The sequence below is a fragment of the Eumetopias jubatus genome, unplaced genomic scaffold (assembly GCF_037043125.1).
Source record: "Eumetopias jubatus isolate StellerSeaLion01/CBP00866 unplaced genomic scaffold, mEumJub1_p1.0 scaffold_6, whole genome shotgun sequence".
Classification (NCBI taxonomy): Eukaryota; Metazoa; Chordata; class Mammalia; order Carnivora; family Otariidae; genus Eumetopias; species Eumetopias jubatus.
The window spans coordinates 60646545-60934902 of NW_028274812.1; the positions used below are offsets into that span (position 1 = coordinate 60646545).

General features: G+C 39.4%; 6 protein-coding genes and 1 non-coding gene across 14 annotated transcripts in view; 5 read left to right on the forward strand and 2 right to left on the reverse strand.

The window, feature by feature from the left end:
* Positions 1-13992, forward strand: part of CCNC (cyclin C) — a 24521-nt gene extending 10529 nt beyond the window's left edge. The window contains exons 6-12 of one of the 2 annotated variants that reach the window (XM_028104209.2): positions 4883-4938; positions 6071-6106; positions 6785-6876; positions 7484-7551; positions 9849-9928; positions 11210-11328; positions 12149-12610. In XM_028104209.2, the coding sequence (XP_027960010.1) occupies positions 4883-4938; positions 6071-6106; positions 6785-6876; positions 7484-7551; positions 9849-9928; positions 11210-11328; positions 12149-12200 (503 nt within the window). In that variant the 3' untranslated portion in view covers positions 12201-12610. Of the gene's footprint in view, positions 1-4882; positions 4939-6070; positions 6107-6784; positions 6877-7483; positions 7552-9848; positions 9929-11209; positions 11329-12148; positions 12611-12782 lie in introns of those variants that run through there. The other variant, XM_028104208.2, reaches the window with a different exon arrangement.
* A 6164-nt stretch (positions 13993-20156) lies between these two features.
* LOC114209958 (thiosulfate sulfurtransferase/rhodanese-like domain-containing protein 3) lies at positions 20157-31758 on the reverse strand. Its single transcript, XM_028104189.2, has 4 exons — positions 31619-31758; positions 21448-21621; positions 21192-21351; positions 20157-20906 (listed from the first exon to the last, which is right to left on the reverse strand). The coding sequence occupies exons 1-4, from the start codon at positions 31689-31691 to the stop codon at positions 20834-20836; spliced, it is 480 nt and encodes a 159-aa protein (XP_027959990.1). The 5' UTR covers positions 31692-31758; the 3' UTR covers positions 20157-20833.
* A 4558-nt stretch (positions 31759-36316) lies between these two features.
* USP45 (ubiquitin specific peptidase 45) lies at positions 36317-107979 on the forward strand. 2 transcript variants are annotated; one of them, XM_028104246.2, is made up of 18 exons: positions 36317-36395; positions 41320-41429; positions 45378-45550; positions 46716-46819; positions 51467-51567; positions 65675-65817; positions 66210-66305; positions 69728-69858; positions 75191-75278; positions 91199-91280; positions 93256-93347; positions 94545-94601; positions 94943-95086; positions 95862-96534; positions 97933-98030; positions 100031-100117; positions 103642-103795; positions 104427-107979. In XM_028104246.2, exons 2-18 carry the CDS (start codon positions 41330-41332, stop codon positions 104555-104557), a joined length of 2454 nt encoding a protein of 817 aa, XP_027960047.1. In that variant the 5' UTR covers positions 36317-36395; positions 41320-41329; the 3' UTR covers positions 104558-107979. The 2 variants fall into 2 exon arrangements, with proteins under 2 accessions (XP_027960047.1, XP_027960049.1); XM_028104248.2 differs by lacking the exons at positions 36317-36395; positions 41320-41429; positions 45378-45550; ... (4 more) ...; positions 69728-69858; positions 93256-93347.
* Positions 107980-112453: 4474 nt separating this feature from the next.
* On the forward strand, positions 112454-137283 carry PNISR (PNN interacting serine and arginine rich protein). 5 transcript variants are annotated; one of them, XM_028104132.2, is made up of 13 exons: positions 112454-112544; positions 121127-121206; positions 122862-122980; positions 124423-124611; positions 125971-126194; positions 127678-127849; positions 129045-129235; positions 130796-130933; positions 131360-131459; positions 132195-132248; positions 133319-133489; positions 134591-135677; positions 135919-137283. In XM_028104132.2, the coding sequence occupies exons 3-13, from the start codon at positions 122893-122895 to the stop codon at positions 135947-135949; spliced, it is 2445 nt and encodes an 814-aa protein (XP_027959933.1). In that variant the 5' UTR covers positions 112454-112544; positions 121127-121206; positions 122862-122892; the 3' UTR covers positions 135950-137283. The 5 variants fall into 5 exon arrangements, with proteins under 5 accessions (XP_027959933.1, XP_027959934.1, XP_027959937.1 ...); XM_028104133.2 differs by having other exon boundaries at positions 122866-122980; XM_028104135.2 differs by lacking the exon at positions 112454-112544 and adding an exon at positions 112554-112707.
* A 3027-nt stretch (positions 137284-140310) lies between these two features.
* COQ3 (coenzyme Q3, methyltransferase) lies at positions 140311-167260 on the forward strand. 2 transcript variants are annotated; one of them, XR_015768328.1, is made up of 8 exons: positions 140311-140429; positions 146184-146301; positions 148686-148838; positions 150530-150629; positions 151457-151699; positions 160794-160953; positions 162340-162758; positions 166849-167260. XR_015768328.1 is itself a non-coding variant. In XM_028104261.2 (7 exons), exons 1-7 carry the CDS (start codon positions 140321-140323, stop codon positions 162555-162557), a joined length of 1101 nt encoding a protein of 366 aa, XP_027960062.1. In that variant the 5' UTR covers positions 140311-140320; the 3' UTR covers positions 162558-164930. The 2 variants fall into 2 exon arrangements, 1 of the variants encoding a protein (XP_027960062.1); XM_028104261.2 differs by lacking the exon at positions 166849-167260 and having other exon boundaries at positions 162340-164930.
* A 15031-nt stretch (positions 167261-182291) lies between these two features.
* Positions 182292-248869, forward strand: FAXC (failed axon connections homolog, metaxin like GST domain containing). The gene is made up of 6 exons (XM_028104277.2): positions 182292-182557; positions 187895-188030; positions 200894-201090; positions 210333-210556; positions 240105-240221; positions 248580-248869. The coding sequence occupies exons 1-6, from the start codon at positions 182292-182294 to the stop codon at positions 248867-248869; spliced, it is 1230 nt and encodes a 409-aa protein (XP_027960078.1).
* An 11908-nt stretch (positions 248870-260777) lies between these two features.
* LOC114210045 (U6 spliceosomal RNA) lies at positions 260778-260884 on the reverse strand. Its single transcript, XR_003609468.1, has one exon. It is a non-coding gene; the product is annotated as a U6 spliceosomal RNA (small nuclear RNA).
* Between the last annotated feature and the right edge of the window lie 27474 nt (positions 260885-288358).

Sequence of the window (288358 nt, forward strand, 5' to 3'; positions counted from 1 at the left end):
AATGTTAGCAGTGCTCATCTGTTAGTAGTGGATTCTAGATGCCTTATTTTCTTCTTATGTCATTTTTTTATTTTCCAAATTTTTTAGAAGGTGTATATTTTTAAAAATGTAAAATACTGGGGCACCTGGGTGGCTGAGTCGGTTAAACATCCATCTCTTGATTTCAGCCCAGGGTCCTGAGATGAAGGGTCTCAGGGTCCTGAGATCAAGCCCTGCATTGTAGCCTGCTTGAGATTCTCTCTTTCTCTCCTCCTGCCCCTCCCCCTGCTCACATGTGTGTGTTCTCTCTCTCTCTCTCAAAAAAAAAAAGTAAAATACCTATTACTAAGGTTTATTTTTCATGCAAAGCCATAAAGATATATTCATAATAGTATTTGGTTACCAATGAAGAGGAAATTGTTATAGTAGAATATTTTTGTTTATTTCATAGATGTTAATAGTGTATTATATAGGCTCATGCAGCTTAGGTTTCAAATTTCAGCTCCCTTGCTTTCTGTGTGGCAGATCAGGCAAAATATAATCTGTGTCTCAGTTTCTCATCTTGCAGATGAGGATTAATAATATTTATGTCAAAGGGTTTTTGTGAGGATCAAATGAGTTAACATCAGTAAAGCTCTTAGAACAGTGTCTTGGTCAGTGTCTTAGTTCGCTAGGCCTGCCATAAAAAGTGATAGAGACTAAGTGGTTTAAACAAAATTATTTTCTTACAGTCTGGAAGCTGAAGTCCAAGATTAAGGTGTCAACAAATTAGTTTCTCCTGAGGCTTCTCTTCCTGGTTTTCAGAGGACCACCTTTTTGCTGTGTCCTCACATGGTCCTTTCTCTGTGGGTGTGTACCCTTAGTGTTTCTTCCTCTTTTAGGGACACCAGTCCTATAGAATTTGTGCCCCACCCTATGGCCACATTTAACCATAAGTACCTCTTAATTACCTGTCTCCAAATCAGTCACATTGGGGTTTAGGTCTTCAACATTGGAATTTGGCAGGGTCGGGGCAGAGAGCGTGGTTCAGTCCGTAATACTCAGTAAACCTCAGTGCCTGCTCATCATCATCAATAACAGCATTGTTCTCACTGGAAACACCATATTGGATGCAGTCGTGGATACAAAGATAAATACAAGGAATTTAAGGACAAGAACATAAGACATATATATACAAATAATACAAAAGAAGAAATAAGTGGCATAAGAGAATTAGAGAATGCAGTAAATGTTTTGAGTGGTAAAAGGTTATTTGTTAGATGAATCCAGAAAGGCTTAAATTGAATTTGGTAAAGAAAGATAGACTTTGAGCCTGGGAAATGTAGGGGAAAGATAGTCTAGGAGCATCAAACAGTTTGGTCAAAAATAGAGAAACTAATGAATTACATTCAGTGAATGGTCAGTAAGGAAATAGCTGGAAAAAGTCCTAGAGGGCCTTCAGTGAAGAATCTGTAGTTTGTTCTGTTGATGATGGTGGTACATTTGAAGGCTTTATTTCTCAACATGAGGATGATGCTAGAATTGTGTGTTAGGAAGGTGAATCTGGCAGAATAACGTAAGGTGAATTGGAGGAGAATGTGAGTTGAGGTAGACAGAGTTTAAAGTTTTTCATATGCTACAACATGGATGAACCTTGGGGTGCCTGGCTGGCTCAGTCAGAGAGCATATGACTCTTGATCTCAAGGTTGTAAGTTCGATCCCCACATTGGATGTAGAGATTACTTAAAAATGAGGGTCTACAAACAATGACATCGCAGTAGCAGTGAGTTTTCCTAGTGCCCAGATCTTTGTTTCTAATACCATTCTCCAATAATAAGGAACTAGGTCTCTTTGGAGAAGTGACTGGGACAGGAAATATGCGAGATAGACCTGGAGCATAGTGCCAATAAGTAACGAAATGCTGCAAAAAAAAAAAAAAAACACCTACCTTAATGGGGATATGTCAAAGGGACATGTAACCCAACTGAAAGAGCTCTCAATGGCCAAAGCTAGAAGAATTTGTATAACAGCAACAACAACAAAAAAGTAGTATTGGATTATAACCCAAAGTATAAAAAAATATCCCTGAGTCCATACTGATATATATATAAATTACTGAATAAATGGGAGAGAAGAAACAAATCTCTAATACAGAAGAATTTCATATAATTTATGTAGCTAACTACACTCTCAAATAGGGAAAGCATAAATTTCCCCTTCTTAAGTATTCATTGTGCATAGTGATTTCCTTCTAATGTGTATATTATGAAAAGGGAAGGGGGACATAATTTTACAGTAGAGAAACCCAACAAACACTACCTCAGCCAGGTGATTATCAACAGTGATAAATAACTAGTAGTGTGTACCTTTCATGTGATATGATGAAATGGTGCTTTACTTCTCTCATCCTTCCTTCCAAAATCCCACAACCCCAGTCTAAACATTAAATAAACATCAGACAAATTCCAGTAGAGGGTCAAGCCACAGACTAATACTTGAAAAAAAATTTAGTACTCTTAAAAACTGTCAAAGTCATCAAAACATGGAAAGTCTGGAAAACTGTCACAGCCAAGTGGAATCTAAAGGAGACATGACAAGTAAATGTGAAGTGGTCTCCTGGATGAGAGCCTCGAACAGAAAAAGGACATTAGGAAAAAACTAAGGAGATCTGAATAAACTATGGACTTTAGTTAATAATAATGTATTTATATTGGTTCCTTAATTATAACAATGTACCATACTAATACCAGATGTTAATAACAAGGGAAAATGGGTGGGGGGTTGTTTTAGTCTGTTCCAGCTGCTCTAACAAAATACCATAGACTGGGTGGCTTAAACAATAGGCATTTATTTCTCACAGTTCTGGAAGCTGGAAAGTCCAAGATCAAACAAAGTGTCTGCCTTGATCAGTTCCATGATTGGCCATCTGTTTCCTGGCAAGCAGACAGCCGCCTTCTCATTGTGCTCTCATGTGGCAGAGGTTGCTCTTCCTCTTATAAGAACACTGGTCTGTCCTGGGGACCCCACTCTCATGACCCCCCTCAAACCTAACTAACTCCCTAAATTTGGAGGTGGCTCCAAATACCATCACACAGGGGTTGCGGCTTCAACATATGAATTTGGGGGGACACAAACATTCAGCCCATAGCAGGGAGTATATGGGAACTCTATTATCTTTTCCGTTCTACAAATTTAAAAATGTTCTAAAAAATAGTCTACTTTTAAAAGCAGAGGAATATAATTTGGTAGAGGTGTTATGTGTTTTTGTTTTTAAGAGAAATTTGAGCATTTTAGTAAGTGATGGGACAGATTTATTGGAGGAGGAATGGTTAAGGGTGCAAAAAGAAGTATGAACTGTCAGTTGAGCAGATGAAAAATACACAAGTGATAGAGGTATCAGTAGAGAGGAGGGAAGTACTTTCCTCCCAAGTTAGAAAAGGATTAAAAGATAGAAAATCAAAATGCAGAGCAATTTTACCATGGAGTAGGAGAGAGGTTAACAGTATCAGGTAAATCTCAGAGAAAGTTAGGTGTCAAGGTCTTAGAGTTAGGGGTGCATATTTGTTTTATGTACAGAGATAATGTTACCTTGTTGATTAGTTACCATTACGTAAGTACCTATTTTATTTGTACACTTTACATCTTGTTCACATCACAAGTATTTGTAAAACTCAGAAACCTTAATATTAGTATGTTTTCAAATAAAGGAGAAAGAAAAGGAAAGCTTAAGTATAAATTTCCTAATGTCAACTTTAAATGGTTTAGGTTTCAAATCTTGGCAGATATTATCTATCTAAATTAGTTGTTAGGTTCCTCTGCTTACAAAATAAAACTTTTTGAAAATAAAGTACATAGAGTAAATGAAAAAAAAAATTAAATCTCCGTGTGGTCTTAGGCTTTATGCAAATGGAAGGGATCACAGAACAGATCCTCTAGAACATCACTTGATTTAATGAAACACTGCATCATAATGACGTGAATACAATTTTCTCAAGTAGTAGTACTTAAAGGTGTACACTCATCATTTTGAAGAGAGAGAAGATTGATAGTTAACAGTTTTTTCATTTGTACTTACTGACAAAGAAGAATAGTAACTGTATGTATGTGTTTGTGTGTGGTATGAAAAAGTCTTAGAGAACTTTGCACATATATTTATGCTTTTATTAAAATACATCTTTTGATAAAGAGGTACCTATTATAGAAAGTACAGATAAGTAAAAATCCTTAAATCTCAGATGACCACTATTAACATTCTTTGGTTGTATTATCTTTTCAATTTTCATATATATATTTAGAAATATATACATATATATTTGAATACATACACAACTTGTGTTCCTTCTAAGCTAAATTACTGAGAAATAAAACCAATATCATTCTAGAGCTGGAAAGATTTTAGAGATGAAAAAAATCCAGGTGATTTTTTTTTTCCCCAACCCCTTGATTTTTTAAGCAGCAGAACTCTTTTTTAATACATTAAGTATATAATTAAAGCTCTCTAATTGTGATATAGATGGGGGCCTAGGAATTCCTGCCACTTAGTTCTTTCCCATGCCTGAAAACAAAAAAATCTGGGTCCCTAAGCATCTCTAAGAGCTCTTACTAAAAGTGATTTAACCCTGGGGCGCCTGGGTGGCTCAGTCCTTAAGCATCTGCCTTCGGCTCAGGTCATGGTCCCAGGGTCCTGGGATCGAGCCCCGCATCGGGCTCCCTGCTAGGCGGGAAGCCTGCTTCTCCCTCTCCCACTTTCCCTGCTTGTGTTCCTTCTCTCGCTGTGTCTCTCTCTGTCAAATAAATAAATAAAATCTTTAAAAAAAAAAAGTGATTTAGCCCTTCCTCTAATATTCTACACTGTGTTAAAGAAATTTTGCTTTAATTTACTTTTCCATTTTCTTAGTTTAAGTCATTTTTTTGTTTTCTGCAGTAAAAACTAGATTTTCATATGCCTTTCCAAAGGAATTTCCTTATAGGATGAACCATGTAAGTATGTTGTATAAAATAAGACTACTTGTCAAAGCTGTATATAAACTAGCTCCATTTTATGTTAGAATAAACTGAATAGTTTCCTAGAAATGGTACTTTCAAATACTGAATACAAGAATATAAATTTTAATTCTAAATTAAAGCTAAACTGCTTCTACCTTTTTTTTAAATTTTTTATTGTTATGTTAATCACCATATATTACATCATTAGTTTTTGGTGCAGTGTTCCATGATTCATTGTTTGTTCATAACACCCAGTGCTCCATGCAGAATGTGCCCTCCTCAATACCCATCACCAGGCTAACCCATCCCCCTACCCTCCTCCCCTCTAGAACCCTCAGTTTGTTTTTCAGAGTCCATCATCTCTCATGGTTCGTCTAAATTGCTTCTACCTTTAAAAAAAAAAAAAAGTACTTAATAGCAATGGTTATCAACCCTGGGTGCCCATTAAATCACTTTGGGAACTTTTTAATAATGGTGATCTCGGGGCCTCTCCAGACCAACTAAAACAGAATTTTTAGGCTTGAGGCCTAGGGACTGGTATTTTCTAAAAGCTCCCAGGTGATACTAGTGTGTAGCTAGGGCTGGGAACTACTGTAATGGAACAGTATGAAAACCATATTTGAAACTTTACATTAATTTAGAATGTGAGTTTCTGTTAACATTTTTAATAGGCATGTCCTTTTTCTACCTTGTGAGGGATTTCATCATCCTGTATAAATTGTATATTTTTGTTTCATTTTCAGTATTCTTTCCTTTTATTGATTTGTAATATAAAAGTAACACAATAAGTGGAGATAATTGCATTTTTGCATTTGTTGAGTGAAAGTGTATTAGAAAATCTGAAGTTTACACAGGATATTTTAAATTAAAAAAGTAAGAATTATTATATGAGGCTGACTTTTCTATAAGGATTAAAATCCTTTATAGTCATAATTACATGTTTTGTATAATAGTAAAAATTAATTTTTATTGCACATGTTTATTCTGATAAACTACTGTATATTTTTATTCAAAAAATTTTAGTAAAAATTTGTGATACCTTACTATAATGTATAAATTGTTATGTTAGACTAAGACTCATCTAATTTGTTTCACATTGACATTTATAATCTTTTTTTTAAAACAGATATTAGAATGTGAATTCTATCTTTTAGAACTAATGGTAAGTATATTACTTCCTTGTGATTAATAGAGTAAAACTTTCAAATTTAGTGAAGTCAGAAATTCTTTAAAGAGATGATTTATAGGGAGGTGCATTTTAAAACCATCCAAATGATACATGATGGTGAAATCAGAGTACCTAGTAGCATCGTCATCACCTATATCCTCTGAGAAGCCTGTAAAATAATTTGTATGTCCCACTTAGGATGGGAAAATTTTTCTGTTCTATAGTAACTATAATAAAAGGATTACAAGCAAACCAGTCAGGACATGAAGCCACTGTAAATTATTTGCACAATTTGTGTATGTGTGTGGTGTTATTTAAAGATAGATTATGTCTTTGGCAGAATTCTGCTCCTCCAGTTGGGAATTACGGATTTATAGGCTAATAAGAGGTTTCAGTGTGTTGCAGATGTGACACTTTGAGTCTCTAAGGGAATGGATGCTGACTGACTGCCTACCGATTTACCAAGGTATATTCCAGAGAGAGCACTGCCTTCACTATTATAGTAGAGTTTAGGGCTGCCATACTGCTTGCTTAAGAGAATAAAAGGGAAGCAAGCATGAGTTAGAGAAATACATTTTGAAATACACAATTACAAATCAGTTGGGTAGTGATAAGTTTTTGTGTTGTAATAAATCTGTTTTTATACATACACATTTTTTAAACTGTTTCTAGGATTGTTGCTTGATAGTGTATCATCCTTATAGACCTTTGCTCCAGTATGTGCAGGACATGGGCCAAGAAGACATGTTGCTTCCCCTTGCATGGTAATTAGAACAGAAGTTATTCATAGTGTAACATGTTATTAGCTAGGAAGGTTGACAACTGAATATGAAGTTTAATATTTTTTAAAGTAATTAAACTAGTGCCCCAAGACATTGTATGTCGAGTGAAATATCTGCTTGTTGAATTTTAATTAACTATATTTATAAATGCTAAATTGATAAGGATCTTTATTTGATTAATATTTCCATTAAATTTTGATTCTTAAAAAAACAGTTTACATAAAAATCAAAACATTATCTTTCAAATAGAGTACTTTTTATTGGTATTCAACATACATATTAATTGTATAATTTCTGGTTTCTTCTGATTTTCTAATTTGAAAAATTGGAAAAATCCTTATTGTAATTTACTGTAAGGTTTTAAGTTTAAAATCTATTTAGCTGTAATTTTATCCATTAAAATATGCTTATTCATTGTCATTTTCATGTATCCATCTTTTTCCCTTGATGTTTTCACCTTTATATCTGTGCTTCAGTAATACAAAAGAAATGTTTACAAAGATGGGAAATCTGACCCTCTCTGGGGGGAAATGTACAATCATACAAGGTAGTTCTGATTTCAGTAATAATATGACTTATATTTCTGTAGGAGGATAGTGAATGATACCTACAGAACGGATCTTTGCCTACTGTATCCTCCTTTCATGATAGCTTTAGGTATGTAAGCATGGTATGCCTTTACTAGTTGAATTGTTATAAGCTTATTTAGGTCATCCCAAAAGAAATTTCACCCTATTATGCTTTACATTCTTATGGTTCATGAAGTAATAGACTAATCCTTGCATGTGAATTTGTAATAATATGAAATTCAACTTTCAGAAGTCAGAGTTATTGTCCCTCTCACCCCCTTCTTTTGTTAAGTTTTCGTTTTTTGTTTTTTCTAAGTCATTTAAAATAATTTTGACCAGTGTTTGAATAGAACGTTTTTGTTTAGGAGGAAAAGTTCAGAATTAAGCCTGCTAATATTACTTGTAAACTATATAGAATAACTGGGCCTGTTTTTTATTCCCTGAGCCCAGTTAAGTGCTCAGAGGTTCGGTAAAGGAGCCTCTGTAGTCAGTGCCTTGCTGGAGGGAGAAGTTAGCTACCATTTTATTTACCTGTGGAAGGTAGCGTAATGGGTTAGAACACAGGCTTTGGAATCAGATAGTCCTAGGTTTAAACTTTGCTTTCTTTATAATTGTGGGAAAAGTATTTAACCTTTCTGAGTTTGTTTCCTTAATTGTAAAATGTTGGGGATACTAACTCCATACAGAATTGTTGCAGATATTAAATGAGGTGTCTTACAGAACAGCAGTAATGCCTGCCATATATTAAGCACTTATTAGTTTCTTTTCCCTTTCTTTTTCCTATTGAGTTTCATGATTCTGTCCTCTTGATTTTCCCCCTACTCTTTTACCACCCAATTTCTGGATAAAATACACAACTTCTTTTAACCTGTGCATATCATTCTCTGCTCCCATTCTCACCTTTTTTTTTTAAGACTTGTCTTAGATATCACCTCTTTAGTGACACCCTTCCCATCCCCAAACTTCCTACATCACCTCAGTCCAGGTTTAGGATGTCTCCTCTAATTTACTCTGCGTATGCCTTGTTTTTTTCTTTTTAATTTTTTATTGTTATGTTAATCACCATACATTACATCATTAGTTCTTGATGTAGTGTTCCATGATTCATTGTTTGTCCATAACACCCAGTGCTCCACGCAGAATGTGTGTATGCCTTGTTAATGACATTTTCCACTGTACTTTAATTACCTGTTACTATAATTTCAGTTCTTTCGCCTCTCGTCCCTTCAGGGCCTACACCCTACTTTACAGCTTCAGTTGACTTGGGTCAACCAGTATGTCAGTTCACATTTGAGTCACTGTTTGCCTAGAATGTCATCCTTCACAAAATCACTTGGGTAACTAAAACAGGGAAAATAACTCTTAAGAAGCTGGTGTGGGCTCAAGGTAGCCAAGCTGCTGGTAGAAATTATATTAGGCAAAATTATGATGGAGATTGTTGTCTTTGGGTTCTTTTACTGTCTTTGTTAGTTTATATTGTGTGTAATGTGTATATAGTTGACCCTTGAGCAACATGGATTTGAATTGTGCAGGTCTACCTATATACAGGTTTTTTATAATACTGTAAATGTATCTTCTCTTCCTTATGCTTGTCTTAATATTTTTTCTCTAGCTTATTTTAAGAATACAGTATATAGTACATACACAAAATTTGTGTTAATCAATTATTTATCAGTCAGGCTTCCAGTCAAGAGTAGGTTATTAATAGTTAAGTTTTGGGGGAGTCAGAAGTTACCCACAGATTTTTTTAACTGCAGAGGGGTTTGGCGCCCCTGAGACTAATGTTGTTGAGAGAGCAACTGTAATTATACTGTATATAGTGCATTATTTTTTTTTTCTAAGCTCCATTTGATTATAACACTGAATTTGGTACTGGGGTGCCCAGTGTTCACCTGACTTCATCTTGGGCTAAAAACTTAAAGGCAACAGACTGCTTTTAATTGAAATATCAAAATATAATTAATTGTTGAAATTTATTAGCATATTATTGGCCTGTGTGTGTGTGTGTGTGTGTCAAACTGACTTCTGGGTGAATTTTGACCACTCCTTTGTGCCACTGTTGAGGATCATTTCCCTGATGTAGTTTCCTCATTGGATTTTTTCCTAACATGCCCTGACTCTCAGAGCAACTGTACCATCCTTAGTATACAGTGAGGAGCAGGAGATGTCCAGAACCTTAAGATAGTCTAGTAATTTTTGTGTCTGTATTATATTAAGTTGATGGGATGGTTATTGGTAACTGTTAGATGAATCTGTATAATTTTTAAAAAGAATATTGGAAAATGCACATGAAAATTTTAAGTGAAAATCTTATCTTTAGTTCTAAGTCCCTACATTTCACACTTGAGGTTAAACATGGCCCTTTTTCTCTCATTTTCTTTCCAGCTTGTCTACATGTAGCCTGTGTTGTACAGCAGAAAGATGCCAGACAGTGGTTTGCTGAGCTTTCTGTGGATATGGAGAAGGTATTCTTTTTTTTTTTTTTAAGATTTTATTTATTTGAGAGAGAGGATGAGAGAGGGCACATGAGAGGGGAGGGTCAGAGGAAGAAGCAGACTCCCCTCTGAGCAGGGAGCCTGATGTGGGGCTCGATCTGGGGACTCCAGGATCACTACCTGAGCCGAAGGCAGTCGATTAAGCGTCTGACTCTTGATTTTGGCTCTCGTCATGATCTCAGGGTTGTGAGATCGAGCCCCATGTTGGGCTCTGCACTGGGTGTGGAACTTGCTTAAGATTCTCTCTCTCCCTCTTGCCCTTACTCCACTTGCACTCTGTTTCTCTCTCAAACAAAAATTTTAAAATTTAAAAAATATATTAAAAAATAAAATTCCCTTAGTAGAATATAAATTTGAACATTTTAAAGTTAATATGATGTTTACTTAACATGAGTCTAAAATCCTATGATGTCCACAAAGCTAAGAAGATTTTTGGTAAAAAAAAATATTAAGAAACATGTTTGGCGAGAAGAGTTGATGTTGACTATTTGGGTTATATTTCTCTTTTGGGTTTAGGCTTAAACAGAATGGTAAACTTTTGGTTTGCTGAGTTGCAAAGCTGCATCTAATTTCCAGGATTATTTTAAAAGCCACCTAGAGACCACTAAATACTACTATAAACTTTCATAACACAGCCTGTCTCCTGACAAAAGGCTTTTGCCCTTTTTTTTTTTTTTTTTTTTTTTACCTTTTCTGCTGAAGTGTTGATAGTATTAGATCCAATGTGAGGTCTACTCAGATGAGAAAGAGGGCTGATTTGAAAACTGGATATGACAGATTTATAGCTGCCAGGTTTTGAACACCTTAACTCATGTGTAGAGTAGTTAACAGAGAAACAAAACAATGTCTTTCATGCACCACCTCCCATTAAATTGTTTGAAACGGTTGGTATTAGAGGAGTGTACTCTGTAGTGGCCTACTCCTTCATGATTTAGACCTCTCTTCCCAGTACCTCACTGTTCTGTTTTGATTTAGGATATTAGCAGATAGAAGGAAACCAACTGCAGAGATGGATAAGGATAGACAAAGTATACATGTTAAAAGATGAGAGGGTAGAAGGAGAAGCCTACAGAGCAGTGTGGTAAAAATATTGCTTTCAAGTTTATCAAGATTGTCTAATATAACCTGAATACTTAAGGACAGAGACTTTATCTTTACACTGTTTTCTGAGGATGTGTGTGATGTGTGTTCTTTATATACTAAATGTTGCTTGGTATTGCCACTGAGAACTTTTCAAATACTTACTTCTAGATTTTGGAAATAATCAGGGTTATTTTAAAACTATATGAGCAGTGGAAGAATTTTGATGAGAGAAAAGAGATGGCAACTATTCTTAGTAAGATGCCAAAACCAAAACCTCCTCCGAACAGGTACTTTGTAGACTTTAATTATTGATTTCATTTAATTATATATTTCATATACATTATCATATTTTTTCATAGATTGTGTTGTATTGTTTTCATGAAATTTCTTCCAAAACTTCATGATTTACGTAATTTTAAAATCTGACTTGGTAGATTGACAGTGTCTCATTTTAAAAAATAACATTAATCTGATTATCTGTTAACTTTTCCTAATGCGATGGCAGGTCTCTTACAGGTATCCCTCAACATATGGCTATATACTGTACATAAATTTAAACAGAACAGAATTAGGCTAGTTCATCTGAAATTCAGGGATAAAGAATTCTATAGTATCCCATGTCAGTTTGACTCTGTGTGACCTCCCCCCAACACACACACTACTGGCTTTTATCCTCTTTTATAAATTTCAGTAGCAGTTTTCAAAAACTTAGGTGATTGATCTGATATTGTAAAGATAAATAATTTTGGCTTTTGAGCGACCTGAAGATCCATGGCACATAGTAACATAATTTTGCTAACTGTGAATCACTTGTGCTAAGAGGGTTTTCTTTGGTTGTTTTTTACAGAATCTTTTCATTTAGTTCAGTGGTTCCCAGCTCTCACTGTATATCAGATCATTTAGAGTAGGAAAAAAGGTCAGAAGGAAAATAAAAAAATGCTACCCATCTTAATGATCAAGAAAAATAATTAAATTATATAATATTAAGATAGATTTGTAGGTCTGGTAAGTTAATGTTACCGTTTGGAAAAAATTAATACTTGACTTATACAAGGAGCTGTTTAAGGCAGTCATTCAAACAGCTACCTTTGGATGCATTTTTTGCAGAAATTCCCTGAGTGATTCTCCACTAGTGGCAGGGCCTGAAGCTGCAAGATGATGATGGACAAGATAAGGCAATAATCCTATTGCCACAGTTACTGGTATTTTCAGTTTTAGTTATTTTTATTTTAAGTATTCAGCATTTTCCAGGAAATTGCCATTTTTCTTTCTGACTTATAAAAGTTTGCTGTATTTACATGTGATTTTATTATGCATTTGGACAGTAATTTTTTGGGAAGAACACTTCTTGATTTTCATATTTAGCAGGAATAAAATTTTATATGTAAGATTTAATTTTACAGGAAATTTGTGCAGAAGCTCTAATCTCTATGTTGAGTGATACCTGTAATGACAATGAAATCCCATACCCTTATTTAAATTTTTTGAGTGTATATGAACACTAACTTCCAGAATGCTTGTTATGTGTGAGAGCACCAAGTTACGTAAGAATAAAAATATAAAACCAAATGTTAGTCTTCAGTATTTTAATTTTCCACATCTGTGTCTTACAATCAGGAATGCCTTTGTTTTGTAGAGTTGTACCACAGAGTAACTAACTTTAAAAATTAGTTGGCTTATTGGAGTATTGAAAATGAGTCTTTTAATTGGTATAAAATCTCTTTCTTCCCCACTTGAACAGTGAAGGAGAGCAGGGTCCAAATGGAAGTCAGAACTCTAGCTACAGCCAATCTTAAAACATTCCGAAGAATTCCATAGTGGACCAGTTGGGAAATAAACCATTGGACAGATTTCAGTTATGTCTTCAATGGAACACAAATGAAAATGAATAGCTTGTTTCTGTCAAGCATATTGGGAAGTGATTTTATTTTTGCAAAATAAGTTTTCCTTACCTAATTTGATTCTAGTACATAATTGATTAAAATCTCTTGATTATAAAAGCATGGAAAGGTTCTAAGGGAACCTACAGACAGACTTACATAGACATTTCAAAATTAATAGCTTTTGATTAGTATAATTTTTAATTTGGATAATAGAAATTGTAGCTTTTTATTAAGCCAGGAAACATGAAGCATAATTTGTTTAAAATTCTCTTTGGTCATTGAAGGACCAAAAAGGGACATAAAAAGTCAAATATATGAGGGGTTTTTTCCCTCCTTAAGTTAAACTTTAAAACTGTATTTAAGGAATCAAATCTTACAAAATCCTGGAAGATTTTGGTAATGATGTTGATAATTTCAGGGAAATTAATCAAGTACCTATTGATTTAAAAGTGTATTTTATTCAATAGTTTTAGTATCTTGCCATGGAAGATACTAGCCCAGCCTAGCAGAAAAGTGCAATATGTATAGCGTACTTTGACATTTTAAAAGTTATATTAATTCCATAACCATTTTGAAATGCTGGGCAAACTTTAAAAAAATCCTACATGATGTTATTTGTATTTGATTCACAGTTAATCAGGCATTTTGAAAGCTAATTGGATAAAATTTGGTGAGATTTTAATGTTAATTTTTACTGTGAGAAGTTTTTTATATGACATACACACCCTAGTTTATTTTTGTGTCTTAGTGTGGATTTACAAATTTACTACAGGTATCCTGAGCCAGGAACACAATCAGGTTTCAGGCCAGTTTGATACTGGCTATTCTTAATTCTCACGAGTGTAGGACTTTGGACTAAATGTTATGTCAGTGGGACTGTGCTGTCTGTGGAACTTAAAGTAATCATTTTCTTCAGATTTGAAGGAGAGTGATAAAATTTGGAGTCATAGGATATTGATGTACAATTTAAGGATTCAGTTTTTTAATAAATTGTGAACAATGGATTATTAAATTAAATGTTGACGTCCTAGTATAAAACTGCAAGAATAAAAAGTAAAGTTCTCCAGCTATATTGACTAGTGTCTTGAATTTATCTCTTTGAATCTGTCTTCTGTTTTCTGAGAGTCCTTCTTCTTTTAGATCAGTATTAAAGTCTTCTATAGTTTGTCAAGTGGGTAATTTCAAATGGCTTATAAACACAGTCCCGAGTTCTGCTTCCTAATGGAGAGGATTAGACAAGTTGGAAAGGAAGAATATGTGTAAAGTCAGTACCAATGAAAAATATAGGTCTTGTAGGCTTATAGGGCAAGATAAGAAATGAGGAACAAAGCTCTCCTCAGGTCTGAAAGAATTAAGATTGGGTTTGGGTTGGAAGAGCAGACTGTTTATATATCACAGTCATTGACTTGACCCTAATTTTTCGTTTATTTTAAAATTTTTATTTTGGAAAATTATGTTTCCAACCTTTTGTTACAGAAAATTTAAAACAAAAGATACAAGAGTAAATAAACTAGTGTAACGAATCCCTGTGTGTCATTACCCAGTTTCAACAGTGATCAGTTTATGGCCAATTTCATTTCATCTAAACTCACATCCACTTCCCATATAATATGCATATTATTTTGAAGCAAATCCAAGGTACCATATTTCATCTATAATTATTTCAGTATGTATTCCTAAAGATGATGGCTCTTAAAAAACTAAAAGTTTTATACCTAAAGAATTAGTCAAAATAAGGTACTATCAAATATTCATTGCCCAAATTTTCAGTTATAAATATCATGACAAGTTGTTAAATCTAGTGAGATCTAAATAAGGATAAGTTATTGCAATTAATTGACAAATCTTTATATCTTTTTAAATTCATGGATTCCTCCTCCATCTTATTTTTTAAATTTCCCCTTTTGACTTGATTATCTACTAAGAGTATCCCACCATATGGATCTTGCTAATTGTATCCTTGAAGTGCCATTTAACATGTTCCTTTTTCTATATTTTCTATAAATTGGTCATTGAATCTAAAGCCTTGATCAGGTTCAGATTCAAAAAAAATTTTTTTTGGAGCAGGTAGACTACTATATAAGGTGTCTTCCATCAGGGCATATCATAACTGGTTGTCTCTTTCTGTGATTTATCAGCCATTGATGACGTGTATTGTTTTTAAAAAATCAAACAGGGCTGTAGGCTTGCACTGTCCAGTGTGATAGCCACTAGCTACATGTGGCTATTGAACACTGAAAATGTGGCTAGTCAGAACTGAGATGTGCTGTAAATGTAAAAATACGTGTTAGATTTCAATACTTAGTACAAAATGTAAAATATCTAATGTTTATAATGATTACACATTTATTTTTTTATTTTTTTAAGATTTTATTTGACAGAGCCACCCAGGTGCCCCATGATTACACATTTTAAATGATGATAGGACCACATAAAACACTATTAAAGTTAATTTCACCTCTTTTTAAAATGTAAGACAATTAACGATCACCTAAATGGCTTGCATTATAATTGTTGGACTGTGCTGCTGTAAGACAAGGAAATGTTAAGACCCCTGACCCATTCTTCCTACTGCTCATTCCTCCTCCCCAGAGCAACTTTTAGTTATTTCTTGGCTGTTGTGTTACTTGCACATTTCCCAGTAACAACCGTATAATAACAGCATTTATTGAGCACTTAGGTGACAAGAATTTTCTCAGCTTTCTACATTATGAAGTCATTGAATTCTCAGAGCAATTATTGTAGAGAGAAGGAAACTCAGGAACAGAAAGTTAACTTACCCAGTCACAGGTCAAGTAAGTGACAAGAGCTTGGATTAGGTCCTAATTCTTAAAATCTGGGCAGCTGGGCTTTAAAGCCCATGCTCTTAATGACTTTACCTTACTGCCTCCTCTGTTTACCCTCCAGTTTTATATTTTGATTCTTTTTTCAATAGTAAAATTATCTAGTAACTTCTTACTCTGGAAGATGAAGATTTCACTTTCTCACACACCTCCCTCTATTCTGCTTCCGCACCAACCCGATTCTATACTAAGATTTCTATTCCATCGCCTTCCCAATTTAATTGTATAATTTTTGTTAAATTCATGCTCAATATATATTAAGTATATATAGATAATGTTGTGTTCTGTAGTGTACTGTGGTTACATTCCCTTTGAGAATATTTCTGTCTTTCTGAAAGGGGTAATTGCCTTGGTTGTAATTTGCTCAGTTTACTTTGTATCTTTTATTAATTTATCACCAGAATCATTTATTATTCATTTACTCCCTTAGTCACTCACAAGGAGACATTCTTCCCCGAGTCCTTCATCTTTTTGTTTAGGTAACTAAGATGGAGAATCCACTTACTTTTCTTTGTCTTTGTTTTAATGGGATACATCCTCTAATTGCTTCAGAAAAGGTGCTTTTTAAGTAGCACCTTGTTCTTGTTTGAGAATGCATTGTGTTATTCACAGATAGTAATTAGGTTTTTTTGGTCGTTTTAAAATTTTGCTTCCTGCATTAACACTTTTTCCTTGAAGTTCCTTTCTTCTGTTTGGTCATAATTTTTCAACTTAGAATCTTTAATTGACTCAAGATCCTTCATATTTGAGAGGCACAGGGAGATAATTGGGAGGTCTGTGTGCATGGGTAGGACTTTACAGTGGTGGGCCTCATTACACAACAAAACGTTTTCATTATTATTCCTCCCACTCCCAACATCATATTCTATTCTAAAGCTTTTTCTTTGCCAATGGGTCAGTTTTTCTAGAAAGGAAGCTTCTGGCTTTATCTGTGGTGGTATGAGCTGGACTGTTCAGAGTTCTTAGAGACAAGATCAGGGGCCTAGGTATTTCATTGTTCCTTATTCAGAGTTTCATTTTATCTTCCCACCTGCAATAAGTATCTCACTTGCCATTCTTGCCCCCGGATGTTTAGCTGGAAGTTTCATGAAACTCCCTTCTTTATTAATGTTAATTGAATGCAAACAGCAACCCAAAATATCAGCTGCTTATAAACAAGTACCATATTGTATGGATCACAGAGTAACAATAACAGCATAGTATTAAATATTTGGCATACATTATCTGATGTAATCTTCAAAACGGTACTATTATCCCCATGTGAATACACTTTAACCAGATTCTATTACAATACTTTTATTAAAATTTCTCTCCTTTTTGGGGGGCGCCTGGGTGGCTCAGTCAGTTAAGCATCTGCCTTCGGCCCAGGTCATGATTTCAGGGCTCTGAGGTCGAGCCCCCCCCCATCGGGCTCCCTGATCAGCGGAGAGTCTGCTTTGCTCACTCTAATAAATAAAATCTTTTTTTTAAAAAAAAGTTTCTCTTCTTTCTATCCTTGCTCCTGCAGACACCTGTGGCACTGAAAAGGTGACTTTTCTTTTAATAAATCGCTGCCCTTAGACACTGAAAAATAACTTATCACTGAATGGTGGGAGAAGCATTCAGTTTTCCGTTTGTCAATAATACCAATTTCTCACAGGTTAGCTACTGATCCTGCCTCTATCCAGGATTTCCACGGCAGATACATACTAGATAGCAAAAGGATGCATTATCGCAGAGTGCAAGAGACCTCGCTGGGATCATAAGGCAACTAAGAAAGAGGGAATGTAAATGAAGGAACCTGAGACACTTTAATTCAGGACTCTGAGCTGATATGTCCACTGTTGCCACTTTTTCTAGGACAGCTTCCTTCTATCCCATTAGGAGAACTATGAACAGTACATACAGTATTTTAAAATGTAATCTGGCTATTCTACATTTCTAAAACTTTTGATCTGCCGTGGCATTAGCAGAGTAAAACTGGTATTCTCCCATGACTGAAATAAAACAGCCACTTTTTAAATGATGTATTAAATCATATGCTATATATATTTTGAGGCATCCGATACCATAGAAGTTAGTAATGATTTTACTCTTAAGACTTTTAGTGTACAGTTTGGTGCAACTTCAGATATATTTGTTAAATTTTTATTTCAGAATAACTGACGAAGCTTGTCTTTATAAATTTGAATATAGAAAACAAATTATTCTAACATATGAACCCTTTGCTTCTTTAAAAATATACAAGTGCAGTTATATTTGGGTAAACAGGATACATTGTTATAAGTTTTCTTTAAAAAAGTACCAGGAATCCAAGGTATTATAATTGTAAAACCTGGTTTAATTTCCTCCAAGTTGGAGATACTAAGTTCCTATCCCATAATGAATACCTTGGGTTTTTCATTTTTATTAAAACTCATCAGCTCTGTCTGTTTAGCCCATCCACCATCTACTGGGTTTTTAATTTCAGTTATTGTATCTCTATTTGATACTTTTTTGTAGTTTTCATTAGTTTAATAATTTTTGTCATTTAAGTTATTGAATATATAAATCAGTTAAAGTCTGTCTGAAAATTCCAATGTGTAGATTATCTGTAGATTTGTTTCTATTGTCTTTTTTTTCTTCTTTTTCTAGTTTTTTTTCTTTTTCAATCATGAGGTTGAATCATTTACTGCTATTTCTAATAAATTTTATAGAATTCTGAACATTGAATATGATGAACTGTAGGGAATGTTTGTGGCTCTGGCTCAGGGGTCTAAACTGTGCCCCATGGGCCAAATCTTAACTTGCCATCTAGTTTTGCCTGGCCTTTGAGCTAAGAAGGTTTGCCATATTTTTAAATGGTTGAAAAATAATTAAAAGAATATGTAGCAACACATGAAATATAAAATTCAAACCTAAGTCGCTGTAGTTGTTCGGCTGGGATCCAGCCACACTCTTTCATTTATGTACTGTCTATGGTTGCTTTGTGCTACAGTAGCAGAGTGGAGCAGTTGCAACAGAGACCTTATGGCCCACAAACCTAAAATATTGTTGCCAACCCCTTGCTCTAGATAATGACATCTTTCTCTAAGAGAGGATTTACTGCTGGTAGGCCATTACGTTTTCAGGAAGATCACCTTAATTCATTCAGGGATTTAGTTGATTCAAAGCCGGTCTTAACATTTTATGAGGGTTGGTCAATTTCTGGTTCACCTTTACTCCTAGGGTATAGTTTCCCAGGGGTTCCAACTAAATGTCTGGTGTATTTACCCAGGTTCTCATTCCTTGATGGGCCCCCAGTACTTCAACCACAACTTCCCTTCTGAGATTGTGGCTCTTCAAATCCCACCTTAGTATGTTTGTACTAGTAACATTTGTTTATATAGATACATAAAGAAGATCACTTTAAAGGCATGAAGGAATTACTAAAGAAGCAAGGACATGAAGAGCTACGATCCAGAGAGCAGGAAAGCGGTAGAGGATGACCCAACATTGAGGAGCTTGCATGCATGCATGAGTGCATGTGTGTTTACTTTCCAGCTTTTCTAGTTCTTATAGGGAGTTTGCTCTGCTAGAAACTAGATGGACATTATCAGAAATAGAAGTTCAAGGTGGTCACATCACTTCCCTACTCCAGATTCTCCAGTGGCTTTATAATACAATTTAGGACAAACCAAGTTACTTCCTAGGCCTTACAGGATCTGAATGACTACTGAAATGAGATGAAACACTTAGGTCTGAAGAGGCACAAAGGGAAGAAAGCACAGAGATGTACCAGTAGTGCACTAAGGCATATACTCATGCTAATGAGAGTCGTTTACATTTAAACTTTTTTCCCCGATTTTCTTTATTTTTAATTGAGATAAAATTACAGAAAATATGTTTTCAAGTGTTGTTTTGATAAATGTATTACCTATATACCAACATCTCAATCACGATCTAAAGCATTTCCATCACCCTAGGAATTTCCCTCCTTGCTTATTCCAGTTAATCTTTCCTCTACAGAGCAATCACTTTGTACTTTGTTATTTATATCTTTATAGATCATATTAATTTTTTAGGTTGCAAATCCCATCACTACCATGCTGGTTACAAGACGGCCGTAAGTCTTTGGATGGTGTTAATGTATTTTCATTGTTCATATTTCACCTACTTTTCTGGATCTCAGATTCTTGGTGTTTTAAGACAAAGTCTGCTTTTTTTTTAAAAAAAGATTTTATTTATTTGACAGAGAGATAGACAGCACAAGTAGGCAGAGTGGCAGGCAGAGGGGGAGGGAGAAGCAGGCTCTCCGCTGAGCAGGGAGCCCGATGCGGGGCTCGACCCCAGGACCCCGGGATCATGACCCAAGCCGAAGGCAGCCGCTTAACCGACTGAGCCACCCAGGCGCCCCCAAAGTCTGTTTTTTTTAAAAATTTAAAAAATTTATATACCGCTGCTAGAAATCAAACCTCTTCAGGGAAGAATCGCATCTTTTTTTAGTCTCTTTTTAGCATTTGGAATATGTAGCGTAGGATCTAAGCCAAATAAAAGTGTTCAAGAAATGCTTACTAGCTGTTTTTATTTTATTCAATATTCACTAAATATTCATTATGGGTGAAAGGTATATCCATCAGAAATATCTGTACTGCATATCATTACAAGAAAATATATTTTATGAATTTTCTAAAATGGGAAAATTTACAAACTGAAATTATTTTAATCATTAAAAAAATAATTTGTCTAGCTCATAGACTCTTCAATGAATAGAAGCTAGGCTAACACAAATGGTCATATGTTATGATCAGGTAACTACAAGTAACCTGGGCTTGGGAATACTATTGTACTATACTAAACTATTTAAAAATTAATTTCTAGAATCCCAACCCTTATATTTCCATGGCAAGTCACATACATTATTTCAATCCTCCATAGCCTTTGGAAATAGGCAAGGGTGAGTAGTATTCTCAACTTGCAGTTAAGGAAAAGATCCAACAAATAATTGAATTACACAAAATCCCCTTTCCATTAACCAGTGATGCCAGGGCTAGATTGTTATTCTTTTGTTCATTTCACTATCCTAGGCTGCATGTACACAAGGGACGGGCCAACTTGTATTCCAGAATTCAATTTCCGTGTTTCTTCTCTGAAAATTCATAGGTTACCCATTCCTTCCATCCTCCAGCATAGTGTTGAGCACTGAAAACATATAGCAAAGTTAGTGCTGTAAACATTTCCTCCTGCTTTATAACACAAGGTTGATAGGAACTTTAGAGATTAGAGGTGCAATGACTACTCTAGACTTTAAACCTACTTAAAAGACTGTTACTTTTGAGTAGGATGAAAATATAGTGTCTTAGTCTCTAACCTGCTATTACTAACACAGTAATTACAAAAAAAAATTTTAATCGACCAGTAAACATAATACATATGAAACATTGCTATACACATTCTTGAATACATTTTTATAATTCATCTATGCACCTGTTAAAGCCCAGAGATATGGCCATGTCCAAAGCCTTCTTGCTTCTCACTCCGGCTAAACAAGAAAACACTAGACTGTCAGATTTGGATGGTTTTACTTCATTGTACTTCTCTTTGAAGTCTTTTGGGTTCATCTGTAGAGCTTCACCTACCTCATCCACTGAAAGAAAATGTTAAGAATTTTAATTAAATTGTAGATACAGTAAAATACTGAATATATACTTTCATGAAGCAATTCAAGTCACATGTCACTTACATGGTATATTGACAGACCCAGGAATTTTTCCATACTCGACAATTTCCCATGTCTCTCTAACATCAATTAACATAATTTTTTTGGAATTCAAGAGGTTCTTAAGTTCCTTATAAGTGACATCTTTAAAAATAGCAGTACAAAAATTGTGGCAGCTTCCTTTTATTGACTTCAAACCTGGAAAGAATAAAATAATTTAGGCACCTTCAAAGTAACATTGTTATTAACATCTGGAAAGCAGGTCAAAGGAATTTCCCCCCTGGTTCCAGCCAGCTAGCTGTAGTTGATTTTTTGACTTCACTGACCTGTGTATGTATTTTGTACACAGCCTGATAGAGCCACGGGGTGTACCCCTCCCCTCTTGCCCTACATGCTTAAGGGCTGGCCTTGTGCCAGCTCCATATTCTACTCTCTCCAAGCCCTTAATTGGGTGGAACTTGTAAATACACATTCAGCATTTGGTAACTGAATTCTGCAAATAATTTGTACGTCTAACCATAATCCAAGTTACATGTTAAGAAAATTTTAATTTCCCCTCGCAAGCGAAGATAATGAGCCATATGTTAGATGTGGGAAACTTACATGTGAAACTACACTTGTAAGTACTTAAAGGCACTGTTTCTATCTGTTAAATAATTGGTGAGGCACCTGGCTGGCTCCGTCAGAAGAGCATGGGGCTCTTGATCTCAGGGTTGTGAGTTCAAGCCCTATGTTGGGTGTAGAGATTACTTAAAAACTTAAATAATTGGTAACATAATATGGTACTGGGTAATAACCTGTAAAATAGATCCATGGGTCCACACTGATATAAGGATATAATTGAATAAGTGGGGAGAAGGGATTATTTCAATTGATAAATGTAGAATGAATGATGAAAAGTGAAAATCACCATTAGGTTAACATCCGAGTAGTAATTATTTTGGCAAGAGCCATTGACAGATGCTAAAGTTAGTGGGTGAAATTTTGATGAGAAATAGGGTAGCATCTCCCCGTGAGATACTCCTCAGGAGATGCTTACTAAATAAGAAAAGGAAACACCTGAAAGATACCACTTTAGCCAATTATTCAAAGATCACTTCACTAAAAAAAAAAAGATCACCTAGTAATGAGAAATGTTGACGAAATGTACTCTCTGATATGATGCTCAAAGAAGAGCACATCACTTCCTTAGTATTTTTGCCAAAATGCATACCCTAAATCAAATCAGAGGAAAATCTCAAACTCAATCTACAAAATAATCAGTACTCTTAAAAAAGTGTCAACGTTATGAAAGACAGAGACTGTGGAACTGTCACAGATTAAAGCAGACTGAGGAGCCATGACAATGTAATAACAACATAGAATCCTGGATTGGCTCTGGGACTATAAAGACCGCAGTAGGAAAACTGGTGAAATTCAAATAAGGCCTGTGGATTAGCTAACAGTATTATGTCGGTATTACTTTCCTCATTTCAGTAATTGTACCATGTGAGATGCTTACATTAGGGGAAGTTGAGTAAGAATAAAGGGAACTCCATTTTACTTCTGCAACTTTTCTACAGGTCCAAATTGTTTTTTAAGCATGAAAGAAAACCCAAAAGATTTTTTAAATAAAATAAAAATTCTAAAAATTTAATAATCATATTTCACAACAAAATGACCACTGTAAGGTAAATAATGCTTCAAATGTTTAAAATATTAAATATCTTATAAAGTGAAATTGGTTTAAACAGTATAAACTAGCATAGGAAAAGGTTTAAAGATCTAAGTCCAGAAACAGACACACAATATACCATCTATGAGAATTCAGTATTTGGTAACAGTTATATTTCAGAATAATGGGGAAATTTTGTTCAATGAATATGTAGGGCAACTAGCTAGCCATCAGGAAGAAACTTCAAGCAGGCTACTGTCTCGTTCCTTACATGTAAATAAATTTAAATTTCAGTCTAAAAACTAGTATCTTAGAAGTACCAATAGAAAACATGAGCAGATAATTTAAATCTTGGGATAAGAAGACCATCCTAAACATGGCAAAATCAGAAGTCATAAAGTTTTGACCTCATAAGAATGCTAAATTTATATATGGGAAAAGAACAATGAATAATTAGAAGATAAGTGGCAGGCAGGAACAAAATATTTGTAACATAGAAATGACAAAACATTAGTATTAATAGAGCTCATACAAATAGGAAAAGGACAAAATTACCAAAGAAAAATGGTCAAAACACGAACAGGGAATTGCTCTGAGAAAAATACCAATGGTCCATAAAATGTAAAAAGATGCCCTATCTCACTACTTATTAAGGAAATGCAAGATATAAACAAAATTTTTCAAATTTTGTCAGATTTGTAAAAATTGAAAGGATTGATAAATATTGGTGAGGGTATGAGGAAATGGGTACTCTTACATTGTTGGGAGTGTGTAACAAAATCTTTTGAAAGGAAAATTTAGCAGGAATAACATTTTATGTAGGTGTATCTTTTTTACCTCACAATTTTACTTTTAGGAACCTATCTTAGTACAGCAGTATTAGCATGAATACATACAAATGTATATAAGTATATATATATATATATATGCATTGGCAGCATTCTCTGTAATACTGAAAAGTGGCAAGAAGCTGGAAGTCTATCCACAAGGGAATGGTTATAAGTGGTACATTCATACAATGGCATATTATTTAGTGTAAGTTCTCCAAAATATAGTACTAAATTTAAAAAACTAGTTGGAGAGCACAAGGTATAAACCAGGGGTTCCCAGACTTTCTTGGTTCATCCTTTCATGTCTTAGTAAATTTTCTGCAGTGAGCATAGGCCAAAAGAAATGCTTCGCGGTCCTATTTATTAAGTAGTTAAGAAAAGCCAAAAGTGAGCTGTGAAAAACCACCTTTTCTTATAAAAACCAAATACTGTTCTATTTTCATTTGTCTTTCTCACTGATAGCAAAAGATGGAAAAATGGATAAATACAATAGTTAAAAAAATACAGATTTCCCCGCAATTCTACTCCAAGGTATGTACCTAAAAAATTTGAAAACAGGGACTCAAATTCAGACACCAATGCTCATAGCAGCATTATTCACAATTACTCACAATAGCCAAAAGGTGGAAACAACCCAAGTGTTCATTCAACAGATGAGTGGTAAACAAAATGTGGCTTATACATATAATGGAATATTATTCTGCCATAAAAAGGAATGAAGTTCTAATACATACTACAGCATGAAACTACAACGTTGAAAAAACGCTCAGTGAAGTAAGCCAGACACAAAATGACAAGTATTTTATGATTCCACTCATATGAAATATATAGAATAGGTAAATTCATAGAAAGTAGGTTAGAGGTTACCAGAAGTTGGAGGGAGGGCTGTTATTACTCAATGGATTTGAGTTTCTGTTTGGAGTGATGAAAATTTTTGGAAATACAGTGGTAATGACCCCACAATGTTGTGAATATAATTAATGCCACCGGACTGTACATTCAAAGATAGCTAAAATGGCAAATGTTATGTTACATATATTTTATCACAGTAAATACATTAAAAAAAATAAAAATACAGATTTTCCCATCCTCTTCAGATTTTGAAAAATTGGCCCATGTTATCTACAAGATTCGATCTTAAAATGCCTGGGATAAAACTATTTCTCGCTCAACTTGCTGTTTTGTGAATTCCCAGAATACAAAGTCAGCAGGCTGAGTTCACACTTGGTACTATCCCTCATTGTTAGGAACTGGAAAACTATGGTAATTTAAAAAATTGTTAAACTCAAGACTGTGGTGGTACTTCATCACTGGGAAACAAACATCATCTTGACATGTAACCTGTGTAATTGAATCAAAGATAGTTATGTTTTTCTTATATATTAGAGTCAAACTGACATTTAACTTTCTCTATACTCCTGTTGGGAGTGTGGCGGGGCGGGGGGGGGGAGATAGAGAATAGGTGTATAACCAGTGAGGACTAGATTTCCTAGCTTTCCACTCTGAGCCAAAGCACAAATACTCCCTTAATGAGTCTCAGCTCCCCCAAGCCTCTCATGGTATGAGGTCCAGTCCACACTAATTCTTTAGTTAAAGCTATAATGTATTTTTTTGTACAGCAAGGCCTCTACTGGTAAATCAACCACTTCATCTATTGCTTGATCACAGAAACAACACTCAGTTCCTACACTGAAGGAAAACTGGCTGTTTGGGATTTATTGAGATGATGTGGGGTTCTCTTGAGGGATTCTCAAGAGTAACACAGGCTATACATGATTTTCACATTTTTGAGCCTCATTTTTGAATAAACTCCAATTTTGCTGTTTCCACACTGGTAAATCTAGCCTCACCTGCATATTACCTACAGCCTACATAATAAGATACAGTCCGAACTTCTTAGTATGCTCTATCATGTCCTTCAATCTACTTTACCAGACCTCCTCTTCCCCACTTCTCCTCTCCCTCAATAGCCCTACCCTCCAACTATATTAAAAGTATACAAGTGCTCTGACTACATTTTTACAGTGGAACGAGCAGGGATTTTAGAGTCAGATAAACCAGGTTCAAATCCTGGCTTGTTTGTCCACTTAGCTCTGTAATCCTGGGCAGATTACTTAAACTCTCTGGGACTTAGTTTCTTATTTATAAAACAGGAATAATATTACTTAACCTTTCTGAGTTGCTGTGAGGTTTAAGTAATCTATTTGGTGCAATCTTTAAATACATATTTTTGTCTTCCTTCATGATTTATGCACACTGAAGGGAAACCTTCCTTCCTCATCTCTATCTGGCACACTCTTACTCTCCTTGAAGACTCTGTTAAATGCCACTTGTCACTAACCCAACAGTTCTACTTCTAAGTATCTATTCTAGTAAACTACCTGTACATATAAGCAAAGAGGTATGTACAATGGTAATTATTGAAGAAATTTTTATAACAGCAAAAAAAGGAAACCAAAATGTCCATCTATAGGGGACTGGTTAAATAAACTGTGGTAATCCATACTATGGAATATATGCAGTGGTTAAAAGAGTTCTATGTACTGCCATGGAGAGCTTTTGAACACCTAAGTGAGGAAAAAATGCAGAAAAGTATTAATAATAGATCACATTATATATATGATCCACATATGATATGCAAAAACATAATTAGTGGAAGATCTAAATAGACATTTTTCCAAAGAAGACATCAAGATGGCCAACAGACACATGAAGAGATGTTCAACATCATTAATCGTCAGGGAAATGCAGATTGAAACCAGAATGAGATATCACCTCACTCCTGTTAGAATGGCCATTATCAAAAAGACAAGAAATAACAAGTGTTGGTGAGGATGTGAGAAAAGGGAACCCTCACGCACTGTTGGCGTGAGGTAAATTGTGGCGTGGGTAAACTGATGCAGCCACTGTGGGAAACTATAAGAGGTTCCTTAAAAAAATTAAAAATAGAACTACCATATGATCCAGCAATTCCATTTCTGGTATTTATCTGAAGAAAATGAAGATGCTACTTTGAAAAGATACATGTACCCTCCTGTTCACTGCAGCATTATTTATAACAGGCAAGATATGGAAACAACCTAAGTGTCCATTGATGGGTAAATGGATAAAGAAATTGTGGTACACACACACACACACACACACACACACGAATTTTCAGCCATAAAAAAGAATGAACTCTTGTCATTTGAGACATGGACCTCAAGGGCATTACACTAAGACAGAGAAAGACAAATACCGTGTGATCTCATATGTGGAACCAAAAACAAACAAACCCTCAAACCCTAGTTCACAGATACAGAGAACAGATTGGTGGTTGCTACAGGCAGAGAGTGGCGGGGCAGGAGAAATGGATAAAGGTAAAAAAGGTAAAAATTAAAAATATATTTTTTTAAATTAAAAAAATAAGAATTCTCATCTTCATAGGGAAAGGGGAGAGGGAATGTAGGCCTTTTAGGGGGGAGTAAATGACTTTTAGGAAAGATGAATGGGCTCTTAGAAGATTGGATGGGAGGTATGACAGTTTGTGATAAAGTTGGGGTGTGGTGTTGAGTTCCAGTCTCCTTTCCTGTGATGAGTCAATCGTCCCTGGTTGATGAAACTCCTGGGAGGGGACTTATGAAACTGAGTTCCTTTTGGAGGATCTGTCTTTAGGTAGGTAAGAGGAGTTCAGAGAAAGCCTCTCTCTGCATTTGCTGTTTTTCAAATGCCTACAGCTCAAAAATCAACCTACCAACCCAAATTTCAGTGTGAGATAAATATGATGACCTAAAAATATTTAAAATCACATATTAGACAATGCAGATTGAAGATCTAGTATAATTCAGAATGGTCTGATTCATACTGTATATATGTTTAGAAGTTTGTTTTTCTATTACAATTGTCAGGTCTTTTTAGTAAGGAGAAACCTATAGGAATAAGCATTTTTTTTTAACAGAAAGCTTAAGAAATTTAGGATTACTTTTAGGGGCACCTGGGTGGCTCAGATGGTTAGGCATCTGCCTTCAGCCCAGGTCTTGATCCCCAGGGTCCTGGGATTGAGTCCCATGTTGGGCTCCTAGCTCAGCAGGGAGTCTGCTTCTCCCTCTGCCTCTCTCCCCTGTTCATGCTCTCTCTCTCAAATGAATAAATAAAATCTTTAAAAAAAAAGTAATTTAGGATTACTTTTATATATCTCTAAGTTCTAGATTCAATTATTGTTTGAAAATTTTTTTCAAAGTTTGTTTATTTATTTATGTAATATCTACACCCAACATGGGGCTTGAACCCATGACCCCAAGATCAAGAGTTGCATGCATGTTCTTCCAAGTGAGCCAGCCTGGCACTCCTATCTTTGAATTATTTAATTTTGATTAGCCTAATGTGATCTAATTAATTGTATGTTTGAAGAAAGTATATATAGAAATCATATACATGATTTGGGTTCTAAATTTATTTTTTCATAAATTTAGCTTCTTTTCTATATTATAATATAGCATAGTTTTGTACTATATGTTGTACTTTGAAAAACTAAGCTAAATTTCACTTAGAGGGGCGCCTTGGTGGCTCAGTCAATTAAGCGTCTGCCTTCAGCTCAGGTCATGATCCCGGGGTCCTGGGATCGAGCCCCGCATCAGGCTCCCTGTTCAACAGGGAGCCTGCTTCTCCCTCTCCATCTGTCACACCCTCTGTTTGTGCTCTCTCTCTTTCTCAAATAAATAAAAATCTTTAAAAAAATTTTTCACTTAGAAATAGTCTACCATTACTTCCTACCAATTCAGTTTGGTATTCTTTTTATAATTTCAAATAAATAAAGTTTTGATGTGAAAAATGTAACTATTTGAAACATAAAAGTTTTTGCTTAATAATAACAATCACCATAATAAATCACTCTTGCCACAGCTATAAAATAAATTCTCTGGTTTATCTATACTCTTCTTTTGGATGTTGACACCTTAGAAACCCCACATCAATATCTGTTGAATATTGAAAATTATTTCTAGAGACCATGTAATGGTCAATATAAACAACACACAACCAAGAAAAAATATATTAGAAATAATGATTGTCACTCCAGAGAGAAAATATTAGGAAGAACATTTGGTGTGCTTCCTTCTCAAGTGGGTACTTGGTTTTAGTGTGAACATTTTATGACTTCTAATGTAATCACTTTAATAAATATTTTGACTTTTTGAGAACCACTCACAGCAAAATTTGAAAAGCAAGTGAACCACCATCCCAGTGAATAAAAGGTTAAAATGGAAATTTTAGATAAGGCAATGCATTTATTGCATGAAGTGGTAAGTTTAATATGAAAGGGGAATACCCTATACTAGCTTTCAGCTTCTCAAAGCTACTTGTCTTCTCAACCTCCATTACTACTCGATCACAGTACATTCCCTTAAGTAGCCCAGCGACTCCCCGGGTCCTCTGAGCTGTCACCTTCCCCAACCGCCCTCCTATTTAAAGCATCTTCTGTTGCTGGCAGCTGATTCATATTGACAAAGCACCTCCGTGTTTTCTGTTGTTCTTTGTAGGACCAGGATCAAGTAAAGGCCTTTACACACCCTGGCTATTACCCAGAAAGCTACTTAGATTCTTAGAGAGGTCAGAACTCCGGAAAGATAGAGGACAGAAAGCGGTAGATGAAAGTTCACGCACTTTGTGCCTCCACAAAGGTGTGCGAGTACAGCACTCAGCTGCAGTGTACGTGACTTAGTCGGTCGGCTTTGGGACCCTGCTTCAAGCCTGCCTAAGTCTAAGCAGAGGCGAAAAGGAAGACGCGGACAACAATGAAGCTCCCGGAGTGAGACTTGAGGGGTACCTTGAGAGAATGAAGGTAGACAGCAAGTTTTTGTCCTCGTGGAAATGTAGGAGACAAAGGACATTTTCAGTGTTACGGGGGGGGGGGGTTCACCGATTAAGTAACAAGCACTCACGTTAGCAGCCTCAAGTCATTAAGAAGACAAGGATTGACAGGATTCTCTTTGGAAAGTCTTGGTTGAAAGATTAGAAACCCATCCTGGCAACTGGAAGCAACCTAAATGTTCATACAGGAAATGGTTAAATGAATTATGAAGCATACCATGCAGCATTTACAAGGAAAGAGGCAGACCTACATTTAGTGACTTGGAGAGAGGTCCATATTGCTAAATGAAAAAGTCCCCTTTGAGATCTATACACACATAAGATACAATACTTACGTTGTATAAATGTCCAGGAAAACATCTGGAAGGAAATAGAAAACTATTCCTGGGGAGTGGGATTGCATGAACAAGAATTCTGGGGCATAGGGCGCCGGGGTGGCTCAGTCGTTGAGCGTCTGCCTTCCTCTCAGGTCGTGATCCCAGGGTCCCGGGATCGAGCCCCACATCCGGCTCCCCGCTCAGCGGGGAGCCTGCTTCTCTCTCTCTCCCTCCGCTGCTCCCCCTGCTTGAGCTCTCATTTTCTCTCCCATTCCGTCAAGTAAATAAAATCTCAAAAAAAAAAAGGAATTCTGGGGCATAAATTAAAAAACAGCAACACCTATATATTATATATGTAGTATTTTTATGTCTACATTTATGCATACTCATAGAAAAGTGTTTAGAAGGATGTGTACCAAACCACGTTCAGAGAAGAGGGTGGACTATGGGCGGGTGTATAGAGGGGATCATAAGCTGTTCTTTATTGTCAGTTTGAATATAATGGGAATACAATAATGTATCACTAGAATTTTTTTTAAGATTTTAAGTAATCTCTACACCCAACCTGGGGCTCCAGCTTACAACTCTGAGATCAAGGGTTGCATGCTCAACCAACTGAGCCAGCCAGGCACCCCACTAGTAAAAATTTTTTTAAATGAAAAGCACCTTTTCTCTAACACTTTCTCCAACTCGCATAGAATAATTGCTTTTTCCATTGCAGTCTCACGGGGCTGTGTGTGGTGACTGTTTACTTGTGTCCGTCTCTCCCCAAAATGATGACGGGAACTGCAGAGGCTGTATCCCCAGCAGGAGGTCTGCATTTCTAGGTGCTCAATAAACAACACATTTGCATAGAAAAAGCGCATTTTAAACGACAGAGGATGTACCAAGAGTTCAAGTGGAATAACTGGGAGGGAGCGCGGGGGACACAGTGTTAGGCCACAGTCTCTGCAGCTGCATCCACAAATGAAAATTGTGCTAAAGGAGAGGCAGCATGTAAAGCAAAAAGAAGGGACTGGAAGCCTGCTCTTGAGTAATACACCCAACGCCTCCACTAACCTTCGTTTCTCTGGCTTGTTTTGCCGTCCGTAAAATTAGCAGTGGTACTTTAATAGCTCTAACGTGTTATAATTCTAGGTGACTGTTGCCATCAAGCTCTGAGCGCGGCTCCCTAGTGGGTCACAGGTGTAACTCGCAAAGCTGGGCTCATCCGTAGTCTCTCGGGCAGACACTGGCCGTTTTGCTCGCTCCTCTGAGTTGCCAACTGACTTCACTGGCCCAGTCAGGCACCGGTATCTCCATAAAAGCCTCCCCACGCGAGCTCCCTGCAGCAACGCTGGGCTCTCTCCCTGCGTCCCCCAAGAGCACCCCCAGACCCAAGTAGCCCAGAATCTGAAGGAAAGTAGGTGCTATCTTCCCAAGTGCCAAGAGTAATGAGTCTGATTTTTAACCGGAAGCCTCAAGAAGCGAGCACCCCCACCAATGCCATTCCTTCCCCGGGCCGGAGGTTAGGCACTCTCCCTTTCCCCAGGGACCGCCGAGCTCACCCCAGAGCGCAGCCTCCGCGGACCCCAGGATCGCCCGGCGCGCACATCCGAACAGCCGCAGCGGCAGCACCATCGCCCACTCGCGCCCACCGGGCCGCTGACTTCCTCCTCCGGCTCCTCCTTCTTGTTCTCCGCCGCCCCGCCACCCGCGCCGGGCTCTTGAGCGCCCCCCGGCCCGCCGCCGGCCGAAGCGGGGAGTGCTACAAGGAGTGATAGCTGAGGGAACCGTGCTCAGGTCAGGATCCCGGGCTCCCGGCTCAGCGGGAAGCCTGCTTCTCCTTCTTCCTCTCCCTGCCTACCCCCCTGCTTGTGAGCGCTCGCTCTCTCTGTCAAACAAAAACAAACAAACAAACAAACAAACAAACAAACAAATAAATAAATAAATAAAATCTTGAACAAAGACACTGCGAGTTGAGCTTGCTTTTTGTTTTGGATTATTATTTTTTAAGGAGAGACAAAGCTTAAAAGTGGAAAGTAGAAAATATACCAAAGATGAAATTTAAAGATTTTTCTAAAAAAGATTTTGTTGGTTTATTTTTGAGAGGGGAAAAATTGAGCGGGGTGGGGGGCGGCGGTAGGGGCAGTGGAAGAAGCAGGCTCCCCATGGAGCAGGGAGCCCCAGGCGCTGCTCCATCCCAGGACACTGGGATCACGACCTGAGCGGAAGGCAGACGCTTAACCGGACTGAGCCACCCCGGTGCCGAAATTTAAATATTTAAAGTAAATAAATTTTTCCAACTTACTTTATAACAGGATTCTTGTAGGTTAATTTAAAGCAAACTACACAGACGCTTTTCTAAGAACTGCTCTTAACTCCAGTAGCTGGTACAACTAATGTCAGTATTAAAATAATCTCATGCTGTCATCTTTCCCCCACAACTTTGATATTTGACTATAACTGACCATAGCTTGTCAGAGTTAGGCCCAACTATTTTATAAAATGTGTTAGTTTGCAACTGCTACTGTAACAAATTACCACAAATTTACTGGCTTGGAGCAATATAAATTTATTATGTACAGTTCTGTAGGCGTCAGCAAGCCTGTACTCCTTCTGAAGGCTCTAGGGCAGAATTTCTTTTTTTGCCTTTTTCATCTACAGAAGCTGCTGGCATTCCTTGGCTAGTGGTCCCCTTGCCCATCTTCAAAGCCAGCAGTTTAGCATCTTCAAATCTCTAACTCTGACTTCTGCTTCTGTTGTCGCATCCCTTGCTCTTCCTCTGACCCTCTGCCTCCCTTTTAGAAAGACCTTAGTGAGGGGTACCTGGGTGGCTCAGTCGTTAAGCGTCTGCCTTCGGCTCAGGTCATGATCCCAGGGTCCTGGGATCAAATCCCACATCGGGCTCCCTGCTCCGTGGGAAGCCTGCTTCTCCCACTCCCCCTGCCTGTGTTCCCTCTCTCACTGTGTCTCTCTGTCAAATAAAAATCTTAAAAAAAAAAGTGCTTTAGACTAGACATCACAATTGTTGATTTAAAAAAGTTATTTATCTATCCTTTTGTTTAAATGAATTACTGTTTTCAGTAGTTCTGTGGGGATTAAAAAAAAAAAAAAGACCTTAGTGATAACTTGGGCTACTTGGATGATCCAGGAAAATTTCCCTCGCTCAAGATCCGTAATTTAATCATATTTGCAAAGTTCTTTTGCCATGTAATTAATGTAACATGATTACAGTTCCAGGAATTAGAACACCTTTGCGGGCGGGTCGTGTTATTCAGCTTACCACATAAAGTTTATTATTACTGTGGTTCATTTCCTTATTTTAAATGTATTCTCAATTTGGTCCCCAATATAATGAAAGCTATATTTAACTGCAAATTAATTTATAATGGAAAATTTAAAAATTAATTTTTTAAAAGATTTTATTTATTTATTCATGAAAGGCAGAGAGAGAGAGAGAGAGAGAAGCAGATGGAGAAGCAGGCTCCCAAGGAGCAGGGAGCCCGACGTGGGACTTGATCCCAGGACCCTGGGATCATGACCTGAGCCGAAGGCAGACGCTTAACCATCTGAGCCACCCAGGCGCCCTAAAAATTAATTTCTAAATGGTATTATTAAAGTGTGTGTCCAAGGAATAATTTAATTAAGCAGTTTAAAATTATTCAGTTTTCAAGAATTTATTCTATTTTTTTAAAAGATTTTATTTATTTGACAGAGAGCACAAGCAGGGGGAGCTGCAGGCAGAGGGAGAGGGGGAAGCAGGGTCCCTGCTGAGCAGGGAGCCTGATGTGGGGCTTGATCCCAGGACCCTGGGATCATGACCTGAGCTGAAGGCAAATGCTTAACCGACTGAGCCACCCAGGCGCCATTAGTTTTCAGTAATTTAATAATTAATAGCACCACTTCAAATTTCTATGCCAGTGCCATCACTTACAATTCTGTTTTTCCAAAATATTTGGAATTTTAGCTATAGTTTCTATATGATCTATTTTGTGGATTAACTTTGAATTAAAATGTCATTATATGTTGTAAATTCACGTACTCCCCATAGCATCCCCAAGCTGTCCTGAATACATCAAAACCATAGATAGCATGAACACAGGTATGGAAACAATGAAACAATGTGCTTGGCCTCAATAAATCACATTCAATTTGATTTATGCTTTTGCAAGAGCACAAATTATGAAACAATTCTTTTTCCAATGTTCGTGACTAAGTATTTGAGAAATATTTTTCTGCAGGATTTTTTATCTCAAAAGATGAATAGCTCCTCCCATAACTAGCACAGTGCCGGACTTGGTTTATTAGCAAAAAGTCTTGTCAAAAGAGAGTCTTGATTATTGTTCCTTGGACCACCGTCCAAGTTCTTCTTTCAGAGAGACTCAGGAAGTCTTAAAGTGGGATGAAAGGGAGAAAATAGTTAACTCTTCTGGGAAAGGTCTACTAATGCTGAGTTGATATGAATCATTAATTCTCAAACAACTCATTTTATTTCTTGGCATAATGCAAATGAAAGGCAACTGGAAAGGAGGAGACTTTCCCCATTTCTTTCTAAGTCCACATCAAGCCTCCATGTATTTGACAAATCAAATGAAAAATTAGGAAATGTATTGTTTTCCATGCAGCTTTTTTTTTTTGAAAGAGTTTCTATCAAAACTTAAAATGAGTATCTGTTGACTCAGGATTTCCATTGCTATCTACTAATGATATTTGCACAAGTAGGCAAAGATAAAGGGTACATCAACAGAAAACTGGGGGAAAAATGATACATCCATTCACTGCAGTTTTAAGCAACTAGTCAAAAGAATGAGGCTAAGCTAGAGTTATGTCCAAGATAATCTGTCAAGCGAAAAAAAAAAGTTGTAAAATAGGATGTAGACTGCTAGAAATCAAGATAGTTTCGGAATTTTATCATTTCCAAGAAAAATTTTATGGTGTTTGCATAATTCCTAAATTTCTTTTTTTTTAAGATTTTATTTATTTGAGAGAGAGCGAGCACAAATGGGGAGAGGGGTAGAGGGAGAGGGAGAAGCAGACTCCCCACTGAGCAAAGAGCCTGAGGCAGGGCTTGATCCCAGGACTCTGGGATCCTGACCTGAGGGGAAGGTAGAGGCTTAACCTACTGAGCCACCCAGGTGTCCCTAATTCTTAAATTTCTGTGTTCTAATTCAGTCTGTCTTTTTAGTCCAGTATATGATACATTTTTAAAAATCCCATTTACAGCAATGCTATTTAGTATGGAAATTAGATTTGTTCAGGTTTGCATATCTTTTTTTCCTCCATGTTCTGTTTCAAATCTGATGTTAAAATAAATGAAAACTTTTGATTTGTGATGTAAACAGTTTTGACTTAACAATTACACCACAGTATGACCTATTCTTATTTGGGGAATTTTTTTTCCCCTAAAGAAAGAAATAGGGAAAAAAAATTTTTCCGTAAAGAAAAAAATTCGCCTACTCCAAAACATTACTTATCCCTATATCTAGCACAGTAACTGGCATATTTGTACTTAGTTATATTTGGTGAATGAATGGTTTCCATAAATACAATGTAAACACTTAATGACCTCCTTTGCCAAGTTCTGCACATAGAAATAATGCTAACTATTTCACAAGAAATGAATTAGAGATTTTACTGGAAAATCCAAGTTTTTGGTTTATCTCTGGTATCTTGGACTCTTAATCCAAGGTTCTATCATAAGGCCACTGCCTCCTGGCTGAAGAGTTGTGAAAGATTACAAAGCTTATAGGACTTACCCATAATGAGAGTTGATGTTTGCAATATCATTAAAATATTTTCAAACCATTTTTACTAAACATATGAGTGTGCAGACCACTTTAACGGATAATCGAGCTTCGAAGAGGTATAGGTCAAGAAATTTCCTGTCTAGTAAGTAAGCGAGGACAGGTAAGCCCATAATGAAAAATATGCAAGATTACATGACAAATGTCAGATGTGACTTTACTGCACAGAAGAATGGGACAGAGGGAAGTCGGAGCTATCCCTTCAGGCCCTCACCGACAAGTGGGACTTAAGCCCGACTCCGGGTAGACCTGAGTTGCGTACCCCAGGACACTATTCCGACAAGAGCCTTGAGTCTTCTCCCATTATTCTGAGATTAGTCTGGCCTACCGGGCTCTGCAGACCTACAGAACGCAGGCGCGACGCGAGCTGGCCCCGCCCTGTCCATGCCCCACTCCGGTGCGCCATCGCCATAGGGACGGCCTCAAACCCCACCCCGGCTGTGGGCGGGCACAGGAGGTCCTGCCTCTGCCGACCGGGAGGTCGGCCGCACAGGCGCAGTCTCTTCTAGTTGTAGACGCGGCTTCTTGGCGCGGCGTGGTGAGTCCGGACTGCGGTGCCGGGTATCCGCAGTGTCTCGGTCTTCGCTTCCTCTACCCCAGCCCCTTGTGGCAGGACGGGGCTGGAGAGAGACCTGTTACGCGCCCCCGTCTTTCCGATCCCGGGGGGCTCCAGGGGGTCACCGGGGGCCGCGTGAGTGCGGCCAGACTGGGCGCCGGCGGCGGAACTGGGGTTGTTTCGGCGGGAGGGGTCCGCAGGGAGGGACCCGAGTCTCCGCTTTATCTGGAAGCAGGCGCTCTCCCCCCAACCCCCCCTCCGACACCCTTCCCGCCTCCCTCCCGCGCTCTCTTCTCACTACCCATTTTTTCTTGAGAAACTTGGGTTGCTATTGTTAGTGACTGGAGGGTAGTATTAGGAGCCTTGGAGAAGGGCTGCCGGGGTCCAAGTCTCCATCCACCACTTACTGGCTCCGGGACCTCTGCAGGTCACTTAACCTTTGTATGTCTCAGTTTCAAGTGTAAAATGGGGGAAGTAGTAGTAACCTGTCTCATAAGGTGGTTGTGAGAATTATGTGAGGTAATATCTTTTAAGCGCTGAGAGCCGAGCGTGATGCACACACAGCAAAAGTATGTCAGTGCTGTTCATCTTTTTGAGTCTGGTACTAAAAGGAGAGTGTGTCCTTCTCCCTACGCCGAAAATAATTGCCCAAGAGTCCAAGGGTAGGGAAAAAATTTTTTTTTTCTTTTTTGAGACTATGGGCTTTTGTTTGTATGGCATGTTTTTAAAAAATCAAACATTAATAAACAACTTAGTTGTACATCCTACAGCAGAGAAAAGACAGATGTTAGAGTCATACTGAAGTTGAAAACTGGAAAGTTTTGTTTGGGAAACCACATGAAAAAAAGGGCCAGAACTTATTTGTCCTGAAAAGAGTTAACATATCAAGTCTGAGACTGCTATCCTTAGAAAGTTCTGCTTGCAAGGGTACACCTTGTTTGGCATCTGGAAACAGTATAGTTTATGCTGTACACTGTGGTTTATGCTGAAGTTACCAGCCTCCAGGAAAAACCCGGTCCTGTGAGTCTGCAGTGAGCTTCCCTGGGCAGAAACATTGCACAGACATTGCTGGATTTTCCTTATTGGGGGAAAGAGTGTGCTCTCTTTGACCCTGTCTGGCCGGAAGAGAACATAAGGAAGCCTGCTCATGGATTCCTGCAAACTTCACGTTTGTCTTTTTCCATTATGCTCATGTTGTATGTCCATACTACATTGCTGTAATACAAGTTAGCCGTGAGTACAGCTACATGCTGAATCCTGTGAGACCTTCCAGTGAATCTCCAAGTATGTGGGTGGTCTTGGAACTCCCCAGACAAAATACTGGTGATAGAAACTACTTGAAGCTCCAGTAATTAGATTTTGTCTCTTTTTGCTTAAAAAGGGAAAGAAAAAGAAAGCTATATAGATAAGTAATTGCTAAATAGTGGGTCACTGTCCAAAATTATTTCTATGTTTAGATATAGTGCATGTGTCAGAAAAATCACTGGAAATTGACTACATTGCCAAGTTAAGTTTGAGTCTCTGTCTTTTACAGACCTTTTATAGATTGTAGGTCAAATACCTGGGGTTTTTTGTTTTTGTTTTTGTTTTGTTTTTAATTCTGCAAGCACTGTCTATGTGTTGATGTCTATTTTTATTAAGAGGTTATCTGTGAAGCTGGGAAAAGGTATGGCCAGTTTCTCTTGGGCCATTTTTCCTGGATTCTTTTAGTTATGCCTGTATTTTCAGGACATCACATTGAAAGAGTTGGAGGTAAGTCTAACTTTGGGGGTGGAAAGATCAGATTTGCCTTCTGATTATATCTTTTTTCCCTCAGCAAAGTAGAAGACTAGATATTATTTTGGGAAGTAGGGAGATGGAGGAGTTAGAGGTTTAGAAGAGTGAGAAAGGTTTCACATGGCTGTGTGTGTGAGTAGTAGGTAAGTACGTTTTCCAGGAAGTGTAGTAGGTAATGGCAAGTCTTGATCCATTTGAGGTTGAGATTGTGATTATGAATTTAGTGGACCCAGTCTGCTTTCTTACAAGATTTTCTCCAGCCTCTTTGGATACAGACATGCAGAAAGTGGTTAATTGGGTTCATTTAGGTTTGGGGTTTTGTTAGGGAGGTGATGTGGTGGTCGTTAAGGCTCTGCACACATATTTTGTTCTTTCAGGGTACATGGGAAGGTTGCACTCTTTTGTACACACCCCACATCCCACTCCCTTACCCCCATGTCTACTTGAGGTTAAATGTGTCATATGACTTGCTTGGGCTGGTAAAATATGAGCAGACGTGACAGACATCATTTCCAAGTGAAGCTTTAAGAACCAGCACTCCATTTGCTACTTTCCCATCTCCCTGCCTTGCTATAAGTGATCATGGAAGCACTTGGTGAGGTGGCAGCCTCTTGCCAGCCTGGGCACTAAAGGTGAATAGGAGTGGCTGTAGAGGCAAAGCTGGAAGAACTCGAATTTGTGATTAGGGAACAGAATACTTGAATTAGTGATTTTGCAAGGTAGAACTGTAGGGTAAGTGGGTGAGGAAGTTTGGAGGGAAAAGGCAGTCAAATGAAGTGGTCAAGGAACTCAGAGGCCTCGTGCATCTCTAACCCTGAAGGCCATAATTTGTTGACGCTCTGTTCAAGAGTGATGACCCCTGGAGTTAAAAGAAATGGCTCATAAAATGGTAAATTAAAAAGCTTCCATATGTGGAATATAGTATAACTGAATCAAGATTCAGAATTTATTTATTTATTCATTTTTAAAGATTTATTTATTTTAGAGAGAGAAAGCATGTACATGAGCACGGGGAGGGGCAGAGGAAGAGGGAGAGAATCTCAAACAGACTTCCTGCTGAGCGTAGAGCCTAATATGGGGCTGGGTCCCATGACCCTGAGATCATGACCTCAGCCAAAATCAAGAATCGGCCACTTAATCAACTGAGCCACCTAGGTGCCCCAAGATTCAGAATTTATTATTGAGTTGAAAGATTTCCACTTTGATCAATAAAAGCAAATAAACAAATAGCCATGAAAATTTCAGTGTAAGCTTAATTTTTTATCTAAAATCTTAACAATTAACTTTGGGTTTTTAAAAAATATAAAGGACAGAGGTAAGTAACACCTTGAAGAAAGAGACAAATTAAGTGTAGGACATTATACAATGTGGTCTTGAAAGTGTGGTCTGTGGGAGCACCTGGGTGGCTCAGTTGGTTGAGTGTCCAACTCTTGGTTTTGTCTTGGGTCATGATCTCAGAGTCCTGAGATCGAGCCACCTGTTGGGACTCCACACTCTGCGGGATTCTGCTTGAGATTCTCTCCCTCTCCCTCTACTTCTCCCCCTGCTTGTGTGTACTCTCTCTCTAAAATAAATAAATCTAAATCTTAAAAAACAAAACAAAACAAAACAAAAAAAAACACGTGGTCTATGGACTCACAGCAGTGGCTTTCCAGTGGGAGCTTGGTAGACAGGCAGAACCTCAGGTCCTGTGCCAGACTTGCTGAATCAAAATCCACATTTTAACAAGATCTTTAAGGTGACTCAAATGTACTGTCCTGATCTTTTTTAAAAAGCCAGTGTCTTGGGGCGCCTGGGTGGCTCAGTCATTAAGCATCTGCCTTCGGCTCAGGTCATGATCCCAGGGTTCTGGGATCGAGCCCCACATCGGGCTCCCTGCTCAGCGGGAGGCCTGCTTCACCCTCTCCCTCTCCTCCTGCTTGTGTTCCTTCTCTCGCTATCTCTCTCTCTGTCAAATAAATAAATAAAATCTTTAAAAAAAAAAAAAAGCCAGTGTCTTAGGAAAGTATAAGATGGGAAGAACAGTTTCTGGATTAAAAGATGCTAACAATTAGCATGACGTAACCAATACAAAGTGCAAACCTTGATTGAGTCTTGATTTTTAAAAAAACAGTATGGAAGATAATTTTGGGTCAGCTGAAGAGGCTAGAATATGATGGAATATCAGAATAGGGAATTATTGTTAATTTTCTTAGATGTGATAATGATGTGATTATTCTTAAAAAAGATACATGCTTTTTGCAACTTTGAAATAGTTCAGCAAAAACAAATATACTCACATACATGTATATATGTCTGTACACACTGATATTTAGATAAAACAAATAGGGCAAAATGTTCTAGATGTGGAATCTAGGTAGTAAGTATATGGGTGTTTATTATATTATTCTTTTAACTTTTGTGGAAGTTTACATTTTTTCGTAATAAAAAAGTGGAGAAAAACCCCAGAAAAAATGCAGTAGCTTAAAACAATTTCTTTCTTTATTAGTTGTTCAGTGCTAGGTCATACCGTGCAGGTAGGCTGGCTCTGCTGTGCTGGGCACATGGCTTCCATCCCTGGTCCATTGTGGCTTTTCCAGCTTCTACTGTTTCCTAGCTAGTGGGTCGGGAGAAAGGGCAAGGGGAGCACATGACCCGGAAGCAGCACTTATTCCCTTGATCAAACCTTTCGTTTTTTCATCCACCTGGACATCATGTATCTAGGGAGTAGTTGGTAAAAGTCAAATGTAATGTACATTTGTATATTGGTTTAACCAAGATTTCTTTGGTTTCACCTGATGTTTTCTTCTTCTTTTGATGTACTAGGGCCCAACTAAAATGGAAGTCATTTCTTTTTTTTTTTAAAGATTTTATTTATTTATTTGACAGAGAGAGACACAGCGAGAGAGGGAACACAAGCAGGGGGAGTGGGAGAGGGAGAAGCAGGTCTCCCACTGAGCAGGGAGCCCGATGCGGGACTCAATCCCAGGACACTGGGATCATGACCTGAGCTGAAGGCAGACACTTAACGACTGAGGCACTCAGGCGCCCCAAAGTCATTTCTGTTTTAATATACATTAAGTAGAATACCTAAAATTTTAATTTTGAGGATTAAAGTGTATTCATTTCCCCCTACCCCCAACCTTTTCAGTAAATAACAGATGCGGGTGAAAGAACCTTCCCAAGCTTTGCCTGAGAAAGCCAAAAGGAGTAAAAGACCTGCTATACCTCGTGATGAAGACTCTTCAGACGACATTGCTGGTAAATTGTGGTATCTGGCGTCCTGAGTGGTGTTGTGGAAAATAACCATATATGTTTTTAATCAATAAATCCTTTGCTCTTTATTTTTACTATTTTCTGCCTGAACTTTAAAATTAGCTTGTCTAGTTCCAAAACATCCTGTTGATGTTTTATTGAGATTTTGTTTAGTTTATAAAGTAACTTAGAATTGGCATCTTTTTGTTGTTTTCCATTTCTCATGACCTGTTAAAGCCAGGCCTTTAAGCCTGGAAGATGACTGGGGAGCTGCTGGCCCCGGGCTGGCTTTTCTCTTGAACTTCATGCCTTCTGTTTCAGCTTTTCTGAGGATTTTCCTCCTTTCTCACCAGTTCAGTTCTCCATTTAAAAAGTTTTTAATTTTTATTTCCATTTTCGAGTGTTTTTAACTTGGATAGTGTTTCAGGATAGTTAGATTGTTATATTGAAGGAAGTCTGAATTATATCTTTAAACATTTGTTTTATTCTGTGAAATTATTTTTTTCAGGGATTCTGATGATTCTTTTGTTAGCTCTTCCTTGCCTGTCTTCTAGTTATTTTTTCTCAAATTGTCTACAACTCCTACTTCCTTTTCATTTTGCTTGCTCTTTTCCTTTTTATCTTTTACAGTGTTTTCTGCAGTGTCTTTTTCACCATATGCCCTTTTTAGTTTTGTCATCCTTTTTGTGGTTTTTATTTTTTTCCTCCATTTCTTTCCTGAGCTCTGCCAGTCACTTTCTACTGTTTTGCCACCTCATGCTGGAGCATTTGCTTCCGTTTTGTATTTGTATTTCATGGCAGTGATTTCTGTGCCTTTTGTTTTTCCTTTTTCTTATATTGGATAGAATTTATGGCTTTGATTTCTCTTTGATTTCTCATTCTTTAATGTAGGGTTACCTTTCTTGGATCAGTTAGTTTTAGAATATTTGTGTAAGAAGGAGGGCCAGAGCACTGTCAAGACCAGCTGGAGTTTTGAGTGTGAGCTCAGTTAGCCTTTACTTCTTTCCACTCAACAAGATTAGGCAGCCCTGGTGTTTTTTCAGAACCCGAAGGATCTTTTCTCGCTGCCTTAGAGACAAGACTGTTTCTGGCAAATTTGGCTTGTTTGTTTCTCACTTAGTGAATTAGAAATTGCCTTCTTTTGCTTCTTTTTTTTTCAATATATTTTTTTCTATTTATTTATTTATTTGATGTAGTGTTCCATGATTCATTGTTTGTGTATAACACCCAGTGCTCTATTCAATACGTGCCCTCTTTAATACCCATCCCCAGGCTAACCCATCCCCCCACCCCCCTCCCCTCCAGAACCCTCAGTTTGTTTCTCAGAGTCCATAGTCTCTCATGGTTCGTCTCCCCCTCCGATTTCCCCCCCTTCATTTTTCCCTTCCTACTATCTTTTTTTTTTTTTTTTTAACATATAATGTATTATTTGTTTCAGAGGCACAGGTCTGTGATTCATCAGTCTTACACAATTCACAGCGCTCACCATAGCACATACCCTCCCCAGTGTCTATCACCCAGCCACCCCCTCCCTCCCACCCCCCACCACTCAGCAACCCTCAGTTTGTTTCCTGAGTAAGAATTCCTCATATCAGTGAGATCATATGATACATGTCTTTCTCTGATTGACTTATTTCGCTTAGCATAATACTCTCTAATTCCATTTTAGTCTTCCACCTTCTTTTGCTTCTTAAAACAAAACTGGATATAGGGTAGCTCCTGCCAGGGTTGTTGCAGCACAGAGATTTAGGTTTCATTCTGTGTCTGCAAAGTAAGCGGGGTTCTCTATGGGATCTACAGCTGCAGTATGCTCTCTGCTTCCTTCTGTATGCACCCCTATTTGATCCCTGCTGCGTTGAGGTGGGACTCTTCCACTGAATTTATGACTTGGGGCTTCAGTTGTCTCTTGGTTTTCCTGAAAATGAACTTGATGTTTTTGTTTTCTATTCTTGTTGACATTGGACAGTTTCTGAGAGGAGAATGGGGAAGTGTTGATTTTAGACCATCATTTGCAAACTGGAAGACCTCCTTGTAAAGTTTTTTAATATTTAAAGTGAAAAATGTGGAGACTTTAATTATTGTTTTGATTTGTTAATGTGAAACAACTATAGACTTTAATACATTTATATATTTTATTCAGGAATCCCTAGAGGACTTATTTGGCAGATGAAATTTAGACAATTGTATGATCAAACAAATTACAGAAAACTGAGGAAATCTTATTAGCACAGCCCACCACCAAGGATTGTGAATACTATTTAAACACTGGTTAACTCTTGTAAGAAAACATCAAACTTTCAAATTTGCTTATAAAAAGTATATATTGTCGAGGCATTTAAAAGCTAGTAGAGTTAATTTAGACTCCTGGGACCTTTTTATCATGAATTCACTTATCTCTGAATTCATTAACAATTTCAGTTTTATATGTCTGAATTGTAGAATCAGAGAAGAGCTAAGTTATACCCTGGCCAAATCCTACCCCAGAGATGATATAGAAGGTGTATGGAATGATTTTTCCCCTTAGAATTTTAAAATATAAAAACTCAAAGCATTGATATCTAGTAACCCACTTCTAGGTCCTGTATCTATGTGGTCATCTATCAGTCTTCCCCAGAACACCCCTTTCTTTAATGGCATGTGTCCTTGCTTTTCAAATATAGGGCTTTGGAATTACTCCTTTTGTGTCTATTTTTATACCTTGCTCTTGGTGTAAGATTAGAAGTCCTAATCTTTCCCCAGATTTACACATTATTTTTATTGAAATTATATTTTACAATAAGTCACTTGTCAAGACTCACATACTTAGGCTTCAGGATGAAAAGGAACTAATGCTTAGCCTCTCTCTAGTTAACTAATAGGTGAAAAGGAGTGCTGTGCATTTGGGAAGGGAAGTGGAGAAAGTCAAAATGTCCATACTCCTGTTTCCCTCTTCAAGTTACTCAGTCTTTCCTTTGCTGTTTAATTTTGGTGGATAGTTGTAGTTTTGGTGTTTGAGATAGATGAGGTGCAGAAGTGGAAGTGTTAGGTATTTGGCAGAAGTGGAAGTGTCATTGTGTCCTTGGGAGAAGAACACAGTTATCTGAATAAAAACATACTAGCCAATTTTGGCCAGTTGTCTCCACACAGTATACCCAGTGGGACTCTGTTATAAAGGATAATTAAGGACTACGCAGCGTCATTTGTTATTTGGAAATATTCGTTAAGGAGAATTCTTGTTCCTGTAAATTATGCCATATTGTTTGTTCCTCTTTCTCCTTTCTCTCAATAATGATGAAAATAGCATCAGAGCAGAGGTAGGCTCTCTGGAAAGATTTGGTGTGTGTATCTTAATGAGAAGAAAATATATTCAAAATGCTTGACACAGTAGCTGCTCAGTAAATAATCTATTTATTAAACTTTTTATTTTTGAACTAATTTTGAATAGGAAGGTTCAAAGAGATACACAAGGGGGTCCCATTCACTCTTCACCCAACCTCTCCTGATTTCACATCTTGTATTTCTATAGTACAATATCAAAACCAGGAAAATGACATCAGTACAATCCTAGAGCTTATTCTGATTTCACCAGATATGCAAGGCCTCATGTGTGGGTGTCTGTGTGAGTGGGTATAACTCTGTGCACTTTTATTACATGTGTAGTTTTGTATATCCACCACAACTGAGATACCCGTCTGTCCCATCACCACCCCAATGGTTACCTGTTTATAGCCACACTCTCTGTTCTCCATCCATAGTCCCTGGCAGCCACAAATCTGTCCTCCAACTCTCTAATTATGTTATTTCACGAATGCTTTATAAATGGAACCATGCAGTATGTATCCTTTTGAGTTGTTTTGTTTTCCAAATCTCTTTGCTTTTTAGTTACAGTATTTTAATGCTATTGACTTTGGCTTACTGATGGTAGCACTTTGGATTAGCAAAGAAAATGTTCACATTTTGTTTTGTCTTATTCAGTAGGTTTCACTTGCCAGCATGTAAGTCATGCTATCAGTGTGAATCATGTGAAGAAAGCAATAGCTGAGAATGTGTGGTCAGTTTGCTCAGACTGTTTAAAAGAAAGAAGATTCTGTGATGGGCAGCCAGTACTTCCCTCTGACATATGGTTGTGCCTCAAGTGTGGTTTTCAGGTGAGAAGCGTGATTTTTATATGTGAGTTTCTCTTAAATATTTTTCTTAAATGCGTATTGTGAGTTGGACTGTTGGTAATGTTTAGAATTTAAAATAAATTTATTCATGTTTAGATAGAAGTCTCCAAGGCTCAACTTAGAAACATTAGTTAAGGTAAAATAAAAGGTATATTATATTCAGAAAGTAACCACATGTGGTTTAGAAATACTTTGAAAGGGAATCCAACCTACTTGCAGTAGTTCTCACGTCTGGACCTGCCTTTACCTATTTGTATTTCCTTAAGAAATGGATCCAAGTTTTTTTACATCTTACTAGATTAATTTTTTTTCTCTCTATGAAAGGATTCTTTTTTTTTAAACAATTTTTAACAGCTTAGAAGCTATTAATATCTGTAATATTTTTTGAAAAACATTTAAGATGTCTACACTTTTTCTAAAATAAGAGGAATCCTTATTATCTCACATAGCTCGTAAGTAGGACCACATCAGGATTAGTTAATTCAATGAAAAGAACATTGAAAACTGAGCTTTCTTCCATTTTTCTTTTGTCCACCCTCAATTTCATGGCTTTTTATGGCTGAAGATATTTCATGCATTATATATCATACAGCCATCCCCAGAGGCCAGAAAGAGGGCAAAAAGGACATCCCTTTCCTGTTTTTGTTTTAATTTTTAAATATATGAAACTTTTCCCAGAAACATCTAGGAGACTGCCCCTCATGTCGCATTGACCAGAACTGGATCTTATTTCTTTACTTACCTGGTGAGGGAAATTACTGTGATTGGTCTGAGTCTCATTAGTTGCCAGTGGGTTTGGGTGGAGGTATGGACAATTTTAGAAAATGTGTGCATAGGAGGAGGGCACTGGTCTGCGAAGATGCTCGGTGCTCCACAGTGTGCAAGGCAGAGAGTGTATACATTTTTAAATAATAGGGAAATGAACTCAGCTCATGATTGTTTTAGGCAAATACTATATAACAAAAAGCAAGTTAGCCTCTTTGCAAGAAATTAAATTTAATGAGAATCTATACTATTTTCTGAAACTTTTCCCTCCTGTTTGAAATTAAAAACCAAAACTTTTTTAATATGAGTATGATTTAAGTTTTGATTAATTTGAAACAAACTTACATGTAAATTGTACAAATAGCATTCTGTTCATCTTTAGGGATGTGGTAGAAACTCAGAAAGCCATCATTCACTGAAGCACTACAAGAGTTTGAGAACAGAATCTCATTGTGTTACAATTAGTCTGAGCACATGGATTATATGGTAAGTTAGATTTTATTACCACTTGTGTCCACTACAAAAATATCATTTTCTTTGAGCTGTACAAGGTAAGATATTTAAAGATGTTGTACCCCCTTATGCATTTTAGCCTGAACACAACCTGTGGAATACTTTAAGAAAAGTGACATTACCGGGGCGCCTGGGTGGCTCAGTTGGTTAAGCAACTGCCTTCGGCTCAGGTCATGATCCCGGAGTCCCGGGATCGAGTCCCGCATCGGGCTCCCTGCTCGGCGGGGAGCCTGCTTCTCCCTGTCACCCTCCCCCCTCTCATGTACTCTCTCTCTCTCATTCTCACTCTCTCAAATAAATAAATCTTTAAAAAAAAAAAAAGTGACATTACCCATGAATATAAAATTTAAATAAGGAAAAATTTAGTCATCCCTCTACTTTTTTTTTTTAAACATTTTCTAAATAGGATAAAGAAACATTCTTCCTAGTTGATTTTTCATAATGAACTTGCTAATACAGAATTCCAGAGTTCTAGAGAAGGAAGGTACTTCAAGCAGTCAGATGGTTTGGTGATTCCCTGGAGGGGAAAGGGTAAGCCTGGGCATATGCAGTTTGTCAAAACTGCTGGGGTGATTCTACTACTTAATCCTGGCTGGGAACCAAGTCCAGTTCCCTCATTTTACATATAAAGACACTGGTTACAAAGTAAACATCCAGGCACTAAAACAAGTCTTTTGATTCCCTAGTTTCTTAGGAGCATAGCACACCGGCTTCAGTGGCATAAATGGAAACTGTATCAAAAAGCTTTCCATATGTTTTACAACAAAAAAATTTTTTTAATATATATGTATTTTTTTTCAACAATTTTCTAAAATTTTCAAAAGCTTTCACGTTTTCCTTGAATGAATTTTCAGAGGTTTTCAAGTTTTCTTTAAGACAAAAATATTTTAACTTTGTGTTTTCACTTCCGGGATCTAAAATTAATATAACAATATTTTGACTTATAGAAGAGATCATCATCTTATAATTTAAATTTGTGGCACGGGTCAGGTCTTGCTGCATTTGTGTTTTTGTTGTTCCCAAGTAATAATATTGGGGAGAATGAGGAAAGCATAGAGACAGCTTACTATGTAAATGATACATTGGAGCTAAGGGAGAGGGAGTTGATGCCATAGTGTGGCAGCCCAATAAATATTTCTCTGTAGCCTGAATAGAGCAGTGGTCTCAAACAATGGGGCCCGTCACAATCACCAGGAAGGCTTGTTAAAATAGACCGCTGGGCCTCGGCCTAGAGATTCTGATTTAGTAGTTCTTGGGTAGGGCCTAAGAATTTGCATTTCTAACAAGTTCCTAGGTATTGCCAATGCTGTTGGTCTAGGGACCACAGTTTGAGGACCACAGTAATAGAGGAAGGTGGAGGGAGAGTTGAGTGGCACCTGGTAGAATAGACCCGTTTCAAGTGAGTCTGTGTCAGAACTTCTGTTGTAGCTTTTAGGACCATAATTATGGTGTGAATCATGATGTAATTTCAGCAAAGAAAAAAAAACACAAAAACCAAAAAAAGTTACCTAGCATAATAGTGTTGTTAGTTTTAACTTTATTGATTTTATAATTTTATGTTTATGCTTAATTGTATAATTGTGCTTTCATAGATATATAGAGCTATAAGGATGATCAATTTATTGATTATTTTGTCTGTAGAATGTTAAATTTATATTATAATGAAAATAATTTAAGTCATATTTGGGGGTCTGTAAAATTTTTTCCTTTCTAAGGAAGAAATTTCAAGCTGGTCACATGCATTTACAGAAACTTAAAAGGTTGGGACTATTTTCTTTTTCACATCTAATTCCTAAACCTTAAAAAGTTTAACAATTTCTGGGGCACCTGAGTGGCTCAGTTACTTAAGCATCTGCCTTCAGCTCAGGTCATGACCTCAGGGTCCTGGGTCCTGGGTTCAGGGATTGAGTCCTGCATCAGGCTCCCCGCTGCCTGAGGACTCTGCTTTTCTCTCTCCCTCTGCCCCCCTCCCCACACTTGAGTGTGCACTCATTCTTTCTCCCTCAAAAAAATAAAATCTTTAAAAAACGAGTTTAACAACTTCAGTAGAAAACTTTACTAATTTGGGTTAAAGAAAGGCCAACTTGAACTGGAAAAAAAACTTGGAAACCCTAAAAAAGAAAGGAATATGGTAGATTTGATAAAATTATGGCTAACAAAGTGTTGCTTGATAGTGGATTTAATGCTGCTTCAACAGATAATATTTATTAGCTCCGTGGTTTCTTATCTCTGACTTTCTTCAGAATCACAGAGGTGGAATTTGAAAAATCCATAGGTACCATTCATTGGTCCTCTGTTAGATCAGGGCTTTTGTATTGTTAAGTTCCACACTGATCCTTATGCTTGACCAGAGGCACTGATTTAGCACTTACAGTTAACATATAGATGAGTGCTTTTGTTTATCTTTTTACTTTTTCAGGTGAGTGCTTTTAAAGTACTCAAAAGTTTGTTGAAAGATGTGGTATTTACCCTGTATTTTTAATACCTTACTGATTTGTGAGCCCTCCTATGTCCCAGTTTCTCATCTGTAAAAAGGAAGTATTATACTTCTAGAGAGCTATTTATTTTTAAAAATTATAATACTGTTTTGGTTGTTGTGAGGAATTAAACTAGAAAATGCATGTAAAGTATTTATAATGGTGCCTGCCACAAGTAGATGCTCAATTAAATTTTTTTTGGTTATTTTTTTAAGTGTATGTATTTATTTATTTATTCATTTGAGACAGAGAGATACAGAGAGAGCATGAGCAGGGGGAGGTTCAGAGGGAGAGGGAGAAGCAGACTCTCGGCTGAGCAAGGAGCCAGATGTGGGACTCGATCCCAGGACCCTGGGATCATGACCTGAGCCGAAGGCAGAGGCTTAACCATCTGAGCTACCCAGACGCCCCTTTTTTGGTTATTTCTAATGGAAACAAGTAGAATTAATTTATGTTGAGCTGTCCTCTCTTCTCCAAATTCACTGCCATTGTGTGGTTTTTATTCACATTTTCTTTTTGTACTCTTAAAGTTACAATACATTTTATAGCAAGTAAAAATTTTTTTTTTAAAGATTTTATTTATTTATTTGAGAGAGAGAATGAGATAGAGAGAGAGCATGAGAGGGGAGAGGGTCAGAGGGAGAAGCAGACTCCCTGCTGAGCAGGGAGCCCGATGTGGGACTCAATCCCGGGACTCCAGGATCATGACCTGAGCCAAAGGCAGTCGCTTAACCAACTGAGCCACCCAGGCGCCCTATAGCAAGTAAAAATTAAATTGCAGCATCAGTAAAAATTTCTTGACATTTCAATATTTTGCAAATGAGCAATTTTTATTATTTTTGGCAATAGTTACATCAGTAAATTTTGAGGGTTTATAATGGTGTAAACCTGGTAATTCTACATTGTTTGAATTCCATCATGGTCTATTAGAAAAGATGTTTTGGGAATGTTTTCTGTGACTTGTTTCCTTCACAGATTTATCTATGTATCTATGTATTTCTGTATGCAAGTGATAGAGTAATATTTGTATTTTGAGTATGAGTAAATATTTGACTGAATTTTCAGTGCCATTTAGAAAAAGAACCCAAACACAGTTTATAGCCATTAATCTTAGGACCCCTATTGATTATAAGAAGATTGTGAATATGTAAGGTGGTATTGGTATAACACATTATACTTTTCAATATGTTCAAATATATGTTTTTATTTGACCATTGGATCTTATGAAGTTAAAGGAAGCAGGTAATGATAATACATAGAAGAAATCTTTATTAATACTATATGCACTAATGAGTAAACTTAGTGGAAGCTAATTTTCTAAAACGTAATGTGCTTTGAAAATCTCTTTGGGAGCTCTCTCTCTTCCCAACTAAGTCCCAAATAAAACAAAACACTTACCCAGTCTTCCCCATCTCTATAAGTGGCACCTCCATCACTTAAGTATTCAGGCCAGAAACCTAACACTTTCTTTCCTTTCTTATCTTAATTTTTAATCCTTTAACAAAAGTGGATAAAATGGTATAATGAAATCCTCCGTACCCATCACCCAACTTTAAACATTCCCAACTTGCAGCAAGTCTTTCCTCTAGACCAGAATTTCTCAGTCTCAGTACTGTTGTCATTTGAGTTGATAATTCTTTGTTGCAAAATTGCTCCTGTTTGAGAATCACTGACTTACCCTCATCCACTTCCCTCTTTCCATGGCAGTTATTTTTATACTTCTCTGTTTCTACCTGAATTTTCTGTAAAATAAATCTGTTCATTTTTCTCCAGATCTCCTGCTTCTACCCTGACCTTCTATTCCTGATTCCCTCTATCTGACATTAGTCCGAGTAATGTTTTTAAATATAGATTGGATCACATCACTCCCCTCCTTAAAAAACTCCTCATGGCTTTCCATTACACTTAGGGTAAAGTACCAGGACTTTAATTTGAATGATAAGGCTCTGTATGAACTGTCTCCTGCTTATTTCTCTAGACTTATCTAATGCCTCACTCTACATGTATACTTTTTGCCCCACCCCACCCCACCCCAATTTAAAGACAAGACTGGATAAATATCAACTTTATTACTTTATTACCTGGTGTGCAATATTATTGAAGGTGTTTTCATAATATCTGTTTACATATTTGTATTTTTCAGGTGTTATGAATGTGATGAAAAATTATCAACACAGTGTAATAAGAGGGTTTTGGCCCAAACAGTTGATTTTCTCCAGAAGCATGTTTCTAAAACACAAACAAGTAAGTTAAGCAGTTGCCAAAGAAATTTGTATTAACGTATGATATTTTATATTTCATATAGAGAGCTTGTAAATTCATAAATAATACCTTAGATTTTACTGAGACCTTTCTGCACAAGTGCCATGCATTCTTAGGTAGTAATCTTGTGATGTTATCTTGCGTTGTATTTACATAACTAATATGAGAAGCTAGAGAGGATAGTGACTAGATCATGGGCTTCTGAGTCAAACAGTGCTGAGTTTGAATTCAGGCCCCACTCAAATTACTTATTGTCTGTGTGTCTTTTACTTCTTAGTTTACTTACTTTAAAAAGTAAGATGATCATTCCAATGTGTGGGGTTATTGTGAGGCTTAGAGATAATGTGTTCTAAAAATTTAGAAATAATGTATGTAAAAATGCTTGCATGGTGCCTGACACGTATTTATGAAGTGGCATCTATTCTTTGTTACGTAATCATAGTGCAGTTCTGACACTAACCACCCAGAGTTAGGCTAACCTTACAGATTAAGGGCGTGCTTAGTCTTACACAAGATTGCCCTCACTTCAGACATCATCCTCAGGGTCCCACATTTTCAGCCCATCCACATTTCTGACAAACTGGCTATAAATTTAGGAGTTCCCACTACCCTTCTTAGGTTCAGTAATTTGCTAGAATGACTCAGAGAACTCAGGAAAGTCCTATAGTTAAAATTATAGTTTTACTATAACAGAAAAAAGATACAAATCAGGACCAGCCAAAAGAATAGACACATTGGGCAAGGACTAGAAAAGTCCCAAACATGAAACTCCTGTATCTTCTTCTTGTGGGGTCAGGATACATCACCTTCCTGGCACGTTGATGTTTATCATACACACAGAGTATTGTTAACCAGGAAAGCTATCTGGAGCTGTGGTGTCCAGAGTTTTTAATTGGCATTTTATTGAATAGGCACCAGTGCTTGACTCATTGGCCACGTGATTGAACTCAGTCTCCGGTACCTCAGCCCTCTAATCACACACTGGTCTTTCTGGCGTGGCTAGCTGCCATCCTGAGTAATCTTATTAGCATAAACTGTCTAGGGGCCCATCAAGAATAAGAAAGACACTCCTGACCCTCTGGAAATCCCAGGATTTAGGGGTTACTTCTCAGGAACCTGGTACAACAGGCGGCCAAATCCTTTATGATTCAATAGTAATGTATTATATATTATTTACTTCATTAACTATGTATGTTGTTGTCTAACATACAAACAATATATATAATACATGTTGATCTAAATGAAGAGTATATAGGGAAGCAGAAATATTAAGTGCCTACCACATGCTGGGTTTTATACTTTATTCAATATTAGTGATAAAACAAAAGAACAGTTTTATATTGCCCTCTTGGGCTATACAGTAGAGTTGGAGAGACAGACAAAAAAAAATTTATATGTAAACTTCTGATAAGTGCAAAGGAAAAGAAGAGATTGCAGGTATAGGTAATAATCTAGTGGTCACAGTGATCAAAAAAGGCCAGTATAGCTGGAGTGTGGTTTGCTGGGAGAGAGAATGAAATGAGGAAGTGAGTGGGGGAAAAAAAAATGAGTTTGGGAGTTCATGAAGGATACTGTAAGGAATTCCATGGTAAAGAATTTTTATTTTGTTGGAAGTGTAATGGAAGCTATTAAAGTGTTTTAAGCAGGGGAGTAACGTCATTTCATCTTTTTAAAATAACATTCTAATTGCTGTATGGACGGTTGGAGTTAAGAGTTGAGGTGAGGAGATCATTAAGAAGGTCAGAGGACGTTGTTGTGGTAGGGCAGGTGAGAGACTAGTAGACGCACTGGTGGAAAGTAGGTGGATTAGATGTAGTGAGTGAGGGAGAGTGGGAAGAATCCATACTCACCTTGGGGTTTGGTACTAGGTGAAAGGGTGAATGGACATGATAATTTTGAAATGCCTTTGGTGCAGAATTGAACTGCAGGTGGCATTCAGAAACTGAAAAATTACATTAAAATATACTAGTCATCAGCTATATTTTCTATAACCCAATATACAAGTGTTTCTGTTAGCTATTGCTCGAGACAATGATAGTGAACAAATTGGCAAAGGTACTGGAGGAGGTTAACACAGATTCCAGACAGAAGAAATGATTAATTTTTTTCACTCATTTATTTATTCAACAAACGTATTGAAATCTTACTGTCCCAAGCATACTAGTCATAGCTCCAGTTCTGCTCAAATAACCAGAAAAATACGGTGATGATAGACATTGAACACTTCAGGAACAGCTGTTGGTCTTAATGTTGCCTCCTGAAAACTGCACTTTTTTTTAAAGATTTATTTATTTATTAGTTTGTTTATTTGAGAGAGAGAGAAAGAGAGAGTGAGAAACAGCGTGAGAGGGGAGAGGGGAGAGGGTCCGAGGGAGAAGCAGGCTCCCCGCTGAGCAGATAGCCCGATTCGGGGCTCGATCCCAGGACCCTGGGATCATGACCTGAGCTGAAGGCAGTCGCTTAACCAACTGAGTCCTAGGCGCCCCTGAAAACTGCACATTTAATGTGCTTTTTTGGCCACGATAACATATGTAGGGGTATGATGCCAGGGGTGGCCAAAGTACAATTATAGGAAATATTTTATCTGGATTTTTTTTTTCCATCTTAGAGGTTCCTTGAGGTTAAGGATAAAGCCAGTCTGGTTTCATTCCATTTTTACAGATTTCTTCAACTTACTATCATAAAGGATATAAGGTAGGGAGCATGGAATGATATGGTAGAAAGACCATGGACTTTGTCACGGTGTGGGGTCGGGCATTCAAATTTGACTCTTTCAATCACTGGCTATTTGACCTGGGGCAGGTTACAGTTCATCTGACCCTCATTTTCCTCAGCAGTTCCTCCTTCTTTTCTGTGGTATTTCAGGGAGTAGAGATTGGTAAGACAGTTCCTATCCTAAAGAATAATGATAAGCAGAATAGAGTTGTATTCTGAGTGATGTTCAAAGTCCTTTAGATACTCAAAAAGGGGGGGCGCCTGGGTGGCTCAGTCGTTAAGCTTCTGCCTTCGGCTCAGGTCATGGTCCCGGGGTCCTGGGATCTAGCCCCACATCGGGCTCCCTGCTCAGCGGGAGGCCTGCTTCTCCCTCCCCCCTCCCTCTGCTTGTGTTCCCGCTCTCACTGTGTCTCTTTCTGTCAAATAAATAAATAAAATTTTCAAAAAAAAAAATAGATACTCAAAAAGGTTATAATGGTCGATTGAAAAGAACCTGAGAAAGAATCGTGAATGAGTTGGCTTTCAAGCTGACCCTTAAAGGGAGGATTTTGGATAGGTAGAGATGGGAAAAGCAATGATTTCAGGTCGTGGGAAGCACCGGTGTAAGCCTTAGGTGTGTTTCTGGAACCATGGGTAGCACCTGGGTAAGTGGGAAACAGCTTCTTGAGGGAGTCTGAGTGTGTGTCGCGCCATCAGAGGCGGGGAGAGACATAGCTCTGGGTTCAAGGGTTGCAGAAGTTCCAGGCCCAAATGTCGTTATCCTTGTGTTCCAAGCTACAGCATCTCTCAGGCAAGTTTGACTTAAAATAAGATCCATTGGCATTCTAGAAGTAAGTTTTTTTGGGATGGTAATCTGCAGTATTCTTCCTTGCATGAGGCTTTATTTTTATAAAATACGTTAAAAATCAGGTATGAAAGTAGCTATTGAGGTTTGTAGGAATGCTGGATTATGATTATGCAGCTATCAAATGATAATTGTGAAGGCTGTAGAAATATAAAAATGTCTGAATATGGCAATTCAAAAAGAATATGGAACTATATTGTGTTTTAGGTGGGAGGATAAGAATGGTTTTAAAGGATTCTTTTTATATTTTGCTCTAAGAAAACTGCTGAGAAAAGCCTGTACCTGTACCTTACACATGTTGTTAAGTTATGCAGAGCCTGAGCGCTTTCATGTCCAATACATCTAATTTAGCTACTCTGCACACAGAATCTTGGCCAGTGCCCCATCCATTTGTAAATACCACCAGCTCAGTGAATCTCAGCTTTTGGTCTCAGTAGCCCTTTAGATTCTTAAAAAAATTAGTGAGGATGTGTAAAGAATTTTGCTTAGGTAGGTTATATCTATCAATATTTATCATGTTAGAAATTAAAATAAAGGGCACCTGGGTGGCTCAGTTGCTTGGGCGACTGCCCTCGGCTCAGGTCATGATCCCGGAGTTCCGGGATCGAGTCCCGCATTGGGCTCCCTGCTCGGCAGGGAGTCTGCTTCTCCCTCTGACCCTCCCCCCGCTCGTGTGCTCTCTCTCTCTCTCTCTCTCTCTCATTCTCACTCTCTCAAATAAATAAAATCTTTAAAAAAATTAAAATAAAAAATTACAATATTAAATCACTGAAAAATAGCAATAATTTCCATGACATGTTAACACACATAATGTTTTTAGGAAAGATAACAATTTTGTAAAACAACACAAACTTAATAAGTGGCATTGTTTTACATTTTTATAAATCTCTTTAGTGTCTAACTTAATAAAAACAATAATTGTATTCTATCTACTTCTGTATTCATCTGTGATATGGTATATAGTCTCTGGAAAATGCATTATATAACTGAGAATGAAAGTAAAAAAAAAAGCAAATAATATCCTAGGCTTACTATGAAAATACGTTTGACCCTAAGGACCTGGGAAAAGGAGGAGGGTGTCTTCAGATCCACTTTTAGAACTGCTGAACTAGCACATTTCTGTATTTTCTGTCTTCAACCTTATTTGCCCTAAGCACATCCTATTTCAAGGACACTTTCCCAGTCTTTTACCTTATCTTTTCTACTTGTGTGCAGCATACCTTAGACTCTAAGAACACATGGTTTTGTGGTGTTTGGTTTTCCTGAATATATGTGTCTTTTTAAAAATATTTTTTAAATTTAAATTCAATTAATTAACATATAATGTATTATTGGTTTCAGAGGTAGAAGTCAGTGATTCATCAGTCTTAGATAACACCCAGTACTCCTTACATCAGGTGCCCTCCTTAATGTTCATCACCCAGTATATGTCTTTTTATGAAACTGCACGTTCCTTGAGGATTATACCCTGGCTCATAGTCTCTTTGATTCTCAATGTGGCTAAGCAGTAAATACTTGCTGAATTGAACTGAGCTAGCATGTGATGAGGAAAAGCGTTGCATTTTCACCAAAAAAGCCTTGAATGTTAATCTGAAAATTATTTATTCATTCAGCTTTTAACGTACTTGAGCTTCTACCTTGTGCCAGATGCTGTGTTAGATATTGGAGATACAGTAGTGAATGAAACAGATCTATTTCTATTTCTGCCATTATCGATCTTCTGGTCAAGCGAGGGATAATTGACAAATCACAATTAATTGCTTAATAATTGCTTAGGTAGTGCTGTGATGGTGCAAGTGCAGGGGACTATGAGGATACTTGAGTAGTATCGAATGTAGACTGGCTATTTTTATTTAGAGCCAGAGCTTGCTTTTTTTTTTTTTTTTTTTTTGAGAGAGCGTATTCGCGGGTGCATGAGCAGGGGGAAGGGCAGAGGGAGAGGGAGAAGAAGACTCCCCATTGAGCGGGGGCTTGATCCCAGGACCTGAGCTGAAGTCAGACACTTAACAGACTGAGCCACACAGGTGCCCCTAGAGCAAGAGCCTTCTAAGCCAAGAGCTGAAGGATATGTAGAAATTAGGTAGGCAAAGAGGAAAGGGGAGTATGTTCAGGTGGAGGAAATAGCTCATTGATGAAGGAGCTTGATCAGGGAATTTTATAGAGCTGTAGGTTAAGTTTTGTGATGTTGGGGGGTGGTGAGAGGGTGAGACTAGAGGTAAGTAGGAATAGATATTGAAGGGCCTTGTAAGTTTAGAGTTTATCCTGTAGGCAGTTAGGAACCACTAATGGATTTTAAGTGGAGAAGTAGACAATCAGTTTTGTATTTTAGGAAGATCACTTAACTGTAACATGGCGATAGATAGAAATGCCTTTGTATATATACCTACTCATTCATGTGGCAGTATCAATTTATTATATGACTGAAGATTTTTTAAGGCTAATGGTTAACTAAGAGTTAGTGGAATTTGGAGAATAGTCAGGTAAGGTAATATTTGGTTCTAATGTACAGGAGTTGCAGGGCAGGCAAGTTTTTTTCTTTTTACTCTTTAAAGACTAAACTTTTCAGCTGTAGAAATGGGCAAATTACATTAATGCTACATGACTGACTTAAGTAATTGCATTAGGCAGTTGAGGAAACCCCAGTGCAGGTTCCCAGAAGAATGCTTACAGCTGTGTAGATTTCACATCTGATGCTAGGATTTGCTTACAAAAAAACAAAAAAAACAAAACAAAAAAAACACAAAAAATCCACACCTTCCCCTCAAACACATACCAGAAAACTAAAAACAAGTAAAATCCCCGTATAATAAGGTCACATATAACACAAGATTTAAAAAAAGTAAGAAAACTTTATTGTGAAAACCGAGAAATATTTATTATTAGAAAGTGGGCCACTGTTTTCTGAACGCTTATGAGATATGTCATAGTCTTGTAAATGTCATGTAAATATTCTACAAATACTTACTGAATATAGGTATTCCTGGTGAAATAATCATTGAATATTGGTTTACTTTTTGTGAACTAGATGGATGATTGACAGTCCTACATTGTTTTCTGAATAATTTTGGCCCATAATTTTTAATACTGGTGGAATGCCACTTTCAAAGAGCTTAAAGAGGGCATAAAATATATTCTGTTAAATTCATTAGGCTTATGCTTTTGGTGTAAAAAGACACTAGGTATGTTGGTTCTTTGGTTTTATTAGGAATAAGTTTGCTGTATCTTTTTTTTGAAATAAGAAAGTAAATGGCGGGGCACCTGGGTGGCTCCGTCGTTAAGCATCCGCCTTCGGCTCAGGTCATGCTCCCAGGGTCCTGGGATCAAGCCCCGCATCGGGCTCCCTGCTCTGTGGGAAACCTGCTTCTCCCTCTCTCACTCCCCCTGCTTGTGTTCCCTCTGTTGCTATGTCTCTCTCTGTCAAATAAATAAATAAAATCATAAAAAAAAAAGTAAATGGCATGTTTGGGATCTGAAATAATGTATCTGAGGACAAATAATATTGTGCCCTCTTATAGCAACAATTTGAATATAAAGTAATACTTTATAACTTTTTAAAAAAGGAATACATTTTGTTTTGCTATAAAGTGACAGTCACACACCTAATAAATTTATTTGCATTTTCAAAAATAAGCACTAAAAATAGTTACTTCCATGTGTAAAAGGGGTTAGAGACAAAAAGATGTTGGGCATTTAAAAAACAATTTATTGTTACCCATAGGGATATAAATCCAGAGTTCTCCATTGAAACTACAGAACACAGGAAATTATCTGAGTGACTATTTTCTCAGTTCTCTCAAAAATGGCACTAACTAGTACCTTTGCAAATATATAGGGAGAAGTTAAGTGCATACAGTGAGTGCCTAGGGCATTAGGTCTTTAATTCTTTTCAGGAACCCTTTGAGAAGAGCTGCTATAAACTTTAATAAAGGTATAAATTCACACCGAAGACATCCAGCAATTGATTACATCCAGCTTTTGCTAAAGAGTAGTGTGGCCTTTTCTTTCATATCACCACTAACATTTCATTAGTGTCTTAAGTTATCACACTTACTAACCTTATAATCCATTGTTATCCAGACAGATAGTAGATCAAAATGGTTAAGTTTGTGGAGTATGAAGCCAGACGGCCTCGGTTTGAATCTCCTGTCACTAAAAACTGTGTGCCTTAATTTCATCGTCATCTCTACAGTGGGGACAATTATCAGAGAAAATAATTCTTTCAAACTCTTTCTTTAAATAAGCAAACTGCAAAATAAGTTTACTTTCCCTGTGCCCATGGGAAACTCAAGAATCACCAGTGTTCCCCTTTTGGTTTAACCAAGGTAATTTACAAATATTTATAACTTTAAGAAAAGGTAGACATTTAATATTGCTTGGCAACAAATTTACTAGTCACTGCTTTCTCCCATGAAAGCTGCATCTCTTTGGACTTGCTCTTTATTTCTGTAGGTTATTATTTTTTTTTTGAATTTTTGGACAGTTTAGAAACACACCTTAAATTTTTATTACTGTTAAGCTGCCTTCCAGAAAGATTATACACAGGGTATAATTGACAAGAATACCTATTTTTCCATATTTAGCTTTGTTTATAGTTTTTAGGGGTTTTATTTTTTGGCAATAATGAGGTTTTTAATGTCATCATTACCAGATCCATCAATCTTTTCTGTAAAGATTTTTTAGTCTTTTGGGCCATGCTTTGAAAACTTTTGTACTCTGCTATTATAAAGATAGTCACCTACAATTTCTTTCTTTCCTTTCTTTTTTTTTTTTAAGATTTTATTTATTTGACAGAGAGAAACACAGCGAGAGAAGGAACACAAGCAGGGGGAATGGGAGAGGGAGAAGCAGGCTTCCCACTGAGCGGGGGGCCTGACGCGGGGCTCGATCCCAGAACCCTGGGATCATGACCTGAGCCAAAGGCAGACGCCTAATGACTGAGCCACCCAGGCGCCCCTCACCTACAATTTCTTGTATATACTTTTTAATATATGTCTGATATGATATTTTAAATTTTGGTTTAAAAAGAAGATCATAGGATCTTTGTATTGCAATCATTTTTATGGTAGGAAAATTTGAGCTACTTAAGATTACTTTTTAGATAGTCTTGGTCTTAGCCAAGTTGTTGGAAAAAAATTTTTTTTTTCTTTTCTGGTGCCGTGATCACCCAGTTTTCTGTCTTGCAAGACCTGAGGTATGTATAGAACTTATCAGGTCTATTTAGTTAACCAGCAACTCTTTGAGTACTCAGATTCTAGGCTTAAAGGGAAACGACAGAGATCTAAAAGAGCTTTAAAAATTTTATCTGGAATGCCTGAAGTTTTCTCTCAATGTTCTTTGATTTCTGGGTCTGTGTTTATTTTATTACAAAAGTACAATATCTGATGACGGTGTTGGTAATATAAAGAGATAAGGAAGGTGAGATAGGGTAAATCCCTTTTGATATAATAACCTTGTAGCCCTGAAAATCTTTGATGAATCTTTCTAATTATGGGCATTTCATGGGATCAGGTAAAAGTTGAAAACAAAATAAATAATTGGTAATCCAATTTTATATAGTTTGTCTTTTTTGTTATTGCTGTAGCAGGCTTATCCTTCTAATTATACCATCCTTCAAAACATCTTGAAGTTCAGTCCTTAGTGCATTTGGTTCTGTGTTTATAAAGGAAGAGTTCATAAAATGAATATGATCTAAAATCACTGCCAGATTGAGAAGCGTTATCTCTATAAGCAAAATGATCAGTAATCATTCCTCATTAATAATACATTACTCTTTATTAAGACACACACACCTGTTAGTATGTCAGATTATTGAGAAACTGATTCAGATACCCTTGTTTTATTTTTTATTTTTTTAAGATCTATTTATTTGAGAGGGGGAGGGGCAGAGTCAGATGCTTAACGACTGAGCCACCCAGAAGCCCCAGATACTCTTGTTTTAAACTAGAATCTTAAATTCTCAGCTGATAGTTTCTTAGTGAGCAAATGTACATGTATACTTAGTTTCTAAAAGTTTTGCTAAGATGTTATTATGAATGTGAGGTTTAATATCTCTATGCTGTTCACTGTATATCAATCTTTATACTCATAAATCATAAGCAATTAAATATAAACATTTACAGACAGTATTTCATATAGTACCTGATAAAATGGAAATTTAATAAATCAATTGAATTTGAATTGTTACATTTTACAAATATTCTACTTAGTAAAACAAAAAACTTGCACTTCTCAAAACACACTTAGGGGTGCTTGGGTGGCTCAGTCATTTAAGTGTCCGACTCTTGATTTCTGCTCAGGTCATGATCTCAAGGTCGTGGGATCGAGCCCTGTGTCCTGCTCTGCGCTCAGCTGGGAGTCTGATTGAGATTCTCCCTCTCCCTCTGCCCACCCCGCTGCTCAGTACTCACACTCTTTCTCTCAAATAAATCTTTAAAAAAATTAAGCACATTTAAATAGTTCTTAGAAAATGTCATTTTATTTTCTAGTTAGATTATCTGATCTATTTAATATTTAAGTCTAATAGCATAATTAATTGTGACTATGTTCTCACAGACTTACATGTAAAAGTCAATAAACAGACCCTTGCCACTTGTGTGAAGTGGCTATTTAACCATGAAATAAACTATTTTTATTGCCATTGCCCTGTGGATATGTTCTTTCTGGCAGTGCTGTCCATAATTGGTGGCTCTGCATGGAGAGCCAGGTGGTGCTGAAAAGCATCGCACAGTGAAGCGTGGATATATCTAGGTTCAACATTTGTCATCCCTTACTGCTTAAGGGAAGGGTAAAATCTGTTTTTCCATATGTTTATGCTTTTTTTTTTTGCCTGCAGTTTTGTCCAGATGGCCTTATGAACATTGTTTACTTTAGGATGTTATCCCAGATGTTTTGAAAAACTGATGGGTAAATGTGGTACACAGATACATAATCATTTGCATGTTACAGTTTTAAAAAATGTTATTCTTGTAAGAATAAAATGTAATTTATTTCTGGAAATATTTTGTAAGTGAATGATAAATGTATTAAAATACAAAAATATGAAAAATATGTTTTATATACACAATATGTATATTTATATATAATATATTATATATATAATATAAAATATGTTTTATAGATGCGTGTGTGTGTGTGTGTGTGTGTGTGTATGTATGTATGGTTAGTATAATCTGCAGTTTATTTTCCCCAACATTTTTTCATGTTAATAAGCAAAAAAATATTCTGGCAATGTTAACTGAAGGAAATACTTTTGAGGAGTCATTTGATCAGGGTTGCATATACCTAGATATGTAAGACTCTTGCCTTCCTATCTTTTATAATTCTTCTTATTGTACTTAAATCACTGAAGAGAAATTAGGTGGTAAAATGGCAATAGATTTATAATCAACAGATTGTCATTATGACTTTGGGCAAATCACTTAACCTGTTGGAGATTGAGTTTTGTAAATATAAAATCAGAGTAACAACTTTACCCAAAAAGATGGACTAATGCTTGAATTTAATCACTCTAGCGTCTGCAATCTCTTAAAAGTCACTATGAAGCCATCTAGTGGCAACAGCAACAATGAGAGCTGAACCTGCCTATTCTAGGCTCTAGTTGGAATCTCAGATAGAATTAAGAGGTGGACTGCTCTCATTTGCAAACCCAGCCAGGATCCATATGGGGCCTCCTCTTGTTTGTGAAATGCTTCTTGACCACTGACTGGCTTATTTCATTTGCTTTTACATCCACTTGCAGGTTTGAATACTGTCTTGCTTTTTCCTGCTTTTCCTTTTCTCCATGCCTGTTCTCTGCCCTTGAGTGACCTTTCCGTTGATTGTACCAGCCTTTGCCCCCAAGCTCTAGTATGGGGTTTAATTCTTATTACTTGTTTTAATATATGGAAGACAGGAGAAGAGATCTATCTTGCTCATTCTTTTCTGTGTTAACTCAGAACTCTAGGGTTGGGAGTAAAAAACAACTCCTCAGTATCTGGACAACACACATCCAGTAACAACCAATAATGTTTAAAGAATAAGCCAACAGGGGCACTTGGGTGGCTCGGTCAGTTAAGCAATCTGACTCTTGATTTCATCTTAGGTCATGATCTCAGGTCCTGGAATCAAGCCCCATGTTGGGCTCCATGCTCAGCAGGGAGTCTGCTTGAGGATTCTCTCTTTGTCTGCCCCTGCGCCTGCTTGTGTGTGCGTTCTCTCTCTGTCTGTCTCTCTCTCAAATAAGTCTTAAAAAAAGAGAAAAGAATAAGCCAACAGGAATAAAGGGGGAAAAAAAACAGGCAATAGGGTTTATGGGAAAATATTACATCATGGATAAAAGTTGCTAAGACTTGAAAGAAAAATATTTTCCATGCAATAGATTTACTTAATGAAAAAAAACCTTAGAAACCACTAGTTCATTTTTCTCAATGAGGTAAGATGTTGCCACATGTTGGAAAGAAAAGCCAAGAAGATATGAAAACCACAAAGTCAATATAAAAGGCAAAACTCATATTAGCAATTCCGAAAATCAATTAGAAATAAGAGCTAAGCTTGAGGGCAAAAACCCAGGATGTTACAGGAAGTGATTAAAGAGAAGAAAAAAGTGAGGGCAGATAAACAATGGGCATGAAGGATCACTTGTGAAGGTATGGATTTTGGCACAAATAACAATTTTGGGGAGGCTCAATGGACTGTTTTCACCCACTTACATGGTGCTTACCTTGCCAGGTGCTTTGCAGATAGTCGCTTTGCATTTAATCCTTATGAAAATCTTATAAGGAAATGTGTCAACCCCCCTTGATTGATGCTTTTTCTTTGGCAAAAGTCACAGTTGCCAAGTCACTCCTTATTTGAACCAACAAGATGTGTATGACATCAGTCTGCCCATACTTGAGATTACAGTTTCTCTTTATGGTGTCTTCTCTCTGCTCCTGTCCCTGAAAGCAGGGCTACCTCCAGCCCTGTTCATCTCCCTTAATGTTGTTGCGAAGAAGGGCAGGTTGGGAGGGGATGTCTTATTATTTACTCTTAAGAACACATCGGAAGCATGGAGGGCTAAGGTACTACTGAATCTGCTGTTTAATCCGGTATGTTTTCATTTATATTGAATTTTTATTATATATGTTCTCCCCAACATTACACCCCTGTAGAAGAAAGAGCAGTAGTAAGACATTTTCTGATCTCCATCAGTCTGGGGAGACAGCCAAATATTTAAAAATTAATTAGCAATGCAAGGCAGTATGTCAGTATTAGATGAATAAAACATAATTGCAAAGAACTACAAAATCTGAGGGTTGAAAGAAATTTGAAAGAATATTTTGGTTAAAATAAATTCTCAATAAATTGAGAACTTGGGAATTTCCTGTCAAACTTCAAATTATATATATATTTTTAATAGATTTTATTTATTTGAGAGAGTGAGAAAACATGAGTGGGGGGACAGGCAGAGGGAGAGGCAGAGAATCTCAAGCATACTCACACTGAGCACAAAGCCCATCGTGGGGCTTGATCTCATGATCCTGAGATCATGACCTGAGCTGAAATCAGGAGTTGGCTGCTTAATGGACTGAGCCACCCAGGCGCCCCTCAAATTATATTTTGATTCAGAAAGTAATGTGCTGTTGAATAAATATGATGTCAGTTTGTAAATGTTAGAAATTGTTCATTTTCAGATTGTTTTGAAAAATGATGAATTGATATAATTTTTAAATCTTCATTAATTATATAAACCAGTGAGCCCAAAACTCATTATATATATAGTTTTTTATATTATAATATAGTTCCTTTTTATAGTATAATATAATTTTTATATTATAATGTAGTTCTAATTTTTTAAGCTTTTTATTTTGAAGTTTCAAACTTACAGAAAAGTTGCAAGAGCAATACAAAAAAATTGCCATTATGTGGTGATTTTACAGTTCCATTATTTCTTCAGTGTATTAGTTGGCATTTTCTTGTAAGGAAGAGTTTCTCCCTTTTCCTCCAATTTAAAAAACCTGTTATTGATTCTGACCCATTCTCATTTTGTTCAGTGAATAGTAAACTGTTACGACCCTTCTTTATTTTGATATTCAGATTGTCCCAGAGTGGACCAGTGGGAACCTATTCAAGATGGTGCATGTGTATTTTGACCTACTCATCACTTTTTTTGAGCACTTCCTTATTTTCTGGCACAATAAAAATGTTATATAGGCTTGCTTTATTTCTTTGCTGTCCTAGGTTTAGAATCAGCATTTTCTTCAAGGAGTCTTCATTTCTTTTAGCGGGGAATAGTATTTAGGAACTGAGATCTGGATGTTTTCTTCTTGTTTTTTTACTTCATTCTTTTATACTTAACTATGTAATTCATCTGGAATTTATCCCTCAGTGCCATACGTGGTATAAATATGTAGCAGTAAGATACAAACTGGAGACATTTATTTGTGTTTGTATTCTTGCCCTTCAGGGACACCAATTCAGGGGACAATCTTACTTAATTAATGTATTTATTTCAAATTATATATATATATTTGATTTTACATCTTAATGTCAGTTACGTTTTCTCTAACTTAGGTGCATTTTCTAGAATCCTTAAACTTTGTGAGGAAAAATGTGAAACAGGTGAAAAAAAGAAAGGAAGAAAAGGCAGCAGTGTACCGTCTGTGAAAGGAATTTCAAATTTAGGAAATACTTGCTTCTTTAATGCAGTCATGCAGGTAAGAGCCATCAGGAATCTTTGTAAAATGTAAAAAATAACTTTATATTTATTGACACACCTGTAAACTAGCAATTGACTGCTAAACATTCCCCTAGAAAGATCTGTTTTCTTTTTGTTTTAGGCTATCTGTAGCCTTTGCTATGTACATACATTCATATATATACCACCTTTTCGCACAGTGCTTCCAAAAGGACTTCTCTGTGTTTTACCATGGTTCTGTCCATAATACTGACGTTTATTAAATGTGAAATGTGCTCAGTCAAGTTTTTTAAAACTCAAAAATTTTTTTGCTCTGCTAGATGACATTTGAGAGTTGAAGAGACCATTTTTCCCATAGAATCAGAGGATATTACAACCGAATCAGAAGACTTTATATTTGCTTTCTTTTAGAACTTGGCACAATCTTACATTCTTATGGAACTGATGAATGAGAACAAAGAAAATGGGACAAAACTCAAGATTTTTCCTTCCCCAGACACTCGGCTGGTAAGAAGAATGACTACTGGGATAATAGCTCTTTTTCGATGAGCCACTGATGGTGCCAAAATTGATCTTTTGTATTTCTCAGCACTGTTAACTGAGATGGTGTTTTGAAAAAATATTTTGAAAAAAATAATTCAAAAGCATTTTGTGAAAATAATCCGATTTTAAAATTCTAACATTATACCTTCAAGATCTGTTATGGTTCAAACATATCATGGGTCAAACAATACAAAGATATTAAGGCAATTTTCAAACAAAAGGGGTTTGTATTTAGTTGAACAAAATGTGTAGGACTCCTGTTTTGTAGTGACCGGTAACATTTGCTTTAATATGGCATTTTAGTTCTTTAAAAGTAGATTTAATTTTAATAGTGAGCATCTAAAGATTTTTTGGAGCCTAGTCAAAAAATAGGTTTTTAAGCTAGTGAGAAAAGAAATAAGGAAAAAGAGCAGCCCTTAACATTCAGAAGCTGGCTTGGCACCCACAGTTAGGCCATATTGTTCAAACAATCTCACAGAATGCCAACCTCAGGCCAGGTTGCTCTGAGACTGATAAAAATAAGACAAAGCAAGGCCACTTCATACTTTTATCTGAACTCAGACAAAAACAAAGTTAGTCTACCACTTAGAAAAATTTCAAGCACCCTCTCTTGACCAAAGTGAGAGACTGCTACTCTTTACTAGTTACAGCTTTAGCGTCATTCTTATCTCCCAGAGACTAGAATTTGGGTTATCCTAACTCAAAGATAAGATTTATCAGGATACCCAGGCTAAGAATTGCCTCCACTTTCTGACAGCATTCAGTTGAGAGCAGACTTCTGCTTCCTTAGACTCTCCCCCAGATTACTCAGCCAAAGCCCAAATCCTGTATCAGTTCTTTCTGATTGAGATACCCCGTGGTTTCCCATGGTGTGTGTTCTTCCTAAATGCAACAAGTAATAAACCTTTCTTGTTCAACTACCAGTGTATTCCTGGTAGTCTTTGGCTGAAGGGCCCTGACAGTAGTAATAACGTTTTTAGTTAGAAATTGATCTGTGTGTGTGTGTGTGTGTGTGTGTGTGTGTGTTTTGGAGGAAGAGATGTATGTATGTATAGTTCATGGCTTTTGAAAAGAAGAAAGGGGGGGTTCTAAAAATTCTTAGCCCAATGTAGTAATCTTAGGTTTTTCTTCCAAGGAGACAGTTTTGAAAGACAGTATTGTTGTATTTCTTTGTTGAAAAGGCAACCTGTAAACTTACTGCCTGTTCAGCCCTTTAAAATTTTTAGAGCAGAGCCCAGTGCCCTCTTCTAAAATGTAGTGAGGTAGTGAAAACTACTAAATTGGAGTTAATGCTTAGTCATTTGAAAAGATTTCCTATTAAATGTGATTGAATGTTAGGTACTTTACATGTGGAATTATATCTTGAGAGGACTATATGGCAATTAGATATTATAGCTGATCACTTTAGATTTGTGTTCTTCTAAGAGGAGAGTTTCAATCTTAGATCTTCGGTCTTTGGGACATAGAGTTGACCTGAGCTGGAGGACTACCAGTGTAGATCATTACTCTTTGAATCACCAGTTTTACTTTGTCCTTTGCAATCTATATGCCTTTTGTTTCTTTTCCTTACCTTATTGTACTGGCTTGAACCTCTAGTAACATACTGAATAGAAATGATGAGAGAGCAGACATCCTTGCCTAAAATCCCCAGAGTAGGAGAAAAATATTCAGTCTTTCATTAACATCAAGAATGAAGTTAACTATAGGTTTTTCATAGGTGTTTTTTTTTTTTTTTTAATGTCTGGAAATTTGTTTTGACCTCATTCACCAATTTACCCACCCCCTCACCCCCTGTTCTCTATATCTGTGAGCTGGTTTTTGGATTTTTTGATTTGTTTTGTTTTAAATTCCACGTGTGAAATCATATGGTATTTGTCTTTGACTTATTTCACTTGGCATAATGCCTACAAGGTCCATCCACGTTGTTGCAAATGGTAAGATTTCATTCTTTTTTATGGCCGAATAATATTCCATTGTATATGTATACCACATCTTCTTTATCCATTCATCAACTGATGGACACTTGGGGCGCTTCTCTAATTTGGCTATTGTAAATAATGCTGTAATAAACATAGGGGTGCATGTATCCCTTTGAATTAGTGTTTTTGTATTCTTTAAGTAAATACACAGCAGAGTGATTACTGGATCATATTATAGTTCTGTTTTAAATTTTTTGAGGAGCCTTCAAACTGTCTTCCACAGTGGCTGCACCAGTTTGCATTTCCACTAACAGTGCAGGAGGGTTCCTTTTATTCCACATCCTCACCAACACTTGTTGTTTCTTATGTTTTTTATTTTAGCTATTCTGACACGTGAAGTGATATCTCATTGTAGTTTTGATTTGCATTTCCCTGATGATGAGTGATGTTGAGCATCTTTTCATGTGTCTGTTGGCCATCTGTATGTCTTCTTTGGAGAAATGTCTGTTCATGTCTTCAACATGGCAAAGAGCTGTTTTGATATTCAGAAGCTATGCAAAATTATAGCCTGTCCTTTCTGTGGTTTTAGTCAGATGGTAGACTTTTAAGGATAGTTGGTATGAAATATATATGTAACATGTATTTCATGAATACATGAATGAGACAACCATATTTGATAGTTGTCTTAGAAAATAACGTTCTGTAATGTCCTAAGATTATATTTGGGATCTGCTTTTTATTCATTGTTTATAAGGAGGAGGGTTACTGGTGAAGATAACATTTTAGAAAACAAAACTTGGTGGGGGAAAAATTCTAGAATAAAGTGGGTTTCTCCTTCACACAATTTTAGCTGCTCTTGTCAAGCTTTATGTCTCTCCCTTGTAAAGAAGGAGAATGGTGTATCAATTTTGTGAAATAATCTCCCATTCCTTATTTTATTAGTAAAATATTTGAGGAAAAGAAGGGTGTGGAGTTTTGCTAACAAATGTAATTTGTGATCATATATTAAGATGTATACATGTCAAGTAGATAAGTAATTCTGCTTTTAGGAGAGCACATTTTTTAAGACTTATTTTTTTAAGTAATCTCTACAACTAACGTGGAGCTCAAACTCACAACCCCGAGATGGAATTGCATGCTGGACTGACTGAGCCAGCCAAGCGCCCCTAGGAGAGCACATTAAGGGACGGTTATAAGCAACTAGAGATTGGTGATTTTATTCTTAAGCTAATAGTTTTACTAAGTAAGGGGCAAAAGGTTACGAGAATACCTGTGTTTTTCAAGGTAAGGCATTTAATTCCATTTTCCATTTTTTAATATTCATCTTATATATGTAGGAATAAAGTTTCTTAATACACTTAAGGCCATTTAGTTATCATCATTTAAGCAAAGTATAACTTAGATTTTTAATAATATTTAATTTTAAATTTGCATATTTCTGACATAGAGTTGATCATGTTTTTAAAGGACCCACTAACAGTGGAACTTTCAAGCCCTGGACCATTGACCTCAGCCTTGTTGGTGTTTCTTCACAGCATGAAGGAGACTGAAAAAGGACCACTTTCTCCTAAAGTTCTTTTTAATCAGCTTTGTCAGAAGTGGGTGCATCTAAATTCTTGATATAAGTAATTGAGTTATAAAATTCTAATATATCACTTAATATGAGTAATTTCACTCTTACTATAATATTGCTATTATTGTCTAGACTCTCAAGAGAAAAAACTAATACTTATTTAGTTGCAGCTCTGTGCTTTTGTTTGTTATATCTCATAGTACTCTGAAGAAGTGCTTGTTTATCCCCATTTTATAAATAAGGAGACTGAGACTCACAAAAGTTGAGTAGCTTACCTAGTTTTATAGTGACAAAGCCAGCATTCAAATAGAGGTCTGTCCTGATTCAGAAGCCCATGATGTAATAACAAAAAGTAAGAACATTATAGAATTAAAAGGTGCTATTAATAGATCATCTAAATCTAGTTTTCTTATTTTTACTTTTATTATTTTTTAAGTATACTTTGCTCCCAATGTGGGGCTCAAACTCATGACCCCAAGATTAAGAGTTGCATGCTCTACCAACTGAGCCAGCCAGGTGCCTTCCTTAGTTTTAAAGATGACCTTCGAGGCAAATAGAATTTAAGTGAATTTCTCAAGATAGTACTGTGTGTTCAAAAACAAAATCCTTGTGTGCCCAGAAATACATACATACCACAAAGGACCTGACTTAACTTTAATTCTTTCATTTATTCTTTCATCTAAAAAACTGAGAGCTTATTTGCATCAGGTACTTGCTAGAATATAAGGGTACACAATGTATAAGATATTAAAAATAGACCCTGTCATGGAGCTCATGAGCTAGTCCCAGTCCACAATTTCTAAAATATATAGAAACAAAATTCTTTAAATGGGAACTTGCATTTTTTTATATCTCCAGACTTTAAAATTTCATTTTAATTTAATAGTTATTTGTGCCATGGTATTACATTTTATCTTCTAGAACTATACCAATGTTAATTTTTTAAAAAAATTTTAGTTGTGGAAAGGACACTTACCATGAGTTCTGCCTTCTTAAAAATTAAGTGTACAATAGATTATTGTTGATTAAGGTACAATGCTGAATAGCAGATCTCTACAGCTTGTCCATCTTGCTTGAGTGAAACTTTATGCCCATTGATTATGCCTGTACTTTTCATTTCTCCTTCACTCCAGCCCTTGGTAGACACCATTGCACTCTCTCTGATTCAATGAATTTGCCTATTTTAGATTCCTTATATAAGTGGAATCATGCTATTTGTTTTTCTGTGACTGGCTTATTTCACTTAGCAAAATGTGCCATGGTATTTTGAATGTAGTACAAAATAAAGAGGGTTTATTATGTTTCATTTGGTGGCAAATGCTGTTTTTTTTCAAAGCCCGAAGAACAAAAAATCCTCAGATTTTTGTGACATTGGTGCCTCACAGAGTTGAAAAGTTTTTAGGATTCTATGTGCTTTCGAAATTTGTTTTTGGCTCTGCCAAAAATAACTGTTTTGTATCCTTTTTTTTTTTTGGTTTTATAAAGATTCTTTTAAAAGATTTTATTTATTTATTAGAGAGAGAGAGACAGAGATAGAGAGAGAGAGCACGCACGCATGAAAGGGGAGGAGAGGGAGAAGCAGGCTCCCCGCAGAGCAGGGAGCCTGATGTGGGGTTTGATCCCAGGACCCTGGGATCATGACCTGAGGCTAAGGCAGATGCTTAACCGACTGAGCCACCCAGGTGCTCCTGGTTTTATTAAAGATTTATAAAATTTTTAGAATTGTTAAAATAATAGGTGCTCATGATAAAAGTTCAAAATACTATTTGTATCTTATTTATTTTTTTCAAAAGTGATTATGCAGGCACAGACATATATAAAATTGTTTGCAACTTGCTTGTTTTGCTTAATATATTTTTTACATTTTTCCATATTAGTACATGTGGGTATGACTTATTTGATTTAACATGTGTGTGTGTATCGCACTTGTGAAAGTACATCTGTAGGATAAATAGACCTACTGGATCAAACATTATTTGAAAACATTTTAAAAATTGCATTTGCTTTATTATGTTTACTTTAAAAAGAGATTTATATTAAGAGAAGTAATTTTAAAAAAATCTGGTGAAGATTTAAGCCATATATGTTGAGTCTATTTTTGGACTCTGTTCCATTGATCTATATGTCTACCCTTACCCCAGTTCTGCACTGTCTCATTACTGTACCTTCATAGTAAGTCTTAGAATTGGATAGTGTGAGTGCTCAGACTTTTTTTTTTTTTTTTTTTATAGCTACTCCAGGTCCTTTGCTTTTTTATATGAATTTTAGAATCAGTTTGTTAATTGGGGTTGCATTTGGAGATCAGTTTGGAGAGGACATCTTAACAAGGTTGAGTCTTCCAGTGTATGATTATGAAATATCTTTTCAGTTATTTAGGTATTTGATTGTTCCCATCAATTTTTTGTGGTTTTCAGCTTACAAATCCTGCACTATCTTGTTAGATTTACCTTAAGAATTTCATATTTTTAAACACTATTTATTGTAAATTGGTACTTTAGAAAAAATTCAATATCCAGTTGTACATTCCAAATATAAGGAAATATACTTGATTTTTGTATATTGATCTTGTTTCTTGTTCCCTTGCTCAAGGGTTATAGTAGTTTTATATAGATTCTTCAGGATTTCCTATGTAGACAATAATGCCATTGGTAAATAAAGACCATTTTATTTCTTCCTTTTCAATTGTATCCTTTTATACATTTTTCTTATCTTATATAACTGGCAAGGACCTCCAGGACAATGTTGGAGTGGTAAAAAGTAGGCATTTTTGCTTTCTTTTTGATATTAGGAGCAGAACATTCAGTCTTTAACACATAAGTACGATAACAGCTGTAGGTTTTTCATAGATGCCTTTTTATCAGGTTGAGGAAATTCCCATTCCTAGTTTTTTCTGAGAGTTTTCATCAAGAATAAAAACATTCAATAAACTCCAGTTCTCATTTTTTTCTTAAAAAAACAAATTTGTTATTTATTTTTGAGAGAGAGAGAGCATGAGCGAAGTGAGGTGCAGAGGAAGAAGGAGACTCCCCACTGAGCAGGGAGCCTGCCTCAGGGCTGGATCCCAGAACTCCGGGATCATGACCTGAGCTGAGAGCAGACGCTTAACCGACTGAGCCACCCAGGCACCCAACAAATATTTGTTATTTAAATAAACATTATTTATTACCATTGGGAGACATTGATTCCTGGCCCAGAGAAACCATGAGATAATAAATGTTAGTTGTTGTTTTTTTTTTAAGAAAAAAGAACAGGTATTGCATTTTATTAAATGCTTTTTCTGCATCTGTTGAAATATCATATGTTTTTTTTTTTAATCTGTTGATACAAGAATTGTATTAATGTATATTCTGAATAGCTCTAGTAAAGTATATTTGGCATGCAGTAAGCTGTACATATTTAAAGTATACCATTGGGTAAGTTTTGACATATATATATATTTTTTTGCTTGTTTTCTCTTTTTATATTTTGTCAATATGCCTGGAGTAGAGAGAGTTTTTGGATTATCAACAGACTGATTCATCTTCATCCACAAGACATCTCCACGAATTCTCTCTTGTTCTGAATTTCTTTTTCTTGATAATCTATTCCTGTTTTATGAGTATGCATATGTTTTCCTCTTACAACTTGAGATTTTTAAGTTTTCTCCTCTTTCCCACAGTAACACTTTTACTAAGGTACATTTCCTGTGTATCTTTCATGTTCTCCTCATTTTGAATACATGAATCTCTTCATATGTTTGTTGATTTTTCTCTTTAAGTTTGAAGGTCTCTTTGGTATTTGTAGATCAGATAGGCTCCATTAGAGATTCTGTAAGTCATCATAGAATTTTTTACCCAGTCCTAGGTAGAAGAAGAAAGAAAAAAATCTAGGTTTATTAAATTTTCTTGAGTGGTTTAGAAGGCGGTACTGCTTTGTGCATAGTTAAGATGGAGCTATAGGCAGGGACATGGTAGAGAAAGTTTCTCCTTTGTTCAGGAACAATTTCCATCCTGTGCATCTGCTTTGAAAGCCATAGACTGGTCCTCCTACCTGCCACCTGGCAGATGAGGATCTCTGAAGGATTCCCTGGTTTCCCCCTTGCAGTCTTCTTCCATTTCATTGGCCTTCCTTGATGCCTACAGCACAAGTGTCATGTCATCCAATTTCAGCCTTATGTGGATTCCAGCCATGGAAGCCCAAATAGGGTTGGGATTTGTGTCCATCTTGGTTTCTGTCCTCAACTCTGATCTAGAAGGTGAACAATATCTACCACATGCAGAAAGGGAAGCCCACAAGGGGAGTAAATCAAGAGTCTTCTCAACATCCTATTGCTTTTGCTACTTCTTAACAAGAGTGAGTAACTGAAATTATCACTCCTGTTATAGGCTATTTCAGATAGCTTTTTAGCACCAGGGACTCACAGTAGTGCCTTACTGGGGTGAATGTTTATTATGAGATGAGAAATAATGCTTAAAATACTGGACTTAAGAATCAAAAGACCTGGATTTATGTCAGTGGCACTTAGCTTGTTCTTCAGTTTTCTCAAGTGAAAAACAGTTCATATTAATTATGAATTTCTTAACAGCACTGCTGTGCATATCAAATGAGATATGTTGCACATATCTTAATGAGACCATTGTGAACTTGTACTACCATAACATATTCTTACTCTTTTATATTACTTAGACAAAATTCTTTCTTTGTCTTAGAGCACTATCTAAATTTAGTACTTATTTTCATGTTGGTATTGGAGTTTATTGCAGAAAATACTACTTTTTAAGGTTACTGAAATCAACTAAATATTTGCTCTGTTGAAGTCTCCATGAATAGCACCTGATCCTTTAATTAATACAAGGAAATCTAATTGTTAAATCCTTAAAATAAATACATTCACAGAGATAACAGTTTTTAGTTCTTTATTTTAATATAAATAACCTCTTGTTTTTCTTTTGGTTATTCAAGGTAGGAAGATAATAGATCAAGGTGGCTTGGGTTTGAATACTGTTTTTTTGCTTGCTATGTGACCTTGCAAATTCTATAAATAATCCCTCTAAGCCCTTGTATATAAGCTGGAGAAAATAGGGCATCCCAAGCTTGTTTAAGGATTTTAGGACTTGACATATGTAAAGCTTAACATATGTACTGTGCTTGCATGTAGTAGTTGCTTGATAAATGATAGCCATATTATTCTCTGTGTACTTAAGATCTCATCCTAATTGGAATAGTGACCATATCTGGTATTTCAACTTAGTAGAAAAACTTAGTAGGACTAAATTGAATCTTTGACTATATGCTATTTAAAAATGATTTTAGATGGTAGTAATATATTGTTGATGAAATTATCTTTTTTTCTTTCCTGTTTTGTTTTTAAATCATAGGGCCCCCCGATTTAAAAGTTTCCAGCAACAGGACAGTCAGGAGCTTCTGCATTATCTGCTGGATGCAGTGAGGACAGAAGAAACAAAGGTCAGGTTTTGTTAAGTTTATCACATATACTCTTTAAGAAGACGGTACAAAACTGAAGGAATTAATTTCTACCATCATTTTAATGTAGGTTAAGAAGTAATTTGATTTTTTTTCTGTTTATTCCTTTATATATTTTTTGGCCTCTTCTTCTAAAAGAATATTTTCTCCTAGCCTTTGCAACCCTATTATCCTTTATTAGTTAATACCCTTTGTCTATAAATAAATCAACTCAAGCTAGCTTAAGGAAAAGAGAATCTAAGAATCTAGGGACAGGAAGATTCTCAGGAATCCAGAGAATACTCTCCTAATTTCCCTGGTTTCTCTGGCTCTGTAGATTTTCTTTATTCATCTCCCCACAGACTGAATTGTTTCTGTGCTTCTCTCTCTGAATGGTAGCACATGATCTCCATATTTTGCATATGTTGCAGTTCTGCATATATAAAAACAAAACTGGCTGTTTGTGAATTCTAATTCTGAATTCCCAAGAGAGAAACTTTGTTACCCCGTGTTGGATTAGGATCCACTCAGGGATCAGTCACTTGTAACAAGGGAAGGAGGATCCCAGCCTCCTGGATCAGGGAATGTTTCTGAGAAAGGAAGGAATGGCTCAGGGTCTGGATAGATTTCCCTAGTGTTCATTGTAATACTATCCCTTAATCGATTGGGTGGTAGTTGACTTTAATATTAAGTGAGTGAAATTGATCTTTTTTTATTGAAGTCCTGCAAATGGCATACAATTTTTCAGAGAAAATGCAAGATATTAAAGATGTCAAGTACATAGTACATACCCTCATTCTCCCTTTTTCACTCATAGTGGACATTATTAATCCTTCATAACAGTTCTACTGAGTCTGGATTCAGCCTCAGAATCATTCTCAACTTAGCACTGCAGGCAGGCCCTGTCAATCACAATTGTCATAATAGGTGAAATCCAGTTTTCCATTCAAAGTAAGTATACTTCTTAATCTATGTTAATATGTGGTAAAGCAACCATATGAAAATGAAGTACTCATATGCTTGTGGTAGCTGTTACCATGTTACTAGGCAATGTGGACCTTCCTCTTTTTTTTTTTTTTTTTAAATCTTCAATTGTAATGTTGTAGTAGTCTAGCTTTCAGTGAAGAGAGAGTTAGGGTTCTGTAGATTGCTTTGGGTAGTATAGACATTTTAACAATATTTATTCTTCCAATCCATGAGGATGGAATGTCTTTCCATTTCTTTGTGTCATCTTCAATTTCTTCCATCAGTGTGTTAAAATTTTCAGAATACAGGTCTTTCACCTTTTCGGTTAGGTTTATTCCTCAGTATCTTATTTTTGATGCAATTATAAATGGGATTTTTTTTTAAGATTTATTTATTTGAGAGGGAGCTCGCACATGCACGTGCGAGGTGGGGGAAGGGCAGAGGAAGAGGGAGAAGGAGAGAAGCAGACTCCCTGCTGAGCGGTGAGCCTGACACGGGGCTTGATCCTAGGACCCTGATTTCATGACCAAAATTGAGTTGGTCGCTTAAGTGACTGAGCCACCCAGGCGCCCCGGGATTATTTTCTTTATTCTGCTTCATTATTGGTGTATAGAAATGCAACAGATTTCTGTATATTGATTTGTGTCCTGCGACTTTACTCAATTCATTTATCAGTTCTAGCAGTTTTTTGGTGGGGTCTTTCAGATTTTCTATATATAGTGTCATGTCGGCTGCAAATAGTGAATGTTTGACCACTTCCTTACCAATTTGGATGCCTTTTATTTCTTTTTGTTGTCTGATTACTGTGGCTAGAACTTCAGTTGAATAAAAATGGTGAGAGTGGACATCCTTGTCTTGTTCCTGACCTTGGGGAAAAGCTCTGTTTTTCCCCCATTAAGGATGATATTAGCTGTGGGTTTTTCATATTATGGCCTTCATTATGCTGAGGTATATCCCCTCTAAACCTACTTTGTTGAGAGTTTTTATCATGAATGGATGTTGTATTTTGTCAGATGCTTTTTCTGCCTCTATTGAAATAATCATATGGTTCTTATCCTTTGCTTATTGACGTGATGTATCATGTTGCTTGATTTGCAAATATTGAACCACCCTTGCAATCCAGGAATAAATCCCATTTGATCACAATGAATTTTTTTTTTTTTAATGTGTTGTTGATTTGGTTTGCTAGTATTTTGTTGAGGATTTTTGCTTCTATGTTCATCAGAGGTATTGGCCTGTAGTTCTCTTTTTTTGTGGTGTCTTTATCTGGTTTTGGTATCAGGGTAATGCTGGCCTCATAGAATGAATTTGGAAATTTTCCTTCCTTTTCTATTTTTTTGGGGGTTAGTTTGGAAAGAATAGATATTAACTCTTGAAATGTTTGGTTCAGTTCACCTGTGAACCAATCTGGTCCTGGACTTTTGTTTGTTGGGAGTCTTTTGATTACTGATTCAATTTCTTTGCTGGTTATCTGTTCAAATTTTCTATTTCTTCCTGTTTCAGTTTTGGTAGTTTTTATGTTTCTAGGAATTTATTTTTCTAGGTTGTCCAGTTTGTTGGCATATAGTTTTACATACTAGTCTTCTATAATTGTTTGTATTTTTGTGGTGATGTTATTTCTCCTCTCTCCTTTGTAATTTTATTTGAGTCCCTTATCTTTTTTTCTTGATAAGTCTGGCTAGAGGTTTATCAATTTTATTGATTTTTTTTTTTTCAGAGAACCAGCTCCAGTTTCACTGAGCTGTTATATTGTTTTTTTAGTTTCTCTATCATTTATATATGCTCCAATCTTTATTATTTACTTCCTTCTGCTGGTTTTAGGTTTTATTTGTTGTTCTTTTTTCTAGCTCCTTAGGTGTAAGGTTAGGTTTTTATTTGAGATTTTTTTTGGCTTCTTGAGGTAGGCAAATACTGCTATAAACTTCCCTCTTAGAACTGCTTTTGCTGTATCCCAAAAGTTTTGGACTGTGGTGATTTTATTTTTATTTGTTTCTATCTATTTTTTTTATTTCTTCTTTTATTTACTGGTTGACCCATTCATTGTTTAGTAGCATGTTATTTGACCTCCATGTATTTGTGGTCTTTCCAGATTTTTCTTGTGGTTAATTTCTAGTTTCATAGAATTGTGGTCAGAAAAGATGCATGGTATGACTTTGATCTTGAGTTTGTTTCAGCTTGTTTTGTGGCCTAATATATGATCTGTTCTGGAGAATGTTCCATATGCGCTTGAAAAGAATGTCTATTCAGCTGATTTAGGATGGAATGTTCTGCATATATCTGTTAATTCCATCTGGTCCAGTGTGTCATCCAAAGCCATTGTTTCCTTGTTGATTTTTTTGTTTAGATAATCTGTCCATTGATGTAAGTGTGGGTGTTAAAGTCCCCTACCATTATTGTATTATTATTGATTAGTTCCTTTATGTTTGTTATGCACTCTTATGTATGTGGGTGCTCCCATGTGGGTGCATAAATATTTACAATTATTATATCTTTTTGTTGGGTTGTCCCCTTTATGATTATATAGTGTCCTTTTTTGTCTTTTGTTCTAGTCTCTGTTTTGGATTCTATTTTGTCCGATATAAGTATTGCTACCCTGGCTTTCTTTTGACATCCATATGGGTGATAAATGTTTCTCCATCCCTCACCCTCAATCTGCAGGTGTCTTTAGATCTGAAATGAGTCTCCTATAGATAGCATTTGGATGGGTCTTGTTTTTTTTTTTTTTAATCCATTCTGTCACTCTGTGTCTTTTGAAGTGATTAAGTCTGTTTACATTCAAAGTAATTATTGATATGTATTTATTGCTATTGTATTGTTTTGTAGTTGTTTCTGAAGATTTTCTCTGATCCTTTCTTGTCTTTCTGTTTTTCGTGGTTTGCTGGTTTTTGGTAGTGATCTATTTCTCTAGTGATATATTTAGTGATATGATTTCTTTCTCCTTATTTTTTGCATATTTTTAGTGGTTTTTTTACTTACGGTTACCGTTAGGTTTGTATATAACATCTTCTGCGTGTAGCAGTCTATATGAAGTTGATGGTCATTTAAGTTGAACCCGTTCATTACTCCTCTCCTTCCCATGTTTTAGGTATGTGATATCATATTTTATATCTTTTTATTTTCTGAGCTCTTTGACTGATTTTTTTTTTTTACAGAAATACTAATTTTTACTGCTTTTTTGTTTCTTACCTTCATACTGTCACTTTTGGTCTCTCCTTTCCATTCAAAGAGTTCCCTTTAATATTTCTTACAGGGCTGGTTTAGTGGTCAGAAACTCCTTTATTTTTTTGTTTGTCTAGGAAACTTTTTTTTTCCTCTCCTGTTTTGAATGATAGCCTTGCTGGATACAGTGTTCTTGGCTGCAGATTTTTCCCATTCAGCACTTTGAATGGATCATGTCTTGGAAAATGTCTGCTGAAAAATCCCCTAATAGCCTTATGGGGTTTCCCTTGTATGTAACTGTCTTTTTTTTTTTTTTGTCCTTTTAAATTTTTTTATCACTATATTTTGCCCATTTAATTACAATATGTCTTGGTGTGGATCTGCTTTTGTTTATTTTCTTGGGCCTTCTCTGTGCCTCTTGAATCTGGATATTTGTTTCCATCTCCAGAGTAGGGAAGTTTTCAGCTATTATTTCTTCAAATAAATATTCTGCCTCCTTTTCTCTCTCTTCTTCTTCTGGGATCCTATAATATGAATGTTATTATGTTAGATGGAATCAGAGTTCCCGAAGTCTGTTCTTGTGTTGTGTAATTCTCTCTTTTGTTCAGCTTGATTAGTTTCCATTATTTTATCTTCTAGGTCATTAATTCGTTCCTCTGATTCTTCTAGCCTGCTGTTTGTTGCATCAGGTGTGTTTCTAATCTCATTTATTGCTCTCTTCATCTCTGATTGGCTCTTTTTAATCTCTGTGTTAACGGTCTTACTGGTGTCTTCTACTCCTTACTCAAGTCCCATGAATGTCTTTATGATCATTGCTTTAAATACTCCATCAGGGATGTTACTCTGATTTGTTTCACTTAGATCTCTGGCTATGGCCTTGTCCTGTTGTTTCATTTGGGACAAACTTCTGTCTTCTCATTTTATCTAAGTCCCTGTGCCTGTTTCTGTGTGTTAAGAAGGTCAGCTCTGGGAGCGCCTGGGTGGCTCAGTTGTTAAGCGCCTGCCTTCGGCTCAGGTCATGATCCCAGGGTCCTGGGATCGAGCCCCGCATCAGGCTCCCTGCTCTGCAGGAAGCCTGCTTCTCCCTCTCCCACTCCCCCTACTTCTTGTGTTCTTGTGTTCCCTCTCTCGCTGTGCCCCCTTCTGTCAAATAAATAAATAAAATCTTAAAAAAAAAAAAGTCAGCTCTATGTCCTCCTGTTCTTGAGGGTAACAGCCTTATGAGGAGGTCCTGTAGTGCTTATCATATAATGTCCCATTACCTAGGGCCTGGCACTTCAAGGAGTGTCACCAGCGTGTGCTGTGTGCCATCTACTGTTGTGTCCTGGCCATTTTATCTCTGAGGCCAGTCATCTGCAGATACGCTCTGTGTCTGTTGTGGGCAGTGTCTGGTCCCTGGTCTGAGTGTGGCAAGATTTGTTTTGTTTTGTTTTGTTTTAAGTAATCTCTACATCCAGTGTGGAGCTCAAACTCACAACTCCAAGATGAAGAGTCACATGTCCTTACAACTGAGCCAGCCATTTGGAAAGCCATTTGCCTCTCAAATGTGGCAAGTTTTAATTAGATGTGCTCTGGTTTGTTTGTGCTGAAACCTGTTGCCACTGCTGCCAGAATTAAGGCCCTGCAAAATTCCCATGTGGGGAGATGGGGTGTGGGCAGGGCGTTGGGCTGGTCTGGGGGAGGGGACCCACCGCCCTGGGACAAAGGCAAATGTGAATTTAGAAGGGCAGTTCTGTGGGGGGGCGGGGGGGCGGTGGATGTTGGTGTAAGAAAGTTAGGTAGGGAGTGGCTCCTGCAGGTGGCTTTGTGCTTATGCTATGGGGGGCGGGGAGGAAAATGGGGCCTACCAGTTCCTTTGTTCCCGGAGGGGTGTCTCCATGAATGCTGTCTTTCTGGGATGCACTCCAAGATGAGCAAAGAACCTCCCTACTGTGTGCCCCAGGTGCTCTTCAGATCACTGTTTCCACACTGTATGCCCATGTGCTGTTTGCCTGCCTTTTCTCCAACAGCAGTGCAGTAACCTCTGGGTTCTATCCCAGCCAAGCCCTCTGGACCTTTAAAATTCCAGGTTTTAAGCCCCATTGGTTGCCAGAACTTACAAAATTTGGGCCCTCTTGCTTTCCAAGCCAGTTGCTATGGGGATTCATTTTCTCTTCGTACTCCCCTGTGCACTAGTCTCTCACCCTTCTCCAGAACCACAGTTACCTCACCACTTTAGTGGCCATGAGCTGTTTCTCTCCCAAACCAGGTCTCTGCGCTTCCTACCTTCTTCAGTGTGTCCTTTTCTCTAACTTTAGTTGTGGGGTTTGTTCTGCCAGTCTTCCGGTTGATTTCTGGGGTATTTAGGATGATTGGTAATTATCTAGTTGTATTCATGAGACAAAGGGAGCCTATGATCCTCCTACTCTACCACCATTTTCCCTCCTGGATCTTTCCCTCCTGGATATACTCTATATATTTCAATTATGAACCCTATCATCTTCTATTTAAATTATGTTTTTATCACCTCTCTTAGATTGTAATCTCACGGAATGACTCTCTGTATCCCATGTGCCTTGCACATAGTAGGTGCTTGGTGAATGTTTGTTGAATAAGTTTTCTGTACTTTAAATGGGCAATTTTTGTTGAGAATTTGAATTGGAAAAAAGCAGGTTCTTAAATAAGTTATACTACCTAGTTTCTTGGGGATTTGCAATTATTTTGAATATGTTATAATTTGAATGAACTGATAAATTGACAGGATAATACTACATTATGTTTTACCTGTAATTTGTTTTTAAAAATCAGTGAAGGGATTTACAAGGCAGCAAGCTGGGGAGAGATATAACAAAACTTGTATCTTAAATGATAAATGTGTATTGATGCTTCTGAGCCTACAGATGATATAGGAGTTAAAGATTAATTCAGACTGTCAGTTTCCAGAATGATTGTTTTTCCAGTATGATTTGTAAGAATATGTTTACTGCATGGTCCTGTATCATTGTAAATGGAATTAAAAATTACCTCTCTACATTGTTTTTCTCTGTCGATATTAAGATAAAACTATAAAATCTGTTTCTATCATTTTTCCCCTATTTTACTTGATGGCATTCTTTATTACAATTAAATTATTGTTTTGTCATAATGGTGCATTAAGATTCACAGTATCTTAAAAACTCAGGCAGTACAGGGGGAAACATGGCTTATTGAAAGCTCTTATCTTCCCCTATTTGAGGGCTTTAGATAGTGTGGCAAAATTAAAATGTCAAGTCCGTGGATTTATTCAGTCTCGTAAGCAAGGACAGTGGTGCAGTCAGTTACAGTGAGTCCCCGCGCAGGAGCTGCATTGTCGGGCCTGGGAACCCCACAGCTGGTAATCGTGCTGCCGTTGTAGTTTGTCATTGCCATGTGTGTTTTGATTGAAGAAAGGCTCCCGCGTTATGTCTGCCACCAGAATCTTGTGGTAATGATTACAAACTACTGACCCCCTTCCATAATGTTTCATTGAAGTTTTTTTCTTATGACTGTAAAGTTGAGGGCTATACCATGCTCTTGCCAAATAGAGTGCTAAAGGGATCATTTGTGCAAAAATTGTACATTTTTCATGGACAAAATAAAATCAAATTTACTGTAAGAACTTCTTTTACAGGCAGTCTTTTCAGCTTGCAAGGTATGTGCTTCTTCACTATTTTGCTTTTAATTTGAGCTCTCACCAAATTAACAATACTACATTTTTATTTCCAAAGATATATCACTGATACATTACTGGTTAGGACTATTTTAAAGGCAGACTGTCTCAGCTAACTTTTAAGCCATGAGTGTTATGTATTCTTATTTTTGAAAGAAGTTTATGGTGGAGATTTGAAATAGTTGAACCTTGACACTGCTAATTGATTAATGTGCTGCAGTTGTTAGCAGCTTCCTGGCCAAAGTGTGTGTGTGTGTGTATGTGTGTGTGTGTCTTTTTTTTTTAATTTAAATGGTTCAAAGCATGACTCTCAACAATGAGAGGCTGTAGATAGACCTAAACTCATTTATTTTATTCAACTTGATGAATTACCTATTAATTAACTCCTTTAACAGTTTAGAGAATATAAATTTGTGGCTAAGATACAATAAAAAAGCAAATGTCTAATAGTTTAAAAGTTAATAATTTAAACAACTCCATTGTTTTTATTCTTTTTTAAGAGTTTGACATTATAGTTTACATTTCAGAAAATGGCCAAGACTCGTTAAATCATATTGAAAGTCATGTTTGAATTAGTAAAATATTCAAATTGTAAAATGAATTTATAGACTTATAACTTGGTTTAGAGTTCTTTATCTTTGCTAGCTGGAGAGGCTTTTTACAGTTATACTAACTATTTACAGGTGAATATGGTATTTATTGGAATCTTTATTTAAGTCCATTCTCCTGCATGGAATTCATACCATTTAATTTATTTTCATTCAATAAATTCTTTTTTGAAGGTATAAAAGTCAACTTTAGCTCGGACAGTATCTGAATTATATCAGTTTTCAAATTTATTGTGTCTGAATTGGAGATTATTTCACTATTTAATAGCTTTTGGGACATATTTTATGATTTTGATTTTCTTCACATATATTTCAAGATAGTATGACATGGCACAGATTGCTGTATGTTTACTTTTATACCCTACTTTGTATATATTTAAGTTTTTGAATCTTGTATCAACTTTCAAAATACACTTGAAGAGAATAGTGAGCAGTTCTAGGAAATATAATGTGCTGATCTTAGGCCGGTTAATAAATGAAACTCAGTTTCACAATTATTGGGGGAAGGTATCAGACACTTACCATGAAATGTATCCTACACACAGAAGAATGTATGCAGATATATATATACAGTTTAAAGCATAATATAAAGAAAAGTCGGTTACCACTAGAAACCTTCCTCACCATCACACCCAGAGTTAAAAAAAAATAGAATGTTTTTAGTGCCATAGAAGCCACCTAGAAACCTTCCTCACCATCACACCCAGAGTTAAAAAAAAATAGAATGTTTTTAGTGCCATAGAAGCCACCTGTTCTTTCTTTTCAAACATGTCTTCCTCATCAGAGGAAATGACTTTTTTTTTACTTTTACAGTGATCATTTCATTGTCTTATAGTTTTGAGAGTGATCTATGTATGCTTAAACAATAGATTGTTTAGTTTTGCATAACTGGTTAGCAAGCACAAACCTATTGCCATTATTGGATGAAGGCTCCCAAAAGAAGAGGGACTGAGAGAATCTCTGGAACATAGTTTGGCTTTGGGGTCCCAGAATTTCTAAGAGTTCTTTCTGGGGGAAGTCAGTGGGCAAGATCACGAATGTGTTCTGAGCCATGCTTGTCAAAGCAACTGACAGAGTTAGAGGAGAGACCAGGTGCTAGCTCTCTGATCCAAAGACGTTAAAGGCTGCTCTGTATTTTCTGCTTCTGAGTTCATCATGACCCACCTCTTTGCTCTCAGGAATAGGTCAGAACAGAACAACTTTGGGTTAGGTAATGTGTATACTGTGCTGATCCACCGCAGAGCATGGAGAGAGTAAGGACAGTAGCAGCTCATTCCCCATATATTCTGTTCTCAGATTTCAACCATGGTACAGTAGCACGGGGGATCTTAGTGTTGACAGTGTGTCTGTCTCCTGGTCTCACTGCTTCAGTTTGGGTGGGTTGCCTCCCACATTGGGTGTACGGGCGTCGTTTTGGAGTACCCTCTAACTGCTTCTGGGAATTCTCTCGCCTCTCTCACGCACTGGCTGTTGCCTGTAAACTGTTGTCTCTCTTGTTTATGCTCTCCTGTGGTGCTGGTGCTGGTGCTGCTGTGTGTGTATTTTTCTCCTTTCTTTATTCAAAAGGTGGCATATACTATATGAACATTTTCCGCAGTTTTGCAGTTTTGTCTTTTTTCACTTAATTGTAACAGTTCTTCCATATCAGAAGATAGGAAGCTTCTCTCTCTCTCTCTCTCTTTTTTTTTTACCTGAACATATCAAACCAGTGTCTTAGTGATCCTTATGTGCGTGTTTCCAGTGTTTTTGTTTTTATGAGTAATGCTGTGATGAATAAGGTATTTGTGTTACTTTGCATATGTTAGTATATCTGTATACATACAGAAATGAGATTGCTGGATCAAATGATCTATCCATTTGTAATTTTGATATCCTCCATAGGCATATAATTTTCACTTCTGTTAGCTACATGCCATGTAAAGGGAGTCTCTTTCCCCACAGCCCCACCAAAAGACGGTTTTGTCAAACTTTCTAATTTTTACCAATCTGCTGGGTAGAAAAATGCATCTCAGGCGGTTTTAGTATACATTTCTCCTTGAATGAAGCTAAATATCTTTTCCTCTGTTCTTATTTTTTGCCCCTTTTTCTGCTGAGTTCTGATCCTTTGCTGATTTCTGAAAGCTTTTTGTGTACTAGGGAGAGAATATATTTCCAAGTTTGTCATTTGTGTCTTGATTTTGCTTATAATTTGGCAGATATATTTTTTTTTAGGTAAAAAGTTTAAAAATTTTTTGGTTTTGAATTTAAGTCTTTTTCATTTTAAAAACCTTCTGGATATTGAGTCATGGGTAAAAAAGGCGTTCCCACTCCTAGGTTATAAAAGAATTTCCCCATGTTTTCTCCTAGTACTTTATAATTCATTTTTAGATTTAAATCTTGATCTATTGAGGTTTATCCTGTTCCCAGAATATTTCCTTTTTTCCCATTTGACTGTCCTACAGTTATCCACACTGTATAGTATGCTTTTCCCACTAAATTGGTTAACACCCTAATTATACTAAGTTTTCATATGTATTTGGGCTTATTTCTCAACTTCCCCTTGATTCTGTTTGCTTATCTTTTTGATTATTAGGATCGTACTTTAAATTATGAAGGTTTTAATGCATTTTTTCTTTATGAAAGTCTAGATCTCCATATTGCCTATTTTGCCTTAAGCTCTGTTATGTCCAGAGTCATGTACTTGATGGGATGAGGATCTTTTGGAATAGTAACTTGCAAAGGAAACTTTGGCATATTTTCTCTTCCTTTCATGCATCAGTCACAGACTTTCTCTACATATGAAATCTCTTCATTAATGGCTGGTGGGACCTGCTTCTTGATACACTTTCTTCCCTTTGAAAAGGACTAAAAAAAAAAATCTAGATTCATTGTCTTTATCATCTTACTCCACTCTATCCTTTCCAAGGGCAAAGAGTCTAGAGAGCACATTCCAGAACTGCATTTCTCTTTCCCTCTTTCTTTTTTTATGCTGCAGTCTATTTATTCATTTTATTGTTTTTTCCTTTTTTTAATATTTTGAAGTATAATTGACATATTAGTTTCAGGTGTCCAACATTGATTTGGCAAGTTGTATACATTACTCATTGCTCACCCTAATAAGTGTGCTCACCATCTGTCACCATACAACATGATTACAATATTATTGACCATATTCCCTGTGCTGAACTTTCCATCCTGTGACTTATTTATCTTATAACTGGAGGTTCGTACCTCTTGATCTCCTCCACCTGTTTTGCCCTTCCTCTCACTCCCTCCCCTCTGGCAACCACCAGTTTGTTCTCTGAATTTAAGAGTCTGTTTGTTTGTTCATTTTGTTTTTTAGATTCCACATATGAGTGAAATCTTTTATTTAAATTAATATGATGAAGGCACTGAATTTTTTTAATTTAAATTCAATTAGCCAACATATAGTACATCACTAGTTTTTGATGTAGTGGTCAGTGATTCATTAGTTGTGCACAACACCCAGTGCCCATCACATCACGTGCCCGCCCTAATGCCCATCGTCTCGTTACCCCATCCCCCCACCCACCTCCCTTTCCGTAACCCTCAGTTTGTTTCCGGGGTCAGGAGTCTCTCATGGTTTGTCTCCCTCTCTGATTTCTTTTCTTTTTTTTTAAAGATTTTATTTATTTTGACAGAGAGAGAGAGAGAGAGAGAGAGAACACAAGCAGGGGGGAGTGGGAGAGGGAGAAGCAGGCTTCCCGCTGAGCAGGGAGCCCAATGAGAGGCTCGATCCCAGGACCCCGGGATCATGACCTGAGCCAAAGGCAGACGCTTAACGACTGAGCCACCCAGGCGCCCCGCCCTCTCTGATTTCTTCCCATTCAGATTTCCATCCCTGTCCCTATGGTCCTCCATGCTGTTCCTTATGTTCCACAAATAAGTGAAACCATATGATAGTTGACTTTCTCTGCTTGACTTATTTCACTTAGCATAATCTCCTCCAGTCCCATCCATGTTGATGTAAAAGTTGGGTATTCATCCTTTCTGAGGGCTGAGTAATATTCCATTGTATATATGGACCACATCTTCTTTATCCATTCGTCTGTTGAAGGGCATCTCGGCTCTTTCCACAGTTTGGCTATTGCGGACATTGCTGCTATGAACATTGGGGTGCATGTGCCCCTTCTTTTCACTATGTCTGTGTCTTTGGGGTGAATACCCAGTAGTGCAATTGCTGGGTCATAGGGTAGCTCTATTTCTAACTTTTTTTTTTTTTTAAGATTTTATTTATTTATTTGAGAGAGAGAGTGAGAGATAGAGAGCACGAGAGGGAAGAGGGTCAGAGGGAGAAGCAGACTCCCCGCTGAGCAGGGAGCCTGATGTGGGACTCGATCCAGGCACTCCAGGATCATGACCTGAGCCGAAGGCAGTCACTTAACCAACTGAGCCACCCAGGCGCCCTATTTTTAACTTCTTGAGGCACCTCCGTACTGTTTTCCAGAGTGCTGTACCAGATTCCATATATAAGTGAGATCTTATGGTATTTATCATTCTCTGTCTGACTTATTTCACTTATCATAATACCCTTCAGGTCCCTTCATGTTTTTGCAAATGGCAAGATCTCATTCCTTTTTATGGCCAACTAATTATTGCATTGTGTGTTCCATTAGAACATTTTCTTTATTCATTCATCTATTGATGGGCACGTGGTTGCTTCCATATCTTGTCTATTGTAAATACACTACAATAAACATAGGGGTGCATATATTTTTTCAAATTAGTGTTTTTGTTTTCTTTGGGTAAATACCCACTAGTGAGGGGCACCTGGGTGGCTCAGTCAGTTAAGCATCTGTCTTCGGTTCAGGTCATGATCCCAGGGTCCTGGGATCGAGCCCCACATGGGGCTCCCTGCTCGTGGGGAGCCTGCTTCTCTCTCTCCTCTCTGCTTGTACTCTCTCTTGCTCTCTCTCTCTCTCTCTCTCTCTCAAATAAGTAAGTAAGTAAATAAATAAATCTTTAAAAAAATACCCACTAGTGGAACTACTGGATCATATGGTATTTCTATTTTTAATTTTTTGAGGAATCTCCATACTGTTTTCTATAGTGGCTGCACTAAACTTATGTTCCCACCAACAGTGCACAAGGGTTCCTTTTTCCCCACATCCTCACCAACACTTGTTATTTCTTGTCTTTTTGATACTAGCCATTCTGACTGGTGTGAGGTAATATCCCGTGGCAGGTTTGATTTGTATTTCCCTTATGACTACTGATATTGAACATCTTTTTATGTGTCTATCTACCATCTGTATGGCTTCTTTGGAAAAATGTCTCTTCAGGTCCTCTGCCCATTTTTTAATGCATTTTAATAAATCTAGTGGGACCAGTCATCTATCACTACCCTCCTATTCCCCCCACCCCTGATTCTTCATTGCTATTCTTATTTATTTCTCCATATCTAGTTTAGGACTAATCTCCCCCTTCAATCTCTCACATTAAAAAAAAAACCTATTGCTATTTTTACTGGAATTATGTTAAATGCATAAATTTAGGGGGCAAGATTGAAATGTTTATTTAGGACCTGTTGAGGAACATGGTGTGTCTTTCCATTTGATCAAGTTTTCTTTTGTGTCTTTCAGTGGTGTTTTTAAGTTTTCCTCATTTAGATCTTACACATTCCTTAAGTTTATTCGTTATTTTATCTTTTTAGTTGTTATTAAAAATGGGGCATTTTCTTCCATTGCTTCTAACTGGTTTTTGTTTGTGTGTGTGAAGGCTGTTGACTTCATTATATTTATATAACCCATATTAAATTATTTTATTATTTATAGTAGTTTTTCTTTTCAGTTTGTTCTTTTGGCTTTTCCAAGTAAAAAGTCATATCATCTGCAAATAATTTTATCTCCTTTATAATTTTTATACTCTGAGATTTATTTTTCTATCCAATGCATTGACTAAAACATTAATACAGTCCTAAATAATAGTAATAAATCAAGGGATTTAATCTTAAATAATGTTTTGCTTCTTATATCTGTTAATATGATGGCTTGTATGAATAGATTTCCTAATATCCCTGCATTACTAGGACAAAAGTCCTGATGATACTGTATTATTTTAATGTGCTTCTGTATTTTATTTAGAATTTTTTTTCATACGTGATGTTGGTGTGTGTTGTATATATTCTCTGTCAGCTTTGATATCAGTATTATGCTTCATGAAAATAATTTGGAGACTTCCCTTTTTTATGTTCTGGAATATATGTTTAGTGGCATTCCTCTATGAAATTGTTAGGGCTTGGAACTTTTTGTACGGAGTACTGTGTAACACCATTCTTCTCTGCCCACTCACCTGCCCCATGAAAGCTGGAAGGTACTCTCTTCTGGAACTCATTTCCTGGAAAATTATCTAATTTTTTCTGAATTTTCAAATGTAATTACATGAGAGTGGAGCAAAGTAGTCTCTCATGATTACTTAAAATATCCTTAATTTTGTTAGTGGTTTCCTTTTACTTAGGTGTGATGTTAATGCTTTTCATCCTTACTTTGATTGAGATTGACTAGTAAGTCTATTTATCCCCCACCCAAAAATCAGCTTTTGATTCATTTATTAGTCTCTTCAATTTATATACTTTTATCTTCATTAACTCTTTTGTTGAGTTTTGTTATTTACTTTCGTTCAGCTTTGATATCCTTTTTCTAAATTTATGACGTGGCTGCTTAATTTGTTTTTATTCTTTTCAATTGATTTAAATATTTAAGGCTGTGAATTTTCTGAACAGTGGAAAGTATCTGGATTCTGATATGTAGTACTTTTATGATTCTCTGGCAAGTCTGCAGTTTGAGTTTCATTTTTCTTTAATATTTTTTTAATAACAGAATTAGGTATCATTTTCAGCAAGTCCAGGTCAAACAGTGGTCTCACATATGAAAACCTGTGATTAAGACTTTACTTAATTATCCTCCAGATGTTTTTTTTTTAACAAGCTTTTCTCTCAATGCACTGTAAAAATGTGAATTTGAGAAGATTAAATTCATCCACTAAGGAGGGACATAATTAGTATAGAAGATGATAATTTGTTAGCTCAAATGTCTTTATTCTTGGAATCTGATTTTATTTCATTCTGAAAGTTTTCTGTGATACTGGATTTTTCCTGAAACATAAAGAGCTATGGAAACATACAAATCTTGTCATTTCCTTAGAGCTGCTAGAGACTTTAATACTAATAATCATTATTGACAACTGAATTCAAATAAAAGGATAACTGATCAAGATTTGGGGTATTCTTCTTGCTGTGGAAATTATTTGATGTCCTGGACTTTACTCATATAGGAATATAAATAATCTAGATGAAGATCATAGTGACCAGTTTAATAGCTTCTTACATAGTAAGATTTTTTCTTCAATAGATAAGAAATTCCACATGGTCTCTGTGTTACTTTTTGTCCTGATTAAAATGACACATCATTTTAGGGACAGAGTGGTAGAGTGTGGGAGAGGAGGGAAAAGAGGGAGAACTTACTCTAAACCTATAAGAATACATTCAAATATGGATTCTTACAAAATTCTTATTTGTTTTATAGAGAATACAAGCTAGCATTCTAAAAGCATTTAACAACCCGACTACTAAAACTGCTGATGATGATACTAGAAAAAAAGTCAAAGGTATGTTAATTCATTCACTGTTAAAACTTTCTCCCAGAAGAAGATTATGTTTCTTTTCAGGGGAAAAAGTAGTGAGCATTATGTGAACTAATTCTGTAAAGTAGTGGCCTTAAAAGGAGAGTGTACTTACTCCAGTGGCTGCCAAGATAGCCTACTGGATCATAGAAAGAAAATGTTAGAATGCGTCCATGTGAACTTTAAAAACTAAAACTAGTATCAGATATACAGACTGACACTGATAACCCTAATGTGAAGTATCCTAAGGGAGACTTGAAAGCTGTGGAAAGCAGCAGCCTCGCTGGGAGTTCCGTTTCATCATATTGTGTCATTTTGCAGTTGACCTATGCTTGGATAAGTGGATTTATGGATATTATACAGTTTTAACTAGTCAAATGCTTAAGTGTTCCAAAGATTCCTACAAGGAAACCAGTTATTGGAGAGAGTACTAAATCAAACATACATGTTTACTTTACTTCTAGTGTCAACTCTTCATCAGCCAAAGTATGAAGCAAAACCAGTGATTATCTAATCAAAGCTGATTATTTATAATTATCAGTATTTAAGTGTGGGCTTATAGCTTATGATGTAAGTGATTTACCTTGTCCTAACTATATTTTGTCTTCATATATTAGCTGATGCTGGTACAAAGTCATCATTTTTAAATGTTTAAAATATTATTTGCATTTTATTTATTTTCTTTTCTAACTTCTATTTATTTGTGGTATTATATATACATACTACATGTTTATAATTCATAAACAAATATACACATTGTGATTGTACATGCCAAAACTCTAATGCAATGAAGGCTTCAAGATTTTTTTTTTAATTAAAGTATAATTGACACACAGTGTTACATTGGTTTCATGTGAAGGGTTCAAGATTTTTTAAAATGTGGATTCTCAGGTATGCTTTGGGGTTTGTTTGTTTGTTTGTTTTGAGATAGTGCCATCTAGTGTATGTTTAGAATAACTGCCCAGTTTTTCTTTCCTTCCAGTTTTGTGTAATCTTTTCTATTTTCAATCCCTTGTACAATTTTCTTAATGAAACATCTTAGTTTACATAACTGCTAAATAGTTATCATTGTATTAAAAGATGTTTATTGATATGTCTATAAGTTGGCTGTGACATTTAATACTTCAAATAATGTTTTGAAATGATTTTAAATGTTTGTATAAAATTTGAAGTTAGAGATCCAAAAAGGATAGAAGTTTGAAAGAGGAGTGAGGTTTGTTAATATATATTTTTTGTCATAATTTACTGTGGAAAGTTTTAAACATCTATTGAAATGGAGAGAATAGTATGATAGAACCTCGTGTACTCCTCACCCCTCTTAAACTACATTGAACTCATGGTGTATTATGTTTTATCTGTGTTCTCCTAACTCCTGATTATTTTGAAGCAAATCACAGGCATAAATTTCTTTGATTTATAAATATTTCCCAAACACAATGATTTTACCATTTTATACTGAACGCACACATACACACATGTATGTACGTGTGTGTGTGTGTGTGTGTATGTGTATGTAATGTTACTAATTGCTCAAATTAATTCTTTACATTCTGCTATGTTTACTTGTCTTTTACTACTCTGTTGTTTCCATAGTTATGGTCCAGGCATCTGTCGCCCTAAAAGCATAACCTTTTTCATCCCTTTGTCTACCTCTACGTTAGGCACAGAGGCTTTAAAGGGTTTAATGGGAGCAGTTGAGGTATGGTATGAACAGTGGTTACTGGTCTACTTATTTTGCCTCAAGTTTAAGAACTGTTCATTATTTCTTGGAAGCTACTGTAGTTGATAATCAAATTTTCTCTACAGAATTGTAAAGGAGAAAGACATTATAACATCATACAATAAAATGTATTAAATGTACTGGACATCTGTCTTATTCAGATTTCCTTTGAAAAAGCATGTTACATTGTTAGGTTGATGGTTGACATATTTTTTGCATTAAAAAGTATTATTTTTACAGCATATGGAAGAGAAGGTGTGAAAATGAACTTCATAGATCGGATCTTTATTGGTGAATTAACTAGCACAGTCATGTGTGAAGAATGTGCAAATGTAGGTGCTTTGGAATTCACTTCAACATGGAATAGATTACAATCATATCATTTTTGTTTTCTTTCACATATAATCATCAGCATTTATTTTTATTAGTGACAGATGACGACGTAATAGATTTTAAAAGTCATTAGATATATCCTTCACTCCCAGAGGAAAAACATAATTTATAATTTTTAAAGTGTTTTTTCTCTCAACAAACCCGTGAAGTTCTTTTAGCCTACTTTAATGTGCTGGAATGTGTTAGCTACTTGTTTGGATTGAAATGAAAGAGAAACTTCTGGGAAGGGAGTAACTATGTCATATAACTATGCATTGCCCTAAAATATGATTCTAATAACTTAGGGTGATCTACCACATTTTATTTAAAGTTTACATTTATATAACTTGTTGAAGTTTTGTTTAAAGTAGACTCGTCTTTGTAATGATAATTTTTATTTTGAATGCCATCTGTACTTTAACAACTTAAAACACAAACCTTTTTATAGATTTTCAATTATTTGGTAAAGAATATTCCTGAAAGTGTATGGAAGTATGATAGGTGTAAACTTCTGTTAGATTTTAATCATAAAATGGAGAGTCTTTATGTCCATTTTCCCGTCCAGAGTATTGAGTACCTTTCTTTTCTCTCTCATCTTATAAAGTCAGGATTATATGTTACTTCTTCTAGCCTGTCGTGTGGAAGCACGGCATTTGCCAACATCATATTACTTAAATTTCTAGTATTTTCAACATAGAAGTTGATTTCTGTCTCACAAGCTAGAGAGAATCTTTTTAAACAACAGAGCTCACCTAAGAAGCTACAAAACACAGTCAAGCACTCTGGCTTTTTTTTTTTTTTTAATATTTCTATTTGATTTATGTTTGGCACAATTTCACCAAAAATATGTTTATATCTTTAGTTGATCAGTTTTATTAAACACAGTTTATTTAGAAGTGACTTTGAATATTATCAGTTAGTTGTATTGGCAATATTATAAAATTCAACTGGGTTGCATGTATTGAGGCTTTGGGATATTTTGTTTTGATTAACAATATGTGCTGCTCTACCCAATTAAAATCACTATTTGTTCCAGGGCTGTTTTTAAACTTGAAATTCTAAGTTGCCTGGGAAGTTTGATTTCTTTAAGACTTTACAAAACTACATTGTCTATATTAGAATTCTAACTGAATTTCTCAATATGTTTTCTTTTTAAGATCTCCTCAGTGAACGATCCCTTTATTGATATTTCACTTCCTATAATAGAAGAAAGGGTAAGGAGAAAAAAACTTAATACTGAGTCTTTTGTGAAGAGAATTTATTCATTCATATACTTAGACATTTGTTGAGCATGTTATCACATCTGAGAATCATTTTTTATCTACAATAATGGAGTTCATAGAGTGTATTTGATACTGGGGTTTGTGTATATATGCATAAATTATGATATAGTTCTTACTCTCAGGGATTTCAAACCATTATGTTTTTACAGTTTGAGAATTAATGTTAAGGTAATTATCTAATTTCAAATGAGTTAGAAATTTTAAAAAAGTAGGTGATATCCAGAATTTATTTCCTAAAGAAGTTTTGTGTTATGTACATGGCATCCATATAGGTTTCAAAACCAGTACTTTTGGGAAGAATGAGTAAATATAGAAGTTTGCAGGCGACAGATAATGATCAGTACAGTCAGACTGTTACTATAGAAAATACTTCTGAACCCAGAGCCACCAAGAATCAGTCTTCATCTAAAGATAAGGTAAGATTATATGCATTTGTGAGACATCTGTTTTAAAAAACTTTTGTATATTTTTGAAACTTTTCTTATTAAAAAGTAGAGAGGTAGTATATAAACCCCCATGTACCTATTTCTCACATTCACAGGTATCAGATCATGGCTAATCATATTTTATCTATAGCTACCCCACATTCTCCCCCTGTCCATCTCATATTATTTTGAAATAATTCTGATATAAAAAATAAATACTAATTTTAAAGACATAACCACAGTGCATCATCATACCTGAAAATATTAATAACTTTTTAATAGTGCCAACATCCAGTCATTATTTAAATTTCTGTAGTTGTCTCATAAATACCTTTTTTGTTTTTACTTTCTAAGGTGTGCTTGAATTTAGGATCTAAATTCAATTATGTGATATGATTTGTACTAACTTGGCAAACTGATATATTATCAGAGTTAACTTTTTCTGTTATAATGCTCTTGAAGTGGCAGGACTCCAGAGAGTATATACAAAGGTCTATAATTAAAAAGCCTCCCTCAGCTCTGTTCTACAAAGACCTGCTTCTTTTTCCACAGATAAGTAACCGCTATTGTGAGTTTCTTGTACAAAGATTAATTTTAAATTAGAACGATTTGTTACTCTATTTTCTATTGATTGCGGTTTAGGTAGATTTAGGAAATGGATTTCAGAGGGTCTAGGAAAAGTATTTATTTAATAATTGTGGAACATGTAAATAAGACTTGCATTTATTTTCAGTAAGGTCACAAGATTCTTTCTCTGAAAACACAGAATCAACTAGTTCATGGCAGAAAATGTGTAAGAAAATTGTCATCTGGAGAAGATAGAGCAGTCATTATATGCCAGAAAAATGAGCACCTTGAGATGAACGGGGATTCTTCAGCATTTGCAAGCATCACAAATACTGAGTCGGCTCTGACTGAAAGCCCCACCGATGGCAGTGAGAAAGAGGCCGGCCGTTCTGAAAGTAGTGCTGATGCGGATGGCGAGGCTTCAGAATCCGAAAGTGCTTTTGAGCAGGCTGTGTTGTTGAGGTCTAGCCGTGGATGCTGTGTGCGCCCGCATGCCCCCTCTCCCCAGGTGCCGGCAGCTGGCCCACCCACCAGGGAGCCTGGCACTGGTGACAAGGGAGTGGCTGAAGCTATTTCTGAACTTCATCTGAGCAGCCCTGTAACTGGAGATAGACATTTTGATAGAGAAAATAAGCCACCAAGTGTTCCAAATAGTTTATGTTCTTCAGAGGAGAAGCATATGCTGTCTCCTCACCCCCAAAATGCTTTTCAGACACTTTCTCAGAGCTATGTAACTAGTTCTAAAGAATGCTCACTTCAGTCCTGTCTCTACCAGTTTACATCTATGGAATTACTAATGGGGAATAACAAGCTTCTGTGTGAGAATTGTGCTGAAAAGAAGCAGAGGTACCAAAAGGAAACCGGTTCCCCAGGTAAACATTAGGTTTTTGTTTTTCTTAGTATTCACAGGGTATTTGATAGTCAATGACTAGTGAGTTATAGATCCCAAATAGAGGAAACTGAGAACCTTGTCCCTACACTTAAGCTGCTTGGAAGCAGGTATCTTTTTCATCGTTGTACCTCAGCACTGAAGACAGTGACTGGACTTCTAAATCGATTTTTGATGAGGTAAATTGAACAGGAAGTACCCATCTCTGCCTTGAGAAATGCAAATCCACAGAATCTTGTTTCGGGGGACTAGCTGTCTGAAATCTTTCCAGAAGAAATTTCACTAGTACATCTGTAGCCTTGATATGGAGAGAATACTCTGATTCTTAGCGACTAGTTGTTTCAAAACGCAGGCTTTATAATTATTCAGTTGTGGTGATGCCCATAGATCAGGAGATGGTTGCCACTGAAAAGATAGTTTGTTACATACAGTTCTGAAGAGGAGGGAGGACACTAAGCCATGCCATGCAGGGCCACATGGGGAAGGACTAGGGTTGATCAGGAGGCAGAAGGAGTGAGGAGAAGACATGGACAAGAGCCTTTGTTGTAGTTTCCAGGGAAGGAATTAGAATCAACAAGTTTAGGATTGACTAGTTTTGAATAATTTCAGTGGGCTCTGGGGCATCGGGGCTATCTCTAGTTGTATAGTACCTGGCCGTAGTGTGATGAGGGCAGGTAGATAGTGGCCTAGTGTATCAGAGCCCAATAAAGGAGGTGGTTGAGTATGGGCTTTCGATTGGTTGGTTTGCATATGAGAGGCACACTTATATTGTTTATTATATCTAGGAATTTGCTAGTTGTGGCTGAAGTCTTCCCTATAATGACAGCAAGGCCCTAGGTATCAAAGTATCAGAATAAAGACAGAATAAAGACATGTTTAATAGTAATTAAAGAAATGTCTAGATGGGAGAAGGAAGAAATACCACCTTACATTAATCCAAGTTAAATATGCTGTTGGCCATATTCAAATCCCATCCCAACTATTTTCTAACAACTTCCTTCTGAAATGCCCTGTGGTGATCTCCTTTCACTACAATGAGGAATGACCCATTTTTTTCAACTACAGGTCTGTTTCTGGTGGTCTTTGGAGGGCATTGACATAAGTCGCTATAGTCCATCTGCTTCTCAGCTCCCAAAATTTTGTTGCAAGTTTCATGTCCCCTATTCTTTGTCCTTGTAAGTGTGTGCTTTTTAAAAAAATCCCTTTCATTTCAGTGGAGTTTTGGAAAGTAGTATAGAGGCACCCTTGTCACCAGAGTCTAATTTCTTTTTTAACATTTTCAAAAATATGGTATGATGCTTCTTTATAAATGTTAACCCTGTTATGTGGTATATAATGTATAAAATGGAATTTTACAAAAAAATTATTATATTTTATGCAGAAAAGAAAGCAGAAGGGGTTTATACTAATGCCAGGAAGCAATTGCTTATTTCTGCTGTTCCAGCTATCCTAATTCTCCATCTTAAAAGATTCCATCAGGTAAAAGTCCCTTTAGTAGCACTGTAGTAATTCTGTCATATGTTTTGCAGAAACCTACATCTTGTAAAATGCTGTCAAAGGATTAGACAGTAACTTGTTTAATTTAAAAATTTGTCATAAAGGATTTACTGCTTTTTTCATCCATAATAGCTTACAAGACTTTTCTAAATAAAATGGTTTAATTCATGATACTGTATTTGATGATTTAGGTGGTAGGAACCTAAGGGGTGTGTGTGTGTGTGTGTGTGTGTGTGTGAGTGTGAGTGTGCACGCACCTGTATGGGAGAGAGAGAATGAAAAATAAAGTTTATTAAGAATCCTTAGAAGCAGGGAAATAGCAAAGTGCACATAGCTTTCTGAGCTCTCAGGATCCCAGTGATAGGGGTAAGTGGGCTGGGCATGGTTGGCTTGGACTAAATGCAAAAAGGGCTACAAAATGCAAAGGTAGGGACTGTACAGTGAGAGGGAACCTAAATGTTTTTAATGTGTCAGGTTTTCCTCTATGCTTAGTTTTAATCCAATGCCTTGTCTGGTTTTTTGTTTTATGTGGGTTTTTTTTTGTTTTGTTTTTGCATTTGATGTAATGATTTTAAAGTTTCTCTGAAAGAGTAAATAAGTCAAATACTAAAACATTTTGGAAAAAGTTAGAATGGGTGGTTTTTTTGACACCAGTTTAAAAATAAAACTGTATAATTAAAACAGTATGGTCAAGATTGTCAATAAATAAAACATGAGTCTTATTTAAAGCTCTTGTTATGATAAAGGAATAATCTCAAATCAGTTGGGAAAGAGGTGGATTATTTTGTTTTTAAGTTTATTTATTTTTAAGTAATCCCGTGGGCTCAAACTCATGACTCCAAGATAAACCCCAAGATCAAGAGTCACTTGCTCCTCCACCTGAGCCAGACACCCCACAGGGTAGATAAAGGTAGATTTGATAAAGGATTTAGGAAAAAGAGCTGAAATAAAAAATATAAAGCTTCCCTCTATACCATGTATCATTACTATTTTCAGATAAATATTTTAACTGTATGAAACAAATCTTCAAAAGACTAGAAGAAAACTTAAATGAATATTAACCTGACCTCTGGGAGGAAGATTTTTTTTTTTTTTTGGTGGGCAGCAAAGCAGGGTTTATTGAGTGATAGCAAAGTGATAGTACAAAACTCCCAAGGAGGGAGGGGACCCGAGGGTGTTGCCTGGGGGAAGATTTTCTAAGTATAAAACTCATGAAAGAAATCTCAAGGAAAAGATCAGGAGTTTTGATTATATATCTGGAACATTTCAGGTGGGCCATAGGTAGGCAGGAAGAGATTTTTCTCTATACACCCCCTCCATATCCACAGAAAAATTAGACTAAGTTCTTGATTTTTTTTTTTTTTTTTAAGATTTTATTTATCTTTTTTACAGAGAGACAGCAAGAGAGGGAACACAAGCAGGGGGAGTGGGAGAGGGAGAAGCAGGCTTCCCGCTGAGCAGGAAGCCCGATGCGGGGGCTCAATCCCAGAACCCTGGGATCATGACCTGAGCTGAAGGCAGACGCCCAACGACTGAGCCACCCAGGCACCCCTAAATTCTTGATTTGTGATAGCCAAGAATGTAGAAACTCAGTGGAAGTGAAATGGCTGTGCACAGCAGAAGCAGATGTCTTGTGTCTCATTACATGAGAATGCCTAGTGAAGGGTGTATATGTGCAGTTACTCTGAGCAAGATAGGGTCATGTCAGATCTGAGAAGCTGATTTCATGATGTACCACAGTTATTTTATATTTGGTACTGCATCTCAATTTAGGAACTTACAGAAAGAATTCATGCCCTTAAAAGGAAATATTTACAGACTAATCAATAGTCTCAAACTTATATGTCAGTTTTGGACTATTCGTTAGTCATGTTTTTATAGCTATTAAAAAACTAACTTCTAGGATTCCTCTTTTGGTTTTATTAACAATGACTTAGATGAATTGTTTGTTGCATTAAAAATTATTTTTTGGTCTTTTTAAGGCTGGCTTGAGTCTTCGAAAAGTAAACAGACATGTAGATTTTCCACTTATACTTGATTTAGCACCATTCTGTTCTGCTACTTGTAAGGTATAGTATGTTATTAAGATGTTTAATTGACTTGTAAATAATATGCTTAAAAGTATTAGGTCATTCATTCATTCATTCAGCTTCTCTGAAAGGGAATTTTATAGTTGGTGAAGTTAAATCCGTAACGTGGAACATTTAACACACCGAATATGACTTTTGTCCTTTGGGAGACAGAATAAGGGACCGTTGAAGAGCTGTGTGAACCATTAGCATGGTGGTCAGGAAGATCAATGCTGCTTGTCAGTGCTACTAGAAACAGATAGTTGAGGAGAGAAGTAAGCAGATTTTGTGCCCTCTCCTGTTCATTGTGAATGATGTGCTTAATCGACAATAGTTTTAGCAGTCATGGAGTTCATTCTCTTTTGTGAGTCAATATACTAGTGCATTGTTTTTCATGCTATTTCATGTACACTACTGAAAATAGTGTACTTGTTAGCTGAGTAGGATACTGTAAAATTGATAATACTTTAATAGATATAGAAGAAGACTGGTTTATAATTGCTTGTATTTATATGTGAGAACTGTGTAGGTGAATTCAATGACTTTGTCTTCCTTGAGGGAACCACACATGTTATGGGGTAACATATTTTTCTCTTCATGGTTATTGGTTAGCAGCCTAGGTTTTGTGGTGTGTAATGGAATGCTTATTGAACTAATACTTTCCATACATTGATGAATCAAAACAAAAATACCTTAAAAGCTACTATTTGGTGAGTCCAATTTATCTGCTGTAGAATACCAGCACTGTCTATCAATTATTAACACTCTGTATTCATAGAATTTGATAATGTGGTAAACAAAATGAAATTTAACAAGTTTTGTATTAAATTTATAAAAACACATCTTTAAAAGGTACTTTTTATGGAGAATTTCCAACATACACAAAAGTAGACAGAACAGTACAATGAACCTATATAGCACACATCACCTAGCTCTAAAACCTTAGGTACAGGGCCAGTCCTGCCATATCCACATGCTTACCTACTACTTCCCGTATTATTTTGAAGCAAATATCAAGCATTATTTCGTTCATAAATATTTTTCTGTGCGTCTATAAAAGATAACAATCACTTCCCCCTTTTAAGAACATAACCACAATACCACTTTCATACTAAAAAAAAAAATTCGGCTCTAATTCCTTTATATCATCTAATGTATATATTTCCAGTTGTCTCACAAATGAAATTTTAAAAATGAATTAGTATCCAAGTAAAGGCTACACATTATGATTGGATAATGTCTTTTAGTCTCTTTTAATGTATAGTTCCTCTCTCCCATCCCTTTCCCTTTCTCTCCCTTGCAATTTATTTTTTTAAGAAACTGAGTTCATCTTTCTGGTGGTTTCTGTTTAGAGTTTGATGATTCGTCCCCTGTCATCTTTATTTCCTGTGGATAGATAATTGGCTCTTAAGAGGCTTGAACAGATACAGGTTTGATGCTCTTTTGTTCCCCCTGCTAAGGCTCTTCTTAAAGGGCGTGTTTTGTTTTGTTTTTTTATTAGGTGGCACATAATGCCACTTATCTTTCTTTCTGTGATATTAGCAAGCAGTAATGCTCAAATGCTAGATCCAGAAGTTCACTAAGAATTACAGAATGGTGATATTTTAAATTTGTCATTCCTTCTTCATTGATTAGCTGGAGCACTTCCCTTTTTTTTTTTTTTTTTAAAGATTTTATTTGAGAGAGACAGAGAGCACAAGCAGGGGGAGTGGCAGGTAGAGGGAGAGGGAGAAGCAGGCTCCTTGCAGAGCAGGGAGCCCGATGCGGGGCCCAATCCCAGGACCCCGGGATCATGACCTGAGCCGAAGGCAGATGCTTTACCAACTGGGCCACCCAGGCGCCCCAACTGGAGCTCTTCTATACAGAGAGAAATTCCTTTATCTATTTCGTTATCTTATAATACAGTTTTTATAGAAAAGGCTAGATAAATGTTTGATTCTTTACCTACTCCTCTTCTAAACCAGTTCAGAATAATGAGTTAATTCAGTGGCATCCTTGAACTATGATCAATTAATTTATGATTATTAATTTATGGATTGAAACACATTAAATATGTTTCAGCTTACTACACTTTTCTTTTTATTCGTGGTCTAATATATTAATGGAATATGCTTATTGAACTTAATACTTTCCATACTGGAATGGAATATAAATGGGTCCATAGTTGGCTACTGAAAGCCACTTCAAGCAGGCTTCTGGGTTCTTCTGACATGACCTTAGTGGAATGATTATACTGCCAACTGGAATATATTATTCACCTGTTTAGTTTTTATGTTGTCATTTTAGGGATTGCTTTTTAAATTTAAGTGTTCAAAATTTTACTAAACACATAAAATATTTATATACTTCCAAAATCACATGTATCAAATGTATAAAACAAGATAAATTCAAATAAGTATAGCTTTTCTTCTCCATGTCCATTCCACTTATTTCTTTCCTCCCTTTATATATAAGCCATTTAAAAATTGTTTATTCTTGGGGCGCCTGGGTGGCTCAGTCGGTTAAGCGGCTGCCTTCGGCTCAGGTCATGATCCCAGGGTCCTGGGATCGAGCCCCGCATCGGGCTCCCTGCCTGCTTCTCCCTCTCCCACTCCCCCTGCTTGTGTTCCCTCTCTTGCTGTGTCTCTCTCTGTCAAATAAATAAAATCTTTAAAAAAATAAAAAAAAATTATTCTTCTGTAATTTTTAAAAATATAAGCAGATAGATATGGATATATTCATCTTCACTCTTAAATAATCACAGCTTACAATATGTATCCTTTTTTCTGCCTTACTCTTAACATTATATCCTGGAGATTATTTCATAGCAGTATTTTGAGATAGTCTGCACTCTGTTTTTCAAGCAACATAACACTCAATGCATCATAATTTATTCAACCAGTCCCCAATTTAATGGGGACCGATTTTTTTGGGTTTATTCCATTTTCTTGTTAGTCAAAGTATAGTTGACATACAATATTATTTTCAGGTATACAGTATAGTGATTCCACATTTATATACCTTACAAAGTGATCATGATATATCTAGCTACCAGCTGTCACCATACAAAGTTGTTACAGTATTATTACCTATATCCCATGTACTGTACATTATATCTCCATGTCTCCAGTTTTTTGATATTACAAATATTCCTGCAGTTAAGAGCCAAAATAATAACTAATAGTATGTCTTTTTACATTTTGCTCATGTACTTGTAAGATAGAATCCTACAAATAGGATTGATAAATCCAAGAGTAATACCTGTGTAATTCAGCTAGATAACATGAAATACCTCTGCATAGGATTGTACCCCTTTGTGTTCCCACAGGCAATGTGTGTGAATACTCTTTTCCCCACAGCCCAGCCAACAGAGAATGTTGTCAGGCTTTTGCATTTTGCCAGTCTAATACATGTGGAAACACATTTCAGTGTTGTTTTAACAATGCATTTTTTCTTAGTTTAAGCAGGACACATATATTTGACTTAATTTTCGCTATTATAATATTTCACTAATTACTAATTCCAGTTTTTTCTTTGTCTAAAAGAATGTAAATGTGGGAGATAAAGTTCTCTATGGTCTCTATGGCGTAGTGGAACATAGTGGCTCAATGAGGGGAGGTCACTACACGGCTTATGTGAAAGTGAGAACACCCTCCAGGAAATTATTGGAGCATATCACTGGAAAGACATATGTACCTGGTATGGCATCCTGAGTTTTTGTTATTCCTAAAAACAAATGACTGTGTTCTTCCTTTTCTGGAAGAGGTAAGCTGTTTCATGGATACTGCAAGTGGATTCACTTTGTTAAAGTTAAGTGAGAAGTACTTTTAAGAGTACTTAGATAATCTTAAAGAACCTTAAATATCATAAGACTGTACCCTTCTAGATGATGTGAAGTGACACACTGTTTTTCAGGGTGCTAGGTCATTGTGTATTGCGGTGGAGTGGCATTTTACTTAACAACACCAAAAGATTTTGAAGACCTATCAGGTCCTCAGAATAGATTTGGGGTTGAATATTTGCAGACTCTGCCTATGGATGAACAAGCTGACTTTGTTTTTTTTCTTTCTATTTCAGTGAAAATGATTCTTTTCCTTGAGCAAATAAATATTTACAAGTCTATCTAATATTTCACTAGATATTTAAAGTGAAGTGATGCCAATATTGCTTTGAAAGAGTTAGTTGATTTCGGAAGATGTTTAACACAAGAAGAAACACACCAATAAGATCTAGCATTAGATAAATATAGTTTGTGATGAATGTGTTGTTATTTATAATGTAGACTAAGAACATACTTATTGTAAAATTATACTTCTTTTTGTCTTGTTAGGTTTGAAAGAACCTGACAGTGAATCGACAGGCCAGTGGGTCCATGTTAGTGACACTTACGTGCAGGTGGTTCCAGAATCAAGAGCACTTAGTGCACAAGCTTACCTTCTTTTCTATGAAAGAATATTATAATTGTCTGTTAATAATTAGTGATAATGATGATTTAGATCGCTTTTGTTTAACTGCTGCAACAAAAACCATAATATGTAATGTGCCTTTGTAATCTTTTCTCTTCTGTAGGAATAGCATGTCCCTCAAATGCCCCTGAAGATTTTTACCATTTTGGTGAATCCTTTTAAAGTAAATTAAATTTACTCAATGCTTTCAAATTTATATTCTTAAAATAAATGTAAACACATGTTTTTAAGGAATATTTGTCCTAGAAAAAAAACAGAATTTGCAGCAGTAGAGGAAACCCCCCCTTATAATGTGGCTTATTACCATGAGCATTCAGAAATGATGCTGGCTAATGAAATTGTTTCTTAAAACAGGGTTTACCAAATGTGAGTTGCATACCACCTTTCTGATTTTATATATATATACATAATCCTGTGCCATTGTTTAATTATTTTTAACCTTAGTTTTCAGCCTTACATTTTTAAACGTAGCCTTGTTTTGAGCATATTCCACATTTTATGTACTAGTTATATTATTTCTAATAAACATTAAAATAAATCTATAACTATTAGAGAAAAATTGTTCATCCATGTAGCACTCCACTTAAAATCATCTCAGGGCTGTCCAGTGGTGTACCTATACCACTGTGTAAGAAACATTGGTTTAACATATACTTACACAGTGACCTCATCATATTTTGTGTGATTCAACCATATAAAAAGATACCACTGTAGCTTCAGTAATAGGGTTCTACAAATAATTTATTGATTAGCTTATTGCTTTGAGGTTTTGAGAACTAGAAAAATAATGAAATATATCATTAACATTATTTGCAGCCTATTCATGGTGGCGTTGAGGATAATTTGCATGTAATCAGCCAGGGTCAAAATATAATTATTGATAATTGTAAAATGCAGAATTGGTAAATAGAAGTTGTTAATCCATATGGGACCATTGGATACTTTTAATATAAATTACCAAATTATATTTGTAAGCGACAGAGAATTATATTCTTATTATACTAGACAGGGAAATATAATTTTCTAGTTCTGTAGGTCAGTAAACATTAATCGTGGTTTTGGGGTTTGAGATCACTTTTTTTTGTCATCAACAAGCATCATTAATAAGTTCAAGTGGGTTTAGCTTGTATTTTAATGAGGTGTAAAGTTGGCATTTCAGATTTTAAATAAATAATAGCAAAAATATGGTAGTTTACAGCCCCCCTTCCAGAATACAAATTATTAAGCTGTCAAAACTTGGCATGAAAATATTACTATTACTTAGGCTTAAAATTTAAAAAAATAATGGGTACTTGGGTCTGACATTACTGAATCAAAACACATACGTGCATGGTTCAAGCATCCTAATCATTAGTGCCAACACATCATACTACGAGCAGCTACTGGCTAAGTGCCTAGTTCCCGTTCATTTTCCTCTTGGGAAGGAAGGAAGGATAAGAATAGGGCCTGTAGATATTGTGTGGAAGTATTTAACCAAGCCTCTAACCCTTCTTAACATTTAAGGTTGTATGACATTGTCAAGTTTACCAGTGCTGCCTTTTGATCTGTGGATGAGAGGAATTGTGATTATCAGTGTTAAAGATGGTAATAATATTTAAAACTCAGAGCTTAAAAATGTCATTGCACAAATTCTATTTTTAAGTTATTGAAATTTGAAATAATAGTGTTTTCTTGATTTTAATGTGAAATGATGGAGAAATATATCTTTATAAATTAATCTGCAAACTCAGGTTGTGTCCTATGAAAAGTAGTTTAAACTGTTTAAACAGTGTTTTATGTTTATTTGTAATCCATTAACATTGAAGTTTTCAGTACCAGAGCAGTGAATTTTTTTTTTGGAAAGTATTAGTTAAATCTCTTTATTCATGTTAGCCATATTGGTAATGGCAATTACCGTCCTTTCCCCAAATGTAAATATTAAGTCACCTCATTTTTCTCCTAAAAAAGATACCATTATGAGGTGCATATTTTTCATTGAGTGGTCACTTGCTTCTTGTTTCATTGATAGATGAACAAGAAAAACAAGAAAAAGAGTGAGAGAAAGAAGGAAAGAAAGGGAAAGGAAGAAAAGATAGGAAAGAAACAAGAGCATTCTTTTCTGTTGCCCCTTGGCTTTATCCCTTACACAGCTAAAGTGAGAGATGGTGAGATAGGTGAGGGCAGGAATCAAGGGAAGTGCCTAGTCCTCTTTTCATTAATAGGATGTCAGGAAACGCGCCAGTGCTGTATTTACCAAAGAGACCTTTTGAGCTTTATTTTGAGTGCCAGTTAGGACTGATTTTTCATTGAGTGATACATTGTAGCTTTAGAACATTACCTCTGTACTCAAGTACTGCACTAGTTTTTATGCTTAACATTTATTCAGTAAGTATATATTTTTTGAACACCTGTTACGGGTCAGGCACTGTGCTGACACTCTTTTAACATGTTTTAAAATGGAGAGGCCTATATATGTTTTAGACATTATTCCAGAAGTAACATACAAAGAGATAGTTTATTTTCATTTCATGGTAAAAGAGCAAAGTCTGAAATCTATTTTTTTATGGCCTACAGTTTATGAATATTTTTCAGGGTCTGCTGGTAATGGAATAAATTTGATTTTGATACCTAAGAATTTCCTAAAGATAGACTTGTAATAGGGAAAGTATGTTAAGTTACACATGGGCCTACACTTAATTTTTTGTTTTTATTAACATTTTGAAAAGCATATTTGCAGGGGTACTAAATTGTGAAGCTGCTATAATAACAATAGTTTCAGATGACCTCAGGAAACTATATAAATAAGTGAGAAATGTTTACAGATTCTCAAAACAACTACCATAGCGCTTGGCCAAATGAGTTTAAGAAGTAGAACAGAAGTTTCACTAGCTATTTAGAAACTGGTTTACAGTGTGTCTAATCCCAGTTTCCTCTGGTTTTTCCTATTTAAAATGATAAAATTGTGATTATGTGTCAATTATAGGAATATTTTTGTCATAACCAAATATATGTCTGTATTTAAGATTTTGTTATTTAGTGTTTTTAAAACAGATGTGAAAACCACCTTTTTGGGTGGCAAGGCAAGTGGTAGTTGGTGTCAATTCTAAGAGTAGTGGATTCCTGTTTTCTTATTTTAAATGCTCCAACAGAGCTATTTTACTATATATGATAGCTCTTAGCTCGTATGTGTGATGATTTTAGTGATTTTATACAATAGCTGAATAAAATTTTCTGAAGATTAAGCTGTTAAATGTATCACTTTCACCCAATTTTTGTAGTACAAAATAACATTCTGCCTTTTCCTAAATTCATATTCATAATTTGCATGTTACCTGATCAAATAAGCCTAAATCAAATATGTGCAATAAAATTGAACCTTTATATATTATCCAGTGCATTAAGAAAGATGATTTTTAGATATTTAAAATGTTTTGGTTCATGGAGAAATCAATTTAAATCTGTTTAAAAGAGGACTATATTTTTAATTTTGAGTAGTGCTGGTAATATAGCATTCCTGTTTTATCTTTACTTTTTTTGCAGTGTTTTTAGAAAACAGCTATGTAACTTATTGAGCATAATTTTGATGTTACTGTATAAAAATGCATAATAAATGTTAAATTTTTCTTTGTTTCACAATTGGTCCTGGAGTTTTTGAAATGCACATTATTGATAATATTTTATCAACACTGTATTTGCTTACCTAGCTATATTAAAAATATCCTTCTCATTTTAGAAGTTCATTATTTCAGAACAAAATATCTTATTATAGGTCACTTTCACTCAAATTTCAGTATCTTACCAAGGGTGAATCTTCATCCTTTCAGATGTTTCTCAAAATATTTGGATTATTTGGACAGGATAATTTATTAGGAAATATTTTGTCTACCTGTTTGGATTTAAGCTTTTGGGTCATGAAGTTCTTTGAGATTATGATGAAAGTTACCATCTTTCATTTCAATAATTTAATAAGTATTTATCGAAGCTGTGAGTTGGGGGAAGAGGAGGGTTTTAATTCTGGGGTCCTCTCTTCACTCTTGCTAATGACAATGTAGAGTTTGGGAAGGGACATCTTGACAGTTATATAGTCTCAGAAAAATATATAACCCAGATTTTTGTATGTAATTTCAGAGGTTCATGGACCACCCCCAAACCATATTCATACCTTTTTAAAGCTGCACTAAAGTAGAAATACCCAAAATGTTTGCATTACATTATGTTTTAGGACAGCCTAGTTTTTGCTGCAGTAACAAATAACTCCACATCCCATTGGTTTAACACAACAAAAGTTTATTTCTCCCTCACCCAAAGTCCCCTCGTGAATCTGGGCAATCTGCATAGCCAACTATTTTCCAATTGATGATTTTGTAATCCAGGCTTTTATATTGTGCTTCTATCATTTTAACACCAGGTCTCCCCACTGTAGCAAGGGAAGAGAGCACTAGTCTTGCATCAGCAATTAAATTCACCTTGGATGTGTCACTCACAACCCATTGGCCAGAAGAAGTCACATGGCCCTGCCTAATTGCAAAGAGGGATGGGTAGGATGAGTAAGAATAAAACAGAATAAGTCTCCCATGGGCTGTCTTGTTTCATTAGCATAATCTTTCCAGAGTTCATCCATGTGGCAGCATATATCAATTTCATTCCTTTTTAAATCTAATCTATTGTGTATATACCACAGCTTTAAATAATTTTATTTTTAAATGTTAAGATGGATGTTGTATGGAATTGACACTGTAAAGATTCCCATCTTGAATGGTAGGAATACTTCCTGATTCTGTATGGTGCACATCTCATTTAACTTTTTTTTTTCCATTTAACCTTGAGGCTAACTTGATTCCACAATAATGCAAAGTACTAACTTGAACATACCCTCCCTTTGGATTTTCTACTTCAAACACTGCAAACAGGGAAAGTTAATAAAAATTTAATTTACAAAGTCCGCTAATTTGTTAAATCATAAAGAGCAGATTGCAGACACTGGCAAGATGGTGGCTGCTTCAACACTTTCTGATCAAGGTGCAGAATGACCAGACTGTAGCAGATAACATACATGATCGCTGTTCAAACAGACATTTTAATACAAAAACATTCTGAGAAAGTTTGGTGTTGAAATACCTATGTGTGTGATGTTTCCTTCAGATCCTAACATTACAGGGAAATCCTAGATGATAGTGGTCAGGGAAAGGGAAATGGGACTATAAAACTCATTTCCTGGGGCGCCTGGGTGGCTCAGTCAGTTAAGCGTCTGCCCTTCGGCTCAGGTCATGATCCCAGAGTCCTGGGATCAAGTTCCGCACGGAGCTCGCTGCTCAGAGGAGAGCCTGTTTCTCCCTCTCCCTCTGCTGCTCCCCCTGCTTATGCTCTCTCTCTGCCAAATAAATAAAATATTTTAAAAAATTAAAACATTTCTTGATTTGGCCATCAGTGACCACTGAGAATGTCTTAAGTTGGCACAAGGAACAAAACATGAGTTATTTAATATCTCTATTTGGCAGTGGGTTTCCAAAATGATTAGCCTATATTGGTTGTTCAAAATATTCACTCACTTGACAAATGTAAAAATTCTTGTATGATAAGCAGTATGCTGACTGGTTGGAGAACAGAGATGGGGCGAGGATAAACAGTACCAGAAAATTGCTTCAACTCTACTAGGGAAACTGCAAACAATTACAATATGATTAAAGGAGACAGGAACATATGGAAAGTTTCAGTAGGGGATTCAGATTTCACAGAGCACTTTTTCTCAAAGGGGTACCTGGGTAGCTCGGTCAGTGAAGTGTCCGACTCTGGCGCAGGTCATGATTTTGGGGTCCAGGGATCAGCCCCTAGTCGTGCTCTGCTCCGTGGATAGTCGGCTTGAGAGTCTCTCTGCCCCTCCCCGCCTCATGCACACACACGCTCTCTCCCAAATAAATAATCTTAAAAAAAAAAAATTTCTCGGGGCGCCTGGGTGGCTCAGTCGTTAAGCGTCTGCCTTCAGCCCAGGTCATGATCCCGGCATCCTGGGATCGAGTCCCACATCGGGCTCCCTGCTCAGCGGGAAGCCTGCTTCTCCTTCTCCCACCCGCCCTGCTTGTGTTCCCTCTCTTGCTGTGTCTCTCTGTCAAATAAATAAACAAAATCTAAAAAAAAAAAAAAAAAGAATTTCTCAGAGAAACAAATTGGAAAATCAGTCCCTGTGCAAAAAAATCTGGAAAATAAAATCACAGACCAAAATCAGAGATAACCACTGATAAATTGTGGTATGTGTGCTATTTTTTTTTCCACAAGTGATTTTAAAAATCTATTGGACTGTTGTGTGTCTTTTTGTGCTACGTGGAAATTAGGGAAAAGGTCTAAAAGAATGGAAATTTTGCATCCTGTAGTTAATATTCATGCACTCACATCATGGTGTTGCCAGGTGTAATTTGTAAGCGTTTCTCCCAAGATAAAATTTTATTTCAAAGGCCACTTGGATTTGAGGACCAGCACACCTTTAGGGATTGAGGACTTTCTTCTAATGCTCATCCAGGAGTATCAAGGTTTCAAGTGTTTTATTAAGGAAGACTGAATTTCATGCAAATGGCATCTATATTCTCACATCTATATTTATCTTCTTTATCCATCTAGAAGCACTTAACTTGGGGCGCCTGGGTGGCTCAGTCCTTATGCGTCTGCCTTCAGCTCAGGTCACGATCCCACGCTCCTGGGATCGAGCCCCGCATCCGGCTCCCTGCTCAGCCGGGAACCTGCCTCTCCCTCTCCCACTCCCCCTGCTTGTGTTCCCTCCCTAGCTGTGTCTCTCTGTCAAATAAATAAAATCTTTAAAAATATATATATAAATAAAAAATAAATAGAAGCACTTAACTTTATTTCTATTGTATTTTGCCTTTTTTTTTTTTTACACAATTCCCAGTGAAATAACTTGTTTCACTCTTCAGTCACGCAAAAGTTTCATGTTACTCTCTAGAAAGCCACCTTCCAAGATTTAGTTGAGAAATAAATACCGTATCTTCGTAAAAATTTTGTTTTCCTTGTAACTTGTAGCTCCTGGCCTGGAAATAGATACTTTTGATATTTTAATGTTCATATTAAAACACCACGCAATCGAAGTATTCTATTCGAGGAATTGCACTGCATAAACCCTTTCGGGAGGCCATCTTGTAGTCGAGAGGCAGGAGTAACAGGACAGAAACTGATTTCCCCACTTTTCCGTAAGGGTCACGGGTAAAGAACGAAATATCGGGACTAACTGGGTGACGTAGAGCTGAGCAAATATCGCCGGAAGGGGGCGCGATGTTTTGAGGTTAACAAAGAGCAATCGCCGCGGGTTCAGTTAAGGTCTCTGCAGTCGCTACCATCTAGCTTGGCCATTTCACTAACGTCCGGTCTCCCTGAGGCGTAGCCGTCAGCGACGCTCTGTAAGACCGAAGCCTGGAGTCCTCCACAAGTTCCGACGAGAGAAATGCCGCTCTGGGCGTACCGAGCAGGCCGCCGGAGTTGGTTCAGTTTGACCCTGACGCCTCTCCGTAGTCTGAAAGTAGCGCCGCGAATTCAGCCCCCCTTTTCCGAAGCGAAAACGTTCCTGGCGGGGAACATACTTCCCCTTGAAGGAGGATCACGTTACTAAAGTAAAAAAAAAAAATTGAGGGCGTTTTGTACTGAACACTTAAGCTCCTGGCTTTCTGGCTATTGTAAAGATGAAAACGGGTTCAGCATGACTCAAGAGGTATCCTACAGGAATGTTCAGACACTTGCACGGTGTTGATTACGAAGGGCCGAGGGCTTTGCCCAAAACAAAAATGGCATCGAGACAAGTTAACTGGGTATAGTCACGTGCTCAAAGACCAGGCTAGGGGACAATATGGCTTCAGATGACAAGCGGATGTTATTATTATTCACTTCCGGGTGCAACCAATCAGGCGCCATCTTGTCTTGTTCGTGAAGAAGTAGAAGCATCGAAAGGTTTGGAGAGGTATTGCAGGAACGGTGGCGACAACGGTGTTCCGGAACCAGACTGGGTAAGTGGTGGAGAACAGTTACGCGTGGGGACTTCGCAGGCCATTACAGCCTTCTTGGTTTCTGTGGCGAAGCTAGCATAACTTAAACACGTAGGCTGCGTACGCTGCTTGGCGCGACCGCTGGAACCTCATCTCCTTAAAGCGGCGGGGTCCGCCCGACTTGGTGAGTCAGAGCTGTGCTCTCAGTGAAAAGGAAATGTTGTTATTAAAGAGAATGCTCACGACCCCTTCCTCTTAACTATGAGTTCTCTCGGGTGAGAAGGGACTAATTGTTGGGCTCCTGACCGGCCGTTAAGCACTGCGCGTGCGCAGTGGGAACCCCCTAATGGGGCGGGGGTGCTAGGGGGCCGAGGAGGCGGGGGCCGGACCTGGACCTTTTGCGCTGTGTAGTTCGACTACGCAGGCGCAGCCAAGGGCAAATGCGTCCTGTTAACTACAGTTAGGTTCCCTAGTTTGTAATTTTGTTGTGTTTTTATCCAGTGATGGACATTATGTGTTAAGGTTTACGAGGGAAAGAGTCTATCCAACATTTCAGTTATCTTGTGGTGAATATTGTTATCTGAACATCATGGGCATTCGACAGATTTTGATTGTTGATGGGTAATTCATAGAAGAGCGAAATAAACTTGTAATTTGTGACTTGAGTGCAGCTAAGCAAAAGTGAAAACAAACTTAAGCACTAAAGAGTCACTTGCAGGACTATTGTGGGGCTATAGGGATAGTAACAGTAAACTGGTTCTTTGAAGATATTCATGAGACTGTATTTTTTTAAAAAAATTATTAATAGACTTTATTTTTAAAAGCCGTTTTTGATTTACAGAAAAATTGAGCAGTTGGTACAGAGTTCCCATATAAACACCCCCGCCTCACACACACACAGTTTATTATTAGTATAGGTCAGTATGCTGTATCTGTTACAATTAATGACTAATATTGGCACATTATTATTAACTAAAGTCTGTAGTTTATTCATATAATCTGAGTTGTAACCTACTGTTTTTTTCTGTCCCAGGATTCCATTTAGGATAGATGTTAAGTTGTCATGTGTCCTTAGCTTTCTTTTGGTTATGACAGTTTTCATGCTTTCTTAGTTTTTGATGACTGTTACAGGCTGAATTGTGTCCCTCCAAAATTCATATGTTGAAGTCAGTACCTCAGAAGTAGCCATATGTGGAGATAGGGTCTTTAAAGAAGTAAAATGAAGTCATTATGGTAGGCCCTAATCCCTAATGACTGGTGTCCTTATTAGAAGAGATTAGGACACAGAGGGGAGACCATGTAAAGATGTAGAAGACAGCAATCTATAAGCCAAAGAGTGAGGCCTTCAAATGAAACCAACCCTGCTGTCCAAGTTCAATCTTGGACTTCTAGCCTCTAGAACTATGAGGAAATAAATTTCTGTTCTTTAAGCTACCCAGTGTGTGGTCCTTTGTTATGGCAGCCCTAGCAAACTTAATACAGTGACCTTGACAGTTTTGAGGATTACTGGTCAGGTATATTGTAGGGTGCCCTCCTACTGGAATTTGATGTTTTTCTTATGGTAAGACTGGCAGTAGGGGTTTTGGAGAGGAAGATTGCAGAGAAGCAGTGCCTTTTTCAGAATATCCTATAAGGGTATATAATAGGAATGTGATTTATCACATTGATACTGACCTTGATCACCTGCTTAAAGTAGTGTTTGTCAAGTTTCTCCACTGTAAAAATTACTCCCTTCTATCCACCTCCTCCTTTCCATACTGTACTCATTGGAAGGAAGTCCTTTTGCACAGTCTACATTTGAGGATTAGAGAGTTATGTTCTCCCTCCTTTAGGGTGGAGTATCTACATAATTTATTTGGAATTCCTCTGCATGGGAGATTTGTCTGTCCCTGCCAATTTACTTAATCATTTATTTATATCAGTATGGACACATGAGATATTTATGTATAATTTGTGTTATAAGCCAATGTTAACTTTATCTTGTTGCTCAGATTATTCCAGCTCTGGACATTGGGAGCTTTTTCAGTTGTCTACAGTGAAATGCCCCCATCCTTTTAATTTTTTAATTAAAAAAAATATTTTTTAGCACTTCTTGGCACTATAAGATGCTCCAGACTTTCTGTATATTTTTTTATCTCAGTCTGAAGAATCAGTTATTTCTCTAAGGATTCTGATTCCTTTTATTGGAGAATGGTATTAGAACCAAGATATGTGTGCTTTCTGCCACTGGGGTGTTGTTTCCTTTAGGCTCGCTTGCTCTCTGTACATGTATTTTTCAATTATCACTTTTTTTTGTGTCTATATCCAAACTGTCCAATTCTCCAATGTTTTTTGAGTGCCTCTTCTGATCTACAAGCTGCAAAGTATTTAAATATATACTAAAATGTATGTCCCATCAAGTAGCAAAAGTTGTTTTTTTTTTTCTTTTTTACTACATTTCACATGATTATAAGGTTAGCCTTTACTGGGGCCATTTCCACCTAACCTGAATTGAACAAATTAATTCCTTTTGACTTTGAGGTCAGTCAGCTGGTATGTAGGGTTGAAATGGCAGGGGAGAAGAAGTTTGTTGCATTTTGTGGTTTTTTAAACTGTGTATGTGATGTGAGAAACATTTCACCATATGGATCAAAGCATAGATGTGTTTCTGTATCTCTGATTTTGCAGTTGATGCTTAAGTGCTTTATTTATTTATTTTTAGAGAGAGGGAGAGTGCGTGCACATGCGCGCATGCCCCCCACACACACACACACACAAGGAGAGGAGGGGCAGAGGAAGAGGGAGAGAATCTTAGGTAGGCTTTAAAGAAGTAAAGGTAGGCTCCAGTGTGGACCCTGATGCAGGGCTCCATCTCACAACCCTGTGATCATGACCTAAGCTGAGATCAAGAGTTGATGTTTAACCCACTGAGCCACCCAGGTGCCCCTTTTTTTTTGATGCTAAATGCTTTAAAACAAAACACTACATTTTCATCCTCATTCATCTTTCTCAGTCTATGAGAGGACTTTTGCAAATATTAATGATTGTCATTTAAACAAGTAATTTTAAGAACCCCCAGAGCAGGGCGCCTGGGTGGCTCAGTTGGTTAAGCAACTGCCTTTGGCTCAGGTGTTGGAGTTCCAGGATCGAGTCCGCATTGGGCTCCTCTCCCTCTGACCCTCCCCTCTCTCATGCTCGCTCTCTCTCTCATTCTGTCTCTCAAATAAATAAAATCTTAAAAAAAGAACCCCAGAGCAATATTTTAATACAGAGTCATCTCAGAAATGATAAGATAAATGATGATCATTTCTCATTGTGTTAGTTTCTTAGGGATACTATAACAAATTACCACAAACTGAGTGGCCTAAAACAACAGAAATTTATTCTTTCATAGTTCTCTGGGCTAGAAGTCTGAAATAAAGGTTTCTGCAGGGCCATGCTTGCTCCACTCCCAACTCCCCACCCCTGTTTTAGAGGAAGATCATTCCTTGCCCCGTTGTCTCCTCCTAGCGTCTGGTGGGTCCCGGCAGTCCTTGGTTTTCCCTGGCTGTAGACACATCACTCCAGTCTCTGCTTCTGTGGTCATAATGGTGTTCTCCCTGTGTATGTCTGTGTCTCTAATAAAGACACCAATCACTGGATTAGGACCTACATTAATCCAGTGTGACCTCACATCATGAATACATCTGCAGAGACCCATTTCCAGATAAGGTCACATTCATAGTTTATGGGAGTGTGGCTAGGACTTAAACATATCTTTTTTAAGGGGACACAGTTCAAGCCATAACACTGGTCATAGTCAGAAACTAGATTTTTCCAGCCATATGTGATAACTTGGATCATCTGATGCAATCCATGGTTATTGGTCTTTCAGTTTTTCCTAAATCCCAGTTGTTTCCAAGGAAATAGCAGTTAATTTAATCCCATAAAGGGAAAGGCTTCCAGCCTGGGTGATCTATAATCAAATTTTCCAAATTTGAGAAGTTGAGCCTGAGATCTTTAAAATTAAGGCTAAAGGAAGGACAAATAAATTGGAGTTGATTTTTGATGTTATAAAATCAGAATAGCAGTAATAAGTGTTACTTTCTTCATTGAATATTGGTGTACTTACTTGTTAATAAATTTTAGTGAAGAGTAAAGTATTTCACTTCTTAATATGGGCAAAGCACCATGGAGAATTCAAATAATTTTAAGACTCTGTGCTAAAGAAGATCTTGCTTGGAGAAAGAAAAAAAATGAAAATTCATTGTAAGTCTCTATAACTGTATACTGCATCATCTTTAACTTATTATGGAAATTTTCAAACAGTGCAAAAGTAGAGTGTAGTGAACCCTAGTGTACTTATCACTCACAGTTATCAGTATTTTCCAAGTCATTATTAAACCAATGTTTAAATGTCAGTTTTAAGGCTACAAGGCTGTTAGGATATAGGGCTGTTATTTCATTGAAAAATACTGAAATTACAAGATAATTTTTTTTATTATTGCCATATGTGCCTTCATATTCCTGTTTTCCAGATTTTGCAGTTGTTATGTTTATTAGTGAGTAAAGAAGATTATATGGTGAAGATGAAGAAAGTGTGGGGTTTCTAAATCCTTGCTATCAAATCACTTATAATCAGTCATGTTCTTTAATCAAGAAATAATTGATGAAATCCTTAAGCATTGTGCTAAATGCTGAAACATATAAAAGTTTATATTAAATATTTGAGTATACTAAGTCTTTTCTTAAAATCTGTCCCTTTACAAAATTCAGTATAACTCTATATTTTATTCTCATGACCAGAGATACCCTTTTTGGACTAGATTATAGAAATTTATTCCAAATCCTTCATAAGAAAATGAGACAGAGGTCAGCTAATTTGTCCAAAGTCTCATGGTTATATTACTTGTGTGATGTTTATTGCCTGTATCAGTGTGCTGATCAGCTTCCTTTGATTCTTTAAAGACCTATAGACTTATTTTTAAAAATACACACTTGGGACACCTGGGTGGCTCAGTCAATTAAGCATCTGCCTTTGGCTCAGGTTATAATCCCATGGTCCTGGGATTGAGTCCCACATTGGACTCCTTGCTCACTGGGGACCCTGCTTCTCCCTTTGCCTGCCTCTCTGCCTGCTTGTGTGCTCTCTCTCTGACAAATAAAAATCTTAAAAAAAAAATAAAAATACACACTCATGGGGCATCTGGGTGGTTCAATTAAGCATCCAACTCTTGGTTTTGGCTGGGTCATGGTCTCAGGCATATGGGATTGAGCCCCACATCAGGCTCTGCCCTCAACACAGTCTGCTTGTCCCGCTCCCTCTGTTCCTCTCCTGCTTGCTCTCACTCGCTCTCTCAAAAAGATCTTTTAAAAAAATAAAAATACTCATGGTAAAATCATTCAAAGAATACAAAGATATAAAATAATTAACATTTCCTGATCTCTGTTTTCACTTCCTAGAGCTTACCAGTTTTTAAACTTTTTTTGTAATTTTAGGAATTTTCTATACTAAATTGCATTCTTTTTTTTTTTAAGATTTATTTATTGGGGGGGCAGGGAGGGGCAGATGGAGAGAGAATCTTAAGTAGACTGCACTGAACATGGAGCCTCACATGGGTCTTGATCCCAGAACCCTGAGATCATAACCTGAACAGAAACCAAAAGTCAGAAGTGACTGCGCCATCCAGGCGCCCCTAAATTGCATTCTTTTTTTTTTTTTTTAAGATTTTATTTATTAGAGAGAGAACAATCAGGGGGAGCAGTAGAGGGAGAGGGAGGCTCTCCGATGAGCAGGGAGCCTGACGCTGGGCAGATGCTTAACTGACTGAGCCACCCAACCACCCCTAAATTGCATTTTTTTAAAAGGTTTTATTTATTTCACACAGAGAGCACAAGCAGGGGGAGAGGAAGAGGGAGAAGCAGGCTCCCCGCTGAGCAGGGAGCCCAGTGCGGGGCTGGATCCCAGGGTCCCGGGACCATGGCCTGAGCCGAAAGCAGATGCCCAACTGACTGAGCCACCCAGGTGCCCCTAAATTGCATTCTTAATAAGAAAAAACCTCAAGTGGGAAAGTGGGGTCATTATTCATAATGTATCACACATTTTTTTTTTTTAAGATTTTATTTATTTGCTGAGACACAGGAAGAGAGGGAACACAAGGGGGGGAGTGGGAGAGAGAGAAGCAGGCTTCCCGCCAAGCAGGGAGCCTGATGCAGGGCTTGATCCCAGGACCCTGGGATCATGATCTGAGCTGAAGGCAGATGCTTAATGACTGAACCACCCAGGCACCCCAGTTTTTTTCACTTCTTAAGGCAGTTTATTTATCAGTATATGTCAGCATATAAAAGTCCATCTAACTCATTGTAATGGCCGAATAACAATTGACTGTATGGTTCACTTTTATCTCGGCCTTAAAAGTGATCTTAAAAGCAGATGTTCCCAGTTATAAACATGCTGTAGGTTTTTGGGTAACATGGTGAGTATACTGAGTATACTCCTCTATGGTTCAAGTTCTTTAAGTGGAATTGCTAGGTCAGAGGGATGTGCATTTACAATTTTGCTAAAATACGGTAACGCTAAATTGTCTCTACAAAAGACTATTGGGTATTTTACCTACTCCCTCATTCAGCACTCATCCTCTGTAGCCAAGTCAGGTTTCTCAACTGCAGACTTAATTGAAGCATTTTATTAAATACCTCCTAACTTCTTTGACTTTTACTGTCACCTGCTTTGCTATGTTTTTATTCCATTCTGCTTCTCACAATTTCAGATCTCTTCTCGTATTTTTCTCAGCCTAAGTGTATTAAACACTGTAAATGAATAGTAGCTTCCATAAAAACTTGGGGTAAGAAGCCTTGGAAAACATAGTAAAAGTAGAAGTGACTGGTTTCAACAAACAAAAATGGCTACAAGTAATACAAATCAATCTGTTGAAAATATGCAAGTAAAAACTTGTTGAGCATAGGAAAACTTGAAGTTTCTTCTTTTTTTTTTAATAATAAAAGCTTCAATTTATGATCTTGTGAAAGGTAGGGACAGGAAGATATTTTTCCAAAGATAAAATGAAATCTGATTAAGTCTCAAATTGCTTTTAAAGAAGAAAAAAGAGTTGAGTAAAAATGGCTTGGCTTGATTACCAACCCCATGCTCCCCCCCCCCCGCCAGCCCATTTGTAAACTTGAGGAGTGCTATCAAAAATGATACTGAGAAAGTCTTTGTGGTGATATTAAGCACTACTTTTTGAAGGCTCTTTTGCTGAGTTTTCATGTGTTTCTCATTTAATCCTCACAAGAACTCTAAGTAGACACTATGTCCTCTGTTTTACAGATGAGAAAATGGAAAATTAGAGAGTGGTTAATTTGCCCGTGTTAATATAGCTAGTGAATGGTTTAGGTAGGCATTATGAACCAGAGCTTGTGCTCTGAAGTCCAGGTTACCGGTGATGGTCAGAAACTAAAAAGGAGAACTGAAAAAGTTGTTCATGACAACCATTAAAAATGAGTAAGTGAAAGTAACTTTGGAGTGGTTTTTTTAGAGAAATAAATCTGTATTGGAAATTATGGTAGGTAGTAGGTACACATAATTTTCTTTCTTTTTTTTTTTTAAAGATTTTATTTATTTATTTGACACAGAGAGACACAGCGAGAGAGGGAACAAGCAGGGGTAGTGGGAGAGGGAGAAGCAGGCTTCCTGCGGAGCAGGGAGCCCGATGCGGGGCTCAATCCCAGGACCCTGGGATCATGACCTGAGCCGAAGGCAGACGCTTAACGACTGAGCCACCCAGGTGCCCCAGTACACCTCATTGTCATCATTAACCTGGTTTTACTGAATGCACATCTCTTTGCAATTCTAGGAGGCACTGTATAGAGCTAGTTATAATGTCTACATTGTATGAGTTTATAACCTATGACAGAAAAATCCATACATTGAGTTCTGATATACCGTTAGAGCTTTGGAAAACACAGCAAACCATGCTTACACCAGCTTTTTGGTTCTCATAAATACAACAGTTTCCTTATCGATAACCTTTAAAAGTAAATAGAAGGAGCCAGAGACAGTTCATTTTCTCAGTTGGTATTTAGTGACTGCTGTGTGCAAGAAGCTGGAAGATAAAAAGAGTACATTTGTCTTTCTGTCAACTTTTAAAAAGCTGTTGATCTAATGGGAATAAAATGCAAACGTTCGAGGGACGTTTTGTTTTCACCTTGCTGGTGTTAATTTTTAAAATTAGAATTTTATAGAAAAATCTAAATTAAAGCATTTAATTACTTCTTTGTGCCATTTAAATTAATACCAGGTGGATGAGATCGTCTTTTTCCAAATGTTTGTTGTTCATTTTTTCTCAGCATGTATGACAGTACCTAAATTGTTTGACATTATTTTGTATTAATGAGTTGTTCCAGTAGATAAAAAGATATTTTGAGAGGAAAAAAATGTTGTTTTGCTTTCTCATTTGTGATGTACCAATTTCCCTTAACTTTATAATGGTAAATAGTTTCTCAATGTAAAGTTAATGGAAGAAAAAGCTCCAGATTAATTTGGAGATGATCACACTTTGATGTTGCATCTCTAGAATTTATTTTTATTCTAGTAACTCTTCATAATCTAAGAGTAAACATATACTATTTTTCTTTCCCCCCCTCAGGGCATAAGTAATCTTGCTGCTATGCTTCCAAGCTGTAGTCTGAATCAACCTAAATTTTAAACAGAAGGTGAACCTCTGAGGTCAGTCAAAATAGCAGTTGGTATCTCTTCTGGGTGTTCCTCTTTTGTTAATTGTTACCTTTTAATTAAAGTTGTGAAGGGTTCTAGTAAGTCATTTAGCTTTTAAAGTGTTTAAAGGCATAATTGAAAAAGAGGAGAGGGGAAAAAGGAGAGAAGAAAGAAAATCTGTAGAGAGATTAGAAGAAGCAGCATATGTAGCTTGGAACTGATACCCAGTCCAGTCATTGGTCTTATGTGTGGTGTTGCTTAGTTTCTATTTTGCCATATTCCAATGATGCCATTATAATAGACTGTATTAGTGTAACTAGAAGTCAAGTGCACTTGACTGTAAGAAAGTCAAGGTAACAAAGGAATGCATCTTTCCTAATTTAGTGTTCTTCAGTTGAAAGGTCAGGATCTGCCATTGATAGAACTCTGTAACATTCTGTGAATGCAAAGACTAGAGCTGCAAACTCTTAAGACTGAATTTAACAGCCAGTTGTCCTATTTGAGTGGGTATTTCTTACTTCCTTATTAATCTGGCTTTTTTATTTTTTGTGATCCTGCAATGCTGAGGCTTGCTTTTGTCTTGTTTTTAGAATAGAGGAAAGGGTCAGTCTAAAAAGATTCATTTAGTAAAAATTTATTTAATGCCTGCTCTATGCTAAGCCTTAGGGTACAAAAATGAAAAAACATACCCTACTTACCCTGTGTGTCATTGGTTCTTGAACAGGGTTGTATATCAGTGTTGGATAAAGTACAAATATGCTAGACTTGTAGGAATTTTAAACTTTTTATTATGAAAGTTTTCTAAGTAATTTAGGGAAAAGTAGACTAGTGTGATGAAACCCCTCCTCCACACCTATCACCTAGATTGAGTAGTTACTAACGTATATTCTCTCTCCCTTTGTTTTCCATGCTATTTACGTGTTAAGAAACTTGGTCTTGTAGACTGTGTCACCTTCTGGATTTGTCTGATTGTTTCTTTTGATACAGTTTATGTCATTCTTTTGTTTGTTGTAATTTCTTTATCCTTATCCTGGAAGTGAGATCCAAAAGCTCAAATGGATTCAGTTAGACATTTTTGGTGAAAATATTCATAGTGATTCTGGGGACATACTATATCCAGGAGGAAACTCCTGATAGTCTTGTAGGGGTGATATTTCAGCAACCTTTGAATTTGATTTCCTATCAACTTTTAAGATTTCCTGAATCAATTGTTTCATTAGGTTTGGTAATATATGATTTTCTAATTCTATTCTACTTCTGCATTTGTTAGCTGTAATTATTTATAAGGATGAGTTTTCCTTCCTCAGCTGGAGCTGTTGTTTGGTAGGGAGTCTTTGTTGGGGAGAGACTAAATCACTTTTTTCCTTATAATCTTTAAGATAACTATATTTCCAGAGATCTGTATTGGAAAAAAATAGATATTTTTCCCCATCTTTTTGAGCTAAATTGATTAGAGCTATGCTTGCTCTCAAGCTCTGACACCACCATTAACATGAAATTTTATACTCTTGCCAATCTAAAAATTCCAGTTGCCTCTGGCAGCCTATTGACCAGAATTTTAGAGTTCTGATCACATAACTGTATCATCCTATAATAATTTTTGATATGTGAGCTTTTAAAATTAAAGAACTCTCATTCTCATTTTTTAACTGTTCATTTTGTTAAAGGTAGAAAATCAAATATATTTTAAAAGGCAGGATGTGGGATCAAGGAGGACAGCCTTGGCAGCAATGGCCCTTGAACCAGCAACAGTGGATGCAGTCATTTCAGCACCAGCAGGATCCAAGTAAGGAAACAAATTGAATTTGGAAGTTGGGGAAGGGGAGATAGAGATGAGTGGGAGATAGGCAATGGGATTAAGGGAAATGGAATTGGGATTGATTTATTGGAGCATTTTATGAACAAAATTTTATCTTTTCTCATAAATAATACAGCTATAGGATACATATTAGGGAATGGATTTCTCTTTGGAGGACTTCCCCAAAGAGTAGAAAGCTTTATGAATATTTTACATTTTCAAAACTGATTTAGTTCTTATTTTCCTAAAGAAAGAGAAAAATCTTCCTTAAATGTGTTGCTTAAGTAAAACATACTTCTGTTGTTAATTCCAAATCTTACAATTCTATGTAGCTCATGGTCAACTGATGGTATGCTATATATATCATTTAAAAATGTCTTTGTATTATGGAATATTTCAAGCATGTATGGAGGTAGAAAAGAATATAGGGAGCCTCCATTTATTATTTAGCTTTAATAGTTACAAACTCATGGCCAATTTTGTTTCATTGATATGACCCTTTCCACTGCCCTGCTTTTATTGGGTTAATCTGATTGTTTCTTTTTTTAATACATAGATAGCATTCTCTTATAGGACTATACTGTAATTTAATAAATCACTTTTGGATGATTGGGTGTAGCTTTTTACTTTTTGAAATAATTACCATAATTTTGTATACATGTCATTCCATTGTTACTTGTCCAGTTATTTGCTGAGGAAAAAAAATCCAGAACTAGGTGTGTTACATCACTGTTGCACATTTGAAAAGTTTCAGATACACATTGCTTAAGTTCAGCTCCACCTGGGTTATGCCAGTTTATGTTTCCACCAAAATGTATGAGAATACCTGTTTAATCTTCATGAGATGTGAAAAAACATCTTATTTCACTTTGTTTCCTTTATTTATAATATTAGATCTTAAAATGTTATGTATAGATATTGGAGAAGGAAAGAGGACCTTTAAGATAGCAAGGCAATACATTTTGAGTAAAGAATGACTAAGGAGATGTATTTTGACTAGAGAAGGGAGCCATAGTAAAGAAGGGTGATGGTGAGGAGGAACAGGGGTAGATAACTGTATTTCTCCTGTCTTAAGAGCCAGTGTAGGCCTGGGCAGGACCTGTTTGAAGAAGTGAGTTTGATCGTTTGTTTTTACAGTAGTTAAAAAAAAGAAAAGACTTTTAAAAGACTAACTAAACTAAGGTACAAGGGATAAATTTCTTATTAGTTAATATTAGAAACTCAGTTAAGAGTGTTTACTTTGTAGAGTTGTTAAATTATTTTGTAGCCTGGATATGGGTTATTTTCTAAGCATCCTTTCAGCCATAACATTCTGTAATATTTAAAATCTCTAGTAAGGAATAACTGAGATGGTTGTTTTACATAGAGGCACTATTCCTTTTAGCTCTTAAATTCTGAATGCTAAATTCTGCTATGTTAAATTGTGTTAGGCCAGATTGACTGGGCTGCATTGGCTCAAGCTTGGATTGCCCAAAGAGAAGCTTCAGGGCAGCAAAGTATGGTAGAACAACCACCAGGAATGATGCCAAATGGACAAGATATGTCTACAATGGAATCTGGTCCAAACAATCATGGGAATTTTCAAGGGGATTCAAACTTTAACAGAATGTGGCAACCAGGTTTGTTGTTTCATGTTATCCAGATTTTAGGACTATTTTTAAAATAAAATGTGGATTAAATTAAACTGTTTAATTTGCTTAGTTTTATGACTTCTTGAAATTAATGCTCCTTAAAGAATAGGCAGTTTCATTAATTTTGTGGTTAAAGTTATTCTGTACTCAATCTGCTAGCATTGTGGCACTCAGTTTGATTCTTTTCTTGGTTCTTCATTCCTAGGCTGACAGGGGCTGGGAACACTGGAAACCTCACTTGGCATCTAGGGAAGAGAGCATTCTATGTCTCTCTGTTGCAACCTCTGGCCTTTTCAGAAGCAGCACTGGCAGAGCAAAACATGTCTAGTCTCTAATTAAAGAAATACTGTGTCACTATGTGACAAATTAGTCTGTCAAATATACTCTGCCCCTACCATCCACCCATCTTTTTCTTCCCTTTTTTTTCAGATAGTGAAGATCTTCCATAAGTTTTTATCTGTTTTACTTTTTTGTTTGTTTGCTTTTTTACTTCACAGTATGATTTAGATTTCTTGATGCTAGTTCAGTTTTCCATGTCTTGTGTTATTATTTTTAATAGTCACTTCAAAACATTTATAGAGGAATCTTACATTTGAGTATGCTGATGGTGAAGTTTTAATCTCCCTTTCCCTGTTGATACTTATTATTGTTTCTCAATGTAAGAGTGGAAAATTCAGGAGGTAATCCTCTAACATCACTTTTAAAAGAATAATGAATATTCTAATCTTTGATACGCTGAGGTAGTTTATATCTAGTTTTCTTGAAGCTACACCAAATTTCCCCAAGTTTGAAAATGTTTTGGTTCCCAAGTTCAAATTCATAAATGACTCACCCTGGCATTCCCACTCCCCAACTTTATTCTACTGACTTTCTTTGTGACCTGGGCAAGTGATTTACCTCTGTGTGCCTCAGTTTCCCCTCCTTAAATTGGCAAAAATAATACCTGATTTCTCCCTACCTCACAGGGATGTTGTGAGGATAAATGTGTTCATGGAAGAAAAATATTATATATAAAATCTCAAGGTGTTATTTTTTATGGTGTTGTTATTGAACAGAAATAGAAAAAAATCAAAAAATTGCTTTGGATTTTGTTACATTTATTAAAAAAAATAATTTCAGGCATTTCTATATGTTTAGGATATGAATTAAAGTGGAGTTAGCTCTTTTGAATTATTTATTAGTTTAATTAATTGCTTATTTTTAAGATATACAAGAGGAATTTGACCAAGAAGTCATAAATTTTTAAATCTGTTTCTTTGCTGAAAAATCTTTCTTGAGATCTTAAAAATTTGTGTTGATTTTGTTATAACCCCCTGTTGAATGTTTTTATGCCTAAATCCTAAATAGAATGGGGAATGCATCAGCAGCCCCCACACCCCCCTCCAGATCAGCCATGGATGCCACCAACACCAGGCCCAATGGACATTGTTCCTCCTTCCGAAGACAGCAACAGTCAGGACAGTGGGGAATTTGCCCCTGACAACAGGCATATATTTAACCAGAACAATCACAACTTTGGTGGACCACCCGATAATTTTGCAGTGGGGCCAGTGAACCAGTTTGACTATCAGGTGAAAGATATTTTGTTGCTTTAATATTGTAGATGTGCACGTAATCCATTCTTTGGAAGTGTCTCATCAAGAGTACCTAAGATCTGTGTTTCACTTTTCAGTCTTGTACAGATAAGGGTATATTATGTCTTAGAAAAGTTACCAATTTTTGGGTATTAAAATCATTAGATTCTTATTTTCTGGTTTTTGATTTGCTTAGGAGAATGATATAAAGGATTGTTAGGGAAAAGTTTGGAGAAAATGAAAAATGTGTAAGTGCAATAGCTATATGATGTTTTGTTTTCTAATAATTTCAAAATGGTATATTTAAATGTTGAATAAAGTTTAGAAAATGCACAGTAGTTGAATACATTATTTGTCAATAATAGATTATGGATAAGACATGAATAAAATACATGAAGAACAGAGTATCTTCCTAAATGCAGTTCCTTCTGCTATGTAGAATTACGACTTCTAGTGCTGTCTTTTTTTTTTTCCATTCTGACATGACATGTTAATGGAATTGTACATAATTTCCTTTGTAGCATCTAATTCATTCCTAGGGACATAGAACTCTATGGGGAATAGTAACATTATGTGGGACTTTATTTTCTCTAACTACTCTGCCAAGGGTCCACCTTTAAACTGCAGTGCTAGGTATCATTTTGAAATAACTGATTGCATTGTTTACCTTATAAACTGAGCGATCATAATTCAAAATTTTGAAAAAACTCATACATTATTTCACTAATTAGATTAATAATGGACATAAATGTAACCAGTATTCACCTTGAGAGTAAGCTTTATTCATACATATTCAGATAAGTGTGGTATACTCATACTTGGTATACAGATATGACAGTTTTTGTTTGGTTTGGTTTTGAAGAAATGTAGTGGCAGGGAGCTTCTCTTTACACCCTATTATCTTGATGGATGCCTATGCTAACAAGCCAGAGAGCTCTGTTGGTAGTGGGCTTAGAAAAGCCTCTGAAAATAGCAAAATTGCAAAAAATATTTAATGATTCAATAACTTTTATTTTGTTTAAAATAGATATTTCTTGCAAGATTATAGAAACAAGTTCCCCTAAGAAATAACTTAGAATTGATTTAAAAAATTTTTTCTTGTATTTTCTAGTTACAGAAAAATTGACACTTAATTTCTTGGTAGTGGAAGGACTAGTTTATAAATGGATTCAGAATGAAAAAGGTCATATATATATATATATATATATATATATATATACTTTCCTATACTTCTTGGAAATAGTGTACTAGCTGAATTTTAGATGGCTCTTTGCATTTACATAGCAGAAAATCTTTATCTTTCTTAAGAATAGTAAGCCTAGGTTCTTGGGGCTACAGAGATATCGGTGGATATTAGAACCATGGAATTCTTGGATTTGCTGCACACATGGATTTCTACTGTCCCAGTTCATAACACACGTGTGTCCCAGAGAGTATTTTGTATTAATGTGAAGAAAAATAAACTGCAATACTCTTTCAGCATGGGGCTGCTTTTGGTCCACCGCAAGGTGGATTTCATCCTCCTTATTGGCAACCAGGACCTCCAGGACCTCCAGCACCTCCCCAGAATCGAAGAGAAAGGCCATCATCATTCAGGGATCGGCAGAGATCACCTATTGCACTTCCTGTGAAGCAGGAGCCTCCACAAATTGGTAGCTATTTAAGTTTAGTGAACCACAATTGGCATGATTTCTTGATCATGTAAAAAGAATGTCTTGTTTTCTTAAATTGTTCTCACGCTTCTGATATGTTAGGAATTGATAGTTTAAAACCCTATCATTTTATAGTCATAACCCTTTAAATCTGTTTATTGAACAGAAATAGAAAAAAATCAACAAAAAATTTCTTTTGTTATTATATAACATATTAAGTTACAAAAAGGATACTGGTATAAAATATAAAAAGTTCTGAATAATTTTCTTTAAAAGATACTTTACACTCCAGATTTTGTGATGAATTGTAAATTTGTCATGGCCATAGCATCTTGGTATTTTTTCAATGTTGACAATTTGATATATTAGGACAGTTTATGAACAGTTCCCCCTTTTAAAACCTCTTAGTTGTTCTCTGTCTCTGGTCTCTTTCCACTCTCCATTCATCTGATACACTAGTGTCAGATTCATTTTCCTTTTATTATTTCAAATTTCCAGGAATATTTTGGCAGAAGATTTAAATTTTTAACATAACTAACTTAGGCCTAGTGACAAGTTACAAACTTACACTACTTTATATCTAGAAATCCAAATCGATCACTTAATAGACCAGAATGTTCAAGTCTTAACTTTTTATTACAAAGTAGACATTTTAAGAAGATTCTAACTTTTTTAACTTATGGAACCATACTTGTTCAGATGAATTCTCAATGTGAAAATAGACTTGTGCTTTGGTTTGACTCTGTTCTGTTTTTGTATTTTAGGAAGCAGTGTAGTGTAAGAGTTTGGCTTGGAATTAGCCCACATCACTGCTACTGTCTCTTTAATTTTGAGCATGTCACTTAATCTTTACGAGCCTCAGTTTTCTTATTTGTAAAAGAGATTGAGTATTAGTGATTTTTTTTTTTTTTTTAAATCGAGATGATGGTTTAATGTGCTTTCATAGTGCCTGGCTTATTATAAGCACTAACACAGTATTCACTGCTGTCATTAAAAATGATCTTAAAGAGAAGCATAATGGTTAATGGGTTGCTTTACCACTGTCTTACTGGAGAATAATAGTTATAAGTACTCAAGTGGCACCAGCATTCTTTTATTTAATTTACATAAAAAGTTTATAGAAATTCAAGAATAAGGAACTCATGCATTTGTGATTTTTACTTAACTTAGAAATACTTCTTTTCATGTGAAACAGATGCAGTAAAACGCAGGACTCTTCCAGCTTGGATTCGAGAAGGTCTTGAAAAAATGGAACGGGAAAAGCAGAAGAAGTTGGAGAAAGAAAGAATGGAGCAACAACGTTCACAATTGTCCAAAAAAGAAAAGAAGGCCACAGAAGATGCTGAAGGAGGAGATGGCCCTCGTTTACCTCAGAGAAGTAAATTTGTAAGTGTTAGAATCACTTAACATGAAAGTCCATGTGATTTATATGTGAAAATTATTGAAATAAATAATTTAGCCTATAGAAAAGTATTAGTATAATATTCTTGAGATTACTTTTAGTATTTTGAGGATTATGTTTTTATGTAGTTATTGAGGGTAGAGTAAGGAGAAAAGAGGCAGTAAGTTTATAAAACATTTCTTTCCAGAGAGAAATTATTCTCTGGGATGCTAGATAGGTCTTACCTTGAGAAACGAATCTATTTTCTTGTTGCAGTACAAATGATTCCCTAGTGGCGGATTATTAGACAAAACTAAGTTAAAATGGCAAAAGAGAAGTAAATCTGCCTTTTTTGAACATTGAAATGTGTGTTTATACCAGAGGATGTAATAAATTTCATAGTTTTTGACAGCACTAAAAGTAACAAAGTTAAATCTTTATTAAAGTTTCATTTAGATGGCATTGAGTGGGTTAGGATTTTTTTTATTTAGCAGGAATGTGCTCTCAGATGACATGATAGCCACAGCACTGGCGAGTATGCAACTCTGGAAATAGGTTGGCCTCCTAAGGCCATTTTGTGCTTCAGAAATAAATCTAAGGGAGACAGCAGGGTAACTAGATTTAAGCAGACATTGGTTTAGCTTAAATTTCACAAATGCCGTAAGTTACTTTTATCTTTTGACAAAAGAACCATGCCAAAGATGTGTTTTTGTTGAAGACAAAGAAGAACCAAAAGACTGCCACTATTAAAGTTCTTTTTTTTTTTTGTAATTTTTAACTCTTTAGGTGAAATAGTGGATTTCCAGATTTAATAGGTTTAAGTGTCAAAAAACTGTTTGGAGATTATCTTCCCTCTCCTCCCAAATGCCTTTGGCCTTCTGTTCCATATAGTCTTCCCCTGATTCAAATAGTCTTTCCAAACTAGTATTTCAATGATCACCTTGTCTTTTACTTAGTAGGACTGAAAGCCTACAGTCAGAAACAGACAAACTGCTGGCATTTCATCCATCTGAAGTACATCTCATTTCTTATCTGTGCATTTCATAGCAAAAAAGAAGCAAATTTCACTGAGTTTCAGGGCCAGCTAAGATCTGCAAACTGACTTCAGATTTTTAATTTTAAGTCGTATGATTTTAGGTAAATACCTTATAGTTTTAAAAAGTTACACTGAATTATATAAATGTGGGCCACTTATCCAAAGTTTTACAAGCCACTCATTTCAGGACCATCATATATAATGGATATTAATTCAGTCAGTCTTAGCATGACATATTTCTGGTTATTTATAAAGTAAAGTCAAAATTGACTAAGGAAAAAAATTTGAGAAGTAATTAAAATAATTGATTCTCATAAGCTATCTTGTAATCTTATATATCCTTTCAGGTAACACTTTATACTACTAAATGAAGTGTGTAGTACAAAAGTGTAACTTAGAGAGAAATTTCATTTTTATATATCTGTTTCATAGTCTTTTTAATTTTGTTATTTTAAAATAGAGTGTGTAAAATAATGATTTTACATTATAAGCCTGAATTTGGGCTACCCATACTATTACTTGTGTTTAGGATAGTGATGAGGAAGATGAAGACACTGAAAATGTTGAGGCTGCTAGTAGTGGAAAGGTCACCAGAAGTCCATCTCCAGTTCCTCAAGAAGAGCAAAGCGAACCAGAGATGACTGAAGAAGAGAAAGAGTATCAAATGGTAGAATGTTAAATTTCTTACCACATATGTACAGGATTTTAAAAAATTTTTTATTTTTATTTATTTTTAGAGAGGGAAAGGGGTGTTGAGGGGGAGAGAGAATCTTAAGCAGGGTTCATCCATGCCCAGCATGAAGCCTGACATGGGGCCTGATCTCACAACCCTGAGATCATGACCTGAGCTGAAATCAAGAGTCAGACACTTAACCAACTGAGCCACCCAGGCACCCCAGTTTTGGTATTTTAGAATAATTTTCAAGATACTCAGTTTCTTGGAATGGTTGATATCTCTTCTTTAAAAATGTTTTATAAAATGGCTTTGCCCATTAAATTTTTTGAGAATATCAAACTGTATTAGTAACTATAATAATTAAATTAGAAATAATATACATAAATATATATAAACACATAAAATATCCTTTCATAGATGTTGCTGACAAAAATGCTTCTGACCGAAATTCTACTAGATGTCACAGATGAAGAAATTTATTATGTAGCCAAAGATGCACACCGGAAAGCAACGAAAGGTATATTGTGGGTGTTCTTGGTTTTGTTTTTCTGGGAGTATTTTGGTTTTGGTGGCTATTTTGGACTTTTTTTGGTTGTCCTTGCTGAATTCTAGCAGATATTTGAATATTTTCTTCTTGCATGTTTTAACTCTCCAGGAAAGGTTAGGTTTGTAGACACCATATTAAAACTATACAAATATTATTCTTTTACCCAACTTGCCTGAGCACAAATTAGCAGTTATGCTGTTGTTCTGTAAAATGTATAGTGGAAAAATTCTTGATGTTCAATTTATTTCACCTGATTTTGTTTTTTTATAGATACCATGGTATTGGTATATAACTTCTAATACAGTTTAGTTTCACTAATGAATTGAATTATGAAGCTTCAGTTTTCACAGTTTACCACTTGTAGTTCTTACAGAAGCAAGAAATTCACCCATCCTCCCCATTTTTAGTAACACTTACAAAATATATTGAAAGCAAAATTAAATTATGGACCATACCTCAAAAATAAAATACTTGATGTACTGGTCAACATTTTCATCATTATAAACCAATTTCAGCTCACTTCAGAATTATAATTTCAAGGCCAGACATGATACTGGTTTAAAGTGAATGTTATGTTTTTAATGTTTCTTCTCTCCCCAAAAAGCAGCAATAGTAGTAGATTTAACAATACCATAGACTCTCATGACTATGAAATCGTGGCTATTTGTGTTAACATGTTGTTCCTGTTGTTGATGTGATACAAAGCTCCTGCAAAACAGCTGGCACAGTCCAGTGCACTGGCTTCCCTTACTGGACTCGGTAAGTGTTTTCCTTATTTGTGAGAGGGCCTTAAAGGGAAACTCACACTTACCTTGTCTCTCTACATGTTCTGTTTTGAAACTGTACTATTCCTACTCAGTTTATAAAACCTAGGTCTTAGGGTTATATCAGTCTCTAAAAGGTTTGCCTATTTTTTTGACTAAAGCATTCACAGAGGGATTATTATAAATCATTATAAATGTAACTAATTCATAGTTTATTGGGGCAAGTTGTAATAGTTCATAATTTAGCTGTGATAATATTTAAGCTCACTTTCAAAACTATTGCATACATGCTTTAGGGAGGAACCTATCCACTAATGCTTTTAAGCACCTTTATTTAGATTGTGTTACAGTTAAGTCGAGTTTTAACACAGAGGAAAAGAGTTTATCTTATAGTATCATAGTATAATAGTAGTGATGTGTTCATAATTTGCTCTTTGCATGGTATATTCTCAGGTATATAAAAGCTTGAACGTGCCTTTTCCACATCATATCAAATTAATCTTTGTGGGGACCAACAGAAATGGGTAGAACCAAATGCCCATGTGATTTTGTGATGATTACTATTTAGGTCACTTCAGGGTGGGGAGTAGTTTTAGCACCATACCATTTCTGATCAGTGAGAATTACAGTATTCTAATTTTTCTAGGGAAAAAATACTTTGCATTCTACCTGGGATTTCTGAGCTTTGAACAATGAAAGAATTAATTTTAGAAATACTTTTAGGATCATTGGTAGTTGAATTGACTGTGCTTTAGTGAGGCTTTGTTATTGCCCTGTTAAATGGTTTTATTGGTTAGGGTGAACAGTAAAACAAAATCATTATCACGGTTCCTTTGTGGTGAGAAATATATGAAATACTCCAGAAAGAATGAGATTCTTTTAATTTCCAGGAGGGATTTATGAACGCCTTAAGAATTGAAATTTATACTCCTCCCCACCCCGAATAAGTATATTCTTCCAAGAAAAGGCAATTAAAAAATAAATTAGCTTTCTTCTCGGACCTTAAAAATTTTTTAGTGTATAGAATAACTTTTCCATATGATAGACTGGGCTTTATGCACACAGGTGGACTGGGTGGTTATGGATCAGGAGACAGTGAAGATGAGAGGAGTGACAGAGGCTCTGAGTCATCTGACACTGATGATGAGGAATTACGGCACCGAATCCGGCAAAAACAGGAAGCTTTTTGGAGAAAAGAAAAAGAACAGCAGCTGTTACATGATAAACAGATGGAAGGTATAACTTTTAGACTCCCTTAATTTTTGTCTAGTTTTGATTGTGTTTCTTTTTATTTTTTTAACCAACCTAACAATATCAAGGATAGAATTAAGGTTAGAATATAGATAATATGTGATGTAACTGAGACTAAGAGTTCTGGCTTATTTGTAGTTTTTATCAAAATTAGTTGTAGTATTCAAAATGTGTAGTTTACAAAGGTAAACTTTGTCTTGTTTTGTAAGACATTAATTTCATTAGCTGTAAATTAAGATACAGTGTATTTTTATTTCTTTCTAAAGTTCTCAAAATGAAAAAAGGCTTTTGAAATGGCAGAAATATATTTGTAAAACTATTGAAAAGTAATTTGTTGCTAGGATATTTAATGTGTAGCTAGTATATTTAAGGAAATAAAAAGAGGACTTAATAGAAGCTTTTTTATGCAAAATACTGTATATGACTGTAGTTCTTTAATGATATTAGGAATATTAGGAATACTGACTGAAAGAGTATTTTGAAGTTTTTGGAAAAATCATACTTGGACAGTTGGGAAGGTAATTATTAAGAATTAGCATAATTAAGAATAATTAAGAATTAATTATTAAGAGTTAGCAGTTGAAAATTCCCTATAAATTACTTACTTACCTTTAAGTTGCCTTATGGGGCAAAAGGGAAATCTTTTCAGATTGCTTCAAATGTACCTTTACACTCTGGTACTCTGTTGCTGTATTGTCTAGGAGCATGGCTAACTACATGTAGCTATTGAGCATTTGAAATGTAGCTAACCCTAAATTGAAATATGCTGTAAGTATGTATAAAATACATAATAGATTTGAAAGATTTTATGAGGCAGAATATCTTAGTATTCTTTTAAATTTATTACATGTTGAAATGATAATATTTTTGATATATTGGGCTAACAAACTATTGAGATTAAGTTCATCTCTTTTTTTAAGGTAGTCACTAGACAATTTTGAATTGCTTCTATGGCTTGTATCCTGTTTCTGTTGAAGAATGCTGTTTTACTGTCACACCATCTAATAGCTTGAAATTTGGTAGTTTGGGAGTTTTTTTCTTTATACATTTGACTTTTAATAGTATTTTTGTCTTTTTCTGTTTCAGAAGAAAAGCAACAAACAGAAAGGGTTACAAAAGAGATGAATGAATTTATCCATAAAGAGCAAAATAGTTTATCACTACTAGAAGCAAGAGAAGCAGACGGTGATGTGGTTAATGAAAAGAAAAGAACTCCAAATGAAACTACGTCAGTTTTAGAACCAAAAAAAGAGCATAAAGAAAAAGAGAAACAAGGAAGGAGTAGATCAGGAAGTTCTAGTAGTGGTAGTTCCAGTAGCAATAGCAGAACTAGTAGTACTAGTAGTACTGTCTCTAGCTCTTCATACAGTTCTAGCTCAGGTAGTAGTCGTAGTTCTTCTCGATCTTCTTCTCCTAAAAGGAAAAAAAGACATAGTAGGAGTAGATCTCCAACAATTAAAGCTAGACGGAGTAGAAGTAGAAGTTACTCTCGCAGAATTAAAATAGAGAGCAATAGGGCTAGAGTAAAGATTAGAGATAGGAGGAGATCTAATAGAAATAGCATTGAAAGAGAAAGACGAAGAAATCGGAGTCCTTCTCGAGAGAGACGTAGAAGTAGAAGTCGCTCAAGAGATAGGCGAACCAATCGGTCCAGTCGCAGTAGGAGTCGAGATAGGCGTAAAATTGATGATCAACGTGGAAATCTTAGTGGGAGCAGTCATAAGCATAAAGGTGAGGCTAAAGAACAAGAGAGAAAAAAGGAGAGGAGCCGAAGTATAGATAAAGATAGGAAAAAGAAAGACAAAGAAAGGGAACGTGAACAGGATAAAAGAAAAGAGAAACAAAAAAGGGAAGAAAAAGATTTTAAGTTCAGTAGTCAGGATGATAGGTTAAAAAGGAAACGAGAAAGTGAAAGAACATTCTCTAGGAGTGGTTCTATATCTGTTAAAATTATCAGACATGATTCTAGACAGGATAGTAAGAAAAGTACTACCAAAGATAGCAAAAAACATTCAGGCTCTGATTCTAGTGGAAGGAGCAGTTCTGAATCTCCAGGAAGTAGCAAAGAAAAGAAGGCTAAGAAGCCTAAACATAGTCGATCGCGATCCATGGAGAAATCTCAAAGGTCTGGTAAGAAGGCAAGCCGCAAACACAAGTCTAAGTCCCGATCAAGGTAGTATACTTTTTAAAGTATTTTGTCTGATTTTTAAAAAAAATTTGACTGAATTTATTCAAAGTTGAAAGTGTCCTTTCTCTCTCTCTCTTTAATAAACTCAGTTTGGTACTTGATAAATGATCATAGTCTTAAATAATTTTAGAAATCCTATATAATAATATTTATTTAAAAATTGCAGATTCTTTAGTGTAAAATACATTTTTATTTTTAAATTTGTCTTTTCCCTTTTTTTTTTCAGATCAACAACCCCTCCCCGTCGTAAACGCTGAGGAATGATGTGGCAAGAATGCCATGATGTTTAAAAAAATTCCATGAGTTTTAAGGGCTTGTCTCATTATAGAGGCACATTGTGGCTGTGTAGGTGAAACCAGAATCTTTTTTTTTTTAATCTGTAAATAGGTGTACTTTTTCCAAATGCTGCTCCAAGTTACTTAATAGGATTTCTTTGTATTACATTTTTTTCAAAAAATAGTGCTTAATAAGACTATAAACATGCCATTCTCTTTCAGCTGTAATGTTCTTAAAATTATTCTTGAATGTACTGTGATGTCAATAAAGCTCTTCAGTTCATTTTTGTTAACCTCTTGCACCTTAATTTTATGATTTTAATCTAAGGAACGTACTTTTATAAAAAGGCAGCTGGAATTTTGTATAACAGGTTTTAAAGGTACTTCCTCTCATCTTCCCCAAAGAAAATGGTTTTAACTTAATAGTTTGTCAAAGTTTGTAAATTGTACCCATGGATTTTTGTCAAATTCCAACTTTAAGGGTGTGGAAAAGAGCCAAAAATAGACCTTTACTTTTCATTTGGAAACATTTGACAGCTTTCTAAACTTTTCTTCCTATTTTGAGGATTTTCAAGTAATATATTCTCTGTATATAAAGTATGGTTTACTTCTGTACAATGAAATTGCTGGAATCAATCAAGCCAGTGCACCATTAGAGTCATTTATAAGGAGTAATTGTGTTTGACACTAATAGTCAAGTCTGGAACTATATTCTGCAGTTATCCACTTCTGTTTTAGAAGCATATTTCAAACACTGGGGGTATTACAAAAATAAGACTCAGAATTCAATATATTTATTTATATTTTTAAAGTATAATATGACCTCAGCTCAGTGGAGGAGTGCCATATTATGCAGGTTTGTGTCAATTTCATGACATTAAAATGGTCTGGTTTTGTCACTTTCTTAGAATTATGATGAGTGGTCTAGCTATTTAAGGCAGTTATAACTTACAAGTAAAATGAGGCTCTGCAGGCATTTAAATGCTCAGCTGCTTTCAGGGTCTGTTTTTATGTGATTATTCACTTATGCCACAATAGTCAGATACATCTCTGAAAACAAATACTTTTAAATTTTAATTTGAAAAGAGCAGGTGCAGGTCACGGGAAAGTTTTAAAGTATGCCTTCTTACCAGCAATAGTTCATTTTAAAATAAGCCAGATTTTTGCCAAGATCAGTGTTTCTTCAAAATGAAGGTAGAAATAGATTTGTTAAGTGTGCTCTTGTACCTCTACATAGGTTCTTAAATAATTTTGAGCAGTTATGCATTTATCTAGAGGAAATAAATCAACTGTGAATAAATGCATGTTTACCAAAATGGTTGTTTTACAGTGCATTTAGTTCTGATATTTATAAAGTTGATATTCACAGAATAACTTTAGTTTGGAATTCTATATAGTTTAGACATCAGTCACATGTGGAGACAAAATGAAAATGTGCAATATTTTTTATGTAGGTGAGCTAACACAATGTACCTAATTACAGAATTATCAGATTAATTTGTAATAGATAAGTTGTATAACATTTTCATATCTTAAAATGTTTTTTAGATCAATCTTCAGGTGAAACAATATTTTCAAAATAAAATTCTACAGAAAAGTTCTGTTGGCTATGATATGCACATTTTTGGGCAAGACAGATGACTAGAGCCAAAAATAATATTTGACAGTTTTATTTACTCTGCCATAATATGCAAGCTTCTTATCATTCAAATCTGTATTTTTTAAAATACAGTCATGATATATGTGATTATTAGTAGATACATCAATGTTATAATTAGATATTTGGGTTTTTTAGGTTTTATGGGTAATTTAGAGAATTCATCATTTCACTGACATGTAATGAAGTATGTTTACCTTAGTGGTAAGATTTTATAAAATAGGGCTTCCATGATTTGGGATGTGAATGCTAACACATAAGTTAAATAGATACATAATTTGGTTATGAAATCTTCTAAAATGACATCACCAGAAAATCAGTAGATTCGATTTTTGAGACAATCATTAGTCTGAATTGGTTAATAAAACTGTTGGGGTTCTCTTTTAAAATATTTCTAGTGTGTTAATCATACTTGTTTTTGTGCAATGGGGGTAAACCACACCATTAAGAGAAAATGTAATTTGGAAGAGGTAATTATAAGATTTGTTTCATGAAGGCCCCAAAATATAAATAAAGACTGGTGTGGAATCTCAGTGTATATGTTTTCTGCCATTGTAAAATGTCTTTTTTTAGCATCTGTTTCTAATGATATAATACACAATAGGTGAACTTCCCAAACATAGTCCATTTTTTTTTTAGTGTCTAAGTTACTGTTTCTTCAAAGAAACACACTAAGTATAATTAATTAGTAGGTGAGATTTTTTTATTTTATGTGGGAATTTTTACATAGGAATTGTATAAGGTTCAAGTTCTGTAATACTGTCTTATGGAAACCTTTACATTTAAATGGAGTTTTTCTTCTCTTATATACATTAAAGTCTATTTTCATTTATTGAAGTTTCTAAAATGTACTAATCATGGTTTAATGGAAATACTAGATCCCTTGGATTATCCTCACTCTGCTGCTTAATATATTTTGGGCAAATCACATAAACACTATAAGCCTCAATTTCTTCAACTGTGGAAGGGGGGAATTCGGTTATTTCTAAGGTCTTGAATACTTGCAGCCCTTAAGTTTTTCAGTTTTAAGTAGAATTTGGTTGTGATGTTTAACACTCTAAAGAAAATAGGCTTTTTTAGCCCTTAACATAACTTGTGTGATGAGTTACATTATATACCACAAAGGTTTATCAGGTATTACCTATAGAGTTTTCCTCTAAATACACAAAAGATTAAATCTGCCACAATCTGATTATGGTAGTATGAATTGAAATTACCCTAAGTTACCAATTTACGTGGAATTCTGTAAATATGAAAATTTACCAGTTAAACCCTGAGTAGTTTTATATCATTTCAAAGGGATAAAACTGTTGGCAGTAAGGGAGCCCTTTACCCTTAATTTGAATGAGAAAAGTTTTTATAAATACTGAATTTCACAATACTAAATTTTTTTAGTTTTATAGTAAATTGTAGATGCTGATTTACAACGCATGGGTGAGACCATAGCAATGGTCTTCTCCCAACAGTGGCCATAAGCCACATTACAGCTGCTAGTCTTACCAACACAACTCTGGGTTTAAGCATCATTGGAAGAGCCATTGTTGATGTTTGTAGAGAAGAGTATAATGAGCTAGTTTCGCTTATCTGGGCCAAACTAGTGGATATTAAAGAGGCTTTTGTTTCGTGTCAGTATTAAGGCAAATCACTGATTGCTTTTGTTACTGAATTGAAAAGGTAGTGGGAAGACTGAAGCCCAGTGAAGGGGTACCTTCAAAGAACGTACATTTAAATAAAGCTTTTAAAACTGTTTAATCATACCTGGACTCTTTTTCCTTGGATTTGTCATTCCAACAAATACAACACATGCTAAATGTTCTTTTGTGCCAGAGCTTTGTGCCTTCATTTGGAGAGATGGTCATGTGTCCTGAGAGAGGAACTCTGAAGAGGATATAAAAAAATCTTAAGCCACTCTTAGGAAGAGGTCAATATTTTACTAAGAAGCCATAAACGAAATACAATTACTGAGCATTAAATTTAACTAATTCAAAGAACCTTTTACCAATTTGACCCTGCCTGTTGAAAATGCACAATGATTTTTTGCCTTTAATCTTGGAAATATACCCTTGCTCTTACTCAAGGAAAGGCTTCTGTACATTTAGAAGTAAAGTGTTAACTGATCACCGTTTTAGTTTTCAACGTGGCTTGCCTAGCTTGAGTCCTACTACATAATGTATGCCCTGTCCAGAATATTACCAGGTCACTTAGAGAAACTAAATTTTCAGTTTAGACTTTTAGCCCTCTGCCATTTGAGTGCCTTGAAAGGGGGGAAAAAAAATCCTACCTTTAGGAAAGAAGTGCTTCCATGCATTTGGGATTATAAGGGTCAGTGGCTTAAAGGAGTATAAATGTCTTTGGGAGACCTCTGTTAAATATGAAATAATTAGAACTACACAAGAACAAAAGCTAGTTTACATAGTACGAAGTAGCAGGATTCATGACTACTTTGGCCGTGAGGTTTGAGGTGGTCATAGAAAAATAGGCACAATAGAGACTTTAAAGTTCTCTTATGAAAGCATAGTTGCATGTGCAATTTGACGGAAGTTGAGCGTGAAGAGTAATTATAGTCCCACGTATGTAACACCCATTGATGCCAACCATGGTTAGACTGGTTCCAGACAGTGCGAGAGTGGATCTCGGAACCTTTCTGTTGGGGATCTTTTGCTGGAGGGACCGGAAAGGACGTGGATCCTTTCACGATGTGGCGAGGCCGCAAGCTGAACTCCTCCGGGAATCGGTTTTTAGGAGTGCTTAGATCTAGGTGTTGGGGAACACAGGCTGAGGGTGCTCGCTTAACCAGTTCGGCAGGTGAGTGTCGCTTAACCAGGTCGGCACGGTGAAGGTCCCTCACAAACCCACCGTGCGGGCCGCTGTTCTGCGCAGGCGCGGGAGAGGGCGGCGGGCTCTCGCTGAGCTCCGCGCAGGGTCATCGCAAGACTTGACTACTTTCGGTCCGGTCCCTCGCTGTCGGCTGAACACCGGACCCGGGTTCTCGCCCTCCCCTTCCCGGAGACTGGGAAAAATAACAGGACTACTGGTCCTGGCCGAGGAGGGCACAGCCTCCCGGCCGCCGCCATGTATCCAGCGACCTGTGCCTTTTTTTGGTTGAGCCCTGGACTCGGGAGCCGGCGACCACTCTATGCCTGCTGGAGTCTCAAGGTCGTGTGCTTTCTTCCTTTGCAGCAGCGAGAAAAGACACCAGCTACTGTCTCATAGTTCTTGATAGCGTTGTATTTGTGTTTGCACATATCTTGCCTTTTTTCAGAAAGAATTTAAGACAGGCATACCGCTTTTTTTTGGTTAATTCAACAAACTCTGTTGGCAAATAAGATCAAGAAAATAACGCACTGAACCTGATGCTTGTAGAAGACAGTTTGATTATTTAACTCCCAATATTAACCAGAAAGTTAAGTTTACCCTTTATTTGAAACTCATTTAACAAATACTGTGTGCCACGCACTGGGAGTTTGTTTGCTTTTAAGATTTATTTATTTTTAGAGAGTGAGGGCCAGCCTCTAAGGGCGGGAGCGCAGAGGGAGAGAGAATCTCAAGCCGACTCCCCTCTGAGCCCGTTGAGGGGCAGAGCTTGATTCCTAGATCTGGAGATCATGACCGGAGTCTAAATCAAGAGTTGGACACCCAACCAGCTGAGCCACCCAGGCGCAGCAGGCACTGGGTATTTTTTAAATGAACGATACCTCAGAGGTCTCTAAAAAATGTTAGAACTGAAATTAGGATATAATGGGTCAAATGGGAAAGTCATAGGCCCATGAATAGAGTTAAGAAGTTGGTGCTCTAATACAATGAAAAATAGTGCAGCCAATAAAAATGATTTAAATCAATATGTGTCTGCATGGAAAAATTCGGATATAGCGTTAAGAAAGTTACAAATCAGTGTGTATTATGATCTTAGATTCATAAATGGAGCTATATGGAGAGAATAGAGATACATCGAAATTTTAGCAGTGATTATATGTGGTGGAGGTGGTTATCCATCATTTTATGATATATTTTCAGAATTTATTTTTTCAGCAAACATGCCTTTTATAATTAGAAATGTAGAAAAAATACAATATAAATATTAAATATTTTCAGATTTGGGGACTGAGTATAGAAGGAGCATCTAATACATATTTGGGATCAGGGAACAAGGTATTTAGGAAGCTGTCTTGAGGGAGTTGGGCAATTTTGGAAGTCGTTGGAGTGGCCAAAGGACTAACTTGAGTATCTGTGAGATTTCTGGGAAAGTGCAAAGTGTTCCTTGAAAAGGAAGGCTGGAGGTGAGGGCAGAGACTGGTAAGGGATGAGACAGACTTTTTAGGCCATGACAAGTCTATGAAAGGCTACGTATACCTCCTGAGATTGACTTTACCTTGAGGACGGTGGGAAATTACTGAATGAGCAATATAATCAGACTTGTATTTAAGAAAGAACACTTGGCAGCTGTGTAGAAAGTTAGATGGTGGCAGGCAAGACTAGGCTCAGGGAGACCTTAAGAGTAATCCAGACAATAAATGATGATTGCTGGAACTAAGGTATTGGCAGAGTAGAGGTTTTGTTCACTGTTGGCATGGCACATTACAGGCTCTGAATGAATTAAATGAAGTTTTCCTCCATTTTTTTAAAATCTCAAATACCAAAATGATCACACATTCAAAGTAGAGAAGGAACTGGTAGTATTCTATTTATTAATACAAACTCAGTTTCTGTCAGTTGTGGTGTGGTGGTTGTTAAAGCTCTTGAGAATTCTGGCAATACTGATAACTGAGGGGCTAATTTTACAGAAATAGGGGAGGAGAAGGGAAGGTAGGGGTCATCACTGAGTACAGAGCAGGGACTGTGTTAAAATCTCTGATGTGCAGTTTCATAATAGTAACAACATATATTTTTATCTGTGTATCACAGTTTACATAATTCTCTAATATTTCATTTATCTGCCTAAAGTCATAAAGAAGGTAGTATTTGAACTAGGTCTTAGAGGTGGTATAGATAGAAATCGTGGAAGAGAGAGTAACATGAGCAAAGGCCTAGAAGCACGAACTGTATTTTTGTATGTGTGATAATGTTGAAATGGCCTTGCGCCAGACTGTGAAGATCCTACTAAAAAACAAAACAAAATTTAAAAAACAAAAAGCTCAAGAGAAAAATATTCAGAGACGGTGAAAAGACAAGCCATGAAATATAAATGACTGTTTGTCTTAGTCCATTTGAATACTATAACAAAATACCACAGACTGGTGGTTTATAAACAACAGAAATTTATTTCTCATAGTTCTGGAGACTGGGAAGTCCAAGATTCGGTGTCTGGTAAAAGCCCATTTCCTGGTTTATCGATGGAGCCTTCTTGCTGTGTCCTCACATGGTAGAAGAGGCAAACTTGCTCTCTGGGGTCTTTTATAAAGACACTAAACCAATCATGAGGGCTCTGTCTTCATGACCTCATCACCTCCCAAAGGCCCCACCTTCTAATATCATCACTTTAGGGGTTAGGATTTCAATGAATAAATTTGGGGAGGACACAGACATTCAGACCATAGCACCATTAAGTTAAGAAAGGACACTTAGCCTCATTTATGATAAACTCAGATAACACTGAGATACCATGTTCACCTATTGGATTATCAAAGATAAAAAATTTTGATAATACATTGCATGAGTGACTATCAATGTATTATTGGTGTGGGTAAGCCAACACTAGAAACTGGTTTTACCCATGGGGTTGGGAACTGGTTCAACATCTATGAGTGGGAATTACAAATTTATAAATGCACTTGCCATTTAACACAGTAATTCTTGGGATTTCACCTACAAGTACTCTCTAAAATATATGAAATTACCTATGGAATTCAATCTTATGTTTTTGGAATAGCAAAAACTTGTGAATAACCTAAATAAATGTCCAATAATAGGAGACTGCTTAAATAAACTATGAGAGAGCCATATAATGAATTACTGTGCAGCTCTAAAAAGAAAGAAAGGAAGTTCTTTATGCTTGGTTATGCAAAAATCTCTACAATACCTTGATAGGTAGAAAAAGCAAGGTAGGAGAGGTACTTTGTAGTATAACCTTTTGTGTTTTTTAATTTTTAAAAATTAATTTTTTTATTTTGAAATAATTTAAGATTTATGAGAAGTTGCAAAAACAGTACAGAAATTTCCATGTGCTTTTCATCCTATTCTTCAGTGATAATATCTTACCTAACCATAATACATTGTAAAAGTCAGAAAATTGACATTAGTATGGTACTATTACTAAAGCACAGACCTTATTTGGATTTTACCACCTTTACGTGCACTCATTTGTGGGTGTGTGTGTGCATGCACATGCATGTTACCACACATACAGATTTGTGTAATAACTACTACAATCAGGATATGGAACTGTTTATAATCACAAAGAAATTTCCTGGTACTACTCCTTTGTAGTCAGACCCTACCCTGACCTAAACCCTTGGTAATCATTGATTTGTTCTCCATTACTATAATTTTACCATTGCAAGAATGTTATATAAATGGAATCGTACAACATGTACCTATCAAAATTGTCCCCCCCCAGCATAAATACCCTTGAAATCTATCCAAGTTCTTGTATCAAAGGTCATTCCTTTTGATTTCTGTTTAGTATATTTTGCAGTTTGTTTAAGCCATTCACCTATTATGGGATATTTTGGTATTTCTGGTTTTGGGCTATTACGAATAAAGCTACTATTGACATTTATATACAGGTTTTTTTTGTGGAAGTGTTTTCACTTCTCCGGGATAAGTGTCCAAGAATGCAATTGTTTTGTATGACGTGTATGTTTAACTTTTATAGAAACTGCTAAACCATTTCCCATAGTGTCTGTATCACTTTACATTTCCACTAGCAATGTATAGGAGATCTAGTTGCTTTTATATCCCAGTGCTCCCTTGGTTATACCAGGATGGTTATATTTTAGCCAACTTGATAGGTATGTAGAGGCTTTCATTTGCATTCCCCTAATGGTTATTGATATTTCACATCTCTTCATGTGCGTATTTGCATCCGTATATCCTCTTTGATGAATTGTCTGTTCATGTCTTTCTATACCCATTTTATAATAACCAGACCCATTGTATAATTGGGTTGCTTGGTTTGTTGTTGTTTGTTTTATGGGAGTTGGGTTTTACTATTGAGTTTAAAGAATATTCTCATATATTCCAGATGGAAGTCCTATGTGGGGTATGTGTTTTGTAAATATTTCCTCCCTGTCTGTGATTTGTCTTTTCTTTTTCTTAACAGGGTCTTTTGCAGGGCAAAAGTTTTCAATTCTAAGTCCAATTTAATCAATATTTTCTATTTTGGATTATGCTTTTGGTGTCAGGTGTAAGTAGAACTCTGTGCCTAACCCTAAGTCATGAAGATCTGTGATAGTTTCTTCTAAAAGTATTATGGTTTTGCATTTAGATCAATGATCTATTCTAAGTTTATTTTTATATAAGATTTGAGACTTAGGTTTAAGTTTTCTTTTTTGGTCTATGGTATCCAATTGTTTGAACACCATTTATTGAAAAGACTATTTCTCCTTCATTGAACTGCTTTTCACCAGTGTCAAAAGATCAGTTGGGTGAACCTTATAATGTCCCTAGTAATTTTCTTTGCTCTAAGGTCTACTTTGTTTAAATATTTATTGGACAATTGAATGTTCTGCAGCAGAGTAACTAGTTCATAAAGCAGGTCTCTATGTAAGTTTGTACATATAGACTGGACGAGTGATTCTTTTAGGATGATATGTATACACACACATATACATACAGATTTTTCTTTTGGATAGGGTTTTGAGCCTATGTATAAATCCATTTCATGTAGCTAACATGTGACAGAATTTGAACTAGTTTTGACAAAATACTCTCAGTATTTTTATATATAAATATATATATTTATTTTATATATATATAGTTTTATTTTAAATATCATTTTTATAATTATGCAGCATAATATTGGTGCAGAAACTAATGGTATGAAAAACTTTTACATATACATATTTTTGCCAATTAAAATTTCAGAAATTTCTGATTAGAGTTAAATGGCAGAATGCAAGATTTTTATTTTATTTTTATTTTTATTTTTTAAAGATTTTATTTATTTATTTGACAGAGAGAGACATAGTGAGAGAGAGAACACAAGCAGGGCGAGCAGGAGAGGGAGAAGCAGGCTTCCCACTGAGCAGGGAACCCGATGCGGGGCTCGATCCCAGGACCCTGGGATCATGACCTGAGCTGAAGGCAGACGCTTAACGACTGAGCCACCCAGGTGCCCCAAGATACTTATTTTATATTTTAGAATAAAATCCAAAAGTAAGGGAAAACCCTTTTGTTTATCAATTGTAGTAAGAGATTGCCATGTAAAATAGTTTTTTCAATTATATGCATATTAGGGATTTATAGTGTGCAGAGCTTTCTCTAGACATTTAATTTTTATTTTCAGAGGCGTCTGGCTGGCTCAGTTGGTTAAAGCATGTGACTTTTGATCTTGGGGTCGTGAATCTGAGCCCCACGGTGGGCATGGAGATTACTTAATAATTTTGTTTTCAATTTATTCAGAGAATCAGTTCAGTTGGACTCCACAAAGTAAACCATGGGTTTTCAGTGACTACAGAATCATGTGGTTCAAATCCTACAAAATGACTTTTGCCTGCTTGAATAGAATGAAAATTTACAGGTAAGTTTATTCATTACTGTGGCAAATATTTATATAATTATGTACCGTAATAGTTTAGTATTGATTATGTTTAATAAACACTGCTAGTTAGTATGAAATAGCTTATGTGGTTTGATTAAGGTATCTTTTATTTATCTAAATATTCTTATTCTTCCAACAACTTTTACATTTGGAAAGTTTCAAACCTACAGAAAAGTTGTAATACAGTATACATGTAGTGCATACCCTTCATCTGTATTCAAAGGTAGCTTTTATTTTTAATGTAGGACTGTATTACCTGGAGAAATACTTTTTACTTCCTCACTTGTGACAAGACACAACTAATACGGTGCTTAAAGTCATAAATGATTTGGGTACAACGTAAATATGATAAGGTAGATAGCTATACAATTCTAGGTGGTAAGATTGAATCAAAGTAATATCTCTCTGTAGTTGTATTTTATAAACCAATTTCTAACCTTGTGAAAAATATTGCATAGAGTTAAGGTATGAACTCTGTTTCCCCAGTGCATGCTCTACTTCTTGTAAATAAGCTAGCTCCTTAAAATTGGGTGTATGTGAAATCATTGGTAGTCAACTGAGCAACCACCTACTGTTACCTGTTGTATGTTAGTCATTGATTATTGAGGCTTTGCATGAAGCACAGAAAAAGACAGTAATATTCATAAGGTAATATTAAAGAGGCATGGTATTTAACTCTTAAGAGGATAGTAAGTCATCAATGTAGAATGTACTCTATGTAGCTAAGAAAAACACAGTAAAAATTTGAATAGTATTACCTATTCTAATGTAACAACCTTATTCTTTTTTACCCCAGAACTTCTGGAGGATTTTCCTATCGTATACTTTGACATGGAATTTGGTATAGTGTCTGATTTCTTTGGTCCCTGTTTGATCCCATTTGATTTAAAAAAAAAATTAGGTGAATTATATACTTTTCTGGGTCTTCTTTATTAGATTATTCATTTGACATATGTTTCCCAAGTACCAACTGTGTTCTAGGAACTGTGCTAGTCACTAGGAATAAAATGGTAAATGAGACAGTCCATACCTTGCCCTCATGATGTTTAGTGGGGAGACATGATCAAATTGTCACATAGCTCCATGAAGAAAATACAAAATTATGTGGGAGTTAAAATAGGAGAATATAACCCAGTTTTGAGAGTCAGGAAAGACTTCTTAGATGGCATTCCATTTAAACTAAGATCTGGGGCGCCTGGGTGGCTCAGTCGTTAAACGTCTGCCTTCGGCTCAGGTTCGAGCCCCATATAGGGAGCCTGCTTCTCCCTCTCCCACTCCCCCCTGCTTGAGATCCCTCTCTCGCTGTGTCTCTCTCTGTCAAATAAATAAAATCTTTAAAAAAAATAAAAATTAAAAAAAATAAACTAAGATCTGAAGGAATTAATTAGGTATGCAGAGGAGGGAAGGGAATGTGAGAAGAATGGTCCAGGTAGAGGGAGCAACCTGTACAAAGTATCTGAGAAAGGGGTATGTGGGGTCAGTGCAAGGAAATGAAGGAAGGCCCGTGGGGCTGGAATGGGGAGGATGAGGAGAGTAGCAGAGAGTGCATTTGGGAAGGGAAGAAACTGGGAACCAAATAATTCAGAGCATTGTAGGCCATGCTAAGGATTTTGAGTTGTTTTCCTAATATCACTGGGAAACCGTGGAAGTATTTTAAGTGGGAAAATAGCACAATCATATTTATATTTTGGAACACTCTGGATGCATTGTAGGGAACAGATTGAAGGGAGATGTGGTAGGAAGCTGGTGGACTAATTAGAAGGCTAGGGCAATAAATAGTTCAACCAAGAGATGATGGTAGCTTAGACTAGGATGATAGTAGTAGAAATGAAGAGAAGATGGGGCACTTGGGTGCAAATCCTGGCTGTACCATTTACTTAATCTCTCTAAACCTCACTTTTCTTACCTGTGTAATAGGAATTATGATATGACCTACCTTACAGAGTTGCCAGAATAATTAAATAAGATGACATATGACGTATATAGAGTTCTTAAATAGGACCCGCATTTAGTAAGTGCACAATAAATGGTTACTATTACTATTTCTACTTCTACTACTACTATTCCTATTATTATGTTATTATCATCATTACCATTAGACATGACCCAGAAGGCCAAGTCTTGTAACTTTCCATTTCTGTTGTAATTTACTTTGAAAACAAATCAACTCTGTTCCATCTATAAATATATATATTTGCAGTGTGATTATGAGAAAACCTGGTTTTAAAGCATCAAAAATGAGCCATACATGTATTTTAGAATCTAAGAAATTGTAAACTAGAATATCTTTCTACATGAATAGATCCTACGTTATATTTTTTTAAATGTCTGTGTTTGCCTGGCTTTTCATTTTGACCTTGTAGGTACCCTTGGCCAAGGCTGTACGGTACTTCTCAAAGCACTGTAGACAGCAGTGAGATAAAAACATTCCTGGCCCTGGCTCACAGGTGGTGGGATGAACAAGGAGTATATGCAGCTCTTCATTCGATGAATGACCTGAGGGTGCCATTTATTAGGTAACATTCCAGAAACTCTAAGTCTTTTAAAATGCAACTCTTTTCAATAATTTATCTTCTTTTGAGTTTATTTTTCTCTTGGTTTATACCTAAGTTCAAAATGCTGCATTTTAAATTTGCTTTAGAAATTAGATTCTGGGGCAGCTGGCTGGCTCAGTCAGTAGAGCGTGTGACTCTTAATCTCAGGATCATGAGTTCAAGCCCCACATTGGGTGTGAAGTGTCCTTAAGATTAAAAAAAAAAAAAAGAAAGAAAAGAAATTAGATCCTTTTCAATGTCCATTGTTTGAGCCATTAATTTTTAAATAACATTACCCAAAATCTAGGCTGCCTTTATTAACTAACTTGAAGCATTTTTGGACAATTTCGGGTTATTTAGAATTAAATCCTATGAGAAGGAACTAGGATACTATGGCATCGAGGTCATTTTATACTGACTTTGACCTTTAGGCAGTCTTGATAAAGGGGCACCTGGCTGGTTCAGTCACCAGAGCATCTAGCTCTTAATCTCAGGGTCATAAATTCAAGCCCCATGATGGGCATGGAGCCTACTTAAAAAAAAAAAAAAGATACCCTAAGCTATCCTTATTATATATAACATTTATTTTACTTATTTTTTTTTTAAGATTTTATTTTTTTATTTGAGAGAGAGAGAGAGAGCATGAGCAAGGGGGAGAGGGAGAGGGAGAAGCAGGCTCCTTGACGCAGGGCTCAATTCTAGGACCGCGGGATCATGACCTGAGCTGAAGGCAGATGCTTAACTGACTGAGCCACCCAAGTGCCCCAATATAACATATATTTTAATATAAATATAATTAAAATTCATATACAGTCCAATTTAAAAGTGTAGTTTACAATACTGTTAGGTCTATATATCTGGGCGTATATGTTTGTACTTATGTTTGTTTATGTGGTAAAGTGTTACTATGATTATCTTAGAATTAAATTAACTTGATTTGGATGCCTATTTACATGATCATGAAAACACCACTAACTTAGAAGATCAAGAGAATCCATTTAGAAAGGAATCTAGGCAAAATCTCAAAATATAGATCTCCCGTATGCTTCTTCTAAGCCCTGTAAAATAACCTATTTGTTGCTGACTTGAAATGGGTCTAGCAAGTACTGACAATGTAGCTAATAGATTCCTCCTTTGACATGCTATCTCAAGCAAATAAAATTAGGTGAATCTAAACTAGATTGTTTTTTTTTTTTTAAAGATTTTATTTATTTGACAGAGAAAGACACCGCGAGAGAGGGAACACAAGCAGGGGGAGTGGGAGAGGGAGAAGCAGGCTTCTGCCGAGCAGGGAGCCCGATGCGGGGCTCGATCCCAGGACCCCAGGACCCCAGGATCATGACCTGATCCGAAGGCAGACGCTCAACGACTGAGCCACCCAGGCGCCCCAAACTAGATTGTTTTTAAAGTTTTTCTTTAGATTATTAGTGAAGTAATAGTTAATGCATAATTATTACTAGTTTATTTCAAGAGCTTTACTTGAAACCTCCTTCCTGCTTTTGATTATTAAAAAAAGTCTTTAATGCTGAAAATAAAAGGTCTGTTTACCCCCAAATATCAATAATCCATTTAAAATGAGAGGTTAACATATCCTTGAAAATTGTACATGTTTAAGATTTTACTGACAAAATTAACAATTTTTTTTTTTTTTATGTTTTGGATTTTTAAAAAAGAGACAATCTTTTAAAAACAGTTGCCCAGCACCAGCCAGGAAAACCTTTGTCTGGGATCAAGATTCTTGATGTTGGCTGTGGTGGTGGATTATTAACAGAAGTAAGTGGTTTACAACTTTCCTGCCATTTTTAACTGGGAAAAAAATTGAAAAAAGTAGGCCTGTGACTCATTTATCCTTTTAACAAGTAGTATTGTTTATTTAAAAAAAATGAATAATATTCTTAATATTTTTACCATCACAAAACTAATATATGCTTTTCACTTTCTTAAAAAATATATAAAAATTTCAGAAAATTATAGAGAGGATTTTTGTGGTGTTTTTTGTTTTTTTGTTTGTTTTGCACAGAATTGGACACTGGCCTTCCAAATAGCTCTGAAAATTTTGTTGTCTCTTCTAAGAGATTGAGAAATTTCCACTGGTTTAAAATGCAATGATAAGCCATTCTTTGCTTCAATATCAAAACCTAACAGAGTACTGCCTGCTCATGGTGCCCTCCCCTTCTTAGGTGCTTTAGAGTGCTTGGAAGAATACTCATTCACCCTCTGTAAAAAATATTTGCCTCAACTTGTAGTATATTTATGCCCTGCAGCTCTCTTTTGTAGTCTTCTATCAACACGATAACTTTCGTGCACTTTAAATATGTTAATACTCATGTGTGTAAATGTACCTATAAAATATAGAACTCCCCTCTCAAATAGTTCTTTGTAAGTTTTTTATTGTTGTGATTATTGTTCCCTCTTAAGCTTTTTATTATGGTAATTGTCAAATGTGTACAAACTAGAGAAAATGATATAATGAACTTCCATGTACCCATAAACGATCTCCAATAATTATCCTCTCATGATTAATCTTGTTTCCTTTTTGATAAGCTCTTTATTGCTAACATGTATTCTTCTTGAGGATAACAGTTTTTTTATCCTATTAGCCTCTAGGGCGGCTTGGAGCTTCGGTTATTGGAATCGATCCTGTGGCTGAGAACATTAAGATAGCACAGCACCATAAATCATTTGATCCAGTCCTAGATAAGAGGATAGAGTACAGAGCATGTTCCCTGGAAGAGATTGTGGAAGAGACGGCAGAAACATTTGATGCTGTTGTAGCTTCTGAAGTTGTAGAACATGTGATTGATCTAGAAACATTTATACAGTGCTGCTGTCAAGTGTTAAAAGTAAGACTTACCCGGTTTACTTGTTTGTTTTTTCTTTTGAGTGTGTGTAGGTATCCATAGCAATAAGTGTTTCGTAATACTTGAAACCAGGAAGCTAGGATTAGGGGATAGCATCTCTGCTGGGGATTATTTCTGCTTCTCAGCTTGCACTCAGTACCAGGGTTTTCCAGATACAGTATCTTGATATCCAAGAGTCTTGAAAAGTGTTGGTGCTGAACACAAATTACAAACAATAGATTTAAATTGGTTTTTTTCTCTTTGGTATACTCTGGATTAAATACCTAATAGATACTGAATGGCAGTCACTAAGAAATTGATTTGGATTGATACTTAAAAACAATAAAACCATTATTAATTTGTGTAAACTGACTTAGGTAGCATTTTTTAAGTAACTTTGTGATATATATAACAGTTTTCAGCTTATAAAGGAATATTTCATATATATGATCTCACTGATTTTCCCTACAACCAGATGAGGAAGGTAAGCAGGTACTGTTGTGACCAACTTGGACCAAAGGAGATCAGAATTTGAGAGAGGTCAGAGGTCACTTGGCCTTTTTGTTTTTTAGTGTTGTTGTGTTTTTGGTTTTTTTTAAGATTTATGTATTTATTTTAGAGGGGGGCTGTACAGGGAGAGGGAGAGAAGGTCTTAAGCAGACTCCTCGCTGAGCAGGGAGCCCCACACGGGGCTCGATCTTAAAACCCTGAGCTCACAATCTGAGCCAAAACCAAGAGTCAGACTCTTAATTGACTGTGCTGTGCAGGCACCCCTTTTTTGTGTTTTTTTTTTTAATTGAGGTCTAGTTGACATATAATATTATATGAGTTTCAGGTGTACAACATAGTGTTTTGACAATTATAGAATTATAAAATGCTCACCACAGTAAGTGTACTTACCACCTGTCACCATAAAAAGTTATTACAATATTACTGACTACATTCCCTATGCTGTATTTTTCATCTTCATGACTTACTTGTTCTATAACTGGAAATTTATACCTTTTAGTCCCCTTTACCTATTTTGCCCATCTGCTACCCCCCTCTCTTCTGGCAATCCCAGTTTGTTCTCTGTATTTATGAGTATGTTTCTAGTTTTTGTTTGTTGATTTGTTTTATTTTTTAGATTTCACATGGAAGTGAAATCATATGGTATTTGTCTTTTTCTGTCTGACTTATTTCACTTAGCATAATACCCCGTAGGTCCATCCATGCTGTTGCAAATGTCAAGATCTCATTCTTTTTTTATAGCTAATATTCCATTGTATATATATATGTGTATATATATATATACACACACACACACCATATCTTTATCTATTCATGTATAGATGGACACCTAGGTTGCTTCCATGTCTTGGCTATTGTAGATAATGATGCAGTAAACGTAGATATCTATATCTATATCTATATAGATGTAGATATATATATATACCTATTTTTTATTTTTACAGCCCCCCGCAAGGTGCATATATCTTTTCAATTTAATGTTTGTTTTCTTCAGGTAAATATCCAGAAGTGGAATTACTGGATTCTATGGTATATCTATTTTAATTTTGGGGGGACCCTCCATATTGTTTTCCATAGTGGCTGCACCAATTAACATTCTCACCAACAGTGCACACAGGTTCCTTTTCCTCCACATCCTCGCCAACACTTGTTATTTCTTATCTTTTTGATACTAGCCATTCTGACAGGTGTGAGGTGATATCTCATTATAGTTTTGATTTGCATTTCTCTGATGATGAGTGATGTTGAGCATTTTTTCATGTGTCTGGTGGTCATCTGTATGTCTTCTTCGGAAAATGTCTACCAGGTCCTCTGTCCATTTTTTAATCAGGTTGTTGTTGTTGTTTTTGGTGTTGGTAAGTTGTAGGAGTTCTTTATATATATTTCGCAGATTAACTCCTTACAAATTTTTTTCCCATTTAGTATGTTGTCTTTTGGTTTTGTTGATGGTTTCCTTTGCTGTGCAAAAGGTTTCTGGTTTGATGTAGTCACAGTTGTTTATTTTTGCTTTCATTTCTCTTGTCTGAGGAAACAGATCCAGAGAAATACTGCTAAGGTTGATGCCCAAGGGATTGCTGCCTATGTTTTCTTTTAGGATTTTTATGGTTTTAGGTCTTAGATTTAGGTCTTTAATCCCTTTTGAGTTTATTTTTATGTATGGTGTAAAAAAGTGGTCCAGTTTCATTCTTTTACATGTAGCTGTCTAGTTTTCCCAACACCATTTTCCATTGTATATTCTTGCCTCCTTTGTTGTAGATTAATTGACCAAGTAAGTGTGGGTTTATTTTTGGTTCTCCATTCTGTTCTATTGATCTGTTTTTGTGCCAGTACCATACTGTTTTAGTTACTATAGTTTGTAGTACAGTTTGAAATCTTGGATTGTGATGCTTCCAAATTGGTTCTTTTTCAAGATTTGGGGTCTTTTGGGATTCCATACAAATTTTAGAATTATTTCTTCTAGTTCTTAACAAATACTATTGCAATTTGATAGAGATTGCATTGACTCTGTAGGTTGCTTTGGTTAGTGTAGACATTTTAACAATATTCTTCCCATCTATAAGCATGGTATATCTTTCCATTTATTTGTGTCGTCTTCAATTTCTTTCATCAGTGTCTTGTAGTTTTCAGAGTTTAGGTCTTTCACCTCCTTGGTTAATTTTATTCCTAGGTATTTAATTCTTCTTGTTGTGATTGTAAATGGCAATTTTCTTAATTTCTCTTTCTGCTAGTTCATTATTAGTGTATAGAAGTGCAACAGATTTCTGGATATTAATTTTGTATCCTGCACTTTTACTGACTTTATTTTGTTCCTGATCTTAAAGGAAAAGCTTTCAGCTTTTCACCATTGAGTGTGATGTTAACTGTGTGGGTTTTCATATATGGCCTTTATCCTGTTGAGGTATGCTCCCTCTATACCCACTTTGTTGAGAGTTTTTATCATGAACAGATGTTGAATTTTGTCAAATGCTTTTCCTGCATCTATTGAGATGGTCATATGATTTTCGTCCTTCATTTCATTAATGTCTTGTATCACGTTTGTTCATTTGCGGATACTGAACTTTTCTTGCATCCCTGAAATAAATGCCACTTGATCCTGGTGAATGATCCTTTTAAAGTATTGTTGAATTTAGTTATTGGGATATTGGTCTGTAATTTTCTTTTCTTGCAGTGTTTTTGTCTGGTTTTGGTATCAAGGTAATGCTGCCCTTTTTCAAGGAATTTGGAAGCATTTATTACTCTTCTACTTTTAGAATAGCTTGAACAGGATAGATTTTAACTTTTTTAAATATTTGGTAGAATTCACCTTTGAAGCCATCTGATCCAGGACTTTTGTTTGTTGGGAGTTTTTTGGGTTTTTTTGGGGTTTTTTTTTGTTTTTAAATTGCCATGGTCACACAGTTTTAATAAGTGTCAGAGCCAAGATTCAAATATAAGTAGTCTGACTCTAGAGCCCAAGTTATAAAAAGTGTGACCTTTTTTTTTAAAAATTTTTTATTGTTATGTTATTCACCATACATTACATCATTAGCTTTTGATGTAGTGTTCCATGATTCATTGTTTGTGCATAACACCCAGTGCTCCACACAGAATGTGCCCTCTTTAATACCCATCACCAGGCTAACCCATCCCCCCACCCCCCTCCCCTCTAGAACCTCAGTTTGTTTTTCAGAGTCCATTGTTGGGAGTTTTTTGATTACTGATTCAATTGTTACTAGTAATTGGTAGCGTTCAGGTTTTCTATTCTTGATTCAATCTTAGAAGATTGTGTGTTTTGGGGTATTTATCCATTTCTACTAGGTTGTCCAATTTGTTGGCATTTAATTTTTCATAGTGGTCTCTTACAATCCTTTGCATTTCTATAGTGCTGGTTATAACTTTTCCTCTTTCGTTTATTTGGGCCCTCTCTTTTTTTCATGATGAGTCTGGGTAAAGGTTTTATCAATGTTTGTCTTTTCAAAAAACCAGCTGTAAGTTTCATTGATCTTTTCTATTGTTTTTTAGTCTCTATTTAATTTATTTCTGGTCTAATCTTTATTCTTCCTTCTACTAACTTTGGGCTTTGTTTATTCTTTTCCTGTTTCCTTCAGGTGTATGGTTAGGTTGTCTTATTGGAAATTTTTCTTGTTTCTTTGGAGTAAGCCACTGTCATAAACTTCTCTCTTAGAACTGCTTTTGCTGCATCCCAAAGATTTTGAACCACTGTGTTTCCATTTTCATATGTCTCCAGGTATTTTTTAATTTGCTCTGATTTCTTTGTTGACCCATTGGTTGTTTAGTTGCATGTTGTTTAGCCTCCATGTGTTTGTATTTTTTCCAGTTTTTTTTTTTTTTTTTTGGGGTAATTGATTTTTAGTTTCATTCTGTTGTGGTCAGAAAAGATGTTTGATATAATTTCAATATTCTTTTTTTTTTAAGATTTTATTTATTTATTTGACAGAGAGAGAAACAGTGAGAGAGGGAACACAAGCAGAAGGAGTGGGAGAGGGTGAAGCAGACTTCCTGCGGAGCAGGGAGCCCAATGTGGGGCTCGATCCCAGGACCCTGGGATCATGACCTGAGCTGAAGGCAGATGCTTAACGACTGAGCCACCCAGGCGCCCCTGATTTCAATATTCTTAAATTTATTGATTCTGGGGGCACCTGGGGGGCTTAGTCGGTTAAGTGTCTGCCTTCAGCTAAGGTCATGATCTTGGGGTCCTGGGATCAAGCCCCATGTGGGGCTCCCTGCTCAGCAGGGAGTCTACTTCTCCCTCACCCTCTGCCCCTTCCTCTCTCCTGCTTGTGCACTTGTGTGCTCTCTCTCTCTCTCAAATGAATAAATAGAATCTTAAAAAAAATTATTGATTCTTGTTTCGTGGCATAACGAGATCCATCCTGGAGAATATTCCATGTGCACTTGAAAAGAATGTGTATTCTGCTGTTTTTATATAAATGTTCTATATCTCCCTGTTAAGTCTATTTGGTCTAATGTGTCAATCAAAGCAACTGTTTCCTTATTGATTTTCTGTCTGGATGATCTATCTATTGATAGATAGATAAGTGGGATGAGTGTTAAAGTCCCCTACTATTATTGTATTACTGGCAATTTCTCCATTTATGTTTGTTAATATTTGCTTTATGTGTTTAGGTGCTTTCATGTTTGTTGCATGTAAATTTACAATTGTTATATTTTCTTGTTGTGTTGATTCCTTTATCATTATTAATATCCTTCTTTGTCTCTTGTTATAGGCTGTTCTGAAGTCTTTTATTTAAAGCTTTTTTTTTCTTTGTTTCCATTTGCATGGACTATCTTTTTCTACCCCTTCACTTTCAGCGTGTATGTGTCTTTAGGTCTGAAGCCAGTCTCTTATAGGCAGCATATAGATGGGTTTTTGTTTTCTTTTTTTAATCCATTCAGTCACTCTCTGTCTTTTGATTGGAACATTTAGTTCATTTACATTTGAAGTAATTACTAATAGGTTTAGAATTTTGTCAATTGTTTTCTGGTTGTCTTTGTAGTTCTCTATTCTTTTCTTCTCTCTCTTTCCTTGTGATTGATGACTTTCATTGGTGTTATGCTTGGATTCCTTTCTCTTTATTTTTTGTGTGTCTGTGATAGGTTTTTGGTTTGTGGTTACCATGAGGTTCACATATAATATCCTACTTGTATAGCCCTCTATTTTAAGCTGATGGTCACTTAAGTTCAAACATATTGTAAAAGCACTACATTTCTACTACCCCCTCTACGTTTTTATGTATTTGACACCATATTTCACATATTTTTTTTTTTTGTATCTCTTAACTCATTTTTGTGGATATAATTGATTTTACTACTTTTGTCTTTTAACTTTCATATTAGCTTTTATAAATGTTTGATCTACTACCTCTACTATATGTTTTCTTTTACCAGTGAAATTTTTTTTCCTTTTGTAATTTTCTTACTTTCAGTTACGGCCTTTTCTTTTCTGCTTAAAGAAGTCCCCTTAACATTTCTTGTAGGACTAGTTTGGTGAGGATGAATTTTTAACTTTTGTTTGTCTGGGAAACTTTATCTGTCCTTCAGTTCTGAATGTTAACCTTCCCAGGTAGAGTATTCTTGGTTGTAGGTTTATTCTTTTCAGCTCTTTGAATATATCATGCCACTCCTATCTGGCCTGCAAAGTTTCTGTTGAAAAATTAGTTGATAGCCTTATGGGGTTTCCCTTGCATGTAACTATTTGCTTTTCTTTTGATGCTTTTTAAGATTCTCTATCCTTAATTTTTTTACTTTTTATTGTGTATCTTGGTGTGGATTTCCTTGGATTTATCTTGTCTGGGGCCGCCTGTGCCTCCTGAACCCGGATGTTTGTTTCCTTCCTTAGGTTAGAGAAGTTTTCAGCTATTATTTTTTCCAATAAATTTTCTGCCCTTCTCTCCTTCCTCTCCTTCTGAGATCTAATGCAAATGCTAGTAGACTTGAGGATGTCCCAGAGGTCCCTTAACCTATCCTCAGTTTTTTTATTCTCTCTTTCCTTTTCTTTTTCTTTTTTTCTTTTTTTTTTTGCCGTTCAACTTAGGTGCTTTCTACTACCCTGTCTTCCAGATTGCTGACCTATTCTTCTGCATCTTCTAATCTGCTGTTGATTCCCTTGTGTATTTTTCATTTCAGTTATTGTATTCTTCATCTCTGATGGGTTCTTTTTTATATTTTCTATCTCTTTCTTGATTTGAACTCTCACTGAGTTCATCCACTCTTCTCCAATCTGGTGAGCATCTTTAGTACCATTACTTTGAGCTCCTTATCAGGTAGATTTCTTATCTCCATTTTGTTTGTTTGTTTGTTTTTGCTGAAATTTTAACTTGTTCTTTCATTTGAAACATATTCCTCTATCTCCTCATTTTCTGTGTTTGTTTCCATGTATTAGGTATGTCAACTATCTACCCTGGTCTTGAAAGTAGCAGCCTTGTGTTAGAAGGCATCATGTGGGGCCCTAGAGTGCCATCCTCCCAGTCACCAGAACCAGACATTCTGGGCTGTGTGTGTCCACCTATGGTGACTGGGCTGTAACTCTGTGCAAGCAGTGGTAGGCAGGGCTGAGCCTCAGCGCAGCTATGTGCAGTGACCAGCTGTGACTTCTGTGAGAATACTGGTATACAGGACTGCTTCCCAGCCATGCTGTCAGAGTGGCTCAGCTGTAATTGCTGCCCACATGCTGGTGTGTAGGGCTGCCACTAGGTGTGGTGGGGCAGTCGTTGCTTTGGGGGAATGCTGATTCTGACCAAGGCTGCCTGCTGGGTTTGGCAGGGCGGGAGTTACTTTAGAGGGGCACTTTCCAGGGCAGGTTGATCCACAGGGGAATGCCAGGGCAGGGTGAAGGAGGCACTCAGGCTTAGGTGCCAACCCTGCATTTGCACACTCCAGAAAGTGAGTGCTTTCTTCAGTTTTGTTCCTTAGGCATCTCACTTGCCTTACCATAGTCCTAGCTCTGTATGTAACCCATTGTACATTTCTCAAAACTGAGAAATTAACATTGACATTATACTATTAACTATACTACAGACCTTGTTAAATTTCATTAGTGTTTCCACTAATGTCATGTTTCTGTTCAGGATCCAACCCTGGATTCTACATTGCATTTAGTAGCCATGTCTCCTTAGTCTCCTTCATTCTGTAACAGTTTCTTGGTGTTTCCTCTTAAATGAGTTTTATTAGGCTTACCTTCTAATTTCCAAGCAAAATTTACTTATTACTCTTTGTGTGTGTCAGTCAGTATGTATGAATGGAAGTTCTTTCACACATATTAGGAATGCTGGCATTGTGGAATTAAAACTACTTTTTGCATTAATGGAAAGCCTATTAAGAAAGTGACCATTGCTCACCACTGTTTCCTTAGAGTAAGATTCTGTAGGACATAGATTAGATATTCATAAGTGATTTTTTCCCCCAGCTCTATTGAGATATAATTGACATGTAAGTGATTCTTAATAAGATATTTTGGAATACTAGAGTTTTAGAAAAGTTACAACGTGTCATGAAATAATACTTTATATTTCAGTTTTTAATTTAAGGGCACATTGCAGTATTTCAGGATCTCATCTTTCTTTTTGGTTTTGGGGTGGTACTGGAGATATATTCTCTCTCTCCCTGCACACACACACACACACACACACACACACAGGTAATTATTAGAATGAATCTTTGGCATTTTATCCCCATTAGTCTGATGAGAATATGTAGAAGAGGGAAGTGACATTAATCTTTGCCATTTGTGGGAGTAAATATAGGAAACACCATAAATACAGCCACTAAAAAATGGTAGACTAGGGGTGCCTGGGTGGCTCAGTCGGTTGAGTGTCCGACTCTTGGTTTCGGCTTGGGTCATGATCTCAGGGTCATGAGATTGAGCTCCACGACTGGCTCCGCACTCAGTGGTGAGTCTGCTGGAAAATCTCTCCCTCTCCCTTCCCCCCATTTGTGCTAGCCCTCGTACATGCGTGCTTTGTCTCAAATAAATAAATAAATCTTGAAAAAAAAGAAATGGCAGACTAACTAGACCCATAAATGGTTTGTATCCATCTAAGTGCTTATCTTGATCTCTTCATATTCTTTATACTAATGAAATCAAAACAATATAAAAAAACACTCAAGCCTCAACCATTAATGTTTTTGTCAGAGAACACTTATTGGCTTTACTCACCTACACAAGATGTGGCGCTGTATGCCGCACAAAACAAGTTAGACAGACTCCGCACCCAAAGAGAAAACAGTGTTGACACATGTCAGACTGTAAATGTGGACATGTAACAAGGAAGAGTAGCTACATCTCATTTCTATATTTTTATTATAAAGTATCTGATATGTGCAAAAGCAAGTATATGTCACAGTAGTATGATTTTAAAAGTTGTAAGCACTATTGCATAAATCCAGTGAGTACATCTGTAGTAGACTGCCTTTAATAATGGGTTTCCCAAAAGAAAAAAACCATTTTGGTAAATTATACTTTATTTATATTCATGTATCTTAATTACACATAAATTATTTGGAAGGAAGGAGGAGGGCGGGGGAAGCCAAGCTTTACCCAACTGATACTCCTGACATCTAAAATGGTACTTCTATATATTTTTTTTAGCCTGGTGGTTCTTTATTCATTACTACAATCAACAAAACACAGCTGTCTTATGCCTTGGGAATTGCCTTTTCAGAGCAAATTGCAGGTATTGTACCAAAAGGTACTCACACATGGGAGAAGTTTGTTTCACCTGAAAAGCTAGAGAGCATTCTGGAATCAAGTAAGTATTAAGAATGTTTCCATTTTTCACAGCCTTACTGAACTTTTAATGTATCTATAATTATTAATCACACAACCTGGCACTTAATTAAATGGGCCACTATTCTTTGGATGTTGGTTTCATCTCTCAACTAGATCATAAACTCCTTGAAGTTAGGATTAGGTATTAGATACCATTCTGTCTCACCTGTGGCACCTAACCCAGGGCCAAGCAAATCACAGATGATCAATGAATACTTTTTGGCTGCTTAGTCCTTATTTGTTTAAGGATAAGGTACAAATATCTATTACTTACACATCCTCACTTGGTCCTGTTGAGGTCCTGCGTGTATCAGCTTATTTTACATGTTATTTTTTCTGATTCCTCCATACTCAGGTACACTTGAACTTCCTTGTCACTTTTTATGTATTTTATGCTACTTATAGCATGCCTTATATTGTGGTTCTTTTAAGCCCCTATCTGGCCTGTCAGCTCTGTGGAGGCAAGACTGTCTCCTTTTTGTTCTCCCTGCAGTGCCTAGCTCTGCTTTATACATTGCGAGCTCTTGATTTATATGGTGAATTCCTATCAAGTAATAACATTTAGTTGGTGTTTGGTATTCCTGCTGAGTACTTAACTCATGTATGTCTCAGGCTTTTTGTTCACATAACAGTATATCAGTAAACTTGATTTGGAATATTGGAATAGTATCAGTCCAAGGCAATGGAGGAAGTTCTAAGGATTTCTGCAAGTAACATTGTTGAAAAAGAGTAGGAAAAATTATTTTAAGATGCTTTATAGGAACATTCACTTGTTGGCAGATATTTTCTAATAAAAGCTTATGTTTATTAAATACTTACCATTCTGAACATTGTGCTACTTTATATGCATATATCATCTAATTCTAACAACTCTAGGACTATATGTTCTGTACATGTGAGAACATTGAGATTCAGAAGGGTTAAGTGACTTGATGTTGGTCACCATCTAGTAAGTGCCAGCCTGGGATTTGAACCCAAGCAGTCTGCTTTAGAGTTTCTGTTCTATGCTATATCTAGTAAAGCATGATCTGTACTTGGTACACAGTATTTTTTCCTATTGAGTCAGGAATCCTTTTTTATTTTTTTAAGATTTTATTTATTATTATGTCAGAGAGAGAGAGCACACAAGCAGGGGGCGAGGCAGGGAGAGGCAGAGGGAGAAGCAGGCTTCCCGCTGAGCAAGGAGCCCAATGTGGGGCTCGATCCCAGGATCCTGGGATCATGACCTGAGCCGAAGGCAGACGATTAACCGACTGAGCCACCCAGGCATCCCAGGAATCCTTTTTTAATATAGAGTCGCATTAGAATCTTGGCATTTGGAAAGTAATTACATATTAAATCTACTCTTTCTGATTGTTTTTTTCAGACGGTCTGTCAGTTCAAACTGTGGCAGGAATGGTCTACAACCCCTTCTCAGGTTACTGGCATTGGAGTGAAATTACCAGCCTGAACTATGCAGCTCATGCTGTGAAGTCCACAGAACAGGAACACCCAGTGCCTGAGTTTGTTTTCAAGGGGGAAAGAGAAGAGCTCAGACATAAAGACTCCACCAACCCAGGTGTGCAGGAAGAGCTGAAGAAGTGAATTGTTTCTAAGGACTATGTATAATATGGCTTGAAAGTCTGATGTTTACATATGTCAAAAACCTACACTTTGTCATTTGTGAGTGGATCACGAAGAAAAGAAAGTCAACAAAAAGGGCTAAAACCTTGGATAAAAGTTTTGGTTGTTTCATCTAATAGCCACTTTCAAGGGATTATTCTGTGGATAAAAAGTTTTGGCAAGGTATTGTGTAATCTAGGCATTTAAATTCCTCAGCCTTTGTTTTATAAATAGGGTATGCATATTTGACTTCACTTTACAGATTATATATATTCATCCAGCATGTATGCACATACGTATATGCCGAAATGTGTTTTAATTTAAAGGAATCTGCATTATCTATGTTCTTTATCGGGTTTTAGCTAAAGGCAGTTATGCTTCTGACTTATGAAAACCAAATATAGTTTTATGCCACTTATATTTGGGAAGACAAAATGTATTTTTTCCTTTAAATTTTAGTATGTTGGAAAGCAAATGGATTGTTAAATCTATGCCGCGTTTGGATTCAAATATTAAAATCAAGAAGTTTGGATGATGTTGGACATACTTCTATACAGTTCCATAAATGTTTTATTGTGACTTTTTTTTTAAGTAGAAAGTATTTTTTAAAACTCAATTAAAAATTCAGTTATGGAAATTTTCTTCTTTGGCTAACATTTTTATAATTGAAGGGACTGACTTGAAATGTATTTTTATGCTTCTTGAAGTATGTGAGTCCCTGGCTTTTTCTGAAAGTCCAGATGCTCTATATAAAGACATTCATAGACACCGTTGACCCAGTGTGACAAACATGGATTGAATGTGTGTGACCCAGATGGAAGGTCAGCTTTTTAACTTCCTATCATTTTTCACTTTTACACTCATGTTTCCTGTATTCCTTTGTCGGTGTCTGTTAGAATTAGCTCCTCAGGCAAACACTTCCCAGCCACCTTAGCTTATCATTTGCTTGTTCTCAGCGGCATTATAGGGGAGGAAACTGAAATTTAAAGAATTAAAAGAGGAATTTTAACTTCAGTTGCTATTGCGTAATTAAGGTGCTAAAAATTAGGAGCTTCCATTGGCCTCCCTTTAAAAGTTAGATTCTTAGTCCGAATTCTAGTAGTTTTATTACCAAAACAAAGCTTCCTCATTCTGTTAGGGAAAAAAAAAAAGTGTTGGTATAAAAGAGTAATCTAAGACCAGTGTAATGGAACTGATTAAAAAGCAGTCCCCCAAACAAGTGTGTTTATTTTAGAGAAAAAACACTAACTTTCAGTTATTAAAAATACATTCTTAAGTGCTGGAAGTTCAGGGCGATTCAGTAGTAACTACTTCTGTGTTTCTCTTGACTTCCAATGGGATGAAAAGATGAAAATTTTGTGCCTCTCTGTATAATCTAATTTGATCTTTCAGGCCAATTTCAACCAAATTTCAGGAGAAATAGGTTCAAAAGGACACTACAAATTTTTTTAAGTGTATATTTGTAGAGTGAAGATTGCCCAGCTGGGGAAAATTATTAATTCTGAGAACTACCAACTTTTGAAAAGCAGTAATCTAGCAATTAGGGCTAGATTAGGGAGTTTCACCTGCAAACCTTCCCTCAGGAACTCTGGGTTCATGAGAATGCCCTGCAAGAAATAATGATAGAGACTTTATGACTAATGGTCCAGCAAAAGAGACTGTAAACCTGACTTAGAATGAAAAAGAACAAGGCTCAGAGAGCAAGAAGTTGAATTTGCAGGCAATCTTAATTTGGGGTGAGGGGAACAACCATGGGAAGCTGGGCAATGACCTTGACCACCTTGCTCAGTCGGGCTGTAATTAGAAAAACTGCTAGACCATCTGAGAGGTTGGCTCAAAGGACTACAAGCACTAGGAGAGCAAAACTTTCGGCACTTAGAAGTAGCCATGAATGATGGTAGCAAGGGTCACGCGGCAAGGCAGGTGGTAACAGAGAGATCAAGGGGTGTAGCTTTTCCCAAAACTTCTGCAAGGAACAGTGGGATCCAGCACCCAGCACATATATGCAAAACCCCCTGGGAACCTGCAGGAGCCTTCTGGAAGCAGGGTTCTAGAAACTAGCCTGGTTAAGAGACTAGAATAAAAAGCAACTGCAGTTGTTACAAAAGCGCTGATTGTTCCCAAAGTTGCTATGTTCTGGGGAAAATAAGTGCCATGCAGGCGTATAAAACATTGCTGTATTTGTGTGTTCTATATTTTTCCTGAAGACAAAACATCACAAAAGAATTGTCTTTAAATCTTTTATTCTATGGGGCGCCTGGGTGGCTCAGTCAGTTGAGTATCTGCCTTCGGCTCAGGTCATGGTCCCAGGGTCCTGGGATCGAGCCCCGTATCAGGCTCCCTGCTCATCGGGGAACCTGCTTCTCCCTCTCCCTCTGCCTGCCGCTCCCCCTGCTTGTGCTCTCTCTCTCTGTGTCAAATAAATAAAATCTTTAAAAAAATATTTTATTTTATGTCTAGATGTATACTTGAGGCACTAGAAATGCTATCACATTGTCTTTCCCCTAAATCATGCCTGAGTGCTCTCAAATGAAAATGTCAATATCATTGCAACTTGTGATCTTAAGGAAACTTTCTATTTTTTGATGAACATGTTTGGATTTGGAAAACAGGGGCGCCATTTGTGTACTAAGTTTAAACATTTTGTTTGATTATGATTTGTTAACAGAGTCATTTTGTAGGTAAGCTTAAGACTCCACAAAGAGCCGTTCTTTGTAGTTGTATTGCTTTGGAGAATTTGTTAAAGGCCTTCCCGCTGTTCAGTTGATTTCACAATGGATAATTGGAAAGCTGACAGAATGATGTGTGTCCTCTGTTTCCCCTCAGCACCACAGCCAAACATATCAAAAGGGTTGTCTCCATTTTGTCATTCTCTCACTCTGGTTGGCCCCCCTCCATTATTGTTTCATTGAGACCATTCTCACTGAAGTCACAGATTGACCACGTGACTCTACCCAAAGACCATTTTTCAGTTCTTATCTCGCTCCTTGACATTGTTAATGACCTCCCTCCTTTAAACGTTCTCCTCTATTTCCGTGACTTTACCCTCTTCGACTAACCACTCCTTGTCAGCCTGAGTTCCCCTTTCTTGCTCTACCTACCCACCTGTTGGCTTTAATCGGATGGTTCCCTATACCCGTACTTTCATAGTCTCCTGTAAATAAATCTTCCTCAAATTATCTTATTTCAAGGGGGCCATCTGCTTCCCGTTGGGGCCCTCACTGATAAACTGACCCACTCCCAACCTCTTCTTAAAACCCTTCAATGGTTTCTCATTGCTCTGAAGGTAAAAGACCTAAATCCCTTAACATGGCTACCAAGTCCTGCCTACTTCTCAAGCCTCATCATTTATTTTTGACAAGTATGCTGGATTATTTTTTCAAGATTTTTATTTATTTATTTTAGAGATAGAGAGAGAGCGCAAGCGGGGTGAGGAGCAGAGGGAGAGGGACAAGTAGACTCAGCGCTGAGTGCAGAGATTGAAGGGGGGCTTGATCCCAGGGCCCTGAGATCATGACCTGAGCAGAAGTCAAGAGTTGGGCACTTAACTGACTGAGCCACCCAGGCGTCCCAAGTATGCTGGATTTTAATAACAGCAGAGTTCATTATTGTTCTTTTGCATTATTTTAAACTTTACATTTAAAAATAAAATATAAAATAATTTCAGACTTACAAAAAAAGCGCCAAAAGTAACCCAAAAGGTTCCCATATACCCTTCATTCAGCTTCCCCAATGTTAACTTTATTTATTTATTTATTTATTTATTTATTTATTTATTTATTTATCTTAAAGATTTTATTTATTTATTTGACAGAGAGAGACGCAGAGAGAGAGGGAACACAAGCAGGGGGAGTGGGAGAGGGAGAAGCAGGCTTCCCGTGGAGCAGGGAGCCCGACAGATCCCAGGACCCTGAGATCATGACCTGAGCCAAAGGTGGATGCCCAACGACTGAGCCACCCAGGCGCCCCCCAAATGTTATCTTTAACCATAATACAATGATAAACCCCAGAAAATTAGCTTTGATACACCGCTATTATCTAATCTACAAACCTTATTTAAGTTTATTAATTGTCCCACTAGTGTCTTATTTAGCAGGAAACAAGATCCCCCATTGCATTAAATTGTCATGTCTTAGTCTCCTTTAATTTGAGACAGTTTCTCATTCTGTCTTTGTCATTCATGAATTTGACAGTGACAGAGCACTAGACATTTGTTTTAAATGTACCTCAACTTGTATTTTTTTTTCTTATTTTTCGTCATCCTTAAATCCAGGTAAATGCATTTTTGGCAAGAACACCACAGAAGTGGTATTGTGCCCTCCTCAGTGCATCCTGTCAGGATGTCAATATGGCTTGTTACTGTGGATACTAAGTTTGATCACATGGCTAAGGTAGTGTCTACCAGATTTCTTCACTGTAAGTTACTGTATTTTTTCCTTTATAATGAATAACTACCTTATAGTAAGATACTGTGAGAATAGGTAAGTGCTGGGTTGTTGGTACTTTTGCCCACTAGTTTTATCATCCGTTGATGGTTATTGCTTGAAACAGTTATGACTGTGGTGTTTGTCTAGCGGTCATTCTCATCTTTGTTTCTACACTATTAAGGGAATTCTGAAAGGAAGAACTGTCCCTTCTCCCCCATTTGCTCATTTATTTAATCATTTATTTTTATTAGAATGGACTTGCAGACATTATCTTCTTCTTTTTTTTTTCAAAGATTTTATTTATTTATTTGAGAGAGAGTGAGAGAGAGAGAGAGCCCAAGAGGGGGTAGGGTCAGAGGGAGAAGCAGACTCCCCGCTGAGCAGGGAGCCCGATGCGGGACTCGATCCCGGGACTCTGGGATCATGACCTGAGCTGAAGGCAGTCTCTTAACCAACTGAGCCACCCAGGTGCCCCGTGGACATTATCTTCTATGGGTTATAACCCACTGCTATCATTTTCATTACTCAAGTTGTCCCAGATTTGGCCATTGGGAACCCTTCCCATGTCCTTTCACAACCCTATACTTTTTCAGACACTTCCTTGCTTTCTGGCATCACAGGGGACTCCAGGCTCAACTTTGTCTTGATCCAGCCCAGGAATTCAAGGAACCCCAATTCCTTTTATTGGAGAATAGTATTTAGAAACCAAGATCTGAGCACTGAGTATCCTCCACTGCTGGGGCGTCAGTGCTTCTAGGCCCTCTCCGCAGACAGAGCTAGGAGGTATATGAATGCACATGCCTGCACACATCTATACTTGTTTCTCCCCACCGCATGTGTGTGATGAATGCATACTGATACCTCTGATTGCAGTCCAACAGCACCAGGTTTATCCCACCATTCCTGCTTGCTTTATTTTACTTATTTGCTCAATCCTAGGATACTCATAGTTTCGCAACTGCTAAACAAATTTAATTTACCCTTAGCATATATAGTTAAAATACTGTGTTCCAAAGTTATATTGACTTAGTTCTTTTCTTCCTCCTCCGCCTCAATCTGGTTGTGTTGTTCATTGTGATTAGTTTGTAATTTGTAATTCATTTGTATTCAGTTGGTTCATATGTTACTGTTTGTATTTCTTTTTGGGTTCTCCCTCCCCAACACCCTGGCTGATTTAAATTTATTTCCTTTTGGGGTATGTACCACTAACGCGGTTCTGAAGGTCAGAACTCTAGAAAAAGTTATACTTCTACCCCTGTCACTCCTCCGCATCCCTTCCACTCCTGTATCCCCTACATCCTATTCTTTCCCCTCCATTCCTCCTTACTCACTGTAGGTAACCGATCTCATTATTCTTCTGGTTTCTCACATATGTGTGTGCACGTACGTTTTCAACAATTAAACAGATACATGCATAGTTTGTTTACTTCCTGTCTCCTTACAAGAAAGGTAGCCAACCATAGCACCGTTGCATGCTTTGTCTCAAGTCTTGTTAAGTTCTGCTCTTGGAGTTTGCACAGTTTCCCCTTCGCTGGAGAACATTCAAAGCCCCTATTAGCCAGCATCCTCCCTCCCCCCACTTAGTTCCCTGTACTTCTCCTTCAGACCTCAGCCCAGGCATCACCTCCTCTAGGAACGTTTCTTTGCCTTGCCTAGTGCAAATACCGCTTTTAACTTTTTACCGTATTTCCCTTATCACTTATCACAATTACAGGTTTATATTTATTTGTGGGAATAGTTGATTACAATCTGTCTCATGCAGACACTATGTGGGCTGGACCATTGTTCTGTTTCACTCACTGTTATATCCCCTGACCCAGCTCAGTGTCTGGCACTTGGTATTTGTTTGTTGAATGGGAAAATGAGTGAATGAAATGCTGGTAATATATTTCAGTGACATTTCAATAAAGTCAAGTAATTTGGATAATCCAACTGGTTATTACAGGTTATTTTAAAATGATAAGCTGCCTACATTTACTTCATTATGCGACTGCTACCTTCATAAAAACCCAAAGAAATAAATTCAGTTTTTCTTGAGGTTCTGTAAAGTATTTAAGCTGCTTGTCTTTATTCTCAATTCCCCTTTTTCTTTTTTAAGATTTTATTTATTTATTTGCCAGAGAGAGAGTGAAAGCAAGCAAAGGGAGCTGCAGGCTGAGAGAGAAGCAGCCTTCCCGCTGAGCAGGAAGCCTGACTTGGGGCTCGATCCCAGGACCCCGAGATCACGACTTGAGCCCAAGGCAGACGCTTAACCAACTGAGCCACCCAGGTGTCCCATCAATTCCCCTTTTTCCAAGAGTAGGGTCATCTTTTTGAACAGTAAGCCCTGCCATTTCCAATGCCTGAAAAGCCTTTAGTTGTTGTTGTTGTTCCCCGATAATGACTTCTCAGTGACCCTCTTGACCACCTGCCTGTTAATAGACTTGGCCAAGGCTGGTGGATGGCCCCTAAATCTCTTCTTCCTTTCTGTAGCAACAGAACTCCTTATTTTAGCTACATTTCTTGACCTTCCTTGAAGCTAGATGTGGCCATATAACTTAATTATGGCCAATGAGATGTGAGTGGAAATGGTATGTGTACCTTCCAGGAAGTGTCAGTAGGGAGCGTGCCCTTTTCCTTCCCTTTCCTCCCTCCTGCTGGCTGAAAGGGGTAAAATGGTAGCTGGAGTTGCAACAGTCAGCTCCGACTTGGAGCTGGAGCAACAAGACAGGGGAGCCTGATATGTACATTACTGTATCAGGGATATATAATGAGGGAGGGAAGGAGGGAAAGAGAGAGAGAGAATGAATGACTATCCGCTTGCTTAAGCTACTGCTGTTTGGGTTTTCTATCACAGCGAAATCAAATCTTAACTTATTATAGTTTGCCTAACCATAAAATCCAGACCTAGAGTCCATATTACCATTTAGTGGATGGGGATAAAGAACCTAAACAAACATTTCTTGAATGGAAGATCCCACACAAAGGAAAGCAGTGATTTAGGGGTCCTTATAAGAGTGGCCCACTTTAGGTGCAGGAAGTCAGAACTGTGGGGGGAAGGGGAACAAGCTAAAAGAAACTTTCTACAAGGGGAAAGTCAGACAAATCTAAAATGTGAGACATATACAAGTTAACTGACCCAAACTGTGATGTAGATCAGTGCAATGCAAGAACTTAGATTGGATTCTGGATAGAACAGCAACAATAAAACAGCTATAAAATATTTTTGAGACAATTGCATAAATTTGAACATAGACTAGATCTGAGATAACTTTGTGGAATTATTATGAACTTTCTTATATGTGATAACATTGAGTTTATGAAAGACAATGTCCTTATTCTTAGAAACTGCATAGAGTTGGGAATGTAGGTACTGAAAAACAAGGTATCTGCAACTCACATTCAACAGGTTTGTTTAAAAATGAAAACAGGCCAGGGCGCCTGGGTGGCTCAGTTGGTTAAGTGACTGCCTTCGGCTCAGGTCATGATCCTGGAGTCCCGGGATCGAGTCCCACATCGGGCTCCCTGCTCAGCAGGGAGTCTGCTTCTCCCTCTGACCCTCTTCCCTCTTGTGCTCGCTATCTCTCATTCTCTCTCTCTCAAATAAATAAATAAATAAAATCTTTAAAAAAAAATGAAAACAGGCCATATTGTTAGAAAAGGATAAGGGGAAAATGAGAACAGTTAGATAAAGACAGATTAAATACTTTTCAGGACTTTGGGAAAAACTATATTTATTTAGGTTTTTGGGAGTGTATGTGTGCTTGTGTGTAAACAGAGAAAGTATATGTAGTAACATTACTAACTGGTGAATTTTGGTGAAGGGTGTACTATTCCATCAATTTTTCTGTAAGTTTGAAAGGCTCAGAATAAAAAGAGAAAATGTTAGTGATATTGTGATATTGAATTTGCCTAGAAAAGAAGTTCTGCTTCAATTAATGTAAATTCTGTCTCATACTGTTTTTTAAAAAGATTTCATAAGTAATATTGGCCACTTAAAGTAATCTTTTGCTTTTATGGAACGCCAGACCCTGTGCGAAGGGCTCTGCATGCATTATCTCATTTAAACTTCCCAGCAGCCCCGGGAGGTAGGGACGACCATCCACTCCACTCCCACAGGGCTGATACATGTGTTCAGTGTCACACAACTATTAAGACTCAACCAGGATCTGAACCCAGGCAGTCTGATTCGTGAGCCTGTGCACTTCGCTACTCGTATACTTGTACCTGGTGTCTGTGCCATCACAGGGTCAGAGTAGTACCTGACCACACACATGGGCTTATCACATCTCTGAATTGTCCGAATGCAAGGGAACGTCTTCAAAGCATTTAAACCCAACAGAGCTTCACAAGGCTTACAGTCTGGGCTATTTGCCTCCATTCTCTTAGAGTGTCATTACTTTTCTATGGCTGAGCCAACTACATGCTACTAATTCTAATTTGATAAAATGCTTTAAAGACCCAGAATAAAATGATATCCTTACTTTCTATAGTATAGTCATAGGTTTTGCTATTCTATTAATGATAAATTGAGGAAAAGTATTAAAATACTACACATCAGAAATATCTCAGTCAAGCAAAAAAGTCAAAATGTTGGACACTATTTGAGATGTCTTTATGATGTGTACTAAGGACACTCACCAGGGCTTCTGTATATGGTTGACCTGCACCACACAGCATTGAGAGACATCAAATAGAGATTTAAAGAGACTGCTTGGTAACTAGGCATGGGGGCAAGTTATGCTTCCTGGAAATATTTTTCAAACTTGGACTGGCAAGGTCCCTGCAATTCCATAAAACATATTTTTATCATTATAGGCTTACAGAAATAGGCCTGAAAATCTAAGACTCCTAAGAAAATACTGATGTAGAAATAAAAATGGAAGGGCGCCTGGGTGGCTCAGTTGGTTAAGCAACTGCCTTCGGCTCAGGTCATGATCCTGGAGTCCTGGGATCGAGTCCCGTATCGGGCTCCCTGCTCAGCAGGGAGTCTGCTTTACCCTCTGACCCTCCCCCCTCTCATACTCTGTCTCTTCCATTCTCTCTTTCTCAAACAAATAAATAAAATCTTTAAAAAAAAAAGAAATAAAGATGGAAATGAGACCAAATGCAAGAAAGTGTTAGTATAACCAACACATAATTGCTTTTATTAACTTACAGTGTGACTTTATTAGGAGGGAGATTCTTCGTTGATTATTACCCATGAGATGCAAATGGCATGCTAGCCTTCTCTGTATCAAGAAAAATAAATAAATAAAAAGTCCTGATGCTGAAGGTTTGCCTGGAAATCAAGCAAAATAATTTATTGTGAGTTCAATAAACCTCTTGTATTCCAGCAAGAAAAGGATGAGCCCTTATAAATGAGCCACTGTTCAGGAGCTGAAAGGCACCAGTTGGACCCAAAGAAAACAATATGTTCTCAAGATGATGTGGCAGAGCTGAGAATGGGGTGGGGGTAGGACAGTTACAAGGTAAATATGGACACCAGATGTTTCCATTTTGCTCATTTTGAATTTTTCTTTCTTTTTTCTCTTTAATTTCTCTTAATTTTTTAAAGCTCCACTCCACATGGGGCTTGAACTCATGACCCGGAGATCAAGAGTCCCACACTCTTATCAACTGAGCCAGCCAGACACCTCTTGAATTTTCGTTTCTTGTTGACAGACGGAACCTAATGGACATAGAACTCACAGACATCAGGTGAGATCTCCATTCATTTTCCTTACCCTAAAACAGTCCCTGCAGTATCTGGGGTCTCCAGACAGGTTTCTGAGGTTCCAAAAACCCCTTGAAATAGGGAACAAAATTATTGGGGGGAGGTGCCTGGCTGGCTTAGTTGGTAGAGCATGCAACTCTTGATCTTGGGGTCATGAGTTCGAACTCCATTTGGGCATGGAACCTTTTTTCTTTTACCTTAAAAGAAATAAGTGTGTGTGCATGTACTTTTTTGCTAAGAACATCTCATAGCTCTAATCAGAGTCTCAAAAGTATTTATGACCACACAAAAAGGTTAAAAATTACTCTACTAAAATACTGCCATGGGAAATATAGTCTTTACTTGGCAGAGTATGTCAGGAAAAGAAAAATATGGTCATTCTATATTTTTGCCTGTAATTTGTAAAAGTGAACATGAAGGCTGTCCAAAGTTGTGAAAGGCAAAAACTGGGATATTTAAATTGCCTCATTTAGGTCAATTTTTTTTTTTTTTGGTAGGCTCTACACCCAACGTGGGGCTTGAACTCATAACCCCTAGATCAAGAGTCACAGGCTCTACTGACTGAGCCAACCAGGTGCCCCATTTTTGGTCATTCTTTTTATATTGAATTGGAGAGATGTTTTGGGATTCTGTTCTTAGACTTAGTTTTGTCAGGATGGCATGGTGGAAGGCCAGCCTGAATTAATTAATAACCAGATTTATGCAGTGTTTAAAGAATTTCAACTCATAGGGGTGCCTAGGTGTCACAGTGAGTTAAGCATCTGGTTGTGATCTCAGGGCCGTAGGACTGAACTCCGTGTCAGGCTCTGAACTCAGCACGGAGTCTGCTTAAAAGACTCTCTCTCTCCCTCCCTCTGCCCCTCCTCCCCACTCTCTCTCTCAAATAAATAAATAAAATCTTTAAAAGAAAGAATTTCAACTCATAATGCTGATTTTAAATAGAGATAAATAGATTAATAGGTAAATGGCTAGGCGGATGATGGATGGATAGATAATAAATACTCAACTATGTTGTCAAAGAGCTTAAGGGAATGGCTTTAATCCAGTGGGATATCCAAGCAGCTCACCTCCCTGCCCTCAGCTACCCACTCCCTCACACATACCATGAGGTGGCACCCAAACCCACCTCACAGTGACCAGGCCTTTGCCCTTACAGGCCTTTGCTTATTTACTTGAGCACCCACAGACCTGGCAGTTTTGCACCCAGAACTTTCCCTGAGAACCAATCAAAGGAGGCTGAAACTTAACTCTTCCACAGGCAAATCTCTCTGTGCTCCTGAGATGACACCTTCCTTTGAAATTGATCAGTTCAGGCCCAGATGACTGGCGCTCCAGGGACCTGCTGTGGCCCAATGTTTTTGACATTCGTGTAGCCCAGTAAGGATCCCTGCTAACCATAGTCACTGACTGAGATTTGGATACCCCATACTGATTCTTTTCTACAATCTCTCCTTGAGACTCTTTCTTGAGTTCTTCTTGCCTGATTCTACCCCTCAATGCTCCCTTCTTCTAGACTTCCTGCTGCAACCTCTAGAAGCCCCATTTCATGATTTACTGATTACACTACTTCTCAAGTCTTCATTGAAATTTTCTTTACCTGCTACTTTACCTGGCTGCCCTCTAAGGATATGATTTCATCTGGAGCCATTTTGAGAGGAAGTTTCACATTCTCAGAATTGAGAGATGGGGATGTGTCATTTTTACTTGTGGCCATAACTCTTGTGTAAGAGCTCTTGCATCTCCAAGCTTCAAGTCTGGCTGTCTATCCTCTCTTTCTCTATTGCCAACCACCTACTCCTCTCAGTTACAGCATCTCTTTTGTTCTTCCCTTTCTCATGTTCTCCTGTCTTCCTGAGAAACTCCAATGTCTAGGTGGATGCTTTGTGTCCTACCTCATCAGCAACAGGACCCTGTCTCTAGAGGTTTCTGCCTTCATGGACACACCTAGCACTTGAAGTGACCTAAGAATATCTGAAATTGTGGATTGAAACCCCCCACTCAGAGGAGGAAGTCTCTCTAAAACTTGATAGAAAACCAAGAAGCCATAGAAGAAAAAAACTGAAAAATAACAAGCTGGGGAAAGTATTTGCAAATCAATTCACAGACAAAGAGTTGTTTTTCTCAATTAGAAGCTCATATAAAATCAATAAAAAGTACTTGTACCCAGTAAAAAATGAACAGTTCACAGAAAAGTCAATACAAATGCATTTTAAAGAAATGCACCCAAGTTCACACATAACAAGAGAAGCACAAATTTAAAGCTACAGTGAGACACTTTTCTCACCAAATTAAGAAAGATCAAACATTTAAGAATATGTTTGGTAAGGGTACATATAAGGAAACAGACACTTTCAAAACTATTGAGAATGTAAATTGCCCTCTATGAAGGGCAACATGGCAATATATATCAAAATTACAATGCCTGGCTCCTTTGAACCAAAAATTCCACTTCTAGAAATATATATGTATATGTGTGTGTGTGTGTGTGTGTGTGTGTGTGTATAACCACTATTTTCTATGCAGCTATAAAAAAAATCAGGAAGCTTAGAAGTTCTATATTTGAGATAAGAAAGAAAAGAAAGTAATGTGCAGGACAAGCAGTTAATGATGCAATTTTGTGCAAAAATACTTTAAAACAATATATACATACATGTATACAGGTACATGTATATACAGGAAATGCTTTTATAATGCATGGAATCTCTCTGGGAATAAACACAGAAGCTGATGGCTGTATTTGTCTCCAGGGAGGGGAACTGGGCAACGAGAATAAAGTTAGGAGGGAGTCTCTGTCTCTTAGAGTCCCAGCAAGAAACTGAAGTCACACTTGAAGTGGGCATTTTGAAGAGGGGCAAAGAAAGACTATTTACAAAACTGCAGCGCCCCAGGGCCGGCAGCCTCAGAAGTCATAACCACCCCTCCTGCTGAAGGAGAGGTGTATGGCCTTGGTTCCTGGAATCCACCGAAGGTGGCAATGTGGAGAGAGATGCCTGATCGGAGCCACGGCCCAGGTAACTGCAGAAGACCCGACGGCTTAGGCATCCCTCCCTTGTTCTCCTCCTGTCTTCCAACCTCTGTCGTGGGGCAACCTGCATGTGGGACGTTCCAGTGCATACAACCAGAAGCCACGGTGCGAGGAGCTCATTGATGTCCTTCATGCAGTCCAGCCTTGGGGGCGAGGAGAAGGGTGGCGAAAAGTCAGAGCATATCTGGAGGCAAGGGGAGAGTATCTGGCACAGAGATCTTTTTGTTGCATTCTTCTTTGTAGCTGTTGAATTTTGTACCGTGTTCAAGTATTTATATTAAAAATATGGGCACCTGGGTGGCTCAGTCATTAAGCGTCTGCCTTTGGCTCAGGTCATAATCCCAGGGTCCTGGGATGGAGTCCCACATTGGGCTCCCTGCTGGGCAGGAAGTCTGCTTCTCCCTCTCCCATTCCCCCTACTTGTGTTCCCTCTCTCGCTGTGTCTCTTTCTGTCAAATAAATAAATAAAATCCTTAAAAAAATAAAAATAGGGGCGCCTGGGTGGCTCAGTCGTTGGGTGTCTGCCTTCGGCTCGGGTCATGATCCCGCGGTTGTGGGATCGAGCCCCGCATCGGGCTCCCTGCTCGGCGGGAGGCCTGCTTCTCCCCTCCCCCCACTCCCCCTGCTTGTGTTCCCTCTCTTGCTGTCTCTCTCTCTCTGTCAAATAAATAAAAATAATAAAAAAATAGCTAACATTTAAAAAAAATAAAAATAAATCACACAATCTCTTTTTTAAAGAATAGACAACTATTTATTTCCCCCTCCAACTATCTATCATCTTTGCTTTCCTTTTCACAGCCAAATTCATGGTGGGCGTTATCAACACTTACCATCCTTCCCTTCATTTTTCAAGCCCAGCTTCCGACCCCTTGACATTTGAATGTGCTCGGCCACCAAGGTCAGTAAGGTCTGTACTGCTGGCTAAATTTATTTTACTCTACTTTTGCGAGCATATAACACTACTGATCTCACTTCACCCTTTCTTGAGTCCTGTTGGTTTTTGCAGCCCGACACCCATCAGGCTTCCCTCTTGGCTTCCTCTCCTTCTCAATTTCCTGGGTGGGCCTCTCTTCCTTTGGCCACCCTCTAGACGTGGTGTTCTCAGGGTTCTGTCCTTGGCCCATTCCCCTCTCACATAGCGTTGACTCTCACATTCTCATGCCTACTCCCTTGTCTTTAATGTTCCCCAGCCATCTTAATCCCGGGCCCAAATCTTTTCTCGAAACCTCACACTTGGAGACGTCTCCACTTGGGCCTTCTACCAACTGTCTATTGGGGGCTGAATTGTGTCCCCCTAAAATCCATATGTTGAAGTATTTCAAAATATTGGGAGATAGGCCTTCAAAGAAGAAATTAAGGTAGAATGAGGTCATTAGGGTGGACCTAATCCAATATGACTGGTGTTTATATATATATATATCCTCTTCTTATAAAAAAGAAGAGGACATTAGGACACAGACATACAGAGGAAAGACCATATGGGGTTGGGGTATAGGGAGAAGATGGCCATCAGAAGAAATCAACCCTGCACAAAACTTGATCATGGACTTCTAGCCTTTAGAACTGTGAGGAAGTAAATTTCTGTTGTTTAAGCCACCCAGGCTATGGTACTTTGCTATGGCAGGCCTAGCAAACTCATGCACTGCTCAGCCTCAAATTCTCCCAAACCCTTCTTATGACCCTGCCCCTCACTCATCTAAGCCTGATTATTATTTGCATATATTTTCTCAGCACCAAATCCATTTTGCAGAAAATGTTTTCTAATAGTTGCATTAAAGACGCACAAGGCCAGCCAATCAGAAAACAGATAGTCAAAGTCACTTTGTGGTGATATACTAGCTTCCAGCTCTAATGTCGGTGAGGATTTGGGATGCCTGGGTAGGGTAATGTTAGATCTCTTCTCCACAAGTCAAGCCAAGAAAGCAGAAGCTTTACAATAAAATCCAGGGTAACGTTATCAATGAAATTGTTTATTCTTTGAATAATATTTTAATTTTTAATATTTTAGAGATATTTTAATAAAATGACATCTTAAATTTTATAATGTAAAACCAGCAACAGTACTAGCATCACATCCACTTATTATTACCACAGCAGCAAGGTCTTAAATCTTTTAAGCTGTATTTTGAAACATGAAGTATAATATAAATTTTTTCAAGTATCAATGACATTTATAAAAGAATTGTATCCATTTGTTTATGCTCTTTGTGTTGGCACTTGAGAAAGTTGCTATGCTAACAGTAATCTCCCAGGATCCTCTGTCTTCTCCCCCTTCCCACTCCTACTCCCCTCCCCCACAACTCTCTTCCCCATGGCTTCCTCTCTCAGCTCCTAGCACTTGGACTAGGACCTCTCAAAAGTGATATGCATTCCTGTCTCTTCTAATTGCTCCTCTTGAGTCTTGATTCATTTTCTCTCCATGTCTGATTCTGCTGCACCAACCCTTTTATCTGTATGTCTGGTGCTCAAACTCATCAAGAACTGTGACTTGATTGGGCTGGTTTAGAACCATCCAACATGGAGTGTGTGTGTGTTGGGGGGGTCCTTTTGGGCAGAGTCTTTGATCCTCTTCATAAGCTGGTGGTCTAGACCACTTTTTTATTATTTTATTTAAATTCAATTAATTAACATATATCATTAGTTTCAGGTGTAGAGTTCAGTTGGCTTAGACCACTTTTAATCAAAGTATGGTTTAGTCTTACCAGGAAGCTTGTTAGAAATGCAGAATTTCAGACCTCACACCAGAACTACTGAGTTAGAATTTGTATGTTAAAAAGATCCCAAGTGATTCATATGCACGCTAATGTTTGAGAAGAACTGATCTAATTGTCCCTTATTTGATTATCGTGGCAGAGCTGCAGCTGATATACATATACAAGTTTGGGAAGCACCGATTTACTTGTTCCTTGTCATATCATCAAAGCCAGGCATAAATAGGCATGGCAGTATTAGCATAAGGAACTGTCTGAGCCCACCTTTCTCCAAAGGTGACAGTACAACTGGTAGGCATTTGAGGCTTTGTAGCTATCAGATTTAGACATAGTTCAGAATAGAATAGTGTAAAGACAGAATACCATGGACAGCGCTCTAGCCCTGCTACATGAGAGATATGTAGGTGGTGGAAAGCTCAAAGGGCTGCTGGTGTAAGACACAGTGGGTTTGAATTCTGGCTCTATCATTACCTAGCTCTGGGAATTGAACTTGTTAATTTACCCTCCTTAGCTTCACTTTCCTCATTTGTTAATGGGGATGGCAATACTTATTTACTACAGGTTGTTTTGAAAAGTTACTGAAAAAAATATCACCAGACAGGCAGGTCTGGTGTACAATAAATATTAGTCCCTTCCCTTTTGTCTTGTAAAACCTCAATTGGAGTTAATAAAACAAAGTCCTTGCAAAAGAAAAATAACAAGATCCCTCTAGCTTGGAGCCAATGTCCATGGTTTTGACGCCAAGGCTATCAGAATTGGTGGCGGTCATGGAAGAGGTGGACATCTGGCACCCGTAGTCTTCATACCATTTCAGGAGCTGAAGGAGCCCTGGGAGGGGAGCTGGAGGGCAGGCATACTTAGCTCTCTACACCTTCATCCTGCAGGACAGGGGTCCCGCACAGCCACTGGGGATTCAGCCTGGGATCTGGCCCTACAGAGGGGATTGTGAGAAGCCATTCTTTGGAAGACTCAGTTGTTGACCCAGGTCTGTTCAGTTCCCCTCTGGCTGTTAATTACACCACCACCACTCCCCTGGAGCTGAGCCCCTGCCTCTGAGCCATAGTCTTCCTTCTCTTTATGGGTGGGTTGCATCACTTTGTGGAGCAGCTTGGCCATGTAGGGCTTGTCTTAGTTAAGCCTTGCATGGCTGCTGTGCCTTCACGGCTGTAGCTGCTTTCCTTGTTCCCCATAGCTTTGTTCTGACATTCTCATACCAAAATTTTGTCCACTTCTTATGTCTACTGACTCCTCAGAGATTACTTTGCCTCCTTTCACTTTTATACAAGCTGAGTTTTAACAATCTCTCTTCTATGCCACAAGTCTAAAGGCTAAATTTTAATCTGCATCAGATTAAGATTATATTTTAGCTTTTCTCATGAAATTTTATTTTATTTACATGTGCATCTAAAAGATGTTCACTTCAGGGCGTCTCTGAAATTTTATTTATTTTTATTTATTTTTAAGATTTTATTTATTTATTTGACAGAGAGAGACACAGCAAGAGAGGGAACACAAGCAGGGGCAGAGGGAGAGGGAGAAGCAGGCTTCCCGTGGAGCAGGGAGCCCGATGCGGGGCTCGATCACGACCTGAGCCGAAGGCAGGCGCTTAACGACTGAGCCACCCAGGTGCCCCGTCTTTGAAAATTTAAACCACATTTGAACTGAAGACGAGGTAATGCTCAAAGATGATCTGATAGGACCAGGAAGCAGCAGTTGGCCGGGCTTCCATGAGTGGGTGGGCAGGTCTGCCTACCAGAAGAGCTGTGAGAGTAAAATGCAGCCAGTGGCTCTCTGGGATCAAAACATTAAATTCATCTGGTTTCTAACTTGTTTCCTGGACATGGAGTTTGCCAGTATTGATTCTCCCTTTTGCCTTCCATATTGCTTCACTGCACGTGATTTATGCTCATCCCCAAGACTGAACCTGGACACTCAGGCAAATAATTCAGTACCAAATAACAAATGGTCACTCTTTAAATATTGGCTCAACATCTAATGAGAGCAAAGACTTAGTGCTATGTGGGAAGGGCACAGAAGAAGAAGAATCGCTGGTGCAGAGCTCCTTGTCCCATCTCTGCACAGAACATTTCTTTCTTTCTTTCTTTCTTTAAGTTTATTTATTTAAAAAAATTAAAAAAAATAAAGTTTATTTACTTAAGCAATCGCTACACCCAACGTGGGGATCAAACTCACCATCTGGAGATCAAAAGCCGCATGCTCTACCCACTGAGCCAGCCAGGCATGCCGGCCGGGAGAATTTCTGCGCTGATCCCAAACTGGCCAGCTCTGCTTCCTGAAGCCTTCTAGTCCCTCCCCCTGGAAGAATCTGGTGACCACCTCTGTCACTCCAGCAGGCCCTTGGGTTCCATTCCTTAAAACCTGCTTATGGGAATTTCGCTTCCAAGAGCACACACTACTTCTCCCACACAGGTCACGTGTGCGGACACAGTGGTGAATGGGACCCCGAAGGTGCTGGTGCATGGCTAGCACCTTCCGCCGTATCTCCTTCATGGTGGCCAAAAGCCTGTATTTTAGGAACGTGACATTCACTGCTGTTCTAAGGGGCTGGTGTGGTAACGCAAGTAGAAACGGAGTCCTCCTTTACCCCAGTGTCTGCCCCCTGACGCTAAAGCCTGGATATACCCATCCTTTCACCTTTGGAGTTATAGATAAATTCCCTACTTGATTTTTTTTTTTTTTCAGTTCCTCCAAACAATTTTAAGCTATTCATGCTCTTGCTAAAATTCGTGTGTGTATCATAAAACTATGAAACATGGCCCTATTGTTTGGACTTACTAACTTTTCAAAATGAATTTAAAAATGAAGTTAAAGGAAAAAAATTGAACACACACACACGCCACATTTTCTGCACCGAAAAGAAAAGGAAAACAAACCCAAACACCCCACATCTACGAGTTCCCTGATACTGATTTCAAAGGGGAAAGACTTGAGCTGGGTCTGTCAGAGGGGCAATCTCTCTAGAGTACATTTTTGTTGTTATTTGTCAAACCAGACATATCTCCGTGAGCACACAGCCAAGACCCAGATAACTGTGCACTGTAATAAGAGTGTTTTTATAAATTATGCAAATACACAGCGCTTTCCTGATGGCCAGAACAATCTAATTGCCGACCTTGATCCGGGCCCTCGTTCCCTGCCCCCGCCGGGTGGCGTTTCCTGCCTGCCCCTCGGCGCGGCCTCAGGTGAGTCCCGCGCGCTCCGCGCTCTCGGGCCTGCGGGAGGGGCTGCAGCGACAGCGGAGGGCGGGCCGGGGCTCGGGGGCCGGGGTGGGGGGGGCGGGCGGACGGAGATCCGGGCCCTGACTGCAGCTTCCTCCCGGTGGAGCCGCATTTCCAGGCACCTCCGCAGCCCTAGCCCTAGCGCGCCGAGCCGTTCCCGGCCGTGCCGCCTGGAGGCGCGGAGCCCGCCGGGCGCGCCCAGCCCTGCAGCTCCGGCCGGGGCGGAGGCCGCCGGACCGCGGAGATGCGGGGCGGGGGCAGGGCGCGGGGTAGGTGACTTTATCCCGCCTCTGTTTCCCTGCCCCGGGGAGCAATGACATCACGCGGCCTTCTCCAGGCGCCGACACAAAGAGCGGCGCGGAGAGGCCGCTGCGGGGGGACCCGGCGGCCGCCGCTGCCGCCCCGGGTCCTGGGGCCCCGCCGGCCAGGCCCGCCGCCCGCGGCCCGCGCCCTTCCTGCTCCTCCTCCTCCGCCGCTGCCGCCGCCGCCGCCTCGGTCGCCGCCGCCCGCGCCGCCCGCGCCCCCAGCACGCCGCTGAGCCCGCGCCGGGCCGCTCCGGCCCCATTCCCATGCGGGCGGCGCGGGCCCTGGGAGGGGCGCCCGCAGCCAGCCGCGCAGCATGCACTGGGGGGTTGGCTTTGCCTCGTCCAGGCCGTGCGTGGTGGATCTGAGCTGGAACCAGAGCGTCTCCTTCTTCGGCTGGTGGGCCGGGTCCGAGGAGCCCTTCTCCTTTTATGGGGACATCATCGCTTTCCCTTTGCAGGATTACGGTGGGATCATGGCAGGGCTGGGCTCCGATCCCTGGTGGAAGAAAACACTTTACTTGACCGGGGGAGCTTTGCTGGCCGCAGCTGCGTATCTGCTCCACGAACTCCTGGTCATTAGGTGAGCCGGAGAGAGGGCCCCGCGCAGGGGCGCCGAGAGGGGCACCTGGCCAGGGCAGGGCTGGCGCGAGGGGGGACCGTGCCAGCCTCTCGGTCACACCGTGCAAATGCCCAAGAATCCTGCCCTTACCTTTCCCTAGAGGCAGTCCGTGGTCACCTGGCCTGAGGGGCAGTTTCGAGTTGACAGGAGAATTAAACTGGTAGTGGGAGGGGAAAACATTTGTGTCCCAGTGTTTTGGTGCTAAAAAGCAAAAATTCTCCGGGTTGTTGTGGAGCAAGAGTCTATTAGGAAATGCCCTTAGTAAGATCCTAAGTGCAATGTTTGCAACAATAGAATGAGGCCTGAAAAAAAAAAATAGAATGAGGCCTGGTAGAGATACTAAGTTACACTTTCATGAAATGCCTCGTTTGTAGGTAATAATGCCAGAATATTAACCACTAACCTTATCTTTTAAAGGTTAGTTCTTCACTATCCCTCCCCAAATTTCAATATGATCAAAAAGCTGAAATTGCAAAAGCTCCAGAGACCTTTGGGTCCCTGTTAAAGAGCCATGGCCAAGTAGAGTGCTGTGCAGTTTTGATGCAGCCTTAACCTGGTTATCGGCTGCTCAGGTATTTCAAGCTAAGCACCAACGTGGGGTTTCAGTGCCATTGTTGTGCGAGCAGTGAGAGATCCGAGGACCGGACGAGCACAGGGGCGTGTTTGACAAGAACACGGGAGGCACCCAGTGCCGTAAACAGTTGCATAGGCTGCCTGCCGCAGAATGTTTACAGACCTGACTTGGAAATGCCAGAAAATGGAGGCTCCTACTGTTGGTACATCCAGGAAGACATGAGATCTTTCTTTGAGTAGGGTAATACCATAGGCTTCTGGGATGGGCCTTTGGCTCACTGATAACATCAATTTATGGTTAAAATTTCCATGCGTTGGAGCCATATGTCCCTGGGAGATGACCAGAAGTGGGCAGTTCTCAATAGCTCACTATATCCCTGTTGGCCAGTATTTTTTAAGTAGTGACAAATGTGTTCCACACTGCCTTTTTCCAGGAGGGGATCCTACACAATAGCTTATAAACAAAGACAGTGATCGGTGACCTTTAACAGGCCTGCAGGGATTCCAGGACATTGTGACAGGCTAACTTAGGTATTTTGAATATTTCTAGTCTCCGAGAGGGTGGGAAATCATTTAGGTCTGAGGAAGTGTATTGGCTTTCACTATTATTTAGCCATAATTGAGAAGTTTTATTTTAAGCTTATTAGGTACCCTGAATTCTCTCACTTAGCAGGTGGCTTGAATCATCTAGTCGAACCACATAAAGATTTTTAAAGTGAATTTAAAGTGAATTTCTCTAGATTATTTCCTATTTTTGCTAGTTTTAGAACTTGATTTCAAGTTAGATTTCAAGCTGTATGAAAAAACCAAAACATTTGTGCAGTACTTTAAATGGTAACCCAGTTGTTTCTCAATTATATTCCAGTCCAGAACCTTTTCAGGATCCAGGACCATGTGGCTTCTTGCCGGTTTAACACTTTGTGGAGGGTGTGAAGGCACCATAGGACCAAGTCTAAACCTTGCTTAAATGACCTTGCAGAAATAGCAAGGAGCCCAGAGCTCATCCAGGGAACAGGCCACGCCCTGGCAGGTGTGGTCTCTGGACACAGAAGAGCCCTCTGCCCACAGATGTGTCCTTCCCCACTTAGCACACTACTTGGATACTTCTTTAGATTGGGACGTTTTTAATCCTTGGTTTGTTCACTTTTGTTTCTTGACAGATGTCTAAAGCCTGGGTAGGAAATATGTTATAATGGAGTAGAAAACCCTGTTATAAGGCAAATAATAAAAATGGCTGCCCACTTTTGATCTCTTAGTAGGGACTCTGTATAGAAGTGCTTTACTTGCATTTATCCCTCTCAACTGTGGTTGGATGCTTGATTTCCATTTCATACAGAAGGCATTTACAACTGAGGGAGGGAGGTTAAACCACTTGCCCAAGATCACACAGCAAGAGTAGTAGGATCCAGACCTGGGAATGTGTGTGTGCGGAGTCTGCATTTTTTTTCCGCTGCCTCCTAGAAAGTACCAATGACAACATAAGCCTGGCTGGAGGGAGACGAAGAGAAACGTAAAGAATTGGGACATGGCCCAGGGAATACAGGCCTGTGGCAGGGACCTGAGTTTTTGACAGCCTCTAGGGACACAGAAAGACAGGGGGAGAAAGACTGAGCAAGTTCTGGGACTGTAAGTCAGAGGTGACATGACAGAGACTTCATTTAGGGCGAAATCTCAGTGTCAGGTGTCTCTGTAGTTTAGGCAAAACAAAACAATCCAGAATCTGCAGGAGGGAAAACACACCTTGAAATGATCACAGTGTCTGAGGTCACGGACAAAGGTAAAGTCTTTACCACTCAACTTGGATTTTCTGCGGGAGAGACTTAACCTGAGTGTGTGGCCATGTGTCTAGCGTGTAAAGCAAAGTTGACTGGTGGGAATTACTTAGGAAGTTTCATTAAGGAGTATAACCAAAGGAGGTATTTTGAATTTTATGACTGCTTTTCCCATGGCAGTATTTTTAACCAAATATTGTCTCAACCCTCTACTTTACTTCCCCTGAGTGGTGACAGCCTAGCAGCTATCTTAAATTCAATCCATTTGAGAATGCGTTGTTTGTAAATTGAATGACTAAATAATGATTGTGTTGTTGGTAGCTCTTTTGCACTTTGGGCCCTTGGGCTCAGCCTGTCCTAGAGAATTTAGGGACTCAGAGCAGCCCCCAGGTCAACCAACATCTGACCTCCATAAACCAAAGGCTGCTCAGCCGCACACAGAGGCATAGTCATCCGTGATATCCGTCATGATGGGAGTAAGGGCCAGTCTTGCTGTTGTGTACGTGTTCTCTTATATAACCCTCATTATATAGTCACTTTAGAAAGTACAGCTGTCCAGGTATTTTAAAAAATACCTGCTCCTCTGATTCTTCTACATTAGAGAGTAGTTTCTGATGTGTGGAAGGAGGGCTCTGAAGCCAGAGTGGGTCCACATTCATTTTGCTTATTTTAACCATGTAACCTTGGAGATAAGAAGCTTCTTGGCTACTTGGTTTTCTCATCTGTAAAATGGGGGTAATCATAGTAGCCTGCCTTATGGAGTTGATTGAGTTAGCACGTGTGAATTGCTTAGAACAGTTTGACACGGAAGTGAGCATTCGATAAAAGTTGGCCATCATTGGCTATCAAAACTTCCTTTGGAAAGTTCCAGGCTTGAGTGGCCTGAGTCAAACTGGCTGTTTTGACAGAATTAACTGAGAAATTGCCCATTTCAGGGTGTTGAAGGGGCTTAAGGGCTTGGGATCTGGAGCTAATAATGACCTGATCTTACAGTGATACTCCTTGGACAAGTTATTTAACCTCTCTGAGCTTCAGTTTCCTTATCTACTGTATAGTATAATACACTGAATTCAAACTATAACAATATCCACACTATGGTGTTACTTCAGAATGAAATAAATTAATATGCATCATGTATACGAAGTCACTGGCATATGCTTGTCACATCCATTCTTAATATGATATGGCCCAAGTTAACCATTAGAATTAGATATTTCTGGCCAGCGGAGCAGAAGATTTTACATTTATCTCCTCTCTTTCCAGTTCTTAAATTTTTGCTTGGCTGCTTTACATGAAAATACCACTCTGTGACTTGAATTATTGGACTGGACAAAATCAGTTAATTGTCAAATCTAGTTTGTGCTCTCTGGGAACAGTCTAAGACGTTTCTTAATTTTAATATCTGACCTCCCCAACATTTCATCTAAATGAAAGTCTTTGTTTTATATAGCAAATATTGCCGGAAAACAGCAAATATTTTTGTTCTTTTGACTTGAGCGGTGTTTTCCAAGTGACTCATTCTGAACTCTTTAAGTGGAATGGGCACTCTGGTGGTAAACTTCTCCGAAAGAGTTGGTTTTACTGAATGCGGATGCCGCAGGAGGTGAGCTCCATGGGCTGATGATACAAAGAGCTTGCCCTTGCTTGGGTGGAAGTAGGTTAAACTGGGAGTAATGTGAGGGAACCAGAGGCTCAGGGAAGGCCCAGGGGAAGAGTGAGGTCTATCTGACTGGGAAGTAGTTGGGCCGAGCGAAAACGGGGAATTGCAAATGGTTCCTGAGGGTGGTGTAGTAGGAGTGATGCTGTGGGGGATGATGAGATAGTGTAGTTTAAGGGGATAAGACCGTATCTCTGTGAATGAGAATAGATTTCTACCATTCTTACACGCTGCTTGATAGCTCCACAAATATTTACTGATTTTTAAAATTTAATCCTCATGCTAATTGATGCCGAATTGGTACTGCCCTCACTTTCTGTGGGTGGGAGGAAGAGAGGCCTAGGGTAATGTGGCCGGTAGGAAGCAGGGCTTGGATGTGACCCCAGGTGTCCACACTTGGAATCTAGCATTTTCTCTATTATACGGTGACCATTGAAAAGCTGTACCAGGGAAATCCTCCCACCCAAAAAAGTAGCCAAGGGAAAGCTAGACGTGTGGCTGAGACAGAAGAAAGAGAAGAAGCAGGGGTATTAAGTTATATGCTGTGTGTCTAGAGCAGGGACCCTGGGAAGCTAGAAGAGAAAGAGAGCCCAGAAACCAGCTTCCTTGGCATCACACGGATGAAAGGCCAGGTGAGGGCACACATAGTTTGGAAGGGTCTCAGATTCCCTGCAGACTTGGTTCCTAGCAGAGTAAGCCTGTGCTGTTATTCCTGGGTTCTAGGGACAGTTTCATGTTACAGTCCAGGTGTCAAGAACGTAGACTCGCTTGCCTGGTTTGGTCCAGGGTATGCCATTTATTAGCAAGGTGACCTTGGGCAAGGCAATCCTCTCTGTCTCAGTTTCCTCATCTATCACCCATGGATAAGAGTAGTAGCAACCTCATAAAGTTACTGTGAAGATTAAATGAAATAATACCTATGATGCCCTTAGAACAATGCCCAACACCCAGGAAGCACACACTGTCATTTTTAGCCCTTCAGCTTGTGCCTGGCCACTAAGCATTGCCCGCTGGAGAAGGGGTGGGCCTGTATTACAAAGTATTCTTCCTGCCCCCATGGGCTATAGTTAGCCGACATAGCTACTCTCTAAGCCCTTGGGGTCACCGTGATCATTTCTAAGTTTCTCTCATGTTTGGGCTAAGCCTCCACTCTGCTCCTGGGTGAGGTGAGCCCCCGTGACAAACAGATCTGCTTGTTCATGGAGGAGCTACAACCCACCAGGGACCTCCGGGGAACTCAGGGAATTGAATGTGTAACACGTGGATTGTTCTTTATTTCTGTTTTGGTTTTGGCAGGAAACAGCAAGAGATTGACTCCAAAGATGCTATTATTTTGCATCAGTTTGCAAGACCTAACAATGGTGTCCCCAGTTTGTCTCCTTTCTGTTTGAAAATGGAAACTTACTTAAGGATGGCTGACTTACCCTACCAGGTACTTGTGTACAAACATGTCTTATTCTCATGACAGTAACATCAGAGGGGGAGTTCCTCATCTCACACGGTGGGAAGGGCTTGCTCTTGGTGGCCGAGGAGTGGGTATGAAATTAGCAGTGCCTGGTCCTTAGCACATACTTAGGAGAGCCTGGATTCTAGGGTCTGTTGGTTTTTACATCCAGTTTAATGGGGGATCGAAAGGGTATGGACTTCTGTAAGTTTCAGGGTCATGGTATTTTTTTTCCTGACATAGATTAGGCCTTGGTTAAGCTTGGATAGACCTCCTGGGCAGCTATTAATAAAGGTGGGGTACCATTGCTCCGTGTGGTTTTTTTCCTTGAGATTTCTGTTTGATAGCATTATCTTTTGTCTCTCATGAATCCTAGGGGGCAGAGCACCTGGCAGGCCACCAGGGAGCTAGTTGTAGATTTTGTGAGAGCTTTTCCACAGTGCTCCATGTTCTGCTTGGGTGGCTTTCAGGGAAACATTCGTTCATTTCCGCATTCAAGAATGAACAGAGGAATGTATTTAACAGTATCCATTCTTCTGTGAGCTGTGTCTCACAAATTTGGCAGGTTGTGTTTTCATTGTTATTCAGGTCTATGTATTTTTAAAAAATTTTTTCCCTTTTTCTTTTTCACCTGATATCTAGCTATGTATACAAGTTGGTAAAGCTTTGATTTTTGTTAATTGTTTTTTAATTTTGTGATCAGAGCAGACAGTCTCTGTGATATTGAGTCCTTGAAATTTACTGAGGCTTTAGCCCAGAGTGTGGCTAGTTTTTATGAATGTTGAAAATCATTCCATATTCTCCGTTTGGGTGAAGAGCTCTCTAGATTTACTTGCTTGAACATGTGTTTAGTGGATTATTTAGCTCTTGTGTATTTCTGCTTATTTTTTGTTTGCCTGTTCTAGCAGTTTCTGAAAGGAGTAGATTTAAATATCCACGGGTATTTGTTGATTTATCTTTTCTTCCTGCCATCCTCTCAGTTCTTGCTTTATGTTTTTTTTTTTTTAAAGATTTTATTTATTTGACAGAGAGAGACACAGCGAGAGAGGGAACACAAGCAGGGGGAGTGGGAGAGGGCGAAGCAGGTTTCCCGCGGAGCAGGGAGCCCGACACGGGGTTCGATCCCAGGGCTTGGGACCATGACCTGAGTCGAAGGCAGACGCTTAACAACTGAGTCACCCAGGCGCCCTCAGTTCTTGCTTTATGTAAGAGATCATATGGTTAGGTAGATATAATGTGAAAGGTCACATTTGTACTCTTTTCTTTCTTCTCCCGGTATATATAGCACATGGCTGTGTCCCCTGCTTTTTTTTATTTCTTGAATTTTATATTGTCAGATATTGAGATTGATTCTCCAGCTCTCTTTTGGTTCATATTTGCTTGGGATACCTTTCTCCATCCTCTTTGTCTTTCCTTTGTGTGTACCTGTCTCTCACAGGCAATGTATTACTTGTAGCCAATCTAAGAGTCCTTAATTGGACTGCGTTTTTTTCATTCACGCTTGTGATTATTGTTTAACTATGAGTTATCTCTAACATCTTTATTTATTTAGTTTTTTTTTCTAACACCTTATTTAATATTTTTTTCTCCTTATTATATTGGTTTTTAAATTTTTTTTCTCATTTCCTGCTTTGTAATGGATAGATAAAAAGAAACTTTCTTACCATTTAAAACAAATTCTGTTTTTGTTGTTATGGCGGTTGCTCTTAAGATCCACATTGGCGTTTATTTTTCCCTATTATCATTTCTCAAATGCCGTGTTGGCCCTCTGATAATACAAGGATCTTACAGGTTCATGTGAACCTTGGGTCTCTTTTTTCCCAGCCCTGATCCCAAGTGTGTTGTTGTTGTCTAATGTTTTTAATTCTGGAATTTTGGAAATCCTTTCCGTTTTTTTCCTGGTTCTTTTTTAGGCAACAAAGCTTACTAAGTTTTTGACCAGCCTTATGTCCCATGTATCTTCTCCTCCGGGATTATTTATCCTTGTATTTGAGCACTTTCTTGTTGCATACTTTCAGATTGAGCCTTTATGCAGCAAACCTCCAGTGGCTTTGCACGCCTGATGACGTTTTTATTTTGCGCTCACATTTGAAATGTCTGCGTTCAAAGTTCTTTTCCTTCAGTGCCTTTTTTTTTTTTAAGATTTTATTTATTTATTTGACAGAGAGACACAGCGAGAACAGGAACACAAGCAGGGGGAGTGGGAGAGGGAGAAGCAGGCTTCCCGCCGAGCGGGGAGCCCGATGCGGGGCTCGATCCCAGGACCCTGGGACCATGACCTGAGCCAAAGGCAGACGCTTAATGACTGAACCACCCAGGCGCCCCCCTTCAGGGCCTTAAGAATATCACTGCCTTGCCTTTCTGCATCGTTATTGCAGATGCAGAAAAATTTGATGTTAGCCAGATCTTTTGCTCTCTCTTTCTTTCTGGAAGCTTTTAGAATTTGCATTTAATCTCAGTGTACTTAAATTTCACTATGATGTGCCTTGGTGTGGGTCTTTATTTATCTTGTTTGGTCCTTTCTAAACTCTTGTGGTATGAAGTCTTGAATCTTTTTTTTAGTTCTGAGGAATTATTAATTTTCTCCAAATACTTCCTTTTCTTTTTTATTTGTTTTAGCCTTCTTCCTTCTTGTCCGCTATTATCTGGACGCTGAAATCTCTGCTTTTATTTTCTCTATCTCTGAATGTATTCCTTCTAGGTGGATTCGTCTTCCTGACATTCCATCCCGTCTCTCTGTTCTCTTATGTCCACTGTGCTGCTTATCTATTGTGTTCAACTTCTGTATTTTTCTTCGTAATATTTCTCCATGATTTGTATTACAATTTCTTCTTTTATACCTTAGAGGATCTCTATTATGCTAATTAAAATTGGTCTGTCCCCATAATCCTGCTTCATGGTGTAGACATTCCGTCTGATGCGGTCGTACACGTCCTGTGTCGACTTGGGTTTGAGATTTCCTTTTCCCAGAGATGTCCACTTCCCTGCCCGGAGGTTTGTACGGGGCAAGGGCCAGAGCTTACGCTACAGGTTGGTGCCTCTGAGGGGATGTAAGAAAAGTAAGAGGTGAGCCCAGGCACCCCCAAACCACTATCGTCCCTCTGGTTTGCTGCCCCTCCTCCAAGTGGCTCTGACTGGTCAGGGCTTCACCTGTAAGCTCTGACAAAGTGGCAGCACTGGGAGGAGGGGTCTCCCTTGCTTGTAACAGAGCAGCTGGGCCAAGCTCTTGGCTGCCCGGAGAATGTTAACCCTGCAGCTCCCGGTGCCCCATGGCCTGTGGTTTCTGAGCCAGTTTCTCTGCAGAAGAGGGGATGGGGCAGCAGTGACCCTCCTAAGGCAGTGCTGGGATGAGATGAGTGGTAGCCTCTTGGCTCGGTGAGTGCTATTATGGAGGCGCCACTGGGGAAACGATGGAGTGGAACCTAACGGGACTGCGGGTGCAGGGCTCTGGGAGGGCACGGCGTGTTTGGGGACCAGAACTGGGCCTGGGAACTGGAATTCAAGGGCTGGCACTGGAGAGAGGAACACAGCAATTATTTAGGACTTTCTAAGCCAGGAATAGAGGAGAAAATAGCACTGAAGACAGACAAAGCTTGAAGCATCTAGATGCAGTGGGTCAGATCGGAAAGATCATTGTTGAGCTTGGTGTTGCCAGCCAGCGCTGGAAGATACGTGTCACCGAGGGGCTCCAGCAGCTGTCTCTGTGTCACCATCACTCTTGACCCAGTCCTATCAGTTAGCTTGACAGCTTTGGGGCAGTTAGGGCGCCGGGATTGAATTCTGTGCTCTGTAGTCTCTGAGGGCTTTCTAGATCTCTTGCGCCCCCTCCCCTTGATGAAGCCATTGCGCCGGTTGCAGGGGCCAGCCCAGCTGCCATGCTGTGCCTGCCCTGTCCCCTCTTGCCTGTAAGCTTGCCAGTCCTGCCAGTCCTGCCTTTACCAGCAGCCCAGCTACCTCTGCTCATGTCGCAGAGCAGCTGATTTTAGTGCGTGTGACTGGAGCTGCGGGACACACGTCTCACCAGGAGCCTGAAGCTGGTGCAGAGGCCTTGGGGGAGGTGACCACTTACTCCCTTGCAGAATTATTCTTTCTTGTTTAGTACATATAATATTTTTCTCTATAATGTATGTATTTTAAAAGAAAGATGTAGGCGTGATTTTTCTTCTGTGAGGTCTCTGTGGAAAATAAATGGAGGGGGTGTTCAGCTCAGGGCAGAGATTTGTAAGAGAAAAATGGTTCTCTAGTTTAGAAGGCTGCTCTGTGCCTGCCACGGGTGCCTTGGGACCTGTGTGCCCTCAGTGAGGGTTTGGCTTGATGCAGGTGGTGCCTGGGAAGTGCTGGGTGGGGGTGGGGGGGGCGCATCCCCTGTGCTCAGTGGTACTGAGGCATTTTGTCAGAGATCCAGAGAGCTCTACTCTCTGCCCCTTCTTTGCCCTGTGCCCTGAAAAAGAAAAGATTAAAACGCCATATTCCTAAGAGCATGACTTTATATTTGAAGTTTTTTTTTTTTTACATTTTAACCAAAGAGAGACTGGAATAAATATTTGATGACCATTAGTAGAAACTAAAAGGCTTTTTTTTTTTTTAAACCCTGATCTCCAGGTCCAGTTACTATCTTTCCATCTTTTTAAAATCAGAATACACAGTAGGTCAATTTTGAAAACTTTTCATTTTGTACTAATTATAGATTCATAGGAAGTTGCAGAAAAGGTACAAGGAGGTCCTGCAGATATGGTTAATTTTTTTTTCAAAAGGAAAATATCTTTACCTTTTTTTTTTGATTACATATAGATGATGTATGGTCCTTAATAAGAATTTCAAACAATACCCAGAGTGTAAGTGGGAAGTGAAAATCACCTGGCATCTTTTTTTTTTAATTTTTTATTGTTATGTTAATCACCACACATCATTAGTTTTTGATGGAGTGTTCCATGATTCATTGTTTGTGTCACCTGGCATCTTATTAGCTAGAGATTGCCATTGCTAATACTTTGGGCCACCCTTCCATACATTTCTCCAGACACACACGAAGATGCCTACATCGTTTGCCGTAACTGGTTGTATTAAGAAGCCTGTATTTTACACAATAACTTTTTTTACTTTTATTTATTTATTTATTTATTTAATTTTTTTATTGCTCTGTTAATCACCATACATTACATCATTAGTTTTTGATGTAGTGTTCCATGATTCATTGTTTGTGCATAACACCCAATGCTCCACGCAGAATGTGCCCTCCTTAATATCCATCACCAGGCTAACCCATCCCCCCACCCTCCTCCGCTCTAGAACCCTCAGTTTGTTTCTCAGAGTCCATCGTCTCTCATGGTTCATCTCCCCCTCCGACTTACTCCCCTTCATTCTTACCCTCCTGCTATCTTCTTCTTTTTCTTTTTTTTTCTTAACATATATTGCATTATTTGTTTCAGAGGTACAGGTCTGTGATTCAACAGTCTTACACAATTCACAGCGCTCACCATAGCACATACCCTCCCCAGGGTCTATCACCCAGCCACCCCATCCCTCCCACCCCCCACCACTCCAGCAACCCTCAGTTTGTTTCCTGAGATTAAGAATTCCTCATATCAGTGAGATCATATGATACATGTCTTTCTCTGATTGACTGATTTCACTCAGCATAACACCCTCCAGTTCCATCCACGTCGTACAATAACTTTTTTTAAATATGAGAAAGAAAAAGAAAGAAAATGGCTCATTTGGAACTCTCTGCTCTGGCTTTTAGCCCTAACTTTTTTTTTTTTTTTAAGATTTTATTTATTAGAGAGAGAGAGAGCACTAGAGAGAGAGAGAGAGACAGAGAGCTAGTATGAATGGGGAGCAGAGGGAGAGGGAGAAGCAGATAGTCTGCTGAGCGGGGAGCCCGCCGTGAGGCTTGATCCCAGGACCCTGGGATCATGACCTGAGCCGAAAGCAGATGCTTAACTGACTGAGCCACCCAGGCGCCCCCAGCCCTAACTTTTGATTGTTCTATTTATTTGCTGATCTTGTCTGTCCCCCACCACCCCCCGTCTTTTTGTGTTAAAATTTTCTAAGCTACAGACAAGTTAAAAGCCTAGCACTGTGAATACCCACATGCCCTTCACCTAAATTCACCAATTATTGCCTTTTTTGCTTTACTTCTCTTTATATAAAACATCATGAACAATTTTTTTATGAATCATTTGAAAGTAAGCTGCAGAAATCACGACACTTCACCCCTTAATACTTCAGTATGCATCTCCAAAAAATAAGGACTTTTTTTCCTACAAAACTACAACACATAGTTGTACTGTGAAGTGCTCCATTTTTTCCTTTTGATATGGGAGAAACCCAGTTTTCCCTGTTGTGTGTTTCTTTCCTGTGAGTCTCCTTTACTGCTAACATAAAACACTTCATTTCTGACCCTTCTGGTCACCAAATGTGTGGACGTTTTCCTCCACACCAGGCAACTCTCTGTGACACAATCTGGGTGTCCTACAATTTAATTCAATTCTGACACTCTCTACCCAGAGACAGTGGCATATCCCGCAGGTTAAGGGCTCAGTCCCACAGACTGTATCCTTCCCCCTCTCCAGAATCCAGGGAAGCACTTACGTTTACCAGTTCATTAAAAATACATTAAAAGATACAAATGAGCAACCAAATGAAGTGATAAGGTAGGGTGAGGTCTGGGGAGGCTCCGAATGCAGAAGCTTCTGTTCCTGTGGGGTTGGGGTGTGTCACCCTCCCCCCGTATGGATGTATCTGCCCATCTGGAAGCTCTCTGAACCCCATACTTTTGGGATTTTATGGAGGCTTCCTCACATAGGCATGATCAAGTATTAAGTCCATTTCCAGCCCCTCTCCTCTTTCTGGAGGATGAGGGAGGGGGGCAGGGCTGAAAATTCCTGGCTGCTGATCAAGGTTTGGTCTTTCTGGTGACCAGCCACCACCCAGGAACCATCCAAGGAGCCCACCCAGAGTCACCTCATTAAGACAAAAGATGCTCCTAATGCTCTTATCACTTAGGAATTTTTATAAGGCTCTTAGGGGCTCTGTAGGGAACTGGGGGCAGACACCAACATATGTATTTCTTATTATTTCATAACAGTGGATGCATGGATTTTTTTTTTTTTCCAATGTGTTCTAATCCACAAAAGTTGCTCAAATTATCCGAAATGTAGCCAGTGGGAGACCTTTCAAGATGGCTCCAGGGACGCAGTGAATGTAATGGATGTATATTAGCTGAAAAGCGAGGGGACCATGGTTAGTGTAGCAAGTCAGCATCCCAAGACTTTGGGATTACTTTTTAAAAAAATTTTTATTGTTATGTTAATCACCATACATTACATCATTAGTTTTTGATGCAGTGTTCCACGATTCATTGTTTGCCTATAACACCCATGCTCCATGCAGAACGTGCCCTCTTTAATACCCATCACTAGGCTAACCCATGCTCCCACCCCCTCCCCTCTAGAACCCTCAGTTTGTTTTTCAGAGTCCATCGTCTCTCGTGGTTCTTCTGGGATTACTTTTAAGGTCTCACGTTCTCCATTTCAGAATGGTGATGGTGATGTTAATACTTCTGATGAAGGCACCTGTCAAACACTTCGTGTGCATTTTCTCACTTACTCCTACAACTGTTGTTATCCCCATTCTGTAGATGAGGAAATTGAGGCCCAGGAAAGATGAGGAGAGACCCAGGGAGGACCAGGGCCACACTGAATAAATGATAGAATGAGATTTTTAAACTCAAAGCCTGTGGCTTTCACTGCTATCCTAATAATATAGTGTAAATGTAGATTAATCTCTCCTAGGGCAGACTTGCAGGGGGAAACTTCAGCTCAGAAAAAATGTAGAGGATTTACCTCTTCATGTTTCTTCTCAAAACTACTTTCAGAAATTGCCCTCAGTGGGCCAGTCAGACTCCAATTGCTTAAATAAAACAGGCCAGGAGTTCTTGAATATATTTAAGGAAGTTAAGGAAAATTAAGTATTATTTTTAAAAGATATGTTTTTATTTTAACTCTAATATAACCAATTCTGAAAAATTGAAGTTCATGGAAAGATCATCTGCATCTCATACTCTTGCCAATTACTTTAAACATTTTTGTGTTTCTCTTTTTAATATTTTTTGAATTCATCTAATTTTTAATTAGATATGATCATAGTGTCTCTAAAATGTTGTCTCCTATTTTTTTTATCTAGGAAGCAAGCAGTTGATCTTTTTTATTTTTATTTTTATTGGAGTATAATAGACATGCAATGTTATGTTAGTTTCAGGGGCACAACAATTTGACCATTATATACATTACAAAGTACTCACCACAATGAGTGTAGTTACCATCTGTCACCATACAAAGTTATTACAATATTATTGACTATATTTCCCATACTGTACTTTTCATCCCCATGATCTTATAACTGGAAGTTTGTACCTCTTGATCCCCTTCACGTATTTTGCCTAACCCCTACATCCCTTCCCTCTGACACCCACCAGTTTGTTTTCTCTATTAATGAGTCTGTTTCTGGTTTGTTTGGTTGGTTTTTTTAGATTCTACATATAATATTCCACATATAAAGGAGATGGTATTTGTCTTTTCTGTCTGATTTATTTCACTTAGCATAATACTCTCTAAGTCTATCCATATTGTTGCAAATGGCAAAATTTCATTCTTTTCTATGGCTGAGTAATATTCCATTCCATTCTATCTATCTATCTATCTATCTATCTATCTATCTATCTATCTATCTATCCATCTATCCATCCATCCATCCATCTATCCATCCCACATCTTATTTATGCGTTCACTTATTGATAGACACTTGTGTTGCTTCCATACCTTGGCTATTATAAATAATGCCGCAGTAAACATAGGGGTGCATATATCTTTTCAAATTAGTGTTTTGTTTTCTTTGGGTAAATACCTAGTAGTGGAATCACTGGATTGTATGGTGTTTCTGTTTTTAATTTTTTTAAAAGATTTATTTATTATTTATTTGAAAGAGAGAGAGTGCACACAGGGGGAGGGGCAGAGGGAGAGAAAAACTCAAGCAGACTCTGCACAGAATGCAAAGCCCAACGCGGGGCTTGATTACACGACTCTGAGATCACTACCTGAGCCAAATCCAAGAGTCAGACACATAACTGACTAAGCCACCCAGGTGCCCCTGTTTTTAATTTTTTGAGGAACCTCCATACTGTTTTCCATAGTGGTTGCACCAATTAAGTTTCCCACCCACAGTGCATGAGGGTTTCCTTTTTCCTACGTTCTTTTTTTTTTTTTTAAGATTTTATTTATTTATTTGAGAGAGAGAGAATGGGAGATAGAGAGCACGAGAGGGAAGATGGTTAGAGGGAGAAGCAGACTCCCTGCTGAGCAGGGAGCCCGATGTGGGACTCGATCCCGGGACTCCAGGATCATGACCTGAGCCGAAGGCAGTCACCCGACCAACTGAGGCACCCAGGCGCCCTCCTTTTTCCTACATTCTTGCCAACACCTGTTGTTTCTTGACTTTTTGATACTATTCTGGCTAGTGTGAGGTAATATCTCATGGTGGTTTTGATTTGCATTTCCCTAATGATTAGTGACATTGAGCATCTTTTCATGCATCTGTTGGCTATTTAAATCTTCTTTGGAAAAATGCCTGTCCTGGTTCTCTGACCTTTTAGAAATCAGATTATTATTATTATTATTCTTTTTTTAGTATTGAGTTGTAGGAGTTCTTTATATATTTTGGACATTAACTCCTTATTAGATATATCATTTGCAAATATTTTTTCCTATTTGGTAGGTAGCCCTTTTGTTTTGTTGATGGTTTCCTTTGTTGTGCAAAAGCTTTTTAGTTTAGTCCCAGTTGTTTATTTTTGCTTTTGTTTCTCTTGCCTGAGGAAACAGATCCAGAAAAATATTGTTAAGGCTGATGTCCAAGAGATTACTGCCTACATTTTCTTTTAGAAGTTTTATGGTCTCAGGGTGCCTGGGTGGCTCAGTCATTAAGTGTCTGCCTTGGGCTCAGGTCATGATCCTGGAGTCCTGGGATTGAGTCCCACATTGGGCTCTCTGCTTGGCAGGGAATCTCCTTCTCCCTCTGACCCTCCCCCCTCTCATGCTCTCTCTCTCTCAAATAAATAAATAAATAAATAAATCTTAAAAAAAAAGAAGTTTTATGGTCTCAGGTCTTACATTTAAGTATTTAATCTATTTTGAGTTTATTTTTGTGTGTAGTGTAAGAAAGTTGTCCAGTTTCATTCTTTTGCATGTAGCTCTCTAGGTTTTCCAGCACCGTTTATTGAAGAGACTTTTTTTCCATTGTATATTTTTGCCTCCTTTCTCATAGATTAATTGACCGTATAAGCATGGGTTTATTTCTGGTCACTCTGTTCTGTTCCATTGATCAATGTGTTTGCTTTTATGCCAGTACCCATACTGTTTTGATTACTGTACCTTTGTAGTATAGTTTGAAATCAGGGAGTGTGATGCCTCCAGCTTCGTTCTTCTTTCCCAAGATTGCTTTGGCTATTCAGGGTCTTTTATAGTTCTATACAAATTAGGATAATTCATTCCAGTTCTTTGACAAATATTAATAGTGTTTTGGTAGGGATTGAATTGAATCTGTAGGTTGCTATGAGTAGTATGGACCTTTGAATAATATTAATTCTTCTAATCCATGAGCATGGTATATCTTTCTATTTATTTGTGTAGTCTTCAGTGTCTTTCATCAGTGTCTTATAGTTTTCAGAGTTTTGGTCTTTTACCTCCTTGGTTAAACTTATTCCTAGGTTTTTTTTTTTCTCTTTTGATGCAATTGTAAATGGGATTGTTAATATTTATTTTTGCTACTTCATTATTAATGTATAGAAATGCAACAGGTTTCTGTATATTAATGTTATATTCTGCAGCTTTACTGAATTCATTTATTCTAACAGACAAGATCAGGCTCATTCAGGGTGATATGGCCATAGACCATTTATTCTAACAGATTTTTGGTGGAGCCTTTAGGGTTTTCTATATACAGTATCATGTCATCTACTAATAATGACAGTTTTACTTCCTCTTAACAATTTGGATGCCTTTTATTTCTTTTCCTTGTGTGATTGCTGTGGCTAGGACTTCCAGTACTATGTTGAATAAAAGTGGCAAGAGTAGACATCCTTGTCTTGTTCCTGATCTTAGAGGAAAAGCTTTCAGCTTTTCACCACTGAGTACGATGTTAGCTGTGGGTTTTTCATATATGGCCTTTATTCTCTTGAGGTATGTTCCCTCTATACCCACTTTGTTGAGTTTTTTATCATGAATGGATGTTGAATTTTGTCAAATACTTTTTCTGCATCTAAAAATAAAATTTTTGATGACAAAAACCTACTAGAACTTTCATTTCCATAAGAATCAATAATTAATTTTTGTTACTCCAGTTTTTAAAAGAGGTCTAGATAAAATGTACCAAATGCTCAGGGAGGGCGGGGGAAGAGGGAAAGGCAGAGGTACAAACACTAATATTATAAGAAGAGGGGAATATACACTGTACCGTGGAAGCATGGAGGAAAGGAAGTGATGGTTGCACCTTGGGGAAATAGTTCACCAACAAGGTGAAATTTGAACTAAATATTTTAGGATGGATATGACTTGGCAGAGGTTGGGGAAAAGGATTCCTATAAAAGGTAAAGCGTGTACAAAGTCAGAGAGGTGGCAAAGACTTTGATGTGTTTGGGTGTGGGCAGTTGGAATTCAGAAGACTGGAGGGGTTGATAGCAAGGAGGCTGGGCAGACGGGCAGCGGCTAGATGGTATAGGCCTAGACTGCTATGTGGAAGGGGTTAGAATAGACCCATTAAAAACCACTGGGTACTTTTGAGCAGCAGAGATCTTGTATCTCATTTGCATTGCAAACAGTTTCCTCTGATGTTGGTGTGCAGGGTAGAATCTGTCTGCAAATGACAAGAGTCCTGAAGGGGATGTGTTAGGATGATATGGGTGGTAATCAAGAGTTAATCTGAAACAGGTGCTGTGTTATATGGTAAATTTACATCTTTAGTGTACAAATTACAAGAATGTTTGATGTACCAGCAACTTTTAGAGGTATGTGACATTTCTCCTGGGCAACATCAAGGGGAATGTCTAGTGCCTGGCCAAGGAGTGGGGGCAGCAAATGTCACTCTTAATTCCCAGTGTTCATAAAGTGTGTGACTCCCTCACCCCGACTCCACCCCATCTGGGACCATGTCCTCTGAGACACTGTAAGATTCTAGCACGAGTGTGAATCAGAGGGGAACTTATCACAGATACAGAGTTCTGGGCACCGTTCCTGGGATTCTGATGTGAGCTGGGACCCAGGAATCTACATTTTAGCTGGTACTGGAGTTGAATCTATTGGATGCACATTCTTATACGTAAGTGTTATAATTTCTGGGACCACTTGTTTGCAGTGTGGTGGTATTAAGCATTATTTAGGCACAAGCTGGTGGGTTTCAGATGAGGTCTTTGGTTAGTAGCCTGGCCAACGTGAGCCTTATTACAGTTTACTTTCACTGTTTTGCATCTGTGGCTTGTTCTTACATTATAACTAGACCAACTGTTACCAGGATCATTTCAGCACTACCTCTCCTCTCTGGTCTTTTTTGTAACAATATACCAGAGCTCATGATAAAATCTATGGGAGTAAAGTAATATCTTCATGTGAGGTAAATCCTTTTTTTTTTTTTTCCTTCAAGGGTGACTATTTATGGTCTTAAAGAGTTTATGTGCTGAGTTCATTCACTTGAGCAAGTACAGCCATGATCAAATATAGGGTTGGAATGTTTGTTTCTGTTAACCATACAGTGAAATTTAAATAAAACATTGCTTTTTTCTTTTTACAATTTACTCTGCTTAGAATTATTTTGGTGGAAAACTTTCTGCTCAAGGGAAAATGCCTTGGATTGAATATAATCATGAAAAAGTTTCTGGCACAGAATTCATAATTGACTTTCTGGAAGAGAAACTTGGAGTGAATTTAAACAAAAACCTTGGCCCTCACGAAAGAGCCATCTCCAGAGCAGTGACCAAGATGGTGGAGGAGCACTTCTACTGGTGAGTCCCCTGGGTGTGCTGGGTGAGTGCCCAGGGCCTGTCCCCGGCCTTTGGACCAAGCCCAAGTTCTGTTTGACTTTTCAGACACTCCCCAACCTCTTCAAAGTTTTCTACATCCTGACTGATTTAGGGGTCAAAGTTATGACCATTAAGTTTCTAGGTATCTAGACCAAGAGTAGACATTTTCTGTAGAGGCCCAGCTAGCACATATTTTAGGCTTTGTTTTAGGCCATGGCTCTGTTTTAGGTCCTTAAACTCTGCCATTGTCATGCAAAAGCAGCCATGGATGAATGACACGGAAATGATGAGCAGGACTCTTTCAAGGAAACACTAAAAGCACTGACATTTGAATTTCGTTTAATACAAAATGTTATTCTTCTGATTTTTTCCCCCAACCATTTAAAAATGTATTTAAAATTTTTTTTTTACCTTTTTTATTTTTATTATTTATTTATTTATTTTAGAGAAAGAGAGAGAGAGAGAATCTCAAGCAGGCTCCACTCTGAGCTCGATCTCACGACCCTGAGATCATGACCTGAGTCGAAAGCAAGAGTTGGACACTTAACTGAGACACCCAGGCCCCCCTCCAACCATTTAAAAATGTAGAAACTTCTTAGTCTTTGGGCTGTGTTTTGCTAACCCCTGATCTAGACTGCAGCTCACCAAGGTGAGGAAGATATTTCAGCTGACTCTGCTCTTTACCTGCACAAATTGCGGAAATAAAATACTATTACATCAGACACCTGGAGGAGGGAACAGAGGACTCAGGATAGAAGTCTTAGGTGAAATGAATTATTCAAGCTTTGTAAAATTATCGTCAGTTTTCCTTAGATGACAAGAGCCTCTCCGTGTTCCAGAAGGCAGGTGTACTAGTGCTTTCTGAGTATCTTTGTCCCGCCTGGCTGACTCCTAGGTTACGTCCCTTGTCTGAACCATCACGCGCTGTGTGGAGGAGTTGCCTGTGTTCTGCGTGCGGTATGGTGTTGCCTAGGACCTGTGAGTTAAACAGGCACAGGTCTTCTTGGTTTACAAACTCATTGTCATGTGGGCTTTTTCTTTGCCTTTCATCCATTTGCGGGAGTTTTAGCACACCTTTTTGGACACCCCAGTAGATAAGAGAAATTTTCTTCCTGATTTCTCTAAACTTTTCTTGTTCCAAAGGTTTAATTAAGAATTGTTAAGCCCACTTTTTGGGCAGTCGTTGTGACTCCTGGGTCATTGCTCACCCAGTAGCTTTCACCTCCCCCATTGAGAGATACCCATTCAGTGAAGGGTTGATTGTAGAAGGTTCTTCCTCATCGCCTTCCGATCTCATCAGTCGGCTTTCTTTCTAAATGGAAACTTGCTTATTCTTTCTAAACAGAAAACTTGCTGTTCCCTCTCTTGGATTTTAAGTGACTCTCTATTTCTCTTTCTGCTTGCGGTTCTTGCCCAGTTAATTCCAGGGCATACCTGAAGTGCCGCTTCTCCTCCCCCTCTCACTGTAGAGGTGAGGGGGTGCGGGGGTGGGAGCAAGGAGGGAACCCGGCAGAGAGTGGAGGCAGGGGTGCAGATTAGCCTGGAAGTCCTCACAGACTCCATGTTCCTGGAATGAACCCGGTCTTTTCTTGAGGATACCTGTGGGGAACCGTTGGGACTCCCATCTTCTAGAGTGCAGGGGTTGGAGTGTGGGACAGATGGATGATTGCATGTGATGTGCTGAGCCTCAAGGGAAAGGTCCGTGGGACAGAGCCCATCTTCCCTCTTGCCACGTTCCAGTCCCCACTCCGCAGCGATTGAGGGAAATGAAGAACCAGCACAGGGCCACGCTGACCCTTTGTGCCTTCTTTGGATGCAGTCCTCCAAAGTGCTACCTTGTTTGACTGATGGGCCCATTAATGTGGAGAGCTCTTGCTTTGTGAGCTGCCTGAAAAGACGCTGAAAGTCACCCTTCATTTTCGTTAGTACTTGTGCTACAACTCTTTGATTTTTATAGTGGTTCATGAAATGTATATTCCAGTCAGAAAGACTTTGATCCAGCAAGACTCCCAAGAACCACCTGTCCCTGCTTTTGGCTCTGGGTGTGCAGACGTTCTAGTTCTATATATTTACTCCCTGGTAGAAGTTCATCTTCTGCTCTTTCCCGCCCCTTCTCTCCCTGCACAGCCCCAGCTAATACTTGATAGGAGGCAGCTCTTGGTGGGGGAGGGGAGGTTGGGAGGGGTGAGTGGGAGAGTTGGGAGGTGGTACCCTGCTAGGGAAGAATCTTAATTTTATGGACCATAAACACCCAAGTGCTTGGGGGCGTTGCTTAGGTCACACATCGACTCTTTTAAGGATAATTTTGTTTCTCTAATCAACCTTTTGATTACGAAATACATTTTCAGAGGGGGGTGGTTAGCTACTATTTCTCATGTGTTTCTCCTCAAAGGTTAATTTGAGAAAGAAATAGTGAAGATGGGAGGTCAGATATTGACAGAGATACAAATGTCCAGTGAACTTTCCAAAAAAATTCCTAATTCCTTCAATTCCCTTTGGTTCCTAGCAGCAGAAGGAAAGCAAGCCTTCCTCTGTTTCATAAGGTTTCCCAACCTTTAGCCATGTTCTTGCTTTGGGGGACCTTGAACAGGCTTTCCCTAGAGCTCTAAATCGCAAAGGAGAAAAGACCCCTGTCCCTCCGGTAAGAAAATGCCTGAGACAGAGAGTCTGTGGACACTCTTCGTCAGGTTCCTCTCCTGCTCCCCCTTTCTTATCTCAGAGGCCACACACAAAACGTGCACCCGTGGAAACTGGGGCCAGCATGAGAAATGGACCACCATTTGTAGAAAAATATAAGGATGAGCTTTTCACGAGAGCTTGTTAAATTCTGACAATGCTCGATCTCCAAGGTTGTGTCTGTGTTTACAGCGGTGGAGGAGATGAAATCAATTGTTTGACTCAATTGATTCGAATTATCTGGAGTTTTCAGATATGTTTATTTTGGTCTGAAACTGTAAAAACCCTCCAGGTATGATTTTCTGAAAATCAAAGACAATGGAAAACTGGCATTTTTACATAAATACCATCCCATCATCCCAAGGCTCTAATTCTGGTTTGTCCAAATAAGCACACTCTGGTTTGTTCAAATAAGCACATGCTACAAAGAGGTTTTTCTTGAACTTGAAATCCATACCAGCGTGTTCCACTTGCATGCCTATTATTGAACATGAGGAAGACAGGTTTTTATCCTCTTTGTTTCACTGAGTGCTTAAGTTAGATCCAGTGCAGGCAAGTTGGTATGAAGGGCAGTACGAGAACCACGGGGTCAAATTAGTGGACTGAAATTGAGCTTTGGGAACAGACGCTACGGCTTCTTCCATATGACACGTTGGTGTGGTAAGAGTCTTGTAGGGAGGCGTGAGGGCACTGTGGCAAGCCATCTAGTCATACCACTTTGATCCATTAAAGTATAGGCGTTAGAACAGGGAATTCAAATTTGCTTCTAGGTTGGCCATGATTTTTAAATTCTGAATTTGGCTTTTGGTGTAGTTTCACTGCATGGGGGAGGTAGGATCCTTACTAAAATGACTTACCCAAGATCTTATCTAAAAACCAGGAGTCTCTCTCTCCCTGATTACAATTGGATTAATGTGTTTCCCTCTTCCCTGCTCCCCCTGCCCCTAATTTCAGATATAGTGAGAGTTCCTGTTGGGAGGCGCTGGTCTAGGGCCCGTGCAACTCGGTGAAATCACAGAAGCTTATCATATGCTCCTGCACACCATGCGTTTAAAAGACAAACAAACAATGACAGGGATGGAGCAGGACATGGAGAAAGGCGTCCATGGTCAGGAAGGCCACATGCTAAGGCTCACTCATCAAACAGTAGATTGCCATGGTTTGCACTTTCCCACTTGTTAATATCATCTCTGCTACGGGCCAGGGCTCCTTTTAGGTTATGAGGAGAGATATCTTCATTGAAACATGAGGGGTCGGCTCTTCTTTCCTGTCTTCTTGATCTCCTTTAAAAATATTGAACAGTATTTATTCTTCTGTTCTGACTAAGGTAATCAATCTTTAAGAGAAACCTTGACCCCATTTTGCAGAAGAGATCAGGTACATCAGTTGTTTAAAGGAAATGAGTATCAACTTTCTGGAAGAGGTTCTCAGAGTGATGACTTAATTGTTCAGCCTCGTCTAGTTTCCAGATTGGCCCTCCTTGCCCTCACCAGCTCAAGATTCACGACTCCTTGTGCAGTGGGCCTCTTCCGAGTAGAGAGTGACACGGATCTCAGAAGAGAACAGTCAGCCCCTTCTTCATTTTTCAAAGGCATGTCTCTTTTTCCTTCATTCTGTTTAAATATTGTCAACCCTTAGAAATGCTACTTAGCAGTAGCTGGCTCAGAAGTGAAGCTTTTTTACATTTCAATCAATAATTCATTCTTTCAGTAAACTTAATGAATGACTGACGCCTAGTGGCCAGGCTCCATGCTGGATTGGGGGAAGCGAGGCGGTAAGACGCTGTCTCCATCCTCCCGTGACTCCCAGGCCGAGGGAGACGTCGAGCCATCATAACGGTGGGTGCTGGGGGAGAGTTTGAAGAACTGAGGAAAGGCAGCCAAGCACCTGCTGGAGTGATGAGGGAAAGGCTTTCCCAGAGGAGATGGTATCACAAACGAAACGAGGGACTGTCAGTGGTCGGTGAAGGGGCTGGGCGCCAGGGGAAAGATTAGGATATCTAGGCAGAGGGAGCAGCATCGGCAAAAGTTCAGAGGTAAGACCGAGGAGCCTGGGAAGGCACTTGTAATTCTGTGTGGCAGGTGCACAGGAGGCAGTGGCGGGGGGGAGGTGGGATGGGGCCGGAGAATGGCCAGCTGAGTGTGAGTCAGACTGTAGGGAGTGGGGGCGGTGTGCCGAGCTCAGGAGCTAGGGGGGGTTCATGAATGGCTCTGAGAAGCAGGCTGATAGGACTAGATTTGTGTTTTAGGAGCTCTTTGTGACTGCTTGGGACAAATGGATTTCTGAAGGGCCTTAGGGGATGTCAGGAGACCTGTTAGGAGGCCACTGTGCTCAGGGCCAAGAAATGATGAAGGGCTGAGCTACATGCTTAATTGAGTTGGAGAAAAGGGCAAATTCACAGGGTGACCAGCTATCAGGAACGAAGGATAGAGAGCAGGGAAGAACGAGTCCTGGTATTCTTTCTGGCTTGGGTGAGGAGAAGCAGATTTGAAGGGAAGGAAGATCATGAGTCCAAGTTTGGAAATACAGGTTTGCAGTTCCTGAGGACCCCTCACATGGATCCCTGGGTGTCAGGAGAAAGATCTGGGCTGGGTGTAGGTTTGGGAATCATCAGTGTGAAATCACGGGTGTGAATTAGATCATGCCACAAGTGTGGAGTAAGAAATAGGAAGAATAGTGATGAAGATCTTGGGAACATGCACGAAGTGGTGGGAAAAGCAGTAGCGATGTAAGCTAAGGGAGAGCTCTTCTACGAAAGACATGGACAGCGTCACATGTTGCAGACAGTTCAAGAAAGAGAAATACACAAAGAATGTTTAGGGGCACCTGGGTGGTTCAGTCAATTAAGCATCTGACTCTTGATCTCAGCTCAGGTCTTGATCTCAGGGTCATGAGTTCAAGCCCCGTGTTGGGCTCCTTGAAAAGAAAGAAAAAAAAAAAAGGAATGTTTATTTGGATTTTGCAACAAGGAGGTATCGTTGATTTGGATGAGAGTAGTTTCGTCAAGTGTTCACAGTTTGCCGGAAGCTTGGTTATGGAAGGAGGTGGATTCTTGGTTTTAAGGATTTGGAAGCATGTGTAAATGAGGTTTGCTGCCTGTAGTGATTAATGTAGGATTCCATAAATTACCCATTTTCTTTGGTGTTTAAAGTTTGAACCCACTTCATAGAGATTGACCCTTACAGAGCCTGGCTGGCCATCATTTGCTTCTCTTCCCTGACACTGGGCTGCAGTATTAGTCACAGGGAGTGAAAGAGGAAAGAAATCAAGAGCAGGGTGGAAAAGAGAAGAGAGGAAGACCAGACAGTTTCTCAGGTAACCTCTAGCTGCAAAATTCCAGATCAACCCAGTGTTCCCCCTTCTGTGCCCTCCATTCCACCCACTAATGGAGGTAGAGAACCTTACGCCATTGCATTAGTGGGTGTTCCTCCAGCTTAGCCGTGCGACCCAGGACAGCTGCCTCTTCCATCCCCATCTGCTACTTGAACCCATTAGTTGTGCAAAGCTCTCTCTCCATCATTGCATCCTCATCCTGGGCACATGCCCCCATTTCCTGCTCTACGGAGGAAACTGAAGTCACCTGGCAGGAACTCTGAACCTCTCTGCAGCCCCTTACCCCTTGTGACACTCTCCTCCTCTCTATCTCAGAGCAAGAGGTGTCTCTGCTTCTCTCCAAGCTGGCCCTTCCAGCCTGGCTGTCTCACCTTCTAACTTGCCCTTGACCTGTGGATTCCCTAACACCACTCCTCACCCTAGCAACTTCCTTAGGTGACTCCTCTCCTCTGACAGCTTTAGCACTCTCGCTGACGTGCCCTCACCCGCAAGTTCTCTCTCTTGAGTCTAAACCTGTCTCCTGAGTTCTCAACCTTCTGGACATTCTCATCTGGGGGTTCCATGGGGCCTTCAAATGCAACAGCTTGATGCATCTTTCATCATCTACATCTGTCATACCTCGTGTGTACCTGCCCATATTGGTTAATGGCATTATCATCCCCTCAAGTCATCGGCCTGAGAGAAAAGACTTAATCTCTCCTTATACTTTGGTACATAGACTCTTTTTCTCATACCCCAGAGTTTCTCCTCTGCATTCCCTGTACACCCTCCCTCCCACCCCCATTGCCCTAGTTCTTAGGTCTTGCCAGAGTCTTCTAGCCAGCCTTCCTACTGGTGGTTTCTCCATTTCCAACCCTTCCTTCACATTGCCTCAAACCTGATTACATTTCTTGTCTGCTTAAAACCTTTCAGTGGTTCAACTTTGCTTCCAAAATAGAGTTCAGCACCCTTTGTCTCAGGCGCATCCGGATCTGGTTCTGGCCCACCCTTCCATCCTCTGCCCAGGCGTCCCGTGCGCCCTGGCCGGTGCTCCTCACGCACACCCTTCCTCCTCTGCTCTGCCTGGTGAGCTTCTGCTCATCCCTCAGGATCACTTAGGCTTATGATGAAACCCGTACAAAGAATGTATTTTTTCACATCAACCTGTCAGTTTAGAACCACCACATTCCTCATTTTTACTCTTTAGACACTTCCTGGATGCTCTTATGACCTGGTCACGCTTGTTTTGGGCTAATCTAGTTTTATTCTCAGTTCATGGACTTGCGAAATAATCAAGGATGGTCAAGCTCTTTTATTGTGCCTTTCAATCTAGTACAACTTGAATCAAAGTACTGAATTATTCTAATGGAATGAGAAAATTGATACCTTAATTACTGCAGGTGTAAAAAGAAGAGCAAGTAGGAAAGTATTAAGTTTGCATGTTTATAAAGAATTTACTAGAGTAAATGTGAGATCTTTTATGTCAAAAGATCCATTGACTTCTCTGTCCATATGTATTAGTTACCGTTGCGATGTACTTTTTCCTATATTCAGCAAAATCCATTTCTTGACTCAATGCTTTATTTTGAGAGACTTATTAAAAAGAAGTACACAAAGCTTTCTTTTTTTTTTAAGATTTTATTTATTTATTTGACAGAGAGAGACACAGCGAGAGAGAGAGAACACAAGCAGGGGGAGTGGGAGAGGGAGAAGCAGGCTTCCCGCGGAGCAGGGAGCCTGACGCAGGGCTCGATCCCAGGACCCCAGGATCATGACCTGAGCCGAAGGCAGATGCTTAACGACTGAGCCACCCAGGTTCCCCTACACAGAGCTTTTTAACAAGATTTATAGGCATTATTTTAAAAAGGTAATAAAGAATGAGTTTTGGGTATAGTGCAGAGAGTTATGTTGAAATTGGTTGTAGGACTTTTCAGTAAAAATCAGGAATGCTTAAAAACTTTTAGAGAAATCTTCTGTTTCTTATTTTCTTTTTTGTAGAGGAAAGAACAGTGGAAAGAGTAGGACTATACAAAATGATCAACATTTCAGGGACTTTTTTTTTCCTTTAAAAAATTGAGGTGGAAAATAGCTATCATTTATTATAATTCCTTGTGTTTTCTCTGTAAAAATATTTTTCACTCTTTTGATTTTTTCTAAGTGGCCATTATTGCTCTATGAACCAACACTAGGAGGAGAGACGACTGCCAGTACATTTTTTTTGCTCGTTATGGGGAAAAACTAAAATATCTTCTGTTGGCACTCCCACAGCTACATTTTTCTCAGCCGTCAGTAGGAACCCCTTTTAATTTCTGTGTACCGACACTGTTAGCCATAGAGACATTCCTGCAGTTGCATAGGTTCAGAGCCCAGAATCAGCCAAGGCCCGAGTGTCGTAGCCGGCAGCCCACATGAACTGAGTTGCTGCTCAGCTGTGTCTCCGTGTTCCATGGCAACACCTGGACAGGAGAGTTGGCCACAAGCACCACCCAGATGGGAAGAGTGACTCAACTGAGTTCCTTCGGTCTTTGTATTCACTTTAGAGATCAGGAGCACAAACTGAAACAGTTCTCCAGACTTTCTGGAGAGCAAATCATATACATAATATTTATAATTTATATAGTTTATACCAACCTTGGATAGGTATATCTACTCCGTAATCCTCTGTCAAAAAGGCAAAAGTTTTCTTTTTCAAACAACTCTTTGATATGGTAAAATCCAAAATGCATACACAAATTGTGCAAAACAAAAAGGTGCAGCTTAATTAATGAACACAGAGCATATATCTGCATACCCATTCCTCAGATCAAGAACGAGAACGAAGCCTGCCCCGTAGTCTCTGTGCCTCCTTCCTGGTGTCCCCATGGGTACGCACAGTTCTGCCTCAAAACCTTTGGAAGTGGGTTTCTCCTGTTTTCTGTGGGGTTGCCTAAGAAGATGCAGAAGCCGGCCTTGGGAGGTGGGGGAGGGGCGTGGATCTGAGGGCGGGGGCCCGGAGATGTTTGGTGGAATTGTAGCATGGCATCGTTATCTGGATTTGTTTTAGTTTCTCTTACAGACCCGAAGTCTAGGCACTGGCCAGAAGCTGTTGTCATATCTGCAGAGACTGCTCTTTGTAAAGCTGCTCTGGCTCATTTCCTCTAGAGTGTTCTGACTTGTGATGCACTCACTGGAAATGGACTCCGAGGAGCTGACGTACATCTAATGCCCAGTAGTAACCTGTTTCCACACAATTCCAGGACGTTAGCTTATTGCCAGTGGGTGGACAATCTCAATGAGACCCGGAAGATGCTCTCTCTTAGTGGTGGCGGTCCCTTCAGTAACCTGCTGAGGTGGGTCGTGTGCCACATAACGAAAGGAATTGTGAAGCGCGAGATGCACGGCCACGGCATTGGCCGCTTCTCAGAGGAAGAGATTTACATGCTGATGGAGAAGGACATGCGGTCCTTGGCAGGGCTTTTGGGTAACGTACCACACCTTCTATTCTCTATTTTATATCTACTTTTTTGCATGATTAGTAAAGCGCTGTTAGTTGACTGATTTAAAGTTTTATTTGGGTTGGTTTCTTTGCTTCCATGTGTAGGTGGCAGTCCCACCATTTAACCGGACCCCCTAATTTTCAGGAGCAAACGTCTCTCTCCTTCGTCACTAGCGTGAGCCAGGCTAGTGGGGCGAGGCCGGCGCGGAGAGGACACAGAGCAGGCCCCCAGCGGCTTGGAACGTGTTGTGAGCCAAGGGTGATTGTGAGCAAGGGAGCTCTTCCATTTGTACACAGGCCAGGTTGAAAGGGCTGCTTGTAAACGCCTCTGCTGGAAGAGTCAACTGCGTCTCCATCGCTATCAAGCTGGTTCTGACCCATTCTGCGTGCACTTGCCGCGTGTCATTTTTCACGCCTGAGTTTCCATTTGTGATCTTAGCACTCTTCTTATGAGCGCATTGTAATTCTTCTGATTTTGCATTTACTGCGCCCAGTGGGTTTCCCTGTGCTTGGGAAGCCCCTCCAGGAGGAGCCTGGAGCTTCATACGTGTGGGTGGGTGAGGCTGCTGAGAGTGGAGTTCCGGGTCCTTGCTCCCCTGGTTGGCTGGAGGTGGCTGGGTTGATGTGACTCGGTGCTGGGCAGTTCGTATGTCAGTTTATGTCAGTTCATAAACACATCATGTGAGTTCAGGAGCTTCTGTGTGGGAAATGATTGTCACTTTTCTGGAGCACTTCTTCTGGTTGGGAGAACCAGGGAGCAGAGGGATAGCGATTCTCTGGTACTTAATGACTTAGCAAAATGCTTCTTCCCCAATTATTGTGAGATGGGAGGTAGAGCTATTGTCGGCAGCTGGGTTGGATATCTGGCAAGTGTTCCAAACACCATCAAGTCTAGATCATTTCCTGAGATGAGAAATTGATTCGGCTATTTGAGGGTCACCTGGGTGGCTCAGATGGTTAAGCGCCAAGCCTTCGGCTCAGGTCATGATCCCAGGGTCCTGGGATCGAGCCCCACGTCAGGCTCCCTGCTCGGCGGGAAGCCTGCTTCTCCCTCTCCCACTCCCCCTGCTTGTGTTCCCTCTCTCTCGCTGTGTCTCTCTCTCTATCAAATAAATAACATCTTTTAAAAAATATTGATTTGACTATTTGAAAAGCAGGAGTTTGCTGGAGTTCGGGGAACTCCGAGCTCGTGGGAGCTCGGGGAACAGTCTAGTCTCTCATAGGAGAAGCATTTTTGCTGCCTTTGGGGAGGGAGAGGCTCCTTGGCTGAACATCAGAGGTTTTCTTACTAAATGAGGCAGAAAGCATCACCTCCCCCCTCACCTGGAGATATAGCTTACTTTTAAGGCCCAGAGATGCCTGAGAGACTCAAAATGCATAATGACTTTTTGTTAAGTGGTTCAGGATTTGGGGAAATTGTCTAGGGATGTATTTGAGTCATCAGGATAAATTAATTATTGGTGTTTCAGTTCAGTTGACTTCAAGGATTGAAGACCTTCTTTGGGGCAGGAGCTGGGGAATACAAAAGTGAATAAGAGATGATCCCCTCTCTCAGGTAGCTTACTATCCAGTGGGAGAGACGAACTTATAAACCAGGAATAGGTGAATTATGGCCCATAGCTGGTGGCTTGTTTTTTTTTTTTTTAATGGCCTATGAGCTAAGAATCATTTTTTATATTATTAAAACGTAAGGAAAAAATGCAAGACATCAAATATGGCCCAGAAAGCCTAAAATATTTACCATTTGAAGCTCCATAGAATTTTGCTGACCTCTGCTCTAAATGAGTACCCACGTTCCAGTTGGGCTCTGACAGGTGTCATGACAGAGGTTTGTGCTTGGTGCCCTGGAGATACAGGAGGAGTAGGGGTGAAATGGCAGGGAGAGCTTGGGAGGGCCAGAGAAGAGGCAGCAGGTGTTTTGGCCCCAGAAAGTAAACCATTGTCCCAAGGAAGAAAATAGGGAAGGACCATCTGGGCAAATCATGAGAAAAGGAGTCACAAGTGAGGGGCATTTTGGAATCCTGGTTGAAAGGAAGATTTAAAGGTAGTTTGGGGCCATATTATAAAAGGTAACAATTATGCTGAGATATAAAACATGTAGGTGGTGCAAACTTCTAGTATTGGAGAGAAAGAGGCATATTTGTGACTTAGAAAAGTGGCTCTCTTGGTGTCATGGCAGATGGCTTGGGCCTGAGGGAATAGGTGGTAAAGAGAGACTGAAGGTAGGCAGTACATGTCTTTGGATGTAGTTTAAAAAGTTGTGATTAAGTTCAAATTAAAATAAAAAAATTAAATTTAAACAAAATAAAAATTAGTTGAGAAAGATGATATCTTCATGTTGGAAAGGAGGAGACAAAATTATTATTTATAGAAATTAAGAGATTATGTAGCTAAAATAGGGGCACCTGGGTGGCTCAGTCAGTTAAGCATCTGCCTTCGGCTCAGGTCCTGATCCCAGGGTCCTGAGATTGAGTCCCGAGTCAGGCTCCTTGCTCAGTGGGGAGCCTGCTTCTCCCTCTCCTTCTGCCTGCCGCTCCTCTGCTTGTGCTCTCTCTCTGTTGCCTGCCGCTCTGCCTGCTTGTGCTCTCTCTCTGTCAAATAAATAAATAAAACCTTTAAAAAAAAATTATGTAGCTAAAATAATGGAGAACTGAAATCACAGTTAGTGAGAGAGTTCAGTAATTTTACAAAGTTACAGACGTCCAGATGGCCAACAGACACATGAAAAGATGCTTACCATCACTCATTATCAGGGAAGAGCAAATCAAAACTACAATGAGATATTTCCTCACACCTGTCAGAGTGACAAAAATTAACAACACAGGAAACCACATGTTGGTGAGGATGTGGAGAAAGGGGAAATCTTTTGCACTGTTGGTGGGAATGCAAATTCGTGCAGCCATTGTGGAAATCTGTATGGAGGTTCCTCAAAAAATTAAAAATAGAACTACCCATTTTTTAAAGATTTTATTTATTTATTTGAGAGAGAGAGAGAATGAGTGGTGGGGAAGGGCAGAAGGAGAGGGAGAGAGAGAGAAGTAGACTGTCCCCTGCTGAGCAAGGAGCCCAGTGTGGGGCTTATCTGAGCTGAAGGCAGATTCTTAACCGACTGAGCCACTCAGGTGCCCCAAAATCGAACTTACCCTATGATCCAGGAATTGTACTACTGGTTATTTACCCAAAAAATACAAAAACACTAACTAAAAGGGATACATGCACCCTTTTGTTTATTGCAGCATTATTTACAATAGCCAAACTATGGAAGCAGCCCAAGTGTCCACTGATGGATGAATGGATAAAGAAGATAAATATATATATAATGGAATACTATTCAGCCATAAAAAGAATGAAATCTTGCCATTTGCAACACCATCGATTGAGCTAGAGAGTATTATAGTAAGTGAAATAAGTCAGTTAGAGAAAGAAATACCATAGGATCTCACTCATATGTGGAATTTAAGAAACAAAGGAAACTAGGGAGAGAGACAAACCAAGAAACAGACTCTTAACTATAGGGAACAAACTCATGGTTATCAGAGGGAAGGTGGGTGGAGGGATGGAGGAAATAGGGGATGGGGATTTTAGAGTACATTCATCATGATAAAATAAACTAAAATAAAATGATAAAAAGTTTACAAAGTTAAAGACAGGTAAATCTTGATATCTCAAATAACTGATTAGGAAATATAGTTAAAAATTTCTAATTATAATAATAAGAAATCAAAATATTAGAAATATGATGTATGAGAAACAGGTCCTACAGAAATAAAATTAGATAGTCCTAATAAGAGATAGTAGGTTTTTTAGAAAATGGGGAGTATACCGTCATTCATTCATTTTGAGAGTGATGCCTCTGGAGCCAGAGGTCAAGCCTAGCTCCATCACTTCCGAGCTCGGCAACCTTGGGCAAGTTTCTTAATTTCTCTAGGCCTCAGTTTCCTTCTGTGTAAAATGGGGACAATAATGGTGAAAAGAAAAGTAGCACATGTAAAGTGCTCAGAGTAGTGCCTGCAGGTAGTAAGCAATCAAGTAACAAGCAAGTGTAAAACCAAACTGCAATGAGGACAGGAAGCAGAGGTCCACGGTGCTGCGAGGGCTGATAATGCGGGGAGGGTTGCCCAGTTAGTCTCCATTCAGTTCTGCATGTTCCCGTGTCCCCTTGGGGCAGGTGTGTGCGTTGGAAGCAGAGATACGACCTGTAGCGGATGCCTGACTTTCATGTTGTGCGAGAAGTGCGAATGCTGTCTATTTCTATCCCCTCCCCAAAGGGTTAGAATCAGAAAAGCATGGAAGACATAAAAATCAAGAACAGAAAGGTTAGGGTTTTGGGAGGCAATGTGGCTGGAGACAGGAACTCTAGTGGCCACATGAGAGAGGTATTTCTGGAGTCAGATCCCCCAGGGTTCGCATCTTGGGCTCTGCCACTTAGCAGCTGTGTGACTTCCCATGAACCACCTGAACTTTTTCATCTACAAAATGGGGGTGAGAACAGTGCCTCCAGCATAGAGTGCAGGGACTCAGTGGGCAGTTCTGTAATGTACTTACTACAGCGTTTGGCACATAAACAATGCTGAAAAGTATTAGCTATTATCATTATCACTGTCACAAGTTTTGTATGTAACACGACTCCATCAAGAACATTGTTTTCTGAGAAAAAAGTCTAAGGAAACCTTTTCTCTGATTTTTACATGTATTAGTTAATTGTAGAAACTTGGGGAAGTTCAGAAGCACACAGAGAAAGAAACTAAGTCACTGTAACCTTTTAACTTACTGCTTGCTCATAACCACAGTTGTCCTTTTGGTATATGTCTTTCCAATATTTTTATGTGTAATTTTGAATCATATAGATGTATTTGTGTAAATGCACACATGCACATAATTTTCCAACATTTTACTCGATATATTGCAAATATTTTTTCCTATACCATATAATGCTATGTGCCTGGTATCACATAAAACTGATGTAAATCTCATCAGCCTTTGCCTCTTTTATATTTCTATTCTACCATTAATCCTGAGTCTACAGGTATGAACTTGAAGTGGAAGGGAAATAAGACAGAATGAATATAAGAAAATAAGAATATAGCTGTGTCCCACGTTAGCACAGAGATCCCCAGCTGTGATCATTTGATAGGAGATTAAAATAAGAAAGAAGATGGAATATCTGGTACACAGTAGAAGTAACACCACCCATTTGGCAGATGAAGAAACCGAGGCACAGAGGGGTTGAGCGGCTTGCCCACAGTTATACAAACAGTAAAAAGAGACATTGGTGAACAAGTTGGGCACAGGCCTGAGCTGCTAGAGCTGCCACATGATGGAGATACCGTTGCAAACATTTATTAAATGGCAAGACTTGCGGGAAGTACCACCTGGAGAAGTACTAGGCGCAAGGAGGGCGCTTTTGCGGGAGAGACTAGTGTGGTCAGGGGGGTTATGCAAGACATGTTTGAGGACATGATACTTCTGGACTCTGAAAGATAAGCTGGAGGTAGGCAGGCATGTGTGAGGAGGAGGGATGGGTTGTGAGGAGGAGGGATGGGTTGTGACGGGAGACCAGCTTGGAACATAGAAGGGGCATCACGTGTGAAGGCTCTGACATGAAAAGCAGCTGGAAGCCTTCAAGGAATGACAAGATAGCTAGTGTGTTAGTAACTGTGAGGACCGAAGTGTGGCGTGAGGTAGAGATGGGTGGGGGGCTAGATCACACAGGTCTTCCATATCACTGAAATAATCTTGCCCTTTGTTCGAACAACAGTGGAAGCTGTCAGAGGTTGAAATCAGGGAAGCGGCATGATGCCCTGGAGGGGCCAATAGTGGACGTGGGGTCCAGTGAGGAGGCTGTTGCAGTCCCGCAAAGGGAAGATGGTGGTGTGGGTTACAGCCGCAGTGACGGACTTGGACAGATGATGGCGGTTTAGAGCTATACGCCAGAGACAGAATTGACTACAGTTGGTGACTGTGTGTGGGGGGAGAGAGGCGGTGATGGAGAGGGCAGGGGTAAGGAATAACCACATTCTTGACATGAACACTTAGAGAACAAAGTAGCCATTCAGAGCTGGGGAATGCTGGCGTAGAGGAGATGATCATGAATTTCAGGGGTGGGTACGCTGAGTCTCAGATTCCTGTGAGACAGACATGAGTGGAGACAAAGCATATGGTAAGGGCGCCCTTTTTTTTTCTTGACTCATTAAAAAAAATTTTTTTTTTTAAAGATTTGGGAGAGCGAGAGCATGCACCGGGGGAGGGGCAGAGGGTGAGGGAGAAGCAGACTCCCCGCCGAGCAGGGAGCCCGATGTGGGGCTCGATCCCAGGACCCTGGGATCATGACCTGAGCCAAAGGCAGATGCTTAATTGACTGAGCCTCCCAGGTGCTCCATTTAGAAAAAGTTTTTTAAAAAAATTATTTGAGAGAGAGAGAGAGAGAGCATGAGTGAGGGGAGGAAAGGCGGCCTCTTGAATCAGTACAGAAAAGACAAATTAATTCAGTAAATGGTGTTGGGACGGCTGGCTAACCTTTTGGAACAAAATAAGTACAGTCCTCCTGACTTTATGTCATACATCTGAATATATTCCAAATGGAGTAAGCATTTAAATGTAAGAAAAAAAACCATAATGGTGTCAGGATGAAATATGGGAAACTTTTATATAATCTTGAACTTGGAAAAGTTTTTCTAAATATGCTACCAAAGGGAGAAGTGACAAAAGAAAAGTTGGATTGCTAGATTTCTTGAGACAAAACCACCTGGATGTCAATAATCACCATAAATAAAGTTAAAATTGAAATGGAAAGCTGGAAAAAACGTTTGCAACCTGTGACAAAAGAATTAATGTTACTATTTGAAGAACTTCTACAAATCTGTAGGAAAAGGGAATACTTGGAGAAAACTGGACAAAAGACATAGAGAATTTGCAAAAATGACACACATGATGAATAAATATATGAAAAATGTTCAACCTCTTTAGTAGTCAGAGCAATGCAAGTTAACAAATGAGGCACCACTCTTGTCAATCAGATGGGCAAAGTTTTGTTTGTTTGTTTTGTTTTTTTAATGTGATGAATTGGTGGGGGTGTGAAGGAGGCACTGGCATACTCTACTGATAGGAAATAAAAACAAGGACATACTTTCTGGAGTTGAGTTCCACAGTTTTAAAAGTCGTAACATCTTATATATTTACTTATTAAATAATTCAAAAAATCAGGAATCAAAACTTTGAACCTAAACAAGAAGAAATAGGGAGAAATCTCAAATTCTGTACTTAGGTCCCCGGATTGAATTGCACAAATACAGGGTGGGGGAGAGACATGTGAGAAAGAGACTTCAGGATTTTAGTGGTTTTCATTCTCTGGATGTCACCAGTGTGATGGACTGTCAAAAAGCTAATAAAAACCTAGCCTGTTTAACACAGCATAGTGTCTATAGATCTATCTATAAAAAGGATTGTAATACTGAAACATTAAAATCTGAGCAGTTATTAATAGTATGGGTCCCTGATTTTTGTTTGCGATGATAATGGGAAACTAAAGTTAGTTAGAAAGGCACTTGCAATTTTCACTGCTTTCAGCGCTTTAGGTGCCCACCTGTGGGTCATTTGTGAGTAATTGGCATTTTTCTCTAGAATGATGTCATTCCATCAGTTCCCTTTGGTCACAGACATACCTAAAGAAATTATTATTACTTCAAAGTATGTTCTAAAGGGCTAAGCAGTGATCTGTGGTGTCAGGAGTTGGGAGTCCAGTGGACTAAAGTTCCTAGTTTGTAAAACAGCTTGGGACAACTAAAGGGTTTTTTTTTTTTTTTAAGGGTACAAAGTTAAATGACAACAAGGAGAAGGTCAAAACACTCGACTCATAATTTGCTTCTATATAGGTAAGAATGGAAATCCAAATTAGGTGAGAAGGTCGCAAGAGAGCACTTCGGTATTTTCAAACAAAAAGACTAACAAGCAAACTAATTATTTGAGTTATTTTGTATTAGTTACACACTAAGTGTAATGTTAAGCTCTTGGGAAACAAAGATGAGTAAGAATGGGCTCTACCTTGAAGAAGCTTGTAAACCAGTAGCACTTAAGTCTCTAGGTCCAAACAATGTCCTAGGATGTGAAAAATTTTCCATGTGATCTTGGAAGTTTGAATGTAACCCTTTAGAAACAGGAAGAATAGTAACATATCAGAAAATAGAGATAGGAAATTGTCCCCATTTCCAAAAGTGGAGGGAGAGGTAGAGAGGTAGATTCTGATAATGAAATAGAAGACTAGAATGAATTATTAGATAGATGGTTAGTTTTCACAAAGAACTATCTTGGTTCATTGTGAATAAATCATACCAAAATGACTACTGTGTCTTCTTGACTTGTTGGATTTACTAATTGGATAGACCATATCTTGATTTATTCAAACCATTAGATACCATCTCTCAAGATATTCTTGTAGGCAAGATGACTGGTTTTCAAAGGGGGCTTCCATGGGTGCATATGTTGCCACCAAGGTTCCTTAAGTGCTTTGGTGGGGAAGAGAGGAAGCCCTAGCAGGTTGGACTCTCTCCACCCCTCTTTTACCTAGAACAGCTCCCTTGTTATCTGTTTATATATTGGAAATCCGTTGCATTTTGGTTTGATAGAGAACTTTCCCTACCAAAGAAAAAAGTTTGAAAGCCCCCAGATTAACTAGTGGATTTGTGGCTGATTGAGTGACAGTATCTTTACAGTGCCGATCAACGGCTTGGTATCACTTAAAGAGAGCTCTCCAGGGACTCTGCTCTTGACTTTTCTCAGTGACCAGTTGACAATTGCACAGGCATGCTTAGTGGTTTTTGAATGACTCTAGGTGGAAGGACAGCTTAAAAATGGGTGGGAAAATCAGGAATCAAAGCTTTGAACCTTAACAGGAAGAAACCTAATAGGGAGAAACGTCGAATTCTGTACCTAGCCTGTTTAATGCAGTGTAGTGTTTCAGCTTAAAAGTTGTTTCCTTAAGGAAACCTTTCTGGACCTTTTCTCCCAGTGTGTCAGGCAAACCTGTTCCTTGCCCCCAGGCATTTGGTGCTTTCTTCCTTAGAGCACTCCTTGCACCTTCTTTTAATGATTTGGTTTGTCTCCTCAGGTCAACTGTGCCAGGCCTGGTGTTTTCATTTCTATCTCTAGGGCGTGACTGAGTGCCCGGCACACATTAGGCATCAAGCAAGTGTTTGTTGAACAAAGAAGTTCAATGTTAAGTTCTGGGATCCATCTTTTTTTTTTTTTTAAGATTTTATTTATTCATTTGAGAGAGAGAGACAGAGAGAGCACAAGCAGAGGGAGAGGGAGAGGGAGAAGCCGAGACTCCCTGCTGAGCTGGGAGACCAGACGTGGGGCTCGATCCCAGGACCTGGAGATCATGACCTGAGCCGAAGGCAGACGCCCAACCATCTGAGCCACCCAGGCGCCCCTGGGATCCATCTTTTAAGGGAACTTGACCAAACTAGGGTGTGTCTAGAGAACGGTGGTTGGGAAGGTGGTTAAGTCTCAAAATAATTTCATGCAAGGAATATGAGGATCCTGGGGGAGGATGGTCTGCAGAAGTGAAGATGTATGGGTCATGTACCGGCGTATTTTCTGACTTAGGTGTTGTGGCAGAAGATGGACATATTTGGGGAAGGGGGAGGGGAACAGAGGAGAGGGTGGGGTGTATATGTGGGGGGAATGACAACAGATTACAACTCGGGGTAAGGCAGCACTTTTTTTTTTTTAAGATTTTATTTATTTGAGAGAGAGGATGAGAGAGAGAGAGCACATGGGGGGGGGGTCAGAGGGAGAAGCAGACTCCCTGCTGAGCAGGGAGCCCTATGCGGGACTCGATCCTGGAACTCCAGGATCATGACCTGAGCCGAAGGCAGTCACTTAACGAACTGAGCCACCCAGGCGCCCAAGGCAGCCCTTTAAAACAGACCAGTCCTAGATGGGAAGGGTTTGTCTTGTGGAGCAGTTGTTCTTTGGGATTACTCCGAGGTGAGGTTGATGACCACCACCACCAGTCATCAACCACCATCACAGGGGGTGAGCTCTTTCACTAGAGATGGTCTTTGGTGGGTCCTTCCAGTTCTGATGGTTTCATGATTTTATAGTCACTCTCTAGAGAGGAGAGCAGAGATGTTTCCACGTTACGAAACAAGGCAGAGGCCAAAGTAGAGATCACTCGAGTTCTGGTTGGTCTCTTGGATTATGATTTATGTTAGGCTGCCGCGCCTGCCTTCGGTGGGCCCCATGCTTTAAATGATCTGTGTTTATGTCTCCAACCAACAACGGTGGGTTCCCAATAAACCTCTCTTCTAATCTTCCACTTTTTTAGAGTTATCTTGACTCAAAGGTTTTTGGACAGGGGTTTTGTTTTGTCTTGTTTTTAAGCAGGCTTGGGAATAGGCTATTTTTAATAGCTGCTCTTCCTACCCTGTTTAATTATATTATGCAAACAGCACTGCATCACAGGAGGTGTGGAGGTCTAGGCTGGGAGCCACCTGGGACACAGCAGCCACACACGGTGCCTCCCAGGGAAAGTGATGGGGGTGGCGGTGGGGCGGGGAAGGAAGCCTTCAGGACTAGGCATTGGAAAAAGACAAGAAGCATTAGGGGTTTTTTTTTTTTAAAGGTTTTATTTATTTATGAGAGAGAAGAGAGAAGAGAGAAGAGAGAAGAGAGAAGAGAGAAGAGAGAAGAGAGAAGAGAGAAGAGAGAAGAGAGAAGAGAGAAGAGAGAAGAGAGAGAGAAACAGCATGAGAGGGGAAAGGGTCAGAGGGAGAAGCAGGCTCCCCGCTGAGCTGGGAGCCCGATGTGGGACTCGATCCCAAGACTCCAGGATCATAACCTGAGCTGAAGGAGGTCGCTTAACCCACTGAGCCACCCAGGCGCCTGAGAAGCCTTAGGTTTTATCTACCCCATTTAGCATATGTTGAATAACTGAACAGAGGGCAGAGGAATAAAGACATAGAAGTAATTTTGCCTGTCAATCTAGCTAGAAAGATAAACACACAGATAAAAGAAGAAAATAATAGACACTAAAAGGAATGTTTTGGAACCTCAAAGCAGTGTTTCCTGATGGGGGTTCTAAGCCCTCCAGATTACCGGCACTACCTCGCATAATGGTGGTTCTCGGCCCTGATTGCTCATTAGATCACCTCAGGGGCTTATAAAACACAGCTGCACAGGCTCTGTTGCCGGGCCAAATAATTCAGATCTCTGGGAGTGGGGTCTGGGGAAGGGTATTTTTTCAACTGAGCAGGTGATTCAAATGTGTCTGTAATGTAATATATAGGGCAGCGAGGGCGGTCGGAAGGGCTGCTGGAGGGGTAAACACCATGAGAGGGGCCCCAGGAGGGCACTGGGCCTCGGTCTGGGCAGGCATCAGAAGGGAGAACAGTCAGAAAAAGCCAAGCCTACTTGACTTTTGTCTCGAGGGTAACCCTGGCTGGGTCTGTGGGCACATTGCTTAGCACAGGCCTGCCTTCTTTCCACGTCAAGAACCTGGTAGGTTGATTTTTCGTGTGGATAAATTTCAGATATTTAGATACATTAAAAATTTTTAATAGCATCTTTGAGATGGTATCTTACAGCACCCCCGAAAGCTAGTTATTTCACAGATGAGAAAGCCCAGCGAAGGTCAGAGAGGTGAGGGAGTGGGTCTCAGGCCACTCAGCTAATGGTGACATTTTCTTTGGCCCTAGTACGACTTCTGTATGTTTGCATTGGTGGCTTGTTAAGATCACATGCAGGGAGAGTAATCATTTGACCTGGAAACCATAAATTCTATTTTTACCTGTACTGATTGGGTTCCAGGGAGTGCCTGAGCTTTTTACAACTTCCTCCTGGAGTCTTATACTCACCTCCTGAAGTGGAAGTGATTTACTCTATACGTATGATCCAATAACTCTCAGCTGCTTGCAGCCCACTACTGGGCATCAGCTGTTCTTTTCAGGTATCCTCTCCAGTCTAGATTTCCTGGAGGAGGAGGGAGGAATGGCTGGCCAGGGGCTGGTGGGGCCAGGCCCCGCTCATGGGGTTTGTGCCCGCATGGGAATGAGGCAGTTGGGGTCCAGATTGTGGCTTGTGCCTTTTCCATTCTCGTTGTTGCTATCTTGGTGGGTACAAATATGTTGGTTATTCATGAAAACAACAAAAAAGGACTTTTAGCACAATAAAATTAAACGCTAATGAGTACCGAGTGTTTAGAAATCTTTGTGGCTTATTTCGCAACACAGATTGGTTGGTATAATTCTGACGGAAGCACCCTGATCTCTATCCTGGGGGCATTCTGGCTGTTTCTTCCTCTGAGAGAAGTGTCTTGGGCTTTGTGTTTAAAATGTCAGGGTTCCCATTCCTGAATGATTAGAATAAAAGAATGAAAAATTCACAAGATAGCACCCTGTGGATGACAGGCTTTTTAAAATCTTCACCAGTACACATCCTTTCCTTGTGTTGCCAGATGCAGAAGCCCTTCAGCATTTGTGTTCTGTTTGGGCCGATTTGCCTGAGTAGAGTGCCTAACTCAGGGAGGAATTGGAGATCAAGGATGACCTGATGTATCGTAATACATTAAGTCCTTGGTGAACCCAACCACACTTTTATTTATTTAAAAATTTCAATTTGTATTTAAAAAACTAATCAACATTTAAAACATTAGGAAAAAATGTAGATCTCTTTCGTCATTCTGTCACCTAACTCAGTAAGCATTTTCTATTTCCCTACATCTTCCACATGCATATTTTTAGGAAATAGCATTTCTGATGGACACATCTCTTTGTATTCTGTTCATTTTTTAAAGCAAGTGCTAAAATTAAATGTGCTTTACTTTTGAGGAATTATTTACTTAAAATAGACTCATAGGAGTGAAATTACTGGGTGAAAGATTATGAACGTTGTTAGGTCTGTTCCTAGGCACTGCCATGGTGTTTTCCAAAAGAGAAGCACAGATTTACGAAGTGACCAGTAAAAGACTGAGGTACCAGTTTCACTGAAGGCTTACCAGTAACCATTCTGAACACTAAAAAAAAAAAAAAAAAAAATCATTTACCACTTTATTTTATTCATTATAAACTGTTATCTTCAGATTAGTCTGTATTCTGATTCTTTAATCACCTGTAAGAAATATTTTTTCCTTTTTATTTTTCCTGTTTCTTATGTGAATCAGCTGTTCCAATTCTTTTGTCCACTTTTCACGTGAATTTGAGGTTTCCTTTAAAATGTAATTGGTCTATTTATATCTCACAGATCTACTCTCAGTGATGTCTGAGGCAAATATTTTCTCAATCTCACTTGGAATCTTAACGGTGTGTGCAGATGGACAGTCTGATTCATTCATTCATCGTCCCTCCAGACCCCGCTGTAGGCATCCACAGCGCTTGTGTGGGAGTTTGTCCAACACCTCCTAGCCTTGAACCCAGCCCTGCAGGGACCTCTGCTCCTTCCACTGAGCTGCCTGCCTTCTCCCCGAGGCCGGCTCCAGACTCCGAGGGCACCTGGGGCTGCTGACTTCTGACCAGGACCTCAGAGCCTGCTGGAGCACCCCGCGTAGCCCACCTCACTCCCATACTTGATCACTGACTGCCTCCCAACCTCCGGCTCCTTTCTCTGTCACCTTCTCCCCACCCCACCGTTTTGTTAGCCCCCCTTCCCCTACTTACTTTACGGTCCCTCGGCCTACCTAGCCTGAGATCCGTCATGGAAGCTACTCTGATCTCCAGCATCCCCCATTTGCTCACCTTCCCCACGCAGCAGTGCTCCAGGTGGCCTGGTCAGCCTCACTCCGTGGAGGCCGGGCCCCTCCCTTCCTTCTTCAGGAGTTTAAGTTCAAATTCTTTCCTCTCTTCAACCTTTATTTCTTTACAGATTCCTCCTACTTACCATATAAGTCTCTCCCTCCCTTAAAAACAGCACTCCAGTTCCGTCCTGCCTCTTACCTTCCCTTCACACAGCTTGTCTGCGAAGCGATAACCATCACACTCACCCCCCATTTGCTCCTTGCACCGCTGTACCCGGACTCCTAGCCCCCGCCCCACAATTGCTCTTGAAAGGGTAAATAACAACCTGCCTGTTCACCAGATCTACTTAAAGGCCTTATTTTTATGTCCGTTTTTTATTTTGACCCTTTGGAAGTGGGAAACGTCTACCTGAGGGAGAGACTCTGAGGAATCTCTCCTGCCTGCTGTAGGCTTAAGGGACATGGGGTTTCTTGGGTGTGTTGAAGAACAAAGGATTGGGGCGCTTGGGTGGTGCAGTTGGTTAAGCGACCAATTCTTGGTTTTGGGCTCAGGGCATGATCTCAGGGTCCTGGGATCCAGCCCTGCCTTGGGCTCCGTGGTCAGCCTCCTGGCTCTCTCTCCCTCTCCCTGCCCCTTGACTCTCCCCCTGTGCTTCACGCTTGTTCTCCTCTCTCTTTCTCAAATAAATAAATTTAAAATAAATAAATAAATAAAATCTTAAAAAAAAAAGAACAAAGGATTCAGCCTTTCTCTTTCTCTGGAGGCTTCATTTTTCCATTTTCAACGCCACAGATGCCCAGGTGCCCCCTGAGGAGGCATTAGTCTCTTGCTGTTTCAGGTGGTGCCCCCGTTTTTGACTCTAACCTACCAACACATGCAGGCACTTCATTTTTATTAACTCATTAGTGCTCACAATGACCTTTTTTTTCCATGAAGAAATTTAGGCACAAAGAGATACCTTCTCAAGGAACACCCCAGCTAGTAAATGGTGGAGCTTAGACTTGAACTAAGCGGTCTGGGAGAATCCAGAAGTCCTTGCTGAACATGTTTTTATCCTTTATCTTACTTATCAGATCTGTCTGACCCTTCTTTCCTGCTTTTCCTCTGCAGGTTCCTTAAATACTGATGGGGAAGGGAATGAGAAGTTCTTTTCTATCCTTTACATTCTTCTAGTTGGACTAAAAATTAGATTTACTAAGATTAACAGGAGAAAAAAAACAGTTTTATTACATGTGCAGAGAGGCCCAATAATGAAATTGAGAACGAAAAAAATGACCAAGGCAAGCAGTTTTTATATTTTTTAGACAAAGAGACAATAAATCTGTGAGGAACTGATAGGAAAAAGAACACTTTGGGCGCTTCAGTTAGTAAGGAATTCTAAACAGAATTTGGGCTGGGGTAGTAAATTAGTAAAAAGTAACATGGGTTGTTTCTATAACCTTCTCAGCTCTAAATCTCCCATCTCTGGGGGTAAGATCGTCTCTTTAGCTCCTGGTACAGGGAGGATGCCTTCCACGTGGCAGATTCATTTCCTGTTTTCAGGGGGACGGGAGGGGCTGAGTGTGCTTGCACAGGCTGTCTCTAGGTCACTTTTATACAAAATAATCAATATGCCAAAGCGGCACGTTTTGGGGCAGCCTGCTCTTGGTCCCTGCAAGGGTTCCTAGGATTCCATCCCCCACCCTCCCGAGTCCAGCTCCTTTCTGTATCTTCACTTAGATGTCCCACAGCCGCCTCAGATTCAGCACATCCTGAAAGAACTCCTGACGCTCCCAGGAGACCAACACGCCTTCCCGTGACCTCTCTGTGAATGGCTTTATCATCCATTCAGTTATTCAGGTTGGATGCTAAAAAGTCATTCTAGATTTCTCCTTTTCCAGGAGATCCTCCAGATCTTTGCTTTGCTAGACCCTCTTTGACATTCATATCTCTGACTAAATATCACCTCCACAGAGAGGCCTTCCCTGACTGACATAGCTGTTTAATGTAGCTGTCAGTCACCCGCTATCACAGAACCTTACTTTAATTCTCTGCGAGATACTTATCACTTATTGATTGATTTGTTTATCATCGCTCCATGTGAAGTAAACACCACGAGAGCAGTGACCTTGTCTGTTCTGTTAGTCCCTGTATCCCAAGCATCCAGAGCTGTCTTGCATATCATCAGAATAATATTGACAAGAGCTGACATATAGGGAGCATTGCCAATGTGCTTAAGCAAATAGTAATACAATATATAATACTTACCCTCATATGGTAATCCCTACTTTCATAATAATATACATAATGTATATTCTACATTGATTATATAATTAACATATATATGATATAAAGTATTTATGATATATAATATGGTGTGTACACATATATGTGTGTGTGTGTGTGTGTATCCTCACAGTAATAACAATACCTATGCTCTGATGATTTTGGTGAGAATTAAATGAGGCAGGAACTATTCTCATTAATTTTCACCAACGTATATGAGGGTAGGGATATTGTTATTACTATCAGTAGTATTCTGCCTGGTTTGTTGGTGAGGAAACTGAGGTGTGTAGTGGTTAACTAACTGACCTAAGACCACAGAGCTAATACGCGGTGGGGTCAGGCTTGGACCCTGGCGTCGGGCCCTTGAGCTGGAGGCTCTATCAGCGATCGCTGAAGGATTGGCTATACCTCGTCACCGGGGTGCCCCAAGTCCCTTCATCTCCTATCCTTTCTGCCCCTCAGCCGGAGGAGGGGCTCCCAACGTCTCTCGCCTGGATTTTGCCACAGCTTCTTAGCCGATGACCCACCCTCTAGGTTTGCTTTTTAATTCTACTAGTGTTTAATCTGAAATGCAAATCAGAACTGTAGGCTCCTGATCTTGTAGACTAAAATCCAAACTCTCTTTCTTTACAGCCTCAATTCTGCTCACATCTCTGTCCTCCTTCCCACTTCTCCCTCTCATGCACATCTGTTTTTCCCACACCAAATGACCCTGCGATTGCTGAAGCACACAATTTCGTGCCTTCGCATGGGCTGTTTCCCTTGCCTTGCTTCATCCCACAGATTCTCAAGTTTTATTTCTACTTAGGAACTTTCTTAATGTTCTCCTCAATCTCCTCCAGCCCATGGGGCTCCCTACATTGGGTGTCTCTCTTCTCTCCTGTTTCATTTTGTGCAGACTTACATCATGGAAATACTATATCGAACTTATCTAGGCTCCTCCTCTGCCCCCGCCCCCCCCCCCCGAACTTTCCCCTGTCCTTGCCTGAGAACATTATTATTTTGAAGGAATTGGCTGACTGGCTTCCCTCTGACCCTGGTATCCAACAGAAGGCCCGGTAAATAATAGGCACGCTGTAACTGTTGGCTGAGTGAATACTAACTTCCAAAAGGAATTTGAGGCATTCCACAGATAAGAGAGGGCATAGTCAACCGTAATATAAAACTTTCAGAAACCAAGTGAAAAAATCATGTTCTTCGAATGAGTTTATTCCTGGAATTGGGCACACTTTATCTTTGAGTTTTTTGGCTACCGAGATAAAAAGGGGAACTTGAACTCACGACCCTGAGATCAAGAGTTGCAATACCTACGAATTGAGCCAGCCGGGTGCCCCTTATAGACAGTGTTTTTGAATGTAAACATTTGTCAGTTTTCCTTAATAAAAGCTCAAGGTTTAGCACTGAATTGCTGTTCCGAAGGCACTTTTCTGGGGACTACTTTAATATAGTTCCTGTATTTTTCTGATACAATTTATTATGGGGGTGGAGCTTGGAGAGCCTAGAGGTTTTAGTAACTCTACAACCGTAGCACAGGAACCTCAGAGACACACCTTTTAATGTAAGTTAGCTTTAGGGGGAGAAGTTGAGGGCACACTTCAGCTAGTTCTGAGTCAGCTATTTTACATTTAATTCTGTGGTGACTATAGCTCTTCCATGTTGTTGTTTAAAGAGGGTTCTCTCTGCATTAGAAACCAGGTGGTCCAGGCTTGGATGTTCTCTCATGAAAACTTAAGGACCTGACTTGTTGGGCTGCCCGGTTAGAAGGCCGTCTTGCCTCCATGGAGCAGTGAGCTATAGCTGTCTGGCACAGGGCCGAAATACCTCAACTACCTATACGACACCTTGGTTGAGCCCCAGAGTTCTAGATCCTAGAGTTCTGTGCCATCAAATATGGGAGGGATGACTCTGGTCCAAAAGATTTAAGGCAAGGTATTATAAAATACTTGTCATTCACTGAAAAATATATTTACTGGGTACCTACTGTGTGCAGGGCACTGGACTGGGTACCGGGGGGTACTGCGTTAGCACTCGAGTGGGGCTCATTGTCTAGAATGATTTCATTCTTCACTGAGTTCACAACCTAGACAAAGTCACAAGGAACCATTCCAGTGATACACTCAGGGCCCCTAGGTACCAAATAAGCCCCCAGGTAGCTGAGCTCATTCACCTGGTAGATGAGGGGGGTTAGTATTGTCCATTTAAACATTGAGGGACATCTGCCAAATGTTACAATTTAACATCAGATTTAGCTTAGTTGATGCAGTTTGGCCTCTTGATCCATTGTTGGTGAACAAGATCATGTGGTTTTGATTTTGTTTTTTATTGGGAAATTTTCAAACACCCAGAAAAGTACAATAGTAGTCCAATGAATAGCTTCATTATCATCACCTTGATTTCGTAGTTGTTAATGTTTTGTCATATTTGCTTCAGATGTTTTTTTTTTCTTTTTTGGTGTGCATTTTAGAATAAATTACAGATATCATGACATTTAACCTCCAGACACGTTTGGATGTAGCTCCAACAGATGGCTTCTGTAGTAGGCAGCCTCCAAGATGGCCCGCAGTGTTCCCTGCCTCCTGGTGTTCATCCTCTTGTGTAATCTCCTCCCTGAGTGTAAGCTGGATTTATTGATTTGTTACCAACAAATAGGATATGGCAAAAGCAACGGGATACCCTTTCCAAGATGAGGTTGTAAAAAGACTGTGGCTTCCATCTTGGGCATCCTCTCTCTCCTCCTCTCGCTCTCAGCTGCTTGCTTTGACGGAAGCCAGCACTGCTGTGAGCTGCCCTATACAGAGGTCCATGTGGCAGAGGATGACTGTCTCTGGTCAAGAGCCAGCGAGCACCTGAGGCCTGTTGGCAGCCATGTGAGTGAGTCTGGAAACACTCTCCCTGAGTCAAGCCTTGAGGTAACTGTAACCCTGCATAACTTCTCGATTAGATCCTGTGAGAGACCCTGAGCTAGAGGCACCCAGCTAAGGGCCTGGATTCCTGACCCACAGAAACTGTGAGATAATAAATGGTTGTTGTTTTAAACCGCTAAGTTTTGGGGTAATTTTGTATTCGGCAATAATAAGTACACGTACATAGCTCCAATCCTGTTAATCCTGGTAGGAGATTAACAACTGACTGATAACTCAGCTGCTGCTGAGTTGTGAGGAGTGAGGCCAGGCTGTCAGCAGAGGAAAGAGTGTTTATCCTGCAGTGGTGGGTGGCAGGCATCGGATCTCAGTTGCCTCAAGTTATTTAACTAAAAGGTTTTACATCTTTTAGAAGTAGAATCTTATCTTTCTCTCTCTCAAGATACTATTATTATTGCCCATTCTGATTTTTAAAGGCTTATTTTCATCTTGGCTCTGAAGAAATCTGTATCTATGCCAAAGTAATAGAGCTTGGCGCGTAGGAGGTTTCTGTCTCTGGATTCAGTGATCTTTGAGAAAGCAGTCTGCTCTGAGGAGAGCGCTATGTGGCATGTTTTAACCCGTTTAATGGTCAGGATACATGGACAAAAGCATTCAGTATAGGAGTAATGGCTCTCCTATAAAGTAGGATAAAGACTCAGTCCTGCACTGAGCATCAACAGAATTTTGATGTGATGTTTAGCACGTGTGTAGGAGTTTGTTTGTTTGCTTGTTTATAGAGAGGGGGATTGGAGGGGCAGAGGGAAAAGGAGAGCGAGAACCTCAAGCAGGCTCCACGACCATCGTGGAGCCCAGTGCAGGTCTTGATCTCAGGACCCTGAGATCATGACCTGAGCTGAAATCAAGAGTCATACGAGCCACCCAGGTGCCCCAGGATTCCCATTTTTAAAGCTAAAGTCTAGTAATTTGATTTCCCCCCAAGGGATCTGTGCCTACTGAGTGAATCTGAGTAAGATCCATCACACTGGGCCTGCCTTAAACGGTTCTGGTGGTTAAAGATCTTTACCCGGTTTTGGTGCTTGCTCTGATATTTGAAAAATGGTTGAGGATCTTGGGTTCCAACTAAGGTGAAGCCTGAGATCCATAAAATGAATAAAAGTTCTTCAGGATTGTGGAGTCTGTTTCCATGGCCCTGATGGCCAAACACAAAACCTCCCATGGGAATGAATCTATTACTAGTCAGCTTTCTTAAAAGGAGAAGTTCCTTACAGAAGGATTTGAACTTAAATTTCGATGTGACATCGAGTTCTGCCTGATAACGTTGTTTCATTAACCAAACCAGAATGTGGGAGCTACCAGATAGTCTTTATTGAATAAAGGGATGAAGCAACTGGCTCGTTTGCCCAAATACAGGGCAGCCAAGGCTGAAATGAAAATAAGGGGAAAGCCTCTCCTGGGACGTAGTATGAGTTGAGTGATCTATATTCTTTACCCTCAGAAGGTTCTACTTGGGAAGGGGAGATTGGGGAGACTTTTATACCCCTCAGATCTCAGTCCGGTGTGTAGTCAGACTCCGAAGCAACAATATTGCACCAACTTCAAGGAGAGAGAAATAAGGCCAGTCATCCGTGAGTCGGTAACATTACGTCACTGTTAGAGATTTAGTTGTAGTGCGTTCCGACTTCCAGGAGCTGCTGTTTGTTGCTAGGAAATGAGAATGTGAGTCTGAGCAGGCATTTGCCTCCTCCTGAGGAATACTTTCCTAATCTAGATTTCCCACATGTGGAGTTTTTCCGTAACTGGTGCCGATACGTCATCCCAGTGTTCTAAAGTTATAGTATATATATATAGCCCACGGAGGCTTTGGGTGTGTGGAGGTCAGAAGGCGCTCAGACACATCAAGAGGGCTGAAGTACAGAAGAGCAAGCACAGCTCCTTCCTTGTCGTGGGGAAGGGATGTGCTTCCTGTCTCATCCCAGGGAATCTGAAGAGCTGGGACATCAGCAAAGAGGAAGAGGAAGTGAGGTGATTGGTTTTGGTCCGTGGGGACAGGGTCAAGATAGTTCATACGAGCTGAGAAAAATTCTTTCTGTGGGTTCTTTCAGAAAATCCTACAGAAGATTGCAGAAGTATCTGGTTGCTTTCCAAAAATTAAATCTGAAGAGGGATTAAATGTAGGTGCTGCTTCTGGTGTGTCTCCCGATGGTTAATAACCTCACATATAAGATAGCAACCCATTTCCCCCCCCGTAATTGAAAGACTCACATACACAGCAATTTTAGAATATGCTGGGAATATGAACAGGAGCTCTTTAAAGGAACTGGCCTGGCAAAAAGTGTCTGATCGGGAGTGTAAGAAAGAATAGAAAGTAGAGTAGAACTATCTAACCACAGAATAGTCTGTCCTGCCCAAGAAGTGATAGAGACGTCTCTAGCGGGGTTAGGGCTGGGAAATATGGGGTAGGGAAGTGGGAGAAAGGATTTCTACCCTGGGAGAGATCTTGGACTGGTTCTGTGCACAGTCAGTACTTGTGCTCATTACTGGTGATGAGTAGAAGATCATCTCGTCTAATGTTAAAATAGCACTTCTAGTTTGCAAAGTACTCTCACATTATTCTATCTTCTAATACTTACAATAGCTCTCCATTTTAAGAAAGGACAGAGATCACACATAATTAAAGCTATTATCACCTAATTGACAGTTTCTACTGTGATAGGTACCCGACGGACAGAAAAGTAAAACTGAGGGTTATTTGCCATCAAAGAGCTGAAAAACTACTTGAGGAGATAGCACATACACACAAATCAGACTAAGAGATAGCATGTGTGAATTACTTAATGGTGAGCTAGATTGGTGGTTCTCAAAGGGTGGTCCCTGGACCAGCAACATCAGCATTATCTGGGATCTGTTAGAAATGCAATTTTTTTTTTTTTTAAATTAGTCTCTATGCTCAGCATGGAGCCCAGTGCAGGACTTGAACTCACAACCCTGAGATCAAGACTTGAGTACAAGACTTAAGTTGAGTACAAGACTTGAGTACAAGACCCGAGTTGAGATCAAGACCCAAGTTGAGATCAACACCTGAGTTGAGATCAAGAGTTGGATGCTTAACCAACTGAGCCCCCCAGGTGCCCCATAGAAATGCATTCTTGAGTCCCACTCCATACCTGCTGAATCAGAAATTCCTGGTGGGGGTATCAATCAGTGTTTTTAAAAAGGCCTCCAAATGATTATGATGCATGCTCTAATTTAAGATCGCTGATCTAGTCTGGACCAATACTTCTCAAACTCTGGCATGATAGAATATCATGATATCAGAAGATAGAATAATGTGAGATAGATAGCTCTGATAGCACTGGAACAGTGCTATTTTTTAAAAATTTTTTCAAGTTTTTATTTAAATTTAGTTAGTTAACATAGATAGTAAAATTGCACCTGAAACAGTGCTATTTGAAATATGGGCCAAGAACTGCAGGCTCTCCAGGTGATTTTTATGGACCTGAAAGCTTGTTAAAACACAGATTTTCTAGTCCTACTCGCAGACATTCTAATTTAGTAGATGGGACCTGAGACTCTGTGATGCTGAGGGGCTCAGACCGTTCTCCGGGTAACTGTGCTCTAAGCGGTTGTGTCTCTAGGGTTTAGTAGAGGAGTGGCCAGTGAGATGGACTTGTGCACCAGGTCTGTGTGGGTGGTCTTCACAGAGTGGAGGAGGGAGGGCCTGGTCTGAGCCTGATGGGAAAATTTAGGTTGGGTAAGAGGAAGTTTATTTGAGGCCAGGGGGAATGGGATGAGCACTCAGCATGTTTGACTGAAGTAGAGCGTTCATGCTAGCTAGACCTCGGCTCGTCCTGCCTGGGATTGGGGCAAGTTAGCAACTGCCCGCTCTCACAAATCCTCCCCAAGGAGAGAAGGCTGAGAGCCAGGCAGCAGGCAAACAGCCTAGGACCGGGAGTACTTTCTTAGTTGTGCTGTTATATGGTCCTACCCTCTAAGTGGGACTTTTAAGACCTGTTACTGCTCTCTTCTTTTCTCGTCTTCCCTTGGTTCCCCTGCTCACCAAGCCTGGCTTGCTTGAACTCTACAGCTTGTTCTCTCAGTTTGGCCTGAATCTTCAGGCTTGGATTCTGATCATTCCTCTCAGACTCCATGTTGATTTAGTTCTCCCTGGACAACTGTGTGGCTTTGCTTTCCATATTCACCCTTCCCCCTCCTCTCCCACCCATCACCTCAGTCAGTCCTTAGTGGGGGTGAGGAAGCTGGCCAACATGCTCTGTCTTCTTCCAGATACTGTCATCTGTGTTGTGTTCTGGTGTCTCCTGGTCAGCTCTGTGTTGCTGTCCATGACAAGAGAAGTGGAAGATAGTGTGGCAAGAGCCAGCTCAGGCTTGGAGGTCAGGTTAAGCAGCCTTGGATTAATGAGGTCACTTAAGATTTTGACCAGTGATCTTGTAAAACCCAATCACAGCTCAAGTCTGAGGTACAAAGAGCAAATATCCTTTAGGGCTCCGGAACATTTTTGTTAGCCTTGACTTAGCACTCCCCACTCAGTCTGTGGTCATCCTTGGGTGCCCCAGTGGTTACTGCATCTGCATCATGGCTTTTTCCATGGAGAAGAGCTGCCCACACCACCCAAGAGAGGTAGGATCAGCTTCTAGGAACACCGAGGACCAGCTAGTATTCCCTAGCCCTTGGTGGAGCCAACTCTTACTGCCCCTGCCGTGGGCTCTTCTCCATGGCCCCTCTCCCCTGGCTGTTTGGTCACTGTCCTTGCATGTCCTCACTGGTCTCTGCTCCCTAATGGCCACTTGAAGATCCAGGCATGGAGTTCTGTGAAATCACCATGGGCACCTGAAGTCACCCTGCCTTCACTGGCTGGATGTACTCCACACCCTCTTGTGGTGTGGGCTCGCCCTCACAGTCAGGAGGGCTCTGCACCTTCACGGAGGTTTTCCAGATGCTTGGAAGCTGGCCTCTGGTGGAGCATCCCTCAGGGAGTCTGATATCCCTCACCTCCCAGGATTTCTGATATTTTCAACCTTCGTTTGCGCTCACCAGTGGTTCTGGTCCACACTCCCAACCTGGAGGCTGGCAGGGAGTCCCAGGTGCTCAGGTAGCTCTGAGCTGCTTCTCTCCCTTCCTACAGAAGCCAGTGGGAATAGTTTACCTACTGAAAATGAAGCTTGAGTTGCCTCATCCTCCAAGCCTGTTCCTGCAGTGCCCTTCAAAAATGCCCTTAGTGTTTTGTTTTTGCAACGCCTGGCCGCAAGATCTGGAACCACTTGGTGAAAGCTGGGAGTGCTGCAGTCTTGAGACCTTAGCTCGGCCGCTTTGTCTCTAAGCAGAGTCCGATCTAAATTCAATTTCCCTCTTAAAATTACTTCCTGCCAATGTCCAAAAGGCCAAAGCTAGGACAATTTGAGCGATAAAAATATATAACGAAAGTACTGGATTATAAACCATAGAATAAAATAAGTATTGATGAATACATACTTACATAAATAAATAATTGAATACATTAGTAAATGGGGGATGTAGGGAATAGTAGGATTCTAATCAATGCATGTAGAAGGAGTGAGAAAAATAGAAAATCCTGACGAGGCAAACATCATAGTAATAATGGTTTCAGAAAAATCCACCAGTGGATACTGAAATCAGTGGGCCAGAGTTTGCAGGGAAACATGATACTTATACTGTTTCCAAAGATCTCACCCAAGATTATTAGTTGCAAAGGAAAATTAGTACCACTACAGCGAAGAAACCTCGTGGGCACCACCTTTACCACATAGTCAAGGTTAACATCACCAGTGATAAGACACATGGACATTATGGACCCTCTGATAGGATGCCCTGAGAAGGTATATTAGTCAGGTTTCTTAAGAGAAACAGACCAATAGAATGTATGTAAATATATATGTGTATATTCGGGGTGTATGTATTTAGTATAAAAATGTATAAGGAATTGGCTCCTGCAGTTAGAGAGGCTGACATGTCACAGGATCTGCAGGGTGAGTCCGCACGCTGGAGACCCAGGAGAGCTGAGGGTGTGGTTCCAGTCCAAAGGCTCAACACCCAGGAAGAGCTGATGTTTTAGCTTGAGTCCAAGGGCAGGAAAAAGCCCATGTTCCCCTTTCAAGGCAGAAGGAATTCTCCCTTACTCTCTGGAGAGTCAGCCCCCCCACCCCGCTTTTTTTAAGGCCTTCAACTAATTGGATGAGGCCCACCCACATCAGAGAGGGTAATCTGCAATACTCAGTCTGCCACTTAAATGTTAACCTCATCCAAAGCACCTTCACAAAAACACCCAGAATTATGTTTGCCAAATAACTTAGCACTCCGTGGCCAGTCACATGGACACGTAAAATTAGCCATCACAGAAGGTGACATTATGACTTCCATGGTATTCTTGCCAAAAATGCATGACCTGATCTAATCGTAAAAAACTTTAGGCAAACTCAAACTGATGAACGTCGTACAAAATAACCAACCAGTATTCTTTAAAAAGTGTCAGGGTTATGCAAGACAAGGAGAGACTGAGGAATTTTCAGATTGGAGGGTAAGGATACATGACACCTACAGGCAATGCGGGATCCTAGATTGGATCCTGCAACACAAAAGGGCATTAGTTGAAAAACTAATAAAATGTGAATAAAATGTGAAAATGAATAAAAATAGTGCAGTTAATAGTATTGTATTAATGTTAATTTCTTAGTTTGATACATGGACTGTGATAGTATAAGATGTTGATATTGGCAGAAGCCGATTGAGGGGTATACAGGAGCTCTGCTATTTTTGCAACTTTTCTGTAAGTATAAGATCCTTTCAAAATAAAAGTTTTAAAAAGCTTCCCGCCATTTGGTCCTTGAGGACTTTTCAATAACAGTATATTTTGATATTCTTGAAATTTATCCCTGTTGTGTGTGTATACACTTGTGATTTTGTATCTACCATTCAACATTTTCCACAAATGCTAAATTCCATCAGTTTTTTTGGAAGCACCTTTTAAAAAGCCCTAGACTTCTTTTCTTTCTTTCTTTTTTTTTTTTTCCTGCATTCCGTACTTCTTCCTCTCTAAAGCATTGTTTTTGGTAAATGATCACAGCTCCACCCTCCAGGGGTTGTTTATCTCTGAGATGATGACCTGAGGGGCCTATTACACAGAGCAAGGAGCCTGAGGCTGGAGGTCGGAAGACCTGGGAGCCAGCCTTCTTAGTCCGGTTCTATTACTAACTAAATCCATGAATTTTCAGTGTTAATGTTCTGATGCCAAATGGGAAATTCGGGTTGAATATTGTATGCATAGTTGATGTATGTATTCAAATGATTACATTTTTTTTTAAAGATTTTATTCATTTATTTGTCAGGGAGAGAGAGTGCACAAGCAGGGAGAGGGGCAGAGGGAGAGGCAGGCTCCCCATTGAGCAAGGAGCCTGATGCCGGACTCGATCCCAGGACCCTGAGATCGTGACCTGAGCCGAAGGCAGCCCCCTAACTGAGCCACCCAGGTGTCCCCAAATGATTACATTTTTAATTATTTTTTTTTCTTTTTATCAAGGTCCCAGGTGCTCTATATTTAGGTTCCCAAGTTTTTGTTTTGTTTTGTTTTGTTTTTTTATCCATATGTATTTTTTCCTCTTGCCTCCAAAGTCTTTGGGTTCTACAAAGACTCAGTTTACACACTTCATTCTGGCATTTCCCTTAGACAATCCCTCTCCCTCTTTCTCTTTTTAAATCAAATTAAGATCAACATTTTCTTTTTTTTTCCTTTTGAGCAGGAAGCCCCTGCAGCTGTCCTCTGTCTTGTTTTTCTTCTCTCTGAAACTGTGTGGCCCTTCTCAACAGTCGTCCCTAAAACTATCCCATGGCTTCTGTATTGTGGGCTTCCTTAGGTTTGGGCCTTGTCTGGGCTGAGCCCTGGCACAGTCCTATAGGGATCACTGGCTGGCACGCCCCTCCTGCCCTCTCAGGATGGCACAAGAGCTCTGGGTCAGGGTCCCCCGGCCAACCTGCGTCACTATTGCCAGCCCTAAGGCCAAGGCATGGAGCCAGCAGGGTGCATTAAGAAATAATGGACACTTTTTTTTTTAAGATTTTATTTATTTATTTGAGAGAGAGAGAGTAGAGAGTGGTGGGAAGGAGCAGAAAGGGAGGGAGAGGGTAGAGAGAGAATCTTTTTTTTTTTTTTAAAGATTTTATTAGTGAGAGTGTGCATGCATGTGCATGAGTGTGGGGAGGGGCAGAGGGAGAAGCAGACTCCCCGCTGAGCAGGGAGCCTGATGCAGGGCTCGATCCTAGGACCCTGAGATCATGACCTGAGCCGAAGGCAGATGCTTAAGGTGCTCCAGAGAGAGAGAATCTTGAGCAGACTCTGTACTCAGCACAGAGCCTGAGGCGGAGCTCAGTCTCATGACCTTGAGATCATGACCTGTGCAGAAACCAAGAGTCAGACACTTAACCAACTGAGCCATCCAGGCACCCCAAGAAAATAACTGACACTCTTGAGACAAATGGTTTACCCAGGCTTGCTTTTTTATTTTTGTCCAGGTATGGACAACTTGCTCGTCCTTACCTGAGTAGATAGTTTGGTTAGGTTCAGCATATTGTAGGGAATTCCTTGGTCCCTGTAGAATATAGAATAGAAATGACTTTTTTTAAAGGTAATCTCCAGTTCCATTTGTTGTTGTTTTTTTGTTGTTTTCAACTTATTTTTAAAATTGAGATATAATTGACATAAAACATTATGTAAGTTTAAGGTGCACAAAATGTTGATTTGATACATTTCCATATGCTGGTATTGTGCTGTGTTGGTCGTTAACTGGCATCCCCAACTCCAGCCATTTCTCCTAGCTTGTTTGTACACAGTCATCAGATACTTAATTTTGTCAGCTTGCCACTCAAGAACAGTGAAATGGGTAGATATTTTGAGAGTACAGCCTTTAGAATCATGCCTGGTATGTAGTAAACATTGCATTAGAGTTTGCTTTATAAAAATAAGAAATTATTCTTACTTTCAAAGAACTTACCATTTAGCTGAAAAGATAAAATGCACAAACAAGCAAAAACCAACCAGCACGTAGCACAGTATGGAGACTGGGCTACAAGAGGCAAGACCTCTCTGCTGTGTGCTCTCCTAAGTCACCTCACTTACTTGCTGAAACAGCCAGCAATTCCTCCCATTTTATGGTTCAAGGAATTGAGGTTAGTAGGCATAAAAGGCCTTACGGTTCTACAAGGTTCTATGTGTAATAGCGGCATTTGAACACAGGGCTGTCTGAACTGAGACTCCCTTACCACCAGATAGAATAGACAGAGAAAGCTTTGGAACGAGGCTCGTGCTGGATCTCGAAGGATGGATAGAATTTACCAGATGAGAGAAGTGGGGAGCACATACAGGGTGTGGGGGGCAGGGAAAGGGGTGGGCGCAGCCTGGGCAAAGATGTGACCTTGGGAAGCATGAAGTATGCTGGGGAATGGGAAGTGTTCCCCAGGTTTGCTAGAGTAAGGGAGGAGCGACAGAGAAAGCCGGAACATGGGTTGGAGGCAGAGCATAATGAGCCTTGAATTCCGAGTTTGGACTTTGTTTCCTAACCCATTTCATAGCCCATTGACGGTATTTGTGGGAAGGGGAGTGACATGGTGAAAAGAGCACTGTGGTGATTTAAGTCAGGTGGGATACGGAATGGGCTGGAGAGACAGGGGGGCTGCTGTCATGAAAGCTAATGCTTGAGGTTCCAACATATGGTGCTAGGTGCTTCATGTGCATGATGCCGTTCATCCTCATGATAGCCCTGAGAAGTGAGCACCGTTAATATCATCCTCATTTTCCGGATGGGCAGACTGAGGCTCTGAGAGCTTAAGTACCGACCAGACTCCCACATTGAGTAGCGGTGTTGCCAGGATGTGAACCAGGTGGGCCCAGTTCCACCCGAGTTGCCTCTGTTTGCTCCAGTGCCTGCCAGTGGCTCGGGTGATGGACTTGGGACAGTGTTAATGGGTCAGAGGGGACGGTCCAGGTGATGAGGACTGAACTAGTTCAGTAGCGATGGAAAAGGAGAGATGGGGGCAGCAGTGCGACACATCGTTGTGCGACAACCCGATCGCACGGCGGGGCCTGTAGTTTCATAGTTTCTCTTCCTGTGGAAGCTGGTGTTCAGTGGTGAGGACATTGCCAAGACCATGGTGCAGCATGGAAAACCTTTCCACGTAGCCTAGACTTCTTGAGTTCTTCCTGAGGAGATGTTTTAATTTAATAAAATAAGTGCTGAGGTTGGTGTGCTTGGTGTGGGTTACTTTTGAGATGGGTTCAGCAAATTTCCAGGTGTTTTCAAGCATCTCAAGTTTTCATTACTAGAGTGTGAGACAAGGAGGTGCCTTCAGAGGTCTGTGGGTGATCCGATTTCCCTTTTCCCCATGAACTCTCCTCCCTTACCTGCTTTTCTTGATATGTTGCCTGTTATTTCCCTGTTTGGCTATTGTATGGGTTGATCCAACACAGAATTAATTTGTTTTCCTTTTGTTTCTATTTTTTTTTTTTAAGAAAAAGGAGGTGCATGCATTTTGACTCTGCAAAGCTTTTGACACACAGTTAAATGAACCTATAGAGTGTGCTGAACGCCATGGTGACCACATGGGGCAGTGCAGGCCAGCACAGTGACCTCTCTGCTCTGTCTGCTGCAGGTGATAAGAAGTACATCATGGGCCCCAAGCTTTCTACTCTCGACGCCACTGTCTTTGGACACTTGGCACAGGCAATGTGGACCTTACCTGGGACAAGACCTGAGCGGCTGATCAAAGGCAAGCCCTACAAACCCCTTCAGGCTTTAGGAGTTCCTGTGGGGTGAAGGGTAGGGGTAACACAATGGAGAATTCTGGGTCAATGCCTGTGAACTTGACTGTGCTTTATGGGGACAGCAGGCTGTGGTGTCCAGGGCTGGGGTCAGTTTCTTATGCTCAGGATGGGGAGGGGTTGAGGAAGACCAGGCTTCTCACCTGCCATCTTGCCTGGACTGTGTCCTCAACAAAGTTGACACAAATTGTACGGTGTATTACACCAGCTCCTTACATAGTGGACTTAATACTTGTTGATACGGGGCTTAAATTCCACCTAGTGCCCTTGTTTTGTTGGTCTTCCTTAATTTCCTTGGGATGTTGGTGCCAAGCCTCACCACTTTCTGATCTATCTAGTTTGGCAGCAAACGCGGTGGGCTGGGGCTGATGGACACATTGCCCATCTCGATGCTGTTTTTGAGTCTGAACTGGTGTTACGTATTTCACATGTAGTTATAAGTACATATGTTTCTGTATCATTTGAATTCAAATGTTCTTTTCTCCTATTCCAGTGGGTATCTGTAGATTATACATTGAGAGTAGTAAAGCTAGTAAGTTCAAGATCGTGAAAAATGGGGGAAGTGTCAACAAATGTTTTGTAAGTCTGATACTATGTAAAATATTATTATTAGTAGTAGTAATTGTTGTGTATTTTGGCCAAAGAAACACAATCTTGCATCTTTGTAGTATGATCTTGGCTGTAAGACCTGCCAGAGTTACATTATGGACTGGAGGGTAGAAGTGGGGATGAATGGGACCAGACGTAGAGGAGGAATGAATATATGTGTAGGGGTGGAGGGAGTGGTAAGCCAAGAATAAAATTCATGTTGGCAAGGGGGCAGGTAAGGTAAGCTCAACGTGGGTCGATGTCAAGGGACCAGATCTTTGTGTATGTACGTTGGCGGACAGACTGGCGGGGTGGGATGTACATGGAAGCTGGGCCTCTGGGAGAGGCTTCTCCTGTGTTGGTAGATGGGACCTGTTTGGAGTCATCTCCAATTTTTTTCTTAAAGATTTTGTCTATTTATTTGAGAGAGAGCAGAGCGAGCGAGAGAGAGAGCAGGAGCGGGGGGTGGGGGTAGGGGCAGAGGGAGAGGGAGAAGCAGACTTCTTGCTGAGCAGGGAGCTTGATTCGGGGCTCGATCCCAGGACCTTGGGATCACAACTTGAGCTGAAGGCAAACACTTAATAATGAGCCACCCAGATGCCCCGAGTCATCTCCAGTTTGAAGAAGTACCTAAGCAAGTGCCTGGGAGTGGGGATATAGGGATCAAAGTCCAATATTTGGGTTTGGGAAAGGGAGTGACGGAGTTGAACAAGGTATTTATGCCCCAACTGAGAAGGCTGGGGATGTAGATGAGATCACTAGTGAATAGCATATAGAATGTTTTTAATGTTGATGGATCGATGGTCAGAACTAAGCAAGGCAGAATCATACAAGAAACTGAGGCAGGTGAACACCACTCATGTGTGGTGGCCACAGGTGGGTTTATAGGAAGGTTGGTGAAGGCTGTAGTTCTGTGTGTGCGTGCGTGTGTGTGCGTGCGTGTGTGTGTGTGTGTGTGTGAGATTCATGCGCATGCCCAGAAGCTCAGACCAGGCTAAGGACAGGAGGAATCATTCTCCAGATTCTCCTATTGGTGGGGATGGGGCTTCAGATACATTACCAAACCTTGTTGGAATGGATCAGGCATTGACTGAAGGTCTTCCAGAACTTCAGCTGGGTGAAGCTAGGGATAGTATGGACTAATATTTAATTTCCTATGTGATCAGCATAGAGCTGTTCCTTGTCTTGCAATATGTTGGAAGTTACCTAAATTGAACATGTTATCCTATTGGTGATGTTTGTAGCATTTAAAATAGTTTCTCTTCATTTTAATCATCTAAAATATATTGGTTCCCTTTAGTTCATTTAGAGGTATGTTTTATATCTACATTCTATTCCTGTTTCTTCCTACTCCCTCCCTCCACTTCCCTAGCACACCACTCTTACACACCCATGAGTACACACACTGCCACATCTCCTCACCTACTTCTATACACATATACCCCGAACACACTCACTTGTACACATGCACGCAAGCGCGCTAACACACACGGCTGACGTCATCTGTTATGAGTCAGAAGCATTTAGGTACCCATTATGAGTAGAACTATCAAATTCTTTAGAATCCCTTCTTGCAGGAATGAAGCATCTTTTGTTAAATTATTTATGACTTGGCCCTTTTCATTTCTACTTCCTGGAAGGACTCGAGACATTTAGTGTTCTTTTTAAAGAAATGGGTCAGCCTTTTTGGAGGATCAATTTTGAGTCCCACCCACACATTGGGGGAATCTGACACCATTGTCTGCGAGGGACTTTGGCACATAGTTGCATGTGCTTTGGTTCTTAAACAAGTTAGCAGCTTCCAGCTCTCCTTGGGGACTGGTGTAGCATGAATCATTAAAGTCCACAGAGGGTCTCTAAATCACATTTTGGTCATTGGTTGTATGCCCTTCCAAACCTTCTGATTGTAGCTGCTAATAGGCAAACTACTACTCTGGTTTCTGCTTCTTTCTCCGCCTTTGCTCTTTCTGTGGTGGAGACTTGCCCAAGAAGTAACAAGAGGAAGGAGAAGCAGAAACAACTAAGTACCTGTATGCTTTAGAACTGGCTCAAATCCAGGAGCGTGAATGCTTGGATCAGGCAGTTTTCTGCCTTGGCTTTGGAACGGTCAGAGCGCTGTTGGCCTGGCCGTGTGTGTAAGTGTGTGAGTGTTCTGGTTCTAGATATTAGTTACAGTATCTAGCCACATAGTGTACCGGAGCCATCTAAAACAGTGAGAAATTTTCCTTAATTTAGGTGAGTAAGATGACAGACTTTGAATATTCAGCAATTCTTAAAATATACTGAGTATGCGTTTGTGTATTATAGATGTAGATATATGAAATATTATTTCCTTGCTGGAGAAAATTTAGAAAAGATAGAAAAATTAAAAAATATAACTTGTGCCCCTTGTCACCCACAGAGAACTACTGTTAATTATGTGGTTTGTGTCCTCCTCTTTCATCAAGTACATGTATGTGTTTATTTTTAAAAATTGGGATCATGATGTTGATATAGTTATAAACCTATAGTTTTAATTAACTGTGTATCCTGGCCATTTCCCTGTCATTAAATATGCCTTAAAACAACATATTTAGTAGTTGGATAATATCCTATCCTATGGCTACATTGTAATTGATGTGATTAATCTTCTTTTTCTGGACTTGTGGCTTGTTTCACATAATTTTTTAACTAATATTCTCTGGTGAATATTGTATAAAAATATATTCTTGCTAATCTCTGGTTATTTCCTTAAGCCAAATTTCTAGTTGGGGAATTTCTGTCTCAAAAGGTCTAAGCTCTTGGTCTGTATGGCTAAATTGCTTTCTAGGAAGACTTGTAGCCGTGTGTCTTCTCATGAGCAGTGTCTGAAAGCACCTCAAATTTTATTCCTCAGGATCGAATATTTATTTTGAAATTTTTGCCATTTTTCCAGTAAAAAAATCTCAGTGTTACTATCAGCAAGGTCGCCAAGTGACATTTGACATTTTGTTCAGCGAGTCCTTCTCAGAGAATTGTGCGTGGATCAGGGCCCTCTTTTGAGACAGGCGTGGAGAACCGCAGAGTCTAGAAAACCGGACCAGAAGCACCCGACGGGCAGGAGTTGTGCCCCGTGCCCGCCCGCCAGGTGGCGTCACCGCAGAGCCGCACAACCTCATGCTCTTTTTCGGTATCTGTGAGAACCACACTTTCTGTGTGCTTCTGGAAAACTTTAGTCAGGAGCTCTTTTACCAACAGTTATTTATTGTTCTTGGATGTCTTTTCTTGCTTATTATCTGACTGATTGATAACTTTTTCCACCTTTCAATCAAGTGCTGGATATCCTTGAGAAACAGTTGAGTCTATCCCCACCCCTGCACTTACTGTTCTCCATCTGGAATGTTCAGGAAGAGGTGGCTGTGGGGCATTCGGGGCTTAGGGAGGGGCTGGCTCAGGTGACTTTTGTGGGTATTTGTACTTTGTGATCTGAGTCAGTACCCTTTAGCTTCAGGAGATGAGGGGGAGGTGGTGTCCTCATCGCACCATTCAAGTTTGTTTCAAACTTTTCTGGAAGAGGACATGCTCTGTGCCCTCCCTGCCTGTGACAGAATGCTGAAGAGAGCGAGCATGGGCATGGCCAGCACCTCACACAGGTCTGCAGCAGGGAGGTGCCGAGTAAATGCCTGCAGACCAGATGAGTTCCTGTGGGTGCCCGCCCCATGTATTCCAAAAACTTGATGGTTAATGACCGAGGGCTGGGCAGGGGGAGCTGGGACATGCTGGCAGGCTTCCCCCGTCACTTCTCCCTCCCTCTCATTCCTGCTGTGCACGATTGGCAGCTGGGAGAAACTGAGCCCTGGGTTCTGGGCCTGGTTGACAATGTTTTCAGTGTCAAATTGTACAAAATGTTTTTGAATGTTAGAGAAATTGCAGTGATACAGGAAAATAAAATGAGTCACTTTTTTTTCAAAGAGCGGTGGGGGATATTTCCATTTGGAGAAACTAAGAGAAAAGCTCTTTATTCTTTTTGGGAGTGACCTCTGGGTTGAGGACCATTTGGCTTTCTGATAAATAGCCTCTCAAGCTGTCTGAGCATATCACTTACCACTCATTAGTATTTCACTAATGTACTTTATTGGAACTTTAAATTTAAAAATACAGGATTGTCAAAATGAGTTGAATTATACAGGAATATTTTAAAAGATTTATGACTTCCCCCTCATCCATGTCCAATATCCACCCCCATGGAATAACCAATATTAAGAGTTTGGAATGAATCTTCCTGTGCCTTTCTTTTTCATGTGCAAATTTACATACATGTATATAGTAGTTTTGGTTTGTTTTTACTATTTTTAAACTAATCAGTGGAATGGCGTTATACACATTACTCTATAACTCCCTCTTTTCACTTACGAGAATATCATGCCTTTTTAACAGCTGCAAAATATATAGAATTGAATCACCATAATTTATTCAGTCAATCCCTACTGATGGACATTCAGGCCATTTTCATCTTTCTTTTCTTCTTTATTTTTTACTGACACAATGATGTTGACATCCATATACATATATCTTTACATACCGGTGCTTTTATTTTAGTAGAATAGAGAAATAAAAGTGGAGTTCTGAGCCAACAGTTAGAATTTCAACAGATGACATTGGATTACTTTCCAAAAAAGGTTATAGCAATTTATAATTCCACCAGACATGTAGTTAAAATGCCTGACCCTTCACATTGGATGTTATCAGACTTTAATTTTTACCAGTTTGATGTATGAAGTTGTTATCTGATTATTGAGTACACTTTGAAAAAAATGCAGTTTTTCTATTATTTCACAAGGTTCACACCTTCAACATAGGCATTTATGTTAACACAGGCATATCACACACACACATACACACACACACACACACAGCCTGTTTCTACTGCCAACTTTTTTCTCTTCTTTTGGTTGGTAGCATGGTGAGTGGGTCAGGGACAGAAGGGATTGGCAAAGCCAGACAGGGTAGAACTCACCCAGAAAATTTCATTCTTTATTCCACTGTTTTTATCAGTGGCAGGATATGAGGATGGGTATGTGGGCTCCCAGTTTTTGCTTATCAAAAGCAATCCCTTTCTGGACTGCATAATAGAATGATCACTTCTTCTTGACAACTCATTATCTTTGAGGGGCAGCACCTGTCTCCTCATAATTCTTGAGACCCTGAAAAGAATTATAGAACAATCTTCTGTGACAGAGCGTATGCAGCTATTAATTCCCAAGCCAGGCTGTCGGCTCATCAGTAGAGAGAGAGAGAGAGATTAGATTTGTGGTGAAGGGCATGGAGTCTGGAGACTGTGGGTGTTTGAATCCTGGCTCTGCCACTTTCTAGCCATGTGACCTTAGGCAAGTTAATTAACCTCTCTGTTGCTTCAGTGTTCCCATGACAGATGGGGATAATAATAGTTCCTGCCTGATAAGATTGTTGCAAGGACTAATTCAACAGATGAATAAAGCACTTCAAACAGTGCCTGGTACACAGTAAGGACTATGTGCATATTTGCTGTTGTTATTATTATTAATTTTTATCGCACGCTTGAAGGGGTATTCACGTCACACAGGAGGAAGGCAGGGCAGCTCTCCTGGAAGAAAAGTGAGGAAACAGGCAGTAGAAGAAACAGCCACAGAAGAAGTGGCTAGAACCATATATGGTGTAGATCCTGTGGATACTGTGAATAGATTCTGGCTTTCTAGCTGCTCACTAACCACCTCATAGCGAATGGTCTTGATTGAGGCAAACGCAGCTGCCCCAGACCCTGCTGTGAAGTGACCATACTCCCCCCCCCCCACCCCGCCCCACCGGCCAAACTTTGCAGCTGCCTCCACAGCTTTGTCCAAGTCTGGGTTACCTGGGACTGGCAGCAGTATCTGGTGAGGGGTTTCCTGACTGCTTCCCTGAGGGAGAATCTAAGGGAAGACTTTGTCTGCATCATTTCAAGGAGCACGGGTGTTGGCTCCTCGGCTTCTGGCTCCTGGGCGTGTATGTACGTACAATCCCCGAGTAGGGGGCAACCAGAATGGACTCTTACATAGTGTGAGTGGAACTGTTATGATATAAGGCAACTGAAAATAGTGACCTGGAACCAATATTAATCCACCGGTTTCTAGGGTCCATGGAGTAGAGGGATTCGCTTCTTTATGTTTTATAGGGAACAGGCTTATTGAAGTAGAGCAGCAATCAAGTTTTGAAAAATTTTCATGGGAAAATGTATATAATAATGTTATGCAAAGTAACAGGAAGTAGTAATAATGACAATAAATAAATAGAAAATATGCTGAAATAAATTACACCAAAATGTTAATTGTGATGACCTTGATGAGATTGATAGGTGCCTTTTGTTTTCTTCCTTATCTAAATGGTATACATTTTTATATATAGACTTCTAATTTTCCAAAATGAGAATGTATTATATTCTTTGATAGAAAATAAAATAAAGACTATAATCAATAGATGCATTAATATAGAAATAACCTAAATGGCCATAAAGGGGGTGTGGTAAAAACAAAATGAAACTATGGTACATCTGAATAATGAACTACTGTGCAGTTATCAAGGTGATAGTGTGAAATTGAAAGTTTTTTATTATAGTTTGTCAAGTGGGAAAAAGAGTAAGAAACAATATATAGTAAATGCTAAATAGGAAGTGTAAATATATGTAAGTGTGTATATAAGTATATACATTTCCGGAAGAACATAAAAATGTTATTACAGTGGATGTGATTATTGGTAATGCTTTTATTTTTTGCGTATCCATCACTTTCTAATTTTCTGCAATAAAACATGGATCATCTATATAATAAGTAGATGTTTATATGACTTTTAAAAAACAAACATTCAAAGAATATTCTTAGGGCGATGAAATTCTGTAAGGGATAGTGACAAATTATGTATTGCAAGCAATGTTGCCATCTGGTGGATCGAAGGCAAAAACTCACTCTCTTCATTTTTCATTGGGAATTAAGAAATGAATGTCAAATTCTGTGTCATGTTTCGGACAAATGCTTGGACAATTTTAGCAACTTAACAAAAGCGTTCCTTTGATTCGCATGAAAAAGAAGTAGCCCAGTGAGTGGGAATGTAATTATGGGTGTAGCTGTTCAGTTTTATTTAAAAAAATTAAAAAAAAAATACCTGTTTTACTAAATGCACCTGTGGGCACACTCATCCATAGACAGTTCTGAGTTACCCATTTTACTTAGGATTATTTAGGGAAAAATTTACATCTTAACATACCTTTTTCCAACTACTTGGCATAGTACCCAGTCCTTAATAACACTACAAATATTTGTGAAATGAATGATTACTTCTGGCTGACTTAGCCCAACTAACCGTTGGTGTATTTTCATGGGCTATAAATTAATTTAAATATGAACCATTGAAGCACCAGTTCTCTTGATAAGCAAACATAAAATTATAATGCTTTACACAGCCAAATGATGGTAGTTTAGCTGCCATTTTGGATAAACTACCCACCTCCCCTCATCACCATAAGACTCTCTCCTAAATCTCACTCAGCCCACTCACAAATGTAACTTTCCCCACTCACCTTTCTTCTTATGTGCATGAAAACCTAAATATTTGATGGTCCCTCTGTGGAAAAACATTGTAAACGTCTCCTCGACCATATTCTTCCCAGTTCCCTGGGCCAAGTGGCTAGCTGAGAGACTGCTGCCTTTGAGAATTAACCCTGGCTTTCCTTACCCCCCACCCCCCCACAGGTGAGCTGATCAACCTTGCCATGTACTGTGAGAGGATAAGGAGGAAATTCTGGCCCGAGTGGCATCACGATGATGACAACACCATCTATGAGTCTGAGGAGAGCAGCGAAGGCAGCAAAACCCACACACCCCTGCTGGATTTCAGCTTTTACTCAAGGACAGAGACCTTTGAAGATGAGGGAGCAGAGAACAGTTTTTCCAGAACCCCAGATACGGATTTCACTGGACACTCACTCTTTGATTCTGACGTGGACATGGATGACTACACGGACCACGAACAGTGCAAGTGATGTTCAGCCTCGCTGACCCTCTTCTGCCGGAGCTGCCACACCCTGGGGTTGGTCCAATTGCCCAGGTAGAAATCCATCTCAGCTGGGAGGAGATCTTCGTGCTTGGCACACTTCTCACAAGCTAACTGGACTCTAGCAGCCTTATTTCTTTTTGTACAAACAAAACACAGAACCATTCAGATGGCTCCATTTAAAACAAACAGGCAAAAAAAAAAAAAAAAAAGTCAGCATGGTTCCTGAAATCCATTTTTGTTTTCATTAGAAAACTAACATTGTGTGGTAGAGCAGGTGCAAGAACAGGTTGTCTGTGGGTCGTGTTTATGTAGATCCTCTTCAACCCGAGGGCTTAGTTGTGAGACGGATTCTCGAGCATCCTTCATCCACGTGGGTTCGAAGTAATGAGCGAAGTCATCAGCAGAAATGTAGGAGACAAATGTTCTATGGTGGCTGCTTGTATTTTATGTGTGTGTATTGTATGTTGAGATAATTCAAATAAAATCCATAGATATTCAGTGAACACCTACTATGTGCAAAGCACTGTGCTAGGTGCTAGTCAGTATAAGTTTTCTTCTCAGTCCTGCCAGTGACTAGCTGTGTGATTTCGGGCAAGTCCCTTAATTCTTGTGTGCCTCATTTCCCCCGCCTGTAAGGTGGGGCTGACAATACTCTCCACCTACCTACCTCACAGGGGTGTTGTGAGGATTCATGTGGTAACATTCGGCGCTTTAAACCTCTTGGAAGAGCTGTGACATAAACACAGCATTTTGGTCTTGATTGTGCTTCCCACGTATGAAGAAGATTCGAGGGCAAAGGAATTCCATATCCAGCCAACAACAGCCACAGTCACGCGCAAAAACCGAGCAGACGAGACACGTGCAAAGGCACAGCTAAGACGCTGGCCTCGCTCTTCCCTGTGATCTTGCTTGAATCGAAATCTTTTGTTGAAAGAACCTTGAACATATTTTTACAGATCGTCAACAGCTCCAAACAGTCTTCAATGCTGTGTATCTGCAGAAGTCTTTCTTTCGTTGCCTGAACACACACTGGAATGTTGGCCTTTGTTGACTCCCGAGGGTTAAGTTGCCTCTGTGTGGTTTATCTGAGGGGAATAAAGCTCAGGAATATGATGGGTTTCATAGAGGTGAAGGGGAAAGGATTTGACTGCTTTTTCTAAGCAGACGCTTGCCAGCTTGTAATGTCTTTTTGAAAACAAACCTTGCAAGATGTATTGAAAAGATGAAGTATGAAGAGGATCATGTTACTGGTATCAAAGCACTTTGTGCAGTGTAGACTCTATGCAGTTTTACTAATGCAACTTTTCCAGTGTTCTCAGCCATTGCCCCATGAGAGGAAGGCAATGCTGAAGACAAATCTTAATGTTTCTTAAGGATCTCCCATAGCCTCCCTGGGCTCCCTCTCCTTCCCCGTAGAGCACATGGACCCTTGCGGTTACTGTATTTACTAAGGCACTCTGTCTCTGAAGACATCATTTTTGTTGACTTAGAACATTTTCCAGTGAAATATGGGGTGAAGATGCCGGGGTGATGGCCATGCATTTGGGCTAGGAGAGTCAGTGTTAAGATTTATAAGGGCAAGCAGAACTGCTTTACTCCTGATCAGCACAGACGCACTGGGCAATGGCTATTCATTGTGGGACTTGAGAGGCACTGCTTTAAAGACCGCAACGTGTGCTGAGAAGTTCATGTACTTTGCTTGAAAAAGACTCTCTTTGAATATGGCTTTTGCAAAAACAATCCTAAAATGCTGTGGATTCAACAAAGAGGTAAAGGGGGAGAGTTGCTGAGGCTGTTTACCATTGAAGCAACCGTGTAGGACATATGTAACTGGGAGGAAATGCGGAGTTGCCCTGAGTTAGAAATTCTTACTGCACAGGAAACCCAGCTGTTAGTAGCTTATTAAAACCATTCATCTTTGAGAGGACTGTTTGGTGCCTCATGAAAATGTGGTGGAGAAGATATGAATGGATGAGCGTGTTTTATCTCCAGGGTCACTTGGGAGGACTGTTCACCTCTTTTGTCTCTAACAAACAAGCATGTTCCAAGGTCAGCTGGTGGTAGTTCTGTGTGACTAGGGAAACTGTGGGCTTGGAAATTTGAATACAATAAACGGATGGGCTGTAGACCTAGCCGCGCAAAGACCGAGTTGCCCTGTCCCTTCCCCTAGCTGGAAAGAGTTGTGTTTGAAATTTTGCCCACAATTTATTCTTACTATATAGCACCAGGTGTGTTGTATCTTTACTTCAGGAATGATTAAGTTATGACTGTGTAGAGCCCCATATTTTTTTATCCTGCATTGCTTGGAGGGCAAGTACTGGAGAGCCAGTGTTCATTGTAAAGTTAGTTATTCTATCTAGGTACCGCTCACAGGGGCTTGAATGGACATTACCACTTGGAGTCTTGGGTACTAGCCTGACAGGTCATGACTGGGTAGCCACCATTTTGTAGGTGTAACTTGATTTGGAACCCTGGAATAATATCCCCAGGTTTTACCTTTTCAGCGTGGGTTATGGAAACAAAATGACCAAGACAGCATCGGTGTGGTGTTGATGACCTGGGTAGTCTTTACTGGGAGGGCTTTAATTTTATCTTTTTAATTTTAATTTTATCTTTCATTCTTAAGCTCTCCAGATTTGAAGTATTTTCCAGTATGGTGAACAGGTGCTACTTATAAGAAAAAATAAGAAATTAGGGGACATTTTGGTTATCTGGTTTACTTGTTCAAGTTGTGTTTCTTTTTTACTGGAAAGTAACTTAAGGAAAGTGTGATCATTAACAGATGTTCTTGGTTGGGCAGAAGACCCGCTAGCCACCTGTTCTTTTTTTTAACCTGTCATTGTAAAAATAAATTCTGCCCCTCTGTCCCTCTTCCTTTGCCCCTCGTCCCCACTCCTCAGGATTGAGGAGCAGCCGTGGTATGATTTAATCTGCGTATGACAGAGTAGATAGAAGGGCAGTATAAGTTTATACCATTCTGTTGTTGTAACATAATGAATTGTGAACAGTGATGCTCCCGAGGCCATGGGCTACCCAGGTGACTGATCATAGACTTAGAACAACTTGGACTCGAATCACAACTACCCTCTGGCTCTCCAGTGAGCCCAGCCTGTGTGTACTGTGGTATTAGGTATTAGGATATGTTTTCCTGAAATAGAGTTCAAGGAAAGGAAGAGCTAGGGATTTTAGCTTCCTGGGTCTTGCCTAGATTATCTGAGAGAAAGTGTAGAATCATAGCAATGTATAGCTGGGCCATGGGTTAGTTGTAGAAAGTTCCTTACGAGAGAGCCTCTGAGGTTGTTATTGGCTCCGTGTCACATGCACATTCATTTGCAGGGCAGGACCCGGACTGAAGTCTTTCACCTTGCCTTAGGTGGTTCTTGCTATTACACCACTTTGACTTGGTTTCCTTTTCCATGTCCCCTGAGAAATCACTTCATGCTCGTGGAACCAGCATGTCCCCAGCCTCTCTCAAAGAGTGCTTGGAGTCTTCCACTCTTGTCCTCCATGTCTCTTCAGCCTGGTCCAGACCAATTCAGAGATCTTTTGTTAGGATTTACTCTGTGCAAGGCACTGCTAGGCTCCATGAATGATACCAAGTCACCAAGACTCATTATTCTTTGTTACTTATCTTTTAAGAATCCATTCCCATATGCTCACTCATTGCATATTTACTGATCACCTACCCTGTGCCAGGCCCTGGGACCCACACTGGATATAGAGTGGTGAACAGAAGAGACATGGCACCCTAATTTTAGGGCATCTTTTGCTTAGACTACTATGATAGCCTCTTTTAAAGGCTTGGTCACTTCCCTGATCCATTCCACCCATCACCATTAATTTTTTTAAAAAGTTCTGGCCCTGAGGGGGTACCATATTGCCTCAGGGTGAGGGCCACTCCCTGGGGCCTGGTATTCTCACGTCTTCCTTCATCTCATTTCCTGGGGTGTCTCCCAGGGCTCCTCCATGTGAGCCATCCAGTGCGTCCAGGTTGGTCTGCTTGCCGTTGCCTAAACATGCCTCATGTCCCCACTCTGCCTCTGCTTATGCTAGCCTCTCTCCTGAGATGCCTGCCCTTCCTGTCCACTGGCCCAACTCATGCCGACCTCTCAAGGCCCAGCTTCATGAGTTCTGCAAGAAGACTTCCCAGCTCATTATAGTCTCCCCTTCCTCTGGAAACACAGCACTCACCATTTCCTTCCCTGATGACTGCACGGGAAAGGTATGCCCAAAAGCAGACCACGCACTAAAAGGTAGTGGTTTTAAATTGATGTCAGAGATGCTACTGATAATCCTATGAAAATCCTCTACCTTATTACCAGAAAAATACTTATATGCAAATATACAAAATGTTACATGTAAGTTCAGATTTAGAGACCTGAAATCATCCATGGATTCCTTAGGGGGCTCACGGACCCCAGCTGAAGAAGCCTTCTATATAAAGAGTCTTTAAAAGTGACTGTTGTTAGTGTTCATTCTTTCTTGCCTTTGACCTATTCAGAGAGGAGAAAAATTGGTATGGGATGTGTGTGCAAAAGCAATGTCTTATTATCCGTGTTGAGTGTGTGTTGAGTGACAGGGAAGGAAGGAAGAAGAGCTGTCTTACATTAATTGAGAAAATAGCTTTGTTTTGACAGATTTGGCATTTTGAAACTGACAAGGTTTTATTAATGTTTTTGTTGGTTATCTTTAAGCCATCGAAAAAGTTAGTTTATCAAAATCAATTCAGGGCCACGTGAGCTTCATATCAGCTCTCGAACCTACCACTTCCGCATGGGTAGGCTGACCAGCTGGGGGCTTCAGGTAGGAGAGAAGAGGCTGGAAAAGATCTGCACAATCACATCTTCCTGTATTCATCCATTCATTTATTCATTCATAGGATAATTGTTGAGTGTATTTTCAATAAAAGGATGGTGCCTTTGTTGATAGGTAACTACTCAGGTTCTTCTCTGTCGTTGTCGTCGTCTTTTTTTTTTTAACAGGGTGAAGTTATTTTTATTGCTCCTGACTATGATCCAAGATCCTTTGCTCTCCTTTATGTGCAGTGCTGTTTAAGTTGAACAAGAATCGATGAAAGTACATTTGATGACAAATACTTCTAAGTCTGAATGCTGAACTCTGGCAACCCATCTTTAATAGGTCCAGCCATCAATTATGTATGATTGTGGAGTGCTTGACCTTTATTTAGTTGCTTCCAGTGGACTGGGTGAAACTTGGCGAAATTTGAAAGGATCCCCTTGGTGGGTGGGGCAGGAGGTCCCATTTGCCTGGAGCGCTCTTGCTAGTGCCAGGAGTAGATGCAAACACATCTTGAATGTTTTCTTCATTTGAATTCCTTACCAGAAACCTGAGTTTTTAGTCCCTGACTTTAAAGAATATCTGAAAGATATTTAAGGTTCCTTAACCTTCAGGATAAGATAACTGGAATGAGTAACATATTGACCTTGGTCTTTAGAGATGGTTACAGAGGAAACTGAAAATAGCTTAAAGGAAAGTGACTCAGCTCTCTTGGGGCTGACAGTGTGACCCCCTCAAGCATTCTTGCTCTTGCCAAGGCAGGGGACTTGTCCCCAGAACACGACTCTCTGAAACTTCTGTTGCTGGCTAGATTATGACAAAGTGGGATGCTCAAATTTCAAGAAGGTTATTGTCCTAAATTGTAAAACTTGTAGATAAATAGAGGGGCCCATTGCAATAATAAACTAACTTATGAATGTGGTCTAGCCAGCACCAACACTGTGATCATTTTAGTGGGAGAGACAAGTTACCTAGAATAAAAGATTGGTAGAGACTTTAGTGTTCTTATATAATTAAATAATGTCAGCAATGAACTTGATGGCCTTCTTAGGTTTTTAAAAATTGTTGTTGTCCCTAATTGCAGCTTTAAATATTTTGAAACAATCCACCAATTGTAGAACAATATATATTTATGATAATGGCTAATTTTATAAAAAGTAGTATTACTAAATATGACTAATTCAACCCCCCCCCCTTTAGCAGGCATCTTTTTTTTTTTTTACTTTGTGGTCGGAATAGAGTAACTCATTTATCAATGATAGTTAAACCTTTTCCTTTCTTTAGTATTTTTAAAAACTACCTGTGGCTTTAAAAACAATAGGATTCAGCTCCTGAATTGCTATGTTAATTAGCTGTGTCTAAACAGATAGCAGAGAGAATACAATTGTTCAGTGGACGGCTAGGAAAGAGAAATCCTTTGGATATTTTCCCTCCTCTTAAAAAGCAAAACAAAACAGAACAGCAATCTGTGGACTTTTCCCTTTAACAGTTGTTCAGAATTGGAAGTGTTGTGTCCTATTTGCTTCTGTCTCTCGATAAGAGATCCCATTTGGCTTATTCAAACACAAACCATGTCCAAATGATTGTATTTTTACTTTAAACAAATTGTATCTGACTTCTCTTGCAGCAATAAGATTAAAAACAGTGCTCAAATTTTTGAGACATCTCTGCTTCAGTAGGGGTGACATGTTTGTGTTCCTCCTGTCAAAATGATTACCTCAAGTAATCCATCTCACGGGATCATGCTTATTGTAAACATGTGTTTTCCCCAGAGACGTGCATCATGCAGAGTGTCTGACAACTCACACGGTGGTGATGGTCGGGAAGATGAGGGTCTGAATCCTTCATCGGGTGGTATTAGGATTTTGCAGAGTGGGAGGTGACAGATGTGACGGCTTCAGGCAGCCATGTGGTATGGCTGTGCTAGAATGTGTCAGGCACATCAGAAGTTGTCTCAGTGGTGGCTTTAGTACCACAATACAGAATCCAGGCTCATCAATCAAAAACACATGCAATCGTAGGGAGGGGTTGCTTGTGGATATACAAAAGACCGGTGCAGGAAGCACTAAAGTTACATTGATCTTTGTCTTAATTTATATGCTCAAGCTCCGGGATTGTCTCACCTGAAGCCAAGCCTGGGAAGTAGGGGAGCAGCTGAGAGCGGAGCGCTGGCCGCCACCCCATTTCTTTGACTCTGGAACTTCCTTCTAGTTTCTCAAAAGGGTTTGTGGCATATGGTTTTCATTTTATAAATATAAAATGTACAAAATAATTTATATTTGTTTTATAGATGTCTTTTAAAGGAAGACACCCCAAATGATCTATATTGAGGTAGTGGTCTCCAAACCTTTGTGCTCATTCACCCCACGGTAAAACTTTCTGAGCTTGCCCTTTAGTATATTTATTTGTAAACACACACACACACACACACACACACACACACACACACTGCTCACACTGCTTACTGATATGTACATGAAAAACCACGGCAAACTTAGAATTTTTCAAAGACTATTCTCAATAGAGTTTAGGGAACGGGGCAAGGTGTATTTAAGGGCAGCACCTAGAAGGCTGCAATCGATTAAAGAATGTGTATGTAACATTTGTGGCAAAGTGGATGTAAAATAGGCATGGGCGCATGATCGTAGGTCAAGGAATGTATGTATGTGTGTATTTATTTTTACTTAAAATGGGCATTTTTGGTTGGGGAAGAGAACAGTGAAGAAAGAGATGTCCCCTTTACACGAGCTGTTTTTAATTCTATTTTTTGGGACCACTTGATCTAGAATGTTTTGGAAATTTCTGAAAGATTTCACAGTCCATGGATTTAAGCAAAATAAGAAAAGATAGGAGGGGGAAAAACAAATAATGCAAATACAGGATGTATTGCTTGAGAATTTCAGTACCGATCTGAAAAGCATGTTCCGATAATTCCTGGTAACCATCATCTCACTGATTATATATCTCTCTTCTATTTGTTTATAACCCCACATCTCCAAATGTGTGGAAGATGCACAGATTCATTTTCAGATATCTGAGGTAGAAGGACTGATGTTGGTATCATTTGATCCCACGTTTCAGCTGCTTGGGGGCTGATGGGTGGACACGGCCTGGAAGCATTTACCTGCACCATCTGTTTTGCAAACACAGTGAATGGCATCTTGCTGAACAAGGGCCTCAATGTGGAGGTGGCATTCCAGTGTTTATTTCTGGACCTATGAGTTACTTTAGCACAGTTATTGTTAGTAGTTTATAAAGCCATATTTAAACTTGTACACTTGATTGTAAGATAGATTTGAATTGTGTACTATGTTGATTACTGTATATAAATGTGGAAATTCTGTACATTTGGTCTCAATGCTGTATGTATTTGATGTGTAAATGATAACTAGCAGTTATGAAATAGCTTGCTGTGAATGTCTTTATTCCCATTTGCTTCTCTTTTGCAAATTTAAACTTTACACTCATGAGGAAAATCTGAAATTTTTGCAGCTAACATACTGTTAAGTGGTGGTCTCTTAGATTCTTGGGAAGATCTTTTCCTTGTAAGGCTCTTGTATAGTTAAAACAGAGGTAATTAATTTTTTAGGCATATAACTTTTGGATCAAAAATTCAAATGAGTGTTTTTTTATGGAGAAAAACAGGTCTTTGAATATGCTCTCCTGCCCTCTCCTGCCTTTAGATCTTGCCCAGAGCTTTTGGGGAGTGATGTCCACTGGTAGAGAGAAGAAGAGGAGAGAGTGGGAGCAGGACCTGTTAAGACCTTCCCCCTGGGCAATAGGCCTGATGGGAGAGCAATTTCCCCTTCCATCAATAGTGTCTAACTTAGTTTTTGTACCTCTTCAATGAAGTAATTATGACTCCCATTTTGTAGATGAGGAAGGAGACTTGGGGAGGTAAATTAGGGTAAAGTGACTAAGATGTGCTTAAGTCATAGATTTGCAGTGAGGTTTTTAGAAATACAAATATTACTAAGTGTTCCACACAGATGTGCCTGGCAATGAACTGCAAAAGATAGCTGGGCCTCAGGGCATGTCGGGATTGAGAGAGACATTTAGGATGTTCAAAATCCTACCTAGAAAGTGTGACCAACTATTATTCACGTATTAACATCTTAGCATTTAGAGAATATCGCAATAAGGTAACAGCCAAAATCCCAAACTTCCCAAACCATGGGAATATCTATTAAGTAGAAACTGAGAGAGTACCATAATCCCACATTCTAGAGATAATAGTTTGGTTTTTAGACTTCCTTTCTCTCTTGACTTATAAATCCCAACTAGTCAACCCTGCTTACTAACGTAGACCCTTACTAACATAGGCCCATAATTGAAAATGCTTTGGGACATATCTATATCCACTTCAACTTAAGTTAGCTCCAGACCTTCTAGAACTTGTGTGGAGGTGCTGGACTCAAGCCTCGTGTCTCTCCCCTTAGGGAAGCTTGCTCGCCTTGCTTTCAGAGGCATCAGAAGGAAGAGGGTTGCTCGCCTTCCCAACGCGCTGTGCTCTCAGAAGTGTTAAGAGAAATGCCTGGCTGCCGGTTCTACTGAGCATCCCATGACTTGATTTTTCATAGTTTTGTCCTTCTTTCCTTTTAGAGAAGAGTCAGGGCAGTTGGTGTCCTTGCTTTCCCAGGGCTGTCTATTTTGTTTGTACAAGATGCCACTGTCAACACCCATGAAGCACTTGCCAGCCATGTGGGGCTGGTTCCCATTAGCCACAGACTTTTCTTTTAAGACCTACCAAAGTTAAAGTAGCTGATCCCGTGGATGAAAGAAAACTCTGGAAAACAAGGAAAGAGGACCAGCTTCCTCCCTCATGGTAATGACTGTGTTGCTGCCCTGTGTGCCCAAGAGCTACCTGGTCTATTTTCGTGGTGGTGGTGGTGCGCTCGTTGTGAAGACTTAGGGGGTCATCTCCAGTTGAGGGCCTGTTAGATTGGAGGTTCACCTACCCGGGGGTGTGTGTTTGGTCTGGGCAAGCACACTAGGTAACGCAGACTCAGCATGTAAACATCCAGGTAAACCCTGACTAAACGTCACGGGCAGCCTCGAAAGGGAGGAGAGTTGAGGGAAGGGCTGTTGGTGGCAGGGAGCAGCCCCGGGCCCCTCCCCCACCCTCCTGTGTCCCCTATTTATTGTGTGGAAGCCTGCTTCCTCCTTCTCCACCCTCACAGACCTCCCTCTAGCCAGCCCGCGTGTTCCAGGGCCAAGAGTGGACATTTTAGGACTGCTCAGGGATGTCAGAGAGTCCAGATTCACTGGTGGCCCAAGCATAAGAAGGGGGGAAGTGAGGAGGAAGACTGGGCCGGATGGTTTGGAAGTCATCCCTCTGAAGGTAAGGAGGGCTTCTGAGCAGGGGACGAACATGAGGAAAGAGTATTTAAATAAGATGTGTCTGATGACAGCCCGGCTGCAGGGTTGCAGGACGAGTCAGACAAGACAGAGCAGCTGGGCCCGATCTCAGCAGCTGGAGTAGAGGCGGGAAGTGGGGCAGGGGTGCAGGGGGGAGTCAGGAGGGGGAGCTGCCAGCCACAGAGCGCAGGAAATGCTGACTCCCTGATGCGGGGAAGGAGAGGACCCGGTAAGGAGGTAATGCTGGGAGACTGCGGACGCCCACTGCCAGGTGTAGGAAATGTGGAGAAGGGGCACTGGTGTGGGGGGAGAGTGGCGTTTGGGGTTAGCCACACCGAACATGAGGAACCATGTGGGATTGGAACTTATGAAGGGGGAAAAGGGACGCTGCAGCCCCCAAAGGCATCGTGGAAGCAAATGGGCTAGAGAGAGATGAAAAGGCTTTAGCACCCTGCATTTGTATAATGTTTCACTGTCTTTAGGATACTGTCTCAGTAACTCCCTGGCCCGGACACCTGGTGTCCTCATATACAAAATGAGGGCTCTTGCAGGTTGATTTTCAGGTACCTTCCAGGTCAAACCTCCTTTCATCGTCCCCCAGGGTTGAATTCCACTTCTTTGTCAAGTGATTTCACGTCCTGCTTTGTTGATTCTTATCATGTCGGAAGGAGGAATTTTGTGATTCAATCAGCTACTAACAGCTAACATTTACATATTACTTACTACGTGCCAAACGCCATGTTCTTGGCAACCTATGTACCTTAACTCATTTAAACTTCACCATGACCCAGCGACACAGGTACTGTCACTGTCACCACGATGCCACTGTCATCACCACCACCTTCCTCAGCATCCTCACCACCAGCATCATGTCTAGTTTACAGATGAAGAAACTGAGGCGAAGAGAGGTTAACTGACTTGTCCCGGATCTCCGCTGAGGGAACGGCAGAGCTGGGGTCTAAGAGTCTGGCTTTGACCGTGCCGTGCGCTGCTGGCTCTACACCATTCTAGCGGGTGTGTGGCTAGACCACACAACCTCTTGAGGAAGAGGCTGTGAGGATGGAGGGTGCTTATGTTGAAGCAGAAATGACTTGACCTAATTAACTTATGCCGAATCATTCTCAGCCAACTGGGTGGTCTTTGCCTTCTTCTAGAACACACTCAGACCCTGTCACCAGGTCCTTGTTCCGTATTCAGACAGACCCTGGCTCTCTGTTGGGGGCTCTCTGAGATGTGGGTTATCCCTGGTTCATGCACTTCACTTCTGGTGGTCATGGCCATTGGCCCCACACACTTCATTCACCTTGATTCCTTAGAGAGGGAGTTCCTGGGGGGATGACTGAAAAAGGAGAAAACACCTCTACGTGGCAGGGTCCTTAGGGTTCCTACCACCTGCTGCCCAGAGGAGCTCACCACGCACATTGCTGGCCACCTTCTATAAAGAGATGCTGCACACTTCCCCATCTCTAAGCCCAGACCCGCATGTACCTATGCCTGTGGGAGGCTGCCTGTGGGTGTCTCCACCTGTCCAGATGTGAGCTGATAATCCCCTTTCCCCCCATGTTTCTGAGCCTCTCAGTAGGTAAGCAAGACCCTTGGAGTCACCCAGTCCTGTGGATTCTGCTTCCTGCAGCCGGTTTGAATTCATCTCCTCCCCAGCTCAGCCTCACCTTCTAGGGCTGCTCTCTTCTCTCCAGGCTCCTTCCTTCTGGTCCGCCTCCCTCAAACCCATTCTCCGCCTTGCTGCCAAGCTATTCCTGAATTTGCATGTCATCCTTGCGCAGGGGCCATGCTAATCTTCTCTGTATCATTCCAGTTTTAGTATTTGTGCTGCCGAAGCGAGCACTGCCAAGCTACTCAAAAACGGCAAGTGTCCACGTGGCTTCGGTAGATTTCAGGATAAAGTACAGGCATGAAAGGCTTTCCGTGCCCTGGAACCTGCCTCCCTCACTTGCCGTATTTCCCACCGCTGCCCTCCTGTCCTCACACACCAAACCCCAGAGCTACCAAACTGTGAATTTGCCACTTTGTTTTACCTGTCATTCCACCACCGAAGGGATGATGCTGTTGTAAAACAAATTTTATCAGCATTTTTTCCCTCTTCTATTCACATAGATAACAAATGGTTGACTGTAGTTGATTTTTTTGTTTTCTCAGCTGAATGCCTTCCTTTCACCAGACTTCCCACAAGGAGAGACAGCCAAAGAGAAAGGTGTTCTCTTTCATTTCTTTAATCAGACACCGACTCTACCCTCACTGGCAGGTAAGACGTAAAACTCCGGTAAAAGATAGATGCTGATAAATACCACAAGAGAGGGACAAATAAGATGGCTTGGAGCCCATGGTGGGGGGCATCCTTCCAGCGCAAGAATGCGAGAGAGGGACCCATCTGTGCCTCTCTCTACTGTCCTCCTGCTTTTGCTATACTGACGGTAACTTACCTTTCCAACTCGTCACACTTCCGGATGTGCCCTCTCTCTGAAACAGAAAGGAGAAAATGTGTCTTTCTTTGGTTAAAAAAGACTTTCAGAAGATTGGATGTTTAAGAATGGTGGTCCAGAGACCACGTGTTCTGAGCTGTGATAAGTGTAAGGTACTGCTGGAGCCTCATCTTTCTGAGGTGACCCCCACTGTCAAGGACCCCGTCTCCACTGTCAGCACTGAAGGGATACAGGAGGCAAAAAGCTGTCTTTAAAGGGCTAAAATGGACATGGAACACATTTGTGGTGGGGAAGGACAAGGCTTTCCAGCAGCTGCTTGGTGGCAGGTGGTGTGGGCTGATTGGGTGCATGTACCTTATGTCTTAGCATCTGCTTTCCCCTTAAAAGCAGCTTCTACAAGTCACTGTGCTGCAGCTTTTCCTAGGAGCGCATATTAGCTTCGGGAAACTCTTCGGATGGAACACTGTGGGAACCCCACCCACAAACGTGTAGCTGCACCCTCATCAAGCATTTGCTTTGCTCGTTGTGGGGTATTTATTCCCCAGGCAGGGCTCTCTCGCTGGCTGTAGGATGTCTGATTTCTGGTGTCAGATAACTTCAGGGGTTTAGGGTTCCGAAAGAAACCGCATAATTCCCTTCTCCCACAGCATAGTTCATGTAGTAAATGCTCAATAAAGATTGCTTACAGGGATGGACAGATTCTCCGGTAAAAGATCAAATTGCAAAGAGATCTCCAAAGTTTGAAGTTTGACATGATATACTGGGCAGAGGCAGACAGTAAATTACTCATAGAACAAACCACAGGTGACTGAAATATGGGGTAGTAATTTTTGTAGGCTCAAGTGGTTTTATGCAGTCCTCAGGCTCTCTCGATGGAGTTATAGCCCCGTAATTCAAATAGCTCCCATATCCTTGACACACACAGACCATGGGTCTGAATCCCAAATCCTGCCCATGGTTGGCACTGCATTTTTCTCCACCACTGCTGTCTTATGCTGCTCCACAAATCCTTGTGTTGGAGCCTCTAGTGTGAGGAACATTGACCATTTCTTGGTTTTATACTGTTTCTGTGTATTACAGTGTATTTAACTTACGAATGAGACTACATCCATTAAAATTGTGTATGGCTTTCTTTGGGAGCCTTGGAAGGTTATTCCTTTTAGCTATCAGTTTTTGCATCCTATAGAAAGCAGAGTGATTTAGTGATACTTTCTTTGCTTGAGTGTTGGCATGTATGGATTTAGCCTGATCTCTGCACACAAAAATAGAGGGAGAAATTCCTGGTAGGTAGGAGATAAGACTTCTTTTTTTACTTTTTCCTCCTCCTACTTCAACTCTTCCCTGATATGAGGAATTTGAGCTCATGCTATTGTTGTGAGGTTTCTTTCCTATACAGTCTTATATATGCAACCAGTACCTTAACATTTATATACATATATATATATATGATTTATTTATTTATTTGAGAGAGAGAAAGAGAGAGCACAAGCAGGGAGGAGGGAGAGGGAGAAGCAGACCCCCCACTGAGGAGGGAGCCTGATACGGGGTTTGATCCCAGGACGCTGGGATCATGACCTGACTCGAAGGCAGACGCTTAACTGACTGAGCCACCCAAGTGCCCCACAACTAGTACTTTAAAAGCAGACATGTCAGATATGATTATAAACAACTTATTATTATTGGTTTTTAAATTGCCCCTTCAAAGTCAGTCTCTGTAGGGCTAGTTTTCTCCCTAATATTGGATGAAATTTTAGGCAAGCCTCATTGTTTATCTGCTTACTTTCGGGTAGTGAAAAGTTGGGGATCTCTTTAGTCTCTCAGAACAGGTACAGTTCTGTTATGAATATGGGTAGTCGTGTAATAATCAAAATTCTGAATTGCATTCAACAGGGAAGTTGCTCCCTTGCTTTGTGTGAGTCTCCATCAGAAGGGCATGGGACCTTTATTTTATGTCTTCTGTCAACCTCTACCTCCTTACCCCTTCCCCACTTCATACACGCATTGGCTAGCTGTGACTTCTGACCGTTCCGGGGTTAGAGCAGAGGAAAACATGTCTAACTTGAGTGCCACCAAAATGGTTGTAGATATTTGTAGATTTTTAAAAAGATCTTATTTATTTCTTTATTTGAGAGAGAGAGAGAATGTGTGTGTATGTGAGAGAGAGAGCACAAGCAGGGGGAGTAGCAGAGGGAGAAGGAGAAGAAGGCCCCCCGGTGGCTCGATCCCAGGACCCTGGGATCATGACCCGAGCCAAAGGCAGACACTTAACCGACTGAGCCACCCAGGTGCCCCTATATGTAGATGTTTAAAGATGACTCTGTGGGGGGCACCTTCACAGAACCTTTGGAGACCTCCCTAGTACTAGGGATCTTTCATCTGGCAGTTCCCATGACACAGGCAAATGCATCTCCCTAGCTGATCCTTTATGACTCTGCCATTTCCCCTTGGTTGGAATTCTACCACCTTCCCACAAGTCCTCTTGGGCAAAGTGCCTTTAAGATGGTGCCATTATCTCTGTGTCTTTTAATGCTAAAATATAGTCCTTGGCACTAAAATGTTGAGCTCTCTACCAAACCCTGTTCACTAAGTTTGAGGTGATTGGAAACTACCCTCACTCTTCTCCCACCTCTGCTAGACCTGCTTCAGTGTTTAGAGACCCTGCTGCAGAGTGGGATTCATTCTTTGGAGCCTATTGTTCTGGGGACTCAGTAGAAGGTGAGAATACACTCCCAGTTTTACGTCCTGTAAAATGTAGCATATGCATGTGAAAGAGAACCAAATAATTCTTATGTGGGTTTGATAGTCATAAGTCTGGAGAGCCAATGATGTCCTCACCTAAATGGGCAGGACTTTGGTGTCTTTTCTCAGGCTAGATTTGGGAGGCTCTTACCACAGTGGCTCTGCTCCAAGCAACTGCACCTTTCCTGTTCCTTCTCATGGGCTTCTATTTCTTCCTTTATCATTGCAAAATAAGAGAATGAAATATTTTGTTAGTCCAGTGAACTGGTTGATCTTGCCCTCAGATCTTGAGGTACTCTGAAGCTATCCCCTTGGCGTGTAGGAATATTTCCAAATATCCTTTTCTTTTAGTAACCTAGAATGCAACTAACATCCACATATAAAAATCAATTATATAATCAATCAGTCAATGGATAATCATGGCTCACCTTGTGCTCTGTTCTGTCCTGGGATTTGGAGGGGCTAAATAAGGTCATTTTTTTTTATATGGGAATATAAACTATGTAGATGTGAAAAGATATCTGGCAAGTGGGTAAGATGACTGTCAGTGGACTTGGCTTGGAGATTGACTAGTAGGAGGCCTTGACCTTATGGAAAGCTAGTGGAATTTGATGGGACAGGTTAGTCGTTTTGTTTTGTTTTGTTTTTGTTTTTGTCCTTTTTAGAGGGAGAGAGGAGGGAGATGGGCAGAGGGAGAGAGAGAATCTTAAGCAAGCTCCACGCCCAGCACGGAGGCTGACATGGGACTCGATCTCATGACCCTGAGATCATGACCTGAGCAGAAATCAAGAGTCAGACACTTAACCGACGGAGCCACCCGGGTGCCCAGGGAAAGATTAGTTATTAAAATTTCTCATCTAAAGCCAAAAATGAAGGGTAAATTGTTCATAAAGGTTTATTCCTGAATTGTGATTCAGGGAAGTTATAATGATTTATGTTTTGATTCTGCCTATGTATAAGATTTGGGTTAATCTAAGGCTTATACAAATAGTAGAAATCTATGCTTTGAAAGTGTGGCTACTCTGTGGGTGCTATAGTTGTGCCCCCCGACTGCTTGAATGCAGTGGAGGGGTCCTGTTGTAAGTGGCAAGTGAGTTTGTAACTAGGTCTGTGCAAGACACTAGAAGAGCATGGCAGAGGCCAAAAGGAGGAGTTTGGACTTGTGTGGGATGCACTGAGGACTTTCAGGTGGAAGACCAGCAAGATGATAAGGATGAATCCTGCAGCAGTGGGCAGAGCAGAAGGGAAGAGCAGAGTGTCTTCTAAATTTGTTCCTTCCTTTCTATTCACATTGTTGCTCTCACCTTGGATCCTTATTGCTTCTTGTCAGAACTTCTTGCTTTGATGATTCCTCACCCTCTACAGAGTAGTCTCAACTCTTTAACCTACTTGTCAAGGGCTTCTGATATCCGGTTCCTAAATTCTTATCTTCCTGCTCGCCTCTGTGAAGCTTGTTTAGGTAAACTCTGTTCTTCACCCAGAAAGTTGAGTTATTCAAAATGGTGTCTACCCTAGGCTACCTTCATGTCTTAGTTCATAGAGTTTCCATCCTGATGGCTTATCCATTCCCATTCCGTGCATATTAAATTCATCCTTCTTCAGGAAATCCTCCTGCTCTGAGAAATGGTCCCTTCTTATTTTCTGAAGTACTCATCTGTTCATTGAGCACCTAGCATGTGCCTACATGCTTTCCTATTCATCTCTTGTTGTATATCACATCCCACATTCTAGATTATAAACTTCCAGAAACAACACCTGAGTTTCTATATTTTTTAAAATTTCCTTTGAGGCTTCAGTATATGTATGTTGTCCAATGTAAAGACAATGGAAGTAGAAGGAATGAGACAGATGCATGAATGATTTTGGAGGAAGAATTCACAGAACTTTGTGATTACTGACTTATCGAGATGCTTCTTGGGGACTTATTTTTATTTGTATGCTGTTTAAACTCTTGAGATAATGGGTTCCATATACATCCATACTCCTGTGCAAAGAAATTCTTCCTTTTGTTTGTCCTAAATTGCCCTTTATACTGATGATCCTATTTAAAGCATAAGGTCTATATGCCTTTTAAAGGTTAGGGCACTGTTTAGTCAGACGCCCAAATATTTATATACTGAGACCTACACGAGTGTTGTCTGATTAATACCTGTCTTCTTGGGAAAGCTGTGAATAATGTCAACATGAACTACATTATTCCTGCTAAAAATTCATCCATTTAGTTTAACTTGCATGTAATGACACCTGAAAGTCAGGAGCTGTTTGCTGAGCGCTGTTGCAATCCTGTTGTAGCTCATTCATAACGAATGGCAATGAAGTACCTTCAGCATACCAAATGGGAACATCAGCATAAATGGGAAATTTAGGGGCTCCTGGAAACCTATAATAAGTGATGAATATAAAAGGAAAATGCAATGGGTCTCAGAGAAATCCTTGTTTGGAAAAAAAAAGACGCCTTCAGTAATAAAATTGAATTGCAAGTTAAAACTATGGTATTAACCACATGTTCTACGTTAATGACAGCTGAAATTTATCAAAATAGCTGAACAATAAAGAAGGTGGAGATGGAGCTATTGAATAGGCTTAGGAGGGGCTGGGGAAGGGCAGAACCCCTCCATTTTCTTTCCATCTTTCTCTTTCTTCCTTTTGATTCCTTCTCTTTTCTCCAGTTACAAGATCAGCCTCTCTTTCCGCTAAAGGCAGCCAGCCTCCTTTCTCTCTCCCTCCTCTTTCCTACTCTGTGAGCCTACCCTCCCTCCTCCGCCATTCTGTTCCCTCTCTGTTGTGAGTCATAGCGTTTTGCAATTTGAGGGACCTTGAGACCATCTAATTTAGTCTCCTTCTTACAGATGAGGCTGAAAAGCCCAAGAGGAATTAACGTACTCTCTCGAATCACCCAGACAGTGAGTGAGAGGATCTGCCCAGGAAGTACCACGTCTTCGTCTTGAAAGGGACTGGGATGTCCTCTATGCCACTCATCCATCCAACGCGGAAGCACTTTCTAAAATACCCGGAAACAGTTAGCTTGTTTGAGTATATTTCTAGGGAGGGTAGTCTACTTCTTGGTTAGGTGCTTATTATATTGTTGGAAAATTGTGATAGCAAGCTATTTTTTAGGTTAAATTCTGCCTCCCTCCAATTTTCTTCCACTGTTTCTACTTACATCTGCTGAGTTTCAATGAAGGTTTTCTTTCATGTGCTTGTTCTTTAAATATGTGATGAAGCAACTGGACTCTCTTAAGCCTTTTCTTTTGTAAACCAAACGTCCCTGATTCTGTTAATGATTCCTCATGTCACATGGCTTACCCACCTCTCTTTGAGCCCTCCCCTTGGTGATCTCTAAACAGTGTCATCCTTATAGAATGACAACAGATGTACACACCATACTTCAAATAATATTCAATCCACACAAGCTGCAGTGTCATTATTACCTATCAAGATCTGGAAATTTGATCAGTTTATTAGTGCTCATCATTTTAGCTTATCGGGAGATTAGACTCAGCTGAAACCCTTACGTCTCCTCCATTTACACTGCCAAAAAGCCAGATTTTTCCCGCTTCTCGTATTTGATTATGTAGATGATTATAACATTATGTCTTAATCGCTATTCCCATAAAATCTGATCATTTTGGTTTTGTACCATTTTCCCCAGCAACCTGGGTTCTTTCTGGGTTGGTAGTTTTTGTCCCCATTCTTGCATTTTACAGTGCACCAGCAGCTTCCTCCTGGTGAGCAGCCAACTTCGATCAAGGTGTAAATTTATTTTAACTACAACTAAGTGCCCATACTGTCACAGTGATATCTGCCAGATAGGATGTTGTGACAGAGTCACTTGCTGTGGAGTGGAATGGAGTACTCCTTTGCTTGTATCAGTTAAGGTTCATTTGGTTACAGGCAATAGAAATCAATTAGAAAAACCCTTGGGGCCCCTGGGTGGCTCAGTCAGTTGAGCATCCATCTCTTGGTTTCAGCTCAGGTCATGATCTTAGGGTCGCGAGATCGAGCCCCACGTTGGGCTCCACACTCAGCAGGGAGTCTGCTTGAGATTCTCTCTCTCTCTCTCTCCCTCTTCCCCTCTCCCCTCCTCTAAAAAAATAAATAAATCTTTGGGAAAACTCTTATGTCTCACAGAGCTAGAGGAAGAATGGGATGAGCAAATCTCAGACTGGGCAATTCTACGGGTTTACTCGTATGTCTTCTAGAGACTGGGGACTCCTAATGTCTGGGTTTTTTCATTCTACCTTTCAAGATTCTTGGTGAAAAAAATCTGATTGATCCCATTTGGGTGCCACTGAGGTCCCTGGCACTGTCTTGGTTCCTGCTTTCCCCAGTCTTGGTTGTCTCACTTTGCTCTGAATCATGTAGTCAGAGGTACAAAGTTTTGTTACATGTACACAGAGCCATCGGACTCCACTCCTGGGCCCCTGACTTCCATATCCCTTTCCATATCCCTGATAATTCTGGTGTTTGCAAGTGAATCACAAACAAAGCCAGTCTGGGAGCTCTGCCCTAGATAGATTGCTGGCAGGTGATGACTCTCGACATGGCTCTGAGAATCTGGTGGCTCTGGGGGTGCAGATGAGGCAGTAGTCCTTGGAGTTATCCAGCTTGGTATGGATGTGTTCAGAATAGCAGAAATTTAGATTTTGTTTTCAAAAGCTTCACAATGAAGACTGGAAGGTTCTGACCCCCCTATTTCACTGCCCTGTGTTGTCCACCATTTCCCCACTGGCTCCCTTCTTAGACACAGGTCCTGGAAGGACTCAGAGTTCTCAGAGATCATCAGGCCAAAATCTGCATTTGAAACATGAGAAAACTGAGCAGTCAGGTGCCTTGTCTAGGATCACACAGGTAGTCAGGGCTTCTCCTGAGGTTCTGACCCAGGTTTCTTGTTCCCCGGTTCGATCCTCATTCTTCCAGATCACCCTGGCCCTGAAGACAGAGAAGGTGTTTTTTGAGAACTATATTTCAAACTAAGATGGGATCAAAGTTCACATTTATTGTTAAAATAATTATTTTATAAAACTTTTAAAGATAAAATTATCAGTAGATAAGAAATTATTTTATAATTATAGTATATATCAGTAAAATATACTATTAGGAACAATTAACAAGTGAAAAATATTTTATAAAAATAATAAACAGTTATGGAATTAGTCACACAAGGCCAATTAACTGTGTAGTTGTGGGGAGGAGGAGAGTGGATCATGGGAAACTGCAAGGAGGAGCTGATACTGAACCTGAGTCTTAAAGGTTGAGTAGTAATTCACTAGGGAGTGCAGGTGGAAAGTACAGGGGAGATGTCCCAGGGAGATCAGCATAAGTGGTGGGTTAGGGGGCCATGTTAGTGGGGCAGTTGGGAGAGAGAGGCCAGGGAGGAGAGTAAGAAGGCAGATAGGACCAGGGTGTTAAGAGCCTTGTTTACTTTGTGAAAGGTTTTAGCCATCCTGTAGAAAAATGCCATTCAAGAGCACTTTCTGTGATCTTGGACATGTTTGATATTTGCGCTGTCCAATATGGTAGCCATAGGTAGCTACTGAGCACTTGAAATGCGACTAGTGCAATGGAAGGTCTTTAATTTTAATGAATTACAGTGTAAATTTAAATAGACATGCACAGCTAGTGGCTACCATGTTGGACAGCTTTAGAGCTTTAGAACACTGTGGGGCCATGAGAGGTTCTAGATAGGTGAGTGATGCAATTAGATATATGTTTTCTGATTCCTCAAACGGAGGAGTCGTTAATATGAAGCTGTATTTATGCAATTCTAGGACAGTCAACCAAATACGAAAAAAATAAATTTCATTGCTTTCTGCATGGACTAGCTGTAGAATGAAAACAATGGTGATTTGGGGATGGAGGATGCTCATAAAACAGACTTTTCTAATGTGCATACCCCTGCGATCAGAAGGATTGTTCCAGTCCTAGTGTTAGGAGCCACTGCATTGTGACATATCAATAAAAAGATAATAGTAAATAAAGTACTGTTTTATTAAGACTCCCCTCTTTCCTTAGATTGCTAGAATATGCCTGTTGCATTTCTGTAAGATTTCTGAAATTTCATGTATATATTAAGAATGTAATAATTAAAAAAATCCATTCCGGTTCATTTATCTGTCACTAGTTAAGTTGCAAATTACGTGGTGGCTAACAGGGAAATCTTTAATCTTTCATTAGCATGGGGTAGTCTCCAGAGAGACTGTGACTTCAACACACATTTTGGATATATTCCAAACCAGGGAGGATATCTTTCAACATTCCTAAAAACAAAAACAAAATCCTTTTCGCTCCTGAAGGGCTAAAGTCTGGTTTGGCCCACTAGGGATGAGCCTCGGGCTGCAGTGGGGGGGGGGGGGGCATAACATCTGGTTCCTGCCCAGGCTACTCCGTGTGAGTTCACCTTCCCTCCAGCTCCCTGGAGCCTGGTTTGGTTGATGTGGGTCAGGATTTGATGACAGGCCTAAGCCCCGGATCTCAGCTACTCTAGAGAAGATGTAACTCTCAGAATTGGTTCCGGAATACCTCATCCTGCTATCTGTGCCCACCCCCCAACCCCCTTAACTGATCCAGGGTTAGACCAAGAGCCCGGATCCAGATTTGCACCATAGGAAAATGATAACCATGACAAGTCAGACCTCTTATTGTTTCTCCTCCTTCTCCTTCCAAGGCTAAGGATAGACCCAGACTTCCTTTGAGTACTCCGGGCAGGGGCCAGAACTAGACCGATTTCCTGGCACACAGGATGGTTGGGACCAGGCAGACGTGCAGTTTTTCCAGGTCCTTTGCAGAGATGAGCAGGGTTTCTGGACATCATGTGTATCCCTCACCCTCCGCCCCCCCCTTTACATGTCTCTGTGTCTTGCAAAGCAGAGGGGAAGGATACCGAGTCACCCACAAGAGGGCAGCAAATGATTTCCATTCTAGTTTGGTTTCTCTTCCGCAGAGCTTCTGTGTAGTCAAGAAATAAAAATCTGATGCTGATGGGCGGAATGGGGCCCAGGTTTCATTTCCCTGCGCAGCTTTTGCACATTTCTCGTGTACCCTTGTTAGTACAGCTTATCGCTGGAGTGTGGCAAGTCCCGGGTGGTGGTGTCCTGGCCCAGGCAGGCAGGATGGGGAGGCCCGTGGGGACCAGGCCTTCCTCTCCGCTCTGTTTTCTGATTTATTCCTGAGGAAAGGATCATCACAGACCTGCATTCAGGATTTATTTTCTTGTTTCAACCTCCTTGTTCTGAAAGATTCCTCAGATTGTGCCTTTGCCCAAATTATCAGATGCTGCTTGGTTGCCAGTTTGCACACATTGGAGACCAAACAGGTAGAGATGTCTCCTGGGCAGAGGACTTTCCCTCATTGGTCGTCATGAGGCATGCTGCCCTGTTGGTGAATGGAGAGTGTTTACTCCTGTGTGCCCACAGTGTGAGGTTCAGATAGGCTTAGGCTCAGTTGTGAGATGGCCCTCACCCGGCATCCTTTGATTACCTCCTTCTCTCTGCCCTTCTTTCCCACAAGAGGGGCTTTCTGTGTTCTCCAAATCCGAACCAACAAATATTTATTAAGCAGCCCTCGGCGATGCTCAAATGACACTAATAACAAAAACTGATTTATTAAATGTGTGTGCTCAGCTGTTATCATGATATTTAATGAATCTCCTGAAAAACCCTATGAAGTAGGTATTCCTCCCAATTTCTAGATGAAGAGATTGAGGCTGTGAGAAGTTAAGCAGTTTGTCACTTAGCCAGTCAGAGGGAGGAGCAGGAATTTGAACCCATGTGTGGCTGACTCCAGGACCCTAACTGTGGTGCTCCATTCATCTTCTTCCTAGAAAGGTCTTTTGTCTCAAAGACCTTGTAATTTAATGCAGTGGTTTTCCATTTGGGTGCACATCAGAATCACCTAGAGAGCTTTTAAAAAACCCCAATGCCAGGGTCTTATCCCAGGCCAGTGGAAGTCTGTGTGTGTGTGTGTGTGTGTGTGTGTGTGGGCGGGGGTGATGTCATAGACACTGGCATTTAAAAAAAAAAACTTCCCAAGGGGCGCCTGGGTGGCTCAGTCGGTTAGGCATCCAATTCTTGGTTTGGGCTCAGGTCATGATCTCAGGGTTGTGAGATTGATGGAGCCCTGCATTGGGCTCGGTGCTCAGCATGGAATCTGCTTGAGATTCTGTCTCTCCTGCTCCCTCTGCCCCTCCCACCAACTTAGGCTCTTCTCTCTCTCTCTCAAATAAATAAATAAAATCTTAAAAAAAAGGGGGGGCGCCTGGGTGCCTCAGTTGGTTAAGTGACTGCCTTCGGCTCAGGTCATGATCCTGGAGTCCTGGGATCGAGTCCCACATCGGGCTCCCTGCTCGGCAGGGAGTCTGCTTCTCCCTCTGACACTCTTCCCTCTCGTGCTCTCTATCTCTCATTCTCTGTCTCTCGAATAAATAAATAAAATCTTAAAAAAAAAAAAGCTCCCCAGGTGATTCCTCTCAAGCAGAGTTGAGGAGCCCTGCCCTTGTGGAGGAGACGGGGTGGGCAATGTGAAGTCTGGGCAGCAAAATGAAGAGGCGTAGACTTGTTTTGGTTGGGATCACCTGTCCGTGTTGCTCACCCCTCTCTAGCAGACAGTTGACTGTTCTGTCGAGGTGGGTACTTAACTGCAAAAAAGCTCCCATTTGGTAACAGTTACCATAACTAACATTTCCCCCAGCACTTGCCCCGTGCAAGGCAGTTTTACATTTTGATCAATATTAGTTACTTTAATCCTCTCGACAGCCTAACGCAGTAGGTCCTACCTCTTCGTCACGTCTAAGATGCCACGAGTTCTAAATGCACCATCATTTTATGTACACTAAGAAAGAAAAAACACTACCTACTAATTGTGAATCACTGTAAGCGATGATTTGTTTTTTTTTTTTTCAGAGATGTTAAAATTTGAGAAAACATGCATAGTAAAATGAATGAAACATGGTGGTGGTGTCTCACTTAGTAGATGAAGAAGCAGAGGCGAAGAAGGCGGAGTAACGCCTCCAGGATCGCCCAGCTGGGCAGGCATGTGAGCATTTACCAGGCCGTCAATATTCTGCCTCCACGTAATTTGTAATGGCAACATTAAGTTTCATATAAATATGCCCTAATTACTTTAATTACTCCCCTAATTTTAGTCGATTATATCTTGATGTAGGTTTTTCTATGTGTCTTTTCCCAGGGCATTGCCAACCATACATTAGGTGCTGACTATTTTACAGCCAATAATTCAGTTAAACCATCCCCACTGATTCTCCATGTGACTCATGTGAGATCGATGCTGGGACATCTCAGGCCTCTTGTAGAGCTTTCTCTTTCACCACTTGCTCTCTTCTCTTCTGTGGATGGCGCGATGCCGATGGGCCGCACATGGCTGGTTTCTTTAGCCAGCATCTTGGGTCTGTCAGCCTCGGATTGTCCTCTGCTCTGCACTCACCCCACTGCTCTCTGAGGCCTCGTGACCAGTGGTTGTATAGTGAGTCAGGCCTTGGGAGCATTGCTTCCCATCAGCATCAGGAAAATGAGTGGATGATGACAACCTGAGGGCTGAGCACGCTTGGTCAGGAAAAAGTTGCTGGGGCTTTTTGATTCTGGGAGATCCAACCCTTTTCCCTGCAGACATCTGTAGACATTCCTCACGCATGAGCCCTGATAAGAAATTAGCATTTCTACAAGAAGACTGGCCAGTTCTTAGCAGAGCCTTTCTTTCTCTTCAGCAAGGTGATGTGGTTGGGAGTTTAGACCTTAAGGAAAAGGACGAAGTTTATAGTTTTCTGGGGAAGGTGGTAGGTTATCTCTGCTGCTTGAGAGTTTAGTTGGTCATACCTGAAAACAGTCATCACCTCACTTTGAAGAAAGTATAGCTGGACCCTGACTTCCTTGCCTTTATCAATCCTCCTCTTTTAGGTGGATATTCATGTTTTTTCCAAATGCAGTGGGACCACAGGTGAAACATCAGTTGGCCGCTGGTTGGTCACAGGGCCGTGTTGCTTATTTTCTGTCACATGAGGCAGATTTCTAACAGATAGGGCTAGCATCTTGGGATTCCAAGACCCTTCCTGATTTACCAGAAGTACATTGTTTCGGTTACTTATTGTTGTGTAACAACCTTCCCCCCAAATTTAGTAGCTTAAAACAAAGGCCAATTTATTAGCTCTCATTTGGTTCTGTAGGTTGACTGGACTCGGCCGAGCAGTTCTGCTTGTGTCACTCAGCGTCTCTCACATGACCAGAGTCAGATGGTAAATGGAACTGGGTCATCTGAGGCTGGACTCGGATCCTGGGAGGGCTGAGCCTGCCTCCCTCTCTATAGTCTCAGAGCCTCCCCAGTTCACGGAGTTTCTCCACCAGGATAGTCAGATTACCTACACGGTGACTCAGGGATCCTGAAAGAGCAAAGATGGGAGTTCCCAGGCTTTCTCCAGGCTCAGTGTCATGTGTCTTGTGTCATAGTGTCATGTCTCTTCATTAGAAAGTCACAGGGCCACAGTCTAGAGGCAGGGGAAGGTTAATAAATGACACCTTTATGGAGGGAGTTATGAAGAATTTGCAGCTGTCTTTAGTCTCTCACATATGTTCACACTTTGGGTGATCATACTGGTGAAAGCAGGCTAAGAGATAGATCTGACCCAAGGACTTTAAGGTGTGCAATTGCTTCCCTACCATTGCTTTGATAAAGATGTCAGATGAGTCTTGTGTGCATTGGCAAATGTTTTATTAGGAAGAAACAGGAAAGTGTAGTGGACGGAAAATGGTGTTTGGTGTCTTTGTGCTTTGGGCATTGACCACCTAATCCAAATACAGAAAGGAGAGATAGGTATGTTACCTAATTAACAATGAGATTTGATTTTACCTCTAATAACTATAATTTGTTGACATTTTTACTACATTTTGGCCGATTGAAGCCCTTTTCTCAAGTATTGGTGTCCTTGGAGAGCTCGCAGCAGAACCTACTGTTGGGGTGAATGAGAAGAGAGAGTCTAGCTCTCCCTGTTTAGACTGCATCTCCTGGAGGACAGGGCCTGTCTCTCACCTACCTTTGTGACTATAGCACTGGGCACAGGATCCAGCATAGAGTAGACAAGCAGTTAATTGGTTTTTGTCCAGCTGCGAGTGTAAGGAACCAGACAGGGCAAACCTAGGTAGGCTTGGATAATGAAAAGCACAAGAGCCAAAAGAAGCAAGTAACGTCTTCCTACACACAGCTTCATATACCATGAGAGATAGGGCAGAAAGGGAACTACTTGAGACTAAAATCGGGACAAGATCACTAAGAAAACCTTCAGTGATGCTAGTAGAGACAACTCAGGAGGACCAAGTGGGTTTAGGAATAGAGAGAATGTAATGTAGCACAAGCTTCTCAAAGTTTTATGTGCAGGGAAATCACGTGGAAGTCCTGATAAAAACTGAACTCTTTTTTTTTTTAAGATTTTATTTATTTATTCGACAGAGAGAGAGAGGGAGAGAGAGAGGGAGAAAGAGAGCACAGCAGGGGGAGTGGAAGAAGGAGAAGCAGGCTTCCCGCTGAGCAGGGAGCCAGATGTGGGACTTAATCCCAGGACCCCGGGATCATGACCTGAGCCAAAGGCAGTCGCCTAACCGAGCCACCCAGGATTCCCAGAAAGCAAATTCTTATTTAGCAGTTTTGGGGTGGGGTCTGAGAGTCTGCATTTCTAACAAGCTCCCAGCTATTGCAGACACTGCCTGTCCAAGAAGGATCTGGTTAGTGTAAAGAAGAAACATTAGAAAAGTTTTCAGAATGGAGAAAAGTAGGTGAAGCTTGGAGGTGGTGTTCGAGGATACTGCTAACGGAATCTAGGTTTTCTCTGGATAACTCTTACCGTAGGAACATATCTGTAGCAGGACTGTGAGAGATTAGGAGGCAATGCCCTTCTGGAAGAAAACTGTGTGGGAGTGAATGGGAGAGAACTGTCTCAGGTTTTTGTCTATTTTGTATAACAGCAGGTTGAATTCAGATACTTTCTTAAACAAATAATTCTCCACTCAGCACCCCCCTCCCCCACAGTATATTGGGATTCAGTTTTTCTAGCACCACCTGTAAAATGGTCTCAAAGATTCATTCCTGGGGGAAAATAGGGAATTTGCTAATTTTGAAACTGCTGTGAGATTATAGACAGATGCTGGGATAGCCCAAAATTCATTTGAAGATGAAAATGATGTGTAAACACCTCAGGTGATCAAAAAAGATGAGAAATACTTGAAAAATCAATCAAAAGACTATTTCTTACTTAAGGTTATTATTTATTTTCGACAAGACTTTACCTTTTCCAGTTCAACATGGTAACCATTTGAAGTAATGCAGGATTACTTCTACTTTAAGAATATGTTTCTAGGCTCCCAATAAAATCCTGTTGATCCTAGGGCCACTTGACAATGATGGACTAAAGGTATAATAATACCTGAGAAACCACTGGCCTCCACTGTAGCTACATGGAGTTCTGTGTCTCCATTGCACCTGAGATGGATGGGCGCATGGCTGCCATTACTTCCATGGTGAGAGCTGTTCTAGACTGTAATGGGAGGTTAACACCTGTGCAGATTTATGACCCCCAACCACCCCAAGTGACTCTTCAGATAGACAGTAGCTCCTCTTATCACATCTCTTCTGTCATAACATTGGAGATAGTGACTGGGGCCCAGATAAATAATACCACTTGAATTTAATTAGTGATTTTCCTATCATAGTAGTTATTTCAGGTGGATTCTCCCAAACTCCCCGTGAAATGTGGTCTTGTGTCTTTCCTATACTGTAGGGACTGCTGATTTGTAACACTCATTTTCCAGATAATTGTTTTCCTTGGTCTTGTATTGCTGCATACCACTCCCTGGAAAGCTGATACTGTATCTTCTTCTTTTAAAGTGGCCCAGTTTAGATAAGGAAACATGATTTCAGATTCTTATCCGAAGCCTATGCAAACCACTTTGGTTGAGAAAATTGGTCTGTACATCTTACAGGTCCAGGATCTTCTTTGGCACTTACATGGGTTCAGGTGCATCAGAAATATTGATGCCGTCTGTCCTTCCAATGACAGCATTGCTCCTTGAAGTCAGCCTGTAACTGCAAACACTGGGCAGCAGTATGAAATGGAAAGGAGAGATACCTGGGTGTTTTGAACTCTAAAAAGAACTTCTGTTTAATTTCCATTTCAGCTTAAAGGTTAGTCCTCTCCAAAGGCAAAGCTTAGTTTGTCCTCTGGGGCTCATCTGGCCTTGATAAGAAAGAGGGCCATAGCTCCACCGGCCACAGCTGAAGGCAGTCAGGTTGAAGTCATGGTCCATCTGCCTCATCTGTCGAAGTTGAAGTGCGTGGGCTGCTTGCGGGGGTGGGGGGGCGGTTACAGGGACAGTCAAAATGGTGTACAGGTGTCTGATATGCATGACTTGTCAGGGGAGGACACAGTGGTAACTGCTCCCATTTATTTGTGCACCTACAGTACGCTGGGCTCTGTGTACTCATCATATCACTTAATTCCCTCAGGAACCCTGCAAGATGGGCCTTGTCATTCCCACTTCCCAGTGGAGGAAGCCACAGCCTGGGGAAGAAAGCTTTTCAGCTTTCCACCAGGATGACAATGGAAAGTCCTGGTGATACAGCTAACTTCAACAGTGGCGAAATAGTAATTGCACTGGTCTTCACCTCCAGCCTCATTTATCGCTTTAGCTTCTTTGTCCTGCCTGCGCCTTCCCCACCCCTACCCCCACCCCTGCTTTTCCCCTTTTGGAATCCAAGGAGGGCAAGAGGGGGAGGGTGGAGCAGCAGAACCAGAGGATGATATTCGTGGTTCAAATTAAGAGAAGGACCTCACAGACTGAGAGCGGAGGTGAATGGAGTCCAGTTTTGCCCCATCTGGGTCCTCTAGCCACTGATACACGTGACTATTTTTTTCGCAGGAAGGAGACAGGAGTCTCCTTCTTTGACTTCTTTGTATTCTTCTTCTTTTCTTTTTAAAGATTTTATTTATTTATGTGAGAGAGAGAGAGCATGAGGGGGGGAGAGGCAGAGGGAGAAGCAGACTCCCCGCTGAGCAGGGACCCCGATGTGGGACTCGATCCCGGGACTCCAGGATCGTGACCTGAGCCGAAGGCAGTCGCTTAATCAACTGAGCTTAACCAACTGTATCTTCTTTGACTCGTCAAAGAGTAAAAAGAGCAGGAGTGGAGGAGAGGCTCCCTGAGGCCAGCTCTCTTTGGCATTATTGCCAACGCCGAGGATGCTATGGTGTGGGAGATATAGGAATCTTCCTTTAGCATAGGTGGCACTCTCCTATTCTCTAACACTGGGCCAGTGGCTTCTGTCTTATTAACATTCAGAATTCAGATAGTTTTTTCACTTTTTTTTTTCCAATACAGGGAGCCAGACTTTGAGGGGGGGGACTTCCTTTCCTTTGTCAGATGTACATCCTCCCCAGTGGGGAGGATCCTCCTGCATGGTGCTTCACACAGCCGTGCGAGGAGGCACCACAGACCCTGGTTCTGAAAAGTCGTTTCTTCCTTCTGGAATTCTCCATAGCAGCTCTGGGTTTGCAAGGCAGCTTGTCTCCCTTCTTTGAAAGTGGGATTATTTGCTAAGCAAAGGCAGCACCATCACATCTTGCTGATGCTCGGAGCAAACATCAGTAGCAAATGATCCTCTTAAGCAAGTGCAAGTGGCTGGAGGCATTGCTGGGGGCTAAAAATACGGAATGGACTAAAACCAAAACAACCACTCAGTCTCAATGCCACCGCATCAGAGGACCTCTTCAGCATACTGATGTGGGGAAGGTGCCTTGAAAAACTACAGGCTGATGGAATGGGAGAAGGGGCTTCTTCCCTTGTGAACAAACCGCTCTCATCCTGGGGCACCAAGTCAGGGACTTTCAGCTCTTCTGCTTTGTCTTTCTGGCTGGAGAGAGGCCCAGGCTCCGAGACCAACTTGGATGAGGGTATAAGAGGACTATTGAGTGGAAAGGCAAATGCCTTCTGTACATTCCGGCTTCTTGATTTCAGTAAAGCAGAATTCCCGCGAGCCCAGTGGACCACTTCCCGTCTCTTCCAGTGGATGGCAGAAGTCCCTGCTACTTGAGTAGATGGTCTGTGTCTTGACTTTGGAAAAGAAAACCTTTGGATATTTTTCACATAATCCTTGCTCCGGTGTAGCATTCCTGTCGGCAGTTTATACTAAATCATGGGAATTCTCTTTTCTGACAGAGGCCTGGGACCGAGCTCTTTGCATGGAAGGGAGTCAGGGAATGTTGATGGCTGGCAGCACAAGTGTTATTAGGTTACTAGTAGTAACACTAGATTATTGACATAATTGGAGCACATAGAAGTGGGATCACATGAGGGTTCAAGCTTCTCAACTGTGGAGCTATTTGTCTGTTGGGTGGATATGTTTTCAGATGCTTGTTGGAATTGTCCGTGATATTTGATGTTTGCATTTTTCTGGAACCCCACCTCAGTTCTTTACTGGAGTCATTACGGTCCTGTTTGCTTCCCAGGTTGTTTGATTTCCAGCCTCTCTTGTCCCCTCTCCCCATGGCTGGATCTTCCTGAACACATCTGTCGTCTCAGCTCTGCCCTGGGCTCTAGGACCAAATCCATCTCCATGTAGGAGAGATTTAACCAGTTTCAGATTTTAGCACCAGTGGTCTTTGGTGCTAGTATAGCCTTGACCTTATGCCCCAGTTCTGATAAATTGAAGCTGTGTGCTGGTCCCAAGACAAGGTCTCACTCTGTGCCTTAGGTCTGAGAATTGAGGTTCTGTCTGGTGCTCCAAATCCAATTGTTGTTGTTTTTTCATCGGAGAGTTTAGTTTCTGTGTTGCTTGCCTCATAAATTACTGTGTTGATGATCTTCCATTTATTTTGGTTTCTTCAGCATGGAGGTTCTGCTCTTATTAGCTGCCTCCCTGTTCTTTCTCCTTGAATACCTTCCACCTGCTGATGGACAGCTCTGGTGTTGCCTGCCTGTTGGGACTGCTGAGTTTCTTTTGTGTCCCTCATGTCCCCTAATTGGCAGTCCATTGCCTTAACCACTCGGCCACCTCGTCCGTCATGTCCCCTAATTGGGTGGCTTTAGAGGTAACATACCATCTCTTTATGGACTCTTGACTAAATGCCCATCCATCCTTCCACCCACCCGTGCATCCGCTCATGCATCCAACCACCCATCCCTTCCTCCATCCACCCCGGAGCTACTGAGTGCCTACTGCATGCCAGGCATCATCTTCTGTGACGACATTCTTTAAAGACCATGTTGCACCTGGCAGCCCTGTTTCCTTCCAGTGTGTATTACTAGCTTTATCTTGCAACTGCTTTGAGCGGATCCAGTTGCTGGGACAGTCTTCCCTGATGTCAGGCCTTTCCAGCTGCTCTGTCTAGTTATACTTTACCGAGATTTCTTGCTTGCCCATATATGGCGGAGTCTTTAATTCGGCTTTTTCTTTCTTTCTTTTATGATTCTGATCACCATATAAAAATATTTAGTTTAGGGCGCCTGGGTGGCTCAGTTGGTTAAGCGACTGCCTTCGGATCAGGTCATGATCCCGGAGTCCCGGGATCGAGTCCCGCATCGGGCTCCCTGCTCAGCGAGGAGCCTGCTTCTCCCTCTGACCCTCCCCCCTCTCATGTGCTCTCTCTCTCTCTCATTCTCGCTCTCTCAAATAAATGAATAAATCTTTAAAAAATACTTAGTTTAACATTTTAAATTCAATTATTATAAATTCCATGGTATTCCTGGAAGTTTGTTTAGTAAGACTCACATGATTCTCTTGTTCCGGATATGTTCAAATTCCTCCTAAGTTGTACAATTAGGGCACATCAATTCCACTCGTACTTTCATCTTGATAAATTTTAACGTGTCCTTCTGAGAAATTTTGTACCGTTTTGTCAAAATCGCTCAGATTTTAAAGATGCGTCTGGAACAGTTGTGGAAAACACTTGCAGAAAACAACAAGGTGAAAAGGAGTAAGGGTATTGCCCCACTCAGGCAACCTCAGAGAGTGAAAAGATCAGAGAGAAGCCACTCAGTGCTCTCTCTTCAGACTCCTCAAAGGTAATTATTGTTCAGCTTTGCAAATCAATCGTTTAAAATTATTTCCTTTGAAGTGGTAGATTTGTTCTACAAAACAGCAAAACGGTAGAAAAAAGTTAAGAAATTAGGAAGACATAATAAAATTAGTTGGTTTGAAGGAGTATGAAAAGACACTTGATCTGAAAATACGGTGAAGGGATTTTTTTTAAACTTAAAAATTAGTGGCATGTATAACAAATTAGTCCAATAGCAAGTGCTAAAATGCAAATTAAGTGCTAAACTCAGTGAACTGGTAGAATCCATAAATCTCTCGGAGGGAGGAGATTTTTCGTTTCGGAGGAAGACTGTTGGACTCTGGTGACATTCTCCGGAAGGTCAGGGGTCCTGGGGATGAGGGTGGAGACATTTAAAGTGAGCAGACCCCACTGGAATCCTGGGCACTTTCATTTAAGCTTCCAGACGGTGTGTTCTGAACAAGCACTTGAATAGCTCCTCTGGGCAAAGTCCTTAGATGTGGTGGCTGAAAGCCAGTTCTATTATCTCCACAGTCCTCCGTTTCTCTGTTAACTTGATAACAATTCACTTGATTCCCCAATGAAATGTTTCTCACCCGTCAGAGTCTTTGATCTGGCATGTCCGCGTCACATCAGATTGCGTCACCTGCTCTCTTCTCTCCTTACTATATCATCTGACTCTGTTTCTTCTCAACTGCATGTCCCTTCACATTTGGATGATTATGTTTGAAAATGCTGCCTCGACATTTTCCCTATTGTATCATGTGTCTTGTGCTCCCACTGTCTGTTGGAAATGAGAATGCACAGTTAAAAGAAACCCAAACATTTTAGTAAGATAGGACAGAGAAACGTCCCTCTTTGTCCTATGCACTGGAATACATCTGAAGAGAAACTCTCAAAAACAAGCCTCTTCCCTAAAGTGTTGCATCTAATTCATTTAAAGTAGTTAAATTTCAAGTCTAGAGAACTCTGAAGTCTGCATAGCCTCTGACTGGTTTAAGCTCTTATGCCTTTTTTTGGGGGGGGGCCAATTATTTAGCTAAGACCTACCTGCTAAGTTATATGGTTGTCTCTGCTCTTTATTATAGCATAATATATATTATTTATTATAGAATAGTGTTACAGTCTGTCGTATGTTACCAAGTGTGATCACAATCGTCTGGACCCTCATCAAACTTATAATTACCATAGATACTACTTACTAAGCACATACTATATGAAATAGTGGTTTCAAACTTGGGTGTACCTCAGAATCACCTAGGGAGCTTTTAAAAATCCCAGTGCCCAGGCCACACCCCAGACCAATTAAATGAGAATCTCTGGAAGTGGGGCCCAGTCATTAGTATTTTTAAAAAGTGTCTTGGCAAGGGGAGAGGGGTAAGCAGACTCTGAGCTGAGTGCAGAGCCCGATGTAGGGCTCCATCTCATGACCCTGAGATCATGACCTGAGCCGAAATCAAGAGTGGGACGCTTAACGGACTGAGCCACTCAGGTGCCCCATCTACTAAGCATTTTCAGGTCACTCATTCACAAACAATTTATGTTTCCACAGCATGCCAGGCACTGCACAAGGCTCAAATTCATCATTACCCATCTAAAGAGTATCTGAGCATTATTTTATGAGGAAATTGAGGTGTGGTCATGTTAAATATCTCAAAAAGGCTCAGCCAGGATTTGAACTCTGGTTTCTGTTACTCCAAAACACAAGCTTTTCCTGCAACACCAAGCTGCTTCTAAGTATAACTCTTGGATATTTCCTACAGTAAACCAAGTACATAGTACTTCCTTATTAATGACATCTTCAATCTATTTCTCAAGAACAGAATTCAAGGCAAGACTGCCTGGTGAAACATGGAGTTCCTGGCAGAGAAATATAGGAAGGTGATGAGTTGTATGTCAGTCAGTGATGCAGAAGGCAGGAAGCAGGACAAAAATATTCCCCTTTGGTTATAAGTGAGTCCCAGGGGACTCACTGAATATTCGTTTTTAAAGAGGAAATATCCTCAGTGAGTTCTGTGGGGGCTCTTGTGTGCCTAGCTGGTCTGGAAGAACCAAAATTGCCTGTGGGGTAGCTTCATGTAATTCGATATACACTCTTGTCATCTCACTCAGTTGTTTGCCTCAAGGGCATCGTTCTGGGGCTACTTGTTCCAAGATTTTGTGTAAACAATCCACGGGGACTCTAGTAGCTAGGGCGTGAGGGATATTTGATATGACTGAAAATGTGCTCAACGATGTATATTGCATGTACTCATATTATTTCAACTAAATAATAAGAATGACCTGCCACTGTAGTTCTCTTCCACAAATCTAACTCTTGGCTATCTTGTGTCTGTTCCTTCCCAAATTAGGGACGGTTTCAGTAGAACACTTCTAAGATAGAGTAGATGGAATAAAATGGAATAGGTAAAATAAACCCTACCTTGTCACTTAATCTTAAGTATTTTTTCCTGTCATTAAAAACCATAAACATGCCACAGATTTTTAAAATTACTGTTCAATATTCCTCATAAATAATAATCTAGGGTAAAAGACATGAAACCCTCTTCCCCCAAATCCATACCAATTTCTGAAAATGATTGTGATGGTCTGCGTTTATGTCATATTTCCATCCCCGAGCCAAGCCCTATGTCCTGGGAGATGTATATTCTGATTGGCCAGACAGAACCATGTACCCACTTCTGGGTTTGAAAATTCCATCAGCTAGAAGGGAAGCTACCCAAAGAAAAAGTTGGACAGACAAAAAGGTAAATGTGGAAGACAGAAATCATTCATTGTTTGACAATCTGGGCTCCAGTTTCTTCAATAATAAGATAAAGAAGTTGGATGAGATAAATCTCTAAATTAAAAAAAACCAAAACACTTTGTTGACTTACCTGATGCTCAAAGTAATATATGTTGGTGTAAAAATTAAAACACCACACCAGTTTACAGTGTGAAAGAAGATAACCACCTAATCTCCAATTTAGTAGCTATTTCCTAGGCTTTCTCCCCCAATATTTATTTTATAAAATTTTATCTACTATTGAGCTGCTACAGTGAATCACTTAATCACTTAATCACTTAATCACTACCACAGAATGGGTGGCATATAAAGAGCAGAAATTTATTGCTCACAGTTCTGGAGGCTGGAAGTCCAAGATCAGGGGCACAGCATGGTCTGGGGAGGGACCTCTTTTGGGTTGCAGATTTTTCATTGTGTCCTCATATGATGAAAGGGATCTAGGGATCTTTCTGGAGCCTCTTTCATACAGAAAACACTAATCCCATTCATTAGGGCTCCATCCTTATGACCTAATCAAATCACCCAAAAGCCCCACCTCCTAATACATCACACTGGGGGGTTAGGATTTCACTTTTGGGAGAACACAAGCATTCAGCCCATCACAAAGAGTATGTACATTTTGAATATAAATATATGACGTCAGGTGATTCACCAAGAAGTTGTATGAATTTATGTTCTCTCTGGCTGTGATTAAGAGGGCTTGTTTCCCTGTAGCTTCATCAACATGAAGCAGTGTCTGTTTTCTTAATCTTTGCCAATTCAATAGATAAAATACATTTTCATGTTCTAATCGTAATTACCATTGACTGAGTTCTTCAATTTATCTTCAAGGCTTGCCATAAGGTGGTCCTGGCTTATATATCCAATGATCATGTCTATAATTTCATGTCAATTTGGGTAATATGGTAAATTTGTAAGGATTTTTGAAGGGTTTTACATGGGTCACAAGAGAACAGTACATGACTATAGCAGACATTTCTGCATTTATGAATTCATTCAGCATCAATTCATTGAGCACCTCCCATGTGCAAGCACTATGTTTGGTAGTGAATATGCAGAAGTGGTTAAGACAGATATGATTCCTGTCCTTCTCTAGGAGGGGCAATGGATATTGCACAATTGATTACCAAAAGGAAAATAGGATGCATTGGGATTTGAAATAGGGGGACCAGGCCTTGTCCAGAGAATTAATTAAGCTTGTTTGAGAAAGTGGCATTTCTATTGGAACCCAAAGGATAAGTTGGCTATAGGAGTGAGGGCAGAGAATATTCTAGGCAGAGGAAATAGCTTGTGGGAAACAAGGGGAGGACTGGAATTGAGAAGGATGGTAGCCCATTTAAAGAAATCCAACTTGGCTGGGACAGAGAAAACAAGAGTGGTATAGGCTGTGGCCAGACGGGTGGCAGGGAGCCAGATCAGGTGGGTCTTGTAGGCCATGGTAGAGTTTGGGTTTCTAATGGCATGGGGAATCACCTTAAGGTTTTAAGCAGCAAATGACAGGATTATATTTGCATTTAAAAAGACCACTCTAGCTGAGGTGTAGATAATGGGTAGGAAATGAGCAAGACTAGAGTGTAGAGTTCAGCAGGAGGCTTTTACAGTGGTCCACCAAGGCAGGGTGGTGTCTGGACCAGACGAGAAGAGTGGAGGTAGAGAAATGGTGAGAGATACGGGACAGGGGCCGGAGAGGGAATCAACAGAACTTGGATGCAGGGGTGGGAGAATAGGAATGGGTGCATTTGAAAGAGGTTGGGCTACTCCTTTGCTCCTCTGAAGTGATAACACTCCATGAGCCTTGGGCATATACAAGATCACACAAACTTGAAAATCTTTTGTTCAGAAATGTCCTTGGTCCTAGGGAGAAAATGACAATCCTCAAACCCTGAAGGAGTCTTCAAAGCCAGCAAAAAAATAAGCATAACAGTGATAATAATAACATTCGTATATTACTTTTTCAATATTTAAAGCTTATTTATTTCTACACAGCTTTATTAATATATAAATGACATTCAGGGGCACTTGGGTGGCTCACTTGGTTAGGTGTCCAATTCTTGATTTTGGCTCAGGTCATGATCTCAGGGTCATGAGATGGAGTGCTCCCCGCCCCAATCCCGGGGTTGGGGGCTTCTCTGCTCAGTGGGGAGTCTGCTTGAGATTCTCTGTCTCCCTCTGCCCCTCCCCCCTGCAGGTGCTCTCTTTTTCTCTCTCTAAAAAAAAAGTAATAATAAAACAAAAATAAAAAATGACATTCAGCAAAACTATGTATATTTAAAGACTATGTATTTCATAAGTTTTGACACATATATATACAACCACAACACCACAGCAAGCAAGATACTGAACATATCCATCACCCCCAAATGTCTCCTCATGCCTCTTGGTAGTCCCTCCCTGCCACCCAACCCCGGGCAACCACCCATCTACACTTTGTTACTATGGATTAGTTTGCATTTTTTTTTTTAGAGTTTTATGTCAATGGAATCATACAATAGTGTACTCTTTTTGCAGGGGAGGTTCTGGCTTCCTTCACTCATGAAACTCTCTTAAATACATTATCTTACCTAGTTACTGTATCAATAACCCTATTCTCACAAAACTGATATTCAGAGAGGCCAAGTCTTAAGGTGACCCAGCTAAACAGCAACAGCATTGGTCTTGGAGCCCGGGGTTTCCCAATTGGCACGCATAGCGTACTGGGACGACCCCCCCCCCCCCCCCCCCCCAGCGTACAGAGTCTCTGAGGTACTACCTTGAGGTACTACAGAGAAGAGGCCCAGCCCACGTCTCATGGTTTTGGAGGTTGGGATCGTGACCTAATGAGCTGAGGATGAGCCCTGTACCTCCCACAACAGTGTACATGTGAAGGATTCTAGTGGCAGAGCAAACAGACACGAATGCCCCGAAGTTCTGTAAGATCTTCATTTGTGAAGGCCACTGGAAACTGGGCTGGTAGAGATGGAAGGGATCAGTGGGGCAGACGAGATTCTCATGGCTTTGAAACAGAAGCCAGCGCAGACCTGAGTTCAGGAGAAGGTGGCAGGAGGCTCTGGCTGCCCACCTCTGCATGGACCACACCACCTCTGTTCTTATCTATTTCAGTTACTATGATTCTGGGTAAGTGTTCTCTTGACAGAAGACCTTCGTCCTTAAACAAGTTTGGAAATCCTGAATCTGGCTTAATATTCCATTTAGAGGAGGAAACTGAGGCCTTGGTAGTGTTGCCAGATAAAATGTAGGCAGTCAATCAAATTTGAATTTCAAATGAACAAAGAATAATTTTTTTAGTATATCTCAAATATGGCATGGCACCTATGTCTATTAAAAATTATTCATTTTTTGATGGACATCTTGGCTCTTTCCACAGTTTGGCTATTGTGGACATTGCTGCTATCAACATTGAGGTGCACGTACCCTTCGGATCACTACATTTGTATCTTTGGGATAAATACCCAGTAGTGCAATTGCTGGGTCGTAGGGTAGCTCAAAAAAAAAAAAAAAAAATTCATTTTTACTGGAGCCAACAACCCTGGGTCTAGGGATCATGACTGCCTTGCCCAAGAGGTGGTCAGATCCGCTGAGGTGTAGTAGGAGGTGTGTGGCCGACTCCAATGAATAGCCTCCTGCTCAGAAGTGGCCCTTGGCCGACTATGCTATATAAAAGTACAAAGGCCTCCCTTTGCTGGAGGCCTAAATGTTTTTGGCAGAGCCACACCTGTTTAGGTGCTGGAAGTGAGAGAGGCTAGTGGAGGCCGGCCTGGGTGAGGCCAGTGGCCCTGCTGCCACCCACCGTACCTGCCCCTTCTCTGTGAGTCATCCCGTCCTCCCTTCCCAGCCATGCCCTGGGGGATTGGGAGCCCGGTAGCCCATGACACTTGGGGCGATGAGCCTTGTTAGGGATGAGCGTTGGTACCTAGTGAAGGGGGACACTGAGTCCTCATCCTGAAAGCTTCCGGCATTCTCTCTGGAGTACAGGAGAGAGGACAGGCCTGAGAGTTAACAAGCAAAATCACTCAAATGATCTCCCGTCTTACTCTTCCTCGACTTGGCCTCATTAATACAAGGAGGCTAATATTTGGCTCTGGAGTGAAGGCAGGACTGAAGCTCTCTCCAGGGGCTCTGTTAAATGTCATAAATTGTGAGAGCACAGCTTGAGGAGTTTGTGAATGGCATCTGAGCCTGAGGCCATCTAGTAATATTTATACCGTGGAAGTTCAGCCTTTTTCCCCTTTTAAAAAAAGTTTCTGATTTGTTTCAGGGGATGTCCATCTTAATCACTGTTTCTGGTGCTCTAATGGGCAAGATTCT

Coding starts and splice junctions, on each gene's coding strand:
- LOC114209958 (XM_028104189.2), bottom strand. CDS start 31,691: ATGGTGCTGCCGCTGCGGCTGTTCGGATGTGCGCGCCGGGCGATCCTG. Junction 21,622..31,618: donor CGCGGAGGCTGCGCTCTGGG/GTGAGCTCGGCG, acceptor TATTCTTTCCAG/GTTTGAAGTCAATAAAAGGA. Junction 20,907..21,191: donor ATATCTCTGGGCTTTAACAG/GTGCATAGATGA, acceptor ATATGTTTTCAG/TGCTCAACACTATGCTGGAG.
- USP45 (XM_028104246.2), top strand. CDS start 41,330: ATGCGGGTGAAAGAACCTTCCCAAGCTTTGCCTGAGAAAGCCAAAAGG. Junction 66,306..69,727: donor CTTCCCCAGACACTCGGCTG/GTAAGAAGAATG, acceptor ATGTTTTTAAAG/GACCCACTAACAGTGGAACT. Junction 95,087..95,861: donor AGTCTTCATCTAAAGATAAG/GTAAGATTATAT, acceptor CTGAAAACACAG/AATCAACTAGTTCATGGCAG.
- PNISR (XM_028104132.2), top strand. CDS start 122,893: ATGTGGGATCAAGGAGGACAGCCTTGGCAGCAATGGCCCTTGAACCAG. Junction 126,195..127,677: donor TGAACCAGTTTGACTATCAG/GTGAAAGATATT, acceptor ATACTCTTTCAG/CATGGGGCTGCTTTTGGTCC. Junction 129,236..130,795: donor TACCTCAGAGAAGTAAATTT/GTAAGTGTTAGA, acceptor ACTTGTGTTTAG/GATAGTGATGAGGAAGATGA.
- COQ3 (XM_028104261.2), top strand. CDS start 140,321: ATGTGGCGAGGCCGCAAGCTGAACTCCTCCGGGAATCGGTTTTTAGGA. Junction 151,700..160,793: donor GCTGCTGTCAAGTGTTAAAA/GTAAGACTTACC, acceptor TATTTTTTTTAG/CCTGGTGGTTCTTTATTCAT. Junction 160,954..162,339: donor AGAGAGCATTCTGGAATCAA/GTAAGTATTAAG, acceptor TGTTTTTTTCAG/ACGGTCTGTCAGTTCAAACT.
- FAXC (XM_028104277.2), top strand. CDS start 182,292: ATGCACTGGGGGGTTGGCTTTGCCTCGTCCAGGCCGTGCGTGGTGGAT. Junction 182,558..187,894: donor CACGAACTCCTGGTCATTAG/GTGAGCCGGAGA, acceptor TGGTTTTGGCAG/GAAACAGCAAGAGATTGACT. Junction 188,031..200,893: donor TGGCTGACTTACCCTACCAG/GTACTTGTGTAC, acceptor TACTCTGCTTAG/AATTATTTTGGTGGAAAACT.